The sequence below is a fragment of the Lithobates pipiens genome, unplaced genomic scaffold (assembly GCF_037356315.1).
Source record: "Lithobates pipiens isolate NorthernLeopardFrog02 unplaced genomic scaffold, aLitPip1_a1.2 Scaffold_18, whole genome shotgun sequence".
NCBI lineage: Eukaryota > Metazoa > Chordata > Amphibia > Anura > Ranidae > Lithobates > Lithobates pipiens.
Window position 1 is genome coordinate 73,292,511 of NW_027507758.1, and position 288,358 is coordinate 73,580,868.

At 43.8% G+C, this 288,358-nt stretch overlaps 1 protein-coding gene across 1 annotated transcript; it reads left to right on the forward strand.

Annotated features, from left to right (window-relative positions):
* The first annotated feature begins 96,323 nt into the window (after positions 1-96,323).
* On the forward strand, positions 96,324-213,525 carry LYPLAL1 (lysophospholipase like 1). Its single transcript, XM_077485782.1, has 5 exons — positions 96,324-96,479; positions 140,013-140,112; positions 191,072-191,241; positions 207,323-207,438; positions 213,251-213,525. Exons 1-5 carry the CDS (start codon positions 96,395-96,397, stop codon positions 213,485-213,487), a joined length of 708 nt encoding a protein of 235 aa, XP_077341908.1. The 5' UTR covers positions 96,324-96,394; the 3' UTR covers positions 213,488-213,525.
* The last annotated feature ends 74,833 nt before the right edge of the window (positions 213,526-288,358 follow it).

The following is a 288,358-nucleotide window of genomic DNA, read 5'->3' on the forward strand; positions in this document are numbered from 1 at the left end:
GACACAGGGTATATATAGGAAGGAAGTAGATGTATCGGCACCCTCAGATGATGTCCATTAACGGACGAAACGCGTCAGGTTAACGGATCAAAGAAGGCACCACAAGAGAAGGTTAGAGGTACACATTCAGTTGTATGCCCGATGCAGTCCAGGGGGAAGGTGATCCAGTGGATTATTCTGTGGTGATAATCTGAATTTGCCTGATTTTGAATTATTGTTTGTGAGTGTATTCTTTGTTGTATTTAAATAAATCGGAGTGTTTTACGGTATCACACTATATATATATTTTTTGATTCTCCATTTACGTTACAATCATTGGGACGGTTGAAGTAACAGTCACAACCATGATCTAAGGGAGGATGATGTAAAGAGAGGACCCCGCTGAGTATATGTGAAGCGCTGATTTGACCTATATATTCCGGTAAGAGTTTTACCAAAAGGGGGTGTCTTTCCACCTGTCACTAAGAACCCCCCGTTTGTGGAAACCACGTGTGGAGGTGTGATAAGAAGAACGGTGGCGGTGATTAGTCTGTTCCAACACTAAAAGACTATTCGTTCGAAATGTGTGGTTTTACTCTCCTGGAATGAATTGTGGCTTGTACACACAGGCGACAGCGGTGCAGTGCCTCCTGTAGTGACATTGCGTTTGATCTTGGGAGAAGAGTAATAAAGGGGAGAGTAAAAATATCCTCACCCGAATTTTATAATAATATCGTAATGTGATTGCACAGTGTATGATATATGTGATGGTCATACAAATATCGCACATGTATACACATATTATTATTTGAATGTATTTACAGCAAAGGTGCACTGTTATATAGCGCTGCTTTCCAGTGTACCAGTGGTAAGCTGTGACTGTGTGGTCACAGATTGTCTCTTCTGGTATATGGTATAACAGTTTTACATTTTTTCTCTGTGGAAGTCGGGCCAGGGGCGTCTGGTAGTTGAAGTCCAAGTGTGCTCAAGCTCCTGGTGGGGGGAGAACTAAGAGCAGCGCAACGCACCCAGGAAACTACAACTCCCAGAGCTTGGAGGCAGGCAGAGGCAGCAGGGCACGCCAGGGAGTCGGGACCCACGTGACTGTCTGGGGCTGCAATTTTACTTGCCCCCAGGAAAGGAGCATCAAACACCCAGGACCGAAGGAGGCCGTGCATGGACCTGGTGAGCTGGCATGGTCAGCTGGCATTGCTGAGGTGAGATACTCTGACACCCACAGCTGAACCCCACATCTACCCCCCATACATCCTATTTACCCTGCCCCAGGCCAGTGCCCACTCAGTAACCTCAAAATAGCCCTCAACACTGTGGGTCCTGGGAGCTTGCCATGGCCTGTTGATCTTGATGGGAGATGGCCATGCCCAGCAGGACCCACAGGCCAGCGGCCAACAGAACCTGCAGGCCAGCAGCCAGCAGGACCCACAGGCCATGGCCAGCAGGACCCACAGGTCCTCAGGCAGCTCCCAGCAGGGTCCTGCTGGCCACTAACCTGTGGGTCCTGCTGGCCACTAACCTGTGGGTCCTGCTGGCCGCTGCCCTGTGAGTCCCCGGACTGAGGACACTGTCCCTGGACAAAGTCTAGTTTTGGGGGGTGGGTGCACTGTGAGTTGGGGTAGTGGGAGAGCACCCAGGGCTGGTCCTACCATGGGTCCCGCCGGGCCCATTGAGTTGCCTCAGAGGGGGGGCGAGCGCCGCCAGATTACACAGAGCGGGGATCTCTCGCTTACCTGGCAGCCGATCCTATGATAGACAGCACACTGATGATTTCTATCATAAGAGCCAGGACTTCGTATGACAGCGGCCATGCTGGGTAAGCAAAAGACCTCCCCTCTGTGTAGTCCGACGGCTCGCCTCTCTCTAATCCCCATGCACTGAACAGACTGAATTGATGGGCACTGATGACGCTCAGCTGATGGGCACTGGTGAGGCTGCAATGATGGGCACTGATCAGGCTGCATTGATGGACACTGGTGAGGTTGCATTGTTGGGCACTGATCAGGCTGCATTGATGGACACAGGTGAGGCTGTGCTGCTGGGCATTGGTGAGGCTGCACTGATGGGCACTGGTGAGGCTGCGCTGATGGGCACTGGTGAGGCTGCATTGATGGGCACTGGTGATAGTGAGCTGATTTGGTGGATCAATGGGCCACTTGACTGGACTTGCCCCCTAGGCCTAAGGCTGCCAGCTCTCCCCTGCCCTTGCACCACATACTGAGAAAAATAAATCAGGGAAAGAAATCCCTGGAAAAAGGAAGTCACAGACGGACCAAGCAGCTTAAATAAGAAAAATCTTTATTGCACAATCATATATCAAAATACAAGAACTGGGTCCCATCACCCACACCTAAATTAAATTAAAAATGAGACAACGTTGTCTATTAGGAATATTACGTCAGACCAGATTTCAAGTGCACATGTTGAACACATTTATAAAGTATACCCCTATATGAGGCAGACGGTGGGGATGTAGTGGGCACTTGAATCCTGGTAACAGATACCTTCAGAATATACACATACCACCACACTGTCTGCCAACTACCTCCTAAAGACTGAGGAATGGGTTATATATAAAAAGTGAGGACTTGGGTATTGAATAGGTTAGTCCAGAAAAAATACCATTGATAACCGTATCTTTTTCATGAAATATGCATCAATTTGTAGTATACCGTAAGTGCATTGACAAAGGATAGCCTAGCACAGTCCTTCATTCAGCGTTCCTGACACAGATCACACTGTTTATTCTGTAATCAAACAGTAGAACAGTCTGGATTTTATATAGTAGCCATAGATCAAATACTGAAAACAGCCAGTAGCTAGTAGGGGATCAATAGGGCACAGGGCCACTCACCCAACCAAGAAGAACGGAAAACTCTTCCTTCCTGGGTAGCCCATATATATACCTTGCTGATGTCCTGGTATGGGATCTCATGCTGCTCGAAACTGATCAATCCTGGGGCTCACTTCTCACCCACGCATCCAGAGAGCATGGTCAACGTGATTGCATTGCCTGTGTAAATGAAGTGCTGAAACGTGTATAGCATGTGTCTGTGTTTTGGCCGTCCCGGCAGTCTATTTAAAAAATGGTTCCTGCTGTCCTCAAGCTGTGCAGTGCGCTTGTGCTGGCATGATGAGATGCATCATCCGTGACGTGATTGATGTCACTTGCGTGTTGTCATAGCCGACATGTATTTTGGGGTGTAATTGGAAGTATGCATATGCTGTGTGTGAGAAATAACTTATTATGACAATTATGTGAAAAAAAAGTCTTCCCACGAATTGTATGGAAAAAATTACAACTTCAAAAAAACTCACTATGCCTCTTACTAAATACCTTGGACTGTCCAAAAGGAGGTAATTTGAGGGTATTTGTACTTTCCTGACATTTCAGGACCTCAAGAGATGACATAGGGAGTCAGTGCATTGCGTGCGATCAATTTTCAATGATTTGCACCATAGCTTGTAGACTCTATAACGTTCACACAGATTTGGGTTATTTTTTACCAAATATATGTAGCAGTATACATGTTGGCCCAAATTTATGAACAAAAATTACTTATGTGCAAAATGTTATCATAGCAACTAAAAAAAGTGTTTTTTTTTTCAAAATGTTCCCTCTTTTTTCACATAGGTAACAAAAAATAAAAAAACCCAGTGGTGATTAAATACCACCAAAAGAAAGCTCTATTGATAAAATCTGAAATGATAAAAAATTTCGTTTGGGTACAGTGTTCCATGACTGAGTAATTGGCATTCAAAATGCAAGAGCACTGAAAGCTGAAAATTGGTCTGGGCAGGAAGGGTGTATAAGTGCCCTGTATTGGAGTGGTTAACATAAAAAAAAAAAAAATCTGCTGATCGGTTTAAGTGGCCTTATATGACCTCCAATCATGGAGAAAATTTGTTTCACATGAGCTTGGTTTTTGTTATTAAACTTTTGCCACTAATTTTAGCCTCCATTGTCGATCTGTACATCCTCCACTATCTCTTCATTAGTGTTTTATTAACTCTCCAAAAAGGTCATGTGTGCACTTCTGTAACTATCTCATTCTTTCCATTCAAAACACGGCATGATGGCGTTTACATTCAGCCCTGTCCAATTAGTTTTCAACGCCACCGAGCACATTTCTTTAACTAGTAATCCCAGTGTAAATTATATTCGAACAAAGTGTACTCTTCACTCCTAATGGTTTAAACAGAGGTGCTTTTCTAAACCTGTAAATGTTTTTTCCACCAAAGTCTCCCTCGCCGCAATACGACCTCTTTTCATTAATAATGAATGCGTGGACGTGTCGCTGGGTAATTAACAGCTGTGTTGTTTCACTGCTGTGCATCCCCGTCTTACTTTATTTTCACAGGTCCTTTTATTGCAGCATTAGGACAACTTCAAGACAAGGGAACTGTTGGTGAATTCGCAGTCTGCAGTTTTCATAGCGCCGTTAATGAAAAACATAAAGCCAGAAATTAGGCTTCATAGAAGGTGACTTTGAATTGCATTGTTTAAGGCTCCTGGCTCCTTCTCTTTGAAATAAGTTGAGTATTGAGGTAATTCAGTCCTATTTACAACAGGTATTTACGTATCACCCACAATTTAGACAGAGCTTTATATACAAATCTATGCAAATGGTGTGCAGAGCAGGATTCAAACCAGGGTCTTCAGTGATGCAAAGCAGAAGTGCTAACTACAAAGCCACTGTACTTTTTCAAACTTTTGGAACAGAATAGAGGGAATTCAAGAGATGTGATCTGGATGACAATCAAATTATAATGTCACAGTCAGGGATCGGGCTTGGAGACCAATAGCTATAGCAGTAGAGGGGTTTACACTGACCAGCAGGAGAAGTACGTGAGCAAGTCACTCTGTCAGATGATATGGGTTCACTCAAGATGCAGGGTCTAAGTACTAACTGGTCCAGAGCTCCTGATGGTGGAAATTGTTTTTTCTGTGTGCTAATGACAGGTCATAAACTTCAGGATTACCCCAACAGGAGGTGATCAAGCCAGGGTCTGGTGTTAGATAGAGCAGGTAGGGATCAAGAGGCATAATCAATAAACAAGCCAGGGGTCGTTAACAAGTGGTTGTATGTTGGGTTCAAGCAAAAGCATAGTTGAGAAACAATCCAAAGGTCGGTAACAAATGGTTGCAGGTTGGAATCAAGTGGAAGCGTATTTGATGAACAAGCCAAAGGTTGGAAACAAATGGTACTGAAGATACGGACAGCAGCAGGAGCAAAAGGAACAAGATATTGGCTGGAGAAGTGCACAATAATCTGGCAAACATAATGTGCAGAAGTTCATAGGAGAAGCAAAGAATTCAAGGTTCACCAGAAACAAGACACAAAACAAGGTTGTTCAAGGAATCAGGCAGGGAGCTGCCCAGTGTTTTCCTTCCTCTTTTAAAGTGGTTGTATACTTAAATTTTTAACTTTTACCTACAGGAAAGCCTATAATAAGGCTTACCTGTAGGTAAAAAAATATCTCCTAAACCTGTACGGTTTAGGAGATGTTCCCCTCGGTATGCGCCGCTGACTGCAGCGGCGCATGCGCACAAGGGGATTCTCGGCCTGAAAATCCGGCAGTGGCCAGCCGGCCAGAATGAAATCTCCCGCGTGCATGCGCGGGAGTGACGATATCGCGGCTCCGGCCACTCACAGCGACGGAGCCGCGATACCCGGAAGAAACGCAGAGGGAGCATGTCGGCTCCCTCGGCGTGGATCAGACCAAATGTCGGGGCTTCGTTCTAAGGTAAGTATTTCATAATGAGCTAGTATGCGGTGCATACTAGCTCATTATGCCTTTTGCTTTGCAGGTTTAAAAAAAAAAAATAAAAAATTTGTGGGTTTACTACTGCTTTAAGGTTCTTTGTGGAATAAGCCAAGGAAGCAACTAAAACTCTGTAAACTGTAAACATTCCTGTATTCTTTGTACCTATAGGTAAGCCTAGAATAAGGCTTACCTATAGGTACAGTCAATATCTCCTAAACACGTGTAGTTTAGGAGATATTTACTGTATACTGCACTGATGATGTCATCACCGCATGCGCCCTGAAGAAACGGCCGCCCTTACCATTTATTCTGAAGCCTGTTCCATAACCTGCACAGCGCAGTCCTGCTCTGAATTGCTGATCGCTGCCATTACTAGTAAAAAATAAATAAAAACATACCATTGTAGACACTGTAACTTTTGTGCAAACCAATCAATTTATACGCTTATTGGGATTTTCTTTTACCAAAAATATGTAGCAGAATATATATTGGCCTAAATTGATGAAGAAATTAGATTTTTTTACATTTTTTTTATTGGATACATTTTATAACAGAAAGTAAAAAATATATATTTTTTTGTCAGTCATTTCTTGTTTATAGCGCAAAAAAATAAAAACCGCAATTGATCAAATACCACCAAAAAAAATCTCTATGAGGTCTGCAGGCTTAGACCATAGGGTTTGTGCTTGGGTAAAAAACTGGTTACAGGGAAAGGGTAGTGATAAATAACATCTACTTGGACTGGTCTAGAGTGGTGAGAGGGTTACCCCAAGGTTCTTATTTACACCAGTAACAAACAAATGGTCCCTGACCCTGCTATAACTGGTCTGCACAGCAAGGAGCACATGGAAGGGCAAACGCATGAAAGACAAAAACAGAACATTCCATTGCTCAACTCACCAACCAGTCTGCCAACCGACCAAATTAACCTGTCCAACAGTCTGCGTTAAAGACAGGGGTTTAGTTAGCACATATTTGCAAATGTATGCGTAAGCTGCAAGGCCTCTTTAGGGCACCCTGTGTATTGCTTGCAGTCCTAATGCTTCTGTGGAGTTGGAGTACAGCTGGGGGAGTAGAGGATGGAGAAGGATCTAGGGGTACTAGTAGATGACAGCATGCAGTGCCAAGCTGCAGCTGCCAAAGCTGGCAGAATCTTTGCATGCATAAAAAAGGGATATACTCCAGAGATAAAACTATAATTCTGCCACTTTATAAAACTCTGGTTAGGCTTCATCTGGAGTTTTCAGTCCAGTTTGGATGTGCTGGAGCTGGAGAGAGTCCAAAGAGGGGCAACAAAACTAATAAGGAGACTGGAGGAGCTCAATTACGTGGAACGGCTGCAAACACTAAATTTATTCTCGCTGGAGAAAAGACGCTTGAGAGGAGATATGATAGCGATCCTCAAATATCTCAATGGGGATCCCAGCATAGGAAATAAACTATTCAGGCATAGGGAGTGTAAAAGGACACAGGGGGTTCTTCACTGTTAGGGCAATAAGGATATGGAACTCGCTCCCACATTTGGTGGTGGCTGCGGGGAGTATTGATATCTTTAAAAGACTTTTGGATGTGCATCTTAACCATTTAAGCCCTGGACCATTTTGCTGGCCAAAGACCAGAGCACATGTTGCGATTCGGCACTGCGTCGCTTTAACTGACAATTGCGCGGCGTGGCTCTCAGATAAAATTGACGTTCTTTTTTCCCCACAAATAGAGCTTTCTTTTGGTGGTATTTGATCACCTCTGCAGTTTTTATTTTTTGCGCTATAAACAAACATAGAGCGACAATTTTGAAAAAAACAAATTTTTTACTTTTTGCTATAATAAATATCCCCCAAAAATATATAAAAAAAAAATTTTTCCTCAGTTTAGGCCAATACATGTATTCGTCTACCTCATTTTGGTTGGTTTGCGCAAAAGTTATAGCATCTACAAAATAGGGGTTAGTTTTATGGCATTTTTATTATTATTATTTTTTTACTAGTAATGGCGGCGATCTGCAATTTTTATCCGGGCTGTGACATTATGGAAGACAATTTTGATACATTTTAGGGACCATTGTCATTTTTTCAGCAATCAGTGCTTTAACATTGCACTGATTACTGTAAAAATGACACTGGCAGTGAGGGGGTTAACCACTAGCTGTTAGGAAGGGGTTAAGTGTGTCCTGGGGAGTGATTCTAACTGTTAGGGGGAGTGTGAAACATCACTGATCATAGCTCTCGATCACTGGGAGCTATGATCAGTGACACTGTCACTAGGCAGAACAGGGAGATGCTTGTTTACATTACATTACATTAGCATCTCCCTGTTCTTCAGCTCCGTGAGATGATCCGGGACCCGAGACCCCGGATCCTGGATCCGGGACCCGCGATCCTACTCACAGAGATCCTGGCAGGGTCGCACGTGCGCCACCTGCGGCGCGCACATGACCACACGGCGGCAAATTCAAAGGGACGTACCTGTACGACCATTTGCCCAGCTGTGCCATTCTGCTAACGTAAATCTACATGCGGCAATCGGCAAGTGGTTAAAGGACACAAGATACAGGAATACGGGAAAGCATCATAGACACTGATACACGTGCACCTACACAGGTTGAGCTGGATGGACTATTGTCTTTTTTCAGCCTTACCTACTATGTAAGTATGTGTAACTATCTTGGCATAATACAGGACTAATGGTAGTGCTCACCTTTTCTTCTCTATTTTTTTTCAGAGAAAATTACATTACCCCAGCCCTCAGCAGTCCAATACCTGTAACTTTTGCAGAATATCAGTCTGTCCTTGATGTTTTTCCTGGAGGGAAGTGGCTTCTTTGCCATCCTCCAAAAGTCTTCACCTCAAAGTGCATACAGATGTAGTCACACCTACCTGCTGCCATTCCTGAGCAAGCTCTGCACTGGAAGTGCCCCGATCCCACAGCTGAATCAACTGTAGGAGATGGCCCTGGTGCTTGCTGGACTTTTTTAGAGACCCTGAAGCCTTCTTCACAACTATTGAACCTCTCTCCTTGAAGTTCTTGATGATCCGATAAATGGTTAATTTAGGTGCAATCTTAGTAGCAGCAATATCCTTGCCTGTGAGTCAGTTTTTGTGCAAAGCAATGATGACTGCACATGTTTGCTTGCAGGTAAGCATGGTTAACAGAGGAAGAACAATGGTTTCAAGCACCATCCTCCTTTTAAAGCCTCCAGTCTGTTATGCCGCGTACACACGAGCGGACTTTTGAACATCCAAAGTCCGACGGAATGATTCCGTCAGACTATTCGATCGTGTGTGGGCTGCAACGGACTTTTGATTCGCCAAAGTCTGACGGACTTTAGAATATGGAACTCCGCCGGACCCGGTCCCTCCGAAAAATTTGCTCGTGTGTATGCTATTCCGACGGACTAAAACCGACGCTAGGGCAGCTATTGGCTACTGGCTATGAACTTCCTTATTCGAGTCCAGTCGTACGTCATCACGTTCGAATCCGTCGGAGTTTAGTGTGATTGTGTGTGGCCAAGTCCGCTCAGTCGAAAAGTCCGTCAGAACTCTGTCGGAACTCCGGCAGAACTCCGGCAGAACTCCTTCGGAAGTCTGTCGGACATAAGTCCTCTCGTGTGTACGGGGCTTAAGTCTAACTTGTCAGCTTGTCCTTTTGTGGCTGTGCTGAAATGCAGTGGAAATGTTTTTTTTTTTTATTTTATTTTTTTAAAGTTAATTTTCATGGCAAAGAGGGACTGTGAAATTTATCTATCAACTCTTTTTAAAATTCTGGAGCATATGCAAATTGCCATTATAAAAACTGAGGCAGCAGCCTTTGTGAAATGTAATATTTGTGTCATTCTCAAAACTTTCGGCAAGGGCTGTATATGCGTGCAACTGGCAGAAAGAGGTTTAAGTAGATCATGTCTAAAAGTCTCACTTTTAACAAAAATTCTAATATAATGGGTTTGTTCCTCATTTTAACACAGCAGGCTAAGGTATGTAAACCATTTCTTTATGCCCCTGTGGCCAACTGTTGGTTTTCAGTAAAGATATGCTAAACTGTATAAAGCTATTGTTTTAGGATAGTATCAATATACTGTAAATGAATTACAACAAAGACCAACAGCAGAAAAAAGATCAAGGGGCCCATCAAGTAATTTTTATTTATTTTTTTAACTTCTAGCCCTGTAATGGGAGAGTGTGAGATCAAGGGGTCAAGGGGTCCATCGAGTCATTTTTTTTTTTTTTTTTACTTATAGCCATGTAATGGGAAAGCTTGACTATCCAAGTGCAATCAGCTTTACTGTTAAGGTGGCAGCTGTCCACTTTGTATTACTACTATTGCCCTCAATCAAATGAGCAGTGGACTAGCTGTCAACATGATTTCACTGGGAGAGCCACTTACCTATTGTAATCTGCAGAGCTGGGCTGTAAAAATGACAACACAGTGACGCTTTTCATGAATTTGTGTGCAATGTGCAAACTGCAAAAACAAAAAGTAATGTTTTAAAACAAAATTTTAGCCCATAATTAATCCTAAATTAACTCTTAATTTGTTACCGCCTTCATTTTTGCTTTGTTTTTATGATCTTTATATTTCACAGTGCATTTGTATATTTTGCAAAGTTGCATTTGTTTCCTTTTCATAGTTTAATATTTGGTAAGGTTGAATAAAGACACCAGTCCATCTAGTTCAATCTTTGTAAGTGTGTATGTGTGTGTGTGAAAGTGTGGTAATATCTGTAACATTTCCTATATCCCTGTATATTGCATTTGCTAAGATGCCCATCCAAGAGCTTTTTGAAGTTATTGATACTTCCCTCTGACACCACTGATCGTGGAAGAAAATTGCACATCCTTACTGCTCTAACAGTAAAGAACCCCCTATGCTGTTTAAGGTTGAACTGCTTTTCCTCCAATTTCATTGAGTGGCTGTCTATCTTCTTAAGCTACCTGAAACTTAATAGTTTCCTCCCTATGCTAGAATCACCAATGAGGTATTTGTATAATGTATATCACTATCACATCTCCTCTCAAGCGCCTCTATTGTGTGTTTGTAGTGCCATGTTTAAAAATACTTTGTACGAGAAACAATCTATGGGAACAAACTGTTTCACTGTGTGGTTTGTTACATATTTTTCAATTCATCTGTCGAAATACCATATTTATAATTTTGTAATGGAATTTGCTTTGGATAATTTAGCTCAATATCAAATAGTTATATTACTACATATTTGAAGGCTTACAATGGTAGTAAAAGGCCACAATCACTCAAATTCTCTAGACATGGGGTAGTGGTAGAGGGGGCTAAACATGGATTTTGACAGGTTATCAAAATGTGGACAAAGTCAATTCTTGAACCCAATTGGCCTGTTTTCAGCAGCTCACCACAAAGACAGGAATCCCCCAGAACTGAGAAATTCAAATATAATAGGTCAAAGAGAGTGCAAAATGAAAACGCCTTAGCAGTCTAAAGTGTCTATTGTTCAAATGATTATAACAAGCAGGGCAAAAAATATTCAATGCGTTTCACATGATCCCCTTTATCAGGGGTGGAGAAAAAGTTTAAAATAACACATGTAAAAATGACAATAAAGCAGAGTAGCTTCTAAAAATACCCAGGTATAAGAAAAATGAACAAATAATAATGGCATGTCCATTGAGGTTAAAGAAAAAAATGATTGCACTCTGGTTCTGAGGATATCGTTTTTTTTTGATGAAGGGGGTTATGTGACCCTGAAACGCATTGTGTTTTGCCCTGCTTGTTGTAAACAGCTGAACAATAAGGACTTTTGCCCCGTATACACGATCGGAAATTCCGCCAGCAAAAGTTCAATGAGAGCTTTTGGTTGGAAAATGCGAAGTGTGTATGCTCCATCAGACTTTTGCTGGTGGAATTTCGGCCAGCAAAAGATTAAGCGCAGGTTCTCAATTTTTCGGTCGGAAAAAGTTCAGATCAGAAATTCCGATCGTCTGTACAAATTCTGACGGGCCAAATTCCTACGCATGCTCAGAAACAATTCGACGCATGCTCAGAAGCATTGAACTTAATTTTCTCGGCTCGTCGTAGTGTTGTACGTCACCGCGTTCTTGATGGTCGAAAGTTCAACGAACGTTTGTGTGACCGTGTGTATGCAAGCCAAGCTTGAGTGGAATTCTGTCGTAAAAACCATCCAAGTTTTTTCTGACGGAAAATCCGCTCGTGTGTACAGAGCATAAGGCGCTTAATTTAACCTATTACTCTTGAATTTCTCTAATCATGACTCATGGGTCCGATAAAGTCCTGCCCTACGGAAATTGGACAACAAACATTTCTCTTCTGGTGTGCTCAAACTGTGCAGGGATGAAAAATGAAAGTCATGTATAGGCATTTAAATGACCAGAGGTACTGTACTGTATGTGGACCACCCTACTAATGATTGAGTTCAAGTGTTTCCTGTAAATGTACAGATAATGCTACATCATACCAGGACAGTAAAGACAACTGCATGCTTCCAATCTTATGGCTGCAGTTTGGAGAAGGTCCTTTTAGGTTCCACCATAACTGTTTCCCTGTGCAACAATACAGCTCCATAAAGACATGGCATGAGCTTGTTGTGGAAGAACCTTGGTGGCCTGCACAAAGCTCTGACCTCAACAGTACTGCACATTATCCGTAAGAACTGGAACAACATTTTAGAGCAGGGTCCTCTTATCCAACATCAGTACCCGACCTCAAAAATCCTTGTTTACCTGAATGGGCACAACATTTTTTCAGACATACTCTAACATCTTGCAAAAATTCTTCCCAGAAAAGTGCATGCTCTTATAGCCAGAAAGGGGGAGGTTTGGGGGACACAGCTCCATATTTATGGTTTTGGAATGGGATGTCCAACAAGCTCATATAGATATGATGGTCAAGTGCAGGGGCGGACTACTCATGGGGCCCCCGGGCAATAGGAGATTATGGGGCCCCCAGGCAATCAGAGATTATGGGGCCACACAGTATACACACACACACACACAGTATACAATTACACAGTAGACACATACATGTACACACAGTATACACAGACATGTTTCTATTGGCTGAGAAGGTACTGGAGAGGTGGGGCAGCTATAATCTCAGGATTTTTAGACCAAAGGGATGTCAGTAAGGGACATTTCAGAGACAGATGTAAAAATAAACACAGATTTTTACATACAGTCCCTGGTTTTACTGAGGCTGGTAACCCTGATGGGGCCCCCTAGTGGCCCGGAGCCTTCAGGCAGTGCCCGAGTGGCCAAATGGTCAGTCCGCCCCTGGTCAGGTGTGCGCAAGCTTTTGGCCATATAGTGTAATTTATGCCTCTGTATATACTGTATGTCCATGCCAAGTTTTCTTCTTTCTTTTTTTTTTTTACTACTGCGTACCTTTAAAAAAAAAAAAAAAAATTGATCTGTTCGGCATGATGAAGTGACAGGAGAGCCCAGCACACCCTCTGCTCTGCCAGCCACCAACATGAAAGGTTGTAAACGTTTCAAGCTGTGCAAGCAAATCATTTTTTTTTCTAGCATCCTAGCTGCTTATTACAAGAGTGAAATTTCTAGCTACAGAAACAGACTTTACTTTTTTTTTATACATTTTTCAAACGAAAACTGTAATTTCATTTTTTTTTTTTTATATTTGAAGGTTTGTGCGGGTAAGCCAATGTATGTTTTTCTTTATCACCTTTTAAGAAGGAAAAAAAAGTAGCAGCGTTGATGTTGTGAAAAGTATTTCCCCGCTGTGTCATTAGGAAGATTTTTTGATCCAACAAAAACCTGTTTCCTTCCTTCTGTGTTACACTCGTCTTTCCTTTGACTTGGCTCACCGTCTTGCCCCTATTAAGATGGCTTTGAAGTTTCCACCTTTCCTCTTGAGCTCAACTTAAAAAGCTGCACCCCTTCCCTAAGCGAGCAGAGCTCTGCAAGATTTCACTTCAGATTAAATTTGTGTGTTTATACGCAGCCAAAATACAGCGGCTGGATAAAAGAAATGTAAACATTATTTTTTATTTCATCTTTTCATTTTCTTCCTCCTTTTCTCAAGGAAAATACAAATATGAACAGATGGGTGTGCACGGTATAGAGCGTGTATTAAAAAAGACATCAGGAATAAAAATTTGAAGGTAGACCTTGGTCAAGTCCGAATTCGAGGCCTTATGCATACATACCTCCCAACTTTTTGAAATGGGAATGAGGGACACCTATCCGCAAAAGTATGCAGGCATAAGACACACCCCTTACCACGCCCCCTTAAAGGAGAATTGTACAAAAAAAAAAAAACAAGATTTGTTAAACCCAAACCCACAAGTGCTTTTTTATTACCATTACTATTCCTTTATATTGGCCTTTGGAATTTACAAATATAGCAATTTAGAAATCAGATAAAAGGTTTAGGGCTGCAAAACACTTTTTGATGGATAAAAAGTGCATTTTATATACAGCTATATAGATCATATCAAAATGAGGGACAAATGAGGAGGAATGAGGGACAGAGGGACATTGCTCCAAATTAGGGACAGTCCCTCAAAATCAGGGACAGTTGGGAGCTATGTGCATACAGAGAACACATCCTACTCAAGGCTTTGGTTTTTCATCCAGTCCTCTACGTTCCCTATTGTTGGTCATCTAATGATCTGGGAAAATCTCTTACTTACCTGTTGACAATGCAGGAGAGAAAATCCCAAATAAGCACCATGCAAGCTGTTTATGCCGCGTACACACGATCGGACTTTCCGGCAGACTTGGTCCAGCGGACCGGAATCCGTCTGACAATTCGATCGTGTGTGGGCTCCAGCGGACTTTTTTTCCCTAAAAGTCAGACGGACCCAGAAATAAAACATGTTTCAAATCTATCAAAATCAGGAAACCATTCATCTGTGTGATAGTCTGATGGACCAAATACGACGCAAGGGCAGCTATTGGCTACTGGCTATTGAACTTCCTTGTTTAGTCCCGTTTACGCCATCACGTTCAAAACTAACGGACTTTGGAACGGACTTAGTCCGATCGTGTGTGGCCAAGTCCGTTTCGTTCAGAAAGTCCGTCGGACCTCCGTCGAAATGTCTGGTCATGTGTATGCGGCATTACTGTCTCACACATGCCGAAAGTCTGATGTATCAGGAATGACTGAAAATTCCAACAATGATTTATTGGTTCAGTAAATGATCATAAAAAAAGACAACAAACAGTCATTGTGTTTTTCGTGGGCCCGTAGATCTCCTCCTTCCTGAGACTGCATTCACACCTCAGCGTTTTGAATCACAGATTTGCCACAATTCTGCTTGTGATTTCAATGCAGTGATGTGTCAATTAAAATTGCAGAAAGCACATTTAAGATGCCATTCATTTGAGTGGCATCTAAAATCACGGCAACCCACATCCCATGAAGCATATCCCCCCAAAAAAGTCGAGGAGCGTCTTTTTGGCGACATGCTTCACAGGATGCAGGTTGCCAGGATTGGATCATGATTTCCTGTGTGACAATTGTGGCAAAACTGCACAGGGATTTTCGGTGCCATTCAAATGAAAAATGCCATTGACACACCACCACTTTGAAAACGTGGGCAGAGTCATGGCAAATCTGTTCGCAAAACAAAATTGTTGTTCTTTTTTCCCCACAAATAGAGCTTTCTTGTGGTGGTATTTGATCACCTCTGCGGTTTTTATTTCTTGTGCTATAAACAAAAAAAGCAACAATTTTGAAAAAAGAATAAACAATATTTTTTACTTTTTGCTATAATAAATATCCCCCAAAAAAAAAAAAAAAAAAAAAAAATTTCTTCATCAGTTTAGGCCACTATATTCTACATATTTGGGGTAAAAAAAAAATCGGAATAAGCGTATATTGATTGGTTTGCACAAAAGTTATAGTTTCTAAAAAATAGGGGATAGATTTATGACATTTTTATTATTTATTTATTTTTTACTAGTAATGACGGTGATCTGGACAGATCAGACATTCTGACGCTTTTTTGGGATCATTGACATTTATATAGCGATCAGAGCTAAAAACATACACAGATTACTGTATAAATGTCACTGACTGGGAAGGGGTTAACACTAGGGGGGATCAAGCAAGGGGTTAAGCGTTCCCTAGGGAGGTGCTTCTAGCTGTGGGGGGAGTGTACTGACTAGAGGAGGAGAGAGATCACCGTTCCTGAACAGCAGATCTTTCTCTACTTAGGACGGGATCTGTCTGTTTACATTGACAGATCCCGGTTTTGGCTCTCTGAGGAGCAATCGCAGGTGGCCGGCGGACATCGCGGCCGCCGACCACGAGCAATGGCTCCAGTGTCATGCCGGGGGCCTGAGCGCGTGACTACAGTGGTGAGCGAGCCTACAGCACCGTGCGCGCACCCCCTATCGCTCTTAAAGCGGCCAACGTACACCTACGGCAATTCGCACAGCAATGCCAACCTGCCGCAGTATAATGACGGCGACTGTTCGGCAAAAGGTTAACCCCATTTAACGGTTAAGGGTAAAACAAATCTAAATGCCTAAACCCAATTTTGTGACTTTGACACGTGTTAGTAAAACCGTACATATGGTCACAACTACTTTGTGCATCCAGGTGGATTATACTTTGTTTTTTTCAGGACAAATTGGGCTTTCATTTGGTGGTAAACAGTAATGGATATACAATGGACAGTTTGGGACTTTAAATGAGGCATGGGTTAGCGCCTCCATCCCGTTATTTGGCAAAATAGAAAGGAAATTGGGACTTTAAAATGAAGCGGCTGCAGTGAGGTCAAGGAAAAAATAATTTAATTGAACTCATAATAATGTATAATAGAGAGTAAATTCATATATATACATACATACATGTACAATTATTCGGCACAAAGTATGTTTATGAAGACATCAAGGTGTATGTAAAGACACATCAAATCAAAAAGCATATGTAAACAGTAGATAGTATGTAGAGCAACGGCATAGCCTAAAAGTGCCTCAGGGCGACATATCCGGTACCTATGTTTATAATCGCATAAAGCAAACGTAAATGTACTGAATTAATATTAGTAACGGCGTCAGGACGTAGTAAATATCACTGTAGCATCCAATATAGCTCGACGCGTTACGTGGATGTATCTCCACTCATCAGGAGCAGATGCAACAGATTCCTGTAAAATATATAGATATAGTAAACCACACTCTGTATAGAGGAGAATAGATACAGTACATAAGGTGCTTTCAAAAGAAATTAACCAAGCATATTTACCATCCCTGGCTTGTATTTGGGTTTTCCCAGTCGGAGGTGGCTGTTTACACAGCCAGTCTCCTCCTGTGGTTCCTGCACACAAGTTGACTTTTCACTGGGTGTTGCATGGTTTACAACAACCGGGTAGGTGCAATTTGGTCCTGGGTTCACTTTGGTTGTCACTTTTATGTTGTTGTTTGCCCATTACTTTTACACCATATATATTTTATTTTTATTATACTACACACTCACTTGTCTTATGTTTCTACCCTCTTACGATATTACTCAGCACTCCTCCCACTTAGGTTCACTCATTACACACCCCACACTTTCACCACATCTCTCATCTTTATTATACCTTTGTAGGCACACCACAACCAACATATACGTTTACACATCACTTTCCAGTTCATACTCACATTTTTCTAATACCCTTCTCACATTTTATTTTCAGACATTTCTTTCCCATACACCATTTCTCATTTATTATTATATCTTTGTAGATCCATTATATTTACCCCACACATTTATAACTACTTTTAAGTTCATTAATATTTCCCTATTACATGTTCACTTATGTTCATTTACACATTCGGTTTTAGATACGTCTATTTGATGACCCATATATCAGCACTGTCAGTACATGGAATTCATCTTCACACCCAGGCATTTTTTCACTACTTCCGTTGCCCTAATATGCCGCCTCAGCTCCCGGGGGGGCGATCTGTGCCTCCGACTCACCATGGGCCAGTTGCTGCTTGCTGCGAGCAGCAACTGGCCCATGGTGAGTCGGAGGCACAGATCGCCCCCCCGGGAGCTGAGGCGGCATATTAGGGCAACGGAAGTAGTGAAAAAATGCCTGGGTGTGAAGATGAATTCCATGTACTGACAGTGCTGATATATGGGTCATCAAATAGACGTATCTAAAACCGAATGTGTAAATGAACATAAGTGAACATGTAATAGGGAAATATTAATGAACTTAAAAGTAGTTATAAATGTGTGGGGTAAATATAATGGATCTACAAAGATATAATAATAAATGAGAAATGGTGTATGGGAAAGAAATGTCTGAAAATAAAATGTGAGAAGGGTATTAGAAAAATGTGAGTATGAACTGGAAAGTGATGTGTAAACGTATATGTTGGTTGTGGTGTGCCTACAAAGGTATAATAAAGATGAGAGATGTGGTGAAAGTGTGGGGTGTGTAATGAGTGAACCTAAATGGGAGGAGTGCTGAGTAATATCGTAAGAGGGTAGAAACATAAGACAAGTGAGTGTGTAGTATAAAAAAAAATATATATATATGGTGTAAAAGTAATGGGCAAACAACAACATAAAAGTGACAACCAAAGTGAACCCAGGACCAAATTGCACCTACCCGGTTGTTGTAAACCATGCAACACCCAGTGAAAAGTCAACTTGTGTGCAGGAACCACAGGAGGAGACTGGCTGTGTAAACAGCCACCTCCGACTGGGAAAACCCAAATACAAGCCGGGGATGGTAAATATGCTTGGTTAATTTCTTTTTAAAGCACCTTATGTACTGTATCTATTCCCCTCTATACAGAGTGTGGTTTACTATATCTATATATTTTACAGGAATCTGTCGCATCTGCTCCTGATGAGTGGAGATACATCCACAAAACGCGTCGAGCTATATTGGATGCTACAGTGATATTTACTACGTCCTGACGCCGTTACTAATATTAATTCAGTACATTTACGTTTGCATTATGCGATTATAAACATAGGTACCGGATATGTCACCCTGAGGCACTTTTAGGCTATGCCGTTGCTCTACATACTATCTACTGTTTACATATGCTTTTTGATTTGATGTGTCTTTACATACACCTTGATGTCTTCATAAACATACTTTGTGCCGAATAATTGTACATGTATGTATATATATATATATGAATTTACTCTCTATTATACATTATTATGAATTCAATTAAATTATTTTTTCCTTGACCTCCACACTGCAGCCGTTTCATTTTAAAGTCCCAATTTCCTTTCTATTTTGCCAAATAACGGTAATGGATATCTCCTTCTTTTTTTTATCAAAGGAAAACTGGCCCAAAATAGTACAAAAAATGTTTTTTTTTTTTTTAAATATTGCTGTATATTTCTTGCTACTACTATAACCTACCACCAAATAACATCCCAAAATAAATTCTCCTGCTCCTGACAATCACAGCGATACTACATATGTGTATGTTAGATGTTGTATGTACCTGTAGTACAGCCCAAAAACAATAGTGCGCATTTGACTTTTTTTTCTTATCCTACCTAAAACACACTGACACTGATAGTAAGGGCAGCGACGGCCTGTCCATAAGGGGCGCAGAGACACAGCCTCCCCCATCCATGCGTCCGACCCCCTAATTCTGCAGGGCACCGGATGCATGGATTCCTATGGGCTTTTTTTTTGTTTTTAAGCTCGTGATTAAAACCAGAGGCTCTAATTGGCTTAAAAAAAGAGCACTCCGCCCCAAGCACACCCACTTGCGTGACAATGGGGAATGAATATTCGCTATTGTCGCGCTGATTCTCCCACCTTAGCTCTGGATCTCTGCAGCTCCTTCAGCTCCTTAGGCCTCTTGGCTGCTTCTCTGACTAATGCTTTCTTTGCCTGGCCTGTCAGTTTAGGTGGACGGCCATGTCTTGGTAGGTTTGCAGTTGTGCCATACTCTTTGCATTTTTCGGATGATGGACTGAACAGTGCTCCGTGAGATGTTCAAAGCTTGGGATATTTTTTTTTATAACCTAACCCTGCTTTAAACTTTCCAACAACTTTATCCCTGACCTGTCTGGTGTGTTCCTTGGACTTCATGATGTTTGTTCACTAGGGTTCCCTAACAAAACTGTGAGGGCTTCACAGAACAGCTGTATTTATACTGAGATTAAATTAAACACAGGTGGACTCTATTTACTAAGTATGTAACTTCTGAAGGCAATTGGTTTCACTAGATTTTAGTTAGGGGTATCAGAGTAAAGGGGGGTGAATACAAATAAATGCATGCCACACTTTTCACATATTTATTTATAAAAAGAATTGAAAATCATTTATGATTTTCCTTTCATGTCACAATTATGTGCCACTTTGTGTTGGTCTATCACATGAAATCCCAATAAAATACATTTAAATTTTTGGTTGTACTATGACAGAATGTGGAAAATTTCAAAGTGAGTGATCACATTCCCCCTGTTCTCAGCTGCATAAGGGCTGGGGAAGGAGAAGCAGCACACTGAGCCTTCCAGTGAGGCTGTGCAGCGGGGTCATGTCAGGACAAGTCTGGTCATTGGAGGAGAGTACACTGAGTTCCCTGCATAGCTAGAGAACTGACCACAATGTGTTCTCCTGCTTAGTGTGGCCAGTGTTTAACAGGAAAGCAGAGGGACTGGCAGGATCACCAAGGATTTGACATAAAGCAAGCGATACAATGAGAACAGAATACTTTCTTATACAAGTACATGGTACAGCAGGCTTATATCAGGAATATGAACTTTTGGGGTAACAAACACTTTAAGGATAACATTGTTATTCTTACTGAGTTAGTAGGATCATGTTTACGATTAGAGCAAAAATTGTATATATAAAGTTGCGCTAAAATTACATGAAAAATGAAAGTGAGAAATCTAATACAAATCATTAAGATTACAAATCAAAAAACATCCTGTGTAAAGTTCAATCAAGAAAGAAGGAGTCTTTTGTAATCAGGGACTCTCTGTTTCCAAGAAAAACCAATGAATAGGGAAATCGATCCTTTTTACGAATTCAGTGTAATCTTCTTACAAATCCAGAGCTGAAAAAGGTTTGACTCTTACCGCAATGGGTGGACTCCAAATCAACGGAGTCGTTAGCGCGAGCAGACAGCCCTCTGCAGGGTTCTTTTGCGTGTAATCCGTTCCGATGTGCTACTAGACGCATGGATAGATGCGGATCATTCGGAAGTAACCAGTCTAGATTAAAACAATTCCATACGTCCTACTTCCTCTTTCGATCACCGTAGAGAGTGGCTATCCGATCTCCCTGTACGTCTGGAGTTTATTTATAGCTCCCCAGCGAATCGTCCGATGTCAAGGTTTTTCAATACGCAAACCTGTAGTAAAACACAAGATACTCGGGCCTCCTGGCCACGAGTAAAGGGAAGGGGAAAACAAAGAAGAAATTTCTAACATACAACAGACCAAAGATATGACCGAATAGGTCCGATTCTAAAAGATTTTTTAATATACAGTAGACCAAAGGTATGACCGAATCGGTCCGATTCTAACGAGTAAAAATAAAAAAATATGCATAAAAAAACGGTTAAAATAAGAACAAATATACACCCGTGCTAGGGAATATTCTAAGCGTGGTGGTATCAGCACAAACAGCCCGACATGTTTCGTAAAAACTTACATCCTCCTGGGGCACAGGTGATATGCTGATCCATCACGTTTAAATAGCGTTACGACTAAACCAAGCCTCGATTCCGTTCGAAAGAGGTGAGGGTCGACACTGCGGCCGAACCAAGCCTCACTTCCAAACGGCTACCATTTTTTCGAAGGTTATAGGAATGAACCGAATCCCTCGTCTCCCAAACCACTGGTCCCGCCCAGGTCGCCATTTTCGTGGAGACCAAACGCGGTCCGGGTCTGAAACTAAGTCCAAGCTCGACTCAAGTTCTATTTCCTTATGGATTGAGTCTATATCTAAACTACACACATCTGAGTGGAAAGCACATATCGAAAAATGTGTAACCACTCACGTTCGAATGGCACACGGTGTCCAATTCCTGTTAGGAAACCATCTTTCAAAAATCTAAATAGAAGGAAGTGGTCTGTCCTCATTTAGTTCAAAAAACGGAGGAGACACCAAGAACATATGAAAAAAGGACAAAAATATACCGTTCCCCCAAACAGACACATTTGCATCATATATCAACTATATTTCATACCCCTCTCGCATTATCTATAAAGGCATTAATCTCTATATCTACGTTAAGTCCAAAAGGTTTAAGGCTTTTGATTTTATATATCCAACTCATTTCGAGTTTTGAAATCGCCCTCTTTTTAGGGCCTCCTCTCCAGGGTATCTGTAATTTATCGATTCCCAGGAGGGACGTTCCCCGAGGGTCGCGATCATGCACTTCCAAGTAATGTTTCGAAACTGGGTGTCCTTTAAATCCCCTTCTAATGTTACCCAAATGTTCCCCTAACCTCACCTCGAGAGGGCGCAATGTGCGACCCACATAGTGGAGCCCACAAGGGCAAGTTAGGAGATATACCACTCCCTCCGTGGAACAGGTTATAAATTATTTAATGGGGAAGATCTGTTTAGTGTTTCCTGAACAAAATTCTGTTGTTTTCTTTTTCTTTTTATTATTAATGGAACATACACAGCACTTATTACACTTAAAAAACCCTATCAGATTCTGAAAAAACATAGGTTTAATTGTCGGGGGGTCGCACACGTTAGGTGCGATTTTATGTCTAATAGATGGTACACCCCTAAACACCACCTGTGGTTTCTCCGGGTGGAATGAGCCCAGAATTTGGTCATTTTTCATTATGTGCCAATGTTTACGCACAATCCTTTTGACCGAAAAATGTTGTTGAGAGAATCTAGTAACAAATGGACATTGAAAATTGCTGTTCATATTATTCCCCTCCGCCTCCGTTCTTTCTTTAAGTAAAAGGCTACGATCAATCTCTCGTACTTCCCTCAATTTTTCTTTTAAATCTTGTTCATCATAGCCTTTAGCCAGTAATCTCTCTACAAGAACCCCGGCCTGCGCATCAGAATCGTCCTCCCGGGAGCAGTTGCGCCTCATTCTGATGAACTGGCTCTTCGGAACGGACTGTAGCCACGCTTTATGGTGGCGACTGTCACGTGGGATCAATGCGTTACGATCAGTGTCTTTGAAAAACGTGGCTGTCAATAGGGTATCTCCCTCATTCCAAATTTTAAGATCCAGAAAGTTAATGGTATGTTGACTTGCTTCGTATATAAATTCAATCCCTCTATCGTTCCTATTAAGCTCCATCATGAATTCCTCAAGTGACTCAAGAGAGCCATTCCATAGGAGGAGGACGTCATTTTTTTACCTGGCCCAAAGGGCCAATTCCGGTCTTTTATCCAAATAGATGACGTCCTCCTCCCATTTCCCCATAAAGAGATTCGCCAAACTGGGGGCAAATTTAGCCCCCATGGCTACTCCTCTCTTCTGGAGAAAGAAACCTCCCGCGTGCCAACAAAAATTTGTGCGTAGTGGCATATTCTAGGAGTTCCATAATAAAATCCTTCTGTCTATCTACCAAACCTGAGTTTTTTTCCCAAAAATATTTTACCGACCAGAAGCCCCAGTCATGTGGGATCACTGTATATAAGGATGTCACATCCGCTGTGATCATCCAAAACCCCTCCTGATATTGACAATTCTTAAGGATATTAATAGTATGACGGGTATCTTTAATGTAAGCTGGTAAAAGTTTAACTAGAGGCTGTAGGTACCCGTCTATGTATTTCCCTGCTTTTGATGTTAGTGAGTCAATTCCGCTGATAATGGGTCTACCCGGTGGGTGAACCGGATCTTTATGTATCTTAGGCAGGTAGTACATGACGGGTATCCTAGAAGAGACAGGGACCAAGAAGGACTTCTCCTTCTTGTTTACAATGCCCATCTCAAAGCCTTGCTTAACAATATCCTCCAGCTCCTTTTTATATTTAAATCTTGGATCGCCGGGTAGTGGAATATATGTGTCAGTATCCCCAACTATTCTATTAAGTTCGACTAAGTAATCCTCCTTATTTAATATCACTATCCCCCCTCCTTTATCCGCGGGCCTAATGACCAGATTTTTCTGGTTACAGAGCTGATTAAAACCCAATTGTAATTCCTTTGCCATCTTTACCTCTTTGATTTCCAGGCATTCTAGGTCCCTAAGGACAACGTCCCTAAAGACCCTGATAGATGCAGACAGACCACCTGGGGGGTTGAAGAGAGATGCATTATTTAAACCAGAGTGTTTAATATCTGTCTGGCTGATCGCATTCCTCTCTTGTGTGTTAGACAGCATATACCTTTTAACGTTCAATTTCCTGGTGTATTTTTGTATGTCCATATACGTTTCGAATTTATTAAGAGCCTTAGGGGGGGCATACTTTAGCCCCTTATCTAAAACGGAAATCTCAGCCTTAGTTAGAATGACACTACTGAGATTGAAAATTCCCTCCCCATTTATTCCCTTTTTCGTTTTGCTTTTTGATGCCCGTCCGCCTCTCTTCTTGATTGAACTTTACATAGGATGTTTTTTGATTTGTAATCTTAATGGTGGTGTTTAGGGGTGTACCATCTATTAGACATAAAATCGCACCTAATGTGTGCGACCCCCCGACAATTAAACCTATGTTTTTTCAGAATCTGATAGGGTTTTTTAAGTGTAATAAGTGCTGTGTATGTTCCATTAATAATATAAAGAAAAAGAAAACAACAGAATTTTGTACAGGAAACACTAAACAGATCTTCCCCATTAAATAATTTATAACCTGTTCCACGGAGGGAGTGGTATATCTCCTAACTTGCCCTTGTGGGCTCCACTATGTGGGTCGCACATTGCGCCCTCTCGAGGTGAGGTTAGGGGAACATTTGGGTAACATTAGAAGGGGATTTAAAGGACACCCAGTTTCGAAACATTACTTGGAAGTGCATGATCGCGACCCTCGGGGAACGTCCCTCCTGGGAATCGATAAATTACAGATACCCTGGAGAGGAGGCCCTAAAAAGAGGGCGATTTCAAAACTCAAAATGAGTTGGATATATAAAATCAAAAGCCTTAAACCTTTTGGACTTAACGTAGATATAGAGATTAAAGCCTTTATAGATAATGCGTGAGGGGTATGAAATATAGTTGATATATGATGCAAATGTGTCTGTTTGGGGGAACGGTATATTTTTGTCCTTTTTTCATATGTTCTTGGTGTCTCCTCCGTTTTTTGAACTAAATGAGGACAGACCACTTCCTTCTATTTAGATTTTTGAAAGATGGTTTCCTAACAGGAATTGGACACCGTGTGCCATTCGAACGTGAGTGGTTACACATTTTTCGATATGTGCTTTCCACTCAGATGTGTGTAGTTTAGATATAGGCTCAATCCATAAGGAAATAGAACTTGAGTCGAGCTTGGACTTAGTTTCAGACCCGGACCGCGTTTGGTCTCCACGAAAATGGCGACCTGGGCGGGATCAGTGGTTTGGGAGATGAGGGATTCGGTTCATTCCTATAACCTTCGAAAAAATGGTAGCCGTTCGGAAGTGAGGCTTGGTTCGGCCGCAGTGTCGACCCTCACCTCTTTCGAACGGAATCGAGGCTTGGTTTAGTCGTAACGCTATTTAAACGTGATGGATCAGCATATCACCTGTGCCCCAGGAGGATGTAAGTTTTTTACGAAACATGTCGGGCTGTTTGTGCTGATACCACCACGCTTAGAATATTCCCTAGCACGGGTGTATATTTGTTCTTATTTTAACCGTTTTTTTATGCATATTTTTTTATTTTTACTCGTTAGAATCGGACCGATTCGGTCATACCTTTGGTCTACTGTATATTAAAAAATCTTTTAGAATCGGACCTATTCGGTCATATCTTTGGTCTGTTGTATGTTAGAATTTTTTTTAAAAAAATTGCCGACTGCTTAACGGTACGTTCACGATCGGAGTCCTTCTTTGTTTTCCCCTTCCCTTTACTCGTGGCCGGGAGGCCCGAGTATCTTGTGTTTTACTACAGGTTTGCGTATTGAAAAACCTTGACATCGGACGATTCGCTGGGGAGCTATAAATAAACTCCAGACGTACAGGGAGATCGGATAGCCACTCTCTACGGTGATCGAAAGAGGAAGTAGGACGTATGGAATCGTTTTAATCTAGGCTGGTTACTTCCGAATGATCCGCATCTATCCATGCGTCTAGTAGCACATCGGAACCGATTACACGCAAAAGAACCCTGCAGAGGGCTGTCTGCTCGCGCTAACGACTCCGTTGATTTGGAGTCCACCCATTGCGGTAAGAGTCAAACCTTTTTCAGCTCTGGATTTGTAAGAAGATTACACTGAATTCGAAAAAAGGATCGATTTCCCTATTCATTGGTTTTTCTTGGAAACAGAGAGTCCCTGATTACAAAAGACTCCTTCTTTCTTGATTGAACTTTACACAGAATGTTTTTTGATTTGTAATCTTAATGATTTGTATTAGATTTCTCACTTTCATTTTTCATGTAATTTTAGCGCAACTTTATATATACAATTTTTTCTGAGTTTATCCATACCTTGATATTAGATGGTTTTTAGTTGCAGCTTTTAGGTTTACCCCAAGCGCAATATTTTTGTTGTTTTTTCGTTTTTACGATTAGAGCAGCCTGAGTCTGCTCATCCCAAGTTCTCCAGCATCAGTTCTTTAAAGATGATTAAAAACCACTGTGTATGGAAGCCGGTCCGACAGAACACTGCTGAAAGTCCGGCTTCTGTCGAATGGGCATGACCAAAAAAGGTCTGCCAATCGGCATCCAATTAGTGCTCTAATTAGTGCCATCCCCTGTCAGAATACAATAGCTCAGTGGGGAGATTGCTATACTAACATTGGATTGTTAGTACAAGATCTCCTCCTAAGCTCTTCAGTTTTTTTTACTGATAGTGTGTACTAGACTATACAATGGCTGCTATGGTGTCAAGATACCAAGTTCTGTGAAACAATCATGACCAGATACTGTATGCATGAGTCTGCACAGAGAACACCAGGCTCAAATATTGCCTGCAAGTAATGTGGTTTTATTAATAATACAGCACAGAGGATAAACACAATAATAAATGTAAACATACAATACAACAAGAGCACAAAAGCTGGTGAACATAAACAAAGTGGACCTAATAGGTGGAAGTGAGAACGATAGGAAAAACCTACCTAAACTAACTGACCTAAAGTAAAAAAAATGATGTACAAATTGAGGGGAAACAGGACAGAGCAGGTTCAGAGCCACAGGACACAGGGAGCAAGGTACAGTGGTGTGAAAAAGTGTTTGCCCCCTTCCTCATTTCCTGTTCCTTTGCATGTTTTTCACACTTAAGTGTTTCGGAACATCAAACCAATTTAAACAATAGTCAAGGACAACACAAGTAAACACAAAATGCAATTTGTAAATGAAGGTGTTTATTATTAAAGGTGAAAAAAAATCCAAACCATCATGGCCCTGTGTGAAAAAGTGATTGCCCCCTAAACCTAATAACTGGTTGGGCCACACTTAGCAGCAACAACTGCAACCAAGCGTTTGCGATGACATGCAATGAGGCTTTTACAGCGTCCTGGAGGAATTTTGGCCCACTCATCTTTGCAGAATTGTCCTAATTCAGTTACATTAGAGGGTTTTCGAGCATGAACGGCCTTTTTAAGGTCATACCACAACATCTCAATAGAATTCAGGTCAGGACTTTGGCTAGGCCACTCCAAAGTCTTCATTTTGTTTTTCTTCAGCCATTCGGTGGTGGACTTGCTGGTGTGTTTAGGATCATTGTCCTGCTGCAGAACCCAAGTTCGTTTCAGCTTGAGTACACGAACAGATGGTCGGACATTCTCCTTCAGGATCTCTTGGTAGACAGCAGAATTCATAGTTCCTTTTATCACGGCAAGTCTTCCAGGTCCTGAAGCAGCAAAACAGCCCCAGACCATCACACTACCACCACCATATTTTACTGTTGGTATAATGTTCTTTTTATGAAATGCAGTGTTCCTTCTACGCCAGATATACTTGGACACACACCTTCCAAAGAGTTCCACTTTTGTCTCATCGGTCCACAGAATGTTGTCCCAAAAGTCTTGGGGATCATCAAGATGTGTTGTGGAGAAATTGAGACGAGCCTTGATGTTCTTTTTGCTCAGCAGTGGTTTTCTCCTTGGAACTCTGCCATGCAGGCCATTTTTGCCCAGTCTTTTCCTGATGGTGGAGGCATGAACGCTGACCTTAACTGAGGCAAGTGAGGCCTGCAGTTCCTTGGACGTTGTTGTGGGGTCTTTTGTGACCTCTTGGATGAGTCGTCGCTGCGCTCTTGGGGTAATTTTGGGCGGCCGGCCACTCCTGGGAAGGTTCACCACTGTTCCATGTCTTCGCCATTTGTGGATAATGGCTCTCACTGTGGTTCGCTGGATTCCCAAAGCTTTGGAAATGGCTTTATAACCCTTTCCAGACTGATAGATCTCAATTACTTTCTTTCTCAATTGTTCCTGAATTTCTTTGGGTCTCGGCATGATGTGTAGCTTTTAAGGATCTTCTGGTGGACCTTACTGTGTCAAGCAGCTCCTATTTAAGTGATGCCTTGATTGTGAACAGGTGTGGCAATAATCAGGCCTGGGTGTGGCTAGAGAAATTGAACTCAGGTGTGGACAACCACAGTTATAGTATGTTTTAACAAGGGGGGCAATCACTTTTTCACACAGGGCCATGATGGTTTGGATTTTTTTTTACCTTTAACAATAAACACCTTCATTTACAAATTGCATTTTGTGTTTACTTGTGTTGTCCTTGACTATTGTTTAAATTGGTTTGATGTTCCGAAACACTTAAGTGTGACAAACATGCAAAGGAACAGGAAATGAGGAAGGGGGCAAACACTTTTTCACACCACTGTACATGCAGGCAGAACACTGAGGCAAAATGGAATAACAGAGGTGAGACTAAATGCCCTCCCAGCAGCCAGCATCGGGCAAGGCCAAATTGCTAGCAGCTGCTGGCAGCTGGGAGACACCTACTGGTGGACACTGGAACTACAGCCTTCAGGTCTGAGAACCACAGTGCCCACAGCAGGCAAACCAGCTCCTGACATATGCTGATTGGCCTCACCCTGACAAAATCATGCAGGGTGCCACTCAACTATCACCCTACAAACCATTTTCCTAGGTTTACATCTCTGACATTGCCTCAGTGTGGCGGACACATGAAGCATGGAATAAAAAATCCAGTTAATAGGAACCAAGCAGTAAGCATTATTTCACAGAAACAATTGTTTTTCTTACATTTTTTGCAAACTTATCTTATGTGATCAGTTAAAACTCAAACAGTGCTTAACAGAGCTCTTTAATGAACTCATATTGATGCAGTGGGAATACTGCATTGACAAAACATGGGCTGGACAGTGTTTATAGAGCATTATGCTTGTTTGTCTTTTTTTTTTTTTTACATACTGATGATGTCTCACATCAGGAATGGGTGAAACACTCAAACATTTTGCAAAATTAGTCTCTTGGGAACCAGTTGCCAAAGAGTTGATATAACTTTAATAAAGAACATGAGTCCAGTGAACACTGGGGTGAAAATTTGATTTAGCATTTTAAAGGATTAAGAGATTTACTTAGTTACTGAACTTTGAGCAATTAGGAGGTGCATTGTGCAGGGCGATTTGTTGTAGCTTATTGAACCTGACAGAACACATGTACAACTGTGCCGACCAAAGAAGCTGTTTTCAGAGAGAAATTAAAAAGCCAATGTCATCATTTTTACCTTATTACTAAGTTGCAAGTCATGTCAAATGTTGTTCAAGTCAAAGATTTCATAAAAGCCAATTCCTAATTATACTTAAACCTTTAACTTCATAATTGTTTTTGTTCCTGTGTTAAAAGCCGGTTATGCATTTATTATTAAATTAGTGCATTATTAAAGCTGAACTCAGCAGATATAGATATAGAGACCCTGTCCAAAGTCGTAATGTCCCTAGCTTAAGTTGGATGTTATAACTAGGCTGTAGTCAGCCTAAGTTTGGATTGTTACGGCTCTGTTTCTGTTAGATCTTCCCCAAGCCCAGAATATTTGCTTCTGCTTGCTGTTTTGGAGTTCTGATGGCAATCAGGGCTGGGTCTACCCTGTCTGAAAAAAATGGTAGTTATGGCAAGATTGAACAGAACTATGGAAGTGGCTTAAACATGATGATTAAGCAGAACCTATGCCTATTCACTGTACACACTGCACAAATATACCAGTCTTTGTAAATTTACAATGCTGCTAATTACTGACCAACACAAATTTCCATCCCCAGAGCAGTGACCAGTATAGAGCTCAGTGTCCCCAGCAGTAACCAGTACAAATATCAGTGCCCCCCAGCTGCAAATCACTGTAACTGTTCATCCAGATTTCCAACTTCTGCAAGAGTATACAGCCCAGTCTTGGCACCACCTCTTCTTACTTCTGCTGCTCATCTCCAGCAGGACAGTAAGTTTGAAGCATGTAGAGCAGCCAGGGTGGAAAGAGTTCAGCCTGGCCCCATCCACTAACAGATGGTAATGCACCAGACACTCTGTCTTCCTACCTCCCATCAGATACAGGCCTCAAGCTGAATATTGCACTGGCAGTGGCTGCTGTGATTCAGCTGTGGTACGCTGGTCTTCAGTGCCATATTACCTCTCTTCATGTTGCACCGCTGGAGAATACTGCAATCGTCCCTATCGCAGTGTTACAGACAAACTATCTTGGGCACATCTCCATCCATCATAGCATAGAGCAGCAGCCCTGAAGAAGGGGGAGTTTTTGTGCCCCTGAAATGCGTTGGTATTATCATGCTCTACTATTTCCAAGAAAAACGACCATTCACCTTTTATTTACTTTATTTACTTATTTACATTGGATACTGGGCACGTTCCTTTTACCTATTCTCACAAGTTTACCCAAAAACGACCCTGAGGCCATACCCAGAGGTAGCAGCCCAAGCCCTCAAAAGGGGCCCACCGCCACCTTTCTGCCAAATTGGGCTTTATTTACTGGGAGCGAACTTTCCCAACACGCTCCCACCATCACTCACTCACAGACCCTCAACTGAGCAAGTCAGTCCAGTGCGGTCTTCCACCTCTAAGATATTAATTATAAGGATGGCCCAGCTATAGCCCTTGATCCTGGAGGAGCGTGACTAAAATCTTGGGGGCCTACTCCAGATCTGGCCATGCTGAAAATATGACAATAGACCAAGAATATACAATAATTATGAATATTTCTGTCTCCCTGGCCAACCACTAGGAGGTTTACTGACAGTGGTGCATGTTGGGAGAGGTTGTAAATATTTTGGATGACCTTCCAGAAAGGTATTTTGTCCTCGCCTCCTGGGCTGCTGCCAGGAGTGGAGGATGTGCCAGAGGTCTCTGTCTCCTTGGCCTGCTGCCTGGGGAGGGAGAGAAATCAAGAGTGAGCATTACTCTGGTTGCTGAAGAGCTTGCACTGCCTTGATGAAGGATACACCCAGGAGGAGTGAAGCTGGAACCTTGTTGGTGCACCAGGGAAAGAAGCTTTGCTGCTGAAGAGTGTGCTGGAGAGCTGGGTAGAAGCTACTGCTGTGGATATTGCAGGAAGTCTGGTAGCTAAGCTGGCTAAGGTATTTCTGCTGCCTGTTCAACAGTCTTAAGAATACAGATTGTCAGTCTCAGCTTAAAGGTTCCTATTTCTGCATTAGCTGTTGCTATTGGAGATGCCTGGAGTAGTTTTGGTCACTTTTTGAGCATCCTGTGCTCTAATACTCTATCCTTATTGTACCTAATAAACTCATTTCAGTGAGGACAAGGGGCTCTTCCTCACAACCCTGTCCCTGAGATTGTTGGTGTCTGTAGGCAGGGGGCTTATCAGGGGGGCTTTGTATAAAGTACAGAGATCTTCTTCTCTGTTTCGACTTCTGGTTGATTATTCTTGCCTGTAATGTTCGGCTATTTTCTCTATTGGTCAAACTCTCTTAAACTCTTCTGGTTGAATGTTCTTAAAGTGATTGTAAATGCTAACATTGACAGAAAGTGCAGTTAAAATCACACCTTTAACCACTTGCCGACCAGCGCACGACGATGTACGTCGACAGAATGGCACGGGCAGGCAAATGGGCGTACATGTTTGTCCCTTTAAATTTGCCGCCCTGCCGTCGGGAGCGCGTCGCCGGCGGCGCGCTCCCGCGCTGGTCGGGACCTCCGTGAGTCCAGTCGCGGGACCCGCGGACTCGATCGCCGCGGGCATCCCTGCGATCGTCTCACGGAGTGGCCGAATGAAGAAATGCCCTTGTAAACAACATTTCTCCATTCTGCCTAGCAACTAGTGATGCTGATCTCTGCCCCATGTGATTGGAGCAGAGATCAGTGTTCACTAAATGAAAGCCCAACCCCCCCACAGTTAGTTACACACCCCTAGGAACACTTAACCCCTACACTGCCACCCACTGGTTAACCCCTTCACTGCCAGTGTCATTTACACAGGAATCACTGCATTTATATAGCAGTGATTATTGTATAAATGACAATGGTCCCAAAAATGTGTCAAAAATGTCCGATGGGTCCCCCACAATGTCGCAGTCACAATAAAAATCGCTGATCGCCGCCATTACTAGTAAAAAAAATAATAATAAAAAATTATTAATAAAAATGCTATAAAACTATCCCTATTTTGTAAACGCTATAACTTTTGCGCAAACCAATCAATAATCGCTTATTACGATTTTTTTTACCAAAAATATGTAGAAGAATACGTATCGGCCTAAACTGAGGGAAAAAATGTTTTTTTTATATATTTTTGGGGGATATTTATTATAACAAAAAGTAAAAAATAATGCGTTTTTTTTCAAAATTGTCGCTCTATTTTTGTATATAGCGCAAAAAATAAAAACCGCAGGGGTGATCAAATACCACCAAAAGAAAGCTCTATTTGTGGGAAAAAAAGGACGTCAATTTTGTTTGGGAGCCACGTCGCACCACCGCGCAATTGTGAGTTAAAGCAACGCAGTGCCGAATCGCAAAAAGTGGTCTGGTCTTTGACCAGCAAATTGGTCCGGTCTGAAAGTGGTTAATGAAATAGCAAAAAATAACACAGTTGAGGAACGTAGTCAAAAACAGAAGCCAGGATTTAAATGCCAGAGCAGGTAATCAGATGTGCCGGGGTCAGGAAACTAAAAGTCAGCGTAGTCAGGAGCAAAATCAGGAACAGGTATCGGAAGAGAAGCCAGGCTAAGTCATACACAAGAACACAGTCAGGAGCACATTGGAGATCATAGACCACGCAAGGGCAAGGAGGAAATTAACTAAGCTGTTTAAATAGCTAAAAGGGGCTGGCTGTAGGCTGGACTAAAGAGGCAGGTTAATGGTAACCAGGTGAGTCACTGTGGAAAAAAGGAGTGGCTAGTAATTAACTGACAGCTGAGCAGCTTCTGTTCACTGAAAGAAAAGATCTGCTCGTAAATAGCAGGAGCCCAGCCCTAACATATTAAAATAATAAACATATCATACTTACCTACTCCGTGCAATGGTTGTACATAGAGCAGCCCTGAACCTCTTTTTCTCATGTACCCTGCTGGTGTTCCAGGTCATCATCTTCTCAATGTGCCCCCATAGCATCTATAGACACACACACAGTGCAGCCCCATCCCCCTCCCTCAGCTTCTTCCTCAAGGCATTTGATTGATGGCAGCAGGAGCCAATGGTTCCCACTGCTACTGGAGTCACTTGGAGAAGAGGAAGAGAGGAGAGAGAGGACCTGGAGCCAGGACAGTGCTGGATTGCTGACAGGTTTAGGTAAGTGTTTGGGGCGAGGGGGACAGAAATAGTTAGTGGGGTGTGTTTTTTTCTTAAAGTGATACTAAAGTCTTGTTTTATTTTATTTTAAAAATTATAAACATGTTATACTTATCTGCTCTGTGAAATGGTTTTGCACAGAGCAGTCTGGATCCTCCTCTTCCCGGGTCCCTCACTGGTGCTCCTGGTCCCTCCCTCCTGTTAAGTGCCCCCACAGCAAGCTACTTGATATGGGGGCGCCAGAGTTGAGCTGCTCCATTCAGACAAGGAGCCGCGGCTCGTCCTGCCACCCTCTCTCCTGATTGGCCAGCTGATTTTGATTGACATCAGTGGGAACCAATGGCATTGCTGCTGTGTCTCAGCCATTCAGGAGGGAGAGTGCCGGGCGGCTGAGGCACTTGTGCACATCGCTGGATAGAGAGGGGGCTCAGGTAAGTATTGGGGAGGCTGAGGGGGGCTTATACAGACAGAAGGCTTTTTATCTTAATGCATTAAGTTAAAAAAAACTTTTGCCTATACAACCACTTTAAAGCAGGGAAAACCCCCAAAGCTTTAGAACCACTTTAAGGCTTTTTTTTTGGTAGGATCAATTGCCAGAGAATGTTACATTCACCCATTGAAAGGCACCAAATAGAAACTGACATTGCACACATATTACCAACATTATGGGTAGTATTTGTGACATTTGCAGGAATGCTGAGACATTGGCAAAGTGAATACATAGACCCCCTAAATGTGTCGAAGGGTGTTCTAGCAAGAGACTCTGATGCTTTATCCTGAACAGGCAAAGTGAGAATATATTTAAAAATAAAGGGTATTTAGCACAAAGGCATTACAGTTATTTAATTACATTTATTTATTTATTTATTTATTTATTTTAAATGTTCCATACTGAATATACCAGAAACGTTGCAGCAGTGGAATTTTATAAAATTCAGTGCAACCAGATTCAATATTTACACAGTGGTTTTGATTGAGATTGTAGGCTCTTGTCATAAAATGCTTGGTGTGCAAACTCCTGCTTATGCTCCAATTGCAAAACAGAGAGACATAATGAGATGCTGACTAAAGGAGGTGTGTGTTCTAGCCAAGTTGTGCTACTGCTATCCTGGAGGCTGATGACCTGGCTGTGCTGTCTGGAGATGCCACAATCACAGAACTAGCTGAACAGAATTACAAATTGTTTGCCAGATTAAACAGTTTAAGCTGTTTGCCTAAAGCTCAACTTTAAAAAGGATGTTACATTTCTTTTTTAAAAGCATACAGATATTCTAAACATTAACAACACAACGCAGTCATGGTGGCCTGCGGTGGTGATATCACCATATGAGCTGGAACACATCTCTGGCCAGATAAATCATTTAAAAGCTTTAATAAGATACATTCCCTATTTGACCCAGAGCAAATGACTGAATATCAAATGTCACGAGAACAGCAGACCAGCCCTATTAGAATGGATCTTTATTAGGCTTTACTTACCGAGTTTGGTAACAACATGTGCAAAAATTTTCAGTCTCATTTTATCTAACCTCCCCAGAGTAAATTTTATATTAAACAACAGTAAATGGGTGTAGGAATACTTATAACACAGTTTTATTACATTATAAGTAGTTTAAAGCAGAACTTTAGGCAAATTAAAAAAAAAAAAAACTTAGTCCAATTATGTATTATAATATAAAAACTCATTAAATATATTTTACAATACTGTCATCACAAATGCCTAAAAGCAATTTTTCCCACAAACCATTGCATAGAAAAAAATCAGACTAGAGGCCTGCTCATAAAAATAGTATTTCCCCCCTTTTCCTGGTGCTCTCTGCCACTGTTGTACCTTATGCAACAAGTCTGGACTACAGTTATTTATAAAGCACTAGAATTAAAATTCTCAATCCACAGCTATGCTCCATGCCAATGGCTGCTTTCAAATATCTGCTGCCAACAGATAAACAGCTCTCCCTGATTTCGAGAGACTATCCCTGATTTGGAACAAAGTCCCTTTGTCCCTCTTTCCTCCTCATTTGTCCCTCATTTTGTTCTGATTTATATAGTTGTATATAAAATGCACTATTTATCATTCAAAAAAATGTTTCCCAGAAGTGCTAAACCTTTAATCCGATTTCTAATTTGCTGCCTTTGTAAATTGCAAAAGCCAATATAAAGGAATAAGGAATTGCAGGTTTAACTAATCTTTTTTTTTTATAAGCTTTCTTTAAGTGAGCTTGGCAGGGGGTGTGTCCTATGCCTACATACTTTTGCTAATAGGTGTCCCTCGTTCCCATCTCAAAAAGTTGAGAGGTGTGCAACAAGGTGTCAGAAACCATGAAATCAGACCGAGACAGAAGTACAGTTAAATCACACTTGTTTAATAATAAAAGTAAATAGGATAAAATGTAGTCAAAACATAGCCAGAGTTCAGGAACCAGAATGGATAGTTAGAAGCCAAACGTCAGGGAGCCGGAGACGAGTGTAGTAAAACAGCAAGCAGGATCTGGAGCCAGAAGTGATGTCAGCCAAGCAAGTCTTTTAAAAGGAATGCATGAAAGCGTCTCTGTGAAGTTGACTAAGGTGAAGGCAGAGATCCTCTGGGCTGGACGGCTTAAGTAGGCAGGACTGATGAGCAGGATATCATCAACAGCTGAGTAACTGTGGAGAAATAGGACCTGGCAATTAGCTGACAGAGAAGAAAGGGCTGAGCCCAGCCCTGACAAAAGGTTCACCATATGGTGCTTATGTACTGTAGGACTTAAAAGTATATGCATGGGCAAATAAAAATAAAATAAAAACATATGTAGCACATTTTTGCATATTTTGTGTCTTTAAAAATCTAGAAATCTAGAAAAATCAATGTTAATCTGCCAGAAATCGAGTGAGCTCATAACTTTCTGTTTTAACTGACAACACAATCCCTGGAATTCATAAAGAGGGGAACAAACAGATTTTGCAAGAGTGTAATACCTGAATCTGTACCTGACTAGAAGTTGTACCTGAATTTGGTGCATGCTACACCGCTTTGAAAATGCATGAGAGACACTTTCACAAAATCTGTCTACACCAGTTTGTCTTTCTGTATGGCAAAAGAGAGTTGCTCTAAATCAACTCCACATTTGTAATATACAAACTGTTGGTATTTTATTTTGAATTTGTCAAATTCATTGCACCACAAGGGCTGCATTGAAGAACTACCTGAATTTGGTACATGAGTCGCTGCCACAACCAAAAGTGTTGCGAATGCTTCATGAATTTAGTGCAATACATGAACAAAAGGGACTAACGCTAGAAATGTGGCTCAGTGGCTTTATTGAATTCCCCCTAATGCCACATACACACGACCGGAATTTTCGAGGGACTAGGTCTGGCAGTCTTTCCGACGGAGTTTCGGCGGAGTTACGACTGACTTTCCGAATGAACAGACTTGGCCACACACAATCACACCAAAGTACGACAAATTTGAACGTGATGATGTACGACTGAACTAGAATAAGGAAGTTCATAGCCATTAGCCAATATCTGCCCTAGCGTCGCTTTTTGTCCGTCGGACTAGCATACACACGAACGGATTTTTCGGTCCGGCGGAGTTCCGGTGGAAAAATGTAAAACATGTTCTATTTCTAAAGTCCGCTGGATTTTTGGCAAGCAAAGGTTCAATGGAGCCCACACAAGATCGAACCTTTGCTGTCAAAAAGTCCGGTCGTGTGTACGCGGCATTATGCTTCTGCTGCACTGAAATCCTAAGCAGTCGCAGCAGCAACCAGACGCTGGTGTGCTGCCTGGTTAGGTAATAGGTCCTCCTGTAGGAGTCCGGTGTTACAGCTCCCACCCTAGCAGTCTGTCCCCAGCGGACACCAGAAGCGTACCAGCATTACGATCTATGGCCTGATCACTAGGTATGTGGAGGCAAGAGTTGAGCATGTATGAGGTCCGTGCTTTGTGCTCGGTAGGACCCTATTTTGTTCCATGGAGAGAGGTAACAGAGGTATGCTTACAGGTGGATTGGGCATAGGCTCTGCGTGTCCCTCCTAATTCAACACATACATCTTTTCAAATGTGTAGGACAAGGGACAATGTCTTTTAGAAGAATTTTGCATTCAACACTACACACAAGTAGCTCATCTCTGGGTTAGTGGACTATCTTGATGTTTGACTTTCACATTACCGTAGCCCTGGCCTGGTCCCGGGTATTGGTGAACACACCCATGGGCAAAGTGTAACCCCTGTGCTAGAATGGGTGACACTGTTAATTGCCTGCCATAGACCAGAAGAATCCACTGCTGGGGTAGGCCTTCTATGTGACCCATGCTTGGCACCCAATGAGTTAATGGGGAATATATGGAGGAGGTGTAATATGCCTACTGTAACACACGTCCTACCCTTAAACACTGATGATATAACATATGTGTTAGCGTGCCTGACACCATCTTAGCGATTGTCATGTACCTGGTAGAGGCTGAGTTGATGATAGGGCTTTCCCTTACACTTCCTTTCCTGTTTTCCCTCAAAAAGTGATGACAAGGTATGGCAGAACACAGAGTGACACCGGCACCTGTGGTAAGTCCTGGCATAAGAAGACCTGGATCATGCAGCAAGGCAGGAGATGTAGAGCAGGAACTCATGCCGGATGTCATCTCAGGAACTTGTGAATACAGAAGACAGATCTGTGCTCAGGCGAGCATAAGGTGGCAGCAATTGGGCAAGTGGCGATGCAAATTCAGAAGACAGTATTGCACGGGCAGGAAATGGTACTAAAACAATAAGCAAGATGTAGAGTCGGATAGGATGCCAGAGGCCGAGTAACGGAGGAATCAAGATTAGCCAAAGTCAAAAGGAAAACTGGGTCAAGTACAGACGTAAGCAGGGTCTGGTCATGGGTCACACTAGCTGATGACCACTCAGCAATGATTTTGAGCTTTGCAGTGCTTTGAATAGACCACTGGGCACCAAAGTAAATTCCAAGGTGCAAGCTGATGAGTGCACGGCCCAGGTCCTGTGCACAGGTCTGTAAATCATTATGTGTGCACACACAGATCTTCAGTCATCATCATGTACAGTACTTGGCTTTCCTGACGCAGATCCTCAAAATGTACTGAAAATATTCACTACACTATGCATGCAGTACAAGCAGTGCTTGAAGAAATTCATTTTTTGGCAGAAGAAACATACCAAACCTCGGTGCAATTTTTTTTTTCAACATTAGTTCCACTTTAACATAAAAGTTCAAACAAGGGTAAGATGTCAGCAAAACTCTGCAATGCTTTTCATCGTTCCTATGACCTCTACCCACATGTTTAAAAAAAAAAACTGGTACCAAAAGGTCTGTTTATCTTAATGTAAGTAATCTGAGTAATATGATTAAATGCACACAAAACCGCAGTGGCAATATGGAAAAAAAGCAAAGCTTGTTTTGTGTGCTCTGAGAAAGTACAGATCCCTGAATGTTACCCCTGTTTATATGGACACATCTTGAGCAGATATGCAGCGTAATCATTAAATACCGCTCTCCGGGGTTTTATGGACTGACATGAGATTTTTTTCTGTAAAAGTTAGATCCCTCTTCAAACAGTCTCTGGCCCGGGAGTGTGTCAGGCATCTCTGCAGAGGTCTGCTTTAACTTTATTCCCCATCACAATGTCAACAGCTCTAAAGGATACAGGCTTGAGATTGTCCTGCGTTACAGAGAATGAAAGAAAATGGGATTTAAAGAGTGTGACTTCTATTTCTCACTTTGAACAGATCCTCAAAGGCTGTACTTTTTATCCACTGCATCTGGTAGCCCTGGATTGTAAAGAATAACATGGAAGAATCTTTGCTTCCAATTGAGAATTTAAAGCTCAGCTCCAGGTAAAAATACATGCAGTAGATGAAATACATATGTGGGAGCCGTATTACCTGCCAAAGACTTTGTATCTCTGTCCATCCGTTTCTGAGATTTACACAGCACAGCCTTGTCTGATGAAGACCTGATTTTTTTTCTGCTGCAGTAAGTAAACCGTACAGGTCGTGTCCCTCCCCCAACCAGTGATGTAACAGTAAAAGGAGAATCAGCAGACTGATAAACTTATCTCTCTGTCAATTTGTTCTCTCATCCTTTCAGCATTTTTCTTGTTATCACATGAGCACTGCTGCACAGTTGATTGGCTCCCTGAGCTGCTTCTGTCTCCCCCGGTCTGAGCTATGCTGTATGCTGCTATATGCTATGCTGCCCGTTGATCACGATCTACCTGTTGTTTGCGGGAAGCCAACAGGTAAATCACTGACTGTGCTGATGCTTGCCCCAGCCTCTCCTGGCTCTGCTCTCCTTTCACTAGCAGAGCAGAGCGAGAGGCAAAACAGTGCTGAATGGAGGGCGGGAGCATGGTAGCTGTTTTAGCTAACTTTACAAGTTAACCAGCAGGTGGTTGTTAGGGGTCCTAGCAGCCAATCATAAGCTTGTTAACACATAAAGTTAAGTAAAGTAGTTACCGTCCTCCATCCAGCACTGTTGTGCCTCTCACTCCTCTGTGATGTACAGTCACTGTAAGGTAGGAAAAAGCTACCTTCACATGGCTCTGTATTGTCAACACTTATGTGTGGGGGGGGGGGGGGGCACAGAGGAAACAGCTATAGAGGGGCAGAGGACACTACTGGGGGGAGGGAGAGAAGCAGAGGACAGTGCTATGTGGGGTGGGGTGGGGCAGAGGACACTACTGTAGGGGGGGTTGCAGGGGACACTGCTATGGGGAGGGCAGAGGACAGTGCTATGGGGGGCAGAGGGTAATACAGTGTGTGGGGGGGGGGACAGAGAACACTACAGTTGGGGGGGTATATTGCTGTGGGAGGAATTGATTTGAAGCGGGGCAATAGACACTACAGTGACACACTAGGTGTTTTGGTTGGAGGCTTTATTTTTTTAAATTTTCTTTAACCGCTTCAATACTGGGCACTTTATCCCCCCCTCCCCCCCCCCCCCCCCCGTCATGCAACGCTGTACCAAAATTAAATTCTCGTTATGTTCTCCCCACATATGGAGCTTTTGTTTCGGTGGTATTTAATCACTGCTGGCTTTTTTGCTTTTTTGCTTAAGAAAAACAAAACAAAAAAAGACTGAAAATTTAGAATTTTTTTTTTATTAGTTTTTGTCAGTAAATTTTGTAAATAAGTAATTTTTCTTCTCTACATATGTAGAACAGGGTGGGTCCCCATATGCAACTTTAATAAATTAAGTTTCCCTGGAAGCACCATCCAAAAAAGTATACCAAACAAAGAAAAAGGATAAGACTTTGTGTGTGCTCCCAAGGGCACATGACATGATATTGCGTATAAAATAAATATTTATTTAACATAAGTTTAAAAAATCCTATACTTTTTTTTAAATATAGAAATTATTATAAATACGAATGAACATAATATATTAGGTAAACAATATTTGACTTGTGTCCCCCAAGAGTCAACGAATTTCACAGTTATCCCACGGATTACCCCAGCAACCCCTATGTGAGATGATCCTTGAGATGACATCATATACATCAGTGAGAGCTATTTTCTTGAGGTGAATGCTTTGTAATTACATTATAATATCAGTAGGTTATATGCTTTCTTTATATACATTATTAGTTGATTTACCAAACCTAGAGAGCGCAAAATCTGGTGCAGCTCTGCAAAGAAATTAATCAGCTTCCAGTTTTTTTTTTTTTTTTGTCAAAGCTTCATAGAACAAGCTAAAGTTAGAAGCTGGTTGGGTACCATGTACATCTGACCCAGATTTTGAACTCTCCAGTTTGAGTAATTGCATTGTATTGATTCATTGAAAACTCCTTTAAAATGTACTGCATATCTTTCTAGATGGAAACAATCTGGTCTTAACTGAAGAAAATTGTTGCTGTGTCCTGGTCCTGAAGAAGTGGGATATCCGTGAAATGCGTTGACTCTTGGAGATGCGTGTCAATCATTGTTCCTCTATTATATTTTAATTATTTGTTTTTATGATTATTTCTATATTTAAAAGTTAAGACATTTTAACTCATGTTAAACAATAAATATTTATTATTTTACATTTTTTGTAATTTGTTTTTCATATGCAATGTCATAGTTTCCTTGGGAGCACACACACAATCCTATCCTATTTCTTATTAAATTGCCATACTTAAACTTCAGCTTCAGTTTGAATTTTTTTATATCTGCCCAGAGTTCAACTTTATATGAATACTTGTAATTAGAGAGATTTTCTAACCACACTATACACAGGAAATTTGTGACTGTGCCCATTCACATGCAAATAGTTACTAACTGTGCATAGTTGAATTGAGATTTTGTGCATTTAGGAGAATAGGAGAGAGATATGTGCAGGGATGGCTTTTGCAAAAAAAAAATTAGGAAACATTTTGTGAAAAATTTGAAAACTTCTATGTACTCCCACACAGGGCTAGGTTTCAGGATAAGGAAAGAAAGTTTAAGTGTAAACATGTGCGATTCATTTTGTTCCGAATCGAAATTTAGGCACATTTTTCAATATATATCCAAATTTTAGAATTACAGTAGTAACAAATTTAAACGAATCCGAACTAACGAAACTAAATTTTTTATGAAATTCAAATTCGAATTTCAGAAGAGAATAAAATAGAACAGAAAATTAAGGACCAGAAAAGAAAATAATATAATATAATAGAATTGAAAATAAAAGAATAGAAGTTAATAGAGTAAAACAGTACAGAATACAAAATAAAAGAATAGAAAAAAAGTCCCTGATCTCCCCAATGGTAGACAGCGAAGTAAGCCATGAGACCAATATTGCTGTGATTCACCTACCTGAGAATGTATCAGATTTCACTTGGCAATACCAGAGTACCAGAGTTATAGCTAACGGTGGTCACAAAAAGACACGTAAACAAAGTGGTAATGGACAAAAAAAAAGGAAGCAGTGCTGCAGGTCCTTGTGAGAAAATATGTTTTCCACAAATGCAGGGGCTCTCCTTCTTAACCACTTCCCTACCCGCCCATTGTCATATGACATCCGCAGAAACACTCTGTCCCCCTGGGCGGGTGTCGTATGACGTCCTTGGCTTCCCGACAGCATAGGGGGCGCATCACTTGGGTGCCGATGCGCGTGCCCAGCGGCTGCGATGTCCGCCTGGCACCTGTGATTGCTGTTGACAGAACAGGAATGTGGATCTGTGTGCGTAAACACACAGATCGACGTCCTGTCAGGGGAGAGGAGACAGATCGTGTGTTCCTAGTATATAGGAATATCAATCGGTCTCCTCCCCTCATCAGTCCCCTCCCCCCAAGTTAGAATCACTTCCTAGGTAACACAGTTAACCCCTTGATCGCCCCCTAGTGTTAACTACTTCCCTGCCAGTGACATTTATACAGTTATCAGTGCATATTTATAGCACTGATCACTGTATAAGTGTCATTGGTCCCAAAAGAGTGTCAAGAGTGTCCGATGTGTCCGCCACAATGTCGCAGTCACAATAAAAATCGCATATCACCGCCATTACTAGTAAAAAAAAAAAATAATAATAAAAATGCCTTAAATCTAGCCTCTATTTTGTAGGTGCTATAACTTTTGCGCAAACCAATCAATAGACGCTTATTGTGATTTTTTTTTTACCAAAAATATGTAGAAGAATACATATCAGCCTAAACTGAGGAATAAATTTGTTTATTTTTTTCAAAAATGTATTATAGCAAAAAGTAAAAAATACCGCTTTTTTCAAAATGATCGCTCATTTTTGTTTATAGCGCAAAAAATAAAAATCGCAGAGGTGATCAAATACCACTCTATTTGTGGGGAAAAAAATGTAATTTGGGTACAGTGTCGTGTGGCCGCGCAATTGTCATTCAAAATTACAGTGCTGAAAGCTGAAAATTGGCCTTGGCAGAAAGGTGGTGAAAATGCCCGGTATTGAAGTGGTTAAAAAGTAACTCCAACTTTTGTTGAGAAAAAACAATTCCCGTTGTGTGATCAATGAACATTGCAGGGGTTTAACACTTTCATGCCTAAGTCTATTTCTAACATTTGTTGCTTACAAGTTAAAATCCATATTTTTTGCTAGAAAATTACTTAGAACCCCCAAACATTATATATATATATATTTTTTAGCAGAGACCCTAGAGAATAAAATGGCGATCATTGCAATATTTTATGTCACACTGTATTTGCTAAATTTTTGGGGGAAAAAAGACACTTTCATAAATTAAAAAGAAAACAAAAAATTAAAGTTAACCCAATTTTTTGTATAATGTGAAAGAGGATGTTACGCCAAGTAAATAGATACCTAACATGTCATGTTTTAAAATTGCGCACACTTGTGGAATGGTGACAAACTATGGTACCTAAAAATCTCCATAGGCGACACTTATAAAAAATATAAGGGCAACCAGGTTAGAGTTACAGAGGAGGTCTTTTTCTAGAATTATTGCTCTCACATGTGCTCTCATATGTGTGATTTTAACACCATTTACATAAGCGAGTGTGACATACGCATGCGTTTTCTTTGCTGCACAAGCACGCAGGGACGGGAACGCTTTTTTTTTTCTTTTTTTTTACATTGTGCCTTTAAAAAAAAAAATCTGATAACTTTTATTGCTGTCACAAGGAATGTAAACATCCCTTGTGACAGTAATAGGTACTCCTTATGGAGGGATTGGGGGTCCAAAAGATCCTAAATCCCCCCTTTGAAATGAAAAGTATTCAGATCGGCAAAAACGACGATTCTGAATACTGTAATTTTTTTTTTAATCTGCGCCATTGGCAGCTGAGTAAACCGGAAGTGAGTGTAGCGGAAGGCGGCGGGAGGAGGGGCCGCCCCCCTCCTGCTCCTTTAGGATAACAGCCAAGCAGCTTTTAGCCGCATCGGTTGTTATCACTAAAAAGCCGACTGCCCGCTCTAAAAAATGGCTACCAGTTTGATGCCTGCAGCTGCAGGCATCACCCCGGTATAACCCCTTCAAGCCGAGGCCGGATATGTGGGTATGGTCAGCGCTAACCATTTGCAGACTGATTCTGAATGGGAGGGTCTGGTTCATTATAATCAACTGATGCACTCTCAGTGTTCTAATAAAGAACGCTGAAGGTTCTGCATCCCTTTAGAAGTATGTAACCCTTGGATCTTCACCAGAACTGAAATTCCTGTTGGAGGGGGTACCTAAAGTTTGACCTGTATCTTAGTTCAGACTTCAAGCAAATTACAATTCTTGGGTGTCCTTACACAAGTGGTGTACAGAATGCCTTCAGGTTGCCATGTTGCTTTCAATTTTAAAGAAAATTACAGTGGTTGCCGGTTGAAAGGGAAAGGTAAACTGTATATGCTATATTATTTTTTATATTTACAATATTTTTTTCCATGAAAGTGCAATTCACTTTAGCGATGAGAGCAATGTATCTTGAATCTTATAATCCTTATCATCCTATTTTACCAAATTTGGACAATCTCATATACAAATGTAATGGTTGTTTCTAGTATTGATTCCTTGTAACTTTTCATTGGCTACTTGTATGTGAATTTTCAGAAGGATGCTTTGTTAGATACATTAATTGGTGGTTTTGCTTTTCAGAACTGCTTTCAAAACTTCATTAGGGCCCAGCACCTGCTCCAGCATTCTGCCCATTAATCTGAAAGCAGAATCACTACCTGCAGAGCCTGGAGAGGAGAAAGCAGGGGGAACCTCAGCCACTGAAGCAGTTGCAGAGTCCACTAAGGTAAGCCAAATTCCTTATTACTTCATTTCACTTAAATCTACAAAGAAAGAAATGTGATCATTGGTCAGATGTTCATGTAAATCACTTACCATGTTGACTTTGTTTGCAACTTAAAGCGGGATTCCACCCTAAAGTGGAACCTCCGCTGATCGGATCCCTCCCCCCCTCCGGTGTCACAATTGACACCTTTCAGGGGGGAGGGGGGTGGAGATACCTGTCAAAGACAGGTATTTTCACCCACTTCCGGGCATAGACTCCCGTGGGAGTCTACGCCATTTCCTGCCCTGCCGCGCTGTCTGCTGGGACACACACGGGTCCCAGTGACAGCGCGGAGATTTCCTATTGCGCGGCGCGGCTCGCGCATGCGCAGTAGGGAACCGGGAAGTGAAGCCGATTCGCTTCACTTCCTGATTCCCTCACCCAGAATGGTGGCGGCAGCAGCCGAGAGCCGAGCGATCGATCGGCCTCGGCATCGCTGGAACCCGGGACAGGTGAGTGTCCATTTATTAAAAGTCAGAAGCTGTAGTATTTATAGCTGCTGGCTTTTAATATTTTTTTTTTTGGTGGAATCCCTCTTTAAACAACTGAAAACAGCGAGAGCAGCAGGAGGTGCCAATAAATGAACTCATAGTTCACCTCCTGAAAGAACTGAGAAGGAAACCACACAAACAGACATCAGTGCCAGAGAAGTGATGAATTTGTTTTCTATGAAGGATAAGTGTAGGCTTTATTACCAGCATTATCAGCCAGTGTGTGACCTTTACACACATACCACAATCATTTTGAGTGCTTGTCGGAAGGTAAGTTCCTTTTAAAGGTTACAACCCTGATCCATAGCCTTTTCTTGGCATCCCAGCTGTGATTCTACAATGGACTCTGACTACGTTGGGCCCACCCTAACATGGTTCATCTGTTTCGAGCCCACAACTTTTCCAACCAATTCTTCCTTCTAGTTCCCAGCTATTCATTCAGCCATTTAGTCCCCTGCTTATTCTCTCCAGGTCTAGCTCTACCCTGTAGAAAAGCCATACATTTATTATGCCACATGTCCCTTATGTTTTCCACATATTTCTATGCAAAATATATTAAAGCAGTCTTTCCCTAATGTTAAGAATGTGTGAATGCTCATACTGTAGAATGCAATGACCCTGGTTAAATGGCTGTCTAACATGAAGGAACCTCAAGGACTCCTTGGGTGAATAAAGGTAAGTATATGGGAAGTACAAGAGTGCCACATCACAGTTTTAGGAGAGTAGAAGACCAATGCGTTTTGGGGGCTACAATGCTCTCCCTTCATCAAGGCTTCAAGTGCTGGTTTGAAAATAGTAGGGCTGTGGAAATTAAAGATTAATTCCTCGATTAATTTTTTTTGATCGATCAAAATTCTTTTGATCGGTACTCACCTCTCCGCCAGCTTCTGGGTCTTCAGGGAGTTCTGTCAGAGATCCAGTGATGTCACAGACATTGACGTCACTGGACTCCTCTCCAAGTGCCTCCGTCTGCTAACGAAGGGAAGGGCGGAGGAGTCCGGTGACGTCGAAGTTCTGATTGAACGTAACACGTATCGGGGAGGAGCTATGCATGACGTCACCCGCTGTTGCCCTACGGAACTAACACAATTGTCAGCTTTACATGTTGTGTTTTTATCATCTTTATGTGAGTAGTTTGTGTTTGAACACAAAAATGTAATCTTATACTTAAGCGGTGAGCACTTAGATCTTTTCTTTCTACCCATGACCTGGAGTCCTTGCTGAGCTCTAAGGAGACGTGAGAGAAGTTTATGGTCTGTGTTAACCCCTTTTGATATCCGCTTGCATGACCACCTGTTTGCACAGGGGTCCATGCCATAAGGTGAGAGTGATTAGTTAGACCGGAGTTGGAGGGATTTTGACGCTACTGTGGAAAAAAAAAACGACTTACGTCAGTGCTACAGTTTGTATTTAAAAAGTATTTGTGTGAACTGTGAAGTTAAGTCATGGATTGTGGAAACTAGTGTTGGGTGATTGTATATAGTGTATACCATATTTACCACTGACTAATGCAGAGTTGCAATGCAAGGAGATCAGCTAAAAGTAGTTGGATCTGTATGTGTGTTATAATTAATCAAAATTAGTTGATTAATCGATTAAAAAAAAACGATTAATCGAGCACAACAATTTTAATCAGTAACAGCCCTAGAAAACAGTAATGGATTCATATGGGCTAAGCGATGCTGACTTTGGTCTTACGCTTTATGTCTCCAGTCTCTATCACCTGAAGCTTGACTTCACTCTCCAACCACATACACAGCATGTCGTCAATCTCAAACTATCTCTTGTTGTATGCCTGCATTCTCTGTGTCTTTTGTAGAATTGCATATATTGGATATTATGTGCAGCCTGTCAGTGGTACCAGGGGCCACAATTGAAGCCTCATATATCTCGTAAGCTAACCAATATTGCACTAGCTAACACGCTCTGGTGGTGTGGTACTTTCTGTTTGCCATACCCATCTTTAGCATTATCTCTGGCTCTAATTTACCACGTCCCTAAGGATGTAGGCCGCATCTAATTCTTACTTTTCCCATCAGAGACCACTTTAGAAAGGTTCCTGAAAAGAATGAGAAAATAGTGTTTCTTTATAATGAGATGAGGAAAGATATTTATGACGCATAGGAATGTCTCGCAATGTAAAGCCCAGGAATACTTTCAACATTCTACCAGAGTTTGTGTGATCTGATTGGCATGAAAATAAATAAAGAGGGTGGTCTGTTTAAGGCTCTTGTCCAAATCCAATCACATTACATTTTCATAGTATCAACATTTGAAAATACTGTGGATGTTGCATTAACAAAACTGCTTGGGAATATCTCCGCCACAGATGGCTGTGAGCACATGGCAGAACCTTTAGAGATTAGTATTGAACTAAGGGATACTTTTCCATTTCTGAAATTCATAAGAATCTGAGTATTTTATCAAAATCTCAGGAAACATATGATTATTTGTAAATGTACACTGGTAAATTTGGAAATTAAATCTTGAATTACATAAAGAAAGAGTAGCCCACGCATCAAAACAGTGGCCTTAAAGTATATCTACACCCAAACACAAAGATCTCATCTCAGCTTTAAGGGGCGGGGGTACCGCACAAAACACATTCGTTATTTTCAATAGTGTGTATCATGTTGCCTGCATGCTGCTGCGTATGGTAATAATCTTCCCTGATGTGTTTCCTTCAGAGCCAGATACTACCCTGAGCGGCTATCTTCTGACGCTATGAAGATTAAGAGAAGCCTCTGCTATTGAGAAAAGTTGCGCTGTTCGCCCCACCCCTTTCTGCACTCTCCACCATTCACAAAATCCTTACTATTATTGTCCCATAATACATCACATTTAAAGAATGGATGTGCAGCAGTTGAATGACAGGATTTCCACCACCCATTCACAGAACATGATGCATTGTTGGACAACAATAGAACAAGGCAGAAAGGGGGTTGGTAAGCGGTGCAACTTTTCTCAGTAGCAGCGGAGGCTGTTGACCTCCACAGTAGGGATGAGCTTCGTGTTCGAGTCGAACATATGTTCGACTCGAACATCGGCTGTTCGCCCGTTCGGCGAATTCCGAACGTTATGGGCGCAGTGCATTGCTGGCTCATGATTGGCCAAGCATGCACTGTGACCCCGCATGCTTGGCCAATCACAGCGCCGGCAGCGATGAGAGCCATGATTGGCCACAGGCAGGATGCCTGTGGCCAATCATAGCTCAGGCTGTGTAGTACACACCCCACACTATATAAGGCCGCCAGCGCGGCGGCCTTGTGTAGTGTGTTGGCGTCTGAAGCAGTTAGTGTGTGTTCTGTGTACCTTCAACACAGTATACACCGATCGTTATCGGCCGATTTTCGTTCTTGCTCTTCTGTAGTGGTTGTTGTCTGCGTGCCCTGACCGCAGTATACACCGCTATATTCACCTATATAGCTAGCGATGTATCTATCGTTTATAATAGAGCTTGCAGTCAGTGTTAGGAGCTTGTGCGTGCTGTCTGCGTGCTCTGAACCCAGTACACACAGCTATATCCACCTATATAGCAAACTATCTTGCTAGTTTTAAATAGAGCTTGCAGTCAGCGGTAGGAGCTTGTGCGTGCTGTCTGCGTGCTCTGAACTCAGTACACACCGCTATATCCATCTATATAGCAAACTATCTTGCTCGTTTTAAATAGAGCTTGCAGTCAGCGGTAGGAGCTTGTGCGTGCTGTCTGTGTGCTCTGAACCCAGTACACACCGCTATATCCACCTATATAGCAAACTATCTTGCTAGTTTTAAATAGAGCTTGCAGTCAGCGGTAGGAGCTTGTGCGAGCTGTCTGCGTGCTCTGAACCCAGTACACACCGTTATATCCACCTATATAGCAAACTATCTTGCTCGTTTTAAATAGAGCTTGCAGTCAGTGGTAGGAGCTTGTGCGTGCTGTCTGCGTGATCTGGACCCAGTACACACCGCTATATCCACCTATATAGCAAACTATCTTGCTCGTTTTAAATAGAGCTTGCAGTCAGCGGTAGGAGCTTGTGCGAGCTGTCTGCATGCTCTGAACCTAGTACACACTGCTATATCCACCTATATAGCAAACTATCTTGCTCGTTTTAAATAGAGCTTGCAGTCAGCAGTAGGAGCTTGTGCGTGCTGTCTGCGTGCTCTGAACCCAGTACACACAGCTATATCCACCTATATAGCAAACTATCTTCCTCATTTTAAATAGAGCTTGCAGTCAGCAGTAGGAGCTTGTGCATGCTGTCTGCGTGCTCTGAACCCAGTACACACCACTATATCCACCTATATAGCAAACTATCTTGCTCGTTTTAAATAGAGCTTGCAGTCAGCAGTAGGAGCTTGTGCGTGCTGTCTGCGTGCTCTGAACCCAGTACACACCGCTATATCCACCTATGTAGCAAACTATCTTGCTCGTTTTAAATAGAGCTTGCAGTCAGCGGTAGGAACTTGTGCGTGCTGTCTGCGTGCTCTGAACCCAGTACACACCGATATATCCACCTACATAGTTCTTCTCTATTTGAGCCATCTGCCATCTGCAGGAGTTATTGGAAGTTGTGTGTGCCTCCAGCACAATATACACTACCCAATTGCTGTTTTTCCCAACTCCCTTCCGGCCATTACCATGTCTGGAAGGCCAGCAAGGAGAGGCAGACAGGTGCGAGCCGATAAAAGAGGGCAAGCAGGCTCTGTGTCTAGAGACAACAGTGCTGGTCGTGGACGCGGTGCATCGTCATCATCAGCACGTGGCCATGGGACACGCTTGTCCTTCTTTTTGGCAGCTGGACATGTTGAGCCGCAACATGCCAAAGACTTGGTAGAGTGGATGACCAAGCCCTCTTCATCCTCCTCATCCTCTCTCACCCAGTCTCAGGGTACTAGCAAAGCAGCTGCCAACGCATCGTCTTCCCTCCTCTCAATGTCATCATCAGTGACTCCTTCCCTAGACCCACCACGTCCTCCTGAGGAGTCTCCTAAACTCTTTGAGCACAGTATTGGGTACTTGCTCCAGGAGGATGCCCAGTGTTTTGTAGGCTCTGATGATGATACTCAGCTAGAGGAAGGCAGTAGCGTGAATGCAGAGAGAGGGGATGCTCAAGAAGGACAGCAATCTGGCAGTCATGTTCCACAAGCTGCAGCATACTGCCAGGTTTGCTCCAGCGATGAAGAGGGAGGGGATGATGAGGGCAATGACTCCACGTGGGTGCCTGGTAGGAGAGAGGAGGAGGAGGCACATGTCCAACGAGGCAGGATGCCCTCCGGGGGCCAGCTTAGGGGCAGCACAACGACTGAATCACACCGCAGAGCTCCGCCTGTGCAGGGCGCTGCCTCTGCGCGTTATTCTAAAAGTTCTTTGGTGTGGGCCTTTTTTGAGACGAGTGCATCAGATCGCACCGCTGCTATTTGCAACATATGTCTCAAGCGTATCTCACGTGGCCAAAACATCAGCCGCTTGGGCACCACATGCTTGACCAGACATATGTTGACCTGCCATGCAGCTCGTTGGCAAGCGTACCTCAAAGACCCACACCAAAGAACAAAGCAGACCTCTCCTTGCTCCTCATCAGCTGGCATCTCCAACCCCACTAGACCTTCAGTCCTCTCTGAAACCTGCTCTGAGAGGAATGAAGGTATAGAATTAGGTGTGTCACAGCCAAGTGCTTCCGGGCACTCTGCTAGCAGTACACCCACATCCGATTATAGCAGGCAAATGTCCCTGCCCCAGCTGCTGGACTGGCGAAAGAAGTTCACTCCCAGTCATCCACATGCCCAGCGGTTGAATGCTAGCTTGGCTAAATTGCTAGCACTTCAACTGCTGCCTTTTCAGTTGGTAGACTCGGCCCCCTTCCGTGAGTTTGTACAATGTACGGTTCCTCAGTGGCAGGTCCCCAAACGCTTTTTCTCACAGAAGGCGATTCCGGCTCTCTACCGGCATGTGGAATGCAATGTCCTTGCCTCGCTGGACAGGGCGGTCAGCGGTAAGGTGCATATTACCGCTGACTCATGGTCCAGCAGGCATGGACAGGGACGTTACCTGTCTTTCACGGCCCATTGGGTCACTCTTCTGGCAGCTGGGAAGGATGCAGGACAAGGTGCAGTAGTGTTGGAGGTTGTTCCGCCACCACGCCTCCAAAATGCTACTATTGGTTGTGACACACCTCTCTCCTCCACCCCCTCCTCTTCTTCTTCCTCCATGGCCTCTTCCAGTGCTCTGTCCTCAGAACCAGCGGTGCTCCGTAGGTGTTCCAGGGGCTACGCAAGTACGCAGGCAAAACGATGGCATGCCGTGCTTACGCTGGTTTGTTTGGGGGACAGGAGCCACACTGGGGCGGATGTTTTGTCAGCGCTGCAGGGGCAGGCCGAGAGGTGGTTGACGCCATGCCAGCTTAAGCCAGGAATGGTGGTTTGCGACAATGGCACCAACCTCCTCTCCGCCCTCCGACAGGGACAACTGACCCATGTGCGCTGTGTAGCTCACGTCCTTAACCTGGTGGTGCAGCGGTTCTTGGGCAGGTACCCGGGATTACAGGATGTCCTGAAGCAGGCCAGGAAAGTCTGAATGCATTTCCGCCGATTATTTAATGCCTGTGCTCGGCTGGCTGAGCTCCAAAAGGAGTTGAACCTGCCCAAGAACCGCCTTATATGTGACATGCCCACCAGGTGGAACTCAACGTTGGCCATGCTGCAGCGGCTGCACACGCATCAGAGGGCCATCAATGAGCACCTGTGCGACTACGGCACCAGGACAGAGTCAGGGGAGCTCGTTTTTTTCTCACCACGCCAGTGGGGCATGATCAGGGATGCATGCACTGTCCTGTCACCGTTTGAGGAGGCCACAAGGATGGTGAGCAGTGACAGTGCATGCATCAGTGACACTGTACCTCTTGTCCACCTCTTGGAGCATACGCTGCGTGGAAGAATGGACAGGGCACTTGAGGCAGAACAGAGGCAGGAAGAGGAGGACTTACTTGTCAAAGACAGGTATCCTGTCCCCCCTCCCTCCGAAAGGTGGCAATTGCACCGGAGGGGGAGAGGAGACAAATGAGCAGAAGTTCCACTTATGGGTGGAACTCCTCTTTAGGACTGGTGCAGAGGTTTACCTTCCAGCAGGACAATGACCCTAAACATACAGCCAGGGCTACAATGGAATGGTCAGATCATTGCTATTATTCTTTCAGGGGTTGTTGGTCGGCTGGTTCACCGTGACCAGTCTGGTGAACCTAGATAACATTCGATGCGTATTCCTTAATTTACAGACTCCGTGTCAGAAGCCATGAATCACACCGAGAAAGAAGTACAATTAAATCACACTTGTTTATTAAATAAAAATAAAAAGATACAGTAAGAGCCGGTTCACACAGCGGGCGATGCGAGGCGACACGACTCGCCTCGCCTCGCTCTCGCAAGTCGCCCCCGTTCTGTACAATGGAACCGTTCTGAGAGGAGCGACTCGAGTCGCTCCGACTCAGAAAAAAGGTTCCTGTACTACTTTTGGGCGACCTCGGGGCGACTTGCATTGACTTCTATACAGAAGTCATTTGCAAGTCGCCGCTGAGGCCGCGGCAGGTCGCGGCGAGGCAAGTCGGAGTCGCCTCGCCTCGCCTGCTGTGTGAACCGGCCCTTAATAGAAAAAGCGTAGTCAAAGCATAGCCAGAGTCCAGTAACTGGATAGAGTAGTCAGCCAGGCCAGAGTTCAATAACCAGATCGGGTAGTCAGCCAGGCCAGAAGTCAGGAATCCAAGTAGAGCAACAGCAAGCAGGATAAGGAGCCAGAAGGGATGTCAGCAAGCCAGTCTTTAAAGAGGAAGTAAACCCTGATGAGTTTACTTCCTCTTTGATTCCCTGCAAAGGTAAAGCATAATGGACTACTATGCATCGCATAGTAGTCCATTATGTGTCACTTACCTGACACAGGAGCCAGCGAAGTCACCGCTGTCCCCTGTAGCCCGGAGCCTCCATCTTCTCTGTGGGTCTCGCTGCTCCGCCGCTGTCATTCGATGAAGCTATCACTCCCGCGCATGCGCACGGGGGCTGTTGACAGCGGCGCGCTCAGTGCGCCTGCGCGCCGCTGTCTACAGCGCATGCGCCGTAGACAGCGGTGCCTGTGTTTTGGCAAATATCTCCTAAACCGTGTAGGTTTAGGAGATATTTCTTGGACCTACAGGTAAGCCTTAATCTAGGCTTACCTGTAGGTCAAAGTGGTTTGTAAGGGTTTACAACCACTTTAAACAGAACCACAGGAGATGGTTTCTTGTGATGTGACCAAGGCGAAGGCAGAGGTGAAGTGATCTGGACAGCTTTAAGTAGGCAGGTCAGACGAGCATGATCAGGAACATCTGGTAGCTGTGGAGAGAGATGAGAGCTGGCAATTAGCCGACAGCTGAGCAGCCAGCCCAGAGAAGGAAGGGCTAAGCCAGCTCTGATACTCCGGTGGATAACTTTAGGGGTAGGCACATTCTATCCATAGACGCTGCCAAGGCTTTCAACAGCATTGAGTGACCCTATCTCTGGGAGATTCTAGCTAGATTTGGCTTTAGGAAAACTTTTATCAACTGGGTGTGGGTTCTCTATTCTCCTCGAGCCAGGATACGATTCAATAACTCCTTTTCTTCACCTTTTAAGTTATACGGGGGCACTTGTCAGGGATGCCCGTTATCCCACCTTTTATTTGCATTAGCAGTAGAGCCATCTGCCATGTTATTTAGTAACACCCAGGAAATTGTGGGCTTCCGTAGGGGCCAGGTGCCTTGACTGATGCCCGTCTCAGCCTCTCAGCGACCCGATGAGAGCCTGAGATGGCCACTCCCCGCTCCTCCACAGCTCAGTGATCCAATGAGCGTGAAGGAGCAGAGATGAGAGCAGCTGATTGACAGTCAGCAGCTCTCTGCTCATGGAGCTGTGAGAACCAAGCCATCGGCAATGTTCGATCGCTCGGTTCTTAGCGTAGAGGCGCTGGGGGACAGATGCAACATCGGGCAGATGCTGCATTCACCTAAGTAAGTATAATGGAGGAAAACCCCCCAAACCCATACTTCTCTTTTAACCACTTGCCGACCGCGTTATATTTATATAAAAGCTGTCATTCGGTCAGTTCTGGGAGGGAGTCATATGATGTTCTTCCCGTAAACGTGCTTGCCGTGCTCCTGCTGCAGCGCGCGGGCATCACGCTCTATAAATGCAGTGTCCTCCGGACACTGCTCATCACAGATTGAGGTAAAGAGCCAATCAGTGCCACTTTACCACATGTTCAGCTGTGTCCAATCACAGCTGATCATGATGTAAATAGAAGCTGGGTATCGGCATTCCTTTCCTCATACTGACAGCATGAGGAGAGCCGATAATCGGCTTGTGTAAAAGGGACATGTACACTGATAATCAGGGCACTGATTATCAGTGTCACGATTATCAGTGCAGTCCCAACAGTGCTGCCAATCATTGCCCACTAGTGCTGCCAACCCGTGCCCACCGATGCTGCCAGACAGTGTCATCTGTGCCACTAATTAGTGCCCATCAGTGCTGTCAATCAGTGCCTCCTCATCAGTGTCATCTATCAGTGCCACCTATCAGTGCCTATTAGTGCCACCTATCAGTGCAGCCTCATCAGTTCCTTCTCATCAGTGCCCATCAGTGCCTCCTCATCAATGCCCATCAGTGCAGCCTATCAGTGCCCATTGCTGCCTCATCTGTGCCGCCTCATCAGTGCCCATCGGTGCAGCATATCAGTGAAGGAGAAAAATTACCTGTTTGCAAAATATTATAACAAACTATGAAAAAGTACAATTTTTTTTTTTTTCAAAATTTTCTGTCTTTTTTCATTTATTTAGCAAAAAATAAAAACCCCAGTGGTGATTAAATACCACCAAAAGAAATCTCAATTAGTGTGAAAAAAAATATAAAAATTTTGCTTGGGTACATGCAGGTGTTGCATGATCGTGCATTTGTCGCTCTAATGCCCCGTACACACGATCAGATTTTCCGACAACAGATGTTGGATGTGAGCTTGTTGGTGGAAAGTCTGACCGTGTGTATGCTCCATAGAACACAAATGTTGGCTAGCAGGTTCTCAAATTTTCTGCCAACAAATGTTTGTTGTCGGACTTTCCAATTGTGTGTAAACAAGGTTGTCGCACAAAAGTCCACGCATGCTCAAAATCAAGTACGAGCCGGAGCTATAACTAGCATTCGTAATGGAGATATCACGTACGTCTTGAACATCACTACGCTCGTAATTGTTGGCCAACATTTGTGTGACTGTGTGTATGCCAACATCCCTTGAACAAAAATCCCCGGTTTTGTTGTCGGAAAGTCCAATCATGTGTACGGGGCAAAAGTGTGACAGCCCTGAAAGCTGAAAATTGGCCTGGGCAGGAAGGGGGTAAAAGTGTATACAAAAAAACTAAGGATTAATAAAACCCACAAGTGCGTTTTTACCATGATTATTGCTTTATAAAGACTTTTAAAATGTACAAATCCAGCAATTTAGAAATTGGATGAAAGGCTTAGCGCTAGGAAACACTTTTTGAAAGATAAATAGTGCATTTTATATACAACTCTATAGATCAGACCAAAATGAGGTACAAATGAAGAGGAAACATTGTTACAAATCAGGAACAGTCCCTCGAAATGAGGTAGTTAGGAGCTATGTTGTAGGAATATGCACCGTTGCTGCAGATGTCCCATGGGTCAATAGAGTGTGATCTGCGCATTTCAATATGAACATATGTAAGATATGATTTCACACCCCCTCCCTCTTGTACACATTTTTGTTAACATTTCGAACCTGTCAAGCAGATGTCTTCTTTATGCTCCTGTCCATTCAAGAAGTGGACAGACAAATCTCCAGATGTCATTAATATATATTTCGGATGTACTGAACATTTATTTAAAATGTATGTCAAGCCAATTTTTTTGTTTGTTTTTTTCGTATTGCATAGAGCGTGGAAGTATTAGAAGGCTTTTCTTACTGTCAGGGGCTCTATTAGGCCTTGTTCAAAAGATGATGTGTGATGCCAGACATTACACGTATGGACATTTTCTGTGCATTGTCAAGCTGCATGCATAGGGCAGCCCATTCATTTAAATGGACTGCCTTATGCACAACAAATTCAGGAAAGTAGCTCATGCACTTTTCTGAGTTTCAAGCTTTTTGCAGCAGCACCAATAACAATATATGGCAATGAGAGTGCAACTTTTTTCTTTTTTTTTTTGCATGTTTGGTAAATGTGTGCAAAATCATGTGATCCTGTGCACATTCTGGAAACACAAGTGTGATTGCAGCATTTCACACTTGTGCGACTTGTCCTGCGACTTGGAACTGCAAAGTCGCATGACAAGTCATACCTCATGATTTCCAATGAGTACCATTCATATCTGTGCGACTTCAAGTCGCAACGACTTCAAAGTAATCCCTTTACTACTTTGGTCCGACTTTGATGCGAGTTACACAGGCATTCCCTGAAATTAAGGCAAAATTGTGGCAAAATCACGTGATTTTGAAGTTGCGGTAGTGTGAAAGGGGCCTTAGAGAGATTTTCCAGCGTCTAGCAACCAACCACGTGACTCCACCACCTGGCATTCAGCAGATAGTGGAACTTTCCTGGTTTGCAGTCCTGTCCTGGGCTGGCTGCTGCCACACCTCCTGGCTCACAGGCTCCTCAGTGGTTGGTTGCTATCAACCAACCAACCAAAATTTGTCTAACTCCGCTCCCTTCCAGTGGGGAACCTTCTCATTTAGACCTGGCTGCTGCCAGTGCCCTGCCTCCCCTTCACACATTGTGAATATAAAGAAGTTAAGAAACATTAGGAAGCTTATATTTAATGCTAGAGGAGGAGCAGCTCTGGGGACCCTGATGTAAGGGGGGGGGGGGGCTCTCTGGGGACCCTGAAGTAAGGGGGGCTCTCTGGGGATCCTGATGTAAGGAAGGGGCTCTCTGGGGAGCCTGATGTAATGAGGGGGGCTCTGGGGACCCTGATGTAAGTAGGGATGCTCTCTGGGTACCCCGATGTAACGGGGGTGCTCTCTGGGGACCCCAATGTAATGAGAGGGGCTCTGGGGACCCTGATGTAAGTGGGGGGCTCGCTGGGGACCCTGACGTAAGGGGGATCCGCACTCCTGTAACTATATTTTATATTATATATATATATATATATATATATATATATATATATATATATATATACACACACATGTATATTATATACATGTGTATGGCCACCCAAGCGTATTTGTTTACTTCGCTGCTCTGGGCTCTACCTCCAGATCTTTTGTAGACCTAGCAATGCCCCTGGCACTAAGTGTCATTTCTGGCTGCTGCCTCATTCCTCTGCTGTCTGCATGAATCACTTCTGAGTTTTCCTGACACCAAGAGAAAAATGGTGACGGGATGGATCGCTAGCTGATTGACAGCCTCAGCTCTGTTCCTGTGTGTGGGGGGGGGGGGGGGTCCCTCCCCTCCCCACAAATCAACTCTCAGAGCTTTCCTCACTGAGCTTTAACAAAGTGTAATTAGAGCTCCCTTTTTTCTAAAACTCTTATGCCACGTACACACGACCGGACTTTTCGAGGGACTAGGTCCGACGGTCTTTACTTCAGACTTTTGGCAGAGTTCCGACGAACTTTCCGAATGAACGGACTTGGCCACACACAATCACACCAAAGTCTGACGGATTCTAACGTGATGACGTAAGACCGGACTAGAATAAGGAAGTTCATAGCCAGTAGCCAATAGCTGCCCTAGCATAGTTTTTTGTCCGTCGGACTAGCATACACACAAATGGATTTCTCAGTCCGGCGGAGTTCCGGTGGAAAAATTTAAAACATGTTCTATTTCTAAAGTCCGCCGTATTTTTGGCAAGCAAAGGTCCGATGGAGCCCACACACGATCGAATTGTCTGACGGACTCGTTCCGTCTGTCCTTTGCTGTCAAAAAGTCCGGTCGTGTGTACGTGGCATTAGACAAGCTTGATATATTCTGCACTTTGAATGGTTGTGGAGGAGAGAGGACTGCAAATAAACAAGTACAACTTACAGTGGTGTGCAAAAGTGTTTGCCCCCTTCCTCATTTCCTGTTCCTTTGCATGTTTGTCACACTTAAGTGTTTCGGAACATCAAACCAATTTAAACAATAGTCAAGGACAACACAAGTAAACACAAAATGCAATTTGTAAATGAAGGTGTTTATTATTAAAGGTAAAAAAAAAATCCAAACCATCATGGCCCTGTGTGAAAAAGTGATTGCCCCCCTTGTTAAAACATACTATAACTGTGGTTGTCCACACCTGAGTTCAATTTCTCTAGCCACACCCAGGCCTGATTATTGCCACACCTGTTCACAATCAAGGCATCACTTAAATAGGAGCTGCTTGACACAGTAAGGTCCACCAGAAGATCCTTAAAAGCTACACATCATGCCGAGACCCAAAGAAATTCAGGAACAATTGAGAAAGAAAGTAATTGAGATCTATCAGTCTGGAAAGGGTTATAAAGCCATTTTCAAAGCTTTGGGAATCCAGCGAACCACAGTGAGAGCCATTATCCACAAATGGCGAATACATGGAACAGTGGTGAACCTTCCCAGGATTGCCGGCCGCCCAAAATTACCCCAAGAGCACAGCGACGACTCATCCAAGAGTTCACAAAAGACCCCACAACAACGTCCAAGGAACTGCAGGCCTCACTTGCCTCAGTTAAGGTCAGCGTTCATGCCTCCACCATCAGGAAAAGACTGGGCAAAAATGGCCTGCATGGCAGAGTTCCAAGGAGAAAACCACTGCTGAGCAAAAAGAACATCAATTTCTCCACAACACATCTTGATGATCCCCAAGACTTTTGGGACAACATTCTGTGGACCGATGAGACAAAAGTGGAACTCTTTGGAAGGTGTGTGTCCAAGTATATCTGGCGTAGAAGGAACACTGCATTTCATAAAAAGAACATTATACCAACAGTAAAATATGGTGGTGGTAGTGTGATGGTCTGGGGCTGTTTTGCTGCTTCAGGACCTGGAAGACTTGCCGTGATAAAAGGAACTATGAATTCTGCTGTCTACCAAGAGATCCTGAAGGAGAATGTCCGACCATCTGTTCGTGTACTCAAGCTGAAACGAACTTGGGTTCTGCAGCAGGACAATGATCCTAAACACACCAGCAAGTCCACCACCGAATGGCTGAAGAAAAACAAAATGAAGACTTTGGAGTGGCCTAGCCAAAGTCCTGACCTGAATCCTATTGAGATGTTGTGGTATGACCTTAAAAAGGCCGTTCATGCTCGAAAACCCTCTAATGTAACTGAATTAGGACAATTCTGCAAAGATGAGTGGGCCAAAATTCCTCCAGGACGCTGTAAAAGCCTCATTGCACGTTATCGCAAACGCTTGGTTGCAGTTGTTGCTGCTAAGGGTGGCCCAACCAGTTATTAGGTTTAGGGGGCAATCACTTTTTCACACAGGGCCATGATGGCTTGGATTTTTTTTCACCTTTAATAATAAACACCTTCATTTACAAATTGCATTTTGTGTTTACTTGTGTTGTCCTTGACTATTGTTTAAATTGGTTTGATGTTCCGAAACACTTAAGTGTGACAAACATGCAAAGGAACAGGAAATGAGGAAGGGGGCAAACACTTTTTCACACCACTGTATGTAGGAGGACGTGTTTCATCTCTGTGTATTACCTGAGGCCAGGCACTTCACTGGACACATGCAAGGGTTTACAACCGATTTAAGAAAACAATTATTATTTCCCATCTATGTTGCTGCTGGAGAGTTCTCCTCACTTCCTGTCTGATAAAGTGTTCTCAGCGGGACAGGAAGTGTAAGGAAATCTAGCTTATGAATCCCCAGACAGCAGTAAAAAACCTTTAGCGTGCGATCCAAAACCAAGAAAAATTATTTTGGCTGAACATATAACCAAAGAAGTTCTATAAGAGAAGAAACAATGGCAGTGCTCTCAATGAATGTACCCCAGTCCAGGAAAGTAAGACCCAACCCTTCATAGACGAGGAAATGGCATGCTACTTGCATCAGAAAAAATAAAATCCACATGCTCTCCATCCTTACAACTTCTTCCAACATTCAATTAAATCAGTGGCTTCAAAGTGACAATGTGTTTTAAGAGATTTTCCCACAAAGCAGAATTGTGAAAAATGTATAGCAATGTGGGGGCCACTTAAACATGATAATTATTTAGTTCCTTCTTGGTCCTGCTGGAAAAACATACAAATACACAAATACGCCTGCATGCCGGATGCTGGATCTTGTGAGACTGTAGAAGCCACCGTCTCCTAGCTCTTATTCTCATTAGCAGGGTAATGGAAACTTTGGCTAATTAGGGAGACTGCTGGATGGGGCTGTGCGGGTCGGATACTTCTGATAAATGTCTAAACCAGCAAGCTATAATGACTAGCTGTTCACTCACTTTGTGTTTAAAGAGTAAGAATGTATTTTTAAGATATGTTTGCCTCACAAAATTCTTTGCCTGGTTATATCCAATGCAGGATAACATAACCGCTAAATAGGGGTTCATATTACTATATCAACAAAATGAAAACCCAAGTAAAATTTATGTTTAAAGTAGTGAAAAACATTCCATTTGCATTTAAAGAAGTTTGTTTTCTCTAGAAAGCAGCCACAGCCTTAGTAGAAAAGCCTGACCCCTGCCAGCATGCTCCAGAAAAGGGCCATTGCTTTCTGTGTCGAAACAGTGGTCTCTCTGCAGATGTCTGGCATACCCCCTGCTTAGTCATACCTACTGTATAATTTTGAAAATCGTAGCATCCTCCTAGGTAGGTGCTAGCATTAGATAAGTTAGTATTAGTTGTGTTTTGATGGCACATTTAGTTGCCACACTGTAGTCAGTCTGGCTATATTTGGTTTGGCAGGCAAAAGCATATTCTGCTCACTGTATTCAGTGAAGCTGTAATCTGCTAGTCAGGTCTGTTCATTGTGTTCAGCTGCTGCCAGTCTGGCCTATAGCTTCCTCTGTATCCAGGAGACTGGAGACGTTTCTGGATAGTAGGTGTGAAGCTATGCAGATGGCAGCATGAATATGGATACAGGTACTCTCACTCTTGTCTCTGCCCCCTACCCACCTCTGAGCACTGTCTCTTGTCTTTGCCACCTACCAGTACTGATCTTTTTAGAGAATACAAAATGTATGCCTTGTACACACGGTTGGATTTTCTGATGGAAAAGGTCCGATCGAATTATGTTGTCGGAAAATCCGATCATGTGTGGGCTCTATCGGACTTTTTCCGTCGGCAAATTGGGTTCCTATGGAACATGTTCACATCAATGCATTTTTGTGCCTCTGCGTTTTTGGAAAGGGTCAGGGACTTTTTTTCATACCAAATGCAGCGTTTTGCATGTAAGGCTCGATTCACATCTATGCATGTTGCTTTTGAGCATTTTTGCAGTGCTTTTTGCGGTTTTGCATTTTTGGACACATGTTTTTACCGCAAATTTGCCGTGATTTTGCTGCGTTTTGTGTTTTTTGTTTTGTTTTTACACTGTGGTTGAGTGAAAAAAAAAAAAAGAAAAAAAAACGCTAAATGCAAATCGCGGGAAAATCGCGGTAAAAACGTTTTTGATGCAGGTTCATTGACTTCTATTACATGCAAAACGCTGCATTTTGCATGAAAAAAGTCCCCGACCCTTTCCAAAAATGCAGAGGCACAAAAATGCATTGATGTGAACATGTTCCATAGGAACCCATGTTTAAAAATTTCCCTGCATTTCTGCAAAATGCAAAATGCATCAAAAAACGCCATAGTGTGAATCAAGCCATATAGAAGTCAATGGACCCGCATCCAAAATGCAAGTACCGCGTTTTTACCACGATTTTGCCATGATTTGCATTTTTTTACACTGTATATAGCTGGTTGCTAAGCATAAAAATTTTTTTTTTTAAACGGTAAAAACGCGTGTCCAGAAACGTGGCAAGCACCGCAAAAAGCACTGCAGAGATGCTCAAAAGCAACATGCATAGATGTTTATTAAGCCTAAGGCTGGATTCACACCTATGCATTTTTAGTGCTTTTTGCATGTTTGCACTACAGAACGTGTTCCATAGGAAACAATGTTAAATGGGCTGTAGTGCAAATCTGCAAAATGCAAAAAGCACTAAAAATGCATAGGTGTGAATCCAGCCTAAAGCCTTGTACACACGGTCGGAGAATCCGTCGGAATGTGTCCTATCGGACCGTGTCGTCGGATAATCCGACTGTGTGTGGTATGCATCGGACTGATTCCGTCCGAATCTCCGTCGGACCCAATTTTCCAACATGTTGGAAATATTTCCCGACCAACTGGACCGGTCGGACCTAATCCGTTCATGTGTAGAGCATTTTGATCGGACCAAGTGCCACGCATGCTCAGATCAAATTCCTACATCAAAGCTATTGGCTACTAGCCTGAATGTAGTCCCATCGTAACGAAATTACGTCATCACGTTCTGAAAGATCGGATTTTTCGCCAACTTTGTCCAACCGTGTGTATGCAACAGTTTCGGACAAGATCCGACGGACAAAATCCGACGGGCAGATACCGACGGATTTGGTTGTGGAAATCTCCGACTGTGTGTACAGGGGCTTAGGCTGATTTGCACTACAGATCGGGTTCCATAGGAAACCATGTTAAATGGACTCTAGTGCAAATCTGCAAAAAGCACTAAAACTGTAGAGGTGTGAATCGAGCCTTAGACCCCTTTCACACCGAGGGCATTTTGCAGGCGCTATAGCATTAGAAATAGCGCCCGCAATCCGCCCTCAAACTGCTGCACTGCATTGTCTCCAGTGTGAAAACTCGAGGGCTTTCACACTGGAGCGGTGCGCTGGCTGGACGTCGGGAAAAGTCCTGCCAGCAGCTTCTTTGGAGCGGTGAAGGAGCGGTGTGTTTACCGCTCCTCCACTGCTGCTCCCCATTGAAATCAATGGGGCAGCGCTGCAATACCACTGTCAAAACGCCGCTATTGCGGCGTACTGCGGGCGGTTTTAACCCTTTCTCGGCCGCTAGAGGGGGATAAAAGCGCCCCACTAGCGGCCATAATGTGCCGCAAATTCAACGGTAAAAAAATAGCAGAGTTTTACTGCCGACACAATGGGCGGCGCAGTGTGAAAGCCCTCTTAGACTAGGATGCCAATAAATTTGATGTGCGTATAAAGGCAGGCCTCTCAATACTTTAGGTAATATAGTGTACGTATATATACCGTATATACTCGAGTATAGGTCGATCCGAATATAAGCCGAGGCCCCTAATTTACCACAAAAAAACTGGGAAAACTTATTGACTCGTGTATAAGCCGAGGGTGAGACATCCCTGTGTCCCGTCCATCCCTGTGTCCATCCCTGTGTCCCGTCCATCCCTGTGTCCCGTCCATCCCTGTGTCCCGTCCATCCCTGTGTCCCATCCATCGCTGTGTCCCGTCCATCCCTGTGTCCATCCCTGCCTACCTGTGCCAATCTGCAGCCTCTGTGTGCCATGCCGTACCTCTCCTCCTCGTCTGACAGACGGCGGCCATTCCACTGTTCAAAAGCCGCGCCTCTCTGTCTGTGATAGGCGGAACACTCAATTTCCCATCAGTCAGTGTTCCGCCTATCACGGACATCCTCGTCCGTAGTATGAGAATGAGCGGATGTCCGTGATAGGCGGAACACTGACTGCTGGGAAATTGAGTGTTCCGCCTATCACAGACAGGGAGGCGCGGCTTTTGAATAGTGGAATTGCCGCCGTCTGTCTACCTGATCTCCGTGACTCGAGTATAAGCCGAGGGGGGCACTTTCAGCCTAAAAAAAGGGGCTGAAAATCTCGGCTTATACTCGAGTATATACGGTAGATGTTGGTATCTTCGGCATATGAGACTTCTGGGAGTGTTACGCCTGTATACCGGATATGCGCCATGGCGCCTTCCTTCACGCCCTATGCCACTGTTGAATCTTGTAGCGATGTAGGAGTGGAAGGAAGAAGGCAGGGCATAGCGGGGCACACAGGTATCCAGCACTCCTGTAAGTGATGAATGTTGAAGACACTGATGGAGAGGGCAATGCTTGATTATTTTTATTGATCAGGAGGTTGGACACATAGGCCACCAGAGACGTGAGAACAAAGACTCTGACAAGGTCTCTCAAGAAGTGAACTTCTTGATTTGCCCCAACTATGAGTTCACTTTAGGGCACTAGACAGGTTTACCTAACAAAGCTGCGACTGTATAAATTATAAAGATTCCAGTAACTCACATTTTGCTAAACATATTTTATATATGTTACATCTACAGTACCTGTTTTATTTTTTGCATGTGCAGAAGAGTTCGTCACACATGAACTACATTTTTAAGGGTTTTTCTTCTGTCTGAAAATTGGAAATGTAATGAAACGACAATTTAATAAAACCTACAGTAAAGTGGAGGAGTACTTTGCTTTACAATTGCAGCTCTATTAAATGTTTTCTTAATAATGAAATGTTATGGATTTTCTTTCTATTTTGTGTTTATTTTTATCCGAGTCATGACGAACAGTCATTTCGCCTGTGATCTTTGTATTACTCCAAACAGACTGCACCTGGGCAGTAAAACATTTATGTGCTTTATGTCAAGAGGAGCTCATGCATGTTATGTACAATAAACCTGCTTGGAGTATAATTTCAAAAGCGAAATTTTCCGTAGAACAAAAACATAAGGTAATGTCTCAGTACATATAAGTGCTAGACCACTTTTAGTATATTATTTGTGAACTAAAAAAAAAAAAAAAATTTTAGATTTAGGTATTTATTTAAAGCAAACCTAGTATTGAAATTGCTTCTTTTTTTTTGCATATGGTGGCAAAAATAATCAGCCTTTTTGAACTTCAGGGACTCTTGTGGTTAAAACCCCTGCTCGACATCCCAGTAGGGATGGGCTGGGGCGTGTTCAGGATCCTACCTGCCTGATCCCGCCCGGGAACGGACACTACACACGGCTAATCGCAGGTAGTGAGGCATTACCCAGTCCGCTGCTGCCCAGATCGGGAAATGTTTCACTGCCTGTGATTAGCTGTGTGCAGTGTTGGCTTCCTGGATCAGGCAGGTGGGATCCGGAACACACCGAAGCCCATCTCTAATTCCAAGATATTCTGATGCACTACACCATAGCTCCCAACTGTTCATGATTTCGAGGGACTTTACCTGATTTGGAGCAATGCCCCTCTGTCCCTCATTCCACCTAATTTCTCCCTCATTTTGGTCTGATCTATATAGTTGTGTATAAAATGCACTTTTTATCTTTCAAAAAGTGTCTCCCAGTGCTAAACCTTTCATTCGATTTCTAAATTGATGCATTTGTACATTTTAAAAGCCAATAGAAAGTAATAATAGTGTGGATTTAATTAACCTTTGTTTTTTGGTTATTTTCCTTTAAGGGGGTGTGGCAGGGGCGTATCCCATGACTACATATGTTTGCTAGTAGGTGCCCCTTATTCCCATCTCAAAATGTTGGGGGGTATGCACTACACTTCAAGATATTTCTTTGCACTGACAGCTTGGTGCTGGAATTTTTGAGTAGAGTTCTTGGCTGTGAGAAAATGATAAATTCTGCAGTTCCTATAAGAGCCCTTTCACACTGCCGAGCCCATAGCGTTGAGGGTAAAACGCCGCTATTTTTAGCTGCATTTTACCGTCGGATTTGCAGCGCATTTTGGCCACTAGCGGGGCGATTTTACCTCCCGCTAGTGGCCGAGAAAGGGTTAAAACCGCCCGAAATACGCAGCAATAGCGGCATTTTGCCGACGGTAATGCAGTGATTTCCCATTGATTTCAATGGGGAGCAGCGGTGGAGGAGCGGCAAACACACCACTCCTTCACCGCTCCAAAGAAGCTGCTGGCAGGACTTTTCCTGACGTCCTGCCAGTGCACCGCTCCGGTGTGAAAGCCCTCGGGGCTTTCACACTGGAATGAATGGTGCAGCAGTTTGAGGGCGGATTGCAGGCGCTATTTCTAACGCTATAGCGCCTGCAAAATGCCCTCAGTGTGAAAGGGCTCTAACTGTCCCCAAATCTACAGCATCCTGTGACATTTGCACTAGAGTCCATTTAACATGGTTTCCTATAGAACATGTTCTGTTGTGCAAATCTGCAAAATGCAAAAAGCACAAAAACTGCATAGGTGTGAATCCAGCCTAATGCCCCGTACACACGATCTGAGAGCTTTTGAGAGCTTTTTGAGAGCTTTTGGTCAGAAATTCCGACCATGTGTACGCTCCACCGGACTTTTGCTGGCGGAATTTCCACCAGCAAAAGATTGAGAGCAGTTTCTCTATTTTTCCAATGGAAAAAGTTCTAAATCGGAAATTCTGATCGTCTGCAGCAATTCCGACGCGCAAAATTTCTACGCGTGCTCGGAAACAATTTGACGCATGCTCGGAAGCATTGAACTTCATTTTCTCAGCTTGTCATAGTGTTGTACATCACCGCGTTCTTGGCGGTCGAAAGTTCAGAGAACTTTTGTGTGACCGTGTGTATGCAAGACAGCCTGAGCAGAATTCCGTCGGAAAAACCACCCAAGATTTTTCCGACAGAAATTCTGCTCATGTGTATGAGGCATAAGGCTTGATTCACTCCTACGCATTTTTAGTGCTTTTTGCATTTTGAAGATTTTCACTACAGTCTATTTCCTATGGAACACGTTCCGTAGTGCTAATCTGCAAAATTCAAAAAGCACAAAAATGCATAGGTGTGAATCAGTCCCCTTTCACACTGAGGCGCTTGTAAACCGGCAGTAAAACACTGAGCACTTTTGAAGAGCTTTTCAGGCGCTTTTGAAGCGCTTTCCATTCATTTTAATGGAGAGGGGCGTTTTTTCACCACCCTGCCAGTGCACTGCCCCAGTGTGAAAGCATTCATTGATTTTAACCAATTCAGCACCGGAAGATTTTACCCCCTTCCTGACCAGAGCACTTTTGCGATTCGGCACTGCTTCGCTTTAACTGACAATTGCGCGGTCATGCTACATTACACCCAAACAAAATTGACAGTCTTTTTTCCCCACAAATAGAGATTTCTTTTGGTGGCATTTGATCACCTCTGCGGTTTTTATTTTTTGCACTATAAACAAAAAAAGAGCGACAGTTGTGAAAAAAAAGTAATATTTTGTAATTTTTTTGCTATAATAAATATCCCCCAAAAATATATGTAGCACTGACCCCCGAAGGAGCTGCTGATTTTATTGACCTTACCGTTAACTTCTTGACTGTTTCTCCATCTAGGGTTTCCGTGGTAGATGGCCCAAAGAAATATGGAAACTGACACCGAATCCTCTTTTGGGTTATTTATTTGAAGTATAAACAGAGTCTCTCAGTTTAGGGTAGAAGGTTAGGGATAAGTTCACTTCGGACTGCAAGAAATATAAGTCTCTTATAGAAGAAATACAGAGAATAACCGTGTCACAGCTGGATTTTACAACCCTCGGATAGACCTCCTCTCACTAGGACTAGCAGCCGGCGGGTGCTAAGTTAAGGCTCTGCCACAGACTTGAATGTAGAATACTTAAGGAGTAAAGTCTCTGCCACAGACTTGAATGTAACTGAGGGATGTAGACAAATCGAAAGAGCTATCATACGGTACCAGTATCTCTCAGCTGGTCCGGCGATACCGTATGAGTGTAGATCCATGAAGTGTCCTTCAACTAAGTCTACAGGCTCCTTCAGAGAAGCTGGCCTTGTGCACGGCCTTCTCCTGAAGAGTCCTCTCCTGGGTGCTTCTCCAGTTGCGGGGCCTCTCCCTTAGATGAGATGGCACCGGACCACCTTTGAATCAATAGGACCCCGATATTCATTTAGGCCTGTTCCTGCAGTTGCTTCGCCTCTGTCCAGCCAGCCCCGAGACTGAAATGCATGATTCCGCACCCCAGGCCAGGAGGGATGTCAGGACCTTAAATACCACCTCCCAGAATGCACAGCAGGAGAACACTCCCACTGGGCTGGTTCCCGAAAGAAAACATGGCATTCAATAAACCCAGCTAGACTGCGTTCTCACACTTGCCAGCGGTGACAGCGACACCTGCGGTCAAGGAGAACCCAGTGCAACCCAGCTAGACTGGTACTGAAACCATCAATTTAGTAAAATTTGCCCCAAAACCCAACTGTGGTTTCAGGAGAATTAACTTTGAAAAACATATAATGCATGCTCGTCAGGAGCTAGCGCTACATATATAAAGAACAATTTTTTTCCTCAGTTTAGGCCAATATGTATTCTTCTACATATTTTTGGTAAAAAAATTGCAATAAGCGTATATTGATTGGTGGTTATAACCGTGGGGGGATTTGGGCTTCCACTCACATGACAACGATCACCACTCCCAATGACAGAAAGCAGTGATCTCTGTCATGTCACAAGGCAGAACGGAGAAATGCCTTGTTTACAAGCATCTCCCCGTTCTGCAACTCTGTGACATGATCGCTGGGAGACCGGCGGACATCAAGTCACGCTGTACTAGCCCCACCAATTGAAGGTACGCCCATTTGCCTACCGATGCCATTGTGCCGATGTATATCGGCATGCAGTGGTCGTTAAGTGGTTAATGAAAATTGTTTTTCATGAGCTTTCCAGGCGCTTTTTTTTTAGCATGAAAGCACCTGAAAAGAGCCTCAGTGTGAATCAAGCCTTAGGCTGGATTCACACCTATGCAGATTTAGTGCTTTTTGCAGATTCGCACTACAGAACGAGTTTTGTTGCCTGCCACAGGCTCTTGAGGTATCTACCTCTAATAGGGTTCATTTGAACCTCCCCCACCTGGGGAAGTTTTTTTTCCCTATTCATGCATAGCTTATGTATTCTGAATGGGAACATTTCTATTAAAACTGCAATCACCTTAGTGAGCAGAGTCTCACATGCCCAGTGGATAATGCGCTGATGTTAAAAGGATCCAGCAAGTTAAGATTGGATTTTCCTTTTAAAGACAACATGTCTTTTGCAGTTCTGGCTGACTTTGGAGTAGCTCAGTCCATTAACCCTTTAATGTCTGCTCCACTTTTTTTTTGGTGTAGCACATTTTGAGTCACTCCAATGCATTGGATTGTGGACTCCAAGGGGTTAAAGAACAGGTGTGAGATACCTGAAAGTTCTGCCTGATCAGCAGGGGCTGGTGTATTTGACGCACTGTGTCTCACAGATGCTATGAAGGACTCAATTGTTTAAGCCCTATGGCTTATACTTGGACTAGTGCATTTTTGCAGAGGTCTATGGCTGAGAGATTGATCAGCCGAAGCACCAGGTGAAAACCCTTAGCCAGTTCGCGTCCCTTCCTGGGGGTACGACTATTTAGAGTGGATAAGTCCATCCAAAAGGGGTAAAGCTCTCTTTACCAATAAAGGAGGTTCAAACAGTTCTCCTTTAATCATGCAGCCTCTCCTAATGCCTGGGGTATCTGCCTTTATGCTGTCTCGACAGGGGCAACACTGGGGATCTTGGGGCAGAAAGCCCATGAAGCAGAATGCTAAGGCCTTCTTCTAAAGGAGCACCCATAACTCGTTTGAGTGAGGGGAAAGGTCCTGCCATTCTCAAGGTCTGGCAGGAACAATGTTAAGAGCAGAGTGATTTCTGCGATTTTTTTTCTCTAGATTACATCTAGAGTTTCAAGAGCCCGGATGGCCCAGTCGGCTTTCGATCTGAGGGTCCGGGGTTCGTGTCCTGGTTGGGTGCTGCCTGTGGGAACCTTGGGGCTGCTGATGCGGCAGTCTTTATGCAAGAGTGTCCGTCTCCTCAAAGAATGCTCCTAAGGTTCCAGAGAAAAAAAAAAAGAAAGAAGAGAAGAGAAGTGTCCCTTTCTGGTCTCTAAATCAGCTGTTATCCCAGTCGGTGATATTAGAGATTCCCTTAGTGGAACAGGGGTTTTTGGCTCAAACCTTTTAAGGTCCCAGAGCCAAGCAGAGAGGTAAGACGCACTCTAGATCTAAGAGATCTGAATCGACACTTAAAGTGGTTGTAAACCCTTACAAACCACTTTGACCTACAGGTAAGCCTAGATTAAGGCTTACCTGTAGGTCCAAGAAATATCTCCTAAACCGATACGGTTTAGGAGATATTTACCCGAAGACCGCCACCACTGTCTATGGCGCATGACGTCATCGCGGCTCCGGCGAATCACAGCGCCGGAGCAGCGAGACCTGGAAGTCGCTCCGGGATACATGGCAGCGGCGAAGAGGAAGATGGAGGACCGCTTCAGGGGCTTCGTTCTCAGGTAAGTTATTCATAATGAGCTAGTATGTTCTGCATACTAGCTCATTATGCCTTTGCCTTACAGGGTGTGTTTTTTATTTTTTTATTTTTTTGCCTTTACTTCCTCTTTAAACATCCAATCCTTTCATAATTCGATCGGCTGTGTCCATCCTTCAAGGAGGGGAGTTGCATATCTCCATGTGCCAAAGTTTCCCGCTTACCAGAAATCTCTGCGGTTTAAAATATAAAATTATTTTTATCAATCGTGGCACTGCCATTCGGCATAGCCACAGCACTACGAGTGTTCTGAAAGATTCTGGCAGCTCCTTTAGCCAGGTTAAAGGCTCAAGGCATAGCGGTCCAAGCCTATTAGAAGATTTGCTTTGAATAGATCATTCAGTCTCAAGTCTAAAACCAGAGTCTGATCTCAGCTGTAGATAGCTGAAATCTCTAGGTTGGATTCTCAGCCTAGGAAGATTCTCCTTAAAACCATCAAGGAGGTTACTTGGGGGCTGGTTATAGATATCATACAGAAGAAGATATTCTTAACCCAGACGTGAATCAGTTCCATTGTAGGACTAATTCAACTTATCAGGAAAGGAAAATTCCTTCATTTTGGCTGCAGGAGATTTTTAGGGGAAATGGCGGCCTCCTTCAAGGCCGTCCCTTACGCGCAGTTTTATTCAAAGACTGCTTCAAGACACCATCCTGTCGGTCTGGAATAAAGAAGATTCAGGCCGCGTACACACGGGCGGACTGTTCGCCCAACCTTGTCCGCTGAACAGTGTTTGGGCGGACAGTCCGCTCGTGTGTGGGCTTTCAGCGGACAGTTTCAGCGGACAGTTTGACGGACAAAGTCTTTCGGAAATTCCGAAAAACTGTCCGCTGAAACTGTGTTTGAGCGAACAGTCCGCCCGTGTGTAGGCTACTTTCGAAATGAGCAAACTGTTCCCGCTCGGAGGAAAGTTTGCTCATTTCGAGCGCGTGTGAAGGTAGCCGGCAGAAGAACGGAAGGCGGCGACAGAAGACCGGGCCACCGCCTGCAAAAGAGCTACAAGAAGGCGCGGTGGCCCGGCAGAAGAACCGAAGAGGGGGACAAGACCCCCGAAGTCGGGAGAAGAGGCCGGCGGCGGGGAGGAAGAAAGCCGGGCTCCTCCGCTAGTAAAAGAGCTACACGAAGATAGCGGAGGAGTCCGGCGAGAAGACCCCCGAAGACGGAAGACCCCCGGAGCTGTGCAATAAAATATTTTTTCTCTGTGTTGTGTTTTTTTTGTACTTTATTTCACAGGTGAATGGGTAGGGGTACATTGTACCCCATACTCATTCACATAGGGTGGGGGGCCGGTATCCGGGGGCCCCCTTCTTAAAGGGGGCTCCCGGATTCCGATAAGCCCCCCGCCCGCAGACCCCGACAACCAACGGCCAGGGTTGTCGGGAAGAGGCCCTTGTCCTCATCAACATGGGGACAAGGTGCTTTGGGGTGGCACCCCCCCATGTTGAGGGCACGCGGCCTGGTACGGCTCAGGAGGGGGGGCGCGCTCGCTCGCCCCCCTTTCCTGGCCGGCCGGGTAGCGTGCTCGGACAAGGGTCTGTTGTGGACTTTGGGGGAACCCCCACGCCGATTTTTTTCGGCGTTGGGGTTCCCCTTTAAGCCCATTCCAGGCGGCGGAGCCCGCGACGTCTCCGTCGCGGGCCCCGCCTACCTTCACACGCGCTCGAAATGGGCGGATTTGCCTCCGCCTTACGTGGGCGAGTCCGTTCATTTCAAAAGTTGAGCGAACTGTTTGGCAAACAGTTCGCTGAAACAGTCCGCTCAAAAAGTGCCGTGTGTGGCCATGTCCGTCCATGCTAATTTTGAGCGGACTGTTTGCCGAAACTGTTTGACAAACAAAGTTGGGCGAACAGTCCGCCCGTGTGTACGCGGCCTCAGGCCTTGTTAGTTTTCAATATGCTTGGCTCCCGACATAGGTCAGAGCCTAAATTGGTGGTTGTAATCCAGCAGGAGGGAAAATCTTTACCCTGCAAGGTGTTGGTAAGGGTAGGGAGAGTTAGGGGTTAAGTCTGCGCTTACTTTTATTATACTAGAAACTGCTTGCAAAGATATATACATAAAGTTACATAGGAAAAGTAGCAAAGCACCTGCAAAGCTTTTGCAAAGATTCTTTTTAAGTGCAAGATCGTTCGGAAAACAGGATGCATTTGTGGTCAGAGCTAACATTTAGAATTTTACGGAAATAGAACATTGTAAGGCGAAACAAAATATTGTGGTTTTATGTTCAAATTATTAGAGACAGTTTAAGGTCATAAAACATATTTTTATACATATATGTCTGGGGACCTTTTATCAAAAATTCCCCAAAAAAATTCCGCTTAATGTATGACGAACATAAATGTGGATGTATATGATTGGTCAAAAGGCCATTATGTCTTGAATGTCTTGTATAATCCTGATTGGCTGACAATGCAATGTTTGAAGCACATAAAAGTGGTAACAGGAAATAAAGATTTTTGTATTCATGATCAAACCATCAAAGCGAATGGTTGCTTGATTTACCACCCAATCGATTGAAGAGAGCTCTCCAGTGACCACTAAAGTCCAGCTCGAGCTAATCAAGGAGGGGCGCACCTTACAGTGTTAACAACAGATGCCATCCTTCTAGGCAGGGGAGCAGCCATGGAAGAAGATTCTGTCCAGGGGAGATGGCCCAGGTTAGAGGACCTTGCCTATCAACTTTGTTGGAAGTTTTTAGGCAGTACAGCTGGCCATAGAATCTTGGTGGTCAGATTACGGGACTGTCCTGACAGGATTCAGTCTGACAGAGCCACGGCGGTGGCTTACATCAATCCCCAGGGGAGGCACGGGAACTCGTGCAACCCAAAAAAGAGGTGAATAATGTTCTAGCCTTGGCAGAACATAACACTCCTTGGCTAGCAGCAATTTTAATATTCCAGGTGTACTGCTTGAAACTCCAACAATTATTTCCGGGAGAATGATCTCTTCACCCAGACATCTTCCTAGCAATATGTCAGATGGGGTATTCCGGACATGGACCTATTCGCGTCCAGATTCATTAAGAAGGTCGACAACTTTATGTCAAACAAGGGGTCCGCTAGCAGGCGGAACAGACGCATTAGTCTTCCCAGGGGATCAGTTTTCACTGATCTATTCTTTTCCTCCAGTTCTGCTACTTCCACGCCTTCTCCGCAAGATTAAGCAGGAACAGAAGGAGGTGATTCTGGTGGCCCCAGCCAGATCTTAACTTATCGATCATAAAGAGGGCAGTAGAAGTCCTTGGACTCTGCCATTATAGCCAGACCTTCTTACACAAGGTCCAGTATTTCATCCTACTTAATAGACAAGGAGTTTAACAGGTTTGACTGTTGAATCCCACTCTATAAAAGATCGTGGGTGATCTCCTTCAGTAGTGTCTACTTTGACTAATGCCAGGAAGCCGGCTACCAGAATCACTTACATAGAATCTGGAAGGCATAGGTTTCTTGGTATGGATCCAGGGGTTGGCACCCCAGGAAGTATGTCAATAGGCAGGACTCCTAATTCCTGCATATGGGATCTGAAATTAAGCTGGCCTTGACTTTTATCAAGAGCCAGATCCAGGCCATGACGATGTCTTTTCTACGGCCTCTAGCTTCCCGCTCTTGGTGTGTAGCTTATGCAGGAGGTAACACGGTTTATTCCCCCTATCAAGGCACCTCTAAATCCTTAGGATTTAAAATTGGTCTTGTCGGCTTTGTTAAATCAGCCATTTGAACCTTACGAGAAATTCTCTTGATTGTTTGACAAGAAAGATAATCTTTCTGGTTGCCATTTCTTCTGCTAGACGAGTATTGGAACTAATGGCTCTGTCTTGTAAGAGCCATATTTCAACATGCATAAGGAAGAGGTGGTTTGATGTCCTCATCCTCTTACCAAAAGTGGTAACAGGTTTTAATTTAAACCAAGATATTATTCTTCCTTCTTTCTCCCCAGAAGCCTTAATCTGGGGACGAGAAAGCACTACAGTCTCTTGATGTAGTAAGAGCGATCAGACTCTATTTAAGGGCGACCGCTCAGGTTCGCAAACACAGGTTTTGTTTGTACTGCCAGAGGGTCCAAGATATGGACAGGCAGCGTCAAGATCCACTATTTTCCAAATGGATTTGTCAAGTGATTGATCAAGCTTCTGCTTAAAGAAGAAAATTCTTCCTTCTCATATTAAGAGCACATTCATCCAGGGTGATTAGTGCCTCTTGGGTGGTGCATCATCAGGCCTCTATGGCTCAGAACTGTAAGACCGCAACATTGGTCTTTGGTTCATACGTTTATCCGATTTTTTCAAATCGATAGTAAAGGTCATGAGGATATTACCTTTGGGCACAGCATACACTGCAGGCTGCAGTATGAGTCCTCTGGCCTCCCGTTTCCTTGATTCTGTCTCCCCCCTTCAGTTGCCATTGCTATGGGACATCCCACATAGTTATTACTATGGCGCTGTGTCCCCTGATGTAAGAAAAGAAAATAGGACTTTTAAAACAGCTTACCTGTAAAATCCTTTTCTTTGATGTACATCAGGGGACACAGAGGTCCCTCCCTTCTTCTTCTTATACACTTTGCTTGGCTACAAAACTGAGGACTTCCAGTAATGGGAGGGGTTATATGGGGGAAGTTCATGCCATGGGCGTCCGCAGAACTTTTTCTAAGGGGGGGCATCATTTTAAGGCCACTCATGCTCCGTCCCTTTTAGACAATCTCATGAAAATCTTTCCACTGGTAATACATATGTGTTATATAATAGATAATTCATCTTCACTTTGTATTGGAAGTTACTCTGGTTGCTGTGTTCCATACCCATATAGCCTAGAGAATGTACATCTTTTTACATTGCAATACATCTGTTGTGGCTATATTTTGATCTCATACTGTCACTGTATAGGCTGTTTTCATCAAGATAAAAATATGGCAAAAACAGATGTATTGCAATGTAAAAAGATGTACATTCTCTAGGCATGGTACGCAGCCACCTGAGTAACCTTGCGGACGCCCGTGCTTTCAAAAACCAGCCCTGGAAAAAATTTCATAGCAGCCTCAGAGCATTATTATACCAGCCCAACAGCATAACGTCATTATTTTCTTGTTCATGAAAGGGAAAACCATACATTTTACCAGTTAATAGTGGTAAGTCATCAAGGGGGACCCAAGGAACTCAGAACGTGGGGGGGACCACCTTCTGCAGAAAGAATACTCGAAGGTAAGGGGGGAGGGTTACTAATATAAGGAGGAAACCCTTTATATCAGTGCCCCTTACATTATCGTATTCACTCCCCCCTTACATAAGTAACCCCCCCCCCCCCCCCGACTGGCCTGGTGGTGCTTTCCTTGTCCTCCTCTCAGGTGCACTGTGCAGTCAGTCGGCTCCAGCTTGGTGGCTTTGGTTTTATCCTATAGTCTCCTGTCCACAGTCCACACAAGTCTGACTTTTCCCATGACCCCCATCCCGGCGGTGTTCCCACTCTTGACTCCTCTCCAGACTCCCTCAGAGACTGCAGACATGCTACAGAAGATGGACAGAGACTGCAGACTTGATGCAAGAGCTCAATGCAGCCTCACTGTGCCCATCAAATGCAGCCTCACTGTGCCCACCAATGCAGCCCCACTGTGTCCACCAAATGCAGTCTCACTGTGCCCACCAAATGCAGCTTTACTGTGCCCATCATTGCAGCCTCTCCTGTGCCCCATGTCCCAGTCTGCAGTCCCTGTCTTTGGGAAAGTGTGTTGTTGATGCTTGGTACGGTACTTTGCATGCCAGCAGGATATCCATGATGGGCAGCAGCAGGCAGGGTCTGTTCTCGTTTTGGATGGGGACGGTGGTCCTTCCAGAGGATCTGTCTGCTGTGAGATGGAGTGGTCCCTGGCCACCTGCACCTTAAGCCATCCTCATTTTCCGGCCCCAGTCAGCCTGTCCTCTGGTCCTGGGGAAGTGGAGAGCACTGGGTGGGAGTTGGAGAGAAGGGGGAGCGTACTAGAGAGTAGAGAGTACTGGCGGGGTTGGAGAACACATGGGTGGGGGAAAAGAGCGAGGGGGAGTGGAGATCACAGGGGTGGGGAAGCAAAGAGCGCTGGGGGGAACTTGAGAGCACTGGGGGGCCAATAAGAACAGGGGTAGAGAGCACGGTAGGCTGAGAGCACTGGGGGGGCTAAGAGTGTGCGGCGGTGAAGAGCACTGCGGGGGGCAGAAAAACAGGGGTGGAGAGCACAGGGGCTGGAGAGTACTGAGGGGGGTATAAAGAGCAGGGGGGAGTGGAGAGCACCAGTGGGGGCCAGAAAGAACAGGGGTGGAAAGCACGGGGGACTGGAGAGCACTATGGGGGTGGAGAGCACTGGTAGGGTTGGAGAGCACATGGGTGGGGTCAAAATGCAGGGGTGGAGAGCACGGAGGGTAGAGAGCACTGGGGGGGGGGCTGGAGAGCACCAGGGAGCAGAAAGGACAGGGGTGGGGAGAATGGGGGGCTGGAGAGCACTGGGGTGGGGGCTGGAGAGTGATGGGGAGAGCTGAAGAGCACTGGGGAGGGGGGAAGAACAGGGGGGTGAAAACGGGGGGAGCTCTGGAGGGAGTTGAGAGCACTGGGGGGAGAACGGGGGGAGAGCACTGGGGGGAGTAGAGAGCACAGGGGGGAGAAAGAACAGGGGGGAGAGCACTGGGGGGGAGAACAGGGGGAGAGAGCACTGGGGGGGAGAGAACTGGAGGGAGTGGAGAGCACTGGGGCGGGGGAAGAACAGGGGGAGAGCACTGGGGGGAGAGCACTGGGGAGGAGAACGGTGGGAGAGCACGGAGGGGAGAGGACTGGGGGGAGAGAACTGTGGGGAGTGGAGAGCACTGTGGGGGGAACAGGGGTGAGAGCACTGGGGGGGGACAGGGGGGAGAGCACTGGGGGGGGGGACAGGGGGAAGAGCACTGGGGGGAACGGGAAAGAGCACTGGGATGGTGGCTAGAGAAGGATGGGGAGAGCTGGAGAGCAAGGGGGGGCAGGAGAGTGTGGTGCAGTGAAGAGCACTGGGGGAGCAGAAAAACTGGGGTGGAGAGCACTGGGGCTGGAGAGTACTGGGGGGTACAAAGAGCAGGGGGGAGTGGAGAGCACCAGTGGGGGCCAGAAAGAACAGGGGTGGAAAAAAGTGAAAAAATGCAGCATGGCGGCGGCTACGACAGACACCTTGGGGATTCCAGGGGGGGGCACTTGACCCCCCTTGCCCCCTGCTGCGGACGCCCATGGTTCACGCCTTAAGGGGCGTGCCAGTGTCCAGCACCTGATATGCTGATATAACCCACATAGTTATTACTATGGCTCTGTGTCCCCTGAAAGAAAAGAAAAGGATTTTACAGGTAAGCTGTTTTAAACATCCTATTATAATATACTGTAAATGTAAATGTAATATTTAACAGAAGCATGGACAAATCTCAAAAACTTAAGGAGTCAGCAACAATGCAGCCTTGTTTTGATGTATTCAGTCCTCACTTCCTCTCACTTCCTATTGCAGCAATTATTATTAGTATTATTTTCTACAGGTTCTTATTATCTAGCCCCATTGATTTATGTAGCTCTTTACATATGATATATATATATATATATATATATATATATATATATAGTTCACACAAGTACAGGCACAGTACTAGTTTATATGTAGCACCCTCTTAGTACTCGGGTGGAGCTCAGCTTGTTTGATTGACCCTCATTGGTCCAATAGGCAGTGTGACTGTGGCAGGGAACAGTCTGCATTACAGTACCATTCATGGAAGCTGAGTAGCGTGATGGCAGCAGTAAAGGGGTTACTTACCACGGCAGGAGAGAGTGCGCCAAAGAGATCTGCCTAGCAGAAGGAGCCACGGCCAGAGAGCCAGCTAGTTTGGTGCCATGGGTGGAGTCGCCGCTCGCGGGTCGCCAACCAGAGAAGGGGAAGAAGCTATGATGTCACTTCCACCTTTGGGTGTAGCCACAGAGAAGACATGTGCAAGGAGTAGCAAGATGGCAGGTACTGCAGTGAGCCGGAGAATGCTATTATATGTGTTGAGCGGACTTAATCACAGAAACCAACCCTGTGGCATACGGGGTCAGATTAATGCCCAAAGGAGGTCTGGCGCTGTGCAGTGAAGGAGACATGGAGCATCTTGGGCTGGTATGTAACAAGTGTCTAAAGGTATCTGTGAGGCTGCAAGCATGACTATCCATATGCCCTGAGGAAGATCATGGAGGAGATTGAGAGCAAGAGGGATGCCTGGTGCGATGAAGCCATCTGGGTCTTCCTATATGTCCCCAAGCCACACCGGAACACGTCCAGATCACTACTATGGGACACCTTCCTCTCCATCAAAAAGAATTTGAATCTGGGGCGGTCGATACGCATTCAATCGCCCAGATGGGAGAGGCTAGGCTTGGTCTCTCAGCATCTTAAGTCCTGAAGGCAAGATAGTGCAGATCCCTCATCCAGACCATTGCTACTGAAGTATGCCAAATCTAAGCCAGAGTCAAGGACTGTCATTATAAAGGGGCTGTCGAGCCTGAAGAATTGCTACAGTTGGCTTGTTGTTCACAGGGTTAAATGCTGTCGAGCCTGAAGAATTGCCACAGTTGGCTTGTTGTTCACAGGGTTAAATGCTCTATTTTTCCTCGTTTCCCCTTCCCTTCTATCCTTGCAAATGAAGAAGGGAAATACTGAAACTGTCAATGTTTCGTCATCTGTGAGAAAAATCCTTTTGCCACAGAGGATTCCTTCTGTCAAAACCAGGGGCTGCTACCTAGAGTGGGTAAACCCCTAGTTCACAATGTCACTTTGCAAAGACACTATGCCAGAGACACTTTGCGAAGATACTTTGCTAAGAACACCGTCCGTCGAAAAATCCAGACCTGTGTATGCTGCATAAGTGTATTCTGACAGCAATTTTCCAGCGGGGCAGGATTCCCCCATCCACCTGGTTCGTGTGCAGCCTTTTTTTTCACTTGTGTACACCTTGGCACTCAGTTAATTTCTGTAAATGATGCCCTTTGACAGCCCATTTTGATTAATTTTATGCCTTGGTAGACCATTTCCATAAATTGTACCATTTATATCAGTTTTTATGTAAATTATATAGTTACATTTATTTCAAGTTTATACAGTATGCTGTAACCAAATAAATGGCCTAAGAATGAGATCAAAAAGCAATGGAATAAACAAGGTAAGTTACTGCCTTAAAGCGATACTAAACACACACTGTTTAATTTATATTTTCCTTTCAATTTCTGTATGTGGATGATAGCATTGTAATTATTTGAATTTAAAAAAAAAAAAACATTTTTTTCGTAATCAATATACAGCTGTCACATGACCCATATCTTTCCTAGCCTGTCTGCAGGGAAACATAAGCAGGAGGAGTTTCTAGTCCTATACTGCTGGTCACATGTTCAAAATAAAAAAACAGCCTTTGGAATACAGAGTAAAAATAAATAAATAATATTAATAAACTGTTTTAAATTTGCATAAAATACATACAGTATATTTGAAATCAAATCTTTATTATTTTGTGGAAATAACATGGTGTGTGTGGATTTCTGCCAGCCACAGGTTGTGTCACAGCCCCCAGCCTGTGTCCTAGGATAAGACGGAGGTGAAGCCACCATTTTTCTACATGTAATATCCCACCCCCATTGTGTTTAGCTAGTTAGTGGGCATGGAGGAAGAAGGAGGGAGTGGGCTGTCATTTACCAATGTGTATGCACCCACATGTGTGACTCTATAGTCACATGGCTGCTCAGATATGATAGGGAGGAAATTCTTAGCATAGAAACTGAGCATGTGCAGAGCTGCCACCACAGCTGCAAAATCTCTAGCTGAATTGGGGACATGGACAGAAGTTGGAGACAGGGCCAGTGATACCACTAGGCAAACTAGGCAGCCGGAGAAGGGTGATGTCAGATCACAGCTTTCTCCTGCTACTGCCTGCTGAATCCTGCTCTGCAACTGCTCAGTGACAATTAGCGACAAAGTGAAACCTTTCTGGTTTACAGTCACAGCAAAAAATGTAAAAAGTCAGGCCACTGCAGACACCCCCTGGATGGTGGAGCCTGGTGTGTGATACACCCTTCTAAGTATACCATTGCCCTTTTCTGCCATTATTCAAATCCCCCCCCCCCCCAGATTGGGAATCACTACCTTAGACAATCTAACACTGCAGATACTGTATACAACTACAGAAGAGGGGGTAGGATGAATGATATAAAATAATAAGGGAGGGAAACAGGATGACATGGGCCTAAAACCTTTGAGTGCCATCATCCCAAACAAGAAAGTTATCACAGCAGAAAAAGAACGTAAATTCCACAGAAAATTAATATATATATACAGTATTTCTGTAGTGTTTACTTATCTCTCTCCGAAGCCCTAAGTCCTGTGTCTTTCTGCTACTCCGTTCTTCTGTTATCAGCATGATAACTTCTAACATGTTCTCCTACACCGGAGATAAAAGCAGCTGAAAAATTGTGTCGGGTGGGTGTTATAAATAGATTAGCAGAGAGTTAGGCTATTCACAGTACAGCTCTGCAATTATCTTTGTTCCTCTGCCTATGTGGAAGGGGGGTGTGTGCCTTTCCTCCAATAAGCTATCACACAGTGTATGCCCAGACTCCCCTCCCACTTTCTTAAAAACAGGAAGAACAAATTCTAACCTGATGTACACTTTCTAAAGAATATAGCAAGCTGAAGACAGCAGATATACATGTAAAACCTATGTAGGGAGATTTGTTTCATCCCTGTGCATCATCTGAGGCTGTTCACTTCACTGAATATAAGAGAGGGTTTACATCCACTTTAACTTCAGTATAATTGCCACAATTAGTTTATGGCATCATATGGTTACAGCAATGTAAGGTTACATGTAAGTCAACAAGAAAAAAACTATATGATTACTACACACCTTCCAACTTTTTGAGATGGGAACAAGGGACACCTATTTGCAAAATGATGTAGGCCTGGGGCACACACCCTGCCACGTCCCTTTAACCACTTGACCACTGGGCACTTAAACACCCTTAATAACCAGACCAATTTTCAGCTTTCAGTGCTCTCACAATTTGAATGACAATTACTCGGTCATGCAACACTGTACCCATCTGAAATTTTCGTCCTTTTTTTCCCACAAATAGAGCTTTCTTTTGGTGGTATTTGATCACCTCTGCGTTTTTTATTTTTTGTGCTATTAATGAAAAAATACCGAAAATTTTGTAAAAAAAAGCATTTTTCTTCATTTCTATTAAAATTTTTTGCAAATAAGTAATTTTTCTTCATAAATTTGGCCAAAAATGTATACTGCTAAATGTCTTTAGTAAAAATAACCCAAATTAGTGGATATTATTTATTCTGCGTGAAAGTTATAGGGTCTACAAGCTATGGTGCCAATCACTGAAAATGTATCAATTTGATCACAGCTGATGTACTGACAGTCTATCTCATTTCTGGAGACCCTAACAAGCCAGTAATGTACAAAAACCCCCCAAATGACCCCTTTTTGGAAAGTAGACATTCCAAGGTATTTAGTACGTGGCACGGTTAGTTTTTTGAAGTTGTAATTTTTTCCCACAATTCTTTGCAAAATAAAGATTTTTTTTATTTTAATTTTTTTTCACACCAAATTGTCATTTTACCAGGCTATTTCTCTCACACGGCATATACATTCCACAAATGAAACCCCAAAATACATTCTGCTGCTCCTCCTGAGTACGGTGATACCACATGTGTTAGACTTTTACACAGCCTGGCCACATACACAAGTCCAACATTGAAGTAGCAACTTCAGGCGTTCTAGGAGCATAAATTACACATCTAATACCTCAACCACCTATTACACTTATGAAGGCCCTGGAGCACCAGGACAATGGAAACGCCCACAAAGTGACCCCATTTTGGAAAGCTAACACCCAGGTGGGCACTGATGGGCACAGGTGGGCACTGATGGACACAGGCGCCACTGATGGACACAGGCGGCACTGATGGACACAGGCGGCACTGATGGGGCACTGCAGTGGCACAGGTGGCACTGATGGGCGCAGGTGGCACTGATGGGCGCAGGTGGCACTGATGGGCACAGGTGGCACTGATGGGCACTATAGTGACTTTGGTGGCACTGGTGTGGCTCTGGTGGCACTGATTAGCACACAGATGGCACTGGTGGGCACAGGCGGCACTGGTGGGCACAGGCGGCACTGGTGGGCACAGGCGGCACTGGTGGGCACAGACGGCACTGATGTGGCACTGCAGTGGCGCAGATGAGCACTGATGGGCACAGATGGCACTGATGGGCACAGGTGGCACTGATGGGCACAGGTGGCACTGATGGGCACAGGTGGCACTGATGGGCACAGGTGGCACTGGTGTGGCACTGGTGTGGCACTGGTATGGCACTGGTATGCACTGTAGTGGCACTGGTATGCACTGGTATGCACTGGGGTGGCACTGGGGTGGCTCTGCTGGCACAGAGGTGGCACAGAGGTGGCACAGAGGTGGCAAAGGTGGCACAGGTCGCACAGGTGGCACAGATGTGGCACAGGTGATAGATGGCACTGGTCTGTCACTGGTCTGGCACTGTTCTGGCACTGTTGTGGCATTATTTGGGCACTGCTGGGCACTGCTGGGCACTCACGGTTATCTTTTATTTTCACTGGGATGTTCTCCTCTCCTCTCACGCTGCATCGGTGTGAGGAGAGGAGACTGATGACCTTAGCTTGACCCGGCAAGCCGAATTGTTTACATTTGTGATCGCTCCGTCATTGGACGGAGCGATCACGTGGTAAAGGACCGCTGCCATTGGTCCTTTACCGCGATCCGTGTTGCGCCGGGTCCCGTGAACTCGGCGAGCACGGATGTTCCGGCGTGCGCGCCCCAGGGGGGCGCGCACGAACGATTCTCCGGGAGGCCGTTAATTAACGGCCTCTTAGAGATAGCAAACCGACCTATAGCCGTTAATCGGCTATAGGCCGGTTATTAAGTGGTTAAAGGAGAATTATACAACAATAAAAAGATTAGTTAAACCCACAAGTGTTTTTTTTTTCACCACTATTCCTTTATGCTGGCTTTTGAAAATTACAAATGCAGCAATTTAGAAAATGAATGGAAAATTTAGCACTGTGAAGGATAAAAAGTGCATTTTGTATACAACTATGTAGATCAGACCAGAAATGAGGGACAAAAGAAGAGGGACAGAGGGACTTTGTTCCAAATCATGGGCAGTCTCTCAAAATCAGGGATAAGAAGAAATGGTTGTACCTCAGATGAGTTCCAAATACCATTTATTGAGCTATCCAAAGTGATACCATGGGACACCAGCAAGTAGTCTAGGTAGAAGCATTTCACACAATAAAGTTGTGCTTATTCATTACACCACTAAGCTACAACTAGCTAAGCTACAAGGTGGAAGTGAATTCACACACCTTGCTCAACGTCTAAATGATAAATTGAATCGTTTGGAGAATGAAATAATTATAAATAAAAAGGAAAAGATGCTACGTGATAAAATCGACTACAACACTAACAACGTCTATATCTGAAAACGAAGGCGCCACTGGAGTGGTGCATCCCAATCTGCCACTGCAATAAGGAAGCATGTTAGTTTCTCATATACTGAGACAGAACTTCCTCCAACGCCGATGGGTCACCTTAGCACTCATCTACAGGTGGCCAACAGGAGAGATCTACCATATCGGCCCCAAAAAATGGGGTTCAAAAGCGCAAGCAACACAGAAGGGGTTGGAACAGAAACACAGGAGTACACGCGGGGGGTACAAGAGGAGGGGCTACAGAGGAGCAGAAGAGATATCCATCCCGTCGCCAGGCACGCAAGTTGTAAAAAACTTCTCTAATGTATTGAATCTTTCTGATAGAATTATCACCAACAGCAAAGTGTCCTTGTTATGCAAGGGACTACATTTTTGTCCCCAGAGACATTTTAATTTGTTTGACATGATTCTGGATGTTAACAGATTTGTGAGGAATCTAACTATTAAAAAAAGACATTATTATTCAGCAAATATTACAGAAGCCTCTGAACAATCTGTGTCTGCATCTGTGAATTCTGTGGTGGTTGGTGAGGGTTTCTCATTTAGGGAACATTGAGCAATCAGGGAGTTAGAGGATCTGGCGTTGGATAGTGATCCATTGGATGCATCTAGTACTTGTGTTAGTACCGTAAAGGCTGTTCAGTTTAAATCTATGAAAGGTCTGCTCTTAAGAATCTGATAGAGGATAAAAATATTGTTATCCATAATTTGGATAAAGGGGGCCTTATTGTAGTTATGAATGAGGATACATACTGTATAGAAATGAGGCTGTCTGACAAGTATGGGATCATTTGACCTACATCAAACTCGGGGATCCAACTAAAGAATACAGATTAGTAGTCACCAATCTGGTTCAGAGGGGTTAAAATAGGTATCTTTAATCAAAAAGAAGCTAAATCCTTAATACCGGACCATCTTGTTCTCCCCACCTTTTATCATTTACCCAAAACTCATAAAGGGTTTAATCCCCTACAGGGTAGAATCAGAATTTAGGGTATCAACTCCCTCAATGAGCATCTGGGTCAATGGCTGGACAGGCAGTTACAGCCATTGGTTGAAGAGCTTCCTGGTTCCCTCAAGGATATAAACCACCTCCTCAAAATCATGAAAGAATTCAAATGGGAAGATTTTTTTTCTTGAATCACCAGTGACGTTACCAGCTTATATTCCTCTATACTTCATCATCTTGCAGTAACAGCTGTTTTGTTCTATTTAGAGACTTCAACTAATCTATCGATTGAACATAGGCTATTCATTACAGACATCCTTGAGTACTTGTTATCCCACAATTATTTTTTGTTTGATCGGGAGTTCAACCTCCAGAGATGTGGGGCCTCAATGGGGGCCAAGTTTTTGCCCCCTCTCTGGCAAACCTCTATATTGGTCGGTGGGAGCTGTCCCACTTTGGACAGGAGAACCCCTTTAGGTGATCAATCTAGGTATGTTTAAGATTCATTGACGACCTACTGTTTGTGGTCCAGAATGATGTTGAATGCCTGCCATCACTTTTGGAACATCTTAACTGTAACAACAAGAATCTCTCCTTAACTGGACATTCAGGCAATAGAGAAATGTGTAATTTGGATGTTTGCTTGACTGGAGCCAGTGGGATAATGTCTTTGACATTGTATAGGAAGCCCCCGTTGGGTAATTCCCTTCTACTTGCCCAGTCAGGCCATCCCAGACACACGATTAAAGGCATCCACTTGGGCCAGTTCCTGTGCGTCAATCGCATTTGCAGTAGCAATGAACATTTTGAACAGGAAGTCATGTCCCTTTTTTGAGAGATTTTTAGACCAGAGATACTATTGGTGGATGCTGGACACAGCTCTGTCCATAGCCATACATAAAAATAGGGGTGGAGGTTTTAGAGAAGAGACTGCCATAGGAATGAACAAAAAAATAAATTAACCCTCTCTACCCCATTTAGCCGTGAGTTTAATGAAATTAGGAGAATTTTCCACAGACATCTAGGTAAGGGAATGAAGGGCGCTCTGGATAACAGAATCTGGCCAAAGAGGATGTCCGCTATGGGAGGTGAATGCAGGTCAGGCAGGCAGATGTCTCACACTGCTCTCGAGCAGCACTCCAAGAGAGAAACAATACTCTGGTAAAGGAAACAAACAGAAGGTGCATCTATGTGCAGAACACAAAAGACTTTAATTGCCAAAGGATTAAAAACACTTACTAGCATAAATATAAGCAAGGCTGATTATGTAAAAATTACCATAAGTCCAGCAGTAGGTGGTCCTAGGGGTGGTCTGAGGTGCAGCTGGATGGCATCAGTCCCAACCGACCAACAGAGGGAGGCCACAGGAGAAAAGACCAGGAAGGACAACTGCACTTCCGGTACCAGCATGGAATGCAAGACCCAGATGTGATGTCAGTGGAAGGGCGCCTGGAGCCAGCGTGGAACGCAGATGGTGGGAAGTGATGTCAAAGGGATGGGACGCATTTCAGAGAATCTATTGGCTCCTTCTTCATGCCGATATTAGTTTTTTGTATCGATCTGTCACCTTGTTTTCCTTTCTTCTGTCTTGTTCTCTCTTTTTCCTAGAACGTTATTATTTTTTCATTAGATGTGTCACTCAGGGAGGACTTGCTTTTATGTTTCTTTTATTTGTATACTTTAGTCTAATGGATGATTGAGACTTTCATCTGCAGCTAATTACCGCTCCCTTAACACCTGTTTAAGATGGGGATGGATCTATATAAGATGTATCAGTTGGACATGTCTGTAATGAATAAGAACAATTTTATTGTATGAAACACGTCTGCCTAGACTACTTGCTGGTGTCCCATGGTGATACTTTGGGTATCTCAATAAATGGCATTTGAAACTCACATGAGGTGCAGCTGTTTTCTTCTTATTTTGATTTTAACAATGGAGGTGAGCCGGGGCTGGCACTCACCTGAGGGCCCCATCAGGCTCATTCAATTCACCTGGAACAATGAGTTCTCTTTACTTCCCCTCAAAATCAGGGACAGTTGGGAGCTATGGTTAGTATATATTATATGGGAACAAAGGATAGAGAGGTTCAGTATGTAATCTTCTCCTGTTACAAGATGGTAGTACTGGATGAGATCTTCTCCCTACCGAATCCACAGAATAGAAAAAAAGTCCAAAGAGGGTTAGGAGGAATGCAAGTCCAAAGGTAGATCATTCAAGATACTGCTTAGACTCAATTGGTACTTCAATACTTTCTTTGTAAGTTTCAAAACCTTCACTTTTTTTAGTTCAGGAAACACTTTACTGGCTTTGTAATGTGTTCAAAGGTGTTTGGCATTTCAAACCCACACTGCAATTTTTATGAAATTATATTCAGTAATCATTGTACACTATGGGGTGAATGTCCTACAAACTTTCTTAAACTGAGAAGGTAATAAGAAGGTAAAATGTGAAATTGTATCCACCTACCACCCCAAAAGAATTCTTGTTAAATATTTGCTTGCTTTTACAGTAAAAACAAATTCTCCGGGTGGTTTTTCTCCAGAAAATGCTAAGCTCCAAGATATAATATTTAACGCAAAGTCATCCTAAAACCAATTTAGTAGGCTCAATCAAAATTGGAGAATCAAAACAGCATTAGACTTGGCCGAAACACATGACCTCAAGAACAAGTCCTGTTCAGACGTCTTCCAATTTTCCGTAAATAGCCTAATCGCTTTCCTTTTTTTTCCTGGAGAATGTTTGTCATTGTGTCAGATGTTCTCCCCTAAACAGGTTTAATTCTCATTGAACATATTTCCCCAGAGCCATTTCCCTTATTAAGTTAAAATGAAGTATTTAAATATGGCTGTCAAAGTTCAAATGTCATAATAATTCTGGGCCCTTGACAAATTCCATTGTAACGACATAATTCTGACCTAAGGTAGTAAAATTTCTTCTGATTTACATTAAATTTGGCAGCTTGGTAGAACGCTTTCCAAGGCAAAGTTGCTTCCCTCTTCTACAATATTGGATAGCTACATTTAATTATTAACCACTTGAGCTCCGGAAGATTTTCATGAGAAGACCATTTTTTGCTATTCAGCGCTTTGCGATTTTAACCAGTAATTGTGCAGTCATGCAACGCAGTACCCAAACAAAATGTATATCTTTTTTGCACACAAATAGAGCTTTCTTTTGGTGGTATTTGATCACCACTGGGTTTTTTAATGTCATTATATAAACAAAAAATACCAAATTGACACTGACATCACCAGTGACATTAATAGAGTTGTCAGTGATAATACTATACACCGGGGGTCAACAACCTGTAGATCATGATCTACCAGTAGATCGCGGCCAGGTGACTGGTAGATCGCGGTCTGGGCTTGCTGACCCACCATCCCAGAGCATCACACAGAGTGCAATGCAGAGGGACTACTTGTAAATAAGCCGATGCCTCGTCTGTAGTGCCGGCTCCTGTCCCATGTATAGTGATACCAACTGCACTCCACCTCTTATCCCGGCTAGCGGTCTCCAGAGTGGTGCCAGCAGCAGGAAAGAAGAGATCTTTAGGTCAGTGTAAAGCAATACACTGGGCATAATAGTATAGGGCTGCTTTCACACTGATGTGCTGTGGTTTACCCACATCACAGGTGCAGTATATCTGCAGCTTTCCTGCGGGTTTGCTGCTTTTAGCCATAGACTTGGATTATATCCTGGGGGTTTGGTGCACTTTCTCAATGAATGAGTTTTGGTGTGCTTTCATAAAATGCACCACACCGCACCTGCACACCTATGGCAAAGTGCAGCTAACCCAGGATGCACTGCACTGCACCCGTGGTACAGGTAAACTAGAGCATATCAGTGTGAAAGCAGCCTTATAAGGGACTCAGAACAGTAAGGGTTCATTTACATTTGCAGTTTGGGGGGTGGTAAATTCGGAAAATATTAGAAGGAACAACCCGCTTAACAAATTTTTCCAAAAATCAAATATCCGAAAATTTGAAAATGAGAAAATCCAAAAATCTAAATTTCAGAAGATTTGAATATTCGAAAATTCGAAAATAAGTATGAAAAGCCAAAAATTCGAAAACCTGAAAATTAGAAAATCTCACATAATATCTAACTAATTAATAATAACTATTACTAAGTACGGTATTAAATTATAGGTATTGGAATTTAATTTCAAATTTGGCTGTTAGTGATAGTAATGAATACAAATTTATCCAAAGTTATGAATTATCCGAAATAATGATGCCACATCTAAAAAAAGTAACGTAATGAATAAATAATAATAAATAATAATAAAAACTATTTATTATGATTATTTATTATTATTAATTAGTTACGTTCCATTCGTTTAAATGCGGCATTCATTATTTTGGATAATTCGTAACTTCGGATAAATTTATATTAGTTACGTTCACTAACAGCCAAATTTGAAAGGAAATTCCAATACCTATAATTTAACAACTAGGCGCCCACGCTATAGCCGAAAGACGGTTACAGCGTGGCGCTCAATTGCCAGGAGGGTGTCCCTGGACGTCCTCCTGTTTACTCCTTGCCCACGTGCCGCCACGGGCGCACATCGGGGAAAATCTTTGTTGGCCGTGTCTCTTGGACACAGCCAATCACAGATCGTGCTAAATGGCCAATCACAGTGGCCATTTAGCATTCGATCGGCGTGACCAATGAGAGATGAACTCAAGTGTAAACATATGAGATCATCTCTCATTGCTGGTGCTCCCTCCTCACACAGAGACCACGTGGGAGGAGGGAGAGCGTCCTGTGCTGCAGATCTGTGAGTGACCACTGAATAAAAAACAGTGCCCACAGTACATATCAGTGCCATCTGTCCCCAGTGCCATCTGTCCCCAGTGCCACCTATCAGTGCCATCTATCCCTAGTACCACCTGTCAATGCCATCTGTCCCCAGTGCCACCTTTCAGTGCCAGCTGTCATCAGCGCCACCTGTCAGTGTCACGTGCTATCTGTCATCAGTGCCACGTATCACTGCCATCTGTTATCAGTGCCACATCAGTGTCACGTGTCATCAGTGCCACTTTTTTAATGCCATCTGTCATCAGGGCCATGTATTAGTGCGATCTGTCATCAGTGCCACATCAGTGTCACGTGTCATCAGTGCCATGTATAAGTGCCATCTGTCAACAGTACCACATCAGTGTCACGTGTCATTGTCCTGGTGCTCCAGGGCCTTCAAAAGTGTAATAGATAGTCAACAAGTTAGATGTGTAATTTATGCTCCTAGAACACCTGATGGTGCTCCCTGCATGTTGGGCCTCTCTATGTGGCTAGGCTGTGAAAAAGTCCCACACATGTAGAATGTATTTTGGGGTGTCATTTGTGGTATACACATGCCATGTGAGAGAAATAACCTATTACAATGACAATTTTGTGTAAAAAACAAAACAAAAAAAACAAAATAAAACCTTAATTTTGCAAAGAATTGTGGGAAAAAATGACAACATCAAAAACCTCACCATGCATTTTACTAAATATCTTGGAATGTCTACTTTCAAAAAAGGGTCATTTGGGGGGTATTTGTACTTTCCTGGCTTGTTCAGGTCACAAGAAATGAGATAGGCCGTCAGTACATCAGGTGTGATCAATTTTTTATGATTTGCACCACAGCTTGTAGACTCTCTAACTTTCACAAAGACCAAATAATATCCACTAATTTGGGTTATTTTTACCAAATATATGTAGCAGATCCCTGACAGAATGGGGATCTGTTTTCATTGACAAATACCGGTTCTGGCTCTCTGTGGAGCGATCGTGGGTGGCCGGCGGACATCGCAGCCGCAGGCCACGTGCATCAGCTCTCCCGGCATGCAGCGGGCGTGCGTGCCTGCTATAGTTCTTAAAGGGACCGCCGTACAGGTACGGCGATTTGAAAGAACAAGCTGAGCTGCTGCCGTAGAATGACGGCGGCTGGTCGGCAAGTGGTTAACAAAATAGATAAAAATAATTAAACAAAATTGTAAAAACAACTCAGTGCTAATGCTAATGCTAATGTAAACAAGCATCTCCCCATTCTGTCTAGTGATCTCTGCTCCCTGTGATCGGTGACGTGTCACACACAGCCACGCCCCCCCCACAGTTATAAACACGCCCCTAGGACACACTTAACCCCTACACTGCCACCTAGTGGTTAACTTCTTCACTGCCAGTGTCATTTACACAGGAATCAGTATATTACTGATTGCTGTAAAAATGACAATGGTCCCAAAAATGTGTACGCCATAATGTCGCAGTCATGATAAAAATCGCTGATCGCCGCCATTTACAAAAAAATAATAAAAATGCCATAAAACTATGCCCAATTTTGTAAACGCTATAACTTTTGCGCAAACCAATCAATAATCGCTTACTGCGATTTTGTTACAAAAAATATGTAGAAGAATATGCTTTGGCCTAAACTCAGGAAAAAAAAATTATATATTTTTGGGGGATATTTATTATAGCAAAAAATAAAAAACAATGCGTTTTTTTCAAAATTGACGCTCTTTTTTTGTTTATAATGCAAACAATAAAAACTGTAGGGGTGATCAAATACCACCAAAAGAAAGCTCTATTTGTGGGAAAAGAAGGACGTCAATTTTGTTTGGGAGCCACGTCGCACGACTGCGCAATTGTCAGTTAAAGCGGCGCAGTGCCGAATCGCAAAAAGTGCTCTGGTCAGGAAGGGGGTAAATTCTTACGGGGCTGAAGTGGTTAAAGTAATACCTATGAAACATTTCAGATACCGTAGTTTGTCACCATTTCATGGGCAATACTGAGTCTTGACGTGTTTGGTGTGAAAATAATGATTAAGGGCGCAAGTAAAACATATGCTAAATCCAATATTAAAGTGCATAAGTGTCTACAGTCCAAACTAAAAACAAAAACAAAAAAATATATGTATATCATATAAAACAATGTAATATAATTATTTGGGTCTTCTATATAAGCTCCAACACCGTGCTTCCTAAAGTGCAACGTGCTTCAACTCTTGCCAAAAAAGTGCTTTACCCGAAGTGACATACAATTGTGCTCACCAGATATCTTTGATCACAAAATGACCACCAGGCATGTAAAATGAAAGGAATCCTTCCTCCATTGGCTAAACTCTGTCAAGCCTCACATAGACATTTCTTACTGCTTCCAAGAATTAGCCCGGCTTTCACTCCAATCATTAATGGTATGAGATGGAAAAATCTTCAATCAAAATAAACTCTTGAATACATATCCAAAGTTCCCTTCCACTCAATCTGCAAAGTTTGGCTCCACCATGAATGAGCCACAGAGAGGTATAGATAGCGTAATACAGTCTTTAATTTCTTAAAGCGGTAGTTAAGTCATTTTTTTCACTTTGACCTACAGGTAAGCCTATAATAAGGCTTACCTGTAGGTAAAAAAAATATCTCCTAAACCTGTACGGTTTAGGAGATATTCCATTTGCATGCAGGCGCTGACTTTAGCGGTGCATGCGCTCTGAGTTCCCGGGTGAAGGTCTGGCAGATGCTGCCAGACCTTGCCCGAAAGAAATCTCCCACGTGCATTCGCATTCACCTGCCGACGCCTCATTCTAAGGTAAGTATTTCATAATGAGCTATCTCCTTATGCCTTTTGCCTTAGAGGTTTAAAAAAAAATCCGGTTTACTACCGCTTTAGAAACACTTACAAGTTGTGTGTAAAGTACAGCAGGTTGCAGCGCAATTTTGAGAGGAGGCAGGGGCTGATCTGTCACTAGTGTGTGATATGAGAAGCGCGACGTGCATCTCAGCTGTCTCAATGGAGGCGGAGAGTTCCTGTACCAAGCGTGTCAAGCCTCACTTTCAATGCATTTCACGCTCAAGCGCGCGTCATCAGGAATGCCCGCCATCCTGACGATACATGCTTAGAACATTTCAGAGTAATTTTATTGGCGTTGGTTCTCATTTTCTTTTATATTATTGACATGTTTGGTATCTAATTACTTTAATTTGAAACATAATTTTTATATTTTACCAAAAAACTGTGTGCACTAACATTAAGTGTATTTTTTCCTGAAAATGTGTTTCTTGTTCAATAATTTTTATTGTAGGTCTATCAGAAATGTATAACAATACAAACGTGCCATGTCCACCCATGCAAGGGCTGCGACTGACATAAGCAAAGGCCTCCTTCTCAAACAGGTATAACCAACTTAAACAAAACGTATATACATTTTGGGGGAAAATCCCATTATTTCCAAGGTGGTTAGGACCCTTATATCAACACCTCCTTGGTGGGCAGTCCTGACATCAATAGGCAGCCAAAGAAGGCTGGAAAATCCATCAAAAGCAGAAAACCAGAGCAGAGAGCAAGACAGGGGAGAGAGGGAAAAGTAAGGTATAAAAGAAAGAAGAGGGTCCAAGACATCAATTAGAGCTGACCCACGCTTGTCAGGGGGAAAGCAGGGAAGGCATACGCCAACCATGGTTCCCAGACCTTGAGAAACGTGGCGTGTGTGTCATGGGGAATACTAGACATTTGTTTATTTAGCATCATGACCATAAGATGGTCACTCACTCCCTGAAAGGGGACTGTGGGTTTTTTCCTGGTGTGTTCAATGATCCTTTTGGCTGCTATAAACAAGTAAGATGCCAATTTTTGCTGACAAATAGGCCCAGAATGGTTCAATGCAACAAAGCAAATTTAGCCTCCTTGTGAGTATTTAAATGGAACAAGGAATACAGCAGACCAAACCCTTGGGACCAGAAGCCCACCAGTCTAGGGCAGGTCCACCAGATATGTAGAGCATCCCCACGATGGCCACACCCTCGGAAGCAGCGTTCAATACAGTATAAGTCGGATTAGCATGGGCAATATGGGCTGCAACCCAATACCACTGCAATAAAACTTTATATGCTGCCACTAATGTGGCAGTATTAAACCAATCGAAGACCAGGCCTTGCTCCAATCCGCTGGGTCGATCTCTGTATCCAGATCTCGCTCCCACTGAGCCACATAGGAAAGTGAATTTAAAGATGATCAACCATTCAAAGACGCAAGATAAGGCCCGAAGAACCCGGAGAATGCTGGCAGATATGCGCAAAAGTGTTTTTCTTAAATGCATAAGAGGAAGCACTGGAGAGAAGCTATACAATTTTGGAGCTGGAGAAAATGAAAAAAACTCTACCTGGAGAGCATCATAGGATTCACGAAAAGCTCTCCAGGTCGGAGGGGACCGGGTAGTCACAAAATGGTGTTCATGGGTAAAACCATATGAGATCCACCAAGCGAACGACTGGGGCTGGGAAGGAAATAAGGGGTTAGTAATAGGTAACAAGGGCAGGAAGGGGGACATAAGGGAGCTCGAGTACCTCACGGAGTCCCATAGTTTCAGACTATGCTACATTAACGGGCTCAAGGCCCCAGGATGCAGTTTCTGCGGAAGCCATAGATGTGCCTGTATAGAAATAGGGGCACAATTAGGAAGCTCCATGAACACCCATAATGGACACCGGAGGAGGCGTGGAGCAGAGTCGGTTGGGAGATTTGGGCAACCAGATAATATTTGGAGATATGGGAAACCCCGAGGCCCCCTGCAAATCTATGTATAAAGAGAGTGGCTCTAGAGATTCTAGGGCATTTATTAGCACAGATAAAGCTTAAGATCCAGCTCTAGAGCAGGCAGAGGAAGTGTGGAGGGACTCGCACAGGTAGAGTATGAAAATAGTACAGAAGCTTAGGTAAGATCGTAATTTTTACCCAATTGATACGGCCTATCCAAGACAGGTGTGGGAATTGCCAAGACTGCATGAGAGTGGTCATGAAAATTTGTTTCAAGAACGGCTATGCAAATCTCATGTGGCATAAAAAAAAAATTCACCATTTTATTCTCTGCTTTCAGAAAATATATATCGTTCGGAGGGTCTAAGTTATTTTCTAGCCAAAAAAACACAGATTTTAACATGTGTGAAAAATGTAAAAATTGCCTCATATACCCTTTTTTGTACTGTGATGTACCACTTGCAGCACCTTTCAGGACTGGTTCATCCCAGAACCGCACAGGAACAGGGTTGTGCGTTCCTGTGTGTTCCCATGCAATGCGATTTTGCATCTCATTCATTTGAATGGATTGCAAATCACACCAGGCCACAGAAAAAGAAGAGCATGAACTAACCAAGAAAAATGGGCACGAAAAATCGCATTGGTACTGCGGTACCATGCAACCCGGTGCCAGAAAAGGTAGTGCATTCTGAACGCGTAATGTGAGTTTCCAGTACCACATTTTGGCATGAACTGGCCTTCACTGAGTTTTACAGGATGTTAGCAGCAAGGCTGGACAGTGTGCCAGGGTCTTCTGCACCAGGCTAAAGGCCCACTGTGCATGAGGACTTTTTCTTAGGCGACTACTGAGAGCCATTTTGGTTATTTTCCACCAGTTCTGAACCTGCTTTGGCCCATCTTTAGAAGTGAAATCCAGAAGGCCAACACAAACAATACCATCATTTCCCCATCACCCTACATTCACATCTCTGCGTGGCACTGCTCTGTGGAAACACATTTATTCTGAATGGCAGCCCTACGCATGTGAAATCGCAGTGCGTGTGTGGGAAGCGCAGGGAAATCGCATAGTCAAAAAGACCATGCAGTTTCCCTGCGGCTGCATTTCTGAAAAGATGCAGGCATGTTCCGCACTAACGCAGCCTGCGCAGAAAGCACATATGTAAACCTAAGGTCAATGCTGATTTCCTCATACTATAGACCAGGAAAACCCCCATAATTCACTTTCCTCCCCCTGCAACCTCTCATGGCCAGTGTGAAGGCATTGCATTACGCATGCGCAGTGTGAATTACTGCAGTTGACGTCCTGGCAGGGCCCATACGCACTGTATAGATTGAAGCCGCACATGTCCTGGCAGAGCGCATGCGCAGTGTGTGGACTGAAAGCAGGAGAGGCCATGGCAGGTTGTATGGATTGACGCGTGACAGGTCCTGGCAGGGCGCATGCGTAGTGTGTGGACTGAAGCCGGAGCGGTGTCATGGCGGCGTCCTGCTCTCTGTCTCGCTGTGTGGTGTCTCCGGCCGGGAAACACACGGCCTCTGTGATCTTCCTGCACGGATCAGGTGCTGTCTTCTTCCTCCTCTGTACGGGGTGTATAGTGGCTGGGCTGCTGCTGTCAGGAGCCTGGATACAAGTTTGCTATACAGGTGTTTGTATCTTGCAACTATGACAGGGCACCCTGCTACTTATAGTTCCCCAGCAGCTGCAGTTATGGCGATGTTCTATGGTGACTGAACCTTCCATGAAATCAGAACCCAGTCCCTCCCTCTCCTGGAGATATATATATATATAAAATAAGGTTCTATTAAAGGGGAACTAAACCCTCCTATCCTTTGCATCCAAGGAAGCTGCTTCTGTTTGATCTGCCATGGTGCTACACATGTGATTAGTTATGATTAAGGATGAGCTCCGGTGTGTTCGCACACTCCCCGTGCAGAGCCCGCCAGGAAGTCGGCGCTGTGCTAATCACAGGCAGTGAGACATTCCCCTGATGCGTGGCTGCAGAGATCTGGGAATGACTCACTGCCTGTCATTAGCGCAGCACTGCGCCGACTTCCTGGCGGGCTCTGCATGGGGAGTGTGTGAACACGCCGGAGCTCATCTCTAGTTAGGACACCAGATATTGGATGACTTAACAGTTTAGATGAGCGCACAAGTAACTGGCCCCACAAGTAACTGGCCACTTTCACACTGGGGTTCTTTGCAGACGCTACATCACTAAAAATAATGCCTGCAAAGCGCCCTGAAAGAGCCGCTCCTGTGTGTCCAATGTGAAAGCCCTGAGGGTGTTCACACTGGATCGGTGCGCTGGCAGGATGCCAAAAAAAGTCCTGCTAGCAGCATCTTTGGAGCAGTGTGTATACACCACTGCTCCTGCCCATTGAAATCAATGGGCAGTGTGGCTAAACCGCTGGCAAAGCGCTGCAGCAGCAGCGCTTTGCGGGTGGTTTTAACCCTTTCTCGGCCGCTAGTGGGGGTAAAATCACCCCGCTAGCGGGCAAATAGCGCTGTGAAATTGACGGTAAAGCACCTCTTAAAATAGCAGTGCTTTACTGCCGACCCACCCACCACCCCCCGTGTGAAAGGGGCCTTTTGGAAAATCGCTAATTAGCAGTATTAAACCAAGAATGTAATATATTGCAACTTACCAATAATTAGATGAGGTGGCTGCATTTGTTTTCTTTTTTTAGGCTCCCTCCCCCTCCCCATCTGTTTTCACCTGGTGATCTGGCCAGTAACGCACCTCCTGTATTAGAAGCCCCCACTCTGGATAAAGGAGCACAGGAGGCACAGCAGACAGCAGCATTGCCAGTCTGGGGGGAGGGGAGTATTGGATGTACCAGTAGATTTAGATACACTAACAAATTGAAGCCAAACTCCAGCTCACACTTTATAATCAGGTACAGAAGTTTTTTTCCATTTGGGATAAAGGTTTTATATAACTAAATAAAATCTGATCATTGTAAGCACCCCTGCTAGTGTTAAATGCTTTGTCTTAACCCTTTACCACTACAGTTGCAGGGCCGCTTGTTCTTTTGAAAAACAGTAGACTTGTTGGCCAGATCACCAGACAAAAATAAAGGAAAGAAAGGCCAAAAAAAAGAAGGAAACAATGATCTCCTTTCCACAGATGGTGGTCTCAGTGGGGGGGGGGGGGGGGGGGGGCATGAATAGTTTAAAAAAAAACTATCACCTGAGCGACCACAACATACAAGGATATACAATGTAATACTGACATATAATCGCACACATAGGTTGGACTTTTGTCTTTTTTTTTTTTTTTTCAACCTCACCAACTATGTAACTATATGTTTGGGGGTTCCAAGTAATTTTTAAGCAAAAATTACAGATTTTATCTTGTAAACAAAAAGTGGCAGAAGAAGGCCGGGTCTTAAAGTGGTAGTAAAATGCATCAGGCAATTTAAAGCGGAGCTCCACCCAAAGGGGAAGTTTCGCTTGTTTGCCTCCCCCCCTTCCACTGCCACATTTGGCACCTTTCGGGGGGAGGAGGAGGAGTGGATACCTGGTTTTGACAGGTACCTGCTCGCACTTTTGTCTGACTTCACTGCAAACTCAACCAGGCCCCTCTTCCTCCTTCCTCTGCCACCAGGCCATTCACAAAGCGCAACACATTTCGCGCTTGTGCAGTAGGGAACCGGCTGTGAAGCCACCAGTTTCCTTTAGCTGAGATGGTGGCGGCAGCATCCGAGAGCTGATTGAAAAATCGGCTCAAGTGAAGCCACTGCTGGATTCCTGGACAGGTAAATGTCCTAATATTAAAAGTCAGCAGCTACAGTAGAGCCTGGAGCTCCACTTTAAAGTGGAGTTCCACCCAAAAGTGGAAGCTCCGCTGGTCTGCTTCCTCCCCTCCTCCAGTGCCACATTTGGCACCTTTCAAGGGGGAGTGGGGTAACGGATACCTGTTTTTGACAGGTACCCATCCCCACTTCCAGGAGACTATGCTGCGGTGCCCTCCCTCGGAAGTTTGGCCCCCTCATCCTTCCCCCGCCACTGGGCCAGTTAGAAAGCGCAGCACGCTTTCCCTCACCACGAATGGCAGTGGTAGCAGCACCCGAAAGCCAATAAATTGGCTGGGGTGCCGACATCATGGACTCCCTGGAAAGGTAAGTGTTATAATAAAAGTCAACAGCTGCAGTATTTGTAGCTGCTCACTTTTAATTCTTTATTTTTTCTTCACACTGGAACATCCCTTTAAGTCATAATGTGCTAGTATGCATTGCATGTTAGCACATTGTGACAGACTTACCTGAAAACTAGGCCCTCCAGTGGTGCACTGTCACCGCTGAAGGGGCTTCCATGTTCACTCGGCCTTCCTTCTGGGTTCGGGGGCTTCGGCGATATGAATGGCCAAGCCAATGATGACGCTACTCATGACGTCACCGTTGGGACGGATTAGAGTGGAGACTACCTTGTGGACAGCCTTCTCAGAAGAGTTGATGCTGTTATAGCTGAAAAGGGTGCGCCAACTCAACATTGAACCCTACGGACTAAGGCCGCGTACACACGCGCGGACTGTTCGCCCAACCTTGTTCGGCAAACAGTTTCATCAAACAGTCCGCTCAAAATTTGCATGAGCGGACTTGCCCACACACGAGCGGACTGTTTGACGAACAAGGTTGGGCAAACAGTTCGCTCAACCTTTTGAAATGAACGGACTCGCCCACGTAAGGAGGAGGCAAATCCGCCCATTTCAAGCGCGTGTACAGGTAGGCGGGGCCCGCGAAGGAGACGTCGCGGGCTCCGCCGCCTGGAATGGGCTTAAAGGGGAACCCCAACGCCGAAAAAAATCGGCGTGGGGGTTCCCCCCAAGTCCACACCAGACCCTTGTCCGAGCACGCTACCCGGCCGGCCAGGAAAGGGGGGCGAGCGAGCGCGCCCCCCCTCCTGAGCCGTACCAGGCCGCGTGCCCTCAACATGGGGGGGTGCCTTGGGGAAGGGGGGGCCGCGCGGCCCCCCCACCCCAAAGCACCTTGTCCCCATGTTGATGAGGACAAGGGCCTCTTCCCGACAACCCCGGCCGTTGGTTGTCGGGGTCTGCGGGCGGGGGGCTTATCGGAATCCGGGAGCCCCCTTTAAGAAGGGGGCCCCCGGATACCGGCCCCCCACCCTATGTGAATGAGTATGGGGTACAATGTACCCCTACCCATTCACCTGTGAAATAAAGTACAAATAAAAACACAACACAGGGGGAAAAAATATTTTATTGCACAGCCGGGGGTCTTCCGTCTTCGGGGGTCTTCTCGCCGGACTCCTCCGCTATGTGTGTGTAGCTCTTTTGCCAGCGGAGGAGTCCGGCTTTCTTCCTCCCCGCCGCCGGCCTCTTCTCCCGACTTCGGGGGTCTTGTCCCCCTCTTCGGTTCTTCTGCCGGGCCACCGCGCCTGGTCCGGTGGCCCGGTCTTCTGTCGCCGTCTTCCGTTCTTCTGTCGCCGCCTTCGGTTCTTCTGCCGGGCCACCGCGCCTTCTTGTAGCTCTTTTACAGGCGGTGGCCCGGTCTTCTGTCGCCGCTGTCGCCGCCGACTTCCGTTCGTGTTCTTCTTCTTGTTCTTCTCCAGGAGATGTTGACACGTCGCTCCCTCCGGCCGGAATGCCAGAGCCGCCCTGCGCTGTGACTTATATAGTGACAATGGGGCGGGGTCACATGGTATATGTCACATGGGTTGGTCACATGGGTTGATGTCACATGGGGACTATGACATCGTAAGGGGGCGGGGTCACCATGTGACCAACCCATGTGACATATACCATGTGACCCCGCCCCATTGTCACTATATAAGTCACAGCGCAGGGCGGCTCTGGCACTCCGGCCGGAGGGAGCGACGTGTCAACATCTCCTGGAGAAGAACAAGAAGAAGAACACGAACGGAAGTCGGCGGCGACAGCGGCGACAGAAGACCGGGCCACCGCCTGTAAAAGAGCTACAAGAAGGCGCGGTGGCCCGGCAGAAGAACCGAAGGCGGCGACAGAAGAACGGAAGACGGCGACAGAAGACCGGGCCACCGGACCAGGCGCGGTGGCCCGGCAGAAGAACCGAAGAGGGGGACAAGACCCCCGAAGTCGGGAGAAGAGGCCGGCGGCGGGGAGGAAGAAAGCCGGACTCCTCCGCTGGCAAAAGAGCTACACACACATAGCGGAGGAGTCCGGCGAGAAGACCCCCGAAGACGGAAGACCCCCGGCTGTGCAATAAAATATTTTTTCCCCCTGTGTTGTGTTTTTATTTGTACTTTATTTCACAGGTGAATGGGTAGGGGTACATTGTACCCCATACTCATTCACATAGGGTGGGGGGCCGGTATCCGGGGGCCCCCTTCTTAAAGGGGGCTCCCGGATTCCGATAAGCCCCCCGCCCGCAGACCCCGACAACCAACGGCCGGGGTTGTCGGGAAGAGGCCCTTGTCCTCATCAACATGGGGACAAGGTGCTTTGGGGTGGGGGGGCCGCGCGGCCCCCCCTTCCCCAAGGCACCCCCCCATGTTGAGGGCACGCGGCCTGGTACGGCTCAGGAGGGGGGGCGCGCTCGCTCGCCCCCCTTTCCTGGCCGGCCGGGTAGCGTGCTCGGACAAGGGTCTGGTGTGGACTTGGGGGGAACCCCCACGCCGATTTTTTTCGGCGTTGGGGTTCCCCTTTAAGCCCATTCCAGGCGGCGGAGCCCGCGACGTCTCCTTCGCGGGCCCCGCCTACCTGTACACGCGCTCGAAATGGGCGGACTTTCCGAGCGGGAACAGTCCGCTCATTTCGAAAGTACAGCGGACAAGCCCACACACGGGCGGACTGTTCGCTCAAACACAGTTTCAGCGGACAGTTTTTCGGAATTTCCGAAAGACTTTGTCCGTCCAACTGTCCGCTGAAACTGTCCGCTGAAAGCCCACACACGAGCGGACTGTCCGCCCAAACACTGTTCAGCGGACAAGGTTGGGCGAACAGTCCGCCCGTGTGTACGCGGCCTAAGACTAGGATGTCATTAAAGTTTCTGTGTGTGTGTGTGTGTGTGTGTATGTATGTATGTATGTATGCATGCATGTGTAAAGGCAGGCATCCCAATACTTTTGGTAATCTAGTTTATATTAGTTTTAGGTGACCCATATCTTTGTTTAGGAAACTACAAACAACTGTAAGGTGTATAGGGACCATAGCCATCTAAGTAAGCCTGGTTGCCAGTACCTGCCCTCAGCTCACCTAAATCAACTTTAGAAAAGCTGCAGCTCTTCATATGCTGGGTGAGCTACAGCTCTCAGTAGAGGTGCACTGAATCAAAAATTGTGGTGCTGAATTCGAAAATTCAGTATGCACTTGCCTGAAACTGAATATAGCAGTTTTTAAAAAAAATAATACATATTTTTGTATAAAATTGTATTGTATTCGACTTTTTAACTGCCCCCAGCTACATCACTAGCCAAGTCTCAAAATGCCAACCTAATAACCCTCTTCGTTCCTCCCATGACCTCCTGCTCTCTAGCTCCCTCATCACCACCAGGACTTCTCCAGAGCCTCACCCATCCTCTGGAATTCGCTACCCCAATCTGTCAGACTGTCTCCAAATTTATCCACCCTGAAAACTTTCCTCTTCAGAGAAGTCTATCCTGCCTCCATCTAACAACTGCACTATTTTCTTCATTAGCTCATCCCCCACAGCTATTACCCTTTTGTATAACTTGACCCTCCCTCTTAGATTGTAAGCTCTAACGAGTAGGACTCTCTGATTCCCCCCTGTATCGAATTGTTTTGTATTTGTACTGTCTGCCTTAAAGCGGTTGTATAGTCCTTTTTGAGACTTTTACCTACAGGAAAGCCTATAATAAGGCTTACCTTATCCCCTTATCCCCTACAGCGGCGCATGCGCACAGGGGATTCCCGACTGAAAGCCAGGCAGACTACGGACCCTGCCGGGAAGAAATCTCCCGTGCGCATGCGCGAGAGTGACGATATCGCGGCTCCGGCCACTCACAGCGCCGGAGCCGCGATACCCGGAAGACACGCCGAGGGAACATGTCAGCTCCCTCGGCGTGGAACGCACCAAATGTCGGGGCTTCGTTCTAAGGTAAGTATTTCATAATGAGCTAGTATGCGGTGCATACTAGCTCATTATGCCTTTTCCTTTGCAGGTAGGAAAAAAAAACAAAACACATCAGCGGGTATACAACCGCTTTAATGTTGTAAAGTGCTGCGTAAATTGTTGGCGCTAATTAAATCCTGTATAATAATAATAATAATTCATTTCATGAATTTAAATAAATATGAATTTGTCGGCCATTAGGGATGGTTCTGATGTTCGAGTCAAACATCGGGTGTTCGCTCATTCAGGGAATAACAAACATTTATGGGGCATTCGAGGCAAATTCTAGCCCCATAATGCACTGCGAGATCGCAGTGCATGAACGTCTGATGATTGGTCAAAGCATGCACCTGACCTGCATTCTTTGGCCAATCACAGTGTGTTCTACTGTGAGAGCCATGATTGGCCAAGTCCACGCCCCATACTATTTAAGGCTATTTAAGGCTGCTTATACGGCGGCCGTATATAGTGTAATGATTGAGAGAACGTTAGCTAGAGGCAGGTATGGATTATAAGAGGAATTCCATGCAAAAAAAAAAAAAAACAGCGTGGAGTCCCCCCGAAAAGCCATACCAGACCCTTATCCGAGCAAGCAGCCTGGCAGGCCAGGAAAGGGGGGGGGGGGGGGGGGGGGGTGAGCGCGCGTGTCAAAAAATAAAAACCACAAAAGACACTTTTTGTCAATTCCTTTATTTAAAAGAAAAAAAAAAAAGTGTCCCGTGATGTCCATCCATCTTTAATCATGCCGCCTGACAGAAAAAAAACAAAAAAAAATCTCGCCGACTGCTGTCTTTTTGCTGTGACAGCTGTTATATAGGCAAGGACAGGGCCACTTGGTGACGTAGCCAACTGATCCCGCCCCCTCCTGATGTCATGTGCCGTCAGAGTGGGAGGGGTCATCGGTTCCGTCAGCGGGTGGCCCCACCCTTGCCTTTATAACAGCTGTCACAGCCAAGAGACAGCAGTCGCCGGGAGGCCTCCCATGGAGATACTTTTTTTTTTTTTTTTTTTTAATAAATTATCAAAAACTCTTGTTTTTTTTACTTTTTTGACACTTTTTTTTTTCGGTGAATGAGTACCGATACCCGTTCACACGGGGAGGAGGCTGGGATCTGGGGGCCCCACGCAGACCTGTACAACCACTGGGAAAGGGTTGTGGGGATGAGGCTATTAACGGGATTGCCTTGATTTCTATCTATATTACTGGGAGACGCCAATACATTACAGCCACAAGCAAGTTTAAATGACATTTTTTCCTTTAGAAATGTAATTTGGCTGCGGGACTGTAAAACACATCAGACAGGTGCGCCACTTTACAGGCAGGCATGATATTTAAAGGAATATTTCATCTTTATTGTTTCACTTTAAAGCAGAGTTCCACCAAAAAGTCGAACTTGCACTCGTACTTGTTGGGGGGACAGAGGGGGGGACAGGATACCTGTCCTTCACAGGTATCCTGTCCCCACTTCCGGGAGCCTCAGCTGAGGGTATTTGTATCACTGGGGCTTCCTCATTCCCCCTCCTCCCTCTTCCTCTTCCTCCCCCTCCTCCCCCCCCCTCCTCCCCCTACTTTTTTGATGCGTTTTTTGAGTCACATGACCTATGAAAAACACACCATAAGCACAGAAAAATTGTGTGGGTTTTCTGTATCGTTATCGGCACCTTTTTTCTTTATTGGCAAGATGCTAAAAACACAATTTTCGGCCGCTGAAATTTTGGTTTGGTGCATCTCTAGATCTCAGAAATACATTAACCACTTGCCGACTGCTGCACGCCGATATACATCAGCACAATGGCAGCAGTGGGCAAATGGACGTAACTGTACGTCCCCTTTAAGAGGTTGGGATAGAAAGCGCACGCGCCGCTGCCGTGTACAGCATGACCGTGCCCGAGGGACTGGCAGACTCGGTCCGCTGGTCTCCCGGCGATTGTGTCACGGAGCTGCAGATCGAGGAAGTGCTCCCTGTTCTGGCTTGTGTCATGACAGAGATCACTGCTCCCTGTCATCGAGAGCAGTGATTGCTGTCATGTGACTTGAAGCCCACCCCCCCCCCACATTTGGAGTCACTCCCTAGGACACACTTAACCCCTTCATCGCCTCCTAGTGGTTAGCCCCTTACCTGCCAGTGTCATTTACACAGTAATCAATGCATTTTTATAGCACTGATCGCTGTATAAATGACAATGGTCCCAAAATAGTGTCAAAAGTGTTCGATGTGTCCGCAATAATGTCGCAGTCCTGATAAAAATCGCAGATCGCCGCTATTACTAATAAAAAATAATAAAAATGCCATAAATCTATCCCCTATTTTGTAGACACTATAACGTTTTGCACAAACAAATCAATATACGTTTATTGCGATTTTATTTATTTTTTACCAAAAATATGTAGAATACGTACCGGCCTTAAATGAGGGAAAGAAAAAAAGATTATATATTTTTGGGGGATATTTATTATAACAAAAAGTAAAAAATATAGCTTTTTTTTTTTTTTTTCCAAAATTGTCGCTCTTTTTTTGTTTATATCGCAAAAAATAAAAAATAAAACACAGAGGTGGTCAAATACCACCAAAAGAAAGCACTATTTTTGGTAAAAAAAGGACATAAATTTTGTTCGGGTGCAATGTCGCACGACCGCGCAATTGCCAGTTAAAGTGACAAAGTGCCGTATCGCAAAAAATTTCTGGTCAGGAAGGGGGCAGCTTCTTCCGGGCTTGAAGTGGTTAAACATGGAAAGGTTTTATTGAAAGCTGTCTTGAGTTTAGTTTTGAGCATTCTAAAAACCAACACTTTTAAAACTCTGATATATTTCTTCTATATGTTATAATATCAGAGCACATATTCATAGCCATTCTTTGAAGCACACGGGAACCTCTAGTGTTATCACTGCCAGCAGCACCACCTGACAGCATCCTCCAGAGAAAAAGCAGATCTCCATGTGGTATGCCACTGTCAGTCCTCAATTATCAGCAGGTCATCCCTTATTATCAAGCTGTCTGTTCCTTGGTTTGCACTTCCCTCCACCCCCTGATCCTGCATTGTTCTGTCCCTAAATTCCAATGATTCCCCCCTTCTGTCTGCTCATCCCTGCAGTGTCAGTATATGTTCAGCTGAAAGCACTGATTATGAAGTTGTTGGATATGATTGTTGTGTGTCTAGTGACAGCCCTACTTGTAGCTAGAGTGTAAACTTAGTGAAATTATTGGGCGATTAGGAGATTGGGAGAGGTTTAGGGTGAGTCCATTTATTGGCTAACTATATAGTAGTGCAAGACTTCCAAGCACGCTGGTCTCTTTTTCAGACAGGTTTCTTCTGATAGAGGAGGCCAGAATGGTTCAAAAGCTTTCACTACAATCAAATTATTATTATTATTATACAGGATTTATATAGCGCCGACAGTTTACGCAGGGCTTTACAACATTGGGCTAGACATTACAATACAATACAATTCAAGACAAGGGGAATCAGAATAAATAAATAAGTAAAATAGTCAATAAATGGTATCAAACAAAAACAAAGAAATTCCCAGCTCAACTTACCAGCCAGCCTGCAACAAACCACATTTTTCTGTCTAACAGTTCACTTTCAAGTGGTTGTTAAGCCACCGATATAAAATCACCCCATGCCCTCTGTGATTTAACAGTAAGTGTCCCTGTGCAGATCTGTATCTATATCCGAGTGGCTCCTGGCGATCACATGACTCCCCTGCTCTCTCCTCTGCCTGGCTGACAGCTCCAGCAGGTGGGGCCGAGCACTCCTGCTGACGTCAGGCGGGGAAGAGAGGAAAGAGAGAGCCGAGGAGTGACCTGATTGCCGGAAGCCGCTCTGATATAGGTACAGATCAGCATATTTTTTATATAACACAGACACAAGGACACATATTGTTATACTACAGATGGGCTGGGAGGATTTTATATTAGATATGAGAGCAGCAGGAGCAGAGGGGGTGGGCACTGACACAATCGGGGAGGCGGGAGAGGATGGAGGAGAGGACAGAGCAGGGCTGCAGATGACGCAGGTGTTCTATCAGATACCCGCTACCCTTTAGACAGCCGCTACCCAGCCTACTGCGCATTTGCAAAGTGCAGCCTCGCGGCCATCTTGCTACACCTGCACTCATCCGCAGTAAACCTAGAGTTAGAAGTTGACAAGTGGACATCTTTATGCACCCACCAGAGTCTTGCTTTTCACAGTTATTTTTAACAGTAAGCTCAGCTTATATAGTTAAATGCAGTATTTAGAAGTCCGTAACACTGTTTTAATGTTGAATTTTAAAAGCAGCGGCAAGCCTATTTGCTGATGTGACTGCACACCGCTGCTTTTAAAATTAAACATCAAAATGGCCACGAGGCAACGTCAGTTCGGCTGTGCATGCGCCGTAGGCCAGGTAGCGGCTTTCTGATGGGTAGCGGGTACCTGATAGGACACATGCACATAAACTGACCACGATGTCGGGCTCAGCAGCCATGATAAACGGTGGTCAGTTTACAGGGGGAGGGCAGAATCAGGCAGGTTTTCTAGGTGATAGAAGGGGCCAAATTACACAGCACAAGCACAGTGCTGTATAACATGGTTTAACCACTTGCCGACCAGCCGCCATCATTATACTGCGGCAGGTCAGCATGGTCCCGCGAACCGTCATAGCTGTACGTCAGCTCCTTTAGGCTGGATAGCAGGTGCGGCCGCTGCACTGCGGGGGTGCCAATGCTCTTGACCGGTCGCAAACACACAAATCCCTGTTCTGTGAGTAGATGCAGATCGTGAGTTCCTAGCTATTATCCCCTATAGTTAGTCCCCTCCCCCTACAGTTAGAACGCACACTAGGGAACACAGTTAACCCCTTGATCGCCCCCTAGTGTTAACCCCTTCTTTGCCAGTGACATTTATACAGTAATCAGTGCATTTTTTTTATAGCACTGATCGCCCCAACAAAAATGTGTCAAGTGTCCACCATAATGTCGCAGTCTTGATAAAAATCGGCACCATTACTAGTAATAAATTCATTTTAAAAAATGCCATAAATCTATGCTCTATTTTGTAGACGCTATAACTTTTGTGTAAACCAATTAATATACGCTTATTCCGATTTTTTTTATTTTTTTATTACCAAAAATATGTAGAACACATGTCGGCCTAAACTGAGAAAAATATATTTTTTTTTTTTTTAAATTGGGGATATATATTACAGCAAAAAGTACAAAATATTGTGTGTGTTTTTTTTTTTTCAAAATTGTCACTGTGTTTGTTTGACATGCGTCGCCCTTCCATGTGCTCCTTGCTGTTAAGGCCAGCTATAGGTTGGGGCATTTGCGGTTTGTTTGTAATAAGTTGTATCACCCTAAACCAAAACTTCTACTTATGGCCGACACAATGCAACACTTGATTGTGGCACAATAAGGAATTTAAAGCCACATTTCAATTATTGTGCCTCCCAAAAGGTTGCTGCTGTACCCTTTGTCCCATCCACTCCAAACATGCATATTGTGAAAGTAGAGTTTTCTAGCATCAATTTATTGTGTACATTCATAGTTCATATCTAGTGTTCTTCTGTAGTGCAGTGTCCAAGGGAAGATGCCGCAACAGGGACTGAGCTAAGACACGCTACTGTATTCTGGCAGGAGTAATATAGAGTTGACAGAATACATGGCAGTTGAGCATGTTTGGTATTCTTCAGAAACAGCAGAGGTGCAGAAAAGTACAACTGTTAGTTATTTTATTGCCCAGTGTGCTGCTAGTAAGACCCCTTTCACACTGGGGCGCTTTGCAGGTGCTACAGCACTAAAAATAGTGCCTGCAAAGCGCCCTGAAAGAGCCGCTACTGTTGGCTTTCACACTGGAGTGGTGCGCTGGCAGGACAGTAAAAAAAGTCCTGCTAGCAGCATCTTTGGCGTGGTGAAGGAGCGGTGTGTATACCGATCCTTCACCGTTCCTGCCCATTGAAACGAATGGGGCAGCGCAGCTATACCGCTGGCAAAGCACCACTGCAGCAGCGCTTTGCGTTGGTTTTAACCCTTTCTCGGCCGATAGCAGGGGGTAAAACTGCCCCGCTTGTGGCTGAATACCGCCGCTAAAACGATTGTAAAGCGGTGCCATTTTACCCCCAGCGCCCGCACTGCCCCAGTGTGAAAGGGGCCTTAACCTCCCTGGCGGTATTCCCGAGTCTGGCTCGGGGTGAGATTTCATTACCATAAGCAGTATTCCCGAGCTTGGGATCCCATCGCAGGATCCATGTAGAGGTTACTTACCTTGTCCCCTGGATCCAGCGATGTCTCCCCACGGTGATCAGCGAGCTGCCGTGTCTCGCTTGATCTGTGTCAGTGCTGAGCTCCGTTCCCTGCGATCATTGTGACGCATGGGGACGGAGTTTGGCGCCAAATTCAAAAAGTAAAAAAGACAGTATAGCTACAGTATACTGTAATCTTACAGATTACAGTACTGTATCAAATAATTGCACATCTCCTTTGCCCCTAGTGGTTTGTCCAGTGCCCTGCATGCAGTTTTATATTATGCCAGGAAACTGGACATTGTCCATAGCAACCAAAAAATGGCCGTTTACGTCAAAAGTGGTTATAGACCAGCTAGAAAACAGCGATAATAAATTAGAATCACTTGCAGAATTGAGCGATAGTGATTCATGGGGAAATTCATCATCAAACACTAAAAGTAATGACAGCCACAATTCTGCAACTTGGCATATTTCAGTGTTTTTGATTACATTATTGAATTTTTCTCAAGTCATCTTCCAGGACGGCACACCTGAGAGATGAGAGGCTCCTCCCTACAGGAAACACAATCAATCGACAGCTGTTTTAAGTCCCCACCCTTCCCCTTGATCCTCAGTTTTTTGATTGTGTTTCTCCCTACACAGCGAAACTGTTTGTTTTTTTCCAAATGACCCGAAGCCTGGGGCTGGTGGTCTCCCCCTGGGAGCCGGACCACAAGCCTGGGAAGCCTCTGGGTCTGGTAGGATATTCTTGTCCTTCCTGGGGGGTTCCCCTATCTTTTCCTCAGGGCGGGCAGCAGAAATTGGAAGAGCCCCCCTGAGAGCTGAAGGACCCTGGGTACAGTGGTGTACCCAGAACTTCAGGGGCCATTATCCTGTCTCCCCCCTCCTTACCTGTACAGGTGGCTGTTCAGACGGGGGTGCTGGCCATCGGTTCTTTCCAGGGGGCTTGTCCCCGACTCCTGGGTCCCCGGTAGCTCGCGTGGGCTGCCGGAGAGGGCGTGGCAACAAGCACCCGCGTCATTTTCAAACTTCGGGAAAATGGCAGCGGCGTTCTTACCCAGGAGGGAAGGCTGAGAGTCAGTAGGAGCAGGCGCCCACATCCTCCTTTCTCTAGAGCGAGGAGGCACCAGTTTACTACGGTGGATGTCTGCCTTAACCACCTCAGATATGAAGTTGGGAATGAGGAATGGAAGGCATTGCCCCCCCCCCCCCATGTATATAGACTGACTTCCCTATGGGGACAGCAGTTGGGGGGGGGGAGCACTTTGGCGGCTATCCTCCTTGCGTGTGGACCATAAGGATGGAAAAGCAAGCCCGCTGGCTGTGGCAAAAAGAGGAAGACGACAACGGTGAGTACTTTACTTTCCTTTTGCCGTGGGAATTTAGCTGCAAAATCCCCAATTCCAGCCAGAGGGTTCCTGGGCATTTGAGATCTCACCTGGGGTCTGGATTCAAATAGCCCTTAAGCTTCTGCTAAAAACACCAGCCGCAGCTCCCTCTTACATCAGAGAAGCTGTATGGTGGACAGTTGGTGCAGAGGAACGAGTGTGCCTAAACCACCTCAGATGAGAAAGGTAGGTAGGCCATTGCTCCCCCTTCCCCGTGTATATACTGACTGGTGCAGTGCAGAACCTGGGGTCGGGATACAAATAGCGCAGACGCCACTGCTAAAACCACCAGCCACAGCTCCCTCTTACAGCAGAGACACTGTGGTTATCGCAGCAGTAGGTTGCCAGCCTCTCCCTACATGCCCAGTTGTGGTACATTTAGTAGGGATGAATATAGCGTACAGAGGGGACCTAGTAGATACAAAGTTACTTACAGGCCAGGTATACCACTGAACAGGTTATTAATTGGGCAGTGGTTGGTGGATTCAGAAGCTCCCCTGGTCAGCAGGTGCACTAGGTTACCGGCCCTATTAGCCCAGCTGCTAGGAATCTGAAGTTGCTTCACAATGTTTAAAAGCTGACCTAACATTCAAGGATGGGCAGAGACCAAGCTACTGTGTGGCACAGTAGGGGTTCCCTTGTCACAGATCCTCCTTTTGGAGGTTGCCTGCTATAGTTAACTTTCATAAGCTCCAACCTCCCACTCCACCTTTACACTGTGTTTATATTATAGTGTAGGAGGTAAGAAGAAACTTTTTTTATTGGTTTGGGCTACAATCCACGCAGTGGCAGATCTAAAGGCGATTCACCATAGATCGCTCCCTACATCCTTTTAATTGAGGATTTTCTGTGCAAACCTATGCAAGAGCTACATAATTAATTGTTTGAAGCCTGCAAATAGCTATTTACCTCCCAGGCTAAACTGGTAACCACCTCTTCTAGAGAGGTCTTAAATTGGTCTCTAGGGCTGGGCTCATTGAGACTTTAGTTGCTAATCAGCACCACCTGGATATGTGCTGGCTAGCGTTTGCTCAGTCTATGGAGGTAAGGTAGGACAACAACTACTACTAATAGTAGGGTGTCCAACCATTTTAGGATCTGTTCCTTCACTGGTGGTGAGGTTTATCTACAGCCCAGGCTATGCCTATGAAATAAATTGCCTGTTGGTTATTTCATAAAGGGATAGACCATGACTCCTCATTGGCTGCACACCAGTAGACCTCAGTAGTGAAGGTTTGTGCTTGCTGGGATGTTTTTGTGGCACAGCAGAAATACACATTGAGATTTGTGACATCTCTGCTTATAAGGGCTATATTGCTGTACATCAGAAATGCACTGCACTGAAGCTTGTTTTCTGTCCTTTATATACTAAAGGTACTGCTTTGTTTGGCTACAGATCAGAAAAATACAACAGTGAAGGTGGTCTGTACTTTCTGGTTTTGTGTTGCACAGCAGAAATGCACATCATTGTGTCTGGTGACATCTCTGCTCATAATGGTTATATTGCTGCACATCAGACATACACAAGATTGAGGTCTGTCTGTGGGGCTTTGTGTCATGTTTTACTGCCTTGTTGGTTACTTATCAGAAAGGCAGCAGTGAAGTCTGATGGTCCTGATTTGCGTGGCGCTGTGCTGATTCAGACAGTGCTATTAACAGCAATGGCTGCCGAGTTTAAACATGCGATTTGACATGTTGAGTCGCATGACAAATCATTTCAATATGGATGTGCTATCTCTATTCATATTGTTATATTGTTGCACATCAGACATATACAAGATTGAAGGTTGTCTGTCCTTTTATGTCTTGCATATACTGCCTTATTGGCTGCATATCAGAAAGGACACAGCAGTGAAGGTTGCTTGTCTTTTTCTGATTTTGTTTTTGCTGCTCAGCTGAGAGACACATTGAGGATGGTGGCCTCTCTGCTCAGTATTGGTATATTACTACACATCAGACATACACAAAGATTGAATGTTTGTGTCCTGTATGTCCTATATTTACTGCCTTATCGTTTGTATATCAGGCTAAGCAGTGTTTCTCATGGATCTACCTTTCTGCATCTTAGGGATACACAGCAGGGGTTTGTTGGCTGCAATCCTCCAGGGAGTCACAGCATTGGGGACCCCTTACTTGTTCGACCTGAAAATTGCTATTTGTTTTTTTTTTTTTTTTTTCCCTGCGACCTGTGTAATCTTGAGGTCTGTGGATCCAGGAATCGGGGACTGCTGGTGTCGCACAGACACAAATGGTACCCATTGGAAGCCATAGTATATGACTTCTCATGCGTCTTGCAGTCCCAAGTCGCAGGTTGGGTCGCACGGGTGTGGGAACCCTAAACTTATCTGTCCCTTCTGATTGAGGTTTTGCTACACAGCAGGAATACTCATGGCGTTATTGTTTTATTTTGCAGCAGACCAGAAAGATTGCAGCTGTAAAGGCTGACTGTCTTTTTCCTCAGTGTCTGCTTTTATGTTGTTGCACAGCAGAAATACTCAAGATTGAAGCTTGTTGGTGCTTTCTGTTTCAGAAAAACACAATGCTGCAGGTTGCTTGTGTCCTTTCTCAGTGTTGGTTCTATCTGAACTACACTACAGAAGTGCATGACAGAAAGGATTGTCTTGTGTTCCATATTTTTCCCTGTGGCATAGCAGAAATGCACAACACGGGAGTTGGTGTTCATATTAATCTTATAACTGTGGTGGTTTGTCAGAAATACACAACATAGAAGTTTGGGTCTTTCTGTCTTTTATAGCCTTGTTTTGCTGTACATAGGTAAAGCACAACAGTAAAGGGGGTTCCTGTCCTTTCCGTATTTATATATCAGTTATGACCTAGCTAGCTGCACTAAAGAAATACGCAGCATTTAGGGTTTGCTTGAGTCTTAATGTTTTTACGTCTTGGCAGCACATCAGAAAACCAGACTATGAGGACTGTTTGTCTACGTTGAGGTTCAGATTTGGGTCTCTTCCCATATTTGATATATTGGTTTAGCTAGTCACACTCAGGCACACAACATTGTTGTCTATGCTTGTGTCCTTTCTGTCTAAATCTATTGTGCCGTGCCCACAATCTATGATCATTTTATTTGTGATATTATTAATGTATGTATCACCTTTTTGTATTTCAGCCTTCTTTTCAATGGAGGGGCCAGGAGTTCGGGCTGCAGCTGCCACATGTCAGAAAACCTTGACCACTTGCATTCAGGGATGCCAGAACCATTTCCTAGGGTTGAAGCCCTGTAGGGTTATGGGACACTGGAGGAAGGGGATAATGAATCGCCCTGTTTAGTAAGAACTTGGAGAGTTCTGTTCAGAGGAGTATTAGGGCCTGAGGATGAAGTATAAAGATGTATACCCGATCGAATAGGTTTCGGCTCGGTGCATGGCCTTCATTTTGCCCTTTTAGCAAAACTAGACATAGCAATATGGGTAGTCTACTCCTGCTAGGGACTTTAATCTCCTGAAGAAGGCTCTCAGGCGTAAGTAAGGACATAGATTGGGCGTGCCTTAAACCCAGGGTTCAAGCTTCTGTTAATCTATTTCCCTTAAGTAGGCTTCCCTTTAGTCTTTTGCTGACATAAAGATAAAAAGGAAGCAGTTTTATTTCCCTGAACAGGGTAGTGTTAAGACAGGCCCTCTTATTGATTAATGTAGTGTCCTTGTCTTACACAGGTCTCTTATTTATCTTTTTAGTGGTTCTAAGTAGCACCTACAGGCATAATAGGCCATGGTTGTTAGATGTGTGAGATAGGCAACATTGCTAACCTACAAGTTTAACATGTTTTCTGATTCCATTTTTAAGAGCCCATTTCACCTAGATACTGCATCCAAAGCGGAAAAGGCAGGAACATCTGTGGAGCAGACCTGCAGATCAGCCGCATGATCCAGCTAACATGCCTTCATCAAGCATATGAGCGTATGGAGTGGAGGTAAAGCTCACTGCAGAGCCAAGGTTCGCCAAGAGGGTTTTGCAGTGGCCCCACCCTAAGGTAGGCCTGAGGTACTTGTTTATCCTCTCAGGTGTGCCGTCCTGGAAGATGACTTGAGAAAAGTACCAGTTACTTACCGGTAACTGTCTTTCTGGGAAATCTTCCAGGACGGCAGGCCTACTTCCCGCCCGTTGGAGGAGGGAAAATTCTAGAACACTAGAAGGTGAGTACCTATGAGGAATGATTTCCCTTGTGAACCTGGTTCAGGAGTTACTTCTCTACAAACTGAGGATCAAGGGGAAGGGTGGGGACTTAAAACAGCTGTCGATTGATTGTGTTTCCTGTAGGGAGGAGCCTCTCATCTCTCAGGTGTGCCGTCCTGGAAGATTTCCCAGAAAGACAGTTACCGGTAAGTAACTGGTACTTTTTTTTTATTATTATTATATTATTATTTGTTATAATTATATATAATTATATTATAACTATAAATATTATAATTTATGATTTCATATTTCAAATTTGATCATACCTGGGATGTCTATTAGACTCTGGTTTGGGCGGATTACAGGCCTACAATATAACATTTCCATGCAAAATAATGGTACTGCTTTCAGCACCTAAAATCTGAAATAAACATACCACCAGGGAGGTTAAAGACTGCTGATATACCAGCTTTGACCATTTTAAATTCTTATGCTGCTAGCATTAGTAAATACATAGGAAAATATATCACATTTACTTGTTTTAAACTTAAACTTATTTATTTATTTTTTTTGTTTTTTTACATTTCTTCAGTTACTTTCTGGTTTTTAGGCCTAGGCAAATTATAGCTGCACGCTGTACGCATTACATGCCCACAAGCAAGATGGAAAGTGCCAAGAAGAAGGAATAAAACATATCTTGCTCAATTAAATCGGCAATCGAGCAACGATTAAAAAGAGAAACGTGAGTGCTAGTAATAAGGCCTCTTTCACAAGGACGATCTGTTCCGGTCCGCCTGTCAGTTTTTTAAGTGGACCTGAACAGACTCTCAATAGACCTCTATGGAGCGACGGATGTCAGCGGTGACATGTCTGCTGGCATCCGACCCGCTTCGATCTGAAATAGCGTGATGGAGGAAAAGCCTACTTTTCCATCTGTCTGCAGATCGGGTGATGACGAACTCTACTTTCCGTCTTCATCTGATTTCCCCCATAGGGGAGAGCGGCGCTTTGACAGGTCCGTCCTGCACAGTGTGAAGAGACGGACCTGTCATCTTCCTGCTCAGCGGGGATCGACGATTATCTTTGAATGAGCTGACAGTACACCACAGGTCAGACACAAAATGCATATGCGCTACTTTTTCGAATGCAGCACACCACAACCAGTGTTGCCAACCATCTGTATTTTTACTGGCTGCCATTAAAAAATTGCACTTTTCTCCGGCCAGTAAATGCCAGTGAAAGGAAAGGGTTGGTAGTTAAAAATATGGCTGTGATGCTTGGCTTGGAACTGCGCATGTGTAGTTCCGGTCCGGAGCTTGCTGAGACCATCCGAGTGCCTGCTACAGTGTTTGGATGGCGCCAGCATCAGGCGGTGCCTGAGTGTGTTGTGTAATGTCATAGGGCAAGGGAGCAACTGGAGCCTCGTGTCTGGGTCTGTGGGATGAGAACAAGGTAAGAAATATGTTTTTTGCCCCAATATCTTCCTTAAATCCCATTGCTGATTGCATATTGTACTTGTTTATAGCCTAAATACTGAAATTTTCACTTTCCAGTGAGAACGTGGCTGTGTCAGTAAATTTTGGGTGTCCTGTCAGCAAATTTCAATCTGGTAGGTTGGAAACATTGACCACAATGCACAAGCTTTTGAGTGTGGTGGTATTGCCATCTGTTGTACTAGTGCTTTGGGGTACAATTGAAAATGAATGACACTGCATTGTGGTACATGCATTGCCCTGCATTTTTGTTAAAGTGGTTGTAAACCCTTACAAACCACTTTGACCTACAGGTAAGCCTAGATTAAGGCTTACCTGTAGGTCCAAGAAATATCTCCTAAACCTGAGATATTTGCTGAAAGATAGGCACCGCTGTCTACGGCGCATGCGCTGTAGACAGCAGCACGCAGGCGCACTGAGCGCGCCGCTAGCCATGGCGATATGCCGCCAGTGGCGGCTCCCGTGCGAGAGTGACATCATTGCGGCTTCGTCGAATGACAGCGGCGGAGCAGCGAGACCCACCGAGAAGATGGAGGCTCCGTACACAAGGGGACATCGGTGACTTCGCTGGCTCCTGTGTCAGGTAAGTGACACATAATGGACTACTATGCGATGCATATTAGTCCATTATGCTTTACCTTTGCAGGGAATCAAAGAGGAAGTAAACCCATTAGGGTTTACTTCCTCTTTAAGCCAACATACAGTGCATCTGGAAAGTATTCACATTTTCCACATTTTGTTATGTTACCGCCTTATTCCAAAATCATTATTTTCCTCAAAATTCTACAAACACCCCATAATGACAATGCAAAACAAGTTTGTTTGAATCTTTGCAAATTTATTCAAAATAGGAAAAAAATCCCATATACATACTGTAAGTATTCACAGCCCTCGCTCAATACTTTGTTGAAGCACCTTTGGCACCAATTACAGCCTCAAGTCTTTTTGAGTATGATTCTACAAGCTTGGCACACCTATTTTTTGGGCAGGTTCTCCCATTCTTCTTTGCAGGACCTCTCGAGCTCCATCAGGTTGGATGAGGAGCGTCAGTGCACAGCCATTTTAAGATCTCTCCAGAGATATTCAATCGGGTTCAAGTCTGGGCTCTGACTGGGCCACTCAATGATATTCACAGAGTTGTACTGTAGCCACTCCTTTTGTTATCTTGGCTGTGTGCTAAGGGTCGTTGTGCTGTTGGGAGATGAACCTTCACCCCAGTCTGAGGTTCAGAGCGCTCTGGAGCAGGTTTGCATCAAGGATGTCTCTGTACATTGCTGCATTCATCTTTCCCTCAATCCTGACTAGTCTCCCAGTTCCTGCCTCTGAAAAACATCCCCACAGCATGATGTTGCCACCACCATGAAACAATATTTGTTTCATCAGGCCAGAGAATTGTATTTCTTATGGTCTGAGAGTCCTCCATGTGCCTTTTACTGAGGAGTGGCTTCCGTCTGGCCACTCTACCATACAGGCCTGATTGGCAGAGAAATGCTGGAGCTCTGTCAGAGTGACCATCGGGATCTTGGTTACCTGACTGACTAAGGCCCTTCTCCCAGATTGCTCAGCTTGGCATATCTTCCTGCTCTAGGAAGAGTCCTGGTGGTTCCAAAATTCTTCCATTTATGGATGATTTGAGGCCACTGTGCTCATTGAGACCTTCAATGCTGCCGAAATGTTTCTGTACCCTTCCCCAGGTCTGTGCATTGGTACAATTCTGTCTCGGAGGTCTTTAGACTATTGGACTTCATAGCTTGTGCTCTGACATGCACTGTTAACTGTGGGACCTTATATAGACAGGTATGTGCCTTTCCAAATCATGTTCAATCAACTGAATTTACCACAGGTGGACTCCAATCAAGTTGTAGAAACATCTCAAGGATGATCAGTGGAAACGGGATGTATCTGAGCTCAATTGTGAGTGTCATGGCAAAGGCTGCGAATACTTACGTACATGGGATTTTTTTCGTTTTTTTATTTTTAATAAATTTGCAAAGATTTCAAACAAACTTCTTTCACATTGTCATTATGGGGTATTGTTTGTAGAATTTTGAGGAAAATAATGAATTGAATCCATTTTGGAATAAGGCTGTAACATAACAAAATGTGGAAAAAGTAAAGCGTTGTGAATACTTTCCAGATACGCTCTAACTGCAGCACTTAGATGTGAAGCAACTGTCTGTGGTTCAGACATTTGGTGGCATTTGGGTTCGCTGCAAAGAGACCGGAGGAGACCAGCAACACTGAGATGACCAAGAATGTGAAAACAGTATTTTCTGAATGAACAAAATAATGCTTGGCAATTGTTTACCATACATTTATTTTAGCAAATACATTTTTCCAAGTGACTGTAATGTCTTGTTTTTAAAAAACAAAACAAAAAAAACAAACATGTTATACTTACCTGCTCTGTGCAGTTGGTTTTGCACAGAGCAGCCCAGATCCTCCTCTTCTCAGGTCCCTCTTTGCTGCTCCTGACCCCTCCCTCCTGTTCAGTGCTCCCACAGCAAGCAGCATGCTATGGGGCACCTGAGCCGAGTCACAGCTCCATGTGTCCATTCAGACACAGAGCCCTGGCCCCGCCTCTTCTCTCCCCTGATTGGCTAACTGACTTTGACAGCCGCTGGAACCAATGGCACTGCTGCTGTCTCAGCCAATCAGGAGGAGAGTCCCGAACGGCTAAGACACTCGTGGACATCGCTGGAGAGAGATGGGGCTTAGGTAAGTATTGGGGGGGGGGGGGTGGGCATTTATTGGACCTACAGGTGAGCCTTAATCTAGGCTTACCTGTAGGTCAAAGTGGTCTGTAATGCCGCGTACACACGACAGGACTTAAGTCCGGCAGACTTTCGACGGAGTTCTGACGGACTTTCCGAATGAACGGACTTGGCCACACACAATCACACTAAAGTCTGACGGATTCGAACATGATGACGTACGACTGGACTAGAATAAGGAAGTTCATAGCCAGTAGCCAATAGCTGCCCTAGCGTCGGTTTTAGTCCGTCAGACTAGCACACACACGAGCGGATTTCTGGGTCCGGCAGAGTTCTGGCGGAAAAATTTGAAGCATGTTCCATTTCTAAAGTCTGTCAGACTTTTGTGAATCAAAAGTCTGTTGCAGCCCACACACGATCGAATAGTCTGCCGGAATCATTCCATCAGACTTTTGATGTTGAAAAGTCCGGTCGTGTGTACGGGGCATAAGGGTTTACAACCACTTTAACTGGTATTTTAGCTATGTGTACATTTAGAAAATATATTAATCAAGGCATGTGAAATATAAAATAAAAAAAATCAATAGATCAAATACTATCACTACATACAGTATATTAACCAAGTACAGTTATCAGAATAGTACCATACATTTCAGAAAATGGTGATTGGCAAAAAATCTGCACTTGAAATGGTCACCTTTAAAACATGCATGGTGTGTCTTTTTCCATTTACCGTGTTCCACTTGGTTGGCTGTTCTGTAAAGCCAAATTACCGCTTATGTTTTGCAGTCTTGCACTTTAAAGGCCCCGTGCCCTGCGTACCTCGCACAGACGACAGTCATAACGTACAGTAATTCCTGTGTTAACGAGTTAGGCGCCACTAATGGGCATGAGGTCATTCGCTTGCCATTATGGGGAACTGCTTGTGAGTCACTGACCAACGGCCAACGCTCCAATCATTTTAACTTCACAAGTTTGTTTTCTTATTAAGCATGAAACATTTTTGATGTGAGCATTATGTTACATCTGTTGCGGCCTGTCACTTTCTGACCCGTGATTAATCTGGAATTAGTCATGCCAATGAAACTGTTTGAACGGGCAGACTTTATGGATGGCAGATCTTCTAAACATTCACGTGAATTTGTGTGGATGGCTGTTTGTTGCTTTCTAGTACATGGACTGTGACAGAATTGTACTTCAACTACAACTTTTCTTTGTAGGTAAAAGTGGACAAATTAAAGTGAACACAGAAGCCAATCAGTCCAGCCTTGGCAAGCTGTAGCTTTTAGAGTCCAGTTGTACCCAAAAAGACATGTCTTAGATAAAGCAGGGAAAGTTGGCTAATTTGCAGGGTTTTATTGTGTACTAATTGTGAGATTCCTTTGGCACAACAGGAAATGAGGGGAAAATCTACCCAATGGGAGAATATACAGAAAAGCATTTTTCTAGAATATAAAATCTGACAGATCTAAACTAGGGGTCTCCAACCTTTCTAAACAAAGGGCCAGTTCACTGTGCTTCAGACTTGGTGTTACTAAACTTAGGAGCCTGCGTTCAAAATATCTGGACTCCCACAGTACACAGAACATGGAAATGCAACAGTTTTAGTAAATATAAACTGATAAATACCTTTTCTCATCAGCAGTTAGAGCAGTCTTGTGACTTCTATCAGTGTCTGGATAAAGCTTGTAGGATTGTCCTATGAGGCTGCAGGACCTCTGACCCTCTGTCTGGACAGTACTGATTGGCCCTGTGCTGATCCATGTGCAAATGAGAAGATGGTTCATTGGTGTGACAGAAGAGCTTGGGGGTACGCGGTGGAGCAGATGAAAGGGGGTTACAGTGGTGGGGCAGATGAGAAAGGGGGGTTACAGTGGTGGGGCAGATTTGCAGGGGGGACAGTGATCTGAGGTGTGGAGTTGCAGGAATTGGGGCTGATCTGAGGCGTGAGATTACAGGATGTTAATTTCTCATTACTACTCAAGTCGTTTACAGCATTTACGTTATAAAAAATAATTTTTGTGATTGATTCAATATTTTTTGGCACACTGTGCTCAAAAGGTTGCCTACCCCTGGTTTAGTGCAAGCATATCCAAAAATACTTCACCACCATGCTAAGGAATAAATAGATGGCAGCTTACCAGATCCTAAGGACTGGTTCATACCTATGCATTTTTTTATTCCAATGCCACCTCTACACCAACGACACCAAGATCTAACTCTACGCTCCTCAACTCACCCCCATGATCTCCTCACGGATGCTCTCACATTTTGAATGAATTACTCAGTCATGTAACACTGTACCTATATTACATTTTTGTCCTTTTTTTAAACACAAATAGAGCTTTCTTTTGGTGGTATTTAATGAACGCTGGGTTTTTAATTTGTTGTGCTATAAAAGAAAAAAGACCAAAAATTCTGTAAAATAAAAAATGTAATTTTCTTCGTTTGTTATACAATTTTGCAAATTAGTAATTTTTCTTCATAAATTTTGGCCAAAATGTATACTGCTACATATCTTTGGTAAAAATAACCCAAATTGGTGTATGTTATTTGGTCTTTGTGAAAGTTATAGAGTCCACAAGCTATGGTGCCATCTCTGAAAATTGATCACACCTGCTGTACTGAAGGCCCATCTCATTTCTCAAGACCCTAACAAGCCAGGAAAGTACAAATGCCCCCCAATTGACCCTTTTTTGGAAAGTAGACATTCCAAGGTATTTAGTAAGAGGCATGATGATTTTTTTTTTTTTAAGTTGTAATTTTTTCCCACAATTCTTTGCAAAATCAAGATTTCTTTTCTTTTTTTTTTTCACAAAATTGTTATATTATCAGGTTATTTCTCACACACAGCATATGCATAGCACAAATTACACCCCAAAACACATTCTGCTACTCCTGAGTACGGCGATACCACGTGTGTGAGATTTACACAGCCTGGCTACATACAGAGGCCCAACATGCAGGGAGCACTATCAGGCGTTCTTGGAGCATAAATTATACATATAATTTCTTGACTACCTCTTATGCTGTGTACACACTAGCGGAATTTCTGACAGAAAAAGTTAGACGGGAGCTTTTCATCGTATATTCCGATCGTATTTCTGACTTTTTACATTGAAAATTCTCAGGCACCTAGAAATAGAACATGTTTTAAATATTTCTGACGGAACCAATTCCTATCGGGAAAACCGCTCAACTATATGCTGTTCTGACGGACCAAAAACGACGCATGCTCTGAAGCAAGTACGAGATGGAAACTATTGGCTACTGGCTATTGAACTTCCTTTTTCTAGTCCCATCGTACGTGCTGTATGTCACCACGTTGGTGGGACTTTGGTGTGATCGTGTGTACGCGAGACAGTTTCAGCGGAATTAGGTTGGAACTCCGTCGGAAAAACCTTCTGAGTTTATTCCGACGGGTAAACTGGTTGTGTATACAGGGAATTACACTTGTGAAGGCCTTGGAGCACCAGGATAATGGAAATGCCACAAAAATTATCCCATTTTGGAAAGAAAACAACCCAACGTATAATCTTTGAGGCATAATGAGTATTTTGAACATGTAATTTTTTTTTTTTTTTACAAGTTTTTGGAAAATGTGTAAAGAAAATGAAAACTCATTTCATTTTTTTTTTTTTTTTTTTTTACACAGTTGTCCATTTATACAATATTTCTAACACATAGCATCTACATACCAAAAATTACACCCCAAAATTGTTTCTTCTACTCTCGCTGAGTATGGCGATAAGCCCTCTGAGAGACTTTTATACAGCCTGGCCACATAGCGAGGCCCAACATGCAGGGAGTGCCATCAGATGTTCTAGGGGCATAAATGTCAAAATCTAATTTGACTACCTTTTACACTCTTGTGAGGCACTGTAGTGGCATGGATGAACATTAATGGGGATGGATGAGCCAAGGGTGATGATGGATGGGATGAATGACTACAGCTGGGTATGGAATGGATGGATGAGTATTGCTGAGTATGGATGGATGGCTGAGTATGGATGAATGAGTATTGATGAGGATAGATGGCTGAGTATTGCTGATTATGGATGGGGATAGATGGGATGGCTGAGCATGGATGGCTGGATGAGGCAGGAATTGTCACAGATCAGCACTGTGGGCACTACTTATCCAGCCCACAGCGTTGCTGCATCTGATCTCTCCTCTCTCCGCTCACACTGTACCAATCCGTACAGAGAGGGGAGAGATGGCGGTTTGTTTACAAGTGATCACTCCGTCATTTGACAGAGCAATCACGTGGTAAACGGTTGCTGTCAGCAGCAATTTACCGTCATGCACGTGGTCACGAATAGTCCCGGGTGCGCGCCATTCTGGGAGGATGTCAATGTACGCCCTTCCAGAGTTATCGAGCCGAGCTGTAGCCATCATTTAGCTACAGCGCGGTTGGCAAGCGATTCACGGCCTACCCTTACGCAGGCTATCCCCCTTCAGTCTACTATGCATGCTGCTGCTAGACTAATACACCTCACCAACCAATCCGTGACTACTGCTGCTTCTCTCTGCCAATCCCTTCCTTGGCTAGCCCTACCCCACCCTATAAAATGTAAAATACTAACCACAACATACAAGGCCATCCACAACACCGCCTCCAGCTACATCACCAACCTCTTCTGCAGATATCACCCAAATCGTCCCCTCCGCTCCTCCCAGGACCTCCTCCTCTTTAGCTCCCTTTTTACATCCTCCCATGCTCGTCTACAGGACTTCTCCAGAGCCTCTTATATCCTCTGGAACTCCCTGTCCCGGTATGTCCAATCAGCCCCTAACCTGTCCACCTTTAGGAGATCCCTTAAAAACTCACTTATTCAGGGAAACCTATCCCACACCCACCTAACAACTGTCCCCGATTCACCCCATCAGATCATTCTCTGCATCTATTACCTTTTGTACCACCACCCCCTCCCTTTTTAGAATGTAAGCTCTACAAGCAGGGCCCTTCTGTATTGAACTGTACAGTAATTGTGCTGTCCCCACTCTATACTGTAAAGTGCTGCGTAAACTGTTGGCGCTATATAAATCGTGTATAATAATACAGTCGATTTAACACGGTTTCCTATGGATGTAGTTCACATCTGTGCATTTTATGGAAAGGGCCAGGACACTTTTTTCTGGTTTTTGGTTCCATAGACTTCAATGGATCAAAAATGTGTATTGAAAAATGCACATGGAATATGCAACCTGTATAGGCGTGAACCAGGCCTGAAAGGATCTATATCAGGGGTCTCAAACTGGTGGCGCTCCAGCTGTTACAAAACTACAAGTCCCATGAGGCATTGCAAGGTTGACAGTTACAAGCATGACTCCTGCAGGCAGAGGCATGATGGGACTTGTAGTTTCGCAACAGCTGGAGGGCCACCAGTTTGAGAGCCCTGATCTATATGCACGTGTCTCCACAATGGGGAATCCGCTGTTGATGACCACTTTCTGGAACTCAGGCTGAACACCGACTCCACCTGCTGCTGAAGAAATCTCAACAGTATCCTTTTGTGTCCCCACCAGAGTAATCCATCTAGTTATGATCAGTTGCTGGGATTCACATTAGACACCGGCTTGAAGTGCTCAAAAATAAGCCTGTTGGAGAGATAGAAAAAAGCAAAAAATTTGATAAAATAACACAAATAGTGCGAGCAGGAGCGCCTGCAGTATGGGTCTGTGCTCTAAAACACCACACTGCTAGCTCCTTATTCGACGCGGTTCCCCTGAATAGATGTCAACTGGGATTGGAGGCCAGCTTGCGGCATTAATCCCATTTCCTTTAAAGAGAGAAACGGGAAGTGGTCCTAATTTGCATAGGAGCCCCCCAGTGAAGGAAAAGACACACTTCCGCTTGGTGAATACAGTGAGTCAAAAATGTCCCAAATGTATAGCAACCCCAATAGCATTGCAATTTTACCACAAACAAACATCTTTTGGGGGACACGCGCCCTGCGATTTTGTTTGCAAAATTTTGTCGTGCGAGAATCGTGGCAAAATTGCGAGGTGACGTTAATAAGTAATGGCATCACAAAGGCATCCCGCGTTTTGCCACGATTTGGAATTGCAGGCAGAATCACGGCGATTCCATCTGCAATTCTATATGCCTAAGTGTGAATGGAGCCTTACAGTTCGTTCTCATAGAAAGCCTGTCCCCTTCCAGCATGCTGCAGAGAAAGAACCTTACGCTGTGTGTGGAAGCCGTGGCTTTTCTGTCCTTTTTTTGAGTCGGGGCTAGAACTCTCCAATCGTCAAGGAGCTTTACTGATCACAAAGCTTTAGCTTTAGCAGGGGGTGTGTTATAGACCTCTGTAGAGAGAACACCGTGTCCACGAGGCCATCTTTACATGATGCTGGCAGGTACAGGCTTTTCTGCTTAGGCTGTGGCTGCTTTTTTAACCTCTTGCCAACCAGCCGCAGCAGAAAACTGTGGCAGAATGGCACAGCTGGACGAAACAACTTTATGCTAAGTCGCTTCGCCCTGTGGCCATTAGGGGCTCGCCCCCGGAGGTGTGCTCCCTCTGCTCGCCTCTGGAGCCGTTGCGAGTGCCCGGTGGTCACGATCACCGTCGGGCTCCCGCGATCGCTGCTAACACCAAGAACTGGGATGTGTGTGTGTGTAAACGCACAGTTTCCGGTTCTCTGAGGGGAGTAACCTCTTCAGTTTCCATATGGAGACTAGCATGCAAAAAAAATTATCAGTCGTCTGATGTTCTCATCACGTCTACCAGGCTTTAAGTGGAGTTCCACCTAAAAATGGAAGCTCCGCAAGGCTTCACTGCCGGTTTCCCTTACATGGTATGGCGGCGGCAGCACCTGAGAGCTAATGGAAATGCTGGCTGAGGTTCCAACATTGCTGGATTCCAGGACAGGTAAGTCCGAACATAGTATGTGTAGCTGCTGACTTTTAATTTTTCCGTGGGGGGGGATGCTGGAGCTCCGCTTTAATAGTCTGGCAGGCGGTTATTCCTTCTACACTTTCTTGCAGAGCTGCACCAGTAAAAAAATCTTCAGGATCTGAAACACTCTTGGATGTGCCTGATGCAAGATTTCAAACTGTTGGCTGCCATGTCACTAGAATGATATAGCTGCGTGATGGCATTGCCTTATCCAGGTGCTCAGCTCTAACATTACAGCATACTGCGCATGCACCTCAGGAAGAAATTTTTTGTAAAAAAATGTGTGCCAGTATAAAGAGAAATTGTATATATATTTTTTTTATTTTAGGTAGGAGATATATACAAAGTCTCTATCAAAATACTTGGATTCTTTTTTTTTGGGACTTCTGCTTTCACTTTAACGCAGAAGCACTATCCAATTTACAACCCAGTCTATCTTTATCTCTTTTAATTTGCCAAAATCACATTGTAAAGACAGCAACGTGACACAGCCTTTGGCAGAGTTACAAAACGGGCTGAAGAAAGCTATCAAAGACCTCTGAGTGCTCAGCAGAAAAACACAAGTAGGCAGAAAAAAAGAGAGGTCTTTAAAAGGTACGAACAGAGTCCTGACTAATGGTGGTGGAGGCGTCCAATGGAGGGCGCCTGGAGCCAGTGACCCGCGGTGCAGTCTGTGGGCCTCCCGCTGGCAGCTGTATGCATTCCCTTGTTCTGAGCCACCATAATGTAATCCCTGTGTGGATAAATGCTGATGGGTGCACTTGCTAGATAATCTTTTTTGGAACAAGCAATTATGAACATCTGTACCAAGTGTTGTTGAAAAGACATTAGACAAAATATGCACAGTGGGAGCTCATTTGTTCTTAAAGCTGCAGGGCATTCATCCTTAAAGTGGTAGTAAAGTCCATTTTTTTATTTATACCTACAGGTAGACCTATATTAAGGCTGACCATGCTTAACCCCTTCAAGTCAACATAACATATAGCGGCCTCACTGACTGGGCTTTTTGCCATGGGGCCGCATATATGCGTATCTCTTTGTGCTGGGAGGGCGCCACACACAGAGACCAGGGTCTCACAGAGAGCCTTGGGTCTCGTACTAGCGATCGAGACCCGTAACTTCCAATTCCGGGCCATCTGATTGCTGTGGTAACCTCTGATTGGCTATCGCAGTGATTAGTTACTGTTAAGCCTGCCCCTGTGTTTCTCTCTGTGAATATAGAGGAACCTTACACTCACAAACATGTTCTACTTACCTGCTCTGTGCAATGTTTTTGCACAGAGCAGCCCCAATTCTCACCATTTCAGGTCTTCCGCTGGCACTGTATGCTCATCCCCCCCCCTACTAAGTGCCTCCATAGCAAGATGCTTGCTCCTGAGAGACACACAGCGTTGCTAAGCCCCACCTCCCTACACCTCATTGGCTGTGATTGATAACAGCCAATGGCTACCACTGCTGCCTCCCTGTCTAATGAGGAGAGAGAGAGAGAGATGCTACTCTCATGTAAATGGCTGGATTGGGCTCAGGTAAGTATGGGGGAGGGCTAGGGGGAGTTTTAAAGCAAAGCTTTACCCACTTCCCACCCACTCCGCTTGATTGCTCCCCCCCCCCACCACATTTTGCACCTTTTGGGGTGAGGATGGAGCAGATACCTGTCAAAACCAGGTATCTGCCCCCACTACCGGGTAAGATTGCCACAATCGTTGTGCAGTGATGTATGACATCTCTCTCCCCCCCCCCCCCGCCCTGCTGCCTTCTGGGAGACGCACAGGTCCCAGAAGACAACAGGACCATTCGGAAAGCGCAGTGTGGCTCAAGCATGCACAGTAGGAAACAGGCTATGAAGTCGCAAGGCTTCACTTCCTGTTTCCCTTAGTGAAGATGCCTGTGCCTGAACCCGGAGCTGATGGATAGAGACCGGCTGAGGGTGCTGACTTTGCAGGATCCCTGGACAGGTAAGTGTCCTTATATTAAAGGTTAGCTACAGTATTTGTAGCTGCTGACTTTCCTTTTTTTTTTTTTTAAGAATTTTTTTTACAGGCTGGAACTCGTCTTTAAGATAAAAAACACTTCAGGCATTAGGACCTCTTAAGGTGAATATGAGCATTCTCACTTTACCCAAACTGCATTGTTTCTTAGTTAGAGTTTGCATAACACGAGTCTCTGTGACAGTTCTCCCCGATGAGCTCAGTGCGGGAGAATGGGGAATGCTGCAGCCTATGATGACAGCTTTCTCTGTAAGGGATGATTTTACACACAGAGCTGTCACAGATCACACAGACTGCAGCCATCCCCACACATAGTACACCATGTACCACTGTCCCTGTCCCATGAACATCTGCACCAGTGCATAAAACATCCGTTAGTGTCCCAATCAACATCTGTACCAGTGCACAAAAACATCTGGAATAGTGTTCCTTTGTGACGTCAACATCTGTCGGTAGCGATCAACATCTGTCAGTGTACCAGTGCACAAAAAACATCTGTTAGTGTACCAGTTTCCCACCAATAAATAAATGTAAAAATGTAAGCGCCCCCACCCCCCCTTGCTCGTGTGTAAAGGCGAATGCACACGTTGGTTCCGTACACATACGTAAACGATGATCACACCACACGTGTGGTATCATCACGAGCGACAGCAATAATTCTATCACCAGACCTCCTGTGTAATGCTAAACTGGTAACCAATAAATACTTATAAAGCGTTGCCTGTGGAAATGTTTAAATACCAATGTTTCCCGCCATTTCACAAGCGTGCGCAATTTTAAAGCGTGACATGTTTGGTATCTGTTTACCCGACGCAACACCATATTTTATATTTTACCAAGAATTTTGGTATTGTATCATCTCTGTGTGCATTGAAATGACCTAAAATGTGTGTGGTGTTGCCATACTTAGGAGTTACAGAATGTGTTATGGCATGTAGTTGCAAGTATGCCTATGCCGCGTGTGAGAAATTACTTAAAAAAACTCACCATGCCTCTTGCTGTATACCTTGGACTGTCTACTTTCCAAAAAGGGGTAATTTGGGGAATATTTGTACTGTCTTGGCATGTTAAGGCATCTGGTGATAAAGGTTTTCTTGAATAGAAAGTTAACATAATAGTCCAAATAATAAGTGAGTATGATGAATCATGCAATCTTCCGTCACCATTGAGTGCAGACCACCGTAAAAAATGCACACTTACCAGATGGCAAGCATCAACATCTTGCAAACAACACCTGACAGGGTCCCAATAGCAGTTCCCACGTTAGCAATTAGGAGGACAGCAAGTAAGGGATACACACCCCCCAATGGTAGGCCAGGGAGACTCCCAATTGTAGAGCAATGGTCACTCGGAAAGAAAAACAGAGGGACTTCCCATAGTGTAAACCTGATAAATCGCTTTAATAAAAAATAGATAGAAACACTTACAAACACAAGGTAAAAACAGCATGTATGCCTGCCGGCAAGCGAGGGCCCATTCGCTCAGGATCCCAACCTCGCGTCAGCACCTCCTAGCCAACCGCGTTTTGTCATAGGATGACGTTGTCTGGGGTACGGGCAACACGCTGACACACCACGTTTAAATACAGATAAAAATAAACCAAGCCTCGTTCTGAGCTGAGGATGGAAACATAACCAACATGGCAGACTATTTTTATTTATTTTTATTTTTGTTTTTATTTTCATTTAATTTTTATATTTTTGAATTGCTGAGCTATGATTATATTGACTGTATTTTATTTTTTTAATGATTGATTGTTCCTATCAATTATCGACATGGTGCAGACTTAAGCTTTTTATATAGAGATCTACCTATTTTTATATATTATGTAGGATTTTTTTTTAGAATAAGTTAAAGACAATTTATTTTTGCTTATGAATTGAATTTTTTTCCGTTCTGGTATATATATTTTTTGTGCATTCTCAGTCTTTGCATAAAAGTTATTTTTTTCAAATTTTTCTAACTTTCCTTGAATTGTTTCCTATTTGCCACTCTTTTTGCCATTTTCCAATATGGTGAATGTGGTATCATTAGTCCGCTATGTTGGTTATGTTTCCATCCTCTTATTCTAATGGAGGAAATGTGGGTTTTCCACCTACCCAGTGTTTTGGCCCTGTACAACCTAGCAATTTCTATGGTCCAATTTATCCAACTGGCCCCAATCACTTTGGACCTTCTTCCGGGTTTGATTTTGGTAATAGGAACTAATATGATTTTGGTGGTAATCCACAGAATAGTTTTTATCCTTTGCGTGACTTGGCTGGTCCCTCAGAGGAAAGAGAACTTAGCACTTCTGCTCAATATATTTTAACAGGCAATAGTGCCTCTGGGGCCCCCCAAGCTTCTAATAGCAACAGTGGGCTCGACTATGCGGGTTCTGGCCCACTATGTTGCAAACCTAATCAGTGGGGTTTTCACAGACCTGACCAGGGCACTAAGCGAACTATAGACCGAAAAGAGGAACTAGAGGATGGAGAAGGGTACGAGTAAAAGCGAAAAAAGACACAATAGGAACAGGAATCTTTAATCTAAGTACAGCTGTCTTGACTCAATCAGAGAAGCTTGTACTAGATAAAGGGCTCAAATTTGCACCTCCTGCATAGGCTCAATAAATTTGAGATACAAACAAACCCAAGGATAAACCCAGGAAAAAAACAAACTTTACTTACCACAAGCCCACAGACAACCAAATAACCTGTCTAACAGTATGCGTTAAAAACAGGGGTTTAGTCTGCACACATTTGCAAATGCATGCGTAAGCCACAGAGCCGCGCCAAGGCACCCCAATATCTGTGGTACCTAACACTAACTTATGAGTGTCCCCACAGTGGAAGCACATGCATTCTGATGGATAGGTGAGAGCAGGTGGACTGAAGGGGAGCCACCCCTTCTTAAAGGTACAGGAGCACACTGAACACCCAGCACAATGGCAACACCGGTGTCGGTGAGATGCCTGACCAAAAAAACTCTCAATAAATTTGAGACCTATATGGATGTGCATAAGTTTATTCGAAAACTTAAAGGGGTTGTAAAGGTTTGTTTTTTATTTTCTAAATAGGTTCCTCTAAGCTAGTGCATTGTTGGTTCACTTACCTTTTCCTTCGATTTCCCTTATAAATGTTTTTTTTCTTTGTCTGAATTTCTCACTTCCTGTTCCTCCTCAGTAAGCTGTTCAGTAAGCTGTTCTGGCTGACTAACCACCAGCTCGGATGATGGTGAGGAGTTTACTGAGGAGAAACAGGAAGTGAGAAATTCAGACAAAGCAAAAGAACATTTAGAAGGGAAATCGATGGAAAAGGTAAGTGAACCAACAATGCACTAGCTTAGAGGAACCTATGTAGAAAATAAAAAACGAACCTTTACAACCCCTTTAACATTAAAAGATATATGCTTTCCAGCCCAGTTAAAGACAGGACAACAAGATCCACAGATTACCAAACTCGGGGCTTTCTAATGCTTCCCTGTTCAATCCTCCAGGAACTTTCGCTCCTTCTATCAGAGTCTTTAGGGATGTTATCCTTAGAGACCTTGAGGAGATGCCCGTTAAGAGAGTCGTGACCAACCCTGCATTCTCGGCTGGCCTCAATTCCCTATGTGAAAATAGGGAACTTGTTATTAGACCTGCCGACAAGGGTGGGAGGATAGTCATCCTCAATAGGGATGACTATATGACTGAAATGTATAGAATCTTATACAATTGAGTTACCTATACCCCGCTTAAACGTGACCCGAAGTTCACCTACCTCAAGGAGTTGCAGGAGATCCTTGAGAGAGGCTCCGAACAGGGTATTTTGAACAAAAAAGAGAAGGCTTTCCTTATCCACGAACGCCTATTATCTATTACCTACCTAAGATCCGCAAGCATTTGCCCCCGGGACGTCCCATTGTGAGTGGAATTGATTCCCTCACGTCCTGGGTAGGCAAGTATATTGATTTTTTTTCCTCCAACCTTTAGTCTCTAGGATGCCTTCATATCTTAGAGACTCACGCCAAGTGATTAACCTGTGCAACTACACGCCTAACGATAACGTGGCTAGTGACAGCTAACGTAGCATCGCTGTACACTATAACTACCTCATGATTTAGGCTTTATGGCGGTAGAATTCTACCTTAGGCGGGATTCTGGCCTTTTTGACGAGGAGATTTGTTTTATATAAGGGGGCCCCTTCCCTTAGAGATAGACTGGCACCTAATGTTTTAAATCCTCCAGTTTCAAAGAAAGGCTTCTTTGAAAATCTTACGGGCTTTTATCAGTGCCGTACATGTCGAGCCTGTTCTCTCAATGGTTGCTCCCATAGGCAAACTCAATCATTTATTTCATCTAGTACAGCACGAGAGCATACCATTGAACCTTGAATCTTTTACAGAAGGGGTCGTTTATTTACTCCAATGTCCATGCTAACTTCAGTATGTTGGGAGGACTAAGCGACCCTTTTTGTTCGTTTAAACAAACATATTACCAATATTAAGAATGGTTATCCCAAACATTCTGTAACAAAACATTACCTTTTGGCTCAAAATAAGGACCCTGCTAAAACAATCTTTCTAGGCATTGATAGGTACAGCTCACATTGTAGGGGTAGCTCTCTTGTTAGACGATGAATCCAAGACATTTCTAGCCACGATATGCCTCTAAGGTGTTATGCCCCTTTTGGCCTTAACATTGATGTGGATGTTAATTTGTTTATAGACAACTCTTGAAGGGAGAAGATTGAATTATGCTTGTGGATATTTATTTTATTTAATTTTATTAATTTTTGTTAATGCTAATTGCATTTTTATATGACATTAATAGTGATATTTTGTTTTTTGCTGAGAAATGTCCTGTAAACTCGATTTGAGTTGAAGTTGTGAACATTTTATCCAATTGGATTTATATATTATAGAATTTACGTTAATGTTATGTTATAGCTCTGTAATTCATATTTATTTCCATTTTTTATTTGTTTTATTTTTATCTTATTTATTATTTGTAATTTTATTTATTTTTATTTATATTTTTTTCACTCTTATTTTTTTACTTTTATTTTCATTTTTATTTCTATTTGTATTTGTATTTTTATTTTCATTTTATTTTTATATTTATGAATTGCTGAGCTATGATTATATTGACTGTATTTTCATGTTCATTTTTTAATGATTGTTCCTATCAATTATTGACGTGGTGCACACTTAAGCTTTTTATATAGAGATCTACCTATTTTTATATATTATGTAGGAATTTTTTATAATAAGTTTCGAAGACCATTTATTTTTGCTTATGAATTGAATTTTTTCCGTTCTGGTGTGTGTGTATATATATATATATATTTTGTGCATTCTCAGTCTTTGCATAAAAGTTATTTTTTTTTCAAAAAAAAAATTCTAACTTTCCTTGAATTGTTTCCTATTTGCCACTCTTTTTGCCATTTTCCAATATGGTGGGTGTGGTATAATTAGTCCGCCATGTTGGTTATGTTTCCATTCTCAGCTCAGAACTAGGTTTGGTTTATTTTTATCTGTATTTAAACGTGGTTCGTCAGCGCGTCGCCCGTACCCCAGACGACATCATCCTATGACAAAACGTGCGTCGGGTGGCTAGGACGTGCTGACGCGAGCACATTGGGATCCTGAGTGAACGGGTGCTCGATTGCAAAGCAGGGACAGAGATCTCTGACTTCCTCATAATACAAGCACCTCTCCCACAGTAACCAAGCACAGGTTAGACACACAGTTAACCCCTTGATTGCCCCTGATGTTAACACCTTTCTAGCCAGTGTCAATAGTACAGTGATCGTACATATTTTTAGCACTGATAATTGTATTGGTGTCACTGGTTTCCAAAAAGTGTCACTTAGTGTCTGATTTTGTCTGCTGCAATGCCCCCGTCCCACTGTAAGTCGCTGATCACCTCCATTACTAATAAAAAAAAAAAAAAAAAAAAAAAAAAAAATTCCATAAATCTATCCCATAGTTTGGTTTGTGCAAAAGTCATAGCATCTACAAACAATATACGCTTAGGCCCCTTTCACACTGGGGCGGTGCAGGCGTTGGCGGTAAAGTACCGCTATTTTTAGCGGCGCTTTACCTTCGTTTTAGCAACGGTCTGCGGCCGCGAGCGGGGCAGTTTTAACCCCCACTAGCGGTCAAAAAAGGGTTAAAACCGCCCGCAAAGCACTGGTGCAGCGGCGCTTTGCCAGCGGTATAGCCGTGCTGCCCCATTGATTTCAATGGGTGGAGCGGTTTAGGAGCGTTGAATACACCGCTCCAAAGATGCGGCTAGAAGGACTTTTTTTCCCTGTCCTGCTAGCGCACCGCTCCAGTGTGAAAGCCCTCCAGCTTTCACACTGGAGTGAACGGGGCCGGTTTTTTCAGGCGCTATTTTTAGTGCTGTAGTGCCTGAAAACTGCCCCAGTGTGAAAGGGGCCTTATTGGGATTTTTTTTTTTTTTACCAAAAATATGTAGCAGAATACATATTGGCCTAAATTTATAAAGAAATTCGATTTTTTTTTTTTTTACTTTTTATTTTTTATTATTTTTTTTTGGATGTGTAATATATAAATATATAATTTTTTGTTCATAGCGCAAAAAATAAACGCAGAGGTGATCAAATACCACCAAATTAAAGCTCTATTTGTGTGAAAAAACTAATAAAAATCTCAATCTCATTCAGAATGCGACAGCACTGAAAGCTAAAAATTAGCCTGGGCAGGAAGGGGGTGAAAGTGCCCGGCATTGAGGTGGGTAAAGCACTCGCCAGGAGATGGATACAGATCTAGAATGTTTGAGAACAGTCAGAAGCCCTTATCTGCATGCTCTGTCTGCAATTGCAAGCAAATGGCATGACATCCTGGAAATAACATTTTCAGCAGAGGTCAGAGATGGCAACCTCCAGGTTTTATTTTAAATGAAAAGAACTCAACTAAATTGCAGCCCATGTGAGTCATTTTGTAATTGGGAATCCTGCAGCTTTTTATTGCGTTGGACAGCCAAACACGTTTTTGCCCCCTCGAAGATTTAAATGTAAGTTTCAAGAATTTGTCATTTCACTCTGACTGTGATTAGTACAAATGCTTTAAATTCTAGGGTAATCTCTTTGTATATGTTTAAAATGATCTGGCAAGCTGTAATTTCCCAGAAAAGAGAAATAGACCCTCTCTTTGACTAATCCCCCAAATCAGAAACACTCCCCTGTTTCTGGTTTTTAAATTACATTTTTAATTTATCTTTGTGTATGATGTTGTCTCATGCAAGGGGAATCGTATACTCCAAGTTTTATTATGTTAGTTAGAGGCCGGGGGTTTGGCACCAGAGTGGCTCCTCTTCGGTTTTGTATTTTTTTTTTGTTTTTCTTTGTGCAAGTGCACATTTTTGCAATTTACTAAACTCACAATAAACAAAAGTTTGTTTAGCTCATATCCTTTCCAGGTCGCTTTCCAATTTTTAAAATAAGTACCAACTACAGCCCTTTTTAGGGCTTCATTTGTATTTAAAGAGCAACTATAATGCAAATCATTGAACGCAAAGGCTTTTCCCTTCCGATTTAACATTGTAAGGGCTCGTTCACAACATATTGTACGTTACAATGTGATTTGCCACCACGCATGGCAGGGGTAGGCAACCTTTTCAGCACAGTGTGCCGAAAAATATTTTCAAAGAAATTGAGAGTGCTGATTTTATAAAAAAATAACGTCAACTTCACTCTCTCAATTACAAAAAAGGATTTTTTATAAAGTAAATGCTATAAACTACTTGAGTAGTAATGAGAAATTAACATCCTGCAATCTCACGCCTCAGATCAGCCCCAATTCCTGCAACTCCACACCTCAGATCACTGTCCCCTCTGCAAATCTGTTTCACCACTGAACCCCCCTGCACATCTGCCCCACCACTGTAACCCCCTACTCATCTGCCCCACTACTGTACCACCCTACTCCACCAATGTTCCCCCTTTCTCATCTGCCCCACCACTGTACCTCCCTGCACATCTGTTCCACCGACCTATCCTCATGCTCTTCTGTCTCACTACTGAATCACCTTCTCATCTGTACTAACACTTAACACTAACCATCTGCTCATCTGCCCCGCCACTGTAACCTGCTTTCTCATCTGCTCCACCAATGTGCCTCCTGCACATCTCTCTCACCATTGTACCCCCTGCTCTTTTGCCCCCCCTCTGTTGCCCCTGCTCCTCTGTCCCACCAATACACCTCCTTTCACATCTGCCCCACTGCTCTACTCCCTCCCCTTTTCTGTCCCACCACTGAACCCCTTTCTCATCTGCCCCAACACCGAACCCCCTTCTCAGCTGGCCCAACACTGAACACCCCCCCTGCTCATCTGCCCCATCACTGTACCCCCTGCTCTTCTGTCCCACTACTGAAGCCCCTTTCTCATCTCTTACACCACTGTACCTCCCTGCACATCTGCCCCACCGCTGTACCTCCTGCTCTTCTGGCCCACCTCTGAACCCCTTCTGCTTATTTTCCTCACTGCTGTACCCTCCTGCTCATCTGCTCCACCGCTGTACCCTCTTCTCAGCTATATGTGTGATATGCAGAATGGTGAAAGGAAGCAGATATGAGACACATCTACCTGTCCTGGCACACTCATCCAGGTGATCCATCTCTCGCATCCAGCCCACGTGCTTGTATGTGATGTCACATACAAGCATCTGGAATGAATGCGCAATGATGAGCTCAGGTCAGGGGCATTTGCTGAAAGCAGTGGGCCTGTGTGCAGGATCATAATTTGGGCCCCCGCTGCTGAGAGAAAGTGTGGCGCAGCAAAAGTTGGCTGTGGCTTAAAGGGACATAGAGTGCAAGGGTTCAGGAATAATTTCAACAAATTTCCCAGAAGCTCAACAATAATTCCACAAACTGTCACCCGATTGAGAAAACCACAAGTGAAATCCCTTCTTTCTGAGATTGGTATTGGCAACCAAGCGAGTCATCTTCCTCCAGATGGTGGACTGGGCTAGTAGGACTGTGATTGGCTTTAGCAATGGCCAATGACAGTCCCCCTCCTCCTGAAAACAGTACGGTAATGCTCTATAAATCTACATTTATATGCCTCTTACGTTGCATTTGGCTTGCAAAAATGCTGCAGGGCATATTTTTTGTGTGTTAAGATGGCTTAACAGCCTATTTAATTTAAATGGGCTATCAAACACAGCTTGCCTCAAAGCATGAAACGCAAGCATTGTATTGCACTGTGCTGTGGCGTGCACAAGCCCCAATTCACATTACAGACATCGTAGAAAAATTCAGTGTTGGCCTACCTTTCTGCCTTGTGGCACGTGGTCCTCCCTTCGCTAGTGTTCCAGTTGATGTGTATCATGGGTATGTGCCAGGCCTAGCTATAGAGCCACCCAGACAGCCAACGCCAGGCTTGGTGCAGGTGCCATGGCTTCCTATTGTTGCCCAGCATATAGGTTGCTGGCAGACTTGATGACAGAAGATTGAAAGATACCGACACAAAAAAAGAAAATTGCAGGGCTCGAACAGTTCAACCAGACTGATACAATCATGCCTGACAGTGCACTCACCTAGAAAATATGCATCACACACATATGTCATCCACCATAGCCAGGTAAGTGTCCCATGAGCCAATGGTAACTGAACATAGGAACTGTCGGGTAATCCAAGGAAGAAGCCTCTTATGTCTCAACGGGGGGGGGGGGGGGGGCGCGCACACACAAGTCCCCAGGAACTGTTGACTGCATGCTGAGGGCTTGTATGGGCTTAGAAGGCAGGCGGCGCTATTCAGGACCAGGCTGGGGAAACAACTGAAGCTGCCTGCCAGGAAGCACAGATGTTGGGCTGCGTGGTGGAGTGATGCTAATGACATTGCTATGATTACACGTTTTGGAGGTGGAGTTCTCCTTTGCCAAGTGCTCCTCCATCTCCTGAAGGGGCTTCATCCTTAGATTATTCCTGTTGGTTCCTATGTTCAGTTACTTTCGGCTCATGGGACACTTACCTGGCTATGGTGACTCAAGTACAGTTCTTAGGTGGAGGTGGAGTAGGCTTCTCTGAATTAAAAAAGAAAAGAATTTGCGCTAGGTGTGAAATAAACAATACATAAATTAATAAATAAACCGTGAAGGATACCCTGCAGCTAAGCACTATAACCCCGATATAGGGTACAAAGAAAAATAGACAAAAAGTGCAGCACTGGGTAATAAACTAATAATGCAAGTGATTATGACTAAAACCTGTGATTATACAAAGCAGTATTCTAAATAATTAAGTGATCAAAAAAAAAAAAAAACATCATAATAGTCCATATGTGTTAATATGATCAATCCATGAGCAACAAACACGTGTATCAAATGCAAAAACAGTTCATGAGTGAAATAATCCAACAGAGAACCACTAGTGCAGCCCGTCACCTAGGAATAATCAATGGAGGCTAACCAAAAAGCCAGCGACCACCCTTGTTCAGTGGGGTCACATAAGGCTTAGTAGAGCAGCAGGCATGCTGTTGAAGTACCACTGACTGTCCTCACAGGTAACCGGCCAGCGTCTGTGAATTGGTTTCAAAGGCGCTTCTGTCAGGAGACGATCGCTGCGCATCAATTGGACGTTTCCTTCCACGTTTCCTTCCACCAGTGGGATGTGGTCATCCAATGGATTTCCGCAAAAAGTTATGAGAAAAAAAAAAAAACTCCAATAGTGCAGATATACCTTTTGACTAATTTATTCAAAAAAGGTACTAACAGGTTCACAGTGCATAAAAATGTTCCTTGCAAGGATAAAAAGGCTCTGCTAATCTCCCAGAGGGACGTTGCGCATACACACAATGCAAGTGTGCGGCTCTTTAAACATGCGGCTCTTTAAGCATGTGATGGGCTGTGTCCAATCACAGCCGGTCACATGTAAACAAGGAAGGGCCAGTAATCGGCGCTCCTCGACTCACTGGCAGAGTATGTGGCGAGGAGAGCCGATCAGCGGCATCGCTGCGCATAGAGACATGTAGAAATGTAATCAAGGCACTGATCATCAGTGCCCTGATTACAATAGTGAAAAACCATGTCATAAATCAGTGCCCATTAGCGATGCCAATCAGTGCTGCCCATCAATGCCCATCAGTGCCCACCAGTGCTGCCTATCAGTGCTCATCAGTGCCCATAAGTGCGGCATATTAGTGCCTCCTCATCAGTGCCCATCAGTACTGCCTCATCAGTGCACATCAGTGAAGGCAATAAATTACTTGGTAACAAAATTTACTGACAGAAAAAAAGTGAAAGTTTTTTTTTCCAAATTTTTTGGTCTTTTAAAAATAAAATAAAGAACCCAGCATTGATTAAAGACCACCAAAAGAAAGCTCTATTTGTGTGAAGAAAATTATAAAAAATGTGTTTAAGTACAGTGTAGCATGACCACACAATTGTCATTCAAAGTGTGAAAGCGCTGAAAGCTGAAAAATGGCCTGGGCAGGAAGGGGGGTGTAAGTGCCGGTAGGCAAGAGATTAAAGGGTTAACTGCACTTTGGGATTGCGCTTTGTTTTTTTGTTCTGCTTTACTATACAGACAAATCTGCACCATATCTGGGCCAGTCTGGTTAGTCAAATCCTCTACCAGTTCACTTCTGCTCACCTCTATATTGCTGGTTTACTAATCTGAATGTTTAAAGATATTCATTATGCCTACATATGGCGCTATGTTAATAGTAACTGAGTCCTTGTGACTAATGATTCATTGTCCAGACCTACCTGTTCCCTGGTTTGTATTTTGAAATGCTTTACCAAAAATTCATTAAACGTAAAAGATGCAGTCGTGTCTAAATCTGTAATGCTATGTACGTTTTTATTCAGGAGAGCAGAATGGATGTGATAGCTTGGTAGATAAAACCATTCCAGAGCCCTACACCACTTCCCTTTTCACCAGCAGACTTTACTGTACAAGCAGCTTAGACACCTGACCCATATCTTCCTCTGAAGTATTTTAGCCCTGATTTATATCCAGGGGGTAATGAAGATTTGAAGGAGAATGAAGCACCTGCAGCTGAACTTATGTCTAAAATGTATTACCAACCAAATGGGCAGTTAAAGATGGATGATTGAAAAAACAGTTTTCTGCTGGCTGTTCCCACCAGAAGTTGCTCCTAGTGTGTTTGACTTTGGTGTAAAACTGTTGTGACCTCTATTCTCTGCTACCTTATATTTATATGTGTGCTTTCTTTTCCTACTACTAGGTGATTCTGGTCAGGGAGTCAGATCATGGATACGGGAAGTCTTGAAGAAAGATCTGGCCTTTAAGCACATAAAAGTCATTTTTCCAACAGCTCCGGCCCGGTGAGTTTTATTTTGTTGTAGCATAGTTTTTTTTTTTTTTTTTTTTTTTTTCAATCAAAATAACAACATGTCATATATATTTTCCTACTATGTTGCAGTGGATTTGCACAGAGCAGCCCAGATCCTCCTCTTCTCAGGTCCCTCTTCTGTGTTCCTTGCCCCTCCCCCCGTTGAGTGTCACCACAGCAAGCAGCTTACTATGGGGGCACCCAAGCCGAGTCACAGCTCCCTTTGTCCATTCTGCCCCAGCTCTCTCCTGATTGACTGACTGACTTTGACAGCAGCGGGAGCTAACAGTGCCGCTGCTGTGTCTCAGCCAATCAGAAGGGAGATTCTTGGATGGCCGAGATACTCGTGGACATCGCTGGAAAGGGAAGGGGCTCAGGTAAGTATTAGGCGGCCTGAAGGGGGCCGCTGCAGAGAGGAGGCTTTTTAGCTTCATGCATAGAATGCATTAAAATAGCCCAGTTATACTGCGGCAGGCTGGCACAGCTACGCGGGCCATCATAGCTGTACATCGGGTCTTTAGGACGCTGTAGCAGGCGCGCGCGTCCACAGCGTGTCCCCAGAGCCAATGCTCATGCCTGCTAGGCACCCGCAATCATTCCTGACAGAGCGAGAACCGGGATCTATGTGTGTAAACGCACAAATCTCGGTTCTGTCGGGGAAGATGAGAGAGATCGTGTGTTCCTACTAAGTAGGAACAATGATCTCTCTCCTCTAGTCAGCCACATTCCTCCCATAGTTAGAAACACACATAGGGAACACAGTTAACCCCTTGATCGTCCCCTAGTGTGGCTATTTTTAGCTCTGATTGCTGTTTAAGTGTCACTGGTCCCAAAAAGTGTCTGATCTGTCTGTCACAATGTTGCAGTTCCAATAAAAATTGCAGATCACCACCATTACTAGCAAAAAGAAAGAAAAATTTAAAATGGCATAAATCTATCCCCTATTTTGTAGACGCTAAAACTTTTGCGCATATCAATCAATATACGATTATTGCGATATTATTATTATTATTATTTTTTTTTTTTTTTTTAACAAAAATATGAAGAATACATATCGGCCTAAACTGATGAAGCGATTTTTTGGGGATATGTATTATAGCTAGAAGTTCAAAATAAATTTTTTCCAAAATTGACACTTTTTTTTTGTTTATAGTGCAAAAAAAAAAAATATATGCATAGGTGATCAAATACTACCAAAAGAATGTTCTATTTGTGGGGAAAAAAAGGACATACATTTTGTTTGGGTACAATGTTGCATAACCACGAAATTGTCAGTTAAAGGCACGCAGTGCCGTTTCGCAAAAAATGGCCTAGTCAGGAAGGGGGCTAATCCTTCCGGGGCTGAAGTGGTTAAAAAAAAGGTAAAAAACTTTCTGTGTTCCGCTGTCCCCCCAGCCTTCTTTATACTTGCCTGAGCCCAATCTCGATTCAGTGCTGTGCACAAGAGCAGTGGCTCTATCCCTTCTGTCTCTCCTCATAGGCGTAGACACATCAGTGGGAGCCATTGTCTTCTGCTGCTGTCCATTACAGGCAATAAGGAGAGGTGGGTGGCAATTTTTAGCCATGCTCTCTGTGTTAATGGACACACACAGCGCAGCTCAAGAGTAAGCCCCCATGAGTGCATCCATAGTAAGTGACTTGCTATGGGGGCACTCAGCAGGGGGGAGGAGCAGTGAGCGCTGGTGGGGAACCTGAGAAGAGGAGGACCTGAGCTGCTCTGTGGACAACCAATGCACAGAGCAGGTAAGTATAACATGTTGTTTACATTTTTTTTTTTTAAACTGTAGGTTTACAATTACTTTAATAGCTTTTTGAGCTTGATTTACACTGCTAAGATGTGAATATTAGTGCGATCATATAGTGTGACTTTGGTGCGATTTCACTGCAATTTGGCTCCACAGAATATGCTACCATCCAGAGTAGCACAGGACCCTTTTACAAAATTGCACCGCACAGAGTCACATTGATGTGAAGGGGCACCATTGAAAATAATGTGATTTCCCTTGTCATGCAATTTTATGCGACTCAAATCACCCGTATGAACGTGCACTGACTCTATACTCAATAGTCTTTCTGAATCCCCAGCCTGGATAAAAATGTTATACTGGCCCATAAATATTAAATCTTTAACTTTTTTGTTTAATTTTGAATAAAGTAGGGAAGTCCCCGCCGATCTGCAGTCCTTGAAAGAGGCTTCGTTTTTTTAAATTTGTGAATTTGCTTGGACAAAGGGCTTGAAGCACATGTATGCAAATTAAATAATTTCTAATTATTGATTTAAAAAAAATACCAAGAAGCGTCCAGAGCAACTCCAGGAAAAGTTTAGTTGATTAATCATTTATTGTCATTGCAGGACCTTTTTTTTTTTTTTATTTTTTTTTTTTGGTTTGGTATGTGGCTGTTCAGTCTTGGATCACACTAATGTGATTCATGCAGTTACTTCCCATAAGTGAGGAAACACAACCCAGTCTACTGGTGTTTCCCCGACATGCTGTCTTTCCTAATATTAACAAGTGCAATACCCCTGCGTAATGACATTCTCCTCTTTTGTGTCCAAACGTCCGAGAGGTTCTAGAGCAGACCGAATCACTGGCTGGAACACCAAATGGACCTCAGCCATGGGCTTCCCCCTCTGTCTTTTATTACTGGTAAAAAGTCAGAAGGTAAGTAGAAAAGGGGAAAACACTGCGCTATGGTTTGTAAAAAGTGGCCACAACAGCCAAAACAGCCGCCAACACTAATAACAAACAAAGTTCAACAGATGGAATGATAAAAACAGTGTAGCGCTTCAATAATAATAAGTGTAATCAACACAAATTAAAAAAAAATAACAGGACAAAGAATCGCACAGAACTAGATGCCTGAAAGTAAAAGTCCAACATAAGGCACTCATTCCACTATGTTGATGGCATAGGAGTGGCCAAACCGTCACATGGAAGGAGAATGGTGTGCTAGACGGATATGTTCATGCAGGTAGACTTGATTGTAACAATAGTAGATAAATACTTCTTACCGGAACAGTTGGACTCACGCAATCATATGGCGGCTGAGTCTAGAAGGCTTGGGGTCACAGTCAAGGACCAAAGAGTGTGAAGAGAGAGGTCAGTTGAGCTGGTGATGGAGCTCCAGGCGGTTGTAGACTCAAAGATGGGTCCTTTCAGATGGAACATCAAAGGTCGAAATGGTCAAGCTCAAACGCAGCCCGTTGGACCAATACTCCAGCCTCCCCCGAATGGGGAGGGGGGTGTTTGTGAGGTTTTAAACCAAAACCATAGAAAGAAGGGAAAAGAAAAAAAGGCTCCACATGGTGCGGGTCAAACGATATAAAAACGTTGGTTTATTGAAGTCAAGAGGTAACAAATGACTTAGTGATCACATAAAAAAACAAAATGAACTTAAAAGCAATGTGGGGTACCAACAGCTCGCCCGACGCGTTTCGACATATGTGTCTTCAACTGGGGCATGTTGGAACCCACCACATTGCTAACAAATATATAGAGAATGAGAGAGAGGTTCCGCCTATCAAGAGGCGGGACATCCAATCTCAGACAACCTCTTAAAGCGACAGTATACAATTCAGTCAAACCAAAGTATACCAATTCAGACACTATAAGCAAATGCAAATAACATCTCAAAATACCACACATGCAGAATGTTAGCTGGGTATTGATGACAATAAAATCTAAAAAATAAATAAAAAATATAAAAATAAGCAACCATGCTCACGCATGGATAACACTAAATAGATTACATTATTCATAGCCTAATCAGATATATGGATGCAACATAATACTAATCACTTATGAAGCATATGCAAGGGACACATCAAGCAATAATACATAAAAGTAACACCTGCATTGTTAGTATACATGAAATACATTAAACATTTACCAGAGACTGTCAGTTTGTATTTGCATAGTTCACAGTCTCATCAGACTTATGAATTGCAAACAGCCCTAGTGCTCATACAGAGCGCATACAAAAAAACACATCCAGTCATGGTACAAACGATCAGATCTGCACTGTCAATTGTACATAAGCTGCACTATACCAACCCAAGAGCAAGCTGATTTGTATATATTATAACAAAAACAGAGCTATGAAATTCTCAGCGGTGATATCTAATAGAGCTCTATCATTAAATGTCTCTTACTTGTTATGCCAGCAATGTGTGACCTGGAGATGTGTATAAGTAATCATGGTGAAACTTGATACGTGATGATCAGTTTAGTAAAGTTTAGATCAGATAATCTAAACTGTCATAACATGAGATGACACAGAAAGGACTGAACCAATCACTAAGTGCGTGTATCATGTGGTTAGATGTGGGAGTGGTTGAGAAAAGCTCAAGTCTGTGAAGTAGGGGCGTGTATATTTGCATATCATTGGGCAAAAGTGTGAGGAGGAGGTATCTTTCAAAGCTTGGCGCCAAATTACTCATTATTATGCGTTCCATGCTGCAAACCACAGCAAACTTTAATGAACGCCTATAGGTGCATGCCGGCGAAGTGGGGCGTGTGCGTACGAGCGTCACATATTGCGTATTCGTGCAGAGACTAAATAAACAGAAGGGGGCGTGTGAGATGTGGAGGAAGGAAGAGCCATTCAATCTGGCGCCAACTTCCCACATGGACAGCGTCACACGCCACTGGGCGTGGCCAGCAGCACAAGGGCCAATCCAAGGGTCTATCAATGTACACATGCGCCCTGACTAATGACGTAATTACGTCATGTCATGCGCAGTGATGGATCAAGGGTGGGGGCAACGAGATGATCCCGGGGACTATGGGAGATGTGACGATATCACGTCACATCCAATAATAGAGCCCGACGTAACCGTGGTAACCACGGAAGTGTCACCGCTTTTAAAGGCAAAAGAATACCGCAAATAACGGAACGCAAGTACACAAATATAAAAAAAGAAAAATATCACTAAACAGTCAGATTATACTTCTTACTGTGAAAATTTTGCCACTAATAGCCAAAGGTTATGTGAAGTGGAAAATTGGGAATAATCGCATGGGTCAGATGTAAAGCGCCCAAATTGCGCACATATTGACCTGAAAGATATAAATTTAAATTTTGAGGTACCAGAAACCCAAAAAGAAGGACCTTAAAATATAATGGAAATGGCATATTCTCAACTAATGCCAAAAGTGAAGTTGGACATAAAAGTGAGAATGTGATAGGAACTCGATCCCAGATCCCACATGATCTAGAAAAATGCGTAATAAACGCATATAACCAGATTCAAGCAGAGATCTGAAAGGGAGATATGTGAAAGAAAAAAATTTTTTGTAAGAAAAAATATATGATGGGGACGCAAGGTGTGTACAGTGAATTGAGAACTGTGTCACAGAGAGCGCGGATTTAGGAAGTGAAAGTGAAAAGTAAAGTGCCCGATGAATGGATAATAAGTACATTGGTGTATAATACCGAGGAAAAAGAAGGACTAAAGGAGTAGTTAGGAGTATAAAACAAATCAATGATAAAAATGATAATATATGGCACTAGTGATCCATAATAAGATGGATTAGGCCTGATTAATAAAGCTATTAATGTCCCAATCTGTGTTCATGCCAAAGGGGGAGTAACACCTCAATTCATAGATCCAAAATGTCTCGAGACGCGAAACCCCCCTCAGGCATGAGTCTCCCCTCCAGTTTGGGACAAATTTGTCAATGATTTGAAAACGGGTGCCCGTAGGATCTCTGTTGTGTTTTTCAAGATAATGTCTCGGAACAGGGTGTTTATCGCACCCTTTTTTGATTTTACTAAGATGTTCGTTGACTCTAATGGAGAAATTACGAATAGTGCGGCCAACATATTGTTGGTTGCAAGGACAGGTGATCAAATAAACAATGTACCTCGTGACACAAGTGGTAAAGTGTTTCATGAGGTATCTACGTGCAGTGGATGAAGATGTAAAGGAGTCACTTTTGCCCTTACCCAGCATATTATGTAGGCAGACATTGCATTTTCTGCAGGGAAAGTAACCCTTACTCTGGGGGAAAAATTGTATTGATTTAGGGATATCTATTACATTAGGAGCGATATCATTTTGTATGGATCGAGCTCCCCTGTAGATAGTTCCAGCTTTATTTGGAATCATTCCACCCAAAATTTTGTCACTTTGTAGTACCTTCCAGTGCCTGTTAATAATTCGCTTTATGTCATTGTGTTGTGTGGAGAAAGTTGTAAAGAAAGACCATTTATATTTATCACTTGTTACTGTTTTGACTTTTTTCTGTGTAAGAGAGGCCCTGTCGGTGTGTAAAGCTGCCTGGATCTCGACATCAAGAGTACGTGGATCATAACCCTTGTCCAAGAACCTCTTACGGATGGTGTAAGATTGGGAAATATAGTCACTGACATTTGTGCAGTTGCGCCTGAGCCTGAGAAACTGACTGCGTGGGATGGAATTAAGCCATTGACGATGATGGCAGCTGTCAACAGGAATATAACCATTCCGATCCGTTGGTTTGAAGAAAGTCTTCAGGACCAGGCGTTTCTGCACTATAGTAACCTCTAAGTCAAGAAAGTGGATGTTAGTTGTACTGGCCTCAAAGGTCAGCTGAATGCCACGATCATTGGCATTGAGGGTTGCCATGAAGGAGTCAAGAGAGGGCCGGCTGCCCCTCCATAGGAGGAGGATGTCGTCTATATACCTAGCCCACAGCACCAGTTCAGGCCTGTTAAGGGCATAGACGACATCCTCCTCCCACTGGGCCATAAACAGATTGGCCAGGCTGGGTGCATATTTGGCCCCCATGGCGACCCCTCTGTTCTGGGTATAAAAGGTACCCTGGAACCAGAAATAATTATGAGACATAGCGAACTCTAATAGCTGCATAAGGAAATTCCTGTGTATCAGGAATGCACTATATACTTGTATTCCACAAGATTTAGGCCTTAGAGCTGCTGAATTGTTTCTTTCCAGGGATTCTACACTTCCTGTGATACACAGGAATTTCCTTATGCAGCTATTAGAGTTCGCTATGTCTCATAATTATTTCTGGTTCCAGGGTACCTTTTATACCCAGAACAGAGGGGTCGCCATGGGGGCCAAATATGCACCCAGCCTGGCCAATCTGTTTATGGCCCAGTGGGAGGAGGATGTCGTCTATGCCCTTAACAGGCCTGAACTGGTGCTGTGGGCTAGGTATATAGACGACATCCTCCTCCTATGGAGGGACAGCCGGCCCTCTCTTGACTCCTTCATGGCAACCCTCAATGCCAATGATCGTGGCATTCAGCTGACCTTTGAGGCCAGTACAACTAACATCCACTTTCTTGACTTAGAGGTTACTATAGTGCAGAAACGCCTGGTCCTGAAGACTTTCTTCAAACCAACGGATCGGAATGGTTATATTCCTGTTGACAGCTGCCATCATCGTCAATGGCTTAATTCCATCCCACGCAGTCAGTTTCTCAGGCTCAGGCGCAACTGCACAAATGTCAGTGACTATATTTCCCAATCTTACACCATCCGTAAGAGGTTCTTGGACAAGGGTTATGATCCACGTACTCTTGATGTCGAGATCCAGGCAGCTTTACACACCGACAGGGCCTCTCTTACACAGAAAAAAGTCAAAACAGTAACAAGTGATAAATATAAATGGTCTTTCTTTACAACTTTCTCCACACAACACAATGACATAAAGCGAATTATTAACAGGCACTGGAAGGTACTACAAAGTGACAAAATTTTGGGTGGAATGATTCCAAATAAAGCTGGAACTATCTACAGGGGAGCTCGATCCATACAAAATGATATCGCTCCTAATGTAATAGATATCCCTAAATCAATACAATTTTTCCCCCAGAGTAAGGGTTACTTTCCCTGCAGAAAATGCAATGTCTGCCTACATAATATGCTGGGTAAGGGCAAAAGTGACTCCTTTACATCTTCATCCACTGCACGTAGATACCTCATGAAACACTTTACCACTTGTGTCACGAGGTACATTGTTTATTTGATCACCTGTCCTTGCAACCAACAATATGTTGGCCGCACTATTCGTAATTTCTCCATTAGAGTCAACGAACATCTTAGTAAAATCAAAAAAGGGTGCGATAAACACCCTGTTCCGAGACATTATCTTGAAAAACACAACAGAGATCCTACGGGCACCCGTTTTCAAATCATTGACAAATTTGTCCCAAACTGGAGGGGAGACTCATGCCTGAGGGGGGTTTCGCGTCTCGAGACATTTTGGATCTATGAATTGAGGTGTTACTCCCCCTTTGGCATGAACACAGATTGGGACATTAATAGCTTTATTAATCAGGCCTAATCCATCTTATTATGGATCACTAGTGCCATATATTATCATTTTTATCATTGATTTGTTTTATACTCCTAACTACTCCTTTAGTCCTTCTTTTTCCTCGGTATTATACACCAATGTACTTATTATCCATTCATCGGGCACTTTACTTTTCACTTTCACTTCCTAAATCCGCGCTCTCTGTGACACAGTTCTCAATTCACTGTACACACCTTGCGTCCCCATCATATATTTTTTCTTACAAAAAATTTTTTTCTTTCACATATCTCCCTTTCAGATCTCTGCTTGAATCTGGTTATATGCGTTTATTACGCATTTTTCTAGATCATGTGGGATCTGGGATCGAGTTCCTATCACATTCTCACTTTTATGTCCAACTTCACTTTTGGCATTAGTTGAGAATATGCCATTTCCATTATATTTTAAGGTCCTTCTTTTTGGGTTTCTGGTACCTCAAAATTTAAATTTATATCTTTCAGGTCAATATGTGCGCAATTTGGGCGCTTTACATCTGACCCATGCGATTATTCCCAATTTTCCACTTCACATAACCTTTGGCTATTAGTGGCAAAATTTTCACAGTAAGAAGTATAATCTGACTGTTTAGTGATATTTTTCTTTTTTTATATTTGTGTACTTGCGTTCCGTTATTTGCGGTATTCTTTTGCCTTTAAAAGCGGTGACACTTCCGTGGTTACCACGGTTACGTCGGGCTCTATTATTGGATGTGACGTGATATCGTCACATCTCCCATAGTCCCCGGGATCATCTCGTTGCCCCCACCCTTGATCCATCACTGCGCATGACATGACGTAATTACGTCATTAGTCAGGGCGCATGTGTACATTGATAGACCCTTGGATTGGCCCTTGTGCTGCTGGCCACGCCCAGTGGCGTGTGACGCTGTCCATGTGGGAAGTTGGCGCCAGATTGAATGGCTCTTCCTTCCTCCACATCTCACACGCCCCCTTCTGTTTATTTAGTCTCTGCACGAATACGCAATATGTGACGCTCGTACGCACACGCCCCACTTCGCCGGCATGCACCTATAGGCGTTCATTAAAGTTTGCTGTGGTTTGCAGCATGGAACGCATAATAATGAGTAATTTGGCGCCAAGCTTTGAAAGATACCTCCTCCTCACACTTTTGCCCAATGATATGCAAATATACACGCCCCTACTTCACAGACTTGAGCTTTTCTCAACCACTCCCACATCTAACCACATGATACACGCACTTAGTGATTGGTTCAGTCCTTTCTGTGTCATCTCATGTTATGACAGTTTAGATTATCTGATCTAAACTTTACTAAACTGATCATCACGTATCAAGTTTCACCATGATTACTTATACACATCTCCAGGTCACACATTGCTGGCATAACAAGTAAGAGACATTTAATGATAGAGCTCTATTAGATATCACCGCTGAGAATTTCATAGCTCTGTTTTTGTTATAATATATACAAATCAGCTTGCTCTTGGGTTGGTATAGTGCAGCTTATGTACAATTGACAGTGCAGATCTGATCGTTTGTACCATGACTGGATGTGTTTTTTTGTATGCGCTCTGTATGAGCACTAGGGCTGTTTGCAATTCATAAGTCTGATGAGACTGTGAACTATGCAAATACAAACTGACAGTCTCTGGTAAATGTTTAATGTATTTCATGTATACTAACAATGCAGGTGTTACTTTTATGTATTATTGCTTGATGTGTCCCTTGCATATGCTTCATAAGTGATTAGTATTATGTTGCATCCATATATCTGATTAGGCTATGAATAATGTAATCTATTTAGTGTTATCCATGCGTGAGCATGGTTGCTTATTTTTATATTTTTTATTTATTTTTTAGATTTTATTGTCATCAATACCCAGCTAACATTCTGCATGTGTGGTATTTTGAGATGTTATTTGCATTTGCTTATAGTGTCTGAATTGGTATACTTTGGTTTGACTGAATTGTATACTGTCGCTTTAAGAGGTTGTCTGAGATTGGATGTCCCGCCTCTTGATAGGCGGAACCTCTCTCTCATTCTCTATATATTTGTTAGCAATGTGGTGGGTTCCAACATGCCCCAGTTGAAGACACATATGTCGAAACGCGTCGGGCGAGCTGTTGGTACCCCACATTGCTTTTAAGTTCATTTTGTTTTTTTTATGTGATCACTAAGTCATTTGTTACCTCTTGACTTCAATAAACCAACGTTTTTATATCGTTTGACCCGCACCATGTGGAGCCTTTTTTTCTTTTCCCTTCTTTCTATGGTTTTGGTTTAAAACCTCACAAACACCCCCCTCCCCATTCGGGGGAGGCTGGAGTATTGGTCCAACGGGCTGCGTTTGAGCTTGACCATTTCGACCTTTGATGTTCCATCTGAAAGGACCCATCTTTGAGTCTACAACCGCCTGGAGCTCCATCACCAGCTCAACTGACCTCTCTCTTCACACTCTTTGGTCCTTGACTGTGACCCCAAGCCTTCTAGACTCAGCCGTCATATGATTGCGTGAGTCCAACTGTTCCGGTAAGAAGTATTTATCTACTATTGTTACAATCAAGTCTACCTGCATGAACATATCCGTCTAGCACACCATTCTCCTTCCATGTGACGGTTTGGCCACTCCTATGCCATCAACATAGTGGAATGAGTGCCTTATGTTGGACTTTTACTTTCAGGCATCTAGTTCTGTGCGATTCTTTGTCCTGTTATTTTTTTTAATTTGTGTTGATTACACTTATTATTATTGAAGCGCTACACTGTTTTTATCATTCCATCTAAAAAGTCAGAAGGCCATAAAAGTTTGCATTGCAAGCCAAAACCTGACGGTAACTGACAAACATTTTCTAGGCCAAATTCCTCCATGCAGTTACCAGCAAGAGAGATATTAATCATTCGGTTTACTATAAAGAATGCAGGATAGTGTCATTACACTGTGTCAATCACTCCAAGATCCCAAGCCCATGCAATTTTAAAATAAAATGGAAACTTAAATTTTAAGAGCTGGCATTGCTGTAGATGGTTATATAGTTAACTAAGCTTAAAAAAAAAAACCCACATCCGAAATTCAACCTCACGAATTCCAGCAGTTTTGGTCATAAGGAAGACAAACTAAACTCCCTTCTCCGAGTAATTGTTGCTGATCTTGACTACCAAAGGGGAAAAAAATCCTTCCCATCACCACAAAGGCAGTTGGACCGATTCCCTGGAATTAAATCTTACTGTGTCATTCCTGAGTATATGTAAATCCAATCACTAAAATCTTGCATCTGCTTTAAAGTGGTTGGTAAACCCTAAGGCTGCTTTCACACTGAGGCGCTATAGTGCTAAAAATAGCGCCTGTAAAGAGCCTCTCCTCTCACTCCAGTATGCAAGCCCGAGGGCTTTCACACTGGAGCGGTGCGATTGCAGGACGGTAAAAAAAGTCCTGCAAGCACAGAAACTTTGCAGCGCTATAGGAGTGGTGTAATAACTGCTCCTAAAGTGCCCCTGCCCATTGAAATCAATGGGGAGCTCCGACAAAGTGCCGCTGCAGCGACCGTTTTTAACCATTTTTCGCCCGCTGGCGGGGGTTAAAAGTGCCTTGCTAGCGGCCGAATAACGCCCGCTAAAACGAAGGCACATCACCGCTAAAAATAGTGCCGCTTTACCACCGACGCCCCCAACGCCTCAGTGTAAAAGCACTCTTAGTGCCTTGAAAAAGTATTCGTACCCCTTGAAATTTGACAAATTTTGTCACATTACAACCAAAAACCTAAATGTGTTAATGTGTTTAATTTGGGATTTTATGCGATAGACCAACACAAAGTGGCACATAATTGTAAAGTGGAAGGAAAATGATAAATGATTTTCAAAATTATTTCTTAATAGGCCCCTATTATAAATTATTTGGACACTTCCTTTCTCCAACTCTACAATAGGTCTACTTCCAAGCTATGTCCTCTGCCTCGTTTCCCTCTTAAATGCTTAAAGCTTATGTGGTCACCATCCCCAAACCAGGCAAAGAACCTACCACACCAACCAACTTTAGACCCATGTCGCTACTAAATAGATGTTAAACTCTATACTCCTCGCTCATAGACTCCTTCCTATCCTCCCAACGCAGATCAAACTGGCTTTACCTCAGGGAGACAAGCATCCGATGCTACATGCAGAGTTATCACCATCATCCATTATGCAAGGTCCTGTCTTATTCCTTCTCTGTTCCTATCTCTGGACGCGGAGAAGGCGTTCGACAGGGTCCACTGGGGATATATGACACAGATTCTCCAAAAAATTGGTTTTGATGGTACCATCCTCTCTGCCATCCTAGCCCTTTATTTGTCTCCCTGTGCACAGGTGTACACATCTAATACTATATCCCAAAACTTTTCCATATCTAACGGAACAAGACAAGGGTGTCCCCTGCCCCCCTTGTTCTTCATTCTCATCATAGAGCCCTTAGCTGAGAAAATCGGAGCACATCCCCACATCAGGCTTCTCCATTCAAAGCAAATCTCATAACAAAAGTATTTGCTGACAATATCATTCTGTTTATAATTTCACCGTCTCAATCTCTCCATCATGTCCACGGCGTCCTCACAAACTTCAGCCAGATTTCATACTATAAGATCAATTTTACAAAATTGCTTATTCCAGGGTTGGGATTACCTCCCTGCCTCCAGCCCCAGCTGCAATCCTACTTCCCCCCCTACACCTGGAGCAAATTTAATATACCCTACTTAGGATTACAATTAACAGCAGATCCCTTGAAACGCCAACTACCTACCACTGATAGATAACATAACTAAAGAAACTAAAAGATTAGCTAGAGTTGAATTATGCTGGTCTGGATGTCTGGCCTTGTTTAAAATGCTGCTACTCCCCCAAATCCTATATATCTTTTGTACACTCTCCATTCCACGTAAAATACCCTCCTCATCGCTGAATTCCCTTCCTTAAGCAATTCATCTGGCGCGCCAAACGTCCCAGATGCTCCAAAGTCCTTTTGACTAAACATAGACTTGCAGAAGGTATAGTTACTGATATACACAACTATTACCATACCTCCTTACTTACCCAACTTAAAACATGGCTCACACCCTCTCCTGACTTCCCCTTAGTAAGTTGAGCAAGCTTTAAGCCCAACTTCAGATTTATGCTTCCTTCTTTTCCTAGACATTTGGAGACCATTCCCCCTATATCGTCTCCCATTCATCATACAAGCCTCCTTAATAGTGGAAAATATGAAGAGTTGCTTAACATTGTATAGTAATTTGTTCACCTTTATGTATTGCTGATAATCATACCTCATGATGGCCGCCTTCCTATATCTAATTGATAGCCTAATTGTCCATCTCCCTACTATTTTTACATTTTTTTAATACATTTTTTTGTTCATTTCCATTTTATTTTCGCCCTTATTCTCATCTTAATTTTCATTTTTATTTCCACTTCTACCTGCATTTTAGTTATTCAATCTTGTACTATTATCTCTGTATGTTATTATGGTTGGATTGCTCCCTGCATACCTATGTATACACGAATAACTCTGGTATTTCATGCCCTTTGGAGTCTACTCCTTCTTTCTGGATTCTTGGTACAGTTTTGTACTCTGTATTGTATTATGAAAACCTTTTTAATAAATAAAAAATTATTTTCAAATAAATATCTAAAAAGTGTGGCATGCATTTGTAATCAGCCCCCTTTACTCTGCTATCCCTAACTAAAATCTAGTGGAGCCAATTGCCTTCGGAAGTCACCTAATTAGTGAATAGAGTCCACCTGTGCGTGATTTAATCTCAGTATAAATACAGCTGTTCTGTAAAGCCATCAGAGGTTTGTTAGAGAGCCTTTTTGAACACACCAGACAAGTCAGGGATGAAGTTGTGGAGAAGTTTAAAGGTTATAAAAAAGGTTATAAAAAAAATTCCAATCTTTGAACATCTCACGAAGCACTGTTCAATCCATCATCCAAAAATGGAAAGAGTATGGCACAACTGCAAACCTACCATGACATAGCCATCCACCTAAACTGACCGCTGGGCAAGGAGAGCATTAATCAGAGAAGTAGCCAAGAGGCCCATGGTAACTCTAGAGGAGCTGCAGAGATCCACAGCTCAGGTGGCAAAATCTGTCCACAGGACAACCATTAGTCGTGTACTCTACAAATCTGGACTTTATGGAAGAATGGCAAGAAGAAAGACATTGTTGAAAGAAAGTCCCATTTTGCAGTTTGCGAGAAGCCATGTAGGAGACACAGGAAACATGTGGAAGAAGGTACTTTGGTCAGATGAGATCAAAATTTAAACTTTTAGCATAAAAGCAAAGCGCTATGTGTGGCGGAAAACAAACACTGTACATCACCCTGAACAAACCATCCCCACCATGAAACACGGTGGTGGCAGCATCATGTTGTGGGGATGCTTTTCTTCAGCAGGGACAGGGAAGCTGGTCAGGGTTGATAGGAAGGTGGATGGAGCCAAATACAGACCAATCATAGAAGAAAACCTGTTAGTCTGCAAAAGACTAGAGACTGGGGTGGAGGCTCACCTTCCAGCAGGACAATGACCCTAAACATACAGCCAGAGCTACAATGGAATATTCATGTGTTGGAATGGCCCAGTCAAAGTCCAGACCTAAATCCAATTGAGAATCTGTGGCAAGATTGCTGTTCAGACACTCTCCATCCAATCTGACAGAGCTTGAGCTATTTTGCAAAGAATGCGCAAAAATGTCCCTCTCTAGATGTGCAAAGCTGGTAGAGACCTCCCCAAAAAGACTTGCAGCTGTAATTCCAGTGAAAGGTGGTTCTACAAAGTATTGACTCAGGGGGGCTGAATACAAATGCACGCCACACTTTTCACATATTTATTTGTAAAAACGTTTAAAAACCATTTACCATTTTCCTTCCACTTAACAATTATGTGCCACTGTGTGTTGGTCTATCCCATAAAATCCTAATAAATTATATTTTTGGTTGTAACATGACAAAATATGGAAAATGCCAAGAGGTGATGAAACAAATCCTCCTACATAATTTGTCATTTATAAGGCTTGTCTGAGCTGTCGGAAAGAAAGAGGCAGAAAGCCGAAATTACACACTGCAAAGCTCAGTGAGGAGAGCTCAGAGAGCTGATTGGCGGGAAGAGACACACCCTCTTCACACAGCACACAGGAACAAACTGAAGCTGTCAAACTGCTGGAGCTCCCTCCTGTCACCTATTTTTTTTTTTTCTTGGTGTCAGGAAAATTTGCCAGTGATTCATACTGATAACAGAGAAACGAAGCAGTAGACAGAAATAATACTTATTGCTCTGGATTGAGACAAGCACACATAGGTCATACGTTTTTCATATTGCATGTCTGAGGTTTACAACCACTTTAAGGTATTAATGTAATTTTCTTTAACTGAGGTTTACTACTGCTTTAAAGGTTGGTAATTGCTACACAAGCCAAGCTGTAATGTAATGTTATTAAAAATTACTATGCAATATGTAATTTTCTGTAAAATTCAATACAATATGGAAGCCTGCAGGCCTTCTGTACACAGTTGGTGTACAGAACTTCCGCACAAATGTCATTTTCTGCATATGTGATTGGCTCACTGATTTTTCCCAGAAGTCTACACAAAAATACAAATGTTTTAGGCATCCTCTGCAATAGGAATTATAGTTTTGTTGAGATACTCCCTAAGGGTTAATTATTTCTAAAGGGATGCAGACACTGCAACTATCCTCACTAGAAGCCAGCAAGTGTATCAGCTGATTTAGATTGAACACATATACACCCAGTCAAGAACCAGACTAACAAGGGCATAGAACGACATACAGCTTTTTTTTTTTAAGAAAAGAAACGGGTAGAATTATGTTACAACATTTGATGAAATCCTTCCAATGTGCAATCACCCAAAGGGCCCTTTCACACCGGCTGTCTGATCAGGTCTGCCTGTCAGTTTTTCAGGTGGACCTAATTGGACTCTGCATTCACCCCGATGCAGCGGAGAATGTCAGTAAGCACATATCTGCTGACATCCGCCATTGTCTGATCCAATTCTGTCTGCAAAATCCAGGCGATGGTGGTCCTATTTTCCATCTGTCTGGCAGATTGAATATGATCTGATGAAAATGGACAGGCGGTCTGTTTTCATCCCATCTCCCCATAGAGGAGAGTGGGACTGGGTCCTTCTCTGCTCTACACAGTGACTAAGCGGAGTCTGGCAAATGGAGGTGCCCATGTGAAAGGGGCCAAAGGGGATCGTTTTGTTTTTTTATCAACAAAAGTGGAGTTGCTCTTTAAAGCAGCGGCATGTGCTGGTATCTTCTAGTACCTGCTTTGATGTGCACAAATCTAGCCAAAGATTCACTAGAAAAAGAAGATATGTGAGAAATGTTTGGTTTGCCATTGCAGAACATCTCCCAGACATGCTTGGCTTTAGTTCTTGCTAAGGAGTTTTAGAGGACGTAAGCCCTCAAAACAAGTTAATGTGGGACTTTTATGTAGACCCCTTTTGAGAGACTCTATTAAGAGGAAACATGATGGATGGGGTTTGGAGAAGCTAAAATGCTCCTTTTTAACAGAGGGTTGGCTTCATCGGCTTGTTCTAAAAATATGAACCCCTAAAATGTATTAGGTACGTGATCCGACACAGCAGTGGCAACGTATAAGTAAGTTATACCGGCGGCAAGTGGTTAATAATTTCATAATGAGTGGGCAGCCTATTGGCCTGCTGATGGCAGTACAGTATATATATTTTGAGTTGGGGGGGGGGGGGGGGGGGGTTAGTGGGGTTTTTTTTTTTTTGGTAAATATGTTGCGTTTAAAGCGGAGGTCCACCTTAAAGTGGATCTTCCGCTCATCGGAACCCTCCCCCCCTCCAGGGGGGAGGGGGGTGCAGATACCTGTACAGTACAGGTATCTGCACCCACTTCCGGAATAGCTCTCTGCGGAAAGGGGCGTAGATTACGCCCCTTTCCACAAGTGCCCGCCCCTTTCCGCAAGTGCCCCGCTGCCTGCTGGGAAACACACAGATCCCAGAGGCAGCGGGGACCGTCCTTATTGCGCAGCGCGACTCGCGCATGCGCAGTAGGGAACCGGGAAATGAAGCCGAAAGGCTCCATTTCCTGATTCCCATACCCAAGATGGCGGCGGCAGCACCCGAGAGACGATCTAGAGATCGGCTTTGGGTGCCGACATCGCGGGCGCGCTGGACAGGTAAGTGTCACTTTTTTAAAAGTCAGCAGCTGCAGTATTTGTAGCTGCTGGCTTTTAAAAAAATTTAAAAAAAACGCGGAGTCCCGGCGGACTCCCGCTTTAAATCCCAACTCCAGTGAAAGCTAATTTTGGAAAGCGTGAGGACAGTCTGGTTTAAATGGGCATGTATGTCTCTATTACTGGGATGTTTTCCAGTTACTTGATGTTTCGGGTACTAAAATGGCATCACAATACTTTTCTTTTAGCACAGTGGGGAAAAAGGTATTTTCTTGTCCTGGTAACAGTGATGGCTATGAATAGTCTTGTTCACATATCTAGGGACACCAAGCGGCTTTGCTAGGGTTGCCACCTTTTCTTCAAGCCAAACTCAAACACTTTAGCGGCGCATGGCAATTTTTACTTTTTTATTTTTTTTTGTAGTATACACTATAGCAGGGGTCTTCAAACTATGGCCCTCCAGTTGTTCAGGAACTACAATTCCCATCATGCCTAGTCATGTCTGTGAATGTCAGAGTTTTACAATGCCTCATGGGATGTGTAGTTCCGCAACAGCTGGAGGACCATAGTTTGAGGATCCCTGCACTATAGGATTGTAAAAGACCTGGGGCACCTTAGAGTCCCCCAAGGAGAGTAGTAATTCAGCACGCTATGGGCACTGCAGAAAAAATTGCATGTGACCAAATTGCATTAACAGTGGGATCAGCTTAAAGGGGCATGGTTAAATAAAACAAAAGCATTCTTGTGCCCATAAAATATGCTTAGATTGCTATGCCCTTCTCTGTGATCAGCCCCACGTTGTAAAGGGAGAAGAGAGGACTCTGTACACTATACTGGCCACTTTCTGTCATACCCATACCTCTGCAATAGACTGGCTCTTCCAGAAGCCTACACAGAGGGAGACAGTCTGAGTGTGTCTGGGTTTCAGGAGGACTGAAACCTGGACACAAGATCCAAAACCCGGGCTGTCTGGGTGAATTCCTCGGCAGGTGGCAAACCTAGGCTTTGCAAATACAACCCCTTTTGCGCTGCCCTTTCTTTCTTTGTTACATAGGAACTGTCATTGCATACCCAGGCCAGCATTACCATTGGTTTGTTGGTTTTGCATTGCAAGTTCAAGAGCCGCAAAGAAGGCATCAATGTGTCTTTTGAGCTTTTAAATTCTACTTTTGAAAGGCATGTCACCACGTTTTAGTTTGCCAGCTTTATAAATCGCAGCTTCATAAATACTTGAGAAGACTGTTGGTGGAATCATTTACCAGAAAACCAGCAAACCAAGAAACTGACAACCTCGACCACTGTGCAGCTTCTTATATAAATATAAAGATAAATAGACTCCCCTAGCATCCAAGCCCTTGGAGCCCAGAAATGCACAACTTTCTCACATAGTGCAGTGTGAACAATCTCCACTGTGCAGTAAATTGTTGCTTTACCGCCCTCCTTGTTCAGTTTACATTTGAGGTTTGTAGAGGAATGTTTGGCTTTACAATCTCCTGGCTTGTACACAGAATTTTTTTTTTACATTTTTTATTTTTTTGCTTTTACTTTTTTGATCAGCATAACATTGAACGATGCACAGAACCAAGAAGAAACTCTCCTTTCAGCTGCTGCTTTTCTAGGTTTGCAAAATGTTGTTGACCTGCTAAATATAGTATTATTGATGCCACCGGTTCTGGGTACTTGATATTGCTAGGCTTTCATATGCGTATATTTTAAGTTCTAAAAGTGAGGTTATTGAGTTTTTAGCACAGCAGGAAGTTAAAACCACTTGTCCTCATTGAACGGTCAAGGTAACGTAATAGGGCAGTAAACAGTGTTCCAGTAATGACTTCACAAGTGCTTTCTTCATTCTCTAAATCAGCAATACCATCTAGTGGTTGCTTTAAAATATGTCTAAAAGGGAGTCCATGGTCTCTTTAAAGTTATACTCAAGGCATTGTGTTCTTTTTTTTTTTTTTCTTTTCCCCTGCTCATTGCATTTTGGAATCACTTTCAGAGAATAACACACTCTGCTATCTCTAATTTCTTTTTTTTACCCTAATGGCAATAGGGATGTCAGTTTGATAACATTGATACAGTGCATCCGGAAAGTATTCACAGCACCTTTTTCCACATTTTATGTTACAGCCTTATTCTAAAATGGATTAAATTCATTATTTTCCTCAAAATTTGACAAACAATACCCCATAATGACAATGTGAAAGAAGTTTGAAATCTTTGCAAATTTATTAAAAATAAAAAACGCAAACAAAAAAAATCACTTGTACATAAGTATTCACAGCTTTTGCCATGACAATCAAAATTGAGCTTAGGTGCATCTGGTTTCCACGGATTATCCTTGAGATGTTTCTACAACTTGATTGGAGTCCACCTGTGGTAAATGGTTGATGGTTGGACATATTTGGAAAGGCACACACCTGTCTATATGAGGTCCCACAGTTAACAGTGCATGTCAGAGCACAAACCAAGCCATGAAGTTGAAGGAATTGTGTGTAGGCCCCCGAGACAGGATTGTATCGAGGCACAGATCTGGGGAAGAAAAATTCTGCAGCAATGAAGGTCCCAACGAGCAGTGGCCTCCATCATCTGTAAATGGGAGAAGTTTGGAACCACCAGGACGACTCCTAGAGCGGGCCACCCAGTCAAACTATGCGATCGGGGGAGAAAGACCTTAGTCAGGGAGGGGACCAAGAACCCAATGTTCACTCTGACAGAGCTTTCCAGAAGAACAACCATCTTTGCAGCACTCCACCTGAAGGACTCTCAGACCATGAGAAACAAAATTCTCTGGTCTGGTGAAACAAAGATTGAATGCTTTGGTATGAATGGCAAGCGTTATGTCTGGAGGAAACCGGGCACTGCTCATCACCTGACCATTACCATTCCTTCAGTGAGGCATGGTGGTGGCAGCCTCATGCTGTGGGAATGTTTTCCAGCAGCAGGAACTGGGAGACTAGTCGGGAACGAGGGAAAGATGACTGCAGCAATGTACAGAGACACCCTTGATGAAAACCTGCTCCAGAACGCTCTGATCCTCAGACCTGGATGAAGGTTCATCTTCTAACAGGACAATGACCCTAAGCACACCGCCAAGATAACAAAGGAGTGGCTATAGGACAACTCTGTGAATGTCCTTGAGTGGCCCAAACTTGAACCCTATTCAGCATCTCTGGAGAGATCTGTAAATGGCTGTGCAACGACGCTCCCTATCCAGCCCGATGAAGCTTGAGAGGCCCCTCATCTCTCTGGTGGTTTCTTCTCCCTCTTCTTTTTCCAGTGATGTCTTCTTCGTCTGTCACCACAGCTACCTGCTAAAAATAAAAAAACACTGTCTTCCAACACGGTCTTCCTCCAACGCTGGCTGCCTCCGTTGTGTCGGATTCCACTGTCTGCCATTTCTTATATAGCCATGGGGTGTGGCCATCCGGTGATGTCACCCGGAAATCCAACCCCCCTGTGACGTCACACTAAACTGATGACCTATAGGAGGCTTTTAAAGTGTCGCCTATGAAAAATATAGGCTAGACGCAATATTCCTCACACACGCATTCATGAAAATGGCTGTAGTAATGCTGGGTGCTGTAATGACCACTGGCTGGAAACTGTAGACAGAGTGAAATAATGTCGTCAGCACACCAAGGATTCCTCAAAAGGGTCCAAAGCTTTATTCACATGGTCACACAGTACATATACGGTAACCTTTCGGAGCCATGCAGGACCCCTTCATCAGGCAAGGTGCTTGCCTGACGAAGGGGCCCTGCGTGGTTCCGAAACATTACCCTATGGTGTGGCCATGTGAATAAAGCTTTGGACCCTTTTTGAGGCATCATTGGTGTTTGGTGTGCCAATGACCTTTCTTCACTATGGAAAATATAGGGTACTAACATGTTTAAGGTTTGATTTGTTAGGTATCCATTTACTTGGTGCAACCTCAGCTTTTTATATTTTACCAAAAAATTGGGTAATTTATTGCGTATTTGTGCCCCCTAAAATTAACTTTTTTATGTGTTTTTTATTTAATTGAAATTTTGGGTTTCTTCGATTCATGCAGTAGACGTGCACCGAATGGAAATTTTGGTGCCAAACTCGAAAATGCAGGATGCACTTGGCCGAAAACTGGAAATAAGTTTTTTTTAAAAATTATATATTTTTTATATATAATTGTATAATATTCAGCTTTTTAATATCATGAATTTAAATTAATATGAATTTATTGTCGGCATTAATTTTGCACCTTTAGCGCAAGAAAAGCTCAAGAAAAATGTATCTCTTTAAATTCTATGTATGTCTTCAAACTAGTCTGATGCCCTTCCATTGTAGTGTTAAAAATCCTTCTTACTGCATTTTTGGTCAGTTAAAAACGCACCTCCCCATTGAAATGCATTGAAAACACAGCAAGAACGCATCAATAATGCACCTGTTAAGTTTTTGATGTGGTTTTTGAGTGAATGACACAGGAAAAAAAGTATTGAACACGCTAACTGAAATTTAACTGCTTGCCTACCAGGCACTTGCACCGCCTTCCTGCCTATGCCATTTTTCAGCTTTTGCACTTTGAATGACAATTTCGCGGTCATGCTACACTGTACCCAAACAAATGTTTTTTTTCACACAAATAGAGCTTTAATCACTGCTGTGTTTTTTGGGAAAAAAATTTGCAAAAATTGTTTTTTTTACTTTTTTGTGTCAGTAAATATTGTAACTAAGTAATTTTTCACCTTAACTGATGTGCGCTGATGAGGCGACACTGATAGGCTGAAATGGTGGGCACTGATGAGGTGGAGCTTATGGGCACTGATTAGGGGGCACTAATATGGCATAATGGTGGGCACTCATAGGTGGCACTGATGGGCGACACTGGACATAGCTGATGGGCATTGATTGACAGCAGTGATGGGCAGCACTGATAGGCAGCAGTGATTCCCAGCACTGACTGGCATCGCTAATGGGCACGGGTGGCACTTATGGGCAGCAATGGGCACTAATTGCTGCCACTGGTGGGCACTGATAGCTGGCAATGGTGGGCACTGATTTGTGACAATATTGTAATCGGGGCACTGATGATCAGTGCCCTGATTACATCCCTAGATGTCCCCCTGTGTGGAGATGCTGCTGATTGGCTCCCCTCGCCACACACGCTGCCAGTGTGAGGCGTGGAGCGCCAATTACTGGCACTTCCTTGTTTACATGTGACTGGCCGTGATTGGACACAGCTGATCACAGGGTTAAAGAGCCATGGACGCAGCTCTTTCCAGAGATCGGGGCCACGCCGTGACCTAGCAACACGGTGCGGCAGTGATCGCTCCGTGCGAGAGCGGCTGTACTAGGACGCTGTCATATGACGTCCCAGAACGAGAGCCGCTGCACCGTCATTTGACGGTAGGCAGGTGGCAAGCAGTTAATACTTCGTACAAAATCCTTTGTTGGTAATGACAACTTCAAGACATTTCCTGTATGGAGAAACTAGTTGCAGGTGTGATTTTGGCCGATTCTTCCACGCAAACGGTCTTAAAATCTTGAAGATTCCGTGGGCCTCTTCTGTGAACTCTGATCTTTAGTACTTTCCATAGATTTTCTTTTGGATTCAAGTCAGGTGATTGGCTGGGTCAATCTATCAGCTTTATTTCTTTCTTTGAAAAAATTGTACTTGCTAATTCCCAATCTTTCTGATATTCTCCACAAGTGCTCCTTGGCTCTTGGACAACTCTTCACATTCTTTTCACTCCTCTGTTAGAAATTTGGTTTATGGTAAAATGGTGTTCTTTCCACTTCTGGATTCTGGCCCCAACAGTGCTCACTGGAACATTCAGAAGTTTCAAAATTCTTCTTCACTAATGTGTTTTGACTCAATAAGGTTGCTTTATGGGTCCAGGTGTGTGGGTTCCCCGAGGGTCTCCGGATCCTGAAGGTTTTGTAACGGAGCCCGCTGTGAGAGGTGAAGATTGGGTCTGTTTGTTTTTTACCACAGAAATCCCTGCGGCAGGAAAGTTAAGTGGAGGTTTCTAAGGAATTTTTAAATTTTTCTTATGAAATGTCTCCTTTAAAAAAGTAAATGTTGTCATGCCTAAGAGACAACACTGGGGGCTATATAGAGCACTTACCTTGTCATGCTTTCCTTAAAGATCGCGCTGTGTCACAGAAGCAGCAGGCTTCCCTCTGACTAACAGCTCAGACCTCTGGTAAGATTGGGGGGGGGATTTTCTTCGCTGGCTGCAGATGTCGGAGGGACACAAGCAAAGAGGGGCATGTAAGAGGTTGGTGACATAGGAATTCCCTTGGCACATTTACTAAAAGCATCAGGCCGAGCATTAATGGCAGCGGCAGTTGCTGGACTATTGCTCAAGCAGTGGATGCGATTTTATTTTATTTTTTTCTGGTAGTACCTCTGCATTTGTGCATCAGGCTAAGAAAAAAAAGGGCTAAAAGGGTCTCCCTCAATCTTTGGAAAGCCTACTCATCACTACAATAGCATCCTCCCCTGAGAGAGGGTGGCTGGTCATAGTGAGCATCGAGGCCATGAAATGTTTTCAACACTGCATCCCCTGTCTATTACTAAAGAGCTATTTTTCCTCAGCCATGATGGGATTGTAAAAAAAGGTTAGCGTCTTTAATCGCATCCCAGTGTGGGACAAAATGCGACAAGTTCCTTTCCATTACCCAGGGCCCTCAAACTAAGGAACTTGGGGGCGGGAGAAGATGAATTCACTCAGGGAACCATGGGAGGCTGATGACTCCTCTTCTGAGGGGTCAAATGTGGAGGGGATAAGCTTCACAATCTATAAGATTGATGGTGCAATTTCTTGCTGAATGGTCCGCTCCACATTTATGCTACCCTTTACTGAGTGTTTGGATTCGCTAAAGCCTCCTCAAGCTGTGCATACCTTTCCTGTCCATACATTGCTGGAAAAGCTTTTTGTATCTGAGTGGGATCACCCAGATAAGCATTTTTTCCCCTCTTAAAAGGTTTTTTTCAAACTTTATCCTATGGGAGAAAAAAATCACTAAAGGTGGGGATACCAGCAACTGACGCTGCTATATTCTCTGTGAATAAAAGTTTGACTTGTCTGGCAGACAATGCTCAAATGCTTAGGGATCCAATGGATAAAAAGTTGGAATTCCTATTATAAAACACTTTTTTTCTCTGCCAGGTTGAGTATTTCAGCCTGCGCTGACAGTAATTGGTCAATCCTTGGGAGACCAGTTAAACAGGTGCTCAAGGTTATCCTGTTCAGCGGGCCCAGGATCTGGCAAGCTACTAGCAGGTTTATGTTTGCAATAGTCGCTATGAAAGATTCTATCCTTCAGGCCTCGCGCCTTCACTAAGCACCATGCAAAAAGCTCCTGGCTAGTTTTTCTTTTTGCAGTGAAATGGTTGTTTGGGGATGATTTGGCTAATACATCCAAAGTATTTCTAGTGGAAAAAGTATACCCCTTTGCCATTTAAGAAAAGGAGTAAACGTATTTAATTTTAACAAGCTCCTTCTCTAGTGCCAGGGGCATCAGCCTCCAGGCAGTCACAACGGCCTACGCCATCAAATTCAAGAGGTAATCCTCAGGGTCAACCCCTGGGACAGAAGTCTTGGGGGAGGAAACCTACAAAATAATAAAGCCTCCTTTTGAGGAGGTGCCTCCCTCTCGTTCGAGTAGGGGGAATACTTCTGCAGTTAATAACCAAAAATCTGCAAAGGGGAAAATCCTTCCTTCCTACAGTTACCTGGGAAGTGGTAACAACATATCGCCAACCTTATTTTAGGTTAGCTATCCACGAGAAGTGGTCCAGATCAGAAATTACTTTGCCCATTAACATTCTAGAGATTCGGGCAGAGCACTTGGCCCTGAGGGCCTGAACGTTCAGTTTACAGAATTGTCCTGTCAGGATTCAATCCAACAATGCCACAGCAATGGCCTATATCAATCACCAAGGGGGCACAAGAAGTTGTGCAGCCCAGAGAGAGGTAACTCATATCTTATCTTGGGCAGAAAACAATGTACTTTGCCTATCGGCAGTCTTCATTCTAGGAATAGAAAATTGTCAGGCGGACTACTGGAGTTGCCAGCAGTTGTTCCTGGGAGAATGGTTCCTTCATCCCGATATCTTCCTGTCAATATGTCAAAGATGGGGGATCCCAGACGTAGATCTGTTTTGAGTCCAGGTTCAACAAAGAAATTGACACCTTTATGTCAAGAACAAAGGATCCCCTAGCATGTGGAACAGATGCCTTGGTGTTCCCGTGGAATCAGTTTTCACTGAATTATGCATTCCCTCCTATTCTGCCTGCATCCACGACTTCTTTGCAGGATCAAGCAGGAGGAGAAGTCGGTGATTCTTGTGGCCCAGGAGATCTTGGTATGCATAGATCATAAGAATGACGATATGGGTTCCATGGACCCTACCACCACATCCAGACCTTCTCTCACAAGGTCTGCTATTCCATCCTACCTTACAAACGCTAAATTTAGCGGGTTGGCTATTGAGACCCATATTTTGAAGAAACGTGGGCTGTCAAGTTCAGTGGTATCTACATTGGTTAATGCAAGGAAGCTGGCCTCCAGGATCACATATTATAGAGTCTGGAAGGCATATGTCTCCTGGGAGGAATCCAGGGGTTAGCACCCTAGGGAGTATGTCATAGGTAGAATCCTTGACTTTCTGCAGATGGGGTTAGAAATTATGCTGGCCTCGAGTACTTTCAAAGGCCAGGTCTCTGCCTTATTGGTATTGTTTCAATGACCACTTGCTTTGCATTCTTTGGTTCATAGTTTTTTTCAGGGGGTAACGCGGCTTAATCCCCCGGTTAGGTCACCCCTAAACCCTTGGGACTTGAATTCAGTTCTGTCTGCATTACAAAAACAGCCTTTTTTAGTTGATACGACATATTTTCTTGGTCCTTTTGACAAGGAAACTAGTTCTTCTGGTAACCATATCTTCTGCAAGAAGGGTATCAGAGTTGACTGCTCTTTCTTGTAAGGCCCCTTTCACATGGACGGATAGAATTGTGCTTTTAGCTGCGGACAGATGACGTTATCTACCGCAGCTAAATGCACACAATGCTTTCCTATGGCCCCATTCACACACTGCGTTTAGTGACGGTTTTGTTACATGCGGTTTTGTGCAGATAGAAAAAATAAAGTTGCCTGTTTTTCAGGAACAATTTACTGCAGCTATCTGCACATAACTGCAGGTAATCACAGTGTACTATTTCTCCTGCAGATAGCAGCGGCAACAAGGAAAGAAAAAGAATAGGAAGCACATCAGAAATGGCAAGAATTTTCCAAATGCAGCTTAAAGCAGCCGCATGTAAACGCAGCTAATCGCAATGTACAACTGCAAGTGAACGATGTGCCAGGATTCTCTGAATTTCAAAATAACAAAACATGCTTTTAACAGCGGCAGAACAGCCGCCGTGTGAAAGGGGCCTAAAGAACCATATTATCATTCACAAGAATAAGGTAGTATTGCGTCCTCATCCTAACTTTCTACCGAATGTAGTGTTAGGTTTTTTTATCTAAAACAGAATATTGTTCTACCTTCATTTTCTAGAACCCTGTTCTATGGAAGAAAAATCACTACATTCTCTTGATGTGGTGAGAGCAGTCAAGGTCTACTTAAAGGCGACTGCTCAGATTCGACAAACGGGTGTTTTGTGTGTGTTGCCTGAAGGTCCTAAAAGAGGACAGGCAGCATAGAAATCTACTATTTCTAAATGGATTCCACAAGTAATCATTCTAAGTTATGGTTTAAAGAGGTAGATTCCACCCTCTCAAATCAAAGCACACTCCTCCAGGGCTGACTCTATGTCCCATGATCTACTTCAAAGAAAAGGGTTTTACAGATAAGCTGATATAAAAATCCTATTATTCTCACAAAAGTGAGTACACCCCTCACGTTTTTACACCCAAATTGGGCACAATTGGCCATTTTCCCCACCCCCGGTGTCATGTGACTTGTTAGTGTTACAAGGTCTCAGGGATGTTAAATTTGGTGTTATTGCTCTCACTCTCCCATACTGCTCACTGGAAGTTCAACGTGGCACCTCATAGCAAAGAACTATCTGAGGAGGATCTAAAAAAAAAAAAAAAAAAAAAAAAAAAAGTTGTTGCTCTACATAAAGATGGCCTAGGCCAGTGATGGCGAACCTTTTTGAACCCGAGTGCCCAAACCGCGACGCAAAACCAACTTATTTCTTTCAAAGTGCCAACACAGAATTAAACCTGCCAGCTTTGAATGAGCCCTAAGGGACCAAAAAGAATGCAGAATGCACTGTGCAACATACACTGACCTACCTGACCATTGCATTCACCTACATGGCACTTACCTACATGACACATGCACTCACCTACCTGACCATTACACTCACCTACCTGACCATTACACTCACCTACCTGACCATTACACTCACCTACCTGACCATTACACTCACCTACCTGACCATTACACTCACCTACATGACCATTACACTCACCTACATGACCATTACACTCACCTACATGACCATTACACTCACCTACATGACCATTACACTCACCTACATGACACATGCACTCACCTAAATGACACATGCACTCACCTAAATGACACATGCACTCACCTAAATGACACATGCACTCACCTACCTGACACATGCACTCACCTACATGGCACATGCACTCACCTACATGGCACATGCACTCACCTACCTGACCATTACACTCACCTACTGTACATGACACATGCTTCCTGCACTACTAACATGCCCCCACACAGTACAATGTAGATCGGAGGATCTAACCTCCTCCTTACCTTTCTATTGCCTCATCGTCCAGCTCTCCCCAGACAGTATTGAAGGAATCCCCGACATCCGGCCACTCCTCGATATCCCCGCCGCCTGGATGCCAGCTAGCAGCCATTGCACCTCTCCCCATGTAAAATCGGCTCCCAGCACCGCCCCTCCCCCTTCTTTTTCACAGGCTGCACTAGGACAGACTGAACCAAAGTCGTCCTGGAGCAGGGGGAGCTGAAATAGGGTACCCGCAGAAAGGAATCCCTGAATGCCTTACCAGAAGTGTAGGGGTCCGGGGGAGGCAATAAGCTGCTGAACAGAGTCTAGATGGTGGAGAAAGAAGAATTTTACACATGGAACAAGATGACTGGCTGCCCACTCCCCTGCCGATGTCACTAGCAACAAAGCAAGGAAGAGAGCCGGCTCCTCCCTGCCTGCAACGTCAGTGCAAGTGACTGCCTGGCTGCGGGATTCCCCTGGCGTGCCAACAGGGAGGGCTTGACGTGCCAGCTGTGGCACACGTGCCATAGGTTCGCCATCACTGGCCTAGGCTATAAGAAGATTGCCAAGACCCTAAAACTGAGCTGCAGCACGGTGGCCAAGATCATACAGCAGTTTAAAGCTTCATGTACACGGGACATTTTTACAACCTCTCTTGAGCGATTTAACTTGACAGATAGTAACACACGTTACTATCACAAAATGTCAGTTTTGCCGTGTTTGCATTTTTTAAAAGCCTTTTAAAATATATATATATATTTTTTTAAAATGGGCGAAAAACTAAAATAAATGAAATGTGGCTAAATGCGAATTACCGTGTTTAGAACCCATTTTTTTGCATTCCAAGAAAAACCTCTATACTGAACTGCCTAGAAACTACTATAAACGACCCTATTTACATGTACTGATAAGATAACATCAGTGATGTAAGTAACTGAGTTAAAATAAACGGAGTTACATAACGCAGTTACTTTAGAGGGTAACGAGTAATCTAACTGATTACTCTTCCCCTCATGGTAACTGAGTTCCCATTACTTGGGCGGCGTTACCTCAGTTACATCTACCGCCGGGAGGCCCTGCCGTGGCCACGCTGCCTGACCGTTCGTTCCGCCGCGGGGCGGGGGGCTTTCGCCCGCTGAGCTGAGAAGAGGCTGAGACTCCAGAGAGACTGTCTGGACCATCCTGCCCCGCCTATCCAGAGAGAAAATGTAGGGAGGTGGGGCGGACACTGAAAAAGGAAGTCCGCTGACCAGCTGACACCAATCGAGTGAAGGGGAGGGTCTCTCTCTCTCCCGATGAGGAAAGGCATCCCTGGAGGCATTCAAGTAAGTGACTGATGATTCGAATTGCAGTGTAATTTATCCATCCCAAGTCCTCCACCCCCTCTGCTTCTTACTGATCCCATCCCTACCCACCCACCATCACTTCTACAACAGAGGTGATGGGGGGGATAGGGTAGGGATGAGATCAGTGGTGGTGGGGGATGGGATCAGTAAGAGGCAGAGGTGGTGGTGGAAGAGGATGGCATCACCACCGCTGCCACCCTCCCAAGTACCACGCTGCCTGCCACCCCCCAAGTACACCACCGCTGCCACCCACCCAAGTACACCACCACTGCTGCCACCCCCCCTAAGTATACCACCACCGCTGCCACCCCCCCAAGTATCACCGCTGCTTCCCCCCCCCCCCCCAAGTACCACCGCTGCCACCCCCCCCCCAAGTACACCACCACCGCCGCCACCCCCCCAAGTACCACCACCGCCAACCCCCCCCCCCCCCCCCCCCAAGTACCACCGCTGCCACCCCCTCAAGTACCACTGCTGCCACCCCCCTCAACATTTGGGTTCAAATAAATACCAAATGTTCTAAAATACTGTATATAGTGTTTTTATTCTTAAATCAGTGAATATAAACATCTTTGATATTAAAGAACGTAATTGCATTATAGAATATTTAAAAAAAAAAGTCAGTTACTTTGCTGAGTGACTAATTACTTTTCCAATGTAGTAATTGAGTTACTAATGCAATTACTTTTAGCCCACGTACACACGGTCAGAGATTTTGCCAACCAAATCCATCGGATTTTGCCCGTCGGATTTAGTCCTACGGATTGTGTCCGAAAATGTTGCATACACACGGTCGGGCCAAGTTGGCGAAAAATCCGATCTTTCAGAACATGATGACGTTATTTCATTACGATGGGACTACATTCAGGCTAGTAGCCAATAGCTTTGATGTAGGAATTTGATCTGAGCATGCTTGGCACTTGGTCCGATCAAAATGCTCTACACATGATCGGATTAGATCCGTCTGGCCCAGTTGGTCGGGAAATATTTCCAACATGTTGGAAATTTGGATCGGACGGAGATTCGGACGGAATCAGTCCAATGCATACCACACACAGTCGGATTATCTGACGACGCGGTCCGATAAGACTCATTCCGACAGATTCTCCGACCGTGTGTACAAGGGCTTAGAGAGAAGTAATTTGTAACTTAACTAATTACTTTTTTTTTTTTTTTAAATAAGATGACCAACACTGGATAACATAGAGGAGAGTTCAGGGGCAGTTGAAAAAAATGCAGACTGTTCCTAAACGTTCGTTTAGCAGCAGCAGCGTACATGAGGCCTAACAGGACAGGTTCCCCTCAGAACAGCCCTCATCATGGTCGACCAAAGAAGTTGAGTGCATGTGCTCAGTGTCATATCCAGAATTTGCCTTTGGGAAATACATACGAGTGCTGCCAGCACTGCTGCGGAGGTTGAAGGGGTGGGGGGGTAGCCTTTGTCAGTGCTCAGACCATTCCCCTGCACACTACATCCAATTGGACTGCATGGCTGTGGTCCCAGAAGGAATCCTCTTCTAAAGATGATGCACAAGAAAGCCCGCAAACAGTTTGCTGAAGACAAGCAGACTAAAGATATGGATTACTGGAACCATGTCTTGTGGTCTGATGAGACCAAGATAAACATATTAGGTTCAGATGGTGTCAAGCGTGTGTGGTGGCAACCAGATGAGGAGTACAAAGACAATTGTCTTGCCTACAGTCAAGCATGGTGGTGGGAGTGTCATGGTCTGGGGCTGCATGAGTGCTGCCGGAACTGGGGAGCTACAGTTCATTGAGGGAGCCATGAATGCCAACATGTACTGTGACATACTGAAGCAGAGCATGATCCCTTCCCTTCGGAGACTAGGTCGCATTCCAACATAATGTCCCCAAACACACCTGCAAGACGACCACTGCCTTGCTAAGGAAGCCGAGGGTAAAGGTGATGGACTGGCCAAGCATGTCTCCAGACCTAAACTATGCTATTGAGCATCTGTGGGGTATCCTCAAACGGAAGGTGGAGGAGTGCAAGGTCTCTAACATCCACCAGCTCTGTGATGTCATGGAGGAGTGGAAGAGGACTCCAGTGGCAACCAATGCTGGAAAATAATGGTGGCCACAGAAAACATTGACACTTTGGGCACAATTTGGACATTTTCACTTAGGGATGTATTCCCTTTTTTTGTCAACGGTTTAGACATTAATGGCTGTGTGAGTTATTTTGAAGGGACAGCACATCTGCAGTTATACAAGCTGTACACTCACTAATTTACACTGTAGCAAAGTGTAATTTCTCCAGTGTTGTCATACTAAAAGACAATAAAATATTTGCAAAAATGTAAGGGGTGTACTCACTTTTGTGAGATATTTTGTGTGTGTATATGTGTGTGTGTATGTATGTATGTGTGTGTGTGTGTGTGTGTGTGTGTGTGTGTGTGTGTGTGTATATATATATATATATATATATATATATATATATATAAATTACACACACACCGTGCTGCACGTAATTAATGAGTACACAACTAACACACTATCTATGGAAACGGATGGCTTGGTCCGCAGTGAATGATGGTCATCTGTCCACAATTCAGCAGCTGTATCTGTGGGGGGAGAAGAAACGTGTATTAAGGGTTTCATACAAGAAATATAGTTCTTCAGCAAAAAAAAAATTCTAAATAATTCCACCAGCTAACAAAACGATCACTGTCAGCCAACAATGGTCAAGGTGGGCTATTTTGGGAGAAAAGAGTGACTGATAAAAGATGCAAATCAGAATCAGACAGGTAACCCTCTGCCGGCACAGTGAACAGGTTCTTGTCTTTTGCATCCATCTCCTGATTCAGCCAAAGCAGCTAATGATTTGCCCAATAAAATGTTTTTTTTCCTATTTTGTTTTGCATAGAGCAGACAAAGCTTAGAACCTCTGTTAGGTTTTATTGCTTCCCTGCAAACAAATGGGTTCTACTAATCTTTCTCGGTGACATCAGGAGCTTAATTGAGGTATAAAATATTAGTGAATTCATCCTGTAACCGCTATATAGCCTTTGGCAGCTAAGCAGACAATCCAAATTAGTTGGTGGACATGATTCTGAGCAGATACAAAGCTAATGTTCATTTTGCAACGACCCAAACTGCCTTCACAGAGCAGAAGGCTTTATTTATCTGAGTCACCAATTTATTAAAGAGGAAGTAAACCCTGATGGGTTTACTTCCTCTTTGATTCCCTGCAAAGGTAAAGCATAATGGACTACTATGCATCGCATAGTAGTCCATTATGTGTCACTTACCTGACACAGGAGCCAGCGAAGTCAACACTGTCCTCTTGTGTACGGAGCCTCCATCTTCTCGGTGGGTCTCGCTGCCCCGGCGCTGTCATTCGTCGAAGCCTCGATGACGTCACTCCTGCGCATGGGCACGGGAGCCGCCACTCGCGGCATATCGCCATTGACAGCGGAGTGTTTTGGCAAATATCTCCTAAACCATGTAGGTTTAGGAGATATTTCTTGGACCTACAGGTAAGCCTTAATCTAGGCTTGCCAGTAGGTCAAAGTGGTTTGTAAGGGTTTACAACCACTTTAATAGATTTTATCCATCTAATCGCTCTGTAACAAGGATCTGCATTATAGCAAACCTCATAGATTACATTCACTATAATGGGATCCGGTGTCAATAGGCTCTATTCACAAAGCTATCACACAAGGATAAGGATCCCTATTTTCCAATAAGTGACCATTTTGCTAGTTGGAATGAATAATATTGTAATGGGGGAAATCTATCCTAATCAATTATGCCTTGCCTGTTGCTGCTGAAATTGCTAATTTATTCATCTCTGGTGGGTGTATGAATTTGTAAAGTTAGTGCTTCACAATCAAAGTCCATCCTAACTGGTGGCTGTAGAGATAATAGTCCAGGGATGATAACGGCCATCCTTCCATAATTTGGTAGATCAAACGCAGACTGTAGATGAGAGAAGAAAAGTTAGGCCGCGTACACACGGGCGGACTGTTCGCCCAACTTTGTCCGCTGAACAGTGTTTCAGCGGACAGTCCGCTCGTGTGTGGGCTTCAGCGGACAGTTTCAGCGGACAGTCTGACGAACAAAGTTTTTCAGAATTCCCGTAAGACAGTCCGCTGAAACTTGGTTTGAGCGGACAGTCTGCTCGTGTGTAGGCTTGTTCGACAAACTAAGTCTCGCGCATGCTCAGAAAGAATTTACACGGCGAAGGTTGCATTGCAGTGTATAGGACGTCGTTTTTCTAGTCCCGTCGTACGTGCCGTTCACGTCATCGCGCACGCTTTCAGCGGACTGTTCGTTCATCGTGTGTGGTCAAGTCCGTTCATGCAAATTTTGAGCGGACTGTTTGTCGTACTGTTTGACGAACAAAGTTGGGCGAACAGTCCGCCCGTGTGTACGCAGCCTTAGATTTATCAAAGAGTTTCTTAAAGGAAATGTTCTTAACAAACAAAATAATTTCTACATGTTTTTGCCAGATAAAAAAAAAAACAATCACTTTTACTTAGTCTTTTCTATCACTTTTATGATTCCTAACAGATGTAGGACACTTACCCATATGTGATGATTGACCCTGGTTTGGCAGAGTGGACATTCTCTGCTCCATCCACCTGGTGATGCAGTCGTTGTGGAATTGGTGGGAACAGAGTAGCCTACAGGTTTTGTCTTCCTCTTCTATTTCCAGCAAACATATGCTGCATTCAGGCAGCTCATTGCTGTGCTGGTCACAAGCAGGTGGAGTCTGGGTGCTCCCTAGTTCTGCCTGGTTCTGGTCAACTGTAGAGTCGTTTCTGTCAGGGTTCTGATCTCTTCTGGAACTCTGGGGAAGTTGTTCTTCAAGCTCACAGGCCCACATTAAAGTTCTGGATTCTCTAAGATGATGTATAGGAGAATCTTGGCCTGCAAAACAATGATGTTTAGTAAATTGGAGGTGCTTCCCTCCTGTCTAATGCTAAAGACACATTTCAAATGTTATTTCTTTACTTTTTTTTTTTTTTTCATTTGTAAAAAGTCACAGCAGTGACCTTGGGACATTGTCCCTTGGTTAGTAAAAAAAAATGACCAGGCAGAATGTCCTATTGTTTTCTGTATGTTATTAAATATATTTAGTATCCAGTATGTAGAATACACCCCCCTCTGAAACTGCTGCTACAGATGTGTAGAGCAAGAAACTACAGGGCAGGACAATTTTCTGCAATTCTAACCTAATTTTCATAATGCGACCTGGCGGGTTGAATGAAAAAACAAAAACTGACAGTTTGCCGTACCAACACAAGAGATATTAGTGCGGCAACCTCCCCCGATGTGCTATTGTATTCCCCCCCAACAGAATACACTGATCATACACTGCTGAATGGTTATAAAGCTATTCTTCATTTTGGAACCAACCCAAGATTCCTTGACAGAGCAGAAGGCTTTTTTCCACTAACCCAACAAAAATTGTATTAATATTTTACCTGGCAGTCCTTGTAAAGTTGGCTCTCCATTGTCAAAGCCGATGGAAAATGAGGCCTGGCTGGCCCAGAGTGAGCCATGGTTCATTAAATTCAAGGTTCCATAATTCTCTGTGACAATTGTACACTGTATGTGAAAAGAGAGAAATTACATTTATTAAGAGTTTCCCAAAAATAAAATTCTGAATCAACTAAATAAGCTTATATAATTTTCTCCAGCTAATAAAAACCAATCAAGAAAGGGGGATAACACCGCGCTAAACCTGAAAAATGGGGGTGGTGTACACAAAAAAGAAAAGTAAATTACTATAGCAGCTAACACTCAAAGTCATACAGATACAGTAAAAATGTGTAGCGCTAAGGCTTGTAATAGCCATGTGAAAAATGCGTGAAAATGACAAAGTGAAGAGTAATGTGCAATGTGCAGGTGGAAGTCCAATGACCAGTGAAAAACTGGTAAGTGTATGTCAGTCTGAAGAATTTGAATCAAAATGAGGATCAACTGTGGTGTCTCGGAGATGACTACACAAGGATGTAATATTTGTGACACGGAGAACGTCAATACTTAAAACACCCAATGAGGTACTCTTACCAGCAGAGATGGACACGCATACCATATGACAGTGGGTCAAATGTGCATGAGTAGTTGTCTTTGGATATGATAGCGAGGTCCCGGATGGTTGTCCTTAATTATGATGACAAGGTCCCAATCACAGGGATAGGTTCAGGGCCGGAGGTAATCTCTGAAAACATCCACAGCATGTTGGATTCACTCCTCCAGGCTCTTCAGTTGCCAGTTACCAGCACTAACTAAAGAGCTACCATATCTGAGACCCGATCAGAGCCAATTCCGGCTTTGTTCTGGTCACTGGCCAGCCGGTGGATGTGCCTGGTGGGACAGGAGAGCCCAAGCGAGCGGCACGAGGTGGTGGAAGGGGACGGGGACGTCCCCTCCTGCTGCTTGTAATAACAGCCGAGCAGCTGCTTAGCCGCATCGGTTGCTACTGCAAGAGATCTGATCATCGGCTCTAAAAAAACTGTATGGGCTTAATACCTGGTACAACCACTTGAAGTAGAAGGCCGCATGAAGGGGTTAAAAAATCTATGCGTTCTCTGTGTCTTTTGTGTCCATCTAGCGCTGATATGCAGTTTGCATCAAAGGTGACTTCTACTTTATACTGAAGTACGATGCCGAAGATTGATGTCACTCTGCTTGCATTAACAGAAAAGTTGACCATTTCAAACTGAACGACCTGACATGCTAGTAGCCATTCTTGTGCCCTTGTTGGGTTGGTTGTATTTTAACTCTTGGTTCTATTCTAAATCCTTGTGTGTTTCTACTGCATATTCAATGTGCATAGAGAATTTAGATTTGTAGAATGTTACAGTTTGTGTAGTCTAGAAGGAACTCTTGTAGAACAATACACATCGTCTCTATGGCTGTGGGAGAAGATGGACATATGGAAGATTACATGTGAGCCCTTCTCCTGATAAGAACCGTGCACTTTCCACTGATAGAAAGCAGATGCCAGGGAACACCGCCTGCTACAGTTTGGTACCAGCGTACAAACAAAAGGCAATTTGTGAAGATATGCCTACTTTTATAGCTTGAAATGTAAATAACAAGATGCAGAGTTGTCCTCTATGGACCCCTTTTATCAGCGTATTTATATATTTGCTAGTGAGTCTTTGGCTCCTTCAGTCTGCTACCTGTCCTAACAAAATTGTAACATGGAGGAGAAAACTTAATACCAGTTTTTATTTTTATCTGTAAACTATATTGTATAATATGTTGCATGGAGAAAGGTTATGGTATATTATCCCTTTTACAGCCATGGGTATTTTATGCCTTTTTGTTATCCATGTAATACTGGTAATGAAAGCCTCCTGTTTTTAATTAAAGTGGTAGTAGTAAACTACTGGGGAAAAAAAAAACACCCTAGAAAAACCCTGCAAAACATTGGCATAACGTGCTAGTATGCATCACATACTAGAACGTTATGAATGACCTTAGAACTAACCCCTCACAGCAGCGACGCATACTAGCACATTATGACATTACCTTGCAGGGTCCAAAAAAGTCTACAAACGCTTTAACCACCTAAGCCCCAGACCAATTGTCAGCCTAAGGACCTTTTTACAATTTTGCACTGCACTGCTTTAACTGGTAATTGCGCGGTCATGCAATGTTGTACCCGAACGAAATTTGCGTCCTTTTCTTCCCACAAATAGAGCTTTCTTTTGATGGTATTTTATTGCCTCTGCAATTTTTATTTTTTTACGATATAAATGGAAAAAGACTAAAAATTTTGAAAAAGAAAAGATATTTTCTACTGTTTGTTATAAGAAAAAGAATAAACTCAATTTTAGTCATACATTTAGGCCAAAATGTATTCAGCCACATGTCTTTAGTGAAAAAAAAAAAAGTCAATAAGCATATATTTATTGGTTTGCGCAAAAGTTATAGCGTCTACAAACTAGAGTACATTTTCTGCAATTTACATTTCTTGAGGTGCTTAAATAGCAGGGCAGTTCAAACCCCCCCCCCCCCCCCAAATGACCCCATTTTGGAAAGTAGACACCCCAAGGAAATTTCTGAGAGGCATGTTGAGCCCATTGAATTTTTTTTTTTTTGCCCCAATTGATTGAATAATGACAAAAAAAATAAAAAGTTTACAAAAAGTTGTCACTAAATGATATATTGCTCACACATGCCATAGTAATAGGTGGAATTGCACCCCAAAATATATTCTGCTGCTTCTCCTGAGTACGGGGATACCACATATGTGGGACTTTTTGGGAGTCTAGCCGCGTACGGCACCCTGAAAACCAATCACTGCCTTCAGGATTTCTAAGGCCGCGTACACACGGGCGGACTGTCTGGCCAACTAAGTCCGTCAGACAATCCGACAGACAGTCCGTCCTACTTTTGAATGAACGGACTTGACCACACACGATGAACAGACAGTCCGCTGAAAGCTTGCGCGATGACGTGTACAGCACGTACGACGGGACTAGAAATACGACGTCCAATACACTGCAATGCAACCTTCGGCCGTGTAAATCCTTTCTGAGCATGCGCCATACTTAGTCCGTCCAACTAGCCTACTCACGAGCGGACTGTCTGCTGAAACCAAAGTTGGACGGACAATATTACGGAAATTCCGAAAGACTTAGGCCACGTACACACGAGAGGATTGTCCGTCCAACTTAGTCCGCTGAAACGTGTTTCAGCGGACAATCCGCTCGTGTGTGGGCTTCAGCTGACTTTTTCAGCGGACAGTCTGGCGGACTAAGTCTTTCGGAATTTTCGTAATTTTGTCCGTCCAAACTTGGTTTCAGCGGACAGTCCGCTCGTGTGTAGGCAAGTTGGATGGACCAAGTATGGCGCATGCTCAGAAAGGATTTACACGCCGAAGGTTACATTGCAGTGTATTGGACGTCGTATTTCTAGTCCCGTCGTACGTGCTGTACACGTCATCGCGCAAGCTTTCAGCGGACTGTCTGTTCATCGTGTATGGTCAAGTCCGTTCATTCAAAAGTTGGACGGACTGTCTGTCGGATGGTCTGACGAACTTAGTTGGGCAGACAATCCGCCCGTGTGTACGCGGCCTTAGTCCGCCAGACTGTCCGCTGAAAAAGTCCGCTGAAGCCCACACACGAGCGGACTGTCCGCTGAAACACGTTTCAGCGGACCAAGTCCGTCAGACAGTCCGCCCGTGTGTACGCGGCCTAAGGGTGCAAATTTTTGATTTCACTCCTCACTACCTATCACAGTTTCGAAGGCCATAAAATGCCAAAATAACACAAGACCCCCCCCCCCCAAATGACCCCATTTTGGAAAGTAGACACTCCAAGCTATTTACTGAGAGGCATGTTGAGTCCATGGAATATTTAATATTTTGCTACAAGTTGCGGGAATATTACAAACTTTTTTTTTTGCACAAAGTTGTCACTAAATGATATATTGCTCACACATGCTATGGGCATAAGTGAAATTATACCCCAAAATACATTCTGCTGCTTCTCCTGAGTACGGGGATACCACATGTGGGGGACTTTTTGGGAGCCTAGCAGCGTACGGGACCCTGAAAACCCAAGCACCGCCTTCAGGATTTAAATATAATGCGCTACCAAAAAAACTGTTGGCGATCGCAGGGATCAGGCCTGACTCTGCGATCGCTGCAGTTATGTGTTTAGTGTTTTGTAAATGACAGTGATCGATCGATACTGCACTTGGGTGGGCTGGGCGGAGGGGCAAAACGCAGGTGCTAGCAGGTATCTGGGCTGATCCCGCTAACAATGCATTTTTTTGGAACCCTAAACTGCTGGTTACACTAGTCCTAGATCTGATCAGATCAGATATTGATCTGTTCAGATACTATACCACTACGGGAGGTGTATGCTTTGCGCGTGGGTGTTAGCGGTACTGGCACTAACCTAGCGCTGCCTGGGGCGACGCAGACCCTATCTGACCCTAAAACATATTTGATATCACCCGCCGGGTGATCAGGGGGTTAAACCTTTATTGGGTAATAAATGGTGGGTGCCCTTATGCTATAGAAAGCAAACTAACCAGCGTCACCCGTAACACTTATATGGTGATCACTGGTGAAAGGGTTAACTAGGGGCAATCAGGGGGTTAAAACCTTTATTAGGTAGTATATGGGGGTCCCTGACGCTATATAAAAACCTGACGGGGAACCTAAATAACTAACTGGCTAACCAGCGTCACCAGTGACACTTATACGGTGATCGCTGGTGAAAGGGTTAACTCTAGGGGCAATCAGGGGGTTAAAACCTTTATTAGGTAGTATATGGGAGTACCTAACGCTATAAAAACCTGGCGGTGAACCTAAAAAATAACTAGCTACCTAGCGGCACCAGTGACACTAATGCAGCGATCAGAAAAACAATCACTTGTTGACACTGGCAAAAGGGGGTGAAAGGGTTAACTCTAGGGGCAATCAGGGGGTTAAAACCTTTATTAGGTAGTATATGGAGGTCCCTGGCGCTATATAAAAATCTGATGGGGAACCTAAATAAAGAAATAACTAACTGGCTAACCAGCGTCACCAGTGACACTTATACGGTGATCACTGGTGAATGGGTTAACTATAGGGGCAATCAGGGGGTTAAAACCTTTTATTAGATTGTATATGGGGGTACCTAACGCTATAAAAATCTGGCGGTGAACCTAAAAAATAACTAGCTACCTAGCGGCACCAGTGACACTAATGCAGCGATCAGAAAAACGATCGCTTAGTGACACTGGCAAAATGGGGTGAAAGGGTTACCTGGGGGGCAATCAGGGAGTTAAACCTTTATGGGGGGGGGGGGGTAGGGTGGACCTAACACTAACTGCCCTGACACTTTTTACTGTCACAACTGACACTAAATGCAGTGATCAGTAAATAAATGATCGCTGCAATCAGTGACACTGTGACAGGGCGGGGGGGGGATCAGGGGGTGACTGAGGGTTAAAGTGTGCCTATGTGTACCTACATGTCAGTGTAGTGTTGGTGCACTTACTAGGATGTCTTCTCTCCTCGCCGTCCGGTCAAAAAGACCGCCCCGAGGAGAGTGACATCACTTCCTCCCTGCCTGTGTTTAAACTACACAGGCGGGGGAAGCTTCTCATTCACCAGGAGCGATCGAGAGGGGATGGCCAGAAACCAACGGCCATCCCCTCATCCCTTATCTCTCCTGAAGCGAAACGGACTGCCGCATCCAGCGGAAGGGGGTCCGATCGGACCCCCCACCCGCTGGAAGGCAGGCATGTACAGGTACGTGCTTGTGCCTGTCCGTGCCATTGTGCCGACGTATTATTACATGCGGCGGTCCTAAAGTGGTTAATGAATACAGAGTTGCATTAAGTTTTGTCTTTTTATGGGATGGAGACCAGCTTTAAATAAAATTTCTAAATTTCTTCCAAATCTCTAAAATCCTGACTAAGATTATAAACTCACTGTATCAGGAATTATAATTTTTTTTTGTATTGCTTTCTGTGTCCTAGTTGGGGAATTTCTCCAGAATTCATGCTTTGACATATTTGGGAAATCCGGGAAAAAAGTTTTTTCTTTCAAAGCCGTTCCCCCGGGTGGGAAAAAAAGCGTGGACTATGTTCTTTTACAAAGATAAGCAATACCGTGTTTCCCCCAAAAGTAAGACCTACCCTGAAAATTTTGGGCTGCAATATAAGCCCTACCTCGAAAATAATCCCTAGTTTGAAGTGATTGTGGACTGCTGGAATCGTCTCTATTACAGTGTTATGTGTGGAGGGTGTGTTTCTGTGGTATTGTTGCGTGTGATGCCTTCTTATAGTGGAGCTCAGCTGACCTCCCGCTGCTCTCCTCCTTTTCTCTCAGCGGGGCATTCCGCCGCTCCCCTCTGTAAGGCTCGGAGCGAGTAAGAGAGCAAAGGAGGACCAACAGAAAGTGCCGAGCCGTGCTCAGATGAAACCCCCCGTGGCCCTCCTCTTCTGCCTGCTGTCAGCGGGGTATCTCAGGCCTCCCTCCCTCTGCAGTGCTTTTGCTGGCGAAGACGGATCAGAGGGGTCATGGAAGCTCCGAGTGGCACTATAGGAAACACAGATTGCAGACACACATACCTTTTACATTATATTCTACTGTGGTGGCAAGGATTCTAGCAGTTTGCAAGCACTTTTACTCTGTTCACACTGGGGATTAAATGGCAAGCGCTATCCCGTAAATAAGCCCTAGTGTGTTTTTTGGTTGCCAAAATTAATCTAAGGCCCAGGCTTATTTTTGGGGAAACCTGGTATATCTATGATGTTTTATTTATACTATATAACATGTAAAGCCTTAACTTATTGCAAGTTCTCTCAGCTGAAGACAAGCAAACCAAAAATACACAATACCTCCATCTATAGAGAAAATTACACCTGAAAATGAAGAGCACTTTCATTAACCACTTCAGCCCCAGTGGATTTGGCTGACCAACGACCAGAGCACGGTCGTGCGACGTGGCTCCCAAACAAAATTGACGTTCTTTTTTCCCCCACAAATTGAGCTTTCCTTTGGGGGTATTTGATCACCTCTGCGGTTTTTATTTTTTGCTTTAAAAGCAAAAAAAGAGCGACAATTTTGAAAAAAAGCAATATTTTTTCCTTTTTGCTATAATATCCCCAAAAAATATGTATAAAAAAACGTTTTCCTCAGTTTGGGCCAATACGTATTCTTCTACATAATTTTGGTTAAAAAGATTGCAATAAGCGTTTATTGATTGGTTTGCGCAAAAGTTATAGCGTCTACAAAATAGGGGATAGTTTTATGCCATTTTTATTAATAATTTTTTACTAGTAATGGCGGCGATCAGCGATTTTTATCGTGACTGCGACATTATGGTGGACACATCGGACACTTTTGACACATTTTTGGGACCATTGGCATTAATACAGCGATCAGTGCTATAAAATTGCATTGGTTACTGTAAAAGTTTCACTGGCAGTGAATGGGTTAAGTGTGTCCTAGGGAGTGATTCTAACTGTAGGGGGATGGGCTATCTGTGACACAACACTGATCACCGCTCCCTATTACAGGGAGCGGTGATCAGTGTCACTAGGCAGAACGGGGAAATGCTTGTTTGCATTAGCATTTCCCCGTCCCTCCTCTCCGTGAGACAATCGGGGGCCCGCGGTGGGCACATGCGCGCCTGCTATGCAAGCCTTGCGAGATCACGTAATATCACGTGATTTTGCGCAGTGGAGCCAACCTGCCGTAGTAAAACTGCGGCGGCTGGTCCGCAACCGCTTAAGCATATTGGCGGGAAGCTTTTACTTTATTATGTGGGTAAAGGGGGGTGGTTAACTGTTTATATATATCTCAAGCATAATGCTTTTATATACACTGCATTTCAACTTCCCAATGTAATTAAATGACTTTCAATTTGTAAAACTACTCCACACTGAATTTTTTTTTTATAAATGTTTTTGCCTATGACTACAAAAATTTCCAGAAATTTTACATCTCAAGTCCTGAAACCTAACAAATATACTTGAAGTGAGAGAATCTAGAAAGCAGCAATAAGATGACAACAGGCGTTCCTACCCTTCCCAACTCTAATCAGAATTTAAAACATTTGAGCTTTCGTTTTTAGACCCCTTTCACACCAGGGCGTTTTTCAGGCGCTATAGCGTTAGAAATAGCGCCTGAAAAACGCCCTAAAGAAGCTGCACCATTGTCTGTAGTGTGAAAGCCCTGAGGGCTTTCACACTACAGCGGTGCGCTGGCAGGACGTCAGAAAAAAGTCCTGCCAGCAGCTTCTTTGGAGCGGTGAAGGAGCGGTGTGTTTACCGCTCCTCCACCGCTGCTGCCCATTGAAATCAATGGGGCAGCGCTGTATTGCCGCCGGCAAAACGCCGCTATTGCGGCGTATTGCCGGCGGTTTTAACCCTTTCGCGGCCGCTAGCGGGGGGTAAAAGCGCCCCGCTAGCGGCCGAAATCCGCCGCAAATCCGCCGCAATTCCGGCGGTAAAACGCCGCTAAACATAGCGGCGTTTTACCGCCGCCGCTATCAGCGGTGTGGTGTGAAAGCAGTCTTAGGCCCATCTCTCTCTAACCACTGATGGTAGAGGACAGAAACCTGAATTTTTTTTAAAAGGGATGATTTGGGACTTGACTTATGCAAAATTATTCAGTCCTTAAAGAATAACTGCAGTCTGCTCACATCATTTGTAATAAAAACATCTTTGCCCTTCTGAAGTTTCCCTCCAACCACTTTTCATATTATTTTATGTATACTGTGATTCTGTACTTGCCAAATATGCTGCAGAAATGTCGCTGGCTGCTGCATCCATTTTAGCCGTGGACAGCTGAAGCTGCTGCCTGTTCACTGCCTGTATTTACACAGAGGCATACCTCCAGCCCTGCAGCTTTCATTGGCTCTCTTATGACTCATCCCCCCTCCCTTCCTGGCAAACTCTCAGGAGAATGAGAGAGAGAGCTGTGCATGATGTCATAAGCCTAGGCTAATAACAGACAAGAAACAGGAAGTGGGCTGTATAAGGTATTTACTGGCAGAAAAAAAAAATGTTTTACTACCCAAAGTTAAAACAACAAGGGCAGAAGATTTAATAGATGGAAAGATGAAAGAAAATTACCGAAGGTCCGCTTTAAAGCCCATCTCTAGGCGACATTTTAGAGACCCATCTCTCTGACCACTGATGGTAATGGACATAAAAATCTGGATTCAAAATAAATAATATCAAACAATCCCATATACCCAATCCTATACCCACAGTTGATCCAGAGGAAGATGAAAACCCCCAGCAAAGCATGATCTAATTTGCTACAGCAAGGGAAAGAATTCCTTCCTGACCCCCCCCAAAAGGCAATCAGATTTTCCCTGGATCAACTTTACCTATAAATGTCAGTACCCAGTTATATTGTGTGCATTTAGGAAAGAATCCAGGCCTTTCTTAAAGCAATCTAATAAGCTGGCCAGAAACACCTCTGGAGGGAGTCTATGCCACATTTTCACAGCTCTTACTGTGAAGAAACCTTTCCATATTTGGAGACGAAATCTCTTTTCCTCTAGGTGTAAAGAATGCCCCCTTGTCCTCTGTGTTGATCGTAAAGTGAATAACTCAACTCCAAGTCCATTATATGGACCCCTTATATATTTGTACATGTTGATCATATCCCCCTTTAATCTCCTCTTCGCAAGAGTGAATAAATTCAGTTCCTCTAATCTTTCCTCATAGCTGAGCTCTTCCATGCCTCTTATCAGTTTTGGTTGCCCTTCTCCGGACTTTCTCCAGTTCTCTGATATCCTTTTTGAGAACTGGTACCCAAAACTGAACTGCATTGGAATACTGAGGCAAAAAGATATACACAAAATTACTTTGCTCGCTTTGGAAACTGCAGCTTTGCATTGCATGTTATTATTGAGCTTATGATCTGCCAAAACTCTCAGATCCTTCTCCACTATGGATCCCCCCAGTTGTACTCTCCCTAGTATGTATGATCCATCTGTATTCTTAGCCCCCAAGTGCATAACTTTAGCAATACAGCAGTGCATTAGTTTAACTTACAAATCTGTGGTTGTGTGACGCTGTACCCAATTAAAATTTGTAATTTGTTTCCCACAAATAGAGCTTTCATTTTGTGGTATTTGATCACCTCTGTGTTTTTATTTTTTGTGCTATAAACAAAAAAAAATAAAAAATCCAACAATTCTGGGAAAAGAAAACTTTTTTTTTTTTAATTCTGCAATAAAACATCTTCAATAAAAAAAAATTTAAAATCTAATTTCTTCATAACTTTGGGCCAATATGTATTCTTCTACGTTTTTGGTAAACAAAAAACACAATAAGTGTATATTGGTTTACGCGAACGTTATAGCATCTACAACCTATGAAATATATATATTTTTTTTATACTAGTAATGGCCACGATCACTGACTTATAGCAGGACTGCGATATTGTGGCGGACAATTGGACACTGACACTTTTGATACTTTGTGGGAACCAGTCACACTAATGATTGATCAGTGCTAAAAATATGAAAAAAAATCATTGTACTAATAACACTGGCTGGGAAGGGGTTAACATCAGGGGCGATCAAAGAGTTAATTGTGTGCCTAGCAGCTGTTTTTGTGTGTTCAGTGTGATGCTTTCACTAGGGGAATTAATGGGATTCTAGTCCCTACTTTGCAGGAACACAGAATCCATTCCTTACCCCTTGCCAGAACTGAGACATGCCTTGTTTTCATAGGCATATCTCAGTTCTTTGTGTATTGCCAATGATCGATGGGTGCCGGAGGACATTGAGTGCCTAGCACTCGGCAGATCGGCTTTTGCTGTGAATATTCACAGCAAGAAGCAGCCCAATGTTGACGTGGGCCCGCACCCCATACAGGCGACAATGCAGAATCCTGTATATATAGGTAAATATGCACAGGAGGGCAGCTCTGTAGCAGTAAAACTGCTATGGGTTGGACAGGTAGTAGGCCCATCTTCAGGTACAAATTTTCCTGTTTCACTCATTTAGTATATTTTTTTTGTTTTTTCAGTAAACTTTTTGAACATTTTATACTCTCCTAAGCCTGCCACCGGTTCCTGACCAGCACTATTTCTGGGTCTGATCCTGTCATGCTGACCTGACCAGCAGAAACATACTCTCCTCCAGATCCTGAGTGGCCCCCAGCACTTGACAGACAATTCTGCGGATCCTGAGAGAACCCCAACAGTGAACAGCCATATCTCCTCTGGCTCCTGAGAGAACCCTGGCACTGGACAGCCAGTTCTCCTCTGGATCCTGAGAGAACCCCGGCACTGGGCAGCCAATTATTTGGATCCTGAGAGAACCCGACACCGGACAGCCAATTCTCTGGATCCTGAGAGAACCCCAACACTGGGCAGCCAATTCTTTGGATCCTGAGAGAACCCGACACTGGACAGACAATTCTCTGGAACCTGAGAGAACCCGGCACTGGACAGCCAGTTCTCCTCTGGATCCTGAGAGAACCCCGGCACTGGGCAGCCAATTCTTTGGATCCTGAGAGAACCCGGCACTGGACAGCCAGTTGTCCTCTGGATCCTGAGAGAACCCTGGCACTGGACAGCCAATAGGAACTGTCCGTGTCAGGGAGTGACACAAAAAAAACTGTTTCTTCTTAACAGAAGAAGAGAAAAAAACTCAGGACTGTGAATAAAATGGGCATTTACATTTTTTTTGCTCTATGGCAGAAACTAGTTGGGTGGGGAGAAGGATGGACTAGGAATACCCGGAGTTCAGCTTTAGTTATTACAGTTGGTCAGGCCTTCTTATGAAAGGTTGTATTGGCTTGATATGCCTGCATATATTAAATAAGCCAAGGTGTGCTTAAAAGTACACTTTCTTTCTTTAATGAAGAGAAATTCCAAGGGACACATAACCTGTCAGTGTGTCATTAATTTTTATTTGGATTGGAATACTTCTTTGAGTTTGCACATTCAGGTTAATAATATAGTGGTTCAGTATTTTAAATCAACATAGTTCAAAGCTTGAAGGTGTACAAGAAGAATGTAATCTGATAAAATTGTGTCTGAAATTTTGCTACACTTCACTAAGGCCGGTCCTGTGGTTTAAGGCAACGCTTCAACGCAGTTTTTAATGACACTTTGCTTACAGTCTACTAAAGTGTAAAATTGGCACAGTACAGGCTATCATGTGCAGTTGCTCAAATAGGTATTTAAATTGTGAAATCATGCTGATATTCCTATTCCGTTCTTTGCTTTTAGATCTTCATTCTTAATCTTCTATCAAAGAAAATTGTATCAATAAGACGTTAATCCTTTATGAAAGCATTTATATAGCTACACCCTTAGGGTGTCATCTGTCTTTTATTATGCACTCCTGCTTTCTCAGCCAGGATTTTTGATAATATTGCTGACTGGGGGGTACCACTAAGTGGTTTGTACTCACGTCCTGCAGCGCTGGGGTGCTGGGTTTCATTTCAGCTAGGGATGCTGCTTGAATGTTTTCCCTGTGTCTGGAAGTCCTTTCTTTTTGTGGGCACTTAAATATGACAGCTGCATAATACCGTGTAGATATGGCACAATAGTGTTACTTTGGTATGTTCTTATGTTAACCACTTGCCTTCTGGCCACTTTTACCCCCTTCCTGCCCACGCCCATTTCCAGCGTTCATCGCTGTCGCACTTTGAATGACAATTGCACGGTCATGCTACACTGTACCCATATGAAATTTATTTAAAAAAAAGCTTTTCATTGTTTTATAAAGTTTTTCAAACCGATAATTTTTCTTTTTCATTGACGGATGAGGTGGCACTTGTGGGCACAGATGAGGCTACACTGGTAGGTGCCACTGATGGGAGGTACTGATAGGCACAGATTGGCAGCACTGTTGGGACTGCACTGATAAGCAGGACACTGATAATGCCCTGATTATCAGTTTACATGTCCCCTTACACAAGTCGGTTATGGTCTCCCCCCTTCTCTCCTGTCAGCGTGAGGAAAGGAGTGCCGATAACCGGCTTCTGTTCACCTCCATGATCAACTGTGATTGGACACAGCTGATCATGTGATAAAGAGCCGCTGATTGGCTCTTTACCTCAACCTGTGATTAGCAGTGCCTGGAGGACACTGCAAACACAGATCGCTCCGCCCTCACCCTGCAGAGGGTGCGATCACAGGAAGCCATCTTTTGACAGTGTTACAGAACTGGATGACCACGCTGTATCAGTCATTCAGCTGTAGAGTGGTCGGCAAGTGGTTAAAGCTCAACTCTGGGCTTACCTCACAAATTGCCCTAGCCCCTCCATTGTGACTTCTATTGACTATATGTTTCACTTTTTGTGTTTTAATACCTTTTCTGGATCCTTCAGGCTGGTCAAGTGATGCCACAGAGTCCTCTTTGGCAATGTAAAGGCTCCTGCAGATTCTTTCCCCCAGGCCCAGGTCCATGGTCACAATGCTTCCTGTTAGACCCTAAATATGGGTTTAACTTGAAACATGGTATGAAAGGTGAAGTATACATTTAAAGTAGAAGTTCGGCCTAAAAAGAAACTACTGGCAGCCACATTCTAAGACTAATCTATTTAACTCAAATTGTAAAACAAAAATCACTATGCTTACAGTGCATGCAAAAGTATTCACCCCCCTTGGCGGTTTTTGTGTTTTGTTGCCTCACAACCTGGAATTAACATGGATTTTTGGAGGATTTGCCTCATTTAATTTACAGAACATGCCCACAACTTTGAAGATGTTTTTTTTTTATTGTGAAGCAAACAACAAATAGGACAAAATAACAGAAAAAGTAAATTTACATAACTATTCACTAACACTTTGTAGAGCCACCTTTTGTTGCTATCACAGCTCCAAGTCACTTTAGGTAAGTCTCTATGAGCTTGTCGCATCTTACCACTGGGATTTTTGCCCATTCCTCCTGGCAGAACTGCTCCAGTTCCTTCAAGTTGGATGGTTTGCGTTTGTGAGCAGCAATCTTTAAGTCTGACCACAGATTTCCTATTGGATTGAGGTCTAGGCTTTGACTAGGCCATTCCAACACATTTACATGTTTCCCATTAAACTACCCAAGTGTTGCTTTAGCAGTGTGTTTGGGGTCATTGTCCTGCTGGAAGGTGAACCTCCGTTCTAGCCTCAAACCATACAGAGAGTGGTACAGGTTTTGCTCAAGAATATCCCTGTATTTAGCACCATCCATCTTTCTCTCAACTCTGACCAGTTTCCCAGTCCCGACTGCTGAAAAACACCCCCACAGCATGATGCTGCCACCGCCATGTTTCACTGTGGGGATGGTGTCCTTTGGGTGATGTGATGTGTTGGGTTTGCGCCAGACACAGCATTTTCTTTGATGGCCAAAAAGTTCAATTTTAGTCTCATCAGACCAGAGCACCTTCCTCCATACATTTTTGGAGTCTCCCACATGCCCTTTTGCAAACGCAAAACGTGCCATTTTGTTTTTTGCTGAAAGTAATTGCTTTCTTCTGGCCACTCTGCCATAAAGCCCAACTCTATGGAGCGTACGGCTTATTGTCGTCCTATGTACAGATACTCCAGTCTCTGTTGTGGAACTCTGCAGCTCCTCCAGGGTTCCCTTAGGTCTCTGTGCTGCCTCTCTGATTAATGCCCTCCTTTCCGGTCCGTGAGTTTTGGTGTGAGGCTGTCTCTTGGCAGGTTTGCTGTTGGGCCATGTTCCTTCCATTTGGTTATGATGGATGTGATGGTGCTCCTAGGGATCATCAAAGATTTGGATATTTTTTTTTATACCCTAACCCTGACTTGTACTACCTAACAACATTGTCCCTTTACTTGTTTGGAGAATGCCTTGGTCTTCATGGCAGTGTTTTGGTTAGTGGTGCCTCTTGCTTGTGTTGCAGCCGCTGGGGCCTTGCAAAAAGGTGTGTATATGTAATGACAGATCATGTGACACTTATATTGCACACAGGTGGACATCATTTCACTAATTATGTGACTTCTGAAGGTAATTGGTTGCACCAGAGCTTTTTATGGGCTTTATAACAAAGGGGGTGAATACATGCACACATGCCAATTATCAGTTTTTTTATTTCTAAAAAATAGTTGTATGAATATATTTTTGTAATTTTACTTCACCAACTTGGATTATTGTGTTCTGATCCATCACATATAATTCAGATTAAAAAAACATTGAACTAAAGGCCGTAATGTAACAAAATAGTTAAAAACTCAAGGGGATGAATGCTTTTGCAAGGCACTGTACCTTTTCTGCAGCGGATCGAGTCTGGTCCGGTCTCTAGCGGCGGATTCTGTGTGGAAGAGACAGCTCACATCACCCATAGTTACAATGGGGCTTCTGTTGTCGGCTGCCTCTCCTGCACCCGCCTATAGAGATGCTGCCACTGACAGCTTAGGACCAGACCAGCTGTAGAAAAGATATGTATAGCGATTTTTACGTTACAGGGTTAGATAGATATGTTTTAGAATTTCACTGCCAGTAGATTTAGAGTTAGTTTTAGATTGAACTTCTACTTTAAGCTAAACTGAAATACTATTTACAGTGTGTTTAAAAAGGCAAACTGTAGCCTGGCCACAGGTTCATTTTAAGACATGCTTTATTGTCATTTGTTGCAATTAGTAAGCTAAATGCAAACATTTGTGAGCTTAAGACAGCAGAACAGCTTGCAGTTGAAAATTTCACTTATTTATACATTTCCAAATATAATAGTAATGCTTGAAGTAATTACTGGTTATCGCTGAATTGCAAATTTCTCATAATTGTATCTTACTGAATTCCTAGATTAATTTGTTGTTTTGCCCACCTTTTATGTATTCTTCCAACACGTAGTACTCAATTCACTCATCAGTCTTCTTTGCATCGAGCAATATAGAAATGTTGATGATCCAGTGGCTAGCCTCTTTGTTATGTTTTTTTTTTTTGTTTTTCAGGCCTTATACGCCTATGATGGGAGAAATATCCAATGTTTGGTTTGATAGATATAAAATCTCCATAGATAGTGCTGAGCACCTAGAATCAGTAGACTCCACGTGCAACACTTTAACAGATTTGATCAGAGAAGAAATGGCATCTGGAATAAAGAAAAACAGGATATTGTTGGGTAAGATATCCTTCTCTATAGCACCTCTGATAGTTTAATTGCCCAACTCCTAAAGTACTTCTTCTTGGTCACAAGATGTTACCACAATGGCCACAATACTCCATCTCTAGGCCAGCTCAAAGTCTGAAGTATTTAGGTCTGATCCTAGATACGGTCCATGCAAGGGTATTTTTGCCACCCTGAAGGATCAGGTGCATCAGATATGGGGCACCAGAAAACCCCCCATTTGGCTCTGTATGAGACTTCTAGGCAGTCCCCAATGACCAGTTCCATTCCAGGCCTATATAACAAGACATCTTGTTGGCTTGGAACAGGAGAGGCCAAGCCCTGGATTATCCAATGTTCTCATCTCCTCGGGCACGCTTAAGCCTAAACTGGTGGTTACAGTATCAGAACCTGCATAAGGGAAGATCCTTCCTCCCGTTAATGTGGGGAGTACTAACCACAGATGCCAGTCTCTCAGGCTGCGGAGCGACCCTAGAGGGACTAACAGCTATGGGGAAATGTTAAAGGACGGAACGGATCCTGCCCCTCAACATCCTGTAGTTATGGGCAGTACGTCTGGTCCTGGATGGTGGAGCTTCAGGACTGCCCTATCAGGGTTCAGTCCGACAATGCCACTGCAGTGGCCTATATAAACCACCAAGGCGGTACCAGGAGTCATTCGGCTCTGAAAGAGGTGAACCACATACTAGCCCGGGCAGAAGGACATGTGCCGATTCTATTGGCAGTCCATATGCCGGGAGTAGAGAACTGGAAGGCAGATTATCTCAGCCGCCAGCATATCTGCCTGGGGATGTCCCAGGAAATTTGCTAACGTTGGGGATGGCCAGAGGTTGACCTATTGGCATCCAGGTTCAACTACAAGCTACAGCAGTTTGTGTCCCGAACAAAAGGGATCCTCTGGCAATCAGAGCAGATACTCTGGTAGTTCCAGGGAGCCAGTACTCCTTGGTTTATTCTTTACCCTGATCCCTCTCCTTCCACATTTGTTGCATAGGATTCAGAGAGAGGGGGTTCCAGTCGTTCTGGTGGCACCAGCCTGTCCCAGAAGTCCCTGGTTTCCGAAGATTGTGAGATTGGCAATAGATGGGCCATGGATGCTTCCATGCCACCCAGATCTACTGTCTCAAGGTCCTATATTCCACTCCAATTTACAGTCTCTAAATTTGACGGCATGGCTATTGAAGCCAGGTTGCTGAAGGACCGTGGCATCTCTGGACCAGTCTTGTCTATCCTAGTGAATGCTAGAAAAGCTGTCGCTGGCAAGATCTATCATGAGGTTTGGAAGACTTGTATTGCTTGGTGTGAAGCCAGAAAATGGCATCCTCGGAAATACGTGATTGGGAGAATTCTCTTTTCTGCAGTCAGCTGTGGAAATCAGATTGCCTTTGAGTACAATCAGAGGTCAGATTTCGGCCCAGATTTTTCGGGGCCTTTTTACAAGCTGAAACCGCTCAGGTGTGAATGCAGCCTAATGCAAGGGGCAACTTGTTTGCTTCCCCCCATTAAATCGCGTACAGTACCTGACCGCAAGCGCACTGTACATCTCATGCTGGCTGCAATAGGAAAATGTCACATTTCCTATTGCAGCGAGAGCGAAAGAGAAGCAACAATGTTGCCTCTCTAATAGAGCCAGCATGGCTTCCCCTCCGGGGGCATACCAGGCCCTTAGGTCCGGTATGGATTTTAAGGGGAAGCCCCCTACGCTGAAAAAACGGCGTGGGGGTCCCCTCAAAATCCATACCAAACCCCCATCCGAGCACGCAGCACGGCCAGTCAGGAAGGGGGGAGGGGATGAGCGAGTGCCCCCCCTCCTGACCTGTACCAGGCCTCATGCCCTCAACATGGGATTGGTGCTTTGGGGAAGGGGGGCCCCCTGCGGCCCCCCCACCCCAAAGCACCTTGTCCCCATGTTGATGAGGACAAGGGCCTCTTCCCGACAACCCTGGCCTTTGGTTGTGGGGTTCTGTGGGTGGGGGGCTTATCGGAATCCGGGAGCTCCCTTTAATAAGAGAGCCCCCAGATCCCGGCCCTCACCCTATGTGAATGAGTATGGGGTACATCGTACCCCTACCAATTCACCTGGGGAAAAAAAGTGTCAATAAAAAAACACACAACACAGGTTTTCAAAGTAATTTATTAGGCAGCTCTGTGGGGTGGTCATCCGACATCGGGGGTCTTCTTCCGATTCCTTTGCGCTCTCCGGCCTCTTCTCCACGCTCTCCGGCCTCTTCTCCACGCTCTCCGGGCATCTTCTCCACGCTCTCCGGCCTCTTCTCCACGCTCTCCTGCCTCTTCTCCACGCTCTCCGGCCTCTTTTACGCGCTCTCTCTGGCGTCTTCTCCTGCTCTCTGGCGTCTTCTCCTGCTCTCTGGGTTCTTCTGCCGTCTCCTCCGCTATCTTCTTCCAGCTCTTTTGCTAGCGGTGGCCCTGTCTTCTGCGTCCTCCTTCCCTCTTCTCTTCTTCCGATGTGGACACGATGCTCTCTCCCACTGTAATGCTGCATGAGCGATGCACGATCACTTATATAGGCATGGGGCCTGGTCACCGGGTGATGTCACACAGTGGCCCCGCCCCTTATGACGTCACAGTCCCAGCATGCCCCGGGACTTGACGTCATAGTGGAGGAGCCGGCAGAAGAACCGGAGAGAGGGAGAAGAGGCCGGAGAGCACGAAGAAGAACTGGAGAGCACGAAGGAGTCGGAGGAAGACCCCCCAAAGTCAGAAGAAGGCCCCTGGAGCTGCCTAATAAATTACTTTGAAATCCTGTGTTGTGTGTTTTTTTTTTTATTGACACTTTTTTCCCCAGGTGAATGGGTAGGGGTACGATACCATACTCATTCACATAGGGTGGGGGGGGGCGGAATCTGGGGGCTCCCGCAGACCCCGACAACCAACGGCCAGGGTTGTCGGGAAGAGGCCCTTGTCCTCATCAACATGGGTGCATGGTGTTTTGGGGTGGGGGAGCCGCACACCCTACTTTGTGTGATTCCCCTCCCCTCAGATAGCATTGCTCTGGGACATCCCATCAGTAATTACTGAGGCTCTGTGTCCCATGATGTACGAGAAAGAAAATTGGATTTTTATAACAGCTTACCTGTAAAATCCTTTTCTTTTGCGGTACATCATGGGACACAGAGGTCCCTCCCCTCTTCTAATACACTTATATTGCTTTTCTACAAAACTGAGGTACCTCTAGTAAGGGGAGGGGTTATATAGGGATTGATCTTCCTGTCTAGGGTGCCAGTGTCTAATCACCTAGTGATACCCTTTAACCCATCAGTAGTTACTGAGGCTCTGTGTCTGTGTGTACCTCAAAAGAAAATGATTTTTTACAGGTAAGCTGTTATAAGAATCCTATTATATCTGGTCTCCCACAGTACACAGGACATGGAAATGCAGATATTTTAGTAAATATAAACTTCTAAATACCTTTTCTCATCAGCAGCATATAGCCTAGGGTATTTCATTTTTCCAAAGATGTGATTTTCATATGACTCAGTGATGTAAAAGATATATATGCCAAATTTCAAGACTTCAAGAATTTCAAGGGTTGCACACATTGATCACTTTTATCAAAGCAAAGTCTGTGGTCTTCACTTGATAAGAAGTCATATACAACAATGCTGGATGAAGAAAGTCCCGTTCAAGGCTTTCTAGAAGAATGAGTGAAAATTGTTAACTACATCCAAAATGCCCTAAAAGACAGAAGTCATCCAAGAGAAGACTACAAAGAGTTATCACAACTCTAACTCCTGTACCTAGGAGGTTAGTCTAAAAACAACTTCAGTTTCAGAATCCCAGGGGCACTGCATCAAGCAAGGTGGATGGCAAAGGCAATATATGCACTTAAAATTGTCCTCTTCACTAAACAGTCAAATATTCCTCAAAGACAATTGGAAGGAATGAAATGGGTTTTACATTTTGTCAGCCTCATATATGTTTGCCTTTGGCATGAGCCAATTGCAAGTCGATGGGCTCCAAAGAATGATTTGGATATGCTACAGCTTTGAAGCAGTTAGCCAGATGAAAACGTCAAAAAATTTGCTCTCACAGTTGCTAAGAGACACCTTTGGTTTCTGTCAGAAACAAACATAGGATTGGCTTTTTTGGACGAACATATTACTCAGGCTGTTAAGGAAAATGACTAAAAATTTAGAAATCAAACCTGCAAAGAAAAAGGAAGTGAAATGATTAGAGGGTAAAAACATGTTTTTTGAAGAAAAAGACCTGAGCCATTTCGTTACTAATAAAACAAAGACATTCTTTGACTTGTTTGGGATCCACGATGTAACAGAATGCAAGGGATTGCATAGTTTCAAAGTTGATTAATATAACACATGTTTTGCCTATCATATTACCTATTCATCTTGGTGTATAGTTTTAATAGTATTTTCATTTTCTGATTTGAAGTTTTCCCAATAAAAGTAATTAACATTGAAAAATCTTATTTTTGGCCTACTTTTACAAAACAGATCAAAGTGTGCAACCTCTAAATATTATGCAATCTTCTTGAAATTTAGTGTATATATATATATATATATATATATATCTTTTACATCACTCAGACAGGGCGTAAGCAAAATCTGCAAAAAAAAAAAATTCCATTAGAAAATGAAACACTGTAATGTAGCCGTCTTGTGACTTTTATCAATGTCCAGCTGTGCACTGGTTAAAGCTTGTAGGAGGAGTTTTCTGACTGTCCTATGAGACTCCAAGGCCCCTGACCCTCTGGACAGTGCTTATTGGCCATGTGCTGATCACATGCATCCTCCCAAGAAAAAAAAAACATTCTAGCAATACACACTAAACTGAGCATGTGCAGCCTGACTCCATAGACAGTGTTATCAGGAAATTATTAGGAGGCAGTGGAAGAAGGGGAGGATAAGGCTCAAACAGCCTTTTTACAGTATTTTAGGTACTTGTATAGTGCCGCCAATTTATGCATCGCTTTACATATACATTGTACATTAACATCAGTCCCTACCCTCAAGGAGCTTACACTCTAAGGTCCCTAACTGACATTCATACTTACGAGGGACAATTTAGACAGGATCCAATTAACCTACCAGCATGTCTTTGGAGTGTGGGAGTATGTGCAGGATTAACCCCTTAGGTGGTTAGGAGTATAACAAGCATGCTTTACTGCATATACAGACTGGTTTTACTGTAGTGGGTTTATTAACACTTTAACCTTTCCAAAAATCTGCGGATAAAGGGAAAGAACAAAAATTACCTGATTATAAAGGACGCTCGGGTAGCATCGTAAGACCACATATTATACACTGGTCATCGGTTGAGCACCACTAGTTTAGTTCAGCGTTCAATAGTTCCTTCCCTAACACTAAGCACACTTTTTTCAAGATCAGAGATGTAACACATAGACCAAAGCCTTATCCAAACTGATTGGAATGAGCACATCGGAACAGTCTACCTAGTTCTGTGCTGATGTCATGAATGGTGAGAAGGAACTTTGGCTTCTGTCAGGAAATTACCTTCTACTCTTGCTAAGACATTATGAAATGCGGAACAGTTACTCCTCGTAAGATGATAGGTCATTATTTGACCATTTTTGTACATCTTGCCAAGGAAGACACTTATTACAGTTACCATGATTCCACTTGCAAAAAATGAAAGCAATCTTTTTTCTAAGCATGTGTTTTATGCATCATGTCAATTGAGCCACTGAAATACGACCTCAGTGAATCATAAAATTTTGCCACAAACTATAAATATTTATTGAAATCGCTGTCTGCAAAGAATTTACTACAGTCTACACCTTGGGATGGCAGTGTTGTTGAATGATACGCTGCAGGTTTTTCCGTGGAAAATTACATTTAAAGAGACTACAAGTTTTTTTTTCCCCCTGGTGCTGTCTTTGCATTGTGTACACCACATGAAAGTATCCTTGCCTAACATTCGATGCTGGAGGTGACTACATTATAGAAGATTGCTAGTGAGTCATTCTGATTGTATTTGCCAGATTGTGACTAACTGGGTGTAAAATGTAACTTTTGGTTTTCTCCAAAGTAATGAGATTTCAATGGCTTGATTTGATGAAACATCTTATGCAATGCCGTGCATAAAATATATGTGATAGAGTAGAAAGTGAGAGCTTTGTTATAGTGTTACATTACAGCATCTACTCGCCCTCTCTGTGCCCTCTGGCATCTGAACAGCAGAGGAACAGCCTGTCTATAAACTGGCATTAAGAAAAGAACAGTAATATGCTACAGTAAGGTAAAAACTGACTTCATCTTTCACTTTATTTGCTTTTTTGGCTTTAAATACTTAAGGAGCAACTCTAGACCAGTGGTTCTCAACCTCAGTCCTCAAGTACCCCCAACAGGCCATATTTGGGGAATTTCTCTTATAAAATAGCTGTCCAAATAACAAGCCAAATAAGCCGTTGACTCTGATATAAAGATGCAAGATGAAGGAAAACCTGCAAACATGGCCTGTTGGGGATACTTGAGGACTGAGGTTGAGAACCACTGCTCCAGACAACAAGCAGAGTCAACCGTTGAACTCCTAAATGCTTTTCTATAGATACTGTGTGTTAATGTCTGAAACTCCATGCAGTTCATATTTAAGTTAAACCTGTGGCCTCACCTTTGCACAGTTCTGCATGGTTCATTCTGCCCTCTCTCCACCCTACGCTTTTCTAGTGACCACCAAATGAGTGGCCTTACTGGCCAGAAGGGGACACCAGAGGCAGAAGATGGTGGGTCAGAGCCTGATGATGCCAACTTTGTTTTCACTTTGGATGAAACACCTCCAACCAAATTTTAAATTTTTTGTTGTATTACTATCTGGCATTAAAATGAATGTGATCAAGACGTTTGCCATTTGATTTACACAACATGCTGTCAAGGAGAAAAGTGTATATATACAGTACCTTAAAAACGCATTCATACCTCCTTGAAATTTTCCACATTTTGTCATGTTACAACCAAAAAGGTAAATGTATTTTATTGGGATTTTATGCGATAGACCAACACAAAGTGACATATAATTGTGAGTGGAAGGAAAATGATAAATTATTTTCAAATTTTCTTACAAATAAATATCTGAAAAGTGTGGCGTGCATTTGTATTTAGCCCTCCTCATTACAGCTGAAAGTCTTTTTGGGAATGTCTCTACCAGCTTTGCACATCCAGAGAGTGAAATTTTTGCCAATTCTTCTTTGCAAAATAGCTTAAGCTCTGTCAGATTGGATGAAGAGCTTCTGCAAACAGCAATTTTCAAGTCTTGCCACAGATTCTCAATTGGATTTAGGCTTACACTTTGGCTGGGCTATTCCAACACATGAATATGCTTTGAGTTAAACAGTTCCATTGTAGCTCTGGCTGTATGTTTAGGGTTGTTGTCCTGCTGGAAGGTGAACCTCTGCCCCAGTCTCAAGCCTATTTCAGAGTCTTAACAGTTTTTCCTCTAAGATTGCCCTGTATTTGGCTCCATCCATCTTCCCATCAACTCTGGCCAGTTCCCCTGCCCCTTCTGAAGAAAACCATCCCCACATGATACTGCAACCACGTTTCATAGTGGGTGTGCAGTGCAGTGCAGTGTTGGTTTTCTGCCACACATTGAATTTTGCTTTTAGGCCAAAAAGTTACATTTTGGTCTCATCTGACCAGAGCACCTTCTCCCACATGTTTGCTGTGTCCCCCACATGGCTTCTTGCAAACTGCAAATGGGACTTCTTATGGCTATCTTTTAACAATGACTTTTTTCTTGCCACTCTTCCATAAAGGCCAGATTTGTGGCGTGCAGAACTTCTCAACAACTTTATCTCTGACCTGTTTAGGTGGATGACCATATCTTGGTAGGTTTGCACCTGTGCCATACTCTTTCCATTTTGGGATGATGGATTGAACAGTTCTCCGTGAGATGTTTGAAGCTTGGGATATGTTTTTATGACCTAACCTTGCTTTAAATTTCTTCGCAACTTTATCCCTGACCTGTCTGGTGTGTTCCTTGGCCTTCATGATGCTGTTTTTTCACTAAGGTTCTCTAGCAAACCTCTGAGGGCTTCACAAAACAGCTGTGTTTATACTGAGATCAAATTACACACCGGTGGACTCTATTTACTAATTAGGTGACTTCTGAAGGCAATTGGTTCCACTAGATTTTAGTTAGGGGAATCAGAGTAAGGGGGGCTGAATACAAATGCACGCCACACTTTTCAGATATTTATTTGTAAGAAAAAATGTGAAAACCGTTTATCATTTTCCTTCCACTTCACAATTATGTGAATGTTATTTGTGTTGGTCTATCACATAAAATCTCAATAAAATACATTTACGTGGTGCGCATGCGCGGGACTTCCGGAACGACGCACTAGCCGGGAGCTCCGCACCGCTCCGGTCATCCGCGGCATCTCACACGAGCTATCACTAGCGGACACCTCTGGGGAGACCCCCCCCCGTACAGCGGAAGACCCCGGGCACCAGCCCATATGCCGGCAAAGACCGCAAAGAAGGACGTTAACCGTCAGCTGGACTTCGGCCTGAAGGCCCCACAGCCTCCCAAGATGGCTGCCGCCATCTCTACATGCGGTGAGAACGTGACTATGACTAGCACAGCTACCTATGCTACGATCGCATCTACGCCTGTGATCAACCAGCAGAACCCCTTCCCTTCTCCAGCTTCCACAGAATCACTTTTGGGCAGAATGCAAACTGAGAATCCATTCTCCCCGCTGTCTGGCACACCTAACAGTGTTGATGACTCTCTGCTAACCCCCCCCCATTCAGCCTGATCACCCCCCTGACATGACCCAGCTTCTGAGCAGCTTTTCTGATATGCTAGCTGTCGGCCTAGCCCAAAACGCTGCACAGATTACCTCTGCTATTAAAGCTGACATCCAGAGTCTGGGAGCCAGAATGGATGCCATTGAACAGACAGTGGATGACGCAGCTGCCCGCACGAACCAGAACACGCCCTGTATCCAGACCCTACAGGACCAGCTTGATACTGCCCTCTCTAAAATCGACGATTTAGAGAACAGGAGCAGACGATACAACTTTCGCATCAGAGGCATTCCAGAATCGCAAGCAGATACACAGGCGATTGTCCGAGCTCTGATTAAGGATCTTATTCCTGACATCCCTGATAACAGGCTCGAGTTGGACAGAGCCCACAGAGTTTTACAACCCCCTCGCCAAGATGGCCTTCCTCGGGACATCGTGGTCAGGCCGCACTTTTACAGCGTCAAAGAGGAAATAATGAAAAGATCCCATAACAGGGAAGACATCTCCCTCAACAGCGCCAAGATTCAAATCTTTGCGGACATATCTCCTACTACAATCCAAAAACGGAGAGCCCTCAAACCCTTACTGGATATCCTTTCACAGAAGATGATCAAATACAGATGGGCCTTCCCTTTCCGCCTGCAGTTCAACTACAAAGAGAAATCGTATAACATCACGAATTTCCAGAATGGCGAACGTTTACTCCTTCACCTGGGGCTCATCTCTCAGGAACTTTCCCCCCAACAAATGGAGACCTGCCCGAGCTCCGCCAAGAGGCCACCGCCGACTAGCCCTCTGACCCCCCTATGGGTTAAGCAGCAACCAAAGAGACAGAGGGACACCGTCCCACCAAGATGAACACCTTCCCTTCCCGACCCCCTGGGGTCTGACCCTAATTCTTCGCCCTCGCCAGATTTTTGGGGCGCAGGACTGTTTTCCTCGACCACTGAGTCCTCCCGGAACATTCATCCATCACCCCCTTTAATTATTAATTTTTTCCCCTCTCCCCCCTTTTTTTTCTCCCTCTTTTCCCCCCCTTTTTTTTTTTTTTTTTCCCGCTAGCTGACCTCATATCAGAGTCAAGCACACACAGCCTAAGAGCCGTGTTTCTTCAACGTGTCACGTTCTGTTTCCCAGGGGCCTCCCCCTGTGGGCGTTTTGGTTTTTATACGTTAATTGAAGTTTTGGTTAACAAATTTCTAATGTTATCTTGTTTAGGTGTTATCTAATTGTTGCGGAGTGCCGCTCGACCGGAGCGGGTCTGCTTGCCACTCCACCTGTTGTGACCCTGGGGATTCATTTCCCCACGGTAGCACCAGGAATGCAACCCCTTAACGGGTTGCTCTTCAACCGATCCCTGCAATCCAAAGGGACTCGGAGCAGGCTCCACCCTGCCACCCCATACCCTGGGGAACCCAGGTTTCTCTTCCTCCTGGGCCCTCCCCCCTTTTCTCCTCTCTTTTCTCTCCTTTTCTGGTCTTCCCTTCTTCTCTCTACTCACATGTCTTCTCCCCTTCAGGTGCCTCCAAGGAGAGTGGGTCGTCATAAGCCATCCCGGTTCCTGGGAACACAACGCATCCTCAACCTCGAGACCAGGGCCCGCTCGGGACAGGTAATCAAAGCCGGCACATGCTCGCACCCCACACCTCATGTCTATGGCTGATGACACATCCCAAGTACAATCTCTCAAAGTAGCATCCCATAACACCCAAGGCCTAAACTCCCCCATCAAAAGGCGCAAGGCCCTACATAGCTACCACTCTAAGAATTTAGACATTGTTCTTCTACAAGAAACACACTTCCCGAAAAGCTTTAATCCCTCCTTCCTTCACCGTCACTACCCTACCTTTTACCTTGCCAGTGCCGATGATAAGAAAAGAGGGGTCGCAGTCCTCATTTCCAAACGCACATCTTTTACCCTGTCTCAAACTATTAGGGATGGGGAAGGCCGTTACATTCTTGTCAAGGGACATATAAATGGGTCACTCTTCTCCCTCATCTCATATTACGCCCCCAACAAAGGCCAAACTCGGTTCTTTTCTTCCATGCTAACCTCCCTTTCCCCTCATTTGGAGGGTAAGGTGATCATGGGCGGCGACTCTAACGTCGCCTTTGATCACGTGTTAGACAAGTCTTCTCCAAAAAGTCTCTCCTGAAAAGACCTCCCAAGCAGAGTCTTCGCATTGCACGGCTCTTTCACGCCTTGGGTATGATAGACTCCTGGAGGGAACTTAATCCCTCTGCCCAGGACTATACACACTTCTCTGCACCCCACAGGACCTACGCCCGCATAGACCACATTTTCATTCATTCCACTGACATTCCTCTAGCCTCCCACGCCGCCATAGTTGAAGTCCCTTGGTCTGACCACGCACTAGTCTCCCTGAAAATTTCCGGCTGCCTAAACCGAACAACTCCACCACAATGGCGGCTGAAAGAGTCTTTACTTTCCCACCCGGCACATCGCACTAGCCTTGAAAATGACCTTAAGGAATATTTCCATAATAATGACACTGAGGACATCTCTCCCAGTGTACTGTGGGGGGCTCATAAGGCAGTTATGAGGGGCAAGCTCATCCAGCTCTCCTCCCACCTTAAACGGGAAAAACAAGCAGACATCATCAAATTGGAGAAAAATTTCCGGATCTTATGCAAAGCGCATAAAAAGCACCCCTCTGCTTCCTCTCTTGCTCGCCTTGATGCAGCCAAGATCGCTCTTAACACCGCCCTCACCTCCAGTGCCGAAAAATATACCCAATGGGTGAGTGGTAGATTTTATCTTAACTCAGATAAATTCGGACCACTCCTCGCGGCAAAACTTTCTCCCAAATTCAGAGCTCAGGCCCTTCCAAAAATCAAATCATCTTCTGGTACCCTTACACAAAACCCCAAACATATCCTGAATGCCTTCCACGAATTCTATGCTAAGCTTTACTCTAGCCCGAACCCTACCAGCTCTCAGTCTACCGAAACCTACCTCGACAGCGTTCCCCTCCCCAAGATATCGGACTCTCATCGTTCAATCATGGATGCCCCCATTTCAGAAGCAGAAGTCAGAGCAGTTATTAAGGACCTTAGGAAAGGGTCTGCTCCGGGCCCGGACGGGTTTCCGACACACTACTATAAGACCTTCTCTGACATTCTGTCTCCTTATCTGGCCCGATTTTTCAACTCCTTGTCCCAAGCCTCACCCCTTGACCATGCAGCCAATTTGGCATATATCTCGGTCATTCCTAAACCGGGGAAAGATCAGAGTCTAGTTAGCAACTACAGGCCTATCTCATTAATCAACAATGACCTGAAAATAATGACCAAAATTCTCTCTAACCGACTGGGATCTTTCATTGGCACTTATATCCACAAGGACCAAGTGGGCTTCATCCCTGGAAGACAGGGACCGGACCAGATAAGGAGAGCGGTCGATATTATTTCCCTTCTTAACTCGGGGTGGGACGGAGGGCCTCCTCAGGAGGGCTTCCTCCTCTGTATAGATTTGCAGAAAGCATTCGACACTATCACTTGGCCCTACTTATTTGGCGTCCTAGGAAAGTGGGGCTTTGGTCCCCACTTCATCCACCTCCTTGAGGCCCTTTACTCCCACCCCCGAGCACAGGTTAGACTCCAGGGCCACCTCTCAGACCCCTTCTTAATTAGTAAAGGAACCAGACAGGGCTGCCCACTCTCCCCCCTTCTCTTTGCCATTGGTATCGAAACATTAGCTATTTCCATCAGGAATCACCCAGACATTCAGGGAGTGTGTGGCGACACGACCCATAAATGCGCTCTGTTCGCGGATGACGTCCTTCTCTTTATCACTTCCCCCCTAATCTCGACCCCTCATGTCCTTCAACTCCTCCAAAAATTTGGACAAATCTCGGGACTCCAAGTTAATATGGCCAAGTCAACGGCCCTCAACGTTTCCCTATCCCTCGACCTAGTAAATAGGCTAAAAGAGCACTTCCCTTTCGCCTGGAGCTCCTCCTCCATCCCCTATTTAGGGGTCCACCTTACATCCAATTTTGGTCGATTATTCCATCACAATTACCCACCCATGTTTAAAAAACGTAAAAATGATCTCGAACAATGGTCCCTCCACAAGATGTCCTGGATAGGGAAGATTAATGCTGTTAAAATGACCCTTCTCCCTAGGTTACTGTATCTCTTCCGCTCTCTACCAATTCCGGTCCCTAAGTCTCTCGTACAGAACCTTCAGTCGGCAATTATTAAATTTACCTGGGGCAAATCCAACCATAGACTCCCCAAGAAAACACTATTCAGACCCAGACGGAAAGGCGGTCTAGGTCTGCCCAATCTCTGGTGGTACTATCAGGCAGCACAACTCTGCCAGATATCTAATGTTTATTCGAGAGGACCTAAACCCGATTGGATAGAGATGGAAAGACAGGCTATCCCTAAACACACCATCGATTTTCTTCTATGGCGCCCCCCAAAATTTAGACCCCCGGTCATGTCCCCTACCCTTTCTCACTCCCTCGCCCTTTGGGATAAGATATATAAGTCCAACACCCTTACTTCCAAGTGGCAACCTCTCGCACATATTTTCAACAACCCTTCATTTCAGCCGGGGCAGAATATCAGAGCATTCCAATGGTGGATAGACAAAGGCCTTTACAGAATAGGACATTTTCTCAACCCAGCAGGGCCACTCAAGCTGAGTCAATGCATCTCTAAGCTGGAGATGCCTCCCACAGAAAGGTTCCGGTTCCATCAAATATCCAATTTTTTGCACAAGCTAACTTCCCAACACCCCCTCCCCCTCACAGTTTCATCTTACGAACTCTGGTGTTCTTCAGCCATAGACATGAGGGGAGGGATTTCTCTGATCTATTCGGCGCTTGCCGAGCCAATGGATAAAGCGCAATACATGCTGAGCTGGGAACATGACCTAGGACTTGAGTGGGACCTGGACTCCTGGCACACCCATTTCAATACTGCCTTCAAGGGGATCCTTAACACATCCCTAGTGGAGGCGGATGTCAAAGTCCTTACCCGCTGGTACCTGGTCCCCACCCGCCTTGCTAAATTTTACCCTCAGTCCTCTCCCTTATGCTTTAGAGGGTGTGGGCACCTAGGATCGCTCATTCACATTTTATGGGAATGTCCCAGGATCAGAAACTTCTGGAATAAGACTTTTGCTCTGATCCGCAAGGTCACTGGCCATGCAGCCCCTCAATCCCCAGCATTTGCCCTCCTAAATGATAGAATCCCCCACATCCCCAAACACACTCAATTTTTGATTCACTTTATTCTACTGGGTGCTAAATTGACTATAGCCAGGTCCTGGAAATCCCCTAGGGTTTCCTTCCCGAACCTGAAACAAAAAATCACCTGGATTATGTTTCAGGAAAAAACTTCCTATGCCATTCTTGACAAAATGGACAAATTTAAAAGGGTGTGGGAACCCTGGGCTAGTCATATTGGGACCCTCCTTTAGCCTTTAGTCTCAGTACTCGGGTTCCTCGTTTGCTCCGCCCCGGGAGCTGAACTCTCCCCTGACTACCTCCCACTCTCCTTGGCCCAGGCACCTTCCGCTCCGTACTGTCCTCCCCCCCTCTTCTTCCACCCTTTCTTTTCTTCTTCTCACTTTCCCCCTCTTGTCTCCTCCCTTCCTCCCCCCGGCACAGGCTGAGGGAGGGCGGCTGACGTTTTTCTGAACAGGCTTTGGCTCATTAGGTGCTTCTAGGCCTGAACTATTCGCAATATCTATTGTTTGCTACACCTTCCCAGGGGCTAGTCCCCACGTCTAGCTGTGAGCCAAGCCTTTGTTTAGGACCCCCTGGGGTCTCTGCCAGGCTCTACCTTTTAGTTTTTTTTTGTTTTTTTTAGATAGTTTCGTTCTCAGAATACGCTAAGCAGGGTATTATGTGATTTGAAATCAACTGGTCCTCGGATCCGGGTGGGCCACGGGGCTCCGACACAGTAAGTTCCCTGTCGGGGTGTCTGGGCTTCAGGCCGCCGGGAGAGAGGGTTCATTTATGCTTATTATTTTATACTCTGTCTCTCCTTCATGGTTCCCCTAGTACTCCTTTCCTTTTTTCTCCACTCTGATTTTCTTCAGGAGTTAAATTTTAACCCTAGATGTTTATGTTAAACCATACTCCTGATCCTCTCAGGTACTAGGATCTCCTTGCTGTTACTTCTAAAGATTTTTATTAGATGCTTTGGCACGGAACATCTCTTTTTCTTATGTACAGCCTGTTATGTTTTCATTTTTAAGATCTCCCCTGCGTGGGAGTTTCAACTCTGTTATGACCTCAATATTTCAATAAAACTCTTTTAAACTTAAAAAAAAAAAAAAAAAAAAAATACATTTACGTTTTTGGTTGTAACATGACAAAATGTGGAAAATGTCAAGGGGTCGGAATACTTTTTCAAGGCACTGTATGAGTTTTTAAACCCCTGAGTCCAATACTAAATCCTTCTTTAGCTGCAATTATAGGTGAGCCTTAAGGTTTAGGTCTCTGCCAGATTTATGCATCTAGCTCCTGCAATTTTTCCCATTTTCTGGGGGCAAAATTACTTTAGTTTTGTCATGGTGGATGGGCACCGATGGTAAACATTTTTTCATGTTTTGCCACGTATTCTGAATTGGATTGAGGTGGTCTGGGCTTTGGATGGTATGTTTTAAGACCTTCTTGGTTTTAAACCACTCCAGTGAACTTTTGTTTAGGGTCATTGTACTGCTTGAAGGTGAACTTTTGTTACATACATAATGTCAGTACCCCTCTGTATGTAAAAGTGTTTGGGCTCGGCAGTTGGCTGCTCAAATTCAAGTATTGAGACATGGGTGGAGGCCCCTATACTCAGAGTCCCACTCCTTTAGGACAACGGAGCAAAGGGCATGAATAGGTGAACGTAGGTGCAGCAATAGGTTGTATACTGCTTGAATATAAGGATACTGTTGTGATCACCCCTGGCAGTGTGTAGTTTTTTTTTTTTTTTTCTTTTTTTTTTTTTTTATACCAGCAGATCAGTATCGCTGTTGCTGGACAGTTTGTACAACATGAGAATGTGTAGAAAAATAGAAATGGAAGTTTATTGTGCAGCTGTTGGCCAGAAAACCTATAGAGAACAGCAAGGGGAGGGCACGAGGCAGCATTCAAGAGAACTCAAAGAATGCCCATTCAGGGCAAAGTGACAGTTTATCATGGAAAAACAACCCAGCTACTGATACTTCTCAGCGTTGCTTTATTGGTGATTTTTAATGGTGATTTTCAGATGCAATTTAATTTTGTGAATTGAGAACTAATTTGACTAGCCTGTTTTCATCATCTTAAAGTAATCCTGTTTGTTCATTTCCCCAGGTGGGTTTTCCATGGGAGGAGGCATGTCAATGCATTTGGTGTATCGTTATCATAGAGATATTGCTGGGGTGTTCGCTCTCTCTAGCTTCCTCAATGAAAATTCAATTGTTTACAAGGTAAGCGATAGAATTGGAATAGCATGCTCTCCTCTGAATAGTAATCAGAGACCATGCTCAGTAAATAATGAATATCAACTAATTCATCAATCTTTTTTTTTTTCTTTGATTGGCTGAAAGACAGCAGAATATGCAAAATGCAATGCCATTGGCCAGCTTGCATTTTTGTGCTGCATTAGGTTGGTCATACAGAGAAAAACGGTCCACCATCCACCAGCAGATGGGCCTATCTATGGCTGTTGTCAAATAGGACACTAAAGCCACGTACACACAATCAAACAATCCGGTGGAAAAGTCCAGCGGACTCAATCCGCCCGTGTGTGGGATCCGGCGGACTTTTTTTTACTCAAAAGTCCGGCGGACTAAGATTGTAGTTTTACACATCAATCTGTCCGCCGTAATTTTGAAATGAACAGACTTTTCCCGCCCGGAGAAAAGTCTGCTCATTTTGAGCGCAGCTCCAGGTAGCCGGGACCAGCGAAGGAAGCGTCGCCGGCCCCGTCACCTGGTATGGACTTAAAGGGCAATCCCTACGCTGAAAAAACGGCATGGGGGTCCCCCCCTAAGTCCATATCAGACCCTTATCCAAACACGCTTCCCAGCTGGCCAGGAAAGGGGGTGGTGATGAGCGAGCGTCCCCCTCCTGAGCCGTACCAGGCTGCGTGCCCTCAACATGGGGTGCTGCTTTGGGAAAGGGGGGGCCGCGCGGCCCCCCCACCCCAAAGCACCTTGTCCCCATGTTGATGAGGACAAGAGCCTCTTCCCGACAACCCTGGCCGTTGGTTGTCGGGGTCTGCGGGCGGGGGGCTTATTGGAATCCGGGAGCCCCCTTTGATAAGGGGGCCCCCAGATACCGGCCCCCCACCCTATGTGAATGAGTATGGGGTACAATGAACCCCTACCCATTCACCTGTGAAAAAAATGTAAAAAAAAAAACACACACACACGGGTTAAAATAATTTATTGCACAGCTCCAGGGGTCTTCTTCCGTCTTCAGGGGTCTTCTCGCCAGACTCCTCCGCTATCTTCTGCTAGCTCTTTTACTAGCGAAAGAGCCCGGCCTTCTTCGCAGCCGCCACCCTCTTCTTCCGACTTTGGGGGTCTTGTCCCCCTCTTCGGTTCTTCTTGCCGGGCCACCGCACCTTCTTCTAGCTCTTTTACAAGTGGTGGCCCGGTCTTCTGTCGCCGCCTTCTGTTCTATTCTTTTCTTCGCTTCTTGAGCTGTTGCCTCGTCGCTGTCTCTGGCCACAATGACAGGCACGCGGCATGCGGCGACTTATATAGGGACATCGCCGGATGATGTCCCCGCCCATTATGATGTCACAGCCCAGCATCCTCTGGGACTGTGGCATCATAATGGGCGGGGACATCATCCGGCGATGTCCCTATATAAGACGCTGCGTGCCTGTCATTGTGGCCAGAGACAGCGACGAGGCAACAGCTCAAGAAGAGAAGAATAGAAGAACAGAAGCCGGCGACAGATGACTGGGCCACCGCTTGTAAAAGAGCTAGAAGAAGGCGTGGTGGCCCGGCAAGAAGAACCGAAGAGGGGGACAAGACCCCCAAAGTCGGAAGAAGAGGGTGGCGGCTGCGAAGAAGAAAGCCGGGCTCTTTCGCTAGTAAAAGAGCTAGCAGAAGATAGCGGATGAGTCTGTTAAGAAGACCCCCGGAGCTGTGCAATAAACTATTTTAACCCTTGTGTGTTTTTTTTTTTTTACATTTTTTTTTCACAGGTGAATGGGTAGGGGTACATTGTACCCCATACTCATTCACAAAGGGTGGGGGGCCCCGTATCAAAGGGGGCTCACAGATTCCGATAAGCCCCCCGCCCGCAGACCCCAACAACCAGGGTTGTCGGGAAGAGGCCCTTGTCCTCATCAACATGGGGACAAGGTGCTTTGGGGTGGGGGGGGCCGCGCGGCCCCCCTTTCCCAAAGCACCCCTCCATGTTGAGGGCACGCAGCCTGGTATGGCTCAGGAGGGGGGGGGGCGCTCGCTCGTCCCCACCCCTTTTACTAGCCGGCCGGGTAGCGTGCTCGGATAAGGGTCTGATATGGACCTAGGGGGGGACCCCCATGCCGTTTTTTCGGTGTAGGGATTCCCCTTTAAGTCCATACCAGGTGACGGGTCCAGCGACGCTTCCTTCGCTGGTCCCGGCTACCTGGAGCCGCGCTCAAAATGAGCAGACTTTCCTCCGTGTGTGGGGGCAAATCCGCCGGACCTAGTCTGCTGAAAAAGTCCCGTGTGTGGGCAGGTCCGCTCGTTCGGACTGTCCACCAGACTAAGTCCACCGGATAGTTTGATCGTGTGTACACGGCATTAGAGTACCATTAACACAATTCCAAAAGCCATTGCATACATTAAGGCTGGGTTCCCACTATTGAGAATTGGACGCGGTTTTCTCCGCAGCCAAATTCGCATGATAGGAGAATGTGACTGGCTCTCAATGGAAACCGGTTCACACATCTCCAGGGCAGCTGCAGAGCGCACACTGCAGAAGAGTCCTGTGCATTCTTGGCTCCGTTTCAGGTCCAAATTCAGCCAAAAATTCTGACCTAGATCGGACTTGAAATGGTGAACGGAGATGCACCAGACCCTCTGCTGTGACCCGCATCACACACAGTGTGAGCCCAGCCTCAGACTGCCAGCTTGAACTGGTATTGCTGCTGGTGAGCAAGAGATGGTTAGTCTGTGGTTATTACCTGTAATGATATTCTATATAATTTCCCTTTTTAAATGATCTTGTTCATAATTGCAAACTGTCCAGAAAAAGTGGCAGTTACAGGGATTGCGGCAAACCATATAACAAGCAATACCTTTTATTTGATTTGAACCTCTTTTCAATTGCCGGAAGTGTGTGAAGATACACCATCACTTTGCCCATTAGTCCTTTGCACACCATATGTGCATGTAAACTGATGGAAAAAATCACACAGACTTAACTTTTAGACACATGCGTTTACATCTTGTGCATTTCAGTGAGTTTTTATGCATGTTGACATCAGTTTTCATGCATGTCAGTTATGTGCTCTGTTCACACTACAATGTCATGTCAGCTTTTTTGTGTGCAGAAAACTGCATACACGTTGCAGATTCCTGTGCATAAAAAATCCACACGTGATACCAGTGTTGTAGTATGAATAGGGCACATAAAGAATAATACATGCTACATGTTCCTAAAGCATAAAAAGAGAGTCCTATTTATCACGCCTTGTCATTATATAAAGCTTTTTATTTTTAATGCAGCAGATGAAATCATGTATTAGTAAAAATGCAAATTGGCCACTCACATGAAGTAGGAATAAAAGCGCATAGCACGCTTTAACCACTTGCTTACTGGGGACTTAAACCCCCCTCAGTCCCAGACCAATTTTCAGCTTTCAGCGCTGATGCACTTTGAATGACAATTGCGCGGGCATACAACACTGTACCCAAATGACATTTTTATCATTTTTTTCCCACAAATAGAGCTTTCTTTTGGTGGTATTTAATTACAGCTCGGAGTTTTATTTTTTGCTAAACAAACAAAAAAAGATGCAAAAAAAAAATCATGTTTAATAGTTTGTTATAACATTTTGCAAACAGGTCATTTTTCTCCTTCATTGAAGTCCGCTGATGAGGCGGCACTGATAGGCTGCACTGGTGGGCACTGATAGGCTGCACTGGTGGGCACTGATAGGCTGCACTGGTGGGCACTGATAGGCTGCACTGGTGGGCACTGACAGGCACAGATAAGGCGGCACTAATAGGCACAGATAAGGCGGCACTGATGGGCAAAGATGGGCACAGATAAGATGGCACAGATGGGTGGCACTAAGGGGCACTGATAGGTACCACTGATAGATGGGACTGATGGGCACTGATAGGTGGCACTGCTGGGCACTGATGGGCACTGGTAGATGACACTGATGGGCACAGATATGTGGCACTGGGGTGCAGCACCTTAGTTGAGGCAGATTGTGGGCACTGCTGGGTGGCACTATGGGCACTGCTGGGTGGCACTGACGGGGGGACACATTTTTTATTGATGTGGCAAAGCAGGGGGCAGGTGGGCACTGGCAGGGCTGGCCGTGATCGGGACTGACATCCCGATCTCGGCCGCCGGTGATCGGCTCTTTTTTTTTCTCCTCGCGCTGTCAGCACGAGGAGGAATAATAGCCAATTACCGGCTCCGTTGTATCACATGATCAGCTGTCATTGGCTGACAGCTGATCATGTGATAAGGGGTCAGGATCGACCCCCTTGCTCGGATCGGTAATCAGGCGAGTCTCATAGACTCGCCGATCACAGAGCGCGCCGCGCGCGCCCCTCTGGGGGCGCACAGGCCGCTCGTGCACGGGACGACGTCAATAGACGTAGTCCCGGCAAAGGAGTGAATGACGGCTACAGCACGGGTCTCAAGTGGTTAAAGCTGTCATCCATGAGGACCTGGGCCCTCTTATGCAGTTGGGAGCAACACCGCTACTGTTAGGAGATGCTAAAGCTCAAAACCAGTGAATACCTCAGCTCAGGAGCCAGTCTGACATATGGGAACTTGGCCGATGACTTCAGACACACGAAGGACATGTGTCCTTATCTGTTCTTTTATTCCTACATAATGTGAGTGGCCTATTTGCATTTTTTGTAACTAATAAATTATTTCATCTGCTGAACTTACAAGCGCCCTTATTTACATTACTACTAGGGTGGATAAAAATCGATGATTAAAAAAAAAAAATTATATTTTTATTTAAATCTGATATTTTTGGATTTTTATCAAATTCATTTTAATAAAATGCTTTTGGAATAAAAATATATGTTAATATAGTTTACTATTTAAGATACATTAATCATTTAGTTTATTCAGCATAAAATGAAGCTTAGTTATGTAGCATGAGGCTGTATATTCTGCAATATTTACATTTTTGGTAAACTCATTCAATGATTCCAAACTCTGCAAGCTGAGATCACTTGCACTGTATTGATACATTCACATAATTTCACAGTGAAATAAAACAAAGTTCAGGAATATTCCTTTATCCCATTGTATTGCAAATCTATGTACACTACAAACTGTATGATTGTTTGAATAGAAATGCAGCTGTATAAGTCCTTACATTTAAAGAGCACCTGTCATTTCAGATCCATCATGGCAGCACTTGTAAGCGGACATCCACTCACCTGCTGCCACCACGTCCCTCACCCTGTTGTGTCACTGCCACATCACCCGCCGTCCCATGAAAGTGAATGAGACCGTTGGTGAATCAACAGCGAGTCAGAGGAGGAGCTGCTGTGGGTCAGAGATGACAGTTGCTCTTTAAAAATTTTGATTTAAATCAAGCCTTTTTACTAGTGATTTAAATCATGATTTAAATCAAATCCACCCTGATTACTACATATATTGCTTCTATCTGCTGAAGTCAGTGGTGTAGTGGTTAGCACTCTCGCCTAGCAGTAAAAGGGTCACTGGTTCCCAACCATGACACTACCTGCCTGGAGTTTGCATGTTCTCCCTGTGCCTGCGTGGGTTTTCTCCGGGGTAATCCGGTTTCCTCCCACACTCCAAAGACATGCTGGTAGGTTAATTGGATTCTGTTCAAAATTGGCTCCAGTATATGAATGGGGTCCTTTGATTGTGGGCTCCTTGAGGTAGAGACCGATGTGAGTGTGCAATGTACAGGGATGGGGACAATTGTGGACACTCACTCAGGTTGAATTGGATGGACTGGTCTTTATTCAACCTTACTAACAGTGTAACTTCACCACCCTGGAGTCTACTGTTTTTGTTTCTGCTTGTTTTCCACTTACTATACCAAATTTTTATTTATTCCAGGAGCTTGAGAGCGGTCACCAGAACCTACCTGAACTCTTCCAGTGCCATGGAGAGGCTGACCAGCTGGTCTTCCATCAGTGGGGAGAAAGGACAAACAATTTGTTGAAAGGCCTAGGCGTCCCTTCATCATTCCATAGCTTTCCAAATCTCTATCATGAATTCAGCTTGCAGGAATTGGAGCAGCTGAGGTCTTGGATTTTGCAAAAGTTGCCGGACAACTCTGGAGAAACGCAGTAATGCAAACCATTTCTAATAAATTTTGTATTTCGATGTAATACGTCTGCTTGTCACATTATTGTATTTGCCTGAAATGAAAGCCGGAATCAAATTTTGCCATGGTCTGCCTAGCCTAACTCTGTGGCTGAAATCCATAATAAGGCATCTGCTTACATCATCAATAAGTGACCATCCAGGTACTGTTGAGCAATGAATTCACATGAAAAACTATCCTGTGCTGTATAGGTCCGAGCTTTCAATGCATCCAAGGAAACTTCACCAACCAATCCCTAACAGGTTAGATGAACAAAGGGAGAGTCAATTAGTTTAAACTCCAGCATTAGCAAAACCTTGCTTGTTTAGTAAATATTGCCAGCTGTACCCAATTGTTCAATGGCAGTGATGGGTGTACTGTTCTTCAATTCCATGCTGCTAAGGATGAGCTCCGGCGTGTTTGCACAGCCCACATGCAGAGCCCGCCAGGAGTCGGCACGGCGCTGCGCTAATCACAGACAATGAGACATTGTCCCAATGCGCGGCTGCAGAGATCGGGAAATGTCTCACTGCCTGTGATCAGCGCAGTGCTGGCTTCCTGGTGGGCTCTGCACGTGGGCTGTGCAAACACACCGGAGCTCATCCGTACATGCTGCTAAGGTAGAATTGTGCAAAGGCTACTAAATCTCCTCAGTATATCCAGCTAATAGTTGGGCTGAATGAACAGCGGGAGGAGTGGAACATTTTCTCAGGTGCCCTAAATGCTGGGATCTGTAGAGCACGGGCGAGTACTTCCTGTGTAATCATATCCACAGGATCCTGGATGATTTTTTTTTTTTTTTTTTTTTTTTTTTGTAAATCAGAAAAGATTTTTATTGAAGGCAAAACAACTTCCAGTGTACATACATTTCAGAAACAAGCAGGTATACATACCGCATGAAGCAGTTCAATACATCAAAACATAATACCCATGTCCCTTCTCAACCAGACATTGCAACTGGCATAAGGCAGACCTAACAAAATCAACATGTAGGGCATTGTAAAATTCTTGACATTACAAGTTCTCTAGGGCATAATCTGGGCGTTTCGAGCCAAGGGGCCCAAAGCCTCTCAAACTTGCCTGTGCTCCCCCTATGCTGATGGATGTAGCGCTCCATAATAAGAGTGTTATCCATGAGGTAACTGGGTGGTAAGGACGATTTCCATCCCATAAGAAGGACCTTTCTGGCTGGATGGTCTTTTAAAGTGGTTGTAAACCCTTACAACACACTTTGACCTACAGGTAAGCCTAGTATAAGGCTTACCTGTAGGTCCAAGAAATATCTCCTAAACCTACACGGTTTAGGAGATATTTGCCGAAAGACAGGCACCGCTGTCTACAGCGCATGTGCCGTAGACAGCGGCGCGCAGGCGCACTAGCGCGGCACCCGCCAACGGCGATATGCCGCACGTGGCGGCTCCCGTGCGCATGCGCGGGAGTGACGTCATCGCGGTTTAGCCGAATGACAGCGGCGAAGCAGCGAGACCCACCGAGAAGATGGATGCGCCGGACTACAGGGGACAGCGGTGACATCGCTGGCTCCTGTGTCAGGTAAGTGACACATAATGGACTACTATGCGATGCATAGTAGTCCATTATGCTTTACCTTTGCAGGGAATGAAAGAGGAAGTAAACTCATCAGGGTTTACTTCCTCTTTAAAGCAATATTAAACCCAAAAGCAAACATTTGTCCTTTTAAAATTAGAATATTTTGTGTGTTTCAATGCACTTAGGATTTCAAAATTCACTTATATAGTTATATATTTTAGTACTAACCACTTGCCAACCAGCCGCTGTCATACTGCGGCAGGTCGGCTCGTTTCCACAAATCGCAGTTGGTGTACATCGGCTACTTTAAGAGCTATAGCAGGCATACGCCTGCTGCACAGCGCGGGAGCCGATGCACGTGTGCCGGGGGTTATGATGCCCGCCGGCTACCCGTGATCGCTCCACAGAAAGCCAGCTGTGGTTTGAACTGATATCTCAAACAATGTTATCAGCTTTCCCAACTATCTTTTTTAAACTGCACAACCCCTCCTACCTATGTAATGGAGAGGAAGAGGTGTTTGTAGAATAAATCAAGAGAGGAGCCCAGGGTGACAGAGCTGCTCCTTCAATGATACAGCGTGGCAAGAACAAATTGTCATCCTAGAACAGTACAGTGGGTATAGAAAAATTTGCCCCCCTTTTAAAATAATCACATTTTGTTGCTTTGCAGCCTGAAATGAAGACGCAGTTTTTGTTTTATCCAGCTGTATTTACTAGTGCAAGTTATAACATCCAACTAAATGATATAATACCAACCTGTCAGAAAAAAAAAATTCAAAAACAATCACTGAGTTTGAAAAAGGATCCCTTATTACAGTATTTTGTTGGACCACCTTTTGCTTTAATTGCAGCCTTTAGTCTGTTGGGATATGTCTCTACTAACTATCTACTCACCATCAGAAAAAAACGCCATTCCTACAGTAAAGTATGGAAATGGTAATATCATGTTTTAGGAGTGTTTTTCTGCAGCAGAGACTGGAACACTTGTCAGGATAGAAAAAAAAATGCAATGGGCAAAATATCCTCAATTTCTGGAGGAAAATCTGCTGCCCTCTGCCAAAAAGTTGTCAAGAGGAAGAAGGTTTACCTTCCAACATGACCATGACCTAACGCACACAGCAAAAATGAGCACACAGTGGTTGAAGGAGAAAAAGGTGAATGTCCTTGCATGGTCTAGTCAGAGCCCAAACCTAAACCCCATTGAAAATCTGTGGAATAACTTGAAGACTGCAGTCCACAAATGGTTACCATCAAATATAACTGAACTTGAGCAGTTCTGCAAAGAAAAGCGGGCAAATATTGCAAAGTCTAGATGTGCAAAGTTAGTAGAGACATATCCCAACAGACTAAATGCTGCAATTAAAGCAAAAGGCGGTCCAACAAAATACTGACATAAAGGGGGCGATCCTTTTTCAAACTTAGTGATTCTGTTTTTTATTTTTTTTCTGACAGGTTGGTGTTATATCTTTCACTTCAATGTTATAAGTTGCACTAGAAAATTCAGCTGGATATTTATTTCGGGCTGCAAAGCAACAAAATGTGATTATTTTAACCACTTAAGGACAGAGCCTCTTTTTGAGATTTGATGTTTACAAGTTAAAAACACTTTTTTTTTGCTAGAAAATTACTTAGAACCCCCAAACATTATACATTTTTTTTTTTTTCGAACACCCTAGAAAATAAAATGGCAGTCGTTGCAGTACTTTCTGTCACACCGTATTTGCGCAGCGGTCTTACAAGTGCACTTTTTTTGGAAAAAATGACACTATTTTGAATTAAATAATAACACCAAATTAAAGTTAGCCGAATTAGTTTTTTCATATTGTGAAAGATAATGTTACGCCAAGTAAATTGATACCCAACATGTCAAAATTGCGCCTGCTTGTGGAATGACGACAAACTTTTACCCTTAAAAATCTCCATAGGCGACATTTAAAAAATTCTACAGGTTGCATGTTTTGAGTTACAGAGGTCTAGGGCTAGAATTACTTGCAACGCCTCACATGTGTGGTTTGAACACTGTTTTTATTTGAGGGCGTCATGTATGCGTTCGCTTCTGCACGCGAGCTTGGCTGGATGGGGCGCGTTTAAAAAAAAAAATGTCTTATTTATTTCACCTTTTTATTTTTATTTTTTACACTGTTCTTTAACCACTTCAGCCCCAGAGGATTTTACCCCCTTCCTTACCAGAGCACTTTTTGCGATTCGGCACTGTGTTGCTTTAATTGACAATTGTGTGGTCATGCGACGTTGCACCCAAACAAAATATACGTCCTTTTTTTCCCACAAATAGAGCTTTATTTTGGTGGTATTTGATCACCTCTGCATTTTTTTTTTTTTGCGCTATAAACAAAGGAATAGCGACAATTTTGAAAAAAACACTATTTTTTACTTTTTGCTATAATAATCCCATTTAAAAAAAAAGTTTATAAAAATGTTTTCCTCTGTTTAGGCCGATACATATTCTTCTACATATTTTTTGTAAAAAAATCACAATAAGCGTATATTGATTGGTTTGAGCAAAAGTTATAGCATCTACAAAATAGGGGATAGATTTATGGCGGTTTTCTTTTTTTTTAAACTAGTAATGACGGTGATCTGCGATTTTTTTATTTATTTTTTTTTTTTATTTTTTTTTTTTTTCGTGACTGCAACATTATGGCGGACACATCGGACACTTTTGACACCTTTTTGGGACCATTCACATTTACACAGCGGTCGGTGCTATAAAATTGCACTGATTACTGTGTAAATGTGACTGGCAGGGAAGGGGTTAACACTAGGGGGCGCTGCAGGGGTTAATTATGTTCCCTGGGAGTGATTCTAACTGTGGGGGGAGGGGACTCACAAAGGGAGGAGACCGATCGGTGTTCCTCTGTACTGGGAACACACCATTGGTCTCCTCTCCTCTGACAGCACGTGGATCTGTGTGTTTACATACACAGATCCACGGTCCTGCTGTGTTCCCGAGCAATCACGAGTGCCTGGCGGACATCGCAGCCGCCGGGCACGCACACCGGGTCCCGAGCAACGCCGCGCGTGTCGGGCACACGCACCCCCTAGACGGCCGGGAATGAGAGGGCGTCATATGACAACCGCCCAGGATGGGAGATCCCATCTGCGGGCCTCATATTACAATACGCTGGTGCTGAAGTGGTTAAAAAACTAATTTGTCACTTTTCTTCCTACGGTATTACAAGGAATGTAAACATCCCTTGTAATAGAAAAAAAGCATGACGGGACCTCTTAAATATGAGATCTGGGATCAAAGAGACATCAGATCGCAGTTACACTAAAATGCAATTAAAAAAAATATATTTTTTTTTATAAAAGGCCCTTTAAGCGCTATAGGCTGAAGTGATGTTTTGACGCTGCTTCCGCCAAGCAATGGTATGGAGACGGGTGGGGGCCATCTTCCCCTCACTCCAGCAAGGAAGAGGATCTGATCACCTCCGCCGCTGCCAACGGCTCCAGTAAGCGCCGGGAGGGGGGTCCCTCTCCTGCCTCCGATAAAAGTGATCTCACAGCGAATCTGCCGCAGAGATCACCATTATCGAAACCGGACCACCGGCCGAAGAAGAGGATACTGGGGTTATGGCAGCTAGCTGCTGCCATAACAACGATGTTCCTCTTCAAATTTAGGACATATATTGGCGTGCGGTGGTCCGGAAGTGGTTAAAATGGCGGGTGGGTGGTTATTTTCTATACCCACCGTATGTGTGTTAATATGGGATATCTAGTTGAAATGAAATGTTGAAAAAAAAGAAAATGAAGGAAGGCAGCACACCATAGTACTGATAAGCTGTGATGGGTTTTAAATACGTTTTAATTTACATGAATCACTGTAGGCTACAAATGTTAAGAACAGCCAAGACCTATGACGCAAGGGTTATTCTGGTGCCCTACAGATTTGCCAGCCTAAACCTAAGTTTATATTGTCTATCCAAAAATTCCCAACCTAGAGGAACAGACTGACGTGAACGGGTTGTCAGTAATGCATAAATAAAACAAATTTTAGCTGCTTTGGAGAAATGACAACTGGATTTGTTTGGCTAATATAGCCATTACTATTTTATTTTTCAGTTTGTGTCCATGAAACATTGTAACTAGTTGTACGAAATGGTACAAAGCTCAATAATCCTTTCGTTCATTTTCAAAATAATTATGATCATTGTAAATTTTCTTCAGTTAACGCTTAAATAAATTTTCTGTTACTTAGTTACACAATATGTGATTCTATGAGCTAAAATAATTCAAAACTCAAGGCATATTGAACTGTTTAGAAAAATGAGAATAAAATTTTCTTTCCAATAGGAGATTAAGTGCTAGACTGAAACAACACTCTCCCGTCCATTGTAAAACCTGACTGGGCCACATTCGTCTGGCACAAGCCGTGACGATAAAGCACACTCGTTTTTATAAAAATGATCTTCCAACAAAAACATGTTTAGACAAGTAAATCGTTATTAGGAGAGCAAAATTGCTTCTTTAATAATCAAATAGTCATGTTGAATTAATGGGAATGAAGATCTTTCATCCAAATGTAATGATGAGAAAATTAGGTTGTGTTAGGCAGGAACAGCACAAATTGTATTTAGTAGGGAACGCGGTGTAAGAAATGCTTAAAAGAGAAGTGTGGGATCTGAAAAAATAAAACATTCATACTCACCTAGATGGATGCAGCATCTGTCCCCCATTGCCTCTAAAACCGAGAACTGAGCGTTCAAAGACCGCTGACCGCTCAGTTCTCAGGCTTCAGTGAGCAAAGAATGGTGACTGTCAGTCACCAGCTCTCTGTTCTGCTTTTCCAGCGCTCACTGGAGCACTGGGCTATGGAAGGGGTGGGAGCAGCTGGCTCAAGCTCTCGGGGGCAAGCTAAGAGGCTAAACCAGCTGCCACCCAGGCATCTGGGTGGATCTGTATTTCTCCAGAGCCTGAAGCAGCTGAGCAATGTCAGTTGTCAGTGGACTTTAGCCCGCTGTCAGCTGAATACAGGTCACCAGAGTGCAGAACGAAGTGCACATCTGTAGTCTCCAGGAGAATTAGGGCCAAAGCGCTTTAATTTTTGTAGTGGCACATTGACCCTGTAGAAAGCTTACCCAGTGGTGAATCTACTGTAACTGTATTGGCAGATGAATCCCTTTCATGCAAGTTGCCGATTTTGAACCTGAATTGGAGGCAGACCCCTCAATACATAGATAAAAATTAATATATGCAAACTGTTTCATCTGCCAAAGGATTTGTAGGTGTGCTGGGCCAGGCCTGTAATCTAAGCACACTTGCAAAACAGCATAGCCTGGTCACTGACCTCACTTTTGTTAATAGTACTAAATCAAATAATGCTTGGTCACTACCCCACCCAGCTTGTGGTTTGGACAAGAGATAAGCAGCACACTGATGAGATCTTCACTATTCTCTTTCCACTCTCTCCTTCTTTTAACAAGCTGACAGTGTTAAGTCGATAGTGGGGTTGATTTACTAAACTAGAAAACACAAAATCTGGTGCAGCTCTGCATAGAAACCAATCAGTTTCCAGGTATTTAGTTTTTTTTTTTTTTTTGTCGCAGCCCAATTTAGCAAGCTGAAGTGAGAAGCTGAATGGCTAAAATGCACAACTACACCAGATTTTTTCCAGATTATGTCTATATATTTCTGCACTCCTTTGACCCGTATTCAGCTGACAATGAACTTTAGCCCACTCAGCCAGTCCAGACTGTGGAGATATTCCTACTTTAATGTTGGGACCCACCCAGATGTATGATCAGCAGCTGGCTCATCCTCTCAGTGAGTCGCTGAGAGGATGAGTCAGCCACTTCCACCCTCTCCACAGCCTTTTTGAAACATACAGACAGAAAACAAAGACACAACTACAACACCGAAAATAGAATGCTCCTAATCCTGCATCTCATAAAGATTCAAGAAGTGTACAAATTATAAACTAAGTAGTATATCTGATAGTGGACATGCACATCAAGCAAAGAAGTATGCATTGCGGTTATAATTATGAACATCTTGGATATATCAGAAGACCCTGCATATTACAACACTCACAAAGTGAATATATTTCATGGCAGTGCAGAGGAGAGGGTCAGTGGTCTAGCTAACCATCTGCCCCATATTTTGTGGAATGCTTTAGTCCTCTTACAGATGTCAAATGTAAGTTTATATAGGGGCAAGGAATCATTGACAAGTTTCAGTCACATATTCCGTGTTGGGATCATTGACCTCTTCCAAGTTAACAGAAGGGACTTCCTTGCATAGATATAAAAGATGGGATTTAGCCTGAGGTGGAACAGTTAAGTCATCAAATATACCCAGCAGACAGTTTTTAGGGTTAACTATATTAGGCAGACCCAGTGCAGAAGATTTAAAGGAGCCTATATCAACCCAGAAGTCATGTACAAGTCCAAAAGCAGTGGAGAAAATCAGCAGTTTGGCCACATCCGTGGAAGCAGTCAGCAGAAGGCCCATTTTTTGCAGTCTAGCTGGGGTAAGGTGCGAGTGGTGGAAGATTTTGAGTTGAATCGCCCTGTCCCTCAAGGAAATATCAAGTTTTGAATGTATCACCAAACTCAAACGAATCCTCTTCCGTGATAGGGATATCCAAGGAGTAGGAGCAGAGTAATATGTGGAGATAAACTAAAGAGGGATAGGGAAAGGGGATTATAACAGTGCCAAAAAACTTGTAAATGACTGGTAATGCATAAAAAATATTCGTTTTTATTGTTGCACAAATTTAAAACGTACGATACATACACAGGTACATTATCAATTACACATTATCAATTACACAGCAAAAAGTACATACAATACTGGGTAGAAAATGGCTAGTTACGTTTACAGACGATAAGTCCCTATATGTTTCGCCAAACAATGGCTTCTTCAGGTGAAGTAATGATAGTGACCTGTACAGTTATGTTGATTTTATCTGGTTGTAAGAAAGATCACACATAGAAAATTAGATCATTTAACTTTAAGTAGAGGGCTGGGAACATGACAAGACATTGAAAGCTCCCCCTGGCGGATAGTTTCACACACCCAAATACTTACCCAGACAGCTCCGAGGGCAAATTTAGCACCTGAAACCACCCAGGGAATCACCAGTCCAAAGCCTCACCAAATGTAGTTGCAGGGGGCTGACAAAGATCTAGCAATAGAAGGAAAAAAAGGAATATAGAAGTATAATGCAAAGGAACAGAGATTAGGATAAATTATATCCCAAAGAAGGGAGAACATAGCCTCAATACTCACAATGGTATAATTAAAATCAAATATACATGCAGGGTGCCAGAGATTGTCAGATGGTAAAAAGAACCTCTAGAGTAGTGATAAGGAATCAGTCACATTAAAGTACCGATCAGCTAGAAAAAGAAAAAGATGAAATGAGAAAAGTGAAATTATGAAAGCCTTGATGGAGATTTGAAACCTATATTATAAATTCAGATAAAACAAAACACTCACCCAGGTGGTCTGGAATGTAGAATCCTCTATCAGGGTATAATTGTCACCTGGTGGGGATAAAGGTAAACTAGAGTGTCTGCAAGGTGGGTGAAGCCTACTAATAGTATAGGTAAGGCCACCTGAAAAGCAAGAGAGAATGTTATAGTATAGAAAGTGAAAATAGAAAGAAACAGGATTAATGAGAATACATACCATGAAACAAACAACACACTAGTAGGGCGCCCCTGGAGTCCAGCAAAATATAAGCTGGCTTATAAAAGCCCCCCACCCAATCGGCGTACAGCGTTATCGATCGGGAGCAGACAACGGCGACCTCTGCACATGTGCCAGCCACGACATCTCCGGCATACAACTACCATAATGCCATATGGGATGACACGTGGCGCTGATCGTGTTGTTAGGGAAGGTGCCAAGAGCCCTGGAAACCAAGGTCTAGGCTAGGCACGCCCAACAACAGGGCAGATGTAATAAGCCATGCGATCCAGCATGGAATAGGGGGGGCGGAAACCAAAAGGCGGGCTGATACTCAGGAGAATAACCCTTGGGTGTCCATACAGCCAAAAGCACCATATGCACTGGGATAGATCGGAGGGGTCCCTGGCAACAACGCAGCACCGCAGAGAAGCCAGGCAAGGCAGTGGGAAATAGAAGAGATACCCCCAAAATGGAGGAGGTATTGGTGGCATGTGAGGGGGGCCGAGGAGGAACCCTGCAACCTATCAGGATGGAGAATGCAGGGACCCGTTTCAGCATCCTCCACACATCCACAAGCCATGACATGCAACCAGCCAGCCCAGTAACAATAGAAAAACATTTAAATGAATAAATAAGCCACAGCATAACCATTATTTAAACATATATAATCATTAAAAATTAGATGATGAGGAAATAATGATACAGAATTAGACTAGTAGTATGTATAAAGAACCAATTATGGATCCATTGTAATGAACCAAGGGAAAGGAAAACAGAGGGAGGAGTCCAGATGGAAAAAAGAGGGGGACAAATGAAGCACTGACCCCTGAAGGTGCTGCTGGTTTGATTGGGCTTACCGTTACCTTCTTCTCGATTTGCGTCTAGGGGTTCCCGGGGTAGATGTCCCAGTAAACTCAGAGACTGACGACAGAACCGCATAAATGGGATTTTTATTTGCGTAGACAATGAACAGTCTCTTAAAATGGGATCAGAGGGTTAGGAAGGAAGTTCAGGTACTCTTCGTGTCAAAGTCAATAATGAAGAACTTGCTTACTTTGACCAAATCCAGAGAATAGCCATTCACAACTGGTTGGATAGTCCCTCTCTCACAAGGCCTAGCAGCCAACCAGGTGCGTTGTAGAACATACAGGAATACGTCTCTGCCACAGATGGTGTTGTAGAACATGCAGGAAACTAAACTTGTAGAACACTCGTGTGATACCTGGATCTTTCAGACAGCTTGGCAATACCCACGAGACTGGATTCACTTAGGTACTTCAGCCCTTCCAGGCTCTTGGCCAACCCGTACGTGGCCTTCTTCCGAACTACCGGAGATGGCACCGAACCACCTCGGAATCCTTCTTTAGTTTCTTAGTTTCTTTTCCTCGAGCTAACCAGCCTCGAGACAATAAGTCGGGTGGATCCACACCCCAATCCATAGCGTTCCTGGGGGCTGGTCAGGAGGACCAGGACCATGGAGTCAGAACATCCTTCTGAACCAGAACCCCGAATCACGTGACATCCGCATCTTAAGTACCCTCTCCCAGAAAGCACGGCGAGAGTGACACTCCCACTGGACGGGCTCCAAGAGAGAGTAAACTTAAAGCACCCAACTAAACTGTGGTTCCATGCCTGTCAGAAGAGACAGTGCCCCCTTGTGGCCAGGCTGAACATCCTACAGTCCAGTCAGACTGATGCTGAGGTCCAAATTTAGAACAATTGTACCCAAACCAAACTGCAGTTCAGGTGTAACCTTAACTTTAAAAAACATAGTGCGTGCTCTTCAGGAGCCGGCACTGCACAAGGACAATCAATCAATCAAAACTGATGAGGCAAGAATAAATTTACTTAATTACAGAAAAGACTTGAAACGAATGTATTTTTTTAACCCTGGAAACTTGGTTGCGTCAAGATTATGAATCCACTTGGTTTCTAGTTGCAGCAATGTGTTGTCAATTCCGCCCCCCCAGCATGTAGAGGTACATGGGATCAAAATTTTACTGCGATTCAACATGCCTGTTAATTGCGGTAGTAGTTAATAATTTGTACAATGGTTTTACATGATCTCTAATGCTTTTGCAAAAGGGTCGTTTGGTCTTGCCGACGTAGTAACAGCCACAATCGGCAGATGGCTAGATATACAATCCCAATATTCTTACATGTTCCTTTATGTCTAATGACAAACCATTGGGAAGCAAAACTTCCCGGAGTTGGAAATGAAAATGCAAACGTCACGTCTACCACAGGGAAAGGTACCAACATTAGTTGAAGATTCAAGTTTTTTAGGTGAGTAATGACTAGTAATCCTTCACAGAGGGGGCACGTCGATAAGTAATGTCTGGATAAGGCTTAATGTATTTACTAATTGTACAATCCTCAGTGAGCAGTGGGCAACATCTAGTCAGAGCATCCCTCACCTGAGCATGCTGCCTAGAGTATTGCGTGATGAGACGGACCGGCTGTTGATTCTTAATTGTTTAAGTTGAAAAAATAAGATCCTTCTTATTTAATTTTTTTTACTTTGTTATAAGCTTTTTTTTTAAAAGAGAATGACTGTAGCCTCTGTCTTTTAGTCTCATGTAAAGGTCACGTGATGCTTTCTGAAAATCAGCCTCTCGTGTACAATTCCTTTTAATTCTCAAATATTGGCTATAGGGAATACTGTTCAACAAAGGTTTGGGGTGCACACTACTGGCATGAAGGATTGTGTTGCCTGAGGATGGTTTGTGGTACAAAGCGGAAGTATTCCATTGTCGTCTACACAAATTTCAAGGTCAAGGAAATTGATTTTGGATTGGCTACATTCCATGGCGAACCTCAAGTTATAATCATCAATGGCTAGTGAGTTAATGAACTATGAGAGTTCCTCCCGCATACCAGACCAGAAAAAGAGCATGTCGACTATATATCTATCCCAAGAAATGACATGTTGTAATAGAACTTGCATTGGCAAATAATTCCCTCTCCCCCCCCCCCCCCCCCAGGTACAAGTTGGAGTAGGACTGGGCACATATAGTCCCCATAGCCACCCCCTGTACCTGGAGGAAGTGGGAAGGGCCAAACATAAAGAAATTGTGTAGACAATAGCATGTCGTCATCATTGGTGTATCCCTCCTCCCATAGGGACATTAATTCCTCGTTGGCCTGAATTGCAGCCAAAGTAGGTACTGAATTTGAAGATGCCACATTAACTGTAGAAGAGGGATCATCATAAATTACTTTGTACGTTAGCATTTTTGTGAAAAGATGGATGTCTTTGAAGATCTGTCAACATCAATAGATGGACAGAAAGTGAGACCAAGTTGAAGTTCTTTCATTTGTTCATTGGTTAAGGATACCGAAGATAAATTAACATATAGTCCTGTATTTCCCTGCTGCTCAGAGTTGTAGAAAGATTTGTCATGGGGCTCAGAGGTGACTCTGGCGTCTTCACAAAAAAAAATTGGAGCAATTTTTGGGTCAATTAACTGTGTACTAATAGGGAACATAGAGGTCAAGTTTGGCTCACTTACCCTTCTGGTAATGGAAGAAGAGAGAGAAAGTTGCAGATGTGGTGGCACTCAGTGCCTGATATGAAGTCGCATTCGACATAGAAGACAATATAGGCTGTGAACACGTGGAAGGAGTAGAAACGTTAGTGATTTTAGACCGAACAACAGAGGGTCAACGAGTGGACCCAAAGTTGCGATGTAGTGAGTCTGTAGAAGTGGTAGGTAGCTCTCCCTTTCTTTTTTTGGGGGGGGGGGGATTCTGTCCTGAGAAAGATCCTGGTAAATGGTTGAAGTGCTAGAAGAAAACGAAGCAGAAGATACATTAGCTAAGTGATTGTTAGTTTTAGGTACAGTAAGTGTCGAGGGTTTAGCCATGGGTTTGCTGTAGGTGGTTTTCTCATTTTATCTTTTTCTTTTTCTAGCTGATTGGTACTTTATTGTGACTGATTCATTACCACTTCCCTATATCTGTGGTTTTATTTACCATCTGACAATCTCTGGCACCCCTGCATGTATATTTGATTTTAATTATACTATTGTGAGTATTGAGGCTATGTTAGCCCTTCTTTGGGGTATAATTTATCCTAATCTCTGTTCCTTTGCATTATACTTTTATATTCTTTTTTTTTTTTTTCTATTGCTAGGTCTTTGTTAGACCCCTGCAGCCACATTTGGTGTGGCTTTGGGCTGGTGATTCCCTGGGTGGGTCCAGGTGCTACATTCGCCCTCTGAGCTGTCTGGGTAGGTATTTGGGTGTGTGAGACTATCCGCCAGGGGGAGCTTACAAGGCCTTGTCATGTTCCCAGCCCTCCACTTACCGTATTTTTTGCTCCATAAGACGCACCTGACCATAAGACACCTAGGTTTTAGAGGTTGAAAACAAGAAAAAAAAATATTCTGAACAAAATGGTGTACAAAAATATTTTTCAGTGCCCATGAAATGCAGAGTGACCATTACCATAGAAAATGCAGAGTGACCATTACCATAGAAATGCAGAGTTACCATTGTCTTACCTGATGTTATCCAAGCGGCCTGTCCATTCCTCCTGTCCTTGGTCCGTCCTCCTCCTCCTCCCCAGCCATTGTTGCTGAGAGCCGACTCCTGCCTTCTCCTCTTCCTCCGGCCACTCCTGTTAGTGTCACCGGCCCTGCGTTTCTCTGCCTCTATGGTGCCAGGCTCCCCGAGGGACAGCTGGCACTTCTCCCTCCTCCACCAGGCCACAATGCACTAGGTGGTTGGGTACGGCTGGGTATCGCCGAGTATGGCTGGATATTACCGGGTATTGCAGGTTATGGCTGGGTATGGCAGAGTATTGGCTGGGTATTGCAGAGTATTGGCAGGGTATTGCAGAGTATTGGCAGGGTATGGCAGAGTATTGGCAGGGTATGGCAAAGTATTGCAGAGTATTGGCAGCGCATGGAGGGATGGCTGTGACTGCACTTGTCACAGAGCAGCGTTGTGGGCACCACAGATGCAGGCCACAGCGCTGCTGCCATCCGATCTCTCCCCTCCACCGTACAGATCTGTACACAGAGGGGAGAGAGGAACCGGCGTCATCATGGCGCCGGTTTGTTTACAAGTGATTGCTCCATAATTTGACGGAGCGATCACATTGTAAACGGGCCATGGGTGCACCAAGATGGCCGCCGCTCCAGAGCTAGGCCGAAGCCGCGGCCTTTCCGAAGGCCAAGGCCACGGAACGCTCTGGGTTGCGACGGGGGCGGTGCTAATCGTATATTCGCATCATAAGACGCAGGCACATTTTCCCCCATATTTCTGGGGGGGAGGGAAATTGCGTCTTATAGTCCGAAAACTATGGTAAATTTAAATGATGTCATTTTCTGTGTGTGATCTTTCTTGCAACCATTTATTAAGAGCTTTGTGTTGAGTCAACATAACTGTACATGTCACTATCATTACTTTCCCTGAAGAAGCCATTGTTTGGCGAAACATGTAGGGTCTTATCGCCTGTAAACTTAACTGGCCGTTTTCTACCTTGGACAGTATTGTATGTACTTTTTGCTCTGTAATTGCTAATGCACCTGTGTATGTATGGTATGTTTTAAAGTTGTGTAACAATAAAAACATTTTTTATGCATTACCATTTATATTTTTTTTGTCACGATTATAAACCCCTTTCCCCATCCCAATTTATTTTGTTAATTCAAATTTGGGATGAGGTGCCATATAATTTGAGGACTTTCCAGCCTTACTCCATTTTTTTTAATATGTGGAGATAAGTTTAATCTGGTCCGGCTGCCTCTGAAGTTTTTTTTAGGTCAGGTGTCATGATAGAACTGTGCAGAGAACTAAACTGTGCATTTACAGAATGTCTGAGTTGGTTATAATAAAATAGGTAGATTGATGGGATGTCAAAGTCTGTCAGCATTTGAGAAAAGGATTTAAAACCTTGAGGAGTATATAGATGACAGAGGTATTTCACTCCCTTAGATGTCCAGCTGATGGGGTCAGGTATAGAATATAACACCTTAAGGTTAGGGTTGAACCACAAGGGACTGTTGGGGGAAGTCTGCCAAGAGTCAGTGAAGAGTTTTGCAGTTACCATTTGGAATAGGGAGAGGGAGGTGTGGATTATAGACATGCCCGGTCCAGGTGGCGTGCACCCCCTATAGACAATGATTGAGAAAATTTGAGAGAGAGGGATCAAATCACGAAGGATACCACGTCCCAGTAATTATCAAAAATTAGAGAAAAAGGGGGGCCAGAGAAGGGGCTGGGGGGGTCACCAACCCCGGGACTTTTGGGGTATCAAATCACAGAATTAACAATTGAAATAGATAAAAAGTATAATTTTATTTACATTTTACAAAATCAGTAACACAACTTTATTGTTACATTCATAAAACTAATCTTGCACGGTACAGCGTGGAAAACCATTCCAGAATTACCCAACTTTGTCAATGAAGAGAGAGAAAAGAGCTGCGATTTTCAACATGTTTCGCTCAATTTGAGCTTCTTCAGGAAATTTAAGCAGCCAATAATTGACACTAAAACAACAGAAGTATGCGATGAATAAGTATTGATTAGTCAATACAATGAGATAGAGTAAATATATAGAAAATGCAACTAAAGAATAAATTAATCTCTTGGAAGAAATAATGTAATTATTGGTGAATGAACACATGAATTCAATTGCAATTACAAATTTAGTACATTAAAAGTACATTAAAGTAAGATCTGACCACAAAATTCGCCAGGACTCAGGACCAGGACTTACACATCGTCATATAATTTGACATATATATATTGATGCTACGATTTCTCTAAATGGCCGCGACGGCGTCACGACGCGACCTATGTCATGCTGATGCTGAATACACACATTGCCATGTAATGTGACATACATATACTGATGCTGGGATTTTCCAAAATGGCCATGACGGCGTCATGACGCGATCTACGTCATGCGCAACGCGCCGACGCTGTTCGCGCATGCGCAATAACACATTCAGCCCCGAATTAACAGGAGAAGCCCACCCCCTTCGCGCCCGCAGCTCGGCGGTGACGTCAGATGCCGCCGAGCTGGAGAGGCTCATAATCTCCTCTCCTAATCAGTTGCCTTCTGGCAATTGACGGGACAGGATCATCTGCACACTCCCTGTGTCTACTTTAGGATCCATCTACATCTCAGAGGTAGGCTAACCTATATGCAAACAAGCCTCATTTAGTCCTAACCAGGACTTTTTCACCACAATTGCTTAAGCTAGATCTTTCTGATCCTGCATGGCATAGTACATCTATTCCCTCTTTTTCCCTTTTTTAGTTATCTTACAAATCCTAAATTTTTACTTTTGGATTACCCTGACAAACAACATGATGCTACCATGAATGTCTTGATCTGCATTGATTCAATTAACCTTTTCAGGTAACCAATACTGATCCCTTATTCACTTACTCATTTTATTTCATTTGAATTTTCCTTGGATCTCTATCCCGGTAAACATTTTCAACTATTTACCACCTAATGTTCCTCTCTGCAGACCCAAAACGGCGACACGCCCTCTCTGGTCATGAGCTATTAAGGCTTATATCCAAACTCAATTGATTTCCAATGACATAATTTGAATACAGTATCGATACGGGGAGTCCTGGCGAATTTTGTGGTGAGATCTTACTTTAATGTACTAAAATTGTAATTGAATTCATGTGTTCATTCACCAATAATTACATTATTTCTTCCAAGAGATTAATTTATTCTTTAGTTGCATTTTGTGTATATTTACTCTATCTCATTGTATTGACTAATCAATACTTACTCATCGCATACTTCTGTTGTTTTAGTGTCAATTATTGGCTGCTTAAATTTCCTGAAGAAGCTCAAATTGAGCGAAACATGTTGAAAATCGCAGCTCTTTTCTCTCTCTTCATGGACAAAGTTGGGTAATTCTGGAATGGTTTTCCACGCTGTACCGTGCAAGATTAGTTTTATGAATGTAACAATAAAGTTGTGTTACTGATTTTGTAAAATGTAAATAAAATTATACTTTTTATCTATTTCAATTGTTAATTCTGTGATTTGATACCCCAAAAGTCCCGGGGTTGGTGACCCCCCAGCCCCTTCTCTGGCCCCCCATTTTCTCCCCCTATGGACAATATTGTGCAGCGTCTCAAACAAGGAAGCTATGGCTCCCTCAGTAGTGGTACAGGAATTATCAGAGTTAGGGTGGAGACCATCATGAATGTTAACCAGCTGGGATGCTAGATAGTAAAGGTAGAAGTTGGGGAATGCCAGACCTGCCATATGTGAGGGGAGGCACAGAGTTTCTAGCGCAACTCTATGGAGCTGCCCGAGGAACGCAGTACAGATAGAGTCAACCCTTTTAAAATGGTTTTGGGGATTTTGTAAGGGGAATTGGCCATAACATATAGTAGTTTAGATAAGTAAATCATCTTAAGGACATTGGCCCTCCCCATGAGATCCAGAGGTAAATCTTTCCACTGTTTGGTCTGTGTCTGTAGTTGGAGCAGTAAGTGGCATAGCTTATTGGCAATATATAAAAATAGTGGTAACTGAACCATAACCCCTAAATATCTAAAAGAGGAAGCGACTTGCAGAGTCCAGGTGAATCAGCGGAGGTACAGTTTGATCTAATGGGAATAGTATAGATTTATCCAAGTTCACCCAGAATCCAGAATAGTCACTAAATGTGTTATTTTCAGACGAGATTATTAAGTGAGGTATGAGGGTCTGCTAAGTAGACTAGAGTATCATCCGCATAGAGGGATATACGCTCTTCAATGTTATTTATGGGAAGGCCCTTGATAAGAGCTACAGCTCTTACAACAAGGGGCTCCATAGCCAAAGCAAACAGGAGGGGTGACAAAGGACACCCCTGCCTGATACCTCTAATAATCGGAAAGGGTTCAGTAACCTGGGAATTCTCAGTCGGGCAAGCAGTGAAGTATAGAGTAAACGCACCCATGCTATGAGTCGAGGGCCAAACCCATACAGTTGCAACACCCAAAACAGATAGGGCCACTCTACACTATCGAAGGCTTTACAAGTATCTAGTGATGCAATCACAAGGGTAGATGTACAATCACGGGGATAAGTCAAGTTGTGCAACAATCTACGAATATTTATTCTGGTTGAACGGCCTGGTATAAATCCCCCTTGATCACTCCCAACCAATTTCGCAACAATCTTATTCAGATGATTGGCCAGGACCTTGGCCAAAATTTTAACATCAACATTAATGAGAGAGATAGGTCTATAAGAGTCACATTTAAGCGTATTTTTCTGAGGTTTAACTATTAATATAATTAATGCCTCTCTGATAGAAGGAGGGAGCACCCCATCTTTCAGGGCCTCATTATAATTAATTAAGATGGGACCCAAGAGGTGTTGGAAATGTGTATACCATTCAGCTGGAAAGCCATCTAAGCCAGGTGTCCTTTGAGTCAGAAGTTGCAAAATTGCTAGGGAGAGCTCTTCAACAGAGAGATTCGTCCAGTTCGGCCTGGTCATGGTCGGATAATTGGGGAAGTACCATCTGATTCAAGTATTCATCTAGTTGGGTATCAGTAGTGGGCTCTAGTAGTATAAAAGTCACGATAGAAGGCTAGGAAGGCATCTGTTATCTGCTGAGGGACATCACTGATCCTATCCTGGGCAGTTATAATCCTCAGGATAGAGATGGGAGTATGGTCTGGCCTGGTTAGGTATGCAAGTAAGTGACCTGCCTTATTGCTATGTTCAAATGACTTCTGAGGCACATAGAGCATATATTTTTTTAGTATGGTCCAACATGCGGAGCTAATATCCTCTATAATGAGGTCGGAGTTCACTGCATATGCTGCTTCTGCAGCTACCGTTGTTTTTTCTAAATCTTCAGTGCACTGCTGGGTATTCTTGCACAGAATAGCAGTAATGGACATAACCCAACAGTGCCCTGATTTGTATGCCAATCTACAATGCTTTTCTGGCAATCATTCTGTATTATCTCATCCTCCAGCCAATAGGAGTTCAACCGCCAAACATAAGTGCTGGTGTTTGGTAAGAGGAGGAGATCCACAGAAAGGGGGGTATGATCAGACACCCCTCAGGAGAGGTATGAAACCTCCTGCACAATAGGTATTACTTCAACAATAGAAAACACCATATCTATATGAGACATAGTGTGAAAGGAGTCAGAGTGGCAAGAAAAATGGTGCTCCTCTGGCTGCTTCCACCACCACAGCTCCGTAAGACCATACACCTGGGTCCAGTCAATAAATGAGGGATAGGGTCTACCCCCACCCCCCAAGCCATCCATGGCAGGATCAAGATCAGAGTTAAAGTCCCCAATGTAGAGCAGGGGGCCAGGGGACCTAGACAGCAGCATCAGGGACAAATTATCAATCACAAAAGCATGGGACAGTACCTCCATCCCAAAAACATCTTGTAGCCAGGAGTGATTGAACCTTTCTGCTTGTTCAGGGAACCCCACAAAACTGAGATTATTCCTGCGAGAACGGTTCTCTAAATCACCCACCTTGGCTCTGAGGGACACCAGCTCATCAGTAGCTGTATGCACAGTGGCAGTTAAGGATTGTACTGTGATAGATTCTTCTGCCCCCATCTGTTCCCTTAAGTTTTGCACATCTTGTTTCAATAGGGAGAAATCAATATGGATGCTTTCCATTTGAACAGTAAAGGAGGTATTGCAGTCTTTTATAGCCAGCACTATTTCAGCCAGAGTAGGCTCCTCTGAGGAAGGGCCTGGAGAATTAAAGTCTCCTGAGCATGTTAGGGAGTCTAATGGAGCTGGGAGGTCCTCCTGGGTATGACAAACAGCAGGCATAGAGTCACTCACCCTTGATGTAGAGAGCTGTGCTGAGACAGGAGAGGGCTGCAGCATGGCGTCAGCCCTGGCTGGGGGGATCGGCACAATCTTGCCAGCGATACTTAGCCAGTTGTTCCGCCGCCGACTGGGATGCAGATGGCCCATATTTATTTACCACCATGTCTGCACCTGTCTTTAGGAAGGATTCGGTCCCTTTTGAGAAAGGATTGGACACAGGATGCCTGCAGCATGCCTGTACAGCCGGAGTAGCTGATCTAAGCAGCCACTCTCGTGGACTCCAAGCCACGCCCACAGCCTGGTACTCTAGTGAGCACTGGAGAAGCAGAGCAGCTTACTAGCTGATCTCTTAGTCTTAGAAGCAGCAGAGGACAGTTGCAGCATCAGATCGATACTGCATTCACCTAGGTGAGTATGTAAATTTTATAAAACCCCATACTCTTTTGACCTTAATGCCGCATACACATGATCGGAATTTTAGCCAGCAAAAGAACGATGAGAGCTTTTCATCGGAAAATGCGACCGAGTGTAGGCTCCATCGGAATTTAGCTGTCCGAATTTCCGACAGGAAAAAAAATTGATAGCATGTTCTCAATTTTCCCAACGGAAAAACTTTCTATCGGAAATTCCGATCGTGTGTATGCAATTCCGACACGCAAAAACTCACGCATGCTCAGATTCAACTACGAAATGGAAACTATTGGCTACTGGCTATTGAACTTCCTTTTTCTAGTCCTCTCGTACGTGTTGTACGTCACTGCATTCTTGACGGTCGGAATTTAGTGTATGCAAGACAGCTTGAGCGAAATTCCATCAGGAAAACCATCAGAGCTTTTTCCGACGAGAATTCTGATCGTGTGTACTTGAATTCTGTTTGCGTGTACGTGGCAGATATTGTCACTCCATCTATCCAAAAATGTGTCGTTACATACATTACCTGAAATATATTTCGGCCGAAAGCCACCGAGAGCGGCCGAGGACATCCGACTCTGTATCTCGGCGGCGCCATTTTCAAAAGGCAAAGCTGAAAATGAAACTGAAAAGGCTGCAAATGATGGACGAGGCTGCATGACAAAGCTGCATATGACACTGACAAAGCTGCATATGACACTGACAAGGCTGCAAATGACACTGACAAGGGTGCAATGATGGACAAGCCTGCAGATAGACACTGATAAGGCTGCATTGATAGGCATTTAAATGTAAGTTTTTTTTCTTTAAAATTCCCTCCTAAACTTGGGGTGCGTGTTATACGCCGATAAATACGGTACATATACAACAAAAATTGATTCTATTAAAGCAATACGGGATACCGTGTACAGTCCCAGAGGTGACACTACAATGATGCTTCCTGTGTGGCAATGTGGAGAAAATACCCACACTGTTGCGTAGCGTTCCTCTTGGTGAGTCCCACAGTCCTCATAGATTAAAAATAATTGCTCGATCTACATTTTTCGCGACCTGTTGTCTCTTCTTCAGGAGTTTCAGTAATTCTATCTAGAGAGATATATCCAGAATTAAAATACAATACACCTTTAACATAGTAATACAGATGTCTGTGTGAACATGAACTCACCAAAAATTATATGGTGCTTAAAAAATTATAGTTTCAAGTTTCATTTGCACCGAGGTGATGACCACCAAATACCCCCTCCAAATGCAATATGACCATCAGGGTAGCCACAACAGAGTCACGTATAGTTGGGGTGTGGGGTTTATGCATACTAAATATAAAGAAACAATAATACTATTGGAATACTTTGGGGTTGATTTACTAAAACTGGAAAGTGTGAAATCTGGTGCAGCTCTGCATAGAAACCAACTGGCTTCCAGAATTTTTTGTCAAAGCCTAATTGAACAATCTGATTGGCTACCATACACAACTGCACCAGATTTTGCACTCTCCAGTTTTAGTAAATCAACCCCAAGGTCTTGTATCAGGGATAGTGATCTGTAAAAATGGGGTATCTGGCGCTACCTAATATTGAAAAAATAATAATAATAAAGTGATAACCCCAATATTTCCAACAGTCCGGGTGTCACATCAATTTAGTAAATTTAACCTTTCTATACCAATATAAGTATTTAGGTTACCATATCCCTATAATATGAAGATATTAAATTTTGTCAAAAAGGGCTATAGATGCCCACAGAGAGTGTTTAGTGCAAAAATAAGTGCAAAATAATAATATAATACTCTATGCGATTTATACTAAAATCGCATAAGTACTGTTAAGTTTCCCAAACACTAATATACTACATACATTGAATTCATCAAATTATAAGGTGCAGATATGTGACAAATAAATCAAATATAATATGACTGTGAAGTCTGTAAATATATACTCCAAATTTTATGTATATAATAGTGCAAAAAATGCAAGGTGAAAAAACACAAACCCTATATGGATATATGTACGTGGGATATATACCAAGATTACAATATACCATAGACAAAAAATGTATCAAGAGATGTATATATCAGAACTTGAGTGTATATTTAAATAAATTTACAAAAAAAGAAAAAGAAAAAAATTTAAAAAGTCTTTAGTGTCCACAATTGAAAACAATCCTCTGTTGTGCAACTCCAGCAGAAATTTATATTCATAAAGTGACTTTAGTGCTTGCTGTATATCCTTCAAGTGACTTGCATGCTCCCCCACAAGGTTCCCCACTCACCAGAAGAATACACCCCTGCAGGGGTACTGTGTCTTTAAATCAGCCTTTTGCAGTTCCAGCTCTCAGGCCCATATGCGTTGTAGTTCTTCGTATCCAAAAAAATTCCTCATAGGAAAAAAATAGTCTCCATAGTGTAGTATATACGTAATTAAATGGGAGCACTAATTAATTACTTTAGCAAAGAAAACATTTATTTCCACAAAAATATGTATAACAAAATTCATACATAAAAACAAAACTGTCCAATACTCCCACTTGTTTTAGGATCCGTAGGGCAGCAGAAAAATTTTTCTTACACAGAAACCCAAAAAGGTCCCAGAAAAATATATATAAAAAATGTAAAAAACAAAAAACGAAATTAAAAAAAAAAAAATTAAAAAAGCAACACAAATGGCTCTTAACCCAGGGAATCAGGATCAGTCCTAGGTTATTCAGTAGGGTCCATCCGCTCTAAGTTAACCCTTAATACTAGAGTCAGTCCAGCATTATAAATATAGAGCGGGGATATGAATAATAAATTGTAGTAATTCCTAGGATGAGGCCATGTGTATCACCTCCAGTGGTTCACACAGAGCTAATTCGGGGCCCGGTTGGTGGATGCCCAGTGTGCGCTTCAGCTGCGTTCCAACCTCTCGAGGCAACCCGGAAGTGATGTAGTGTGTGTGGCTCCGTTGTACGCATTTCGTTATTGACGTCTTCAGCGGCGGTGCCACGCCACTACATACTACGTATTATATAAAGACAAGGTAAAAAGGAAAGAACTCCGTATGCCGCTCACACCCCCCAGGCCAACCAAATACGTCATAGGAGGCGGGCATAGGGAGAAAACCATAGGCATACATGGGGAGACAGAGAAAAGGAAAAAACGAAGGAAGTCTCCACATGCCATTCACGCCCCCCCCGATCAACAAATCAGGTCATAGGAGGCGGGCATAGGGAGAGCCCCATGGATATACACGGAATAGGGGAACGTTCTGCCTGTCTCCATTAAACAATACTTGCACCCAGGAAGGCAATTTTAGATTACCTCAAATCGATCAAATACAATACAAGAAACCCTCAATAAAGAAAAAAGCTGATTTCCCTACAGAGGGCCTCTATAACACAGGGAACTTAAAAAAACGGGAAAACTCAAAAAACAAAAACAGCAAAAATCTCCTCAAACAAGCCTATTCTCATTACCAATCAATAATCTTATACGTCCCATATATATTAAATTACATTTTCTGTACAGTCTTCCTGTGACTATGCTCACACTTGTATCAGGGATGTTAAGCCATGTAACCTTCCTGGGTCACATTGGAAGAAGAGGAATTGTCTTAGGCCACACATAAAATACACTAACAATAAGGATCGCTAATGAGCAGATCACAAGTTAATGATCACTGATATAAATAATGTTCGTATCTGAGTAATAACATGTTTTTAAACTTATTTTTAATATATAAGTAAAAGAGGGCAACATAAAACTATTGCAATATTTGACAATGTTTTCAATAAACAAATGTATCTCTACCTGGTTCGATGGATGTAGTAGCAATTCTCAAGGTGCTCATTAGATATTTTGGCTCTAATTGTGCTCTTTGTGTGCTTCATCCTTGAAAATAGTTGCTCACAGATATAGGTGCTGCCGAAAACTGATGACATGAATAAGGTGTGATTGTGAAGTGGGATATTTTTCTTTGTAGCATGCGCTTATTAAGTGTAAACGCATTTTTACAAGAAAAAATAAAAATAAAAAAACACGTTTTTGTGTTGGGCTTCATTTACAGCCTTCTTGGGCCGTAGGATGGATACACCTATCTTGCATGTTTCATGCTACACACTGTGATTTTTCTGAATCTTTAAGACAGTGCTTGGTCTAGGGTGAAATGCTTAATTATTGCCATGATAAATAAAGATGTTTCCTGCAGTCTTGAATGCAGTAATCCTTTTATGTATTAGCTTCATGCAGATTAAAAGCTGTGATATTGATAGTCTGTGTGTGTTCTGGATCAGAGTATTGAAGTCAGGAAAATGCAAATAGCATCATTATAATGAGGTCTTCATGTTCAGATTTTTTCAGTAGTATTTTCAAAAGGGCAACATGCAGAATGCAGCCAACCTATCAGAAATGGTCTTTCGGTGATATGTTAAAAATCAATCTATTTCTATAGTTAATTGTACTTCTCTCCTTTTTCTTATTTGCATTTCTTTCTTGAAAAAGCCCTATAGGTGATTGTTCAACATTCTAGAAAGTCTTTTTCTGCAACATGAATACATACATTAATGTGAAAAACAGATGAAAGCAGAAGAGAATAGAGTTACAACATTGAAAAGTCATGCTTTCATTATAAGGTACAACGCTTCCGAAGCTGACCCGCTTTTTCCACTTAAAACACCATCCAACATTACACTGTTAATATGAATTGCATTTTTGCTCAACATCGAGCATGGACAAAAATAAACAATGTTACAGATGTCTGAACTTCCTGAAAAAAGTTACCATCGATTGGATTTCCATGTCCAAGATAGAAAAAAATCTGTTTCTTCGTTTTTTGCTTTGTTTTTTTTTCTTAACCAAAGATTGCGTAAATGCTTTAACTTTTGGAATGAACATCAGCGGTCTTCAGGGGCCAATGACACAATTTCCTTTTGTCCGATTGGAGCAGAATCCAAATGTTTTTAAAACAAGGTTCCATTTCCACAGATCTGGGAATGGAAAATTGGGAAGAGGGGGAACAGCTCGAGGCAATGGAAGGGTACGGTGCTTAGAATTGACTCATCGCGCCTGACTCATTCAAAATGGAAACACACGGTCATTATATTTGTGTTCTGCTAGGAAGGAATGCTTCCAGGTAGTGATTTTTTTTTTTTAACGTTCCATTCCAAAAAAATGTGTGTATGTATATGTGTGTGTGTGTGTGTGTGTGTGTGTGTGTGTGTATATATATATATATACACTGTATATATATATATTTTTTTACCTACAGTATTTCAGTGGTGGCAGCATTGGGTTGTTAAAACAACTTCGCAATTTAGCTAGTAAACCACTTACTAGATTTTCAGCTCCTTGAAAACTCTCACAGTTTTGTGAAAGTCAGGTCTAACTTTTCCATGAAAGCGGTTATTAACATTTACAAATCCAGTTTTTAAACAGCTATCGAAAGCTTCTGCCATTCAGTGCAGTCTGAGATTTGGAGGTTGGCCAGTCTGAGCAGAGACTGGTGGTGGTCTGGTGTGAACTTAACAAGACAGTTTAAAGATATTTAATGATTTATCATTCCTTTCAAAAGAAGTAGAATTTCAGTGAGATGTTATAATAACTATTAGGAAAATAATTTTTGATTTGCTTACCCAGATTTTAACCGCTTATCACACATGTTTTGATTATTGCATTACACATCTAGTTGTGTAAACTGCCCCAGCCCCCAACCCTGAAGTGGCTATCTGTTATAAAAGGCAGCCAGTGAGCAATCTGCTAGAGATTAACATTAAAACGGTATCCCTTAGTTGAGCTTGCACATTTCTGTATGTACAATGTAGGTGGATCCTTTTGGCTTTCCTAGCAGTTTTGCCCATGTTACAACAGTGGGACTTTTTTGAGGGATTGAAACATTTGGATGATATAGTCATGTGACTACAGCAGAAAGATCCTTCCACATAGGCAGTAAGAAGTGATTGGAATCCATGTGTGAGTTCACATTCCACTTACCATCCTGCTTCCAGAACAATATTGAATCTGACCATTTTTTTCCTTCCTCTGATTCGCTGAAGCAGAGAGGCTGGCGGATGACCTCACAATTTCTACCTCAGCCAAAGGAAGCTTTGTATTCATTCCTACAATACAAAGCTTCCTGTGAATGGTTGAGGAATGCTCAGCCCAACTCGGTATTGTTTCGGGAGCAAGACAGGAAGTTCCTTTCTCGCTGCCTTAACACAGTACTATATACTGTATGTAGCTGAGGCTACATACAGTTTATACAGCGCTCACATCTGCTGCATCTCTTAACCACTTGCCGACCACTGCATATACTTATAAGTCGGCAGAATGGCACAGCTGGGCAAAGGAGCGTACAGGTACATCCCTTTGAATTTGCCACCACGTGGTCACGTGCGTGACCCTGCGGCGAGCTACGCGAGTAGGATCGCGGGTCCCGTGGACTTGATGTCTGTGGGGTTACTCGCAATAGTCTCACAGGGCGAAAGAACAGGGAGATGCTAATGTAAACAAGCATTTCCCCGTTCTGCTTAGTGACACTGTCACTGATCGCAGCTCCCTGTAATCAGGAGCAATGATCAGTGATGTGTCACCCATAGCCACGCCCCCTAACAGTTAGAATTATTCCCTAGGACACACTTAACCCCTTCCTAACCAGTTAGTGGTTAACCCCTTCTTACAGTAATCAGTGCAATTTTATAGCACTGATCGCTTTAAAAATGACAATGGTCCCACAAATGTGTCAAAATTGTCTGACGTGTCCGCCATAATGTCGCAGTCCCAATAAAAATCGCAGATCGCTGCCATTACTATTAAAAAAAAATGCCATAAAACTAACCCCTATTTTATAGATGCTATAATTTTTACACAAATCAATAACCGCTTATTGCGATTTTTTTTATTTATTTTTTTACCAAAAATATGTAGAAAAATACGTTTTGGCTTAAACTGAGGAAAACATTTGTTTTTTTATGTTTTTTTGGGGATATTTATTATAGCAAAAAGTAAAAAACAATGCGTTTTTTTCAAAATTGTCGCTCTATTTTTGTTTATAGCGCAAAAAATAAAAACCGCAGAGGTGATGAAATACCACCAAAAGAAAGCTCTATTTGTGGGGGAAAAAAGGACGTCAATTTTGTTTGGTAGCCACGTCGCATGACCGCGGAATTGTCAGTTTAAAAAGTGCCAAATCGCAAAATGCGCTCTGGTCTTTGGCCAGGGCTTGCGTGGTTAATGAAGTAAATAATTAAATTGGACTAGCTTGGTCCAAACAAACTTTTTTTTTTTTTTGGATCCTAGCATTATTGCTAATGAAATTCAAAAAACAGTATACAATTATCATGATCGATTTGTTCAATAATATACATTTCTTACTGTAATTATTTATTCCTCCATTTCCATCATGAATGGGGGCATATGAAGCCCAATCGAGATCGCTTTCTGGAACAGCTTTTGAGAGGTGCATGCTGGGTAACCTCTCAATCTTGCGCATGCATGATTCAACGGCGGCCGTAGCATAGGTGAGGGACTAAGTCACAAGGAGCTCCGTGGGCCAGAAAGTGGCAGATCACAAGGACTACATAGCAACAGGGCCTTTCTGGTAAGTATAAAAAAAATGTTTCCTCCAAGTGTTTTTTTCTAGGTTAAAAGGAGTCTTTTCATACAAAAAAATTTTTTAGGGTGGAACTCCGTTTTAATGTTCACTAAAAACTGGCGCTTTAGGCTCCATTTATAAAGTATTGGTATGGCCTTACCACAGCTAAAACATGGCAATAAAAAAAAGGAAAAAGGCAAATAAATGTTCTTTGCAAACATACTTGGTGCTCAGCTGGCTCTGGGACTTTTACAGGTGAGTTGTTAAAAAATAAAAGCAGAGAACCTGATCAAATCACCTGTCAAACTCATGTAACCAGCATCTCCTGAAAACTGAGTTCTCTTTGCCAGGATCATGCTCTACGTGACAAATCAGTCCGTTTATTTTCATTACTGATTTGACTAAGCTGAAGTACACCTTTCTAGTACCGGGTTGGACCCTTCAGAACTGCCTTAATTCTTTGTGGCATTCAACAAGGTGTTGCAAACATTCCTCAGAGATTTTGGTCTCTATGACATGATGGCATCACGCAGTGGCTGCAGATTTGTCGGCTGCACATCCATGATGCAAATCTCCCGGTCCACCACCATCCCAAACGTGCTCCATTAATTGAGATCTGGTGATTGTGGAGGCCATTGGAGTACCATGAACTCATTGTCATGTTCAAGAAATCAGTTTGAGATGATTTGAGCTTTGTGACTTCATGCATTATTCTGCTGGAAGTAGCCATCAGAAGATGGGTACACCTGTAGTCATAAAGGGATAAACATGGTCAGCAACAATACTCAGGTAGGCTGTGGTGTTTAAACGATGCTCAGTTGGTACTAAGGGGCCCAAAGTGTACCAAGAAAATATCCCACATACCATTACACCACCACCACCACCAGCCTGAACCGTTGATACAATACTGGATGGATCCATTCTTTCATGTTTACGCTGAATTCTGGATCATCCATTTGAATGTTGCAGCTGAAATCGAGACTCCTCTGTCCAGTCATTTTTCCAATCTTCTATTGTCCAAATTTGGTGCACCTGTGTGAACTGTAGCCTCAGTTTCCTGTTGTTAGCTGACAGGAGTGGCGCCATCTGCTTCAAGGTTCGATGTGTTGTATGTTCAGAGATGGTATTCTACATACCTTGGTTGTAACAAGCGGTTATTTTGGTTACTGTTGTCTTTCTATCACCATTCTCCTTCAGACATCACACAACTGCCGCTCACTGGATATTTACATCAGTTTTTGAAATACTCAGACCAACCCTCCTGGGGTACCAACAACCATGCCACGTTAAAAGTCACTTTAATTCCCATTTCTTCCCCATTCTGATGCTTGTTTTGAACTTCAGCAAGTCGTCTTCATCACATCTAGATGCCTAAATGCATTGAGTTTCTGCCATGTGATTGGCTGATTAACAATTTGTGTTACCAAGCAATTTAACAGGTGTACCTAATAAAGTATCCGATGAGTGTATATCACTATTTACTGTTATAAGAATAATGCCGGCCATACACGGTTCGAATTTAGAAAGAATTTTCTTTCGAAAATCATATCTAAGAATTTTCGTATGAATTTCGCACCATTAGTGGGCTGCAGCAACAGCCGATTTTCGTGCGGAAATAAAATTTGAGGAATCGGACATGTTGGAAATTTTTTGAAAAACGAACGATTTTCTAATCAATGATGGGAGAATCGTGCGAGAAACATAATAAGAAAAGAAAATGTACGGAGATAAACGAAAATTTACAGAGAGAAAAGAAGATTCCCAGCCAAGAAAATTCTTTTCTGTAACAACATGAGGTGAAATTGAAGGCTTGGTCGGCCGAATTTCGAAAATCAATGGTGGCATCATCGGATCACAAAAAAAATGAATTTTCTGATTTTGAAAAGAAAATTTGTTCGAAATTCGACCGTGTATGGCCTGTATAAGATATAATAGAGAGAAAAACAAAGTTGGGTAAAAAAAAAACAGCAGAAACTGACAGGTTAAAAAAAAAAATACACGGAGATAGCATAGACATATAAAAAAGATTCAATTACAAAGTTTTCTGTTTTAAAGCTGCTTATTTAACTCCATTTATTATAGAGTCTCTTATCTACTTGTTCCAGCGTCATGAGGTCAGTGGAACATTGACTCAAGCTACCCTCCTTTATGGGTTTATTATTTTTAAATAATCACACTTCCAGGAAATCTCAGATCCTGAATGATCTAATTTATCTATCGCTAAAATTGGGCTCTTATGGTCATGTTCCATCAAGGTCTAATGGTCTCGTAAATCAGTGCCCTCCCTGTTCCAGAGAAGTGAACAAACTTATCTTCTGGGGAACGAGATGATCCCAGAAGTTCCAAAGAAAAGTCTCAATCATTGTACATGCTTGTCAACAAACCTTTGTATCAGAATCTTTGCTCACGTTGTTCTGTTGCATTAGGGAAAGCATTTTAGGAGAGACGGTAGGGGACAGTGAACTTTTCATTTACTGATAATGTCTTTCTGCCAGGACCAGATGTATTAAAGACCTACATAAGGTAATAGCTCCATATGCAATTAGAACTTCTACTGAAGCTGTGAAAAGATTGTCAAAGCTGAAATCGGTGCACAAAGACTTTCATTTAAAGCAGAGCTCCACCCAAAAGGGAAACCTCTGCTTATCCGCTTCCTCCCCTCCGGTGCCATATTTCTGGGGGAGGGGGGAACGGGTACCTGTTTATGACAGGTACCCATCCCCACTTCCAGGAAACCTGGCTGAGGCGAGAAGCAGTGAAGTCCCCCTGAAGTTCAGCCTTCCTCCTCCACCACCAGGCCAGTTAGAAAGCACAGTGCACTTCGCACATGCACAGTAGGAAACTGGCTGTAAAGGCGAAAGGCTTCACTGTCAGTTTCCTTTACTACAAATGGCCACGGCAGAACCTGAGAACCGATCAGAAAATCAGCTGGGGTGCCGACATCATGGTATCCCTGAACAGGTAAATGTCCTAATATTAAAAGTTAGCAGCTACAACTCATCTTTATATATAATCCTCAAAAGCCACAAAAAAATATACAGTATCTCACAAAAGCGAGTACATCCCTCACATTTTTTAACATATTTTATTATATCTTTTCATGTGACAACACTGAAGAAATTAGACTTTGCTACAAAGTACAGCAGTGTAATTTTGCTGTCCCCACAAAATAACTCAACACACAGCCATTAATGTCTAAACCGTTGGCAACAAAAGTGAGTACACCCCTAAGTGGAAATGTCCAAATTGGGCCCAATTAGCCATTTTCCCTCCCCAGTGTCATGTGACTCGTTAGTATTACAAGGTCTCTTGTAAGGTGAGACTTGGGAGCAGGTGTGTTAGATTTGGTATTATTGCTCTCATTCTCTCATACTGGTGACTGGAAGTTCAACATGGCACCTCATGGCAAAGAACGCTCTTAGGATGTGAAAAAAAGAATTGTTGCTCTACATAAAGATGACTTGGGCTATAAGAAGATTGCCAAGAACATACAGCAGTTTAACAGATCAGGTTTGCATACGCCGCACAATGCATCAAATTGGTCTGCATGGCTGTTGTCCCAGAGGGATGCCTCTTCTAAAGATGATGCACAAGAGAGCCTGCAAACAGTTTGCTGAAGAAAATCAGATTAAGGACATCGATTACTGGAACCATGTCCTGTTGTCTGATGAGACCAAGATAAACTTATTTGGTTCAGATGGTGTCAAGCATGTGTGGTGGCAACCAGGTGAGGACTACAAAGACAAGTGTGTTTTTCAATGATGGTGGGAGTCTCATGGTCTGGGGCTGCATGAGTGCTGCCAGCACTGGGGAGCTACAGTTCATTGAGGGAACCATGAATGGCAACATAATGTGACATACTGAAGCAGAGAATGATCCTCTCCCTTCAGAGACTGGGCCGCATGGTAGTATTCCAATATGATACAGATCCCAAACCTCCAAGACAACCATTGGCTTGCTAAAAAAGCTGAGGGTAAAGGTGATGGACTAGCCAAGCATGTCTTCAGACCTAAACCCTATTGAGCATTTGTGGGGCATCCTCAAACGGAAGGTGGGAGACCGCAAGGTCTCTCACATCCACCAGCTCCGTGATGTCGTCATGGAGGAGCGGAAGAGGACTCCATTGCGAATCTGTGAAGCTCTGGTGAACTCCATGGCCAAGAGGGTTAAGGCAGTGCTGGAAAATAAAGGTGGCCACACAAAATATTGATACTTTGGGCCCAATTAGGACATTTGTACTCACTTTTGTTGCCAGCCGTTTAGACAGTAATGGCTGTGTGTTGAGTAATTTTGAGGGGACAATAAATTGACGCTGTTATACAAGCTGTATACTCACTACTTTACATTGTAGCAAAGTATAATTTCTTCAGTGTTGTCACATTAAAAGATATAATAAAATATTTACAAAAATGTGAGGGGTGTACTCACTTTTGTGAGATACTTTAATTTCAGCATATGCCTTTTAAAAACCTGTTTATTACCTTGTAAAAGTAGCAGTGACTAATCACTGTGCTGTGCAGAGAGCAGAGCTGTGGGAGGGACCCAGCAGGTCCGACCCACTACAGGCTGCCTGCAGAAAACTACAGAAGGGGGTGGAGACGAGACCAGTCACCCTGCATAAGGAAAGAGAGCAGCTGTGTCTGGTCTTGGGCCCCATTTACACTTGAGCAACACTACTGTGTCACCTCCTTTTGAGTGGCAAAGTTTCACACTGAATTACTGCACAGATCTAGAAGAAAGACATAAATCAGATCGCAAGTGTTGGGATACTAAGTGCTGGTATCCTGATGAGCAGATGTGACAAGATATTTGTGGATCTGCATAGACCACACTGAAAGCTAGGTGAAAATAAATGTGATTTATTAGGGAAACCGCACAAGTGGCAAGCAATATAACTACAGCAATCAATATACTGTAATTATCCATATACACCAAAAATACAAAAACCCAGTGAACCTAAACAGTAGAAGTGAACCAACTAAACTCAACAGGAGTACATATAACCTAAACTAAGTAAGCTTTTGTATGTACAAACAGCAGGGTTAATGGGACAGAGCAGGATCAGGCTGGGAAGTGATGAATAACAAAGTCAGAAAAGACCCAGAATAGGGAAAGGTACATGGGAGCAAGTACAAGCAGGTAGGTTTACATGTTACACCAACAGAGCACATGGGCAAAATACTGAGGCACTGTGGAATGCTGGAGGAGGGACTTAATACCTTCCCAGTAGCCACCATCAGGGGGGACTAATTGCTGGGACCTGCTGGCTACTGGGAGGTGGACACCGGGACTACACCCTTCAGATCCAAGAACCACAGTGTCACCAGCAGGTGATTCAGTTCCTCACATCAAGATTCAATTGAGAATACACGTCCCTTGCATTTCAACAATATTTAACTGTCCTGGAGTTCAGTTTTAAATCCATAAATGTTCTTCCTGTTTCTCTATGGTTCAATATTTTGAAGCAAACGATAAGGTAAGCACCTCCCATAGCAGAAAGATGTGTTGCCACATGCTGGCCTACAGTGCCCAGTAGGCTTGTGCAATTCGTTTCGTAACAAATCGAAATTCAGACGAATTTTGCATCTTTCGGACATTCAGATGCATCCGAATGTCCGAATAAAATAATAACGAATAACAACAAATACGAAAGAAATATAACGAATGAGTTCGACATGATTCGGTAATTCTTTAAAGATCTAATGAAACAAAAGGTCAGCTCAAAGTAAATCTTATAGTCCAATCAGCTAATTAATTTTGTGCCGGAGGTTGGATTACTGGCAAAGTGCATTCCTGAGAACTGAGTTAGAAGGGTGTTGTATTGTATTTGAGCCGAGGAGAAGAGACGTTGTCATTGTGTGTGTTAAAAGATTCAATAAACAAACTACTTTTCAAACTACGAATCATTATCACGAATGTCTATACATACATAAATAACGAATTTCAACGAATACGAACAAATGAATTAGACACTCTACGAATAATAACGAATTATCCGAAAGCTTATTAACGTAACATAACGAATATAACAGAACGAAAGGATGTATTTTATGAATGACAAAGAACCGAAACTAAACAAAATTTTCCGTTGTGCACAAGTCTAGTGCCCAGAGCACTGGGCTTCCATACTTCTTGCTCAACTGACCCTAGCATACATCAAGTGAGAAAGGAGAGTGTACCTCACAGTCACTATAACCAGTATGTTGCTGGCATCTGACCGGGGGGCATAGTATCATTGTATCTAAAAAGTGGACACCTTTTTACTATGGATGAAACGTTAGGCAAGGCTATATTAAAAATATGTTTCGCTAAATAATTCATATTAGGGCAGTATCTCCACCTGTAGCCTTGTATTCACACTACTTATGTCACTCCCTCCCCCAAACTCCTAGACTCCTACTTGGTGCATTCTAGAGGCCAGAGGGGGATAAGTAGGGTAAATTCATTGTGGTAGTCCAGGACTCTTATCCATACAGAATCATATCCACGTCTCCATTTGGAACCATTTTAAAGCCATCCTGATGACATGACCTTTTATTAGGGTGACTTTCATAATTGAGTCACTGCCAGGAGAGGGGAGCTGAGCTGCTGAGAGAACAACTTCAGAGCCTGCTGTAAATTTTGAGGATGAACTGTTCCACGGTGTCTGCAGCCACAGAAATGACTTGCTTTAAAGCCCCTTTACTGCTTTATAAGAATATTTTAATACACAAATATCCATACCTTGGCCACAGGTTCACTGTAAACATTGATTGACTTTAACTACAAGCGTCTATGTTTTTCTATAGACAAATGCCTCAATTCCCCTTTAATATGTTGTTTGTTAGTATTTTCATGGCATGCATTAAAACAAAATAATTTGGCACAGCCTGTTCTTGTTAATTTTTCTCTAGAGGATAAAGTGAGCTAGATTGAGTTCTCATTTTCATTAGCAGTACAAAGTAGACCAAAAAAAATCCTTAACACAGATGTTCTTGTAAATTGATGAAATGACAGCTCAAATACTTAGTGAGTCACCAAGAGAACGTGAAGTCATTGCCGATTTTCGTTCTCTCTGCTTATCGTGCTTTGTCTTAGGCCAAACTACTGTTAAGTTATGAGTATTAGTCATTATGCGGGCTGTTCACCCTCATAAAAGGATAAGATTCCATCCGTCAGCGGGCCAGTCATTACCATAGCAAGATAGAATTTGTCAGGGGAGAAGCTCCCTTATCTCATATTCCTGCAGTGTTAATTAGCGTGCAGTTCTCCGCAATGTAAGATGTTAAGCAGGCTTTCCCTGTATATGGTCAAAATATCAAAAAATTTCTAATGGAGCAGGCAGCTCTTCTCATGATATAATATCAGAGTCACGGCTGTTTTATGCTGTATAAGGGTATGCCTTAAACAGTTCACAATCTCTATTTAGTTCAGTTCCACAAATCATCGGGGAAGTACTGTAAACTGTAGCAACAATCGAAAATAAGAAACAAAGTGTACCAAATAGTGTGGATAAGACATTTATTAATGAAATAAATGAAAAGAATTGCATTCAAATACCTCCTAACCATCCCTGATTCACCGGGACTGTCCCAGAATTTGACCCATGTCCTGGAGTCCCAGTGAATCAGGGTCAGAAGTCCGTAACGCACGCGGTTTGTGCGGGCTGTCTTGGTTCCCACACACCGCAAGCAACACTTTTTAGGGCAGCCGGCATCTCTCCCCACCGCCTGCCTCTGACACACACACAGTGAGGACTGCAGAGTGGAGCGCACTGAACCTGCCCCCTCCTCCTCCTGCTATGATGTTTTCCTGTACAAAGGTGGAGAAGGGGAGCAGGCACACTACTCTGCCTGAACGGCGCTGATCTGAAGCCTGTAATGAACTATCTATAAGTGAGACTTGCAGAGGAGGGAGGCATGAGGAAGAGGAGGTGGGGCAAGACTACAGTTTACTTGGAGTGATGGGGTGGGGAGGATATGACCTAGGGGGCACTTTAGTATTGGAGAGGACTTGTGCTACAAGGGGGGTTGGATAGGAAATCCACCCCCCTCACCCCCCCAGCAGAAGTCTTCTCTCACAAAGTGTCCCCTAGCACATATTCTCTCCCCCCCACCCCCAAAATCAAAGAGATGTTGACTGCCACAAAGGAGATGGCCTCAGACACCCCACAAGGCATGTGGTACAATTGCTCCAGGTGCCCAAGCTAGTGCCCCCCTCCCAAGCAAGTTAGTGGAGCCAAGTGTGGACTCCAGAACACAGGGCTGGTTTCATTTGAATGGGCTGAAATCATCCAAGACCACTCCAAAAGTAGTGCATGCACTACTTTAAAAAATGCACAGCAATGGGATCGCATTTTATTACTGTACCATGTGAGCCAACCCACTGCATTTTTAGACCGGCATTTGGACGTCATTAAATTAACATTGATACCCGCTGCAGATTACAACTGTAGTGCATTTTCAATGCAGTGTGGAAAATGAGCATGGAGCATAAAAGTAGGGGGAATTGGAAGAAAATTTGTGCTGGGGACAGGGAAAAGGATTTACGTTGGAAGAGGAGGGATTTGGGGGGAGGGGAGAGGGGATTTTTGCTGGGAGAAGAAATTTGTGTGAATTGTTATGCTGTGAAGGGGGATTGGGGGGGAAAGAGGATTTGTGCTGTGAGGGGGAACTGAGGGGTGTGGGGATAAGTGCTAGTATAGGTAAGAAGGGGGAATTGGGCATTTGGGGAGGGTGGAGGAGGACTTGTGAGGGAAGGGGGAAAAAGATTTGCGTGGAAGGATTTGTTCTGGGAGTGAGAGAGGATTTGTACTGGGGTGGGGGTTAGTGTGAAAATTAGTGCTGTTTTTTTTTAGAAGGGAGGGAGTATGATTTTTGCTGAAAGGGTAAAGTGGGGTTGAGTGTTGCTTGTGGGGGAATTTTGCCCTTTTCTTGCATTGCACACCCCTGATCCCTGCATTCTTTTTGTTTTGTACTCCAGACTCTTACTATGCATTACATATTCCTGTTCTCTGCATTCTGTACTCCTGGACCATGCTCTCTGTGTGTCATTGTCACTTACCTGGTAGGAGTCTGAAATGACGAGGTCGGCCTCTCTTGTATCTCCGGGCCCAGCCCCACTGGAGGGTGAACAGATGGTAGCTAGGGTCAAGAGGAGTGCCTGTAGATGTTGCGTGCAGAACTTATAAGTAGAGTTACAGGCTTGGAGGTGCAGGTAAGGCATCAGGTGAAGAGCTGGACCCAGGGAGGCTTGTAAACTGAATGCATTACGGGGTAGGAGATTCACTGAGTTCACCTCGGTTGGTACTGGACTCACTTACCCTATACGAACATTTATCACTTGCACCACCAAGTGCGTTGTGTACTTGCTTAGGTGTCCATGTGGTTTGGAATATGTGGGACGCACGGTACGCATGTTACATGTGCGCCTGGGGGAGCATATAACTAACATTTGCAAAGGTTTCGATAAACACAATGTTAGTAAACACTACGATCTAAAACATAACCGTGACCCAAGAGGTACCACCTTCTTGGCTATATAGAAATACATCCCGCACTGGCGCGGCAGTAATGCCAAGCGCACTATCTCTAGGGCAGAAACAAATTGGATCCATAAATTAGGGACACACATCCCTGGGGGACTTAATATCGAATGGGACATCAATTGTTTTATCAACAACGGTTGATTTACCATTCCTCTTCCCCTTTTAGTACACGGATTTTGTATTCAGTTTAGGCTGTATATACCACGATGACTAATTATATCACCATTGTCTGTATTTTTGCAGTATTTTTTGTTATGTAACTTATATAATTTTTTGTTATGTAACTTATATATATTTCATGAGAATAGAATGAATGTAATGTTCTTTCTAAACCCGGTATATATGTTTCACCCATGAAGTTTTGTGATTGGACTATGGGTAATGGTGGGTAGTCAATGCTGTGTAGGCCCTCAATATTACGGCCACATTTCTTTTCCTTTTGTGGATGGTTATTTTCAATCCACATGTATGCATTATCTTTTGTTTTTTGAACCAAGCCACCCATTTCTGGGACATATATGTAGCCAGATAGCCACCATTAATGCATGTGGCCATATGTTAAAAAGGGGGGATTTGTTACAGGATTGAATGTTTGTATTTTTTATCAGTCATTTTTATATGAGCTTCATCATTATACTATGAGGGAACTCCAACTTTACTCGAACAAACTGGTCGTAGACCGTTTTGTACTTTATTATCCTTTCTACTATATGGTAACCAGTCCGAAGAGACTGGTCATTTGTTGGTTAAACTGATCATGAACGGACGTTTTTGTCTGCACCTATGGCAGGGCTCCCTACCTTACCCATAGGCTATTTAAAGCTTTAGCACGAGGGTGTGGGCGTACCCCTGATGACGTCAATTTGTGACGAAACGATCGTCGGGTAGATACGTCTACACCTCGTGCTATTTTATCCGCTTGTTTTTATTTACTTATATACTTTTGCTAGCATTTCTTTTCTACGATCAATTTTATGCGACTCGATCGAGTCATTTGTAGCTTCTAACGCTTATCTGGTTGAAAAATAAAATCCACGTGTTTTAGACTTTATCACACGATTGGGCGTTTTTTTTCCCTTTTTCATCCATTCGGTGACACGCCAATTTGAAATTTCCGAACTGACCGGAACGGACGACGTTCAAGGAACATCCGAAGGTGTGGGTTAGGTTTTACCTTCCCGCCCCCAAAGGCGATTCGAATCATCCGTTTGTATGAGGAGTGTCGGAGGAGCGATCTTGTCCGATCCTAATCGTTTGGGAGTTCGTATCCGCGCACACTAATGGTTGCTCTGGTAAGCCTTTATTACTCACTTAAGTTGCTGTAGTGAAAGAATTTACGTGGTCAAGCACCTGCACCAGAGACACCTGTGATCAACTTTAACGTTTTTATGTTTCACTTAATGAACATTTATCTCCACGTGTCTGGGGCCTTGTAAATCACTTCACTTATTCAAGGCATGGGACTTGTTTTGATTTGTCTTTGATTTTTTGATTCGCTTCACATAATCATATTTTTGTGTCTCACATTTTTTCACTTTTGAGTTTTTTAGCAACTAGTTGTGGTTCAAACAATTTTTTGCTTTCACACCAATTTTGAGTAACATTCTTTTTTGGTTTAACAACCAATTGATTTTTTATTTTTTGTTCATTGCACAATATACATATATATAGTTTTTACTATTGATGTTCAATTTTGGAATCACCAGTTCTGTAATTTTTTTTGATCAATTGCTTTATTGTATTCAGTCACATGTTACATTTATTCATAGTAAGCGCTGCACTGTTTTTCACATTTCTGTTACTTAGACCTAGTATCTGGTTTTTTGTGTTCAGCCGCTGTTTTTCTTAAACTTTTTTTATATCAACTAATTTATCACCAAGCGCAAGTTTTACATTTTGTTTAGGCTAAGATGATGGTCAGCCAGCACAGGCACTCGGAGACAGCGTGCAGCCAAGCAGGAGGCAGAAGCAGGGTCACAGGGATAGCCGGGTTCAGCAACAAGCGGGCAGCGGGGTACTAAGGAATAAGCAGAAGCAACGTCAGAAGGGAAGCCAGGATCAAGAACCAGTAGTCAGAGTAATCAGAGTCCAAAGCAGAGTCGCGGGAAGCCAAGATTGGTAAGGGGAATCAAGCCGGGTATAAACAGGGTTCAGAGTTTCAGGACCCAGCTGAAGACCAGTCAGCACCTTCCAGAAGTCAGAGCATCCTTTAAATAGGCCGTCTGGTGCCAATTACTGCTAGGGGCGCACTCGTGCACGGGCACGCTCGCGCGTTGGTGCACGTGGAATTACTCTGTTGCCCATGATTGCGCACATTAGTGTGCATAGAATTTCGCCGCTGCCCATAAGCGTGCGCATCGGGCGCATATTAACAGTTCTCTTACAGTCATTTACTCCTAAACCCAGCACTGACCACAGCCCTCTGTGTTATATACCCCTGATTCTTGAACACATTGCATTACACACCCTGGCCCTATGCACTCTGTGTTTGTTATGTATCCTAACTCTGAAACTGACTGCTGCACTCAGTGCATTGGACATCCCCAACCCTTATGCTCTGCTTTACACACTCCTGCACTATACGCACAATACTGTACATTATATACTTCTCACCAACATGTTCATTGTCTCAACAGTTGCTGGTTGCTATGCAGTCCCTGACTATTTTTAATGAAGTTCTTCTTTAAGGTAGGCTCAGACAAAGCAATCAAAGCATATTATATAGGCACAAGGAAGCCTGAGTTTTGTTTAATCACATCCCTTAAGCCCCTCCCACTGCTAAGCACTACACGCACCTCAGGTCTTATCCCTCCTCCAGTGTCCCTCATTCGGAAGTTCAAAAGTTGGGAGGTATGAATTCAAGAATTACAAAAAGATGAGGATCAATGACACAGAACCATCAACAGCCAAGTAATTTATATGGGCAATGACAATCCACTAAAAACCGACATCTAAGGGTGAAGGAAACTGATTGCAGCTTGGGAATAAGCTAATTCTGACCACAGATATCAGTAAATGAATTAGCCAGCACAGCTCCCACAGCAGCTTGATGTGACATGCTCAAATCAGGAACGCCATTACTCCTCAGTTGCTAACCTCCGCTTCTGAAAAGCCAAAGAGTAACCACTCTGTACTGATGACTATTGTCCCCATAAAAGACGGTGAGGGTGGACTCCAAAATGTTAGAGTTGTCACCTGAACCAAAAGCATGTGGGAAAATGTGTAATGGTCTGATGGAACCAAGGTTGAACTTTTTGGCCATAATTCCAAAAGATCTGTTTGGCGCAAAAACATCACTGCACATCACCAAAAGAACACCATATCCACAGTGAAGCATGGTGGTGGCAGCATCCTGCTTTGAAGCTGTTTTTCTTCAGCTGGAACAGGGGCCTTAGTCAAAGTAGAGGGTATTATGAACAGTTTCAAATACCAGTCAATATTTGCACAAAACCTTTAGGCTTCTGCTAGAAAGTTGAACATAAAGAAGAGCTTCATCTTTCAGCATGACAAGGACCCAAAGCATGCATCCAAATCAACAAAGGAAGGGCTTCACCAGAAGAAGATTAAAGTTTTGGAATGGCCCAGGCAGAGCCCAGACCTGAATCCGATTAAAAATCTGTGGGGTCACCTGAAGAGGGCTGTGCACAGGAGATGCCCTCGCAATCTGACAGATTTGGAGAGTTTATGCAAAGAAGAGTGGGCAATATTGCCAAGTCAAGATGTGCCATGCTGATAGACTCATACCCAAAAAGACTGAGTGTTGTATTAAAATCCAAAGGTGCATCAATAAAGTATTAGTTTAAGGGTGTGCACACTTATGCAACCATATTATTTTATTTTTTTATTTTTACTTCCACCTAAAATATTTCAGTTTGTTGTACAGTTTATAGGTAATATTAAAGGTGGAAAAAGTTCTGAAATTATTTATCTTTTTGTCATTTTTTTTACATCACAGAAACCTGACATTTTAAAGCGGGAGTCCGCCGGGACTCCGCGTTTTTTTTTTTTTTTTTTTTAAAGCCAGCAGCTACAAATACTGCAGCTGCTGACTTTTAAAATAGTGACACTTACCTGTCCAGCGCGCCCGCGATGTCGGCACCCGAAGCCGATCTCTCGATTGTCTCTCGGGTGCTGCCGCCGCCATCTTGGGTATGGGAATCAGGAAGTGGAGCCTTTCAGCTTCATTTCCCGGTTCCCTACTGCGCATGCACGAGTCGCGCTGCGCAATAAGGATGGACCCGCTGCCTCTGGGATCTGTGTGTTTCCCAGCAGGCAGCGGGAGACTTTCGGAAAGGGGCGTAATCTACGCCCCTTTCTGCAGAGAGCTATCCCGGAAGTGGGTGCAGATACCTGTACTGTACAGGTACCTGCACCCCCCTCCCCCCTGAAAGGTGCCAATTGTGGCGCCGGAGGGGGGGAGGGTTCCGATGAGCGGAAGGTCCACTTTAAGGTGGACCTCCGCTTTAACAGGGGTGTGTAGACTTTTTATATCCACTGTATGTATCCCTAAACCAGACCTAAAGTAACAGATTTACTAAGGCCGGGTTCACATATGTGCGGATTGGATGCAGTTTTCAACACATCTAATTCGCATAACGTGAGTGTGACCGGCTCTCAATGGAGCTGGTTCACACATGTCCGTGGCGGCCGCGGTAAGGTTTGCGGTCCTGTGTGCTTTTGGGTCTGGTTCAGGTATGAATTCAGGCAAAAATTCTGACCTGAATCGCACCTGTACCGATCCTCCTCTGAAAACGCTCCCTACCTGGCCACCATATCCCTACCTGATCAACCATTCTTATTACTTTAGGAGTAAATGACCTGGAATAAATGACAGTGTTCTTGTTGGGGATTAGTGACTCAAAGTGTTGATGCCAGAGAGGCACCACACTGGACTGATGACCATAAAAGACGATGAGCGTCGACTCCGAAATGTTAGAGTTCTCCCCCGAACAAGAGGTGAAAGGGAAATTTTCCAACGTGGAAATTTTTTCAGGGATAATTGTCTAAGTTGGGAATTCCCCTCACTTTGAGAGAATTCACCTAATCTTCTGGTGTGTCTAAGACATTAAAGGAAGGAAAATTTGGAAATTTCCACCGGCACTTTAATTCAGTGAATCCTTTGAGCTGAAATCTAGTCTTACCTTTAGCATTGCACAGTTGTACAGGCTCCTCTCCTGTACTGAAATAGCTTACTCTGATTTCACTGCACTGTGAGCTTTTCGCAGTGTGCATTAGAAGATCCAGCAAGTCCAATAGAGCCCATAGGAGATGGGAGAAGTGGAAAAAAAAAAAAGACCAGTAATGTCAGACAACTAGACCAAAGGGGGGTGGAGGAGTGGAAGAGGGTGATGATATTGTGATCTGAAGTTGAGCTTCAAGTGGCATGTTTTTTAAGACCAAAGTATGAGCTGAAAGTAAGTCCACTAGTATTCTTCTGTGTCTGTTTGCCAATAACATATTTTCGAGCTGAAAAGAAAGAAGGCATTGAGGCAATCGAAAATAATGTGATTTTAGCTCTCATCAAATCCCTAGTTACACCTCATTTTTAGTGAGAAAAGTAGTTCTGGACATCATGAAAAGAACACGATGAAACTTAAAATAGTTGAAATACATCAACAAAATAAAGGGAGAATTTATGGGTGGAAAAGGAGAATTTCTTACCATCAAAGACTTCAAATGCTCATGGGCACTATGCCTGTTTGAGATATGTTCAGCACCATTAAAAACTCTTTGGGTTATCTGATATATCGTTGAATAACTGGTGCACCACCAAAGCTCTTATATTTGAGGACTTGCTTGTAGGCCCAGCGCTTAAAACATTTAGAGCGCTACAACTTGAATATTCTATTCCCCCATCAGAGTTATATATACAAATCTCCCACTTACTGAAACATGATAACAAACTAATCACTTACCTACCCTGGCAAGTAGCCTTATACTACACATCCACTAACAAAAGAACCAAAGGCTCATCGCTAATATATACAGTAATTATCTACAAAACAAATGGGTATTTAGTAAAACACACAATATACAAGCCAGGAAAAGGGACTTTGGGAAAGAATACACTGAAGACCAATGGAAAAAAGCCCTTATGCATCTACCAGAAATGCCAACCTGTGGGAAATGTATCAAAAAATTATGTTGTGATGGTTCCTTACCCAATATCGCATATCAAAATTCGTTCCTGGATCATCAGCTGGAGGAACTGCGGGGGGCCTGGGACACTACTGCACATACTGTGGTCCTGTCCACATATTGAAAAATACTGGGCTCGCATCTTCACTATAATCGAGCAGGTTATAGGCATACAAGTTACACCTTCCCTGGGTATGGCACTTCTATCTCTATTTATAGACTTAATTCCAACCAATATGAGGACAATAGTATCTTATATACTTTTAGCAGCCCGACTGAATATAGTCAGATATTGGAAGGATAGCACGCCTGTTAACTTGGCAGAAACCCTGCAAATAATAAACACACACAGTGCATATGAAATACAATTTGCATATAGTACAGGTAATCATTTGAAGATTACTGAACTTTGGTGCTCCTGGAAGAAGTGGTATCCACAGCATATGGGGCCATCAGCTCCTAACACGAATGCGTACATGGATAGCTTGTGATATTGGACTGTGACTAAATGATTAATATTGTTGTTTTCTTTTACTTTGGTTGGTTACCTGACATTTCATTTTTAATTTCTCTTACTTTTCACCGTTCATTTATCTTATGTTGAATAAATATATTGATTTTAACTAACAGCATGATATGGATCAGTAAATTATAACTTGTGTCAACTAGTGCATCATCTTTAACTATACCCTACTGTACGTGGGACAGAGATAAGTAATATAAATAATTGTTATCTTCTTCATATAATGAACTGTTATGCAACAATAGTGGTTGGGACCAACCAATATAAACACAATATGTCTTGTACTTCGGAAAAACAATAAAAACTTATTGAAATTAACAACTCTTTGGGTTAACTACAGTAGTCTATTCATTACATGTAGTCTTAACATATGATGGACCTTGGGTCAGATATATGTTTTCATGTTAAGTTCATGCTGAAGCCTAGTTGAAGTTTTATGTTATACCTCTTTGATAAACAAAAGGTTCAGGCAAGCCGCCAACCCCCCTCTTCCCCATAATGGCTCCCTTCCATATCACAGCTAGAGCAGTGCAATCAGCAAAGCTCTTGCTGTTTGCTAAGCTCTAGTTGTGAGTTGACAGAGGTGCTGGGAAATTAATTGAAAATTGACAGGGAGTAGTTGGTTAATCATGAAACCATGGGTTGCAGGAAAGACAGTCACACAATTCCCCCATCAACACAGACAGCACTGATGGGACAATCCCTCCTGCCGAGCAATTGTCTTCTCCACCTTCCTGAACTCTCAGCACTGAAGAACCTGTGCAATTTATGATGTAACCGTGGTATGCAGATCATCCAAAAAGTATATAGTGGCAAACTGGCAATATTTTAGAGTAAAAAGAAGATTTATAAACTGTGGGCACTCTGGGCAGATTAACTATTTTCATAATACTGGGTTTAGTAACACTTTAAAGGGGGCTTTTTTTTTTTTTTTTTTTTTTTAGCACCCTGGTCTTGAACAGGGATGCTGTCAAATCTAGTTTGCTAGGTGGTAACTAACCTAGCCAATTGTTAGGGGATTTCCTGATTTCTTTCCCTACTTTTGAGTTTGATGCACTTCTTTCCTCTACCATTGAGTGGCATTGTTACCTATGGCATTGGAAAGATAAGGTGCATATGAACTTGGAATATGAGTGGATAGGTTGCTCTAGCAAATTGACCTGTTTTTTTTTGGGCCCCATAGCCTGCCGTGAGAGCCTATTTATTTGGGAGGAGTCACGTAATTCCCCCAATCCCCCTTTGGTGCCAACTGGGCGGCTGACTGGGTGGACGTGTGTTGAAAGCTCCCGGCTGCTAGGCAGTTGAGGCCTATCCAGGTGTTCCCTGGTTGCCAGGCTGTTGAGGCCTATCCAGGAACAGTTGGAGCAGTGTAGGGGCGGGACTTGATGTCAGAATCCTAAGTTGCACAGGTTCTGCCGGACGGAGAACCCCTCTTTGTTGGAGGTGAAGGGACAGAGTTGCTAACGGAGGACAACTATTCCTGTCACCAGAGGTAAAGCTTGAACCAAGGTCGAAGGTAAAGGGGAAATTGTCACCTTCAAGGGACAACGCTCCTATCATCAGAGGCCAAAGTTCATAGTCTGAGAGAGAATACCAGAGCAGTCTTTTTCACTAACTGGGGATGGTGAAGAAGCTGGGAAAGCCTCAGCTTTCCCCAGATCTCACATTAAAGAGGTCCTGCTTTTTTTCTGTTACAAGGGATGTTTACATTCCTTGTAATAGGAATAAAAATGACCAACATTTTTTATTAAATGGACAGTGTAAAAAAAAAAAAGGAAAATAAATAAGAAAAAAAATAAAAATAATTAAAGCACCCTATCTCGCCAAGCTCGAGCGCAGAAGTAGAAACATACGTAAGTCGGACCCGCATATGAAAACAGTGTTCAAATCACACATGTGAGGTATCTCTGTGATCATTAGAGCGAGCGCAATAATTATAGAACTCCACTTTAACTCAAAACTGGTAACCTGTAGAAATTTTTGAACGTTGCCAATGAAGATTTTTAAGTGCCATAGTTTGTCACCATTCCACGAATGGGCACAATTTTGAAGCATGACATGTTGGGTATCAATTTACTCGGCGTAACATTATCTTTCACAATATAAAAAAAAAATTGGGTTAACTGTATTTTTTTACCTAAAAAATTGTGCTTGTAAGACCACTGCACAAATACAGTGTGACATAAAGTATTGCAGTGACTGCCATTTTATTGTCTAGGGTGTCTGAAAACTGAAAAAAATATATATAATGTTTTGGGGTTCTAAGTAATTTTCTAGCAAAAAAGCCTGATTTTAACTTGTAAATGGCAAATCTCAAAAAGAGACTCCGTTCTTACGTGGTTAAAGCCTTTCAATTTGCCCTGCCCTTACTCCTTGGATACCTCCCAACAATATTTTTTGCTCTTTTTAAATTCCTACCTTTTCAAATAAATTCAGACTGATGCACAAGATTCTCTTTCCTCTTTGGATCCCATCCCAAAGGGTGCTGGTTCTTAGTGATGCAAAGAACAGCATTGAGTTGATGATATCAGCACCGCTCTGCATAATTGTATTTGTTTTACAAAGATTTTATTGAGTTTTTGAATGTTTTACAAAGTGCACAAAACAATGTGTGCAGAACAGTGTGTCAAGAAGAACACAATGAAATATAGTAGAGGCAAGTACTTGGTAAGTCCATCAGGACATGAGGGTAATATATGATAAATCTTTACTGAAATAAGTGATTGGTGTGTATACAAATCCTGCATCAACCTAACTCATGAGGCTATGCGGTAAGAATGTACAATATATTGCCTAGGAAAAGGTGGGGAATAGCCTCCTATGATCTTCGACAGCTTACGGAGGGAAGAACGAAAAGACAAAGGGAGGGGGGAGTTCCCATGTGATCCAGTCCACCGCCCCACCCTAATTTAGCCTGGGAGCGGTCCAGGCCTAGGTGGTCATTGAAGGCTATCCACAGGTCCCAGATCTTCAGGAACTTGGTGTGGGTATCCATAAGGATAGTTGTAAGATTCTCATGCTCCATAGTTCCCATGAGCCATTGCTTGACTTCAGCAAAGTTAAGAAATGGCTGGTGCCAGACTCTGGCCAATGTCTGCCGAACCGCCAGAAGGATAAATCCCACCAGCTTCCTCTGGGCTTTGGTCCATAATTGTATTTTAATGCAGGAGGCTGTGGTGATGCCCCTTCAAAAGGGCCAGGTCCTTTATTCCCTGTATTTAGGGTATTAAGTATTTAAGGTTAAATGACACTGCGCATCATTCATCCCAAAAGCCTAGGTGCATCTACTGACAGATAGGAAATAGTATAGAAGACAATGCTGTAGATAAGATGAATTAAGCAGCCAGATATTTCTTTTGTTTTAAACTTCTGTTTGGGAACTATTTAAAAAATCCCTGGAGTTTGCCTTTAAAGCTTCATGACCCCAAAATACTCAAGGCCTGTCTCCATTTTGCTCCCTTGGAACCTGGGAAAGCAAAGAGCAATCAGGCACTATTGGCAGACATTTAAAAAATGGCTCCAGTACATTTTGATTCTGTGAAGCCAAGCTGTTTTTAGGTTTAGCAAAGACATGTGGCACAAATTAACGCAAAAATAAGTGCATAAACGGATGAAAAAAAAAAATCACAGATAACACTTGCTAAGCTGCGGGCCACAGGACGTTTAATCTGAAGCCTCTCCTCTCTGTATAAATGATTATGTCATAGCATGTGTCTTCAATTACTACTCCTTTTCCAATAGTTTGACTCATAGCATGTTTGGTTAACCACAAAACATGAACTACAAGATTTTCTGTATAGATTCCCTTTTTTTTAACATCTAAGTACGAAAACATAAATCCCCCAGCTCCTGAAAGCTTTATACAGGCTAATTATTATTATTATTTCCTCAATCGAGATAAGGATCTCATGGATTGCTCCCATTTGCCGAGCGCCGGTGCAGGCTACTCCCTGGGTTCCGAGTAACTTTTGAACTTCAGTCCTGCAAGTGCATCGTTAAATTCAATCAATGTAGCTGTGGAATTTTCCCATTGCTCACTTTTCTCTTGGCATAATTATTGTTCATGACAGATTAACAATGGAATGTCGTGTTTACAAATTGAATTTTCATGTATTAAAAAAAAAAATGAAAGCCAATTTCCAATATAAAAAGACCATGAGAAATTTCACTGAAAGATTAATATGTTTACGTCACCAGATTTGGCTGCTTAGTGATATGTGATGCCGAATTTTTGTTGTTGTTTTTGAAATTGGTTTTGATTCTGGGATAGTTCAGATTTGAGTGATTACTGGGGGTTCAGACACTCACAAGTATCTTATAACATGTCTCAGGGTCATTGTCAGAATTGTCTCCAAGTGTGGTCACCAGTATGTGGTTAGGAATTGGACTTCCCTCCCCTGCTGATTTTCTTTCATTTATTTGGCTAAAGGAGACAATATTAAAGTGGTAGTAAACCACTGGGAAAGAAAAAAACCTGAAAGACAATAGCATAATGTGCTAGTATGCATCGCATACTAGCACATTGTGGAAAAACTCACCTTAGAACGAAGCCATTCCAGCAGCGCTCGGGCCCCCGCTGAGAGGGGTGGCATCTTCTCCCGCCGTTCCTTCCAGGATTGCAAGCTCTGGCCACTCACAGGGCTAGAGCATGCAATCTCGGAAGAAAGGGCGGGAGAAGATGTCAGCCCTCTCAGATGACCTGAGATGCCGGACCTTCAGAGCTCATGTGTCACTGACATCAGCTGCTGCATGCAGGGTGAATATCTCGTAAATGGTGCACGTTTGGGAGATATTAATTTCACCTGCAGGCTAGGTAAAAATAAAGCAGGATTTACTACTGCTTTAAAGTGATACTAAACAATTTATATTGTCCCTTCTATTTCTGTTTGTGGATGATGGCATGGTAGATATTTGTTTTTAAAAAAAGCATGTAGCTACCTTTTTCCTAATCGATATAGAGCTGTCACATGACCTCAATCTTTCCCAGCCTGTCTGCAGGGAAACATAAGCAGGAGGTGCTTCTAGTCCTCTGCTGCTGGTCACATGTTCAAAATGAAAAAAAAAACAGCCTTTGGAATACAGAGCAAAAATAAATAATTATTATCAATAAACTGTTTTAAATTATTGCACAAACATATATTTAAAATACAATCTTTATTATTTGTTGGCAATAACATGATGTGGGCAGATTTCTGCAAGTCACAGGCTGTGTCACACTTATCCAGCCCGTGTCTTAGAATAGTAGGGAGGTGAAGCCTCCATCATTCTACATCTAATATCCCGTCACCATTGTGTTTAGCTGGTTAGTGGGCAGGGAGGAAGTGGGAGGGAGTGGGCTGTCATATACCACTGTGTATATACCGACATGTGTAACTATAGTCACATGGGCTGCTCAGATGTGATAGGGAGGGAATGCATAGAAACTCACTGAAAAATGAGCATGTGCAGAACTGCTTACACTGCTGCAAAATCTCCAACTGCAGTGGGTTCATGGACAGAAGGGGGAGACAAAGAACAGTGAGATCAACCAGGTTTTTTGCAGAATACAGAAAACAAATCTCATAGTGACTGAGTGAGTATGAACAGCATGTAATACACCATTTATTAAGAGTTTTTAATGATGTGGGTTTAATGACACATTAAGAAAGGCACATAATTTTTTTTTGAAGACACCATTAATTTCAAAACCAATATTTCTATAAAGTTTATATGTGCATTAATAATTTCGGTATGTTATATACCTGAAAAATCCTCCCTTGTGTAGATATCCTGAATCCCTGAGACCTTCTGTTAGGTGCCTCCATCTTGAATGTAATGTCAGCAGCCCCAGCAGACTAAGAGCTGCCCCTCAAGTGACATGCTATAGTAATGTCCTTCACTCCCCCCCTGGCTGTTACATTAACACCTTCCCACCAATGTGACACATATATGCGGCCCAACTGCACTGTGCTTTTTCCCGTGGGGTCGCTTATATATGCGTATCTCCCTTTGTGCTAGGAGTCTCACCAGGAACCTTGGGGCCCAGTGAAGCCTGCCCCTGTGTTTCTTTCTCTGTAAATGAAGAGGAAAGATACAATGTATCTTTCTCTTTCCTGGTAGAGAGGGGGGGGGGGGGGAAAGTGTGTGTAAAAAAACAAATAAATGATAAAAAAAATAAAGAAAAAAATACCTAGATCAAGGTTTTATCTAGGTTAGTGCCAAGGTTATGGTCAGTAGGTTTTGGGCAGGATTTTTTTATATATTGGCATCAGTATTTTTAAATTAGCATTTGTGTCAGTGTTAGTGTGTTATAGGAAATATCATCAAAGTGAGGGGAAATATCCTCTTAGAGAGTTGCCACCATGTTGCCTGGTGACAACTGTAACATTTTAGATTTCCTAACGCTTTCTAACATTGAGATAACAGTCACTGGGTCAGGAAGTGATGGAAAATCCAAAACAGACAGCAATAAAATGTTAACAATGTTTTTTTTTTTTTTTAACACTTACATCTAATATCCAAAACTAAAAAGTTTGAACTTTATGTAAAGTTTACTAAACAAGAATGTATGTCGAGGAAGGCGATGAGAATAACAAGGTGGAAAGTTCGCTTTCTGCATATATGTATTGTACACAAACTACAAATGCTGGATGAATTTTAGATTTGCCAAAATTGGGCAAAAAAGCTAGAATATTTCTGCAAAATGTTGCATATTGGCTAATTGTCAATTTTAAAACAAAATAAAGGTGGCTTTTAAGAGTTTTATGGGCTTTAATTGACTCCTGGTGGTAAGAGAGGCTCATTGTAAATATCTTGGACCTCTTCCTGTGCCAAAAAGTGGTCCCTTGCATGCTGCCAATATGATGTATTGTAACAATTACCAGTTTAGCTGCCAGCATTTTTTCATAATTGACTATTTCCTGCCTGTATGTTGTAATAGTTGCCTGTGTATTGTCACAATTGCCCATTTCTTGCCCACAGATTTCCACAATTCCCACCTGCTTTTCCCACATAAACATTACCTGTTTGTTGCCCATGTGTTATCACAATTGCCATACTTTGCTTGTGTATTGTCTAGTCTACAAGGTGGCCCACAAAGTTGGGAGTTATACTGTTTTTTTTATTTATTTATTTTTTAAATACATTTTTATTGGAATATAGACATAAATACACACAAACAAGATGTGAAACAGACTACAAAATACATTACAGTGTGGTACAAGTCACATAGGTAGAAACAAATATAATACCATTGATAAATACAGTGGAGTTAATGGCTGGATGTGCCTAATGCCGCGTACACACGATCGGAATTCCAGCCAGAAAAAGACTTTGGAAAATGTGACCATGTGTATGCTCTATCAGAATTTAGCTGTCCGAATTCCCGCCAGCCAAAAATTGATAGCATGTTCTCAATTTTCCCGACGGAAAAACTTTCTATCTGTAATTCCGATGGTGTGTATGCAATTCCGACATGCCAAAAATCACGCATGCTCAGATTCAACTACGAGACAGAAACTACTGGCTACTGGCTATTGAACTTCCTTTTTCTAGTCGCATCGTACTTGTGTTGTACGTCACCACGTTATAAACAATCGGAATTTGGTGTGACCATGTGTAGGCAAGACAGCTTGAGCCGAATTCCATCAGAATTCCGTCGGGAAAACCATCAGAGCTTTTTCCAAAGAGAATTCCGATCGTGTGTACGCGGCATCAGGAGAGTCCCCTCCCACTCGTCCATATACTCCAAGCCTTACAAAAGGCCTCATGGCGTTCATCGCCAAAATTCATTCAAAAGTATAGTTATGATCTAGCATTTTTACACATCTGAGAGCTTGTGAGCTAACGGAGATTTCCAATTTTGGAGTACCATTAAGCGGGCTGCTAGCAATATGTGAGATACGACTGATCTGTGCGAAGGAGGGAATAGATCTATTCCTATTTGTAGGAGTGTGAGAACAGGATTGGGTTTAGTCAAGATTCCTGTGCATGTAGAAACTAGTTGGAATATTTGATTCCAGAAGCTACTGAGGTTGGGACATTCCCAGAAGGCGTGTAATAGGTTTCCTACCCGGCCAGAGTTATACTAATTTTGACAAAGGCAGAACATTCTTGTGCAATGTGAATAGTCTCCATCAAAAGTGCAGGTAATGCGGGTTTAATGTAGGAGATCAATTGGGAGGAAACAAAACAGGGTTGTCATCCTATAACAGGAAGCGCCTGAACAAGGACCTTTGTGTCAGAATCATCAGGTATTATTTTAAAGCCCAATTCAATTCCAGAATTAGCAACCTCCCTCCCATCCCAGCCTCCTACCTCCATCTTACTACCTCTAACTGCTGGTATGAAGAAAAAAATCCAAATGCCTATTCCCTCGTCTTCAAATTATTTGTGGGGTCCTTTTTCCGGTCTCCACATCACTGCTTGCTTGATGTGCATACAATACCTCATATTGGTAACAATTGCAACACTCTCGGGTTCTCTCTCATAGGCTCCAGAGGCAGGAGAACTCATGGGAGCGGTGAGAGGACTAGTGAACTAAAAGATGACAAGTGAAAAAGGTATGGTTCCCAGGCCAGGATATTAGCTTTGCTCATAGAGAAAATTGTGACTTTTATCCATTGTATTTTACAAAGAGGTGTCTGGAATCAAGACTGAGGAGTAAGCTAACTGATGTGTGATACACCATTTAAATTGTATTTTTTCCTGGAGTGTTTTTTTTTTTAAAGCTGCAGATTTAAAAAGCTTAAAATAACTTTAAATATTAGATTAGCATGCTAAAAATTTTCTGAGATTTTAGTGATTGGGTATACACCTACCTATAGCACAGTAGGTTTGGACTAATCCCTTATAGTACTTTGCAAATTTTTTGGCAAATCAGTCTCATTCACAAAGGGGGAAGGAATCCATGCCCTGGGTGAGGGCCTTGTATACCCACACGGGGATGCACAGGTGTTCCGTGCATCCTTGTTCAGGCAATCCTTTATCTATAATTGGGATGCTGCGGCTGTACAGAAATGTGTGCTGGCCTTGGGTGCACCCTGTGAGCGGAACCGTTATGTGTTTTATGGAAATACTAGAGCTGTTCAACAGGGGGCTGCCCTTTAAGAAAAATGTTCACCCTAAATACTACATTGCAGTTTCTCTTTGATAAAAATAATCTGATGCCAGCTCGGAAATATGCAGCAGGCCCATTCATTTTAAGGAAACGATAAACAACTGCAATATTTTTTGGCTGGGATTGCAGCATATTCCCGTATATGTATCCGCTTTGTAACAGAGAAGCGAGGTTTGTTGTTTATTAAAGCTGACGTTAATTTATACAAGCAGCTGCCTTGCCAAATTTTGTTTTTCCTTTCCGATTATGAGAAGCGTAGTCAGCTGGCCAACTGATTCTGTGATAGAGATGCTTGTTCCAATGAATGTTTGTTGTGTTCTCTGAAACAAGAGGCGTGGCCTAAATGATCCGTAGCATCCAACCGGGACTGTTGCACTTATATTAGCTCTTGGTGGAGCATTATTCTGGCATAAATGTTCAAGGCTGAACCCAAGTGGCAAATGGCTAAATTTACAGATGCGATATATAGATGAGAACTGTTTTACCTTCCAAAAGATTTGTAATTCTCTCTATCCAGGCCTACATCTTACACAGCACCACAGCCTTTTCTAGCAGGGTAGGGGACCTGATCTATCTTTGCTGCAGTTTCACTTTCACTAACAGGTCTGCTCCCCATCTTATGACTGGACAGTGAAAGGAGAAGCAACACACTGATGAGTTCATTGCACTGTCACTCTGCTCTTTCCTTCTATCGACATGGCTTCTTGCACTGTAGGAAACATGACTGTCTCTCTAAGCTGCTTCTCCCTCCTCCTCTCTGAGCCTCGCTGTAAAGACTATCTCTGCCTCTGGTATCACTAGAACAGAAAGTTAGGGAAATGGCAGCATTTGTTTCATATTCTGCCCTTATGACTGGTGCCACCCTGAGAAAAATGTATCCAGGGAGCACAACAGTAAAAACCTGATGGAGGCTAAAACCTTACACTAATCTGTCTAAAAAAGTATGGCTAGACTTGTGCTTTTCCAACCTCCCATCACTAGAAACTCCTATGTAAATCTAAACTCTGACTTTCTGAGAACTCTGGGTAAGGCAATATTTTTTATCTTCATGTTAAGTTTTACACTCTAAACTGTACCTGAAATGCCTGTATTATATGTAAAGTTATTATATCTTCTAGAACATCCTTGGGGGTTCTGTTAGGAAATAGTTGGCAGTTGGCCATGGTCAAGAGTCTGTTTCCAGCCCACTTGTCTGTTAGAGGATGACGGACTGCCTATTCGTGGCCACAGTGGCAGTCCGAGCACCCCTAACATAAAAGACTTACCTTCCGAGACATACCAGCCCTTGCTCTGTAGTTTGCACTCTCTTCCTCCCGATATGCGGGTGGGGACCGGCAACCAAATCCTCTACCAACCCTCCTGGTTTTTCGTCTGTAACCCCTCACTCCCAGGGGTAACCAGACACTGGCCTAACTTCTCACAGGGCACGACAGCCAGGTGATATTATTGCTAGTCCTTTACTCTCTCTTACCACATCCACTGTGATATATGAATAACGTCACACAGAGGCTGCATGCAGATAAACTTCCTCTTTACTGAAGAACCACAGCATAACAACAGTCACTCAGGCCTTAGGCCTAACACAGTTCAATAAAAAAAAGCAGTCACTAGTTCTTTAGGGTTGGTGATATAACCCATCTTCAGGGGAACCCCTTCTGGGTAAAGGTTACATCTCAGCTCATAGATGTTGCTCCCCTTCACGACTCTCCTTCCCATGGCCAGCAACCTACTCTACCTACTAACTCCTCCCATCATATATAATGGGATCCTGCCAGGAAGAAAGTGAACTCACCCTCCTTCCTGGAAGGATTTAAAAGAGTCACACTTAGTGGGCCCACCTTAACCTGCCTACACTCCCCAACCCTATTGCTGGCCAGTGAGGCCCCTATAAAAGTAATGGGCCTGTAGTGAGAGGCCAGGCTATTTATCACAGAATCTAGCCACTATTTCCAGTTACCATATGAGTTCAGCTCACAGGAAGTAACAAACACTAAACATTTCTGGCAGGATCAGCAGGTATTTTTTTGTGCTTACAGGTAATGTATTAACCCTAAAAAGGGAAAACTAACGTAACCATCACATCAAAGAGCTTGCAAGCTGCATTACATTACATTTTTGTTCTTGATTTTCCATATCCTTTAACCACCTTCCTCCCGCACTATAGCCGAATGACGGCTACAGCGCGGGCCCTAATTACCGGGAGGGCATCAATAGACGTCCTCCCGTGCATGAGCACACGGCACACTCTGTGATCACTGAGCCAATGAGACTTGGCTGATCACAGATCGGAGATCCTGGCCCCTTACCATATGATCACCTGTCAGCTGATACCCATAAGTGAACCCAGCAGTGATTAAATACCACCAAAGAAAGCTCTATTTGTGTGAGAAAAAATTATGTTGCATGACCGTGCAATTGTCAAAGTGTAAGAGCACTGAAAGCTGATAATTGGCCTGGGCAGGGGGTTTAATTACCCAGTAAGCAATAAATAAAAGTCAGCAGCTACAAATACTGTAGCTGCTGACTTTTAATATATGGACCATTACCTGTCCATGGAGCCTGCAATGTCAGCACCACACCCGATTTTTGGATTGGCTATCAGTTACTGCTGCCGCCATTCGACATAAGGGAAACTGGCAGTGAAGCTTTTCGGCTTCACAGCCAGTTCCCTACTGTGAAGTGTGCTGCACTTCATAACTGGCCTGGCAGCGGAGGAAGGAAGAGGGGGGCTGAATTTCCAAGGGATGGCAGGTGGCACTGTCTTCAAGAAGTGGGGAAGGGTACCTGTCAAAACAGGTAACCATTCCCCCTCCCCCTGAAAGGTGCAACACATGGCACCAGAGAGTGGGGGGGGGGGGGAGCAAATAAGTGGAGGTTCCATTTTTGGGTGAAACGCCGCTTTAAGGATTTCAGTAGCTTTAGTAAGCACAATTAACATGAAAACATTCCCAGTCAGTTGCAGTTTTCTTTTTTTAAGTCTATATATTCAAATCTTGTCCCCTATTCCCCTTTAAATGTTCATGTTCTAATAAAACTACCAACCTATACTATTTAGGTTAGGTTTGCTGGGGGTGACACATAAGCTGACCATACACTGAGGAAATTTCATTTGGAAGTGGACAGCAGTCCAACAATGTGTGGCCTTGTCAGCACCACTCTGCCCAACATACTTTGACTGAAAAATGGAAGGAGCAGGGCTTAAACTTGTTAACTGAACATCACCTGAATACAATCAGATGCAGACACTGCTCAGGAATCCTGCTCAGATATCTCTTTACCCTAACCTAATCTAACCTGCCAACCCCCTCCACAGATGCATACTTACCTCAAACTGGTAGCTATGGCTTCTGAGGTTGTTTACATCCAGTGTTGCAAGTCTCACTGTCCTGGCTGTGCCTACACAGTGCGCTCCCAGCACAGAGACTGATCTGCCACTGACAGCTCTGTGACTCATATAACCAATCGGGAGATGGGAAGGCCAGTTCTTAATCACATTTTCTTTGTGATAGCCTGTGACTGATTTTCACAGTGATCAGTCACTGTACAGTCCACCCTGTGTTTGTCTTTGGTGGTGGGTCATGGAAATGGCAAGAAATATACAGTTACATTTAAAAAAAATTTTTTTTTTTACTATGTTGGACCTATTTTTCTTTTGATAATTAGAAAAAGAAAAACAAGATACCTCTAAGTAAGACCCCTGTCACACTGAGGTGTTTTTTAGGCAATAAAGGGCTAAAAATAGCACCTGTAAAGCGCCCCCCTGCAGCCCCAGTGTGAAAGCACTCAGGCTTACACACAGGGGAGGTGCACTTGCAGGACATTAGAAAAAGTCCTGCAAGCAGCATCTTTGGAGCGGTTTAGGAGCGGTGTATACAACGTTCCTCCACCGCCCCTGCCTATTGAAATTAATGGGCACCAGCGCTTTTTTGGCGCATTTAACCCTTTCTTCTGCCTCTAGCGGGGGTTAAAAGCGCCCCACTAGCAGCTGAAAAGCACTGCTTAAACGACGGTAAAGCGGCGCTAAAACTAGCAGCGCTTTACCGCTAACGCGGCCCACTAGCAGTGTGAAAGGGGTCTTACATGTGGGGAACCCTGTGCCCAGAACCTACCACCTCACATAAGCTCCCGCCTGTCCACATCCCCTCTGATCCAATCCAACCCCACCGCCACTCTGGCTGACATGTGGAATTCCCCCCCCCCCACTAGCCAAAGACTTGCTTCTCCCATGTGCCAGAGCTCTGGAGAGCATGGTGTGCTGTCCTTCCCGTCCTGCTGAAGCTTGTCCATGGCTCCTTGTGAGGCCTCCAAGAGCTGCCCTCTGCCTCTATTTGAGCAGCAACCTCTCTGCCTGCACCATCTGCTTCAAGTTCGTAGCCAGGGTTGCCCCATCAGAGTTTATAGATTACTTGCCCCATCACAGTGACCCCATAGATTAGTTGCCCCCATCACAGTGTCCTTTGAGATTCATTGCCCCATCAGAGTGTCCCCATAGATTAGTTGCCCCCATCATAGTGCCCCCATAGATTAGTTACCCCTATCACTGTGCCTCATTAAGTAAGTTGTTTCCCCATCACAGTGACACCATATATTAGTTTTCCCATCACAGCGCCCCCATATATTAGTTGACCCCATCACAATGCCTCCATAGATTAGTTGCCCCATCACAATGCCTTTATAGTTCAGTTGCCCCATCACAGTGCGTCCATAGATTAGTTGCCCCATCAGAGTGCCCCATATATAAATTGCCCCATTACAGTGACCCCATAGATTAGTTGCCCCCACCAGAGTGCCCCCATAGATAAATTGCCACATCACAGTGACCCCATAGATTAGTTTCCCAATCAGCGTGTCCCCATAGATTAGTTGCCCTATCACAGTGACCCCAATAGATTTGTTTCCCTATAGATTAGTTGCGCCATCAGAGTGTTCTTGTAGATTAGTTGCCCCATCACAGTGCCTCCATAGATAAATTGCCCATCTCAGTGCCTCAATAGATAAATTGCCCCATCAGAGTGCCTCCATAAATAAATTGCCCCATTACAGTGACCCCATAAATTAGTTGCCCCCATCAGAGTGCCCCATAAATAAATTGCCTCATAAAAGTGACCCCATAGATTAGTTGCCCAATCAGAGTGTCCCCACGGATTTGTTGCCCCATCACAGTGTCTCCATAGATTAGTTGCCCCATCACAGTGTCCCCATAGATTAGTTGCCCCATCAGAATGTCCCCATAGATTAGTTGCCCCTATCAGAGTGTCCCCATAGATTAGTTGCCCCATCAGATTGTCCCCATAGATTAGTTGCCCCATCAGAGTGCCCCCATAGATTAGTTGCCTCATCAGAGGGTCCCCATAGATTAGTTGCCCCATCAGAGTGTCCTTGTAGATTAGTTGCCCCCATCACAGTGCTCCCATAGATAAATTGCCCCATCACAGTGTTCCCATAGATTAGTTGCCCCATCACAGTAACCCGATAGATTAGTTGCCCCATCTGAGTGTCCTTGTAGATTAGTTGCCCCATCAGAGTGACAAACCAAGGATTTACAGCTTAATGACCTAATGGAAACAATCAGTAAGTGTATTCTTTTGAAGAGATCAAACTGTTCTGACTAACATTATTAACAGGGAGAAAGAACAGCAAGATCCCTTCCATGCTGAGAAACATGTACTATCCTCCCCAGTTTACCTTCTCCAAACAATAAATGGCAATAACCAGCAAACAGGGATTTTCTTTTCCTAAGCAGAAAAGGTCCCTTCACATGAGCTCAAACACATGTAAAAAGCACATTAAATGCACCTCTGTAATTTTAAGAATTACCTTGAAAAGTTGTCAATAAAAAACTGGCAGGGTTCTAATCCTTCCACATTTACAATTTAATACATCAATAAGTGTATTTTTTAAATGCAAATAGTGCAAGTACCTGAATTTGACTTGACACCCTCTTGCAGTGTACCATACAGCAGAGCTCAGGGAAGTAGAAGGAGAATCAGTACAAGGAGACACTTAAAGCGGTAGTAAACCCGCATTTTTTTTTTTTTTTTTTTTAAACCTGCAAAGCAAAAGGCATAATGAGCTAGTATGCACCGCATACTAGCTCATTATGAAATACTTACCTTAGAACGAGGCCCCGACAACTCGCCCGATCCACGCCGAGGAAGCCGACATGCTCCCTCGGCGTCTCTTCCGGGTATCGCGGCTCCGGCGCTGTGAGTGGCCGGAGCCGCGATATCGTCACTCCCGCGCATGCGCGCGGGAGATTAAAAATCCGGCCGGACGAGCGCTGCCGGATTTTCGCGGAGAGAACCCCCTTGTGCGCATGCGCCGCTGCAGTCAGCGGCGCATACCGAGGGGAATATCTCCTAAACCGTACAGGTTTAGGAGATATTTTTTTTACCTACAGGTAAGCCTTATTATAGGCTTTCCTGTAGGTAAAAGTTTAAAAAGTGGGTTTACTTCCACTTTAAGTGTACTACAGTGCAATGGGGTATGCCGATAGGAGGAGTGAGTAGGGTGTCAGAAAGATGAACTACTTAGCCTGCTGCTTTTATTGTCTAATTACAGGGTAGGGGTAGGCAAGAGATTTATAACTGCAGCAGAGAAAAATGAGGTTCCCTCCCCTGCCACCCAGGGTTGTACTGTGTGTCAGAGCTACGTACATCTTAAGACTGAAAATCAATGTTTCCCTATGGGAGCCTTCTTAACTGGTCCGGCACAAGTCCGTCCGACTTTAAAAATGCTCCCTGCACTACTTTGGTCCAACTTTGATCCTACTTCAGCCCATTGAATATCATTGAAGTCAGATCGCCTTCTTGATTGATCCGACTTTGGCATGCGACTTGTGCTCTGAAGATCTTGAAGAGGAACTCCACACCAATTTTTTTTTTTTTAAACACCATGGGTTCCCCCTCCAAGAGCATACCAGGCCCTTCGGTCTGGTATGGATTTTAAGGAGAACCTCCAAAAAAACAGTGTGAGGGTCCCCCCAAAATCCATACCAGACCCGTATATGAGCATACAGCCTGGCAGGTCAGGAAAGGGGGTGGGGATGAGCGAACGGTCCCCCTCCTGAACCGTACCAGGCCGCATGCCCTCAACATGGGGGGTGGGTGCTTTGGGGCGGGGTATATATTGGCATGGGATGGGGTTACCATGTGACATCATCTGGAGGCCATGCCCTTTATGATGTCACCGCCCGGGGCATGATGGGCTGTGACATCATAAGGGGTGGGTCTCCGGTGACCCCACCCCATGCCAATATAAGTAGTGGCACACCGCGCACCCAGCATTAGCGAGGGAGAGAGCATCGAGTCAAAATAGGAAAAACAGAGGGAGAAGACAGCGCAGAAGACCTAGCAAAAGAGCAAGAAAATAGCGGAGAAGACCCAGCAGAGGCAGAAGACACCGGACAGAGGGCGAAAAACCAGAGAGGGGAGAAGAAGTCGGAAGAGACGTCTGAGATGCCTTAATAAATTGCTTTAACACCTTGTGTACTGTGTTTTATTTTTGACACTTTTTTTCAGGTGAATGGGTAGGGGTACAATGTACCCCATACTCATTCACATAGGGTGGGGGGCCAGGATCTGGGGGCCCCCTTGTTAAAGGGGGCTTCCAGATTCTGATAAGCCCCCTGTCCGCAGCCCCTAGATATTGGGGGTTCTAAGTAATTTTCTAGCAAAAAATTTTTTTTAAACATGTAAACACCAAAATCTCAAAACGAGGCTGATCTTTAAGTGGTTAAGGTGGGGGTACCTAGAGAGGAAATAGATGGGGTTCCTACGCCAGCTTCGCATAAAGAGGACCTTCTGGCTATGATCATTTTTTTCATCTTTCCATCTATTAAATCTTTTGCCCTTGTTGTTTTAACTTTGGATAGTAAAACATTTTTTTTCTGCCAGTAAATACCTCATACAGCCCACTTCCTGTTTCTTGTCTGGAAAGCCTAGGCTTATGACATCATGCACAGCGCTCTCTCTCACTCTTGTAAGAGTTTGCCAGGAAGGGAGGGGGGATGAGTCATACAAGGGCCAATCAGAGCTGCAGGGCTGCTGGGATGCAGAGCTGGAGGTGTGCTTCTGTGTGTCTGTGTAAATCTAGGAAGTGAACAGGCAGCAGCTTCAGCTGCCCCTCAGTTAAAATGATTGCAGCCAGACTGTGTGGGTCACGTGTTTAAAAGACAGGCGTTCGTGAGGCCCATGTGGTCTGTTCTGGTTCCAGGACCGGGTAGCCCCGTAAGGGGTCCCGGTCACGGGGTGTTCGACATCCCCCAACATGTTCCTATTAGAGGCCCCTAATAGACCTGCCTGGTCTGGGGTAGAGATGCGTCTGTTCCAGAGTCTCGGAACCCGCTGGTTCGAGGCACAGTAACTGAGCGAGGATTCAAGGTGTCCGGCTGTGCTCTCGGCTTGGAGAGACACCACAGCTTGTGGAAGTGACCGGAGGAGGAGTCTTCGGAGGAGGGCCGACAAGTGGCATCCTGAGAAGTGCCTGGTTACTGAGTTGGGAAGGACATTGACGAATTCACGTTTTTCCAGTACCATTGAGGAGACAGAGAACGTTCCAGGTACGGAGGAAAAAAGGTTCCTGCTCACCCTTAGTTACAACTTGTACACGTTCATAGGATTGTTTCAAGTATTTGAGTCGACGTGCTGACTGCCATGATCTCTGGCTAGAGATCGGTTCGGCCTTGAGATACCCAGCTGCGAGTGGCTACTCTCTGAGTGGAATTAGAGACTTTTCTAGACCTGCAGTTCAAGGTGCCTGAGTTCTTCACCCGTGCCCTCTGTTCCCACGAGGGACTGTGTTATTGGATGTTACTACTGCAAAATAAAACCTTTCAAAAAGGACTTTATTTGTGTCAGCGTTCAAGTTGTTGGGTATCAACCCTGGGAACCCCTAGACATGGAAGAGCAGGCCAGGAGAAAGTAACTGGTAAGCCCAATAAGTAAAGACCGCCCTGCAAGGGAAGTGGCCGCTACATAAATAACTATAAGTAATTATAACAAATAATAATATAATAATGATAAAAACTATTCAATAATGTAATCAAATCAAAAACCCTTACATTTGCTCAGTTGCAGAATTGTCGCTGTCATTACTTTCAGCGTTTGATGACGAATTTCCCACAAATCATTATCGCTTGATTCTGCAGGTGATTCTAATTTATTATCGTTGTTTTCTAGCTGGTCTAAAAACGCTTTTGATGTAAAGGGACAGTTTTGGTTGCTATGGACAATCTCCAGTTTCCAGGCAGAAAGAACAGTATTTACAGTATAATATAAAAGTGCATGCAGGGCACTGGACAAACCACTAGGGATGTAAAATGATTTGATACAGTAATGTAATCTGTAAGTTTACAGTGTACTGTATATATTGTGTGTGTTTCACTTTTTGAATTTGGCGCCGTGCTCAGTTCCCGTGCGTCGCAACGCTCGTAGGGAACGGAGCCCGGCTCTGTGATACATCGAGCGGAGACACAGCCGCCGCACAATGCAGGGAGACATCGCAGGATCCTGGGGACATAGTAAGTAACTGGATCCTGTGAAGCGATCCCGAGTGTGGCTCGGGGGTTACCGCTTTTGGTACTGAAAATCCACCCCGAGTCACGCTCGGGAATATCATCAGGGAGGTTAAGAGGTGGAAGGAAGTTGCTGGGAATGGTAGATTCAGTCACATTAGGTGTTTTTGTTGTCATAGACTGGGGCAAATTGCCAGAGAATACCATGCTATGAAGATTGAACAACAGCAGGTTAGTGTTCCCAGGACAGCAGGGAGAGAGATGCAGGTTCATTCTTTCCCATAGAAATCTATGCCTTTTCATGAGAACGTTGCACGGCAACAATAGTTCTGCATTTAGAAATGGGTATATAGACAAATGTGAGCTATGTTTTTTGGCACAGTTGGAAAGAATATATAATCTGCTTTTACTCTTTTAAGGTAATGGACATCGAGAGGTGGAGCAGGCAAAGCAGATGACCAAACCATATAAGATGAGGCATGCCAGAAGAAGAGATAAGAGCATGAGGAAGATGCAGTTGGTTTCCTGATGACAGCTGAATTGGAGTGGACATTCATCTGAGCGTTTCCTTATGGCCTGGAGGACAACGGAACGAAAGTATCATTGCAGCTTGTCCAGGGACAAGAAGTCTGATCGCCCAGTATATACAGAGGTCGAAATGGAATTAGGGAAATAGGGGGAGGGGAAAGGACAGGGACAGTTGTTTGCAGGATTCTGAGAATGAAGAAGTCATATAAAGGGTTCATTAAAGGAAGGCCCAAGTAAAGTACAGGCATACCCCACTTTTAAGTACACAATGGGGTTTATTTACTAAAGCTGAAAAGTGCAAAATCAGGCTCACTTCTGCATAGAAATAAAATTTTATTACCAAGCTTCCATGTTTTATTACCAAAGCTTAATTGAACAAGCTGGGGTTAGAAGCTCATTGGTTTCTATGCAGAAGTGAGTCTGATTTTGCACTTTTCAGCTTTAGTTAATAAACCCCATTGTGTACTTAAAAGTGGGGTATGCCTGTAGATGTTTGGTATACTTATTGCAAACATTGTACATGCTTATTTGTTAGGAATGATGGATAGCTTGTACATGTTGTAGGCATATTTCATGATACTTTGAATGCAAATAATTGTTTTTCCTACAGTTGTATGTTCAGCTTTTTAGTAAAAGAAAAATACAGTGAAACCTTACATTACGAGCATAATCCGTTCCAGGAGAATGCTTGTAATCCAAAGCACTGGCATATCAAAGCGAATTTCCCCATAGAAGTCAATGGAAATGAAGATAATTCGTTCCACATTAACTTCTATTGCATTCAACACCGCATGTGACCAGAGGTGGGGGAGGGGGGCGCCGGAGAGACTCTGAAATACTCAGAGACCGCTCGGATGCACTTGGAAACACTCAGGAACTGAGTATTTCTGAGAATTTCCGAGTGTTTCTGAGTATTTCCGAATGGCTCCGAGTGTCACCGGTGCCCCTGCACCTCTGGCCATATGCGGTACTGCACACCGCAGAGGCTTGAATCCTGCTCGTATTGCAAGACAGCACTCGTAAACCGAGTCAGAATTTTTTTTTAAATAATTGCTGGTATTGCGAAACCCTTATTAACCACATTACTCACAATCCAAGCTTTCACTGTAATACACTACAGAGGTTTCCTTGCTTATACCGAATGGTAACCTTCAGGCTATGTTCACACTGATTCTGTGTGGGATTGCAGCGATTCCTGTGTGTTTTTCCACACTGCTTCACAATTGCACTTTGTTAATGCGAACCGCTGCAGGTGTCAATGTTAAGTTAACGACACTTCAAAAAACAGGTCACGAAACACAGTGCAATTGGCAGAACTGGATTGCATGAGTGTGAACACCCATTCCAGTGCAGAAAAAAAGGGGAATCAGCCTTTTTCGTGTGGTGCGATTTGGGACATACAAAATGAATGGGCTGAAATCACACTGCAAAGAATTAAATGTGATTTGAACAGGCATGTGGTGTGAGAGTCCTACCCGTCTTTACCTAATCTCAGGGTGAATTAATCTTCCCTTAACACCCCCTCAACCTAGGACCCCCTAAGACCTCTTCCCTCCCTTGTGCATGGCTAAAACTAGAAAACCATGTCTAACCTTGGAGTCCTCTCACACATACAAGGGTCAGATGACCTTTCCCTAAGAAACTTACTTCCACTTCGGCTAATCCAATAAAAAGGGGGATGAGCATCCTTCTTTATTGTACACACAGACCCCTGGATGTTCATAGATGACTACAAAGACACTGAAGAACAGTATCTTTTCAAAAACAGTCACATCTCTAGCCAAAAAGAGACATTCACCAATGTCTGTCGGCAAAACTGCACTATAATATAATATAATATAATATAATAAATTTTTTGAATTCACACTTAGAAGTTTGGAATACAATTTTTTAAAGAGGGTTCTTGTCCTAGGTGGGAAGTTCCACTTCATGTTGAATTTCAACTTCTCATCCAGCTTACAGATGTCTGGAGAATCCCTCATCCCACCATCAAAGACTATTCATATTACACCTTAGTACCCAACACCGACACACGCATTACATTTTTTCCTGATTAAACACTGTCACCACCAACTAGCTATATACCCGGACAGTGGGAACTCCACCCTGTCCGACTATGCCTCAGTGACCCTGGCATTGTCCTTTACTGACCCAACACCATCCACTTGGCATTGGTGTCTTTATGAGTCTCTCCTACAAGACCCATCCATTATGGCAGACATTACTAGTGAGAGAGAATACAAAGAAGGGGAAGGCGCACTGACCTAGTGCATTACCATAAAACAGCTTTATTTAAAATTGAATCAAATAGCAAAATGGCTACTCACAAACGAGTATTGATCACAGGCAAAATCAAAACAAATAAATCCATCGCACCAAACGTTTGGCGACTCCAGACCAGATGTCCGAGGAATTTGATGAGTACCTCTACGGAAATGGCTAACGCGTTTCGGGAGTGACCCCCTTTCTTCAGAGCCAAAGAGGGCTATGGTCTCTCGCTGGAGGCTGCCAGTAAATATATATAAAAAGGCCTCTAAGCCCATGAGGTAGAAAAGGTCAGAAAACTCCACCCCAGGTCAGACAGGTCAGAAAGCTCCACCCCCCCCAAAAAAAAAAAAAAAAAAAAAAAAAGGGGAGGGAGAGAGGCGACTGCAAATGTCGCATCTTATGCGGAAACGCACGCGTGTGCTCATGCACACGTGTGTGGATATACATATGTACTCCTGTTCAATAGAATAATACTAACCGCCACATACGATAGAGATTTTTTGTGTTAATATCTGCCACATAGAAATTACTGATGATCTTAGTGGTACACTCGAGGGGGAAGGTGCTACACCGAATTTCATTTTATTTTATTTTATTGAAATACATTTAGTGCTGTACACAACCGTATGTGTGCAAAGGTGATGTCCTCGTGGAACGCTATCTGCTGGCTGGAGCGCACCTGGTTTCTTGTAGCAGGAAGTGCGGGTGGATATGCGTTCCACCCGCAACTTCCGGGCGCACCAGCATGGGCACTTCCGCTCACGCTGACTGGAGCGCACTTGGTCCCATGTGACAGGAAGTGCGGACAGATATGCGTTCCATCCGCAACATCCGGGCGCCCCAGCGTGAGTACTTCCGCTCAGGCGCACAAAGTGGACGTCCGAGCACGGGCGTCCATTGGCGTGACTTGGTCCACTCACACTTTGGCGTCTAGCCAGACCCCTGAAGCGCAAGCTGGAACCAGGACCCGGAAACACAGGCGCAGAGGAACCCGCCCACAATCCAACCTCCCGTGCGAGCGCTAAGCTCCTTGCTGGGACAGCGAAGGAGATTACTAATAATATTAATAATAAAATAGAAATAAAAAATAGTAAAAAAATTATATATATGTAAAAGTGGGGAAAAAAAAAAAAAAAAAAAAAGGGGAGGGGGGAGGGGGGTGTTACAGGGATTTTAACTTTTTATAGATCTGAATAAGTTCATACGCAATCTTACAGTAAAACGCCATTTTAGGCTAAAAGAGCTCAATGGAACGGCAGACAGTAACACTATACCAACCTCTCCCATCCCCCCTGGGGATCCCCAAGATGTCTCAAGAGCTTTGGAGATGCTGGAAGAGTTATATAAGGAAGGGGGACAGATCTGCTTAGATGAGTTCCCTTCTATGATTTACGAAGACAGGACTATCGAGACCACGTTTAGACCTAAATCAAGCTTCTACCCCCACTGGAATAAAGGTAATTCTATACCGACCTTCTACGAAGTGGTGCTGGAAGAATTCAGAAAGCTCTGTGGCAGTGGGACTCGTAAATACAGTAAAGGCCATGATTCATCTTTAGACGGCCCTCTAAAAAGCCTAAGAGACAATTCTGACATCGTAATACGAAAGGCAGACAAAGGAGGTGGTCTGGTGATACAGGACAGGGAACAGTACGTGGATGAAGCTTCCAGACTCATTGGAGACAAGAATACATATGAGAAGCTCACCTGTGACCCTACAGCCAACTTCAGTATTGACCTCAAAAAACTCTTGGATGAAGCATTATCCAATGAAGTCATCACTAAGAACGAATACCAATTCTTGTACGTCAAGCACCCAGTGGTTCCATATTTTTACCATATTCCAAAAATTCATAAAGATCTGAAAAAGCCCCCAGGCAGACCAATTATCGCTGGGATGAATAGCCTTACCAGTAATCTTGGTAGCTATATCGATCATTTCCTTCAAAGTTTAGTAACCAACTTGCCTTCATACATTAAGGATTCGGGCCATGCGTTGGACATCCTTAGCGCATACACTTGGGAAAAGGGGTACAGATGGCTCTCTCTGGATGTGGTATCATTATACACTTCCATTAAACATGAGTTTGGCCTAAGAGCAATAGAAAACTACCTGGCAGAAGCACATCTGTTCAACCCGGCCCAGGCGAAATTCATCCATGACAGCACGGAATTCACTCTAACCCATAATTATTTTATGTTTATGGATTGTTTCTATAGACAAGTAAAAGGCACCGCGATGGGGGCTAGATTTGCGCCGAGTTACGCAAATCTCTTTATGGGTTACTGGGAGAAAAAGTACATTTGGACCAACAATCCCTTTGGAAAGAATCTAGTCTTATTTGCTCGATATATAGACGATATCCTCATTATCTGGAATGGCAGTGATGACGATTTAGAAGGATTCCTGACGCATTGTGCCAATAACCCCTTCGGAATCACATTCACGCATGTGTTGGATGAGATATCCTTGGTATTCCTAGACCTAGAACTGCGAGCTGACGAAGAAGGACAGATTTACTCCAAAACTCATTTCAAACCAAGTTCTGGGAATTCATACCTTCATGCCTATAGCCACCACCACCCAAGATGGATCCGAAACGTCCCTTTTGGTCAATTCTGCAGACTCAAGCGAACTTGCACTCTCAAACAAGACTATGAGACACAGAGCCTCATCCTTAAAAACAAATTTCGAGAAAAGGGATACAAGGAGAAGTACATCGATGAAGCCTACTCAAAGTATTTGTTATTGTACGACAAGACCGGCGAAGAAGTACAGACAACCACATCCCATAATTACAAACATCCTCAGATGAGTTTCTGTACTAGATTCAACAATAGGGCTCCAGCAATACAGAGGATCCTTAAGAAAAACTGGAGGATACTTGAATCTGATCCTATCATGAAAAGTAGCCTCCCCCCATGCCCGAATGTAGTCTTCAGGAGACCAAAAGATCTAAGGAGCATTATTGCCCCAAGTAGGGTGAAGAAGACCAAAACTAGAGGCCTAAACAGTATCTGGACTACAATATTTGATCAAAAGGGCAGCTACAAATGCGGGAGCACAAATTGTGCCAATTGTACGTATATGTGCCACAGGAAAAGAGACGTAATAGGCACTGATAACAAAGTCCACAAGGTTAAGCAGTTTATTAATTGTGGGACCACTTATGTCATCTATGGCATTCTGTGCCCCTGTGGCCTCCTCTATGTTGGCCGTACTTCACGCCAAATGCGAACAAGAATGAACGAACATAGAAGTAGCATTCAGACAGAGAAGGATAAGTATTCCTTACCAAGACATTTTAAAGAGACTCACGCCAGTAATGTGGATGGCATGAAGGTTTTCGGGATTGAAGCTATGCCAAACGATGTGGATAACGGTAAAAAACATCAGCTACTCTGCAATAGAGAGGCCTACTGGATATTCTGTCTAGGAACTATGGCCCCCAAAGGCCTTAATGAAGAAATTGAATTGCACAACCTGCTGTAAGATGGATAGCCCTCGCTAGCTGGGTGGGTGGGTAAGGCCCTATGTAGTTTAGGCAACTGTTTAATTTAATACAATTTAATTTAATTTTAGTTTTAATTTCATTTTCAATTTATTCTATTTTATTTTATTTATTTAATTGTCTTTATTCTAATCAAATTCAATTTAATCCCTTTAACCTTATCTTGGCTACATGTGGCCCATTTGATCGGCTCTTGAGGGCAATATATTCCCGTTGAGGCAGCATTCATACTTAAATGATGGTAGACCCAGTTTTAGGTATAAGACCTGGTTACTCATTATGTATATGTATATATGTGTTTTATATATGGCATATCATGTATATTCACTACATTACTATATACTATATATTTATATGTATATATATTTTTTAAATATATCCTTTTTTTATTTTTAGATATATATACATATACTTTTAATCCATCGTTTCTATCAACTATGCGATTAACTAGTTCTAATGCATTTCTCTCTTTTTTTGTGTTTAATTAATTATTGATAGATTTTTTAATGCAAATTGAATTAATTTTTATGAATGAATGGAAAAAAATTCCTTTTTTGCAACTCTTAATTTTAACATATATATATATTTTTTATTTATTTTTTGTATTTCTTAAAAATGCCTTGTCATTTGTTCCCACTCTATAATTGTAGTACATTCACTAGGGCGTATGGCTTCTCGCTGAAGAGTAGGTGTGGCCTTTGGTAATTCCCTGTAACACCCCCCTCCCCCCTCCCCTTTTTTTTTTTCCCCACTTTTACATATATATAATTTTTTTACTATTTTTTATTTCTATTTTATTATTAATATTATTAGTAATCTCCTTCGCTGTCCCAGCAAGGAGGTTAGCACTCGCACGGGAGGTTGGATTGTGGGCGGGTTCCTCTGCGCCTGTGTTTCCGGGTCCTGGTTCCAGCTTGCGCTTCAGGGGTCTGGCTAGACGCCGAAGCGTGAGTGGACCAGGTCACGCCAATGGACGCCCGTGCTCGGACGTCCACTTTGTGCGCCTGAGCGGAAGTACTCATGCTGGGGCGCCCGGATGTTGCGGATGGAACGCATATCCGTCCACACTTCCTGTCACATGGGACCAAGTGCGCTCCAGTCAGCGTGAGCGGAAATGCCCATGCTGGTGCGCCCGGAAGTTGCGGGTGGAGCGCATATCCACCCGCACTTCCTGCTACAAGAAACCAGGTGCGCTCCAGCCAGCAGATAGCGTTCCACGAGGACATCACCTTTGCACACATACAGGTTGTGTACAGCACTAAATGTATTTCAATAAAATAAAATAAAATGAAATTCGGTGTAGCACCTTCCCCCTCGAGTGTACCACTAAGATCATCAGTAATTTCTATGTGGCAGATATTAACACAAAAAATCTCTATCGTATGTGGCGGTTAGTATTATTCTATTGAACAGGAGTACATATGTATATCCACACACGTGTGCATGAGCACACGCGTGCGTTTCCGCATAAGATGCGACATTTGCAGTCGCCTCTCTCCCTCCTCTTTTTTTTTTTTTTTTTTTGGGGGGGGTGGAGCTTTCTGACCTGTCTGACCTGGGGTGGAGTTTTCTGACCTTTTCTACCTCATGGGCTTAGAGGCCTTTTTATATATATTTACTGGCAGCCTCCAGCGAGAGACCATAGCCCTCTTTGGCTCTGAAGAAAGGGGGTCACTCCCGAAACGCGTTAGCCATTTCCATAGAGGTACTCATCAAATTCCTCGGACATCTGGTCTGGAGTCGCCAAACGTTTGGTGCGATGGATTTATTTGTATTGATTTTGCCTGTGATCAATACTCGTTTGTGAGTAGCCATTTTGCTATTTGATTCAATTTTAAATAAAGCTGTTTTATGGTAATGCACTAGGTCAGTGCGCCTTCCCCTTCTTTGTATTCTCTCTTTTTAGTATTTGAACACCCAATGTTCTAAAGGAGGGCTGCAAGACGTAGTGACTACACCATTTCAAACTGTTTATATCACATTTAAAGACCAAGAAACCAGAGCGCAGGAGAATTTGCTGTTTTTAGGCATTACTAGTGAACATGGTCTATTTTTTACTATCAACACTCACTTCAATACCAAGCTTTTCATTGGTTTAGAAGCCCATAAGCCATTCATATAAACAAAAGAGGAGTCTTTTTTTATTGAAATTAATTGTACTGCTGCTAACTCGCTAAAATATAGGAGGGTACTCCATCTACCCATAACACATACAAATAACAAAAAAGCAATAGGATAGTAGTAAATGAGCACAACGCTAGCACCAAATCATCTATATCAAAAAACAAAAATAATAAAACATTTAAAGCAGTTGCTTGAATGCTCACATAAGTGCCTTAATCCCAACATTGTACAAGAACATCAACGTGCAAACAAATTAAAAACTTTCTTCCAGTCAAGTTTTCTTTCTAAACCACATAATTCTACTGCATAGATTTCCTTACTGAGGAATTCACGCAATTGCTCTCCCATCCAACTTTTTCTAATCCAGTCCAGATGCCCTTTGCGCTAAGCAGTACTTAATTGAACCCCCCCAACCAATATCCTATATTTCTCATCTTTAGGCTTCTTCCCACCCTCAGTTTGCCCACTACTGCCCCAACCGAACCTCCTTCTTGCTCTCCCTTCCCCTTATGTTTTCCCCACCTAGGACCGGGATACCACAATCTGATCCCCCCCCCCCCCCCTTATCTACTCCCTCTCTCTTTCCCCTGACTTTTCTAGATTGTCTACACTCTTCTTATATCTCTCTCCCCTAACTAGGCCCATCATTGGGATCACCACTATTTATCCCAAAGCCCAATTCCCCCGTTCCCATCCATGGCAGTAGAACCCTATGTCTAATTTTCTCCACCTAATAATTTTCTCCCCCTTACAAATCCAACATTGTGGGATACCGCAATTCAACTCCGTTACATTTAAGTGTCCTACCACACCTGTACCTGCTGTGCAATAGATATGTTTTGGACAGATTTAAACAGATATCATATTTATGCTTAGTTTATTGATGGAATATCTTTGTACCACTCTGTTTCTACCAGAAGTGTAGTCTGTACTACAATTCCTTTTAGACTTCATACTTGCTATACATTGTAATATTTCCTGATGCTTTCTTAACAAAGAAAAAAACAAAAAAGATCCTGTTCTACAATCTACGGAAATATTCCTCTGGTTAGTGAGTTGCTGGATAGTGAGGCCCGGAGTGCAGTGACTGCAAGGAAGATAACGGAGGACCGGGCATGACAGGGATGGATAGGGCAGCAGGGGGTTAATTTTCAGGCAGAAGCTGGGAGGAGGAGCTGGGAGTGTCCGTTGCTGTAGGGGGGCGGAGCGGCTTAAAAGGTGGAGGGGGCGGAGCTTTGAGCCAGTTCGTCGGAGGGGAAACAGAGAGGAGGCAGTTGTCTCGCTGCTCCTCGGAAGATGTCTGAGGTGGAACGGCTACTCGCGGAACTGCGGCGTCAGGCGGAAGAACGTGGACCGGACTGGCTGCGGGCGCGGATCGGTGGACTGGCGGGAGCGGTCGGAACGGACGGATCGGACGATCGGAGTGGTGAGATGCTGCCGCGCGCGCGGAGGTCTAGGCCTCCGGCGTGTTTTTCTCCCGGGCCTGTCCCTCGGCCGCCTCGTTTGGTTCGCAGCCCCGGGGAGGATCGTTCCCTCCCGCCGGCGAAGAGATCCCAGGGGACTTCAGGGGGTGCCGAGCGGCCTTCCCGCCGAGTACCTGGGGGGGGGAGGGGCGGGCGGGCCTCGTGGACGGCGGGCGGCCATCTTGCCTGCGGGGGGGGGAGATGCCATGGTCACTGCCGGACGCTCTGCTGAGGGGGGGAGGGCGGCCATCCTGCCTGCGGGGGGGGGTGGACTGCTGGTTTCTGCTGGACGCTCTGCGGAGGGGGGGAGGGCAGCCATCAGGCCTGCAGGGGGGGGTGGACTTCGGGTTGCTGATGAACGCTCTGCTGATGGGGGGAGGGCGGCTCGGGGTGGCTCCACTTTGGCTGCGGCTGCTCGGGACAGGGAAGGTATCACAGGGCCCGGGCAGGTGCGAGGATCGCCTGCGGGCTGTTCTACCCGGCGTGGATCAGGGAGCGCCCGGGGGTCTGCTGCACGTGGGGCTGGCAGGGCTGGTCCACATCGCCAGGCTGCTGCGGATGGATCGGCTGTGCGTGTGGCTTCTCCCCTGCGGGCTACAACGTCGGCCTCCGGGGTCTCTTCCCCCGGGGGGCTTACACCACCGCCTACGTGGGGACCAGAGGATCGCTCGGAAGGGGAGGTCTCGGACGAGGACGCAATTCTGGATCCTAGCGGTGCTGTCGCCGGTCCGGCGGTGAGGAACGCCCCGGGGCCGCCAGGTGAGTCCCCTGATGCGTTGGCACTGTCGCATGCATTGCAGGGCCTGTTGGGGGGAGTGCATGCGGGCGTGGGGTGGCCAGTGCCGCCAGTGGGGGGGGAGCTGGGGGGGGCGGGCGCCGCGGGTGGGGGGGTGACGGGTGGGGGGGACCCTGCCGGGGCTTTGCGGGATCTGATGGATGGGCTGCGGGCGTTGGTTGGGCGCTTTGACCGGGGACAGGCCCCACCGCCTGTTGCCCCGTGGGGGGGTCCCCCGGCGGAGGTGCCGGAGACGGCCCTGGGGGCCGCCGTGGCAGCTCCCGCGGTGGCCCCTGAGGCGCCCGCGTCGGCGCCAGTGGCGGCGGCGGACGGAGGGAAGAAGGAGGCGGTTGTGCGTGAGGACATTGTGCGGTTGGCTGACGCGGCGCGGTGCGAGGTTTACGTGTGTTTTGAGGGCCCGCTGGGGGCTCATTTGAAACAGGACGTCCGGGAAAAAATTTGGAAGGGGGAGTTTGTGGAGATTTTCTCGCTTCTCCCGTTGGAGAAGTTCAACTTGGATAGGGTCAAGCCCGACGATTCCAAGAAGGAGGACAAAGAGAAGCGGCGGTATCGGCTGATTCCGCGCACGTTCTCCAACTGGCTTCAGGCGTTTGCCATCCTGGCGAGTGTCATCGGTGAGAAAAGCCCCGAGCATTGTTCGGCGCTTTTCTGTTACATGGATGCGATCGGTGAAGCCCATCGGGCGTATGGGGGGGTGGCGTGGCTCCGGTACGATGAGCAGTTTCGGCAGCGCAAGGCGGTGCGACCGGAACTGCGTTGGGATCATAAGGACATCAGCCTGTGGATGAGGCTGATGTCTTCGGCGAGGGCCGCGCCGCAGTTTTTTCAGGGGGGGGGCCGGGAGTGCGCCTACCTCGGGACTGTCGGCCGGAAAAAAGTGGGGGGTTTGCTGGCAATATAACGAGGGTGCCTGCAAGTTCGGGGGCACGTGCAAGTTCAAGCACGAGTGTTCCGGTTGCGGTGGGGCCCACGCGTTGTCCCGTTGTTTCCGGAAAGGGAAGCGGGCAGGGGATGCCGCTCAGAAGAGGGAGGATGCCAGTGATGCTGGCAAGGATGCTCCCTTTTCTAAGTAGGTATCCGGACAGGGCGGCGGCTCGGTTGTTGGAGGCGGGGTTTCGGGATGGCTTTCCGATTCCGTGCTCGTTGCCGGGGGTACCGCGGGTTGCCAGGAATTTGAAGTCGGCGTTGGAACGTCAAGGGGTGGTGGACGAGAAGCTGCGGAAGGAGGTGGCGTTGGGGCGCATGTGGGGGCCGCTTGCGGAAAAACCTTGGCCCGACTTGGTGGTTTCCCCTTTGGGGGTGGTCCCCAAGAAGGAGCCAGGGAAGTTTCGGCTCATTCATCACCTGTCCTTTCCGAAAGGGGGCTCGGTGAATGATTTCATCGACCCAGAGGTGT

Coding starts and splice junctions, on each gene's coding strand:
- LYPLAL1 (XM_077485782.1), top strand. CDS start 96,395: ATGGCGGCGTCCTGCTCTCTGTCTCGCTGTGTGGTGTCTCCGGCCGGG. Junction 96,480..140,012: donor GATCTTCCTGCACGGATCAG/GTGCTGTCTTCT, acceptor TCCTACTACTAG/GTGATTCTGGTCAGGGAGTC. Junction 140,113..191,071: donor TTTCCAACAGCTCCGGCCCG/GTGAGTTTTATT, acceptor TTTGTTTTTCAG/GCCTTATACGCCTATGATGG.